The sequence below is a fragment of the Lonchura striata genome, chromosome 3, assembly GCF_050655825.1.
Source record: "Lonchura striata isolate lonStrDom1 chromosome 3, ASM5065582v1, whole genome shotgun sequence".
NCBI lineage: Eukaryota > Metazoa > Chordata > Aves > Passeriformes > Estrildidae > Lonchura > Lonchura striata.
Genome location: NC_140705.1, coordinates 24,371,938 through 24,660,295, shown reverse-complemented (window position 1 = coordinate 24,660,295; position 288,358 = coordinate 24,371,938). Strand labels below are relative to the sequence as shown.

The following is a 288,358-nucleotide window of genomic DNA, read 5'->3' as shown; positions in this document are numbered from 1 at the left end:
ACCATTGAGTCAAAAACTTCAGTGTGGTCCATTCAAAGCTTTTTATATGGCTTTGAAAAGATGCCTAATATGTTCGGGGACAAGCTTAGAGTAGCAGAAGCCTACAGAAAGGAAGACATTGCAACAGTAATGGATCCAGACACCCACGATAGTGGGCAAGTTATGGTTATTTTTCATAGGAGAGATAAAAGATTGCATGAATGGATGCTTGAGACTGAGCTAGTAAAGTCACTATTGCTCTGCATTTGTTTACAGTTTAGGTAGACTATGCTGCTGATGAGGGTAAAGCTGCTGACTTTCACTTGCAAAACTTCAGCTTGACATCAGTCTTGCAGGCATGGTCGTGTAGTCACTGGACATACAAGTGATTTCTGAAGAAAAAACCCGAAGTTTCTGCTTTAGTCATAGATGGGAAAAGAACATGGGAATGTGCTGGATGGGTTTGACTTAGCAGCCTGGTGTGTGACAGGGCTCACTCCCAGTCTGTGAATGTTTCTTTGCTGGCTGACTTGGGCAGAGCATGACCAGGACACCACGAGGAATACCCAAGTCTTTTTTGGCATATGTGTCTAAAATGCCTTAATAACTTAAACAGTTATAGAGAAGAAATTAATTAACAGTCTGATTTAAAAAAAAATGGCAAGGAACAATGTTAGAAATTTCAAAGGTTAAGCTGATATTCCATTAAAATATACCCTGTTTTTTGCAAAAGTTTAGGCCATTTGCACTCTTCAAAATAGCTTGTGTTAATCTATGTTACACAACATGGCCTTAAAGGTACAACAATGTTGTGTTTTTGATTCAGTGGGGTGTTGTTTAGTCACAAAATATTTCCATTTCTTTTTCAGTTCTCCTTATTAAAGTCTCTTTTTGCCCTTTACTAAGGCTGCTGGTACACAAATTGAAGTACCATGAAGTAATAAAATAAATTTATTTTTAGGAAAAAATTGATCCAAAGGCTTTTTAAGGTCTCATTCTAGATAAAAAATATTAAAATTGAGCTGTGCTTACTTAAAAGCTACCCTACAAAAAAGCCCAAGATAGTACTTCTTGTTGAGACAAAATTCAATGGAAGATGTTCTGTTGGAAGGAATGCACACTTGGACCCCAAATAATCACAAAATTATAATGTAATTTCATTTTATTCCTGAAATTGTTAGTCAAAGGAATTAAATTATAAGTATGAATCATATGCCTATGGAATACAGCACATTGTGAAACTAACTTCTCATTTATGCTTTATTCCTATTGTATATAGAGTCTAGAATGTTTTGGATTTTTTTTTAATAACCATGTATAGCTCTCTTAAACTGTGTTAGTCTCTTTGGAATATAAGCCTGTTTATTTTATTGTGTTCTGTTTAGTTATTCTAAAAAAGAGTTACAGACATATAATTGTAGCCATCTGTTGTGTTTTAAGTCCAATCTAGCCCAAAAGTCAAAAAAGTCATGGCAACAACTTATAAAAACAAAGGCAATAATATGAACTCACTATGGTTACTGGTGAACCTTTATTTCTCCCTTCAAATGAAGTAAGTTTCCTCAGAGAATTTTTTAAATGTTTGATTTATTTCTTTATTAAATATTCCTACAATATGACCAGTTTCTCTATCAAGATTGTCATATAGCTGTCTCCTTGATTGTAAATCTGTGTTTCTCCAAAAATAGGAGTTCTCTTATGATAAAAAATGAAGCTCTGAGTTAAACCAGTGCTTGCCATATATTATTTTAGCATAAACTAGCAAGCAGGATTAAGATTGCTTAAGAAAATTTATTAGTGGCACTGAATAATATTTATCATATGATATATTTAACCCATACTCTGACTGATTTGAAATTAATTATTTATACATTTTAGATATTTGATGTATTAGGTTTAATAATTCACTGAGATATTTAGTAAATAGTTTCCACAATTAACTTAATAAAAATGTCAATGTCTTTTATAAGACATTGTTAATTTTCAGGATTATTCTGTCTTTTAGACATACCGAGTTTGTAAGTAAATCAGTTATTTCAGCTAGGAGTGATGCATTGGTATTTGCACAGTGAAGAGTAAATGGCACAAATGTGTCGAAAATGACCTCTACATGTATTGGATAAGGTCAGATAGATGCTTTCTGCTACTGCAGATTGTTGACGTGGAATATTTAATCAATTCTCTTTTCTCTATATTTATGGGAAAATCCCATGATAGAAATCCATGTATGACTATCTTTACTGAATAATTCACACACCTAACTTCTGTTAAACAGAAAAGCTGGAGTGTTTGGAGTGCAGTGCTGCCCTAGACTACAGAATTCTGGTGGCTTGTAATTTCTTGAGAAGGATGAGGATGCCAGAGGAATGAAATGCATCCTGGCTAGATGCATTCCTCTCTTTTGACTGTGAAGAGCCCACCCTTATGCTTGCCATTAGGCAGGATGGATATAAATCCCAGCCACCTCAAGAGAAATGGTGGCCCAATGACAAATGGCTGTCTGTCCTACAAAGTTCCCTAATAGTCACTAACAGGGAACTAGAATGTTTCTGTCAAACTAAAGTGGGCACTGGAACACTGAAGCTAAGATGAAAAATAACCGAAATCAGTTTCCAGTTGTACAAGACATCTTATGGGAAGTAAGAAGAGATTTAAGTAATGGAAAATTTGTTGATTATTTTATTCAGGTAGTAATAATCTAATAAATTAGATTAGGCCCATAGCTCACACTGCTGTAGATTGGAGTTGAAATAAGAAATGTAAATTATAGTGTCTGTGCAAACTTCACTCACGAGCATAAATACAATGTAAAAGCAAACTGTTATTTTTTTCACTTCTCATTTGTTGAGTTAAATGTGTGTGGATATCTGTGCTTTTACTCTTGATACTTTTGTTAAATATGCCTAGTGAGCATGGGAGTGAACCATTCCCGTTGGTATCCACCTTATAGTACCATTAAAAGGGATGGTGGAAACTGGCTAATTTTTTTAAAAGGTGTACATAAATACTGGTTTGTATTTGCAAAGATATTTGTAGCATGATAGTAACCACAGATCTTTGGTCCATAATATCAACTCAGATTTTAGTTTTTTTTCCTTAAAAAATTACACTGAACAGTTTTTGTATTTTCTTGAGCTACAATGAAGAAATTTCTAAAAAATAACCTCTTCAGGAGTCCCTACCTTTTTATTTGCTTCCCTATTTTTAATTTTGACAGACTTTTGATTCTCTCCTAGTCTAAATATTTCCAGAGTATTTATCATTAACCCTTGTTTTTGTATGCATTTGTTCATCTGTAACTGTCTCTAGCCGCTGTCTTTTAAGTTTTAATTACCAAAGTTTTCTGTTTTGATGCATTTCTTTTATTACCTTTTATCAAATAACACAGTAATTTAAAGTAATTTTTTTTGTCATCCATACAAGGCGTTCATTTCTTTACTACTTTATTCATATAAATATTTCTCTGACTTTGAGTATTATTTCATTACAAATAAATCAATGGGTAAAAGTAGGGCGTGCCCATGTTTCAGAAAGTGAAAGGTGTATGTAGCTGTGGAAAAGAAGGTGTGCCATACTGGAATCTGATCAGTAGCCTTCTTGGTAGCCTCAATTAGACATCACCCACAGGCAGTTCGGACTACCTGCAAGAGGTCTTGATTTTATGGATATTGTGTCATAGCAGGTAAGAGAAATAATTTTAGGAAAAGCAAAGACCTTAGCCCATTTTCAGTATTCATCCCAGGAAACTGAGATATTGATGACACCAACTTAAATGCAAGTGTAATGGTTTGTAATTACTTAAAACCAAGGTTATTTTTAAAAAAATTAGTACTCCTGAAGACCAGAGGTTTAAGTTTCTAATCAGAGGCTCAAGACCAGAGGCTTAAGTTTCTAATCTCATCTGTTAAGCAGCTGGTTGTATAAAACCATTTGAAAAGTATTAGTAGGATTAAAATATTGCAGTTGTATGTTGCGGTGCTTAGAATGTCAGTTTGCTCTAAACCTCTCTCCCCCATTTCGTCTCTTTCAGTCTCTGGTTAATATTAATCCAAGCAAATAGTGCAAACATTCTGGGTGTGATGGAACAAGGCATAAAAGCATGTTCATAGTTTGGAGTATTTGAGTTATCCTTTCAACTGATAAGCAAATGATTGAATGCTCTGCTGGAATGGGGCCAGAGTACATTTTGCTGCTGATTAGAATGAGTTTGTGCATGTGCTGTAACACACACCTTTATATCCAACTGCACCCCTGTGAAGGATGGAGTTGGTACATGGTGGATGGGATTGTTATTTCATTAAATAGCCAGACAGTATTCATGTTATCCTTCAGTACTGCACAAAAACAAAGAAAGAAACAAACAAAAGGTAAGAATCGTGTTCTGTGTGTGAATAAAGAAAATAGGCTCATTTCCACAGTTCAGATGAAGGGAAGATCTGTCACTGACTTAATTAGGTGCACTGCCTGACTAAAGCCTGCATGATTTGGCCAACATTTCCTATAATTCCAACGTTATGACAGAAGTCGCCGGAAAAATTCCAGCTGAGAAGGAGTCATGCTCCACACTTAATTCAGAGAACAAATGGAAGATGACTGCAGAACTGAAAATGGATCCACAACTGCTAATGATAGCAGATAATCCTGTGGCTCAGCTTCTGTTGAGCTCTCAGATGTACAGAACCTTCTGCTTACACATAGCATGAGATAGGAGAGGTTTCCTGTCAGGTAAACAAAACAAAGCTTTTGCTTCTAGCTCTTGTACATTTTTAATACGAAATTCTGTTTTGACAAATCCTGTAAAAATAGTATTGTATTTCCAATGAAAATCATTAATATTTTATTTTATAATATTTTATTATACTTCTTCTGGTTTTGATATCTGGTGGCAGAGATTTAGGTTCATTAGTTTCCCGCTTTGTGTATCATTCTTGGGAGACTAATATCTAATTCTGGTTTTCTAACAATGACTCCTAATAATATTTTTAATTACCTCTCTTCTTCTTGAGTAGCCTAAATCTTGACAATAAATCAGGTTCATATGACAAGATGCTTCAAGTGGAAAATCTGTTGGCATTCAAGAACTTCTCTGTCAGGCTGTCTTCCTCTTGACCACACAAGAGACAATTATACTCCATTTACTTTTTCTGACACACTACTTCTGTAAGTTTTGTTTCTGAAATACACACATATTTTCAAAATTTATTGCTGCTTTTAAAAGGGCGTATTGACTTCCCTTCTATGGCACAAAATAACAAAGTGCTGCAGTCAAATATATACTCCTAGGAGATGGATTCTACTAGTTTCTACTTTCACCTTTGTAAGCATCCTTTTCTGGGAATTAGAAAAAGTTGCCCCATAAAACATGTGGACTTGATAAATGTGATGTCAAGGCAATCAGTCTAGTCAGTTTGGATACAGGAGTCAGATCATGGGGCTGGGTTTTTTTTTCTTTTTCATTGTCAAATGCAGTCTCTTTGTTGGTCCCTCTTGTTTCCTGCATGATGAAATATTGCTTGAGCTGTATTTTGGAGACAGATTAAAAGGTGTTTTAACATATGATCAAGCAGAGAAAAATTATGGAACTGAACTTACACTAGCACTGACAGCAAAAATACTTCATTAGAATTCTTCAAATCTACTATGTTTTCTAAAGTTTGGGGGTCATAGCTCACTCTGATTCCTTGCCCTCAGCTCCATAGCACTGCTTGGACAACTTTCCTAGACAAAGTTGCTCCTTCCCTTGTGTAGCATCAGTTGAACTGGAACTTGCTTGATATCTCACCTTACATCCTTCCCTCTTTCTCATGGTTAAAAGCAGGGTGCATGTCAGAAAATGATCTACCAGTTCATCCAATAGACTTTTCCTAGGGACCTCACTGGACCTTGATGTGGGCTTTCTAGGCTCAGACTTCAGCCTTTCCAGTTATCCCACAGGTTATGGCTTGCTCATCAGTTCTGACTGAGCATTATCACTGAAATATGTTTTACAGCTTTTTTCCATCACACAGTTGTAATTAATGCTACCTAATAAATGACATTGGTGAAGAGTGATTTTTAAGATATTTTACCTTTGTTTTCTTAAATATAGATATTTGTGATCTAATTTCTGAGTATTTTCTATTAATTTTCTTGCTGTCTATTTCTTCTTTCACTTACTCTTCACTTTGGAATTGTTTTTCAAAGAGGCAAAATATAAATAAAACCTTTTTTATCCATTTTTAGTCATCTCTTTGGTAATGCAATACTGATAAGTGCTTCAGGATCCAACAGAAAATCACAAGACAATGCCACTATTTTCTATATTTTTTTTCCTCCCATACCATGTATTGGTAGATTATATTCTGTGCTCTTTTCCCTGTACTCCACTTGGAAGATCCAAAAGCAGCAAAGTCTTGCTGAAGGTCCTCTTCACAGGAGGCAAACTTCTGTAGGAGGAAGCAGAGAGAGATCTGCTGGTAAGGCTGACTCCTTTGTCTCTTTTCTTAGTCTGCAAGTGTGCTGGAGAAAAGAAAGGAAGTGATATAATTAACTTTGTAATCTCTCTGGTTGGTAGACAGTCCAGGGGAAAAATGACTGAATAGTGTTAGTGGGAACAGCGCTGTTCCAAGACCAAACAGGGAAAAAGAAAGGGACTGGGACCAATGCTTTTAGCTGTGTAGAAAAAAAAAAAAAAAAAAAAAAAAAAAAAAATTGAGAAAAAAAATTCTATTTTTTTCTGAACTGCTTCAATTCATATGTTGTTTCCAGTTAAAAATGCTAAGTGCTTCTATAGATGTTGTTTGTACACGTGTCTGTTAAGCTACAGCATATTAAATTGCACATGGGCTGGTGTGCACTTCGTAATTTTGTGCATATCAAGGTCCTTCTCTGAACATCTAATTACCTGCTGTCAAAATTAGATACCTTGTACTTATGGACCAGGCTTGTACAGAGCTGCTGTCATTTGTCAGTGTTGACTGTGGAGGACACATTCCTGCAACTTGAAGAACAACTGAAAGAAATCAGGAAACAGAGGCAGAGCTGAAAGACTGCAGGAGTTTGTTTGTAGCAGCAGCTGCTGCAGAGGTAAGGGTGAGGGCAGGGCAGGTGGGGGAGCATGGCCAGCAGAAGCCACTGAGGGTCTGGGGTGCTGGGTGGTGGCAGCAGCCTGTGTGCCACCGCCCCGCTGGCTCCTCCCCAGCACTGACCAACAGCCGATGTTTCTCAGACCACTGTGCACCATCTTTTTTAATTTCAGGAATGTACAAGGAGCTTGTAGCAAGTAGGATATATGGCTCGGTGCCAGGAACAGAACTTCTCTGTCCCATGGTGGGAGCTGACATGATGCCCTTGTCAGGACAGCAGAGCAACACTGTGATTTGGTATTTCTGAGGAAGGGGGTCTGCAGTACCTGCCTAGGGCATTAGGAAAGCATTGCCAAAGAAAAGGCTTTCTTATGGAAGGCCTGCATAGTAGATTGAGGCAGATAACACAGATATTACAGTATTATACTTCTCAGAGACATAAACTGTAAACCTTTTCTGGTCACAGATGAGAGGAACAAAGATGTCCATAAAAAAATATAGAACAACTGAAGTCATCAAAAGACAGTTAATAATGACCTATAAAATGCATGCAATCTTCTGGTCAAAAACATAAAATGTATTTAAAATATTTAACAAAGAAAGACTACTAGAGGCAAGAGTCTCTTGTAAAAGAGTGTCCTGGCAAGAGGGGCGGCATAACAGTCAATTATTACAAACAAAATCCAGGTTTCTTAATTAAAATACAAAATACTGGCTCTGCTGTGTAGCCTGTAATAAGTTATGTCTTGAGAAGAGTGTAATTATGCTGGCGCCTGCTAGTGCTGCCATAGTTAAGTTTGTCACCATTTCCATTATAAACCCCATTTTTGAGCAATATATAATGTAGCCATAAAACATGATTTTAGATTGAACTTGGAAACAAAATTCTTAGACTGAAAAGTTTTGTTTCTCTCTCTCTGTTTTTTTTTTTTTTTTTTTTTTTTCCTAAACACAAATAATATGTTTGGTCATCTTTATGCTTTTTAGGAGAGCACTAAATAAGCCAGAAGTTTTATGGTTGGAGGCTCTCTGGCCATTCTGTAGTATAAACATATTTTATTTTTTTCATCTGCATTAACAGAATCAGTCATTACTTGAAAGCAGAGAATTTTAGTTCTTTAAACGTCCATAAATATAGGAAAACAAACTTCACAAAGCTTTACAGAAATAATGAAGACTGATTAGCTTTGAATTATAATGAAGAAATGAGAACTTAGTTAACCTTGGGCCTTCAGAAAGAATAGTTGTAAAATTCTTCTGCCATGAGACTGACCTTCCCTTTCTAGCACCCTTTTCATGCCAAAGGAAGATGTCAGATCCAGGAGGCAACAACGTCTCAAAGGTGGAAGCTTTCCTGCCAGCCTATTGCATTTGGTCTTTCTAGCAGTCCTCACAGGAGCATTCAGAAAATATCCAAAATGTCTAAAAGCCATGGAAAATTCTCATTGAATTGTCCCAGAGTACGGTTTATCACTAAAAGGTGGTAAAGAGCACAGAAAATATTGGGCATCTGCTCTGAGAAATCACGATGAGAAGATACACACAGATGCTTGGGCTATGCAGAAGCATTTTTATCATATGTAGCATCCTAATCTAAACTATTAATTAACAAGATTCAGTTTGTTTTTTGTGATTCAGTGCTTCTTTCTAGAGAGGTAGATACATTTTTTAATGAATAACACTGAACAACAGATAGCAAAACCTGTGAAAATATTGTGAATCCACTTTCCCCTGTAGGACAGAAAAACTCTGTCCTACAGCCTCAGTCAGCATCTGTAACTGTTTTATAATTTGCATGGCTTAGCTAGAATTCCTTCAGGAAATACCATTTTTTCTAATTTAAAGGTCTAAATGTTCAGGAACAAACACTGAAAGTAGTAAAGCTAAAAAAGCTGAAGTGAAGGACTGCTCACATGTCTCTTCCATGTTTAGATTACAATGAAGTTTTAGATGCAAGGGTTGCAGTGTAAATCATGTTTCTCTTGCCTAAGCCTACTTTACAAGAGCCTTGGATTATTCTATTTGACATCATGCAGGTCATGTTTTCAGACCTATGGCTACATAAAGGAAAGTTTAGTAGCTACAATAATCTTCCAACTTCAGTGTAAGGATTTTGCAGCAAATTTATGGCAGATTTTAGGTGTATACTTTCTCCAGTATTTCAGTTTTTCTCAACCAACATAACAAACATCTGAGAGAAACAAATGGGACCAAAAACATAAATTGTTTTTTCACTTTATTCCTTTGCTTTGCCAGCTTATCAAATTCTGGTTTGAGCAGACTGCTGTGGTAAATACTAGCAATGGTAACCAATTGTTAATTAAATAAATTTTATCAGTCATGGAGGTTTGTAATAATTTTGCAAGATCGAGGCATTACATACTAAAAGATGGTATGGTTGAATGACAGAAATTCAGGGAAACCGTATTTTAAAGACTTTTCTTGATTTGTTTTTTATCATTGCCACCACAGCGCTATAGTATGTTGGTTTATTGAACAGTTGCATTTTTTGCTGGATTAAAAACTGGACATCTGGGCCCAGAGAGTGGTGCTGAATGGTGCCACATCCACTTGATAACTGTTCACTCGTGGTGTTCCCCAGGGATCAGGGATTTGGACCAGCCCTGTTTAATATATTTATCAATGATCTGGACCAGGGAATGAAGTGCACATCATTCAATTTGTGGATGACACCACATAGGTCAGGTTTGTTGATATGCTGGATTTAAGAAAGGGTATTTGGATGGTCTGGATCAATGACTCAAAGACAATTTTATGAGGTTCAACACAGCCAAGTGTTGAGTTTGGGTCACAACAGCCTCACACAGAACTACAGGCTGGGGGCTGAGCGTCTGGAAATCTGCCCAGCGGAAAACCTGGGGGTGCTGGCTTACATCTGACTGAACGTGAGCCAGTGTGTGCCCAGGTGGACAAGAAGGCCAGTGGCATCTTGGCCTGTACCAGCAATAGTGTGGCAACAGGACCAGGGCAGGGATTGTCCCCCTGTACTCAGCACTGCTGAGGCCACAGCTCCAGTGCTGGGTCCAGGTCTGGGCCAGGGCGGAGCAAGTCCAGAAAGGGCGATGAAGCTGGGGAAAGTTCTGGAGCACAAGTCATATGAGGAGTGTCTGAGGGAGCTGAGGTTGTTTATCCTTGAGAAGAGGAGGCTCAGGGGAGACCTTATTGCTCTCTTTTAGCTACCTGAAAGGAGGGGTTAGCAAAGCGGGGGTCTATCTCTTCTCCCAAGTAACAAGCAACAGGACCGGGGGAAGTGACCTCAAGTTACACCAGGAAAAAATATTTCTTCACAGAAAGGACTTGTCAATCAGTGAAATAGTCTGTCCCAGGGAAATGGCTGAGATACCATTCCCGGAGGTATTTAAAAACATGGATGGTATTTAAAAACACTTTGGGACATAGCTGAATGGTGGACTTGGCAGTGCTGAGCTAATGGCTGGACTTGATCATCTTAGATGTCTTTTCCAAACTAAATTATTCAACAATTCTATGTGGAAAGATCAGTTAGCACACTCCAAAGATTTTAGGGTGCACATAGTCTAGCAATTGTACCATGCACATCTTTTTCTTTCACAATCTTCCTCCAACAGCAGGAGATTACTAGTCTCTCAAGGACTGTGTGATTCATGGTAGTGATCACTTTCAATTGAAAGTACTGGAGCAGCAGCTCCTTTTTTACTGCCTGAGAGGCCAGCTGATCTCTTACAAAAGGGGAAATTCTGCTAAACAAAGGAAGTAATTTTAAAAGAAGGAAATAACATCTGTCTACAGATATGTGGAGAGGGAAAGAAGAAATGTGAAAATGGAGATGGTGGGGAAAAATATTTAAAGTTTAAAAAGCTGAAAAGAAAGTCCATGTGGGATCAGAGGCAGCACATTCAAGTGGCAAACTAAATGTAGAGAGATGTAATAGGAGAAAGTATTGGGAAGAGAGAGAGAGAGTGTATAAAACAAAGCACAGGAAAATGGTATAAAACCCCCAAAACCAATTTAGAGAGAGATTAAGAGACTGCTGCACTATCCCATTGCCAGTAGAGGTGCTAAAGCCATGGCTATGGAATAGAGTAGCAAAATGCTCAAGGGAAGAAATAAATCCTGTATTTATATAGGTAGAGTATTTCACGATATGAACAATAGTGCAGTGCAGCTACCTAGAAGGAATCAATTTAAAATTAATTTCTATTTGAATCTGTAGTTTAAAATAAAAAGAACTCCAGCAAGAGGCAGAAGATGTTCCCTGGAAAAGCACTTCAACCAGCCTGGGAACAGCACAAGATACTTCTGGCCGTGCTGCAGTCAGAGAACAAGGAGACCAGCAGGTACCAGTCTAGAGCTGGGGCACAATAAAACCCTTCTACAAACTGAGCCAAGAATAATCCTCTTTAAAAGTGCTTTATTACTTGCAAATGTTATTGCTCTTGTCCAAGTGTTTTGTATTTTCTTCAGTGCAGTTCCATTTTTTTTTTTCTTTTGAGATAATTAGGAGCTTATTTTAAACCAAAGGGGATTTCTGGGAGCTCTTTGGGTTTTTAAATTATACAAATGATAGCACTGTGATGTTGAATCATATTATTAATTGTATATTTTGTTGTTCTTGTTTCTGAAGTATATGTGTGAAATTTTTTTATTTCTCAGTCCTTGAATACAATAAGTTTCAAAAAAGTCCTCAGGCAGATTGCAAAATTATTTTTCTCAATTTGCTTAATGGTAAAAAAAGGTATAATTTCAATACTGCAGAGTATTCTGTGCTGATAGTTTTACAACATTGTCTATGTACCGTGAATAGAACAAACTTCACAAATTATTGTACTTAAAGCTGGAGCCCTTTCTGTAAATTTTAAACAAAGTGTTCTATTAAATGACTGTGCTTTTGAATACCTAGATGAAAAACTCTTTTTCTACAGGAAACTTGTTGGTAACTGAATAAATAACACTATAATCTAAGTATGGAACACTTCCACATAATAAGTGTTATTTTTCAATGAATTCCAATTGCTGTAGCATAAAATGGAAGTACTCTATGAATAAATAATACTCTGAATATAAGGGGTCTAAAAACATAATACTTAATTTATATCTCAGCTGCCAATTTCTGCAGTGAATTCTATGAGTTTTCACACTGTGCCCATTACAAATTGAATTATCTTGGCATTAGGAGACATGTCTTTCAATGATGCAGAAAAATATATTTGTGCTTCATTCTTATGTTAGCAGGGTAAGAGTACATCTTTCATACAACATCCAACTCAATAACATAAAAAAACTGAGTGAAAGTTATCGTACAAGTTTTTATTGATCAGACATTTCGAACATTTGGACGTATGCATACTTATGTCCAAAGTCTCAAATGTACACCTCGCGCAGTCCATAGCACTCTAAATTTGACTTGCATACAGGTAGTGTAACAGGTTCGCCAAATTATGGTGTCAGGGTCACATTTCTCCCTCAGGAAATGTTCAAGCTACTTGCTTTCTTTTTGCTGGGGAATCTGTAGCTTTAGCAACTAATTATTCTCCAGCTTTCATGAAACCTTTTTACAGGAGTCTTTCTCCAGGTACTTTTTGCAGCAATAGCCTTGCAGGAAGGTAACAAGAAGAGACTTAAACATTTTTAATGTTGACTCATCTGTTTATGCATAATATTGATCTGAATATCAAATTTAGCTGATCATTAATGAGGGAAAGAGCCATCAGAATTATTCTGTGTGCATGCATATGTTTCAGATTAAGACTGCAAATGTCCTGAAGAGGGTCTGCATTTTAGCCTAATTTGCCAAACAGTTGCAGCAAACCATTGCTCTGGGGAATCACCCTCTATTGATGTGACATTGAGAACCAAAGGGATTCTGCATTGAGAAGCCATATACTGATTTTTGTGTATTTTTGAGCAGTGGGCATTGCCCACAAAACCACTTCTACCTTCAATGATTACAGTGGTCTGGAGGGTAGTTAAAACTTTTTTCACCATTATAGTGAATGGCGATCCATTGGAATGCAAGATTGGCAAGATCTGGATTCCCAGGTTTCATTACTTCCCCTACGATATTTTCTCTAACATTGTTTAGATTAGTACAAACGTAATGAGCTCTGAATTCACTCATCATGTGCATACATGCCACATTGTTTAAGAAATTCATGCAGCTGCTTCCTATCTTGTACTGCCAGGGTGCCTGCATGGTGCTCTGCTGCTTTCCTGCCTCTGAGTCCTGGCTCTCCAGGTGCACCACTGGCTATGTGCTCCTCTCTCAGATACCTATCCCTAAGAGGAGCTCACTTCTGGAGCCATTTTAGTCTTCCTTTTATTTTGAAAACCTGGGTAAGGGCTGTTCAGGTGATTTCTTAGGTTGCTACCAGGTTTAGCATCTGGGGAAGAAAGGTCTATATTGACATGCTGAAACCGTACATGGTATTTTTTCTTTAAAGTTCATTGTTTCATATTGGAAATGCAAAATGAGGTCTATCAGTGATTATAGACACCTTTGACGTCTTTAGCAAAGACTTTCACTTATAAAGCTGTGTCTGCCCTGCATGAAATACCCATGCTAAACTAAGACTGAGTGTTTATGGAGAATAGGCTTATGCAAAAGGACATTTTGTTTATATTAATAAAAACTTTAAAACAATTATTCTGTGTTCTAGTCTGGGACATTTGGTGCCTGAGTGTAGTGCAAGTTATTGTAAAATAAATGCTTTGTATTTATGTTACTTGTTTGGTTGTGGCTCTATCAAAAAGTAACAGGATCTCTTTTCATCAAACATATGATTACTAGTTTAGATGTGTTCTTATTTAGTTTCTCTCTGGATGTTTGCTATATAAAAATACACTTGAATTTAAAGACATTTTTGGCTTTTTTAATAAAAAAAAATTAACTAATTTGGAACTTCTAGTGCCATAATATAGGAAATTTCTATTGCTGGACATAATGATGGGCTGAGGACTTAAATCCTCTGAGCAATCAATCCACTGGCTTTTATGAATGCTTAGGGAAAAAAGGAAATATATTACTGGAAAAGAGGAAAAATTCTTCTTGCAGGATATGCAATGGCCAAATTCAGAAAAGACATATGTATTGTAAAGTCTCATGTATCATTTCAACTGACTGAGCAGAACAAATGAAAAGAAGAAAAACCAGGAAATAATACTTATCTTTTAACAAATAGATTTTGAAGAAACACCTTAGTGAGGAAAGAAAATTTATTCTGATTATTATTGTGATTGCTCTTCTGCTAAGAAGAAAAAGACTTTTGCTAAATATCTTCATAATTTTAGTGCCAATTTGGCAGGTCTAGCATGAGATAAATCCTTTACTGGGAGAAGCATTGTTCATTATATGTGCTGATTTATGAGAGAGAATCACTTGTATTTAGGTGATGGCTGGACTAGAGTGTAAATTTTGTTTGTGCTTCATATATTAGATAAATTGTTCCTGGCTTCTTAGGGTGTGAGTATACTAGCTGTCACACTCCCAAGTTTACTCAAGGACTGTGTGATTTGCTGAGTAGGTGTCATGTAAAGGAAAACCCAAAGCAATGGATTTTATGTAGCTAGTTTTTTTCCCTAATTTCATGTTGACAAAAATCCTTTTTTTGTCCCTTTTTCCTACCCGTCATCAAAGTAAAGTCTCCTCAAGACTAAAGGCAAATTTTAGCAGCAAGGAAAATGACCACCAATAATATAAGTAGTATGAAATAATCTAATATTCTAATAATCTAAGCAGTATGAAATTTAACACGGTGATTTTGAGAAAGTGAGAGGAAAATACCAGTTACCTGTTGTCAAAAAATTCTACACTGAACCTTAACTTCAGGGGAAGCAGCTTTAAAATCTATTTAATATTCTTATTTCTTCAGTGAAACTAAAGTTAATAACAGGCTGTGGGATTAAATTTTAACTTTATACATTTACTGGGAAAAGTAGTATAGCAATTTATGAGTAAAAATGTATTTTGAATAAATTATCATTGCAAATTAGAGGTTATGAAAGTTGTGACTATAACCATATTAGTTGTGCACCATTTGAAATCTTGCTTGCTGAATAAATTTGTTTTCATTCAGATTGCATTCCCAACATTTTTAGAAAAGAGTAAATCAAGCCTCATTTGAGGCTTGATTTCCCTACAGAGTTTTTTCAAAAGATCACCTTTGTTTGATAAACTGGCCTAAAACAGAAACTTTTCTTGAATTAGTGAGATGTTATAGTCTGTTGTGAGAGTTTCCTACTCAAGTTTATTAAACCATAGTCTCATAAGGAGACTCACAAGAGCTTCCATATTATGCCATCTATATATCCAAAAATTGTTACAGTTAAAATTGATTGTGCAATCTATTACCAAAAACACAGCCATTAGCCCAGATTAGGTATATTACTGTAAATTGGAGAGACCGGGGGAGAGGTTTAAAGCTCTATCTGGCAAGAGAAGGGTTAAGGACTTTTTTGCTATACCCGTTTCAAATTACAATGAGAAGCCTCTTCTTTCCCAGCAGGGTTGTGCTTACATTAGTCTTTAGATCTCTCTTGAAGAGAGCTGTTATATTTGTGCCTGCTACAGTTGGAAATAACAGTTCAGAAGCTGAAAAGGGTTGAATGGATTTACAGAAGGTTATTTTTTGCAAGTAAATTTATGGCAACACATTAATTTGATTAGTACATGCTTTAGAATTACTTTACACTCAAGAGATTCAAAAGATGTTAAAGTTATCTCCAGGCTGCTGGACAAATATGTGTTACACCTCCAAGGTACAGATCAAGACAAATCTGTGACTCAGGATTTTATCTTGGGAAGAGCGCAAGGTGTACGAAGAACTCAGAATAACGAGGGAAGATTACTCTGGGAACTACAAAGTGTCAGAAGAACATCTCTTGCTAATACAGCTCCCCACCAAAGACCTGGTTATCTAAGGTTTATATAGGAATGCCTAGGTCAGCTGACAAAATACTGGTCTTCTGCTCCATAAATGCAGAAAAAACGATAACAACAGTGGAAAATTGGAAGTCTGAATTTCAGCTTTCTTAGAAATAACTGCAACCTGACACATTCCATAATATTGAAACAGGGTGGGGGGAGAGGAATCACCAAAGATGTTACGATGTTACGTTTAGAGATGACATTGACATGAAGAATAGGTAAATTTTGTTTTTCAACTACTGGGAAAGCAGACCTCATAGGAACTCAGAACAAGTAGGAGACAAGTTGTTTTTTGGTGTTGTTTTTTTTTTTTTTTTTTTTCCTTGTTCTTTTCCTTTTCAAAGATGAACCTAACTGCGCTCAAAGCTTTCCTGGGCTTGCTCTGGAATTGCTGGGTTCTGGTGGGTCACGCACAGGGAGGTTTAGGAGACAATCATGTCCATTCGAGTTTTATTTACAGGAGGCTGCGGAACCATGAAAGAAGGGAGATTCAGAGAGAGATTCTCTCTATCCTGGGTTTACCTCACAGACCCAGACCATTTTCACCAGGAAAGCAGGCTTCTTCTGCACCCCTCTTCATGCTGGACCTGTATAATGCCATGACAAATGAAGAGGATTCTGAGGAGCTGGAGTATTCACTAAAGGGATCAATGGCAGGGGAGAGCAGAGGGATACGGAAAGGATACCCTGCCTCTCCAAATGGATATTCGCGGAGAATACAATTATCTCGCATGACCCCCCTGACCACACAGAATCCTCCCTTAGCCAGCCTGCACGACACCAACTTTCTGAATGATGCTGACATGGTCATGAGCTTTGTCAATTTAGGTATGTGGAAATATTTTTTGTTTTTGCTCTCTCTGACAAAATGTTAGCCTGATCTTGTGAAAGGCAAACCTCTCGGCCGAACTGTAACCTGTTCTTATAGCAGCAGGATTGAGCCCGGGCTGCTGTGCCACTGGTAAAAGAAAAATCATACGGATGGTAAAGTAGCTACATTGTAGGTGGCCATGGAAAAAGATTTTTCTCACTGTTTATATAAAGTCAGTTTCTATAACTTCCCTCTGCTGGCTTCTGTTTTCTTTCTTTCATTGATGTAATGAAAATTCTAGCCTTAGGCCAACTAACTCCTTTTTTTTTTTAAATCTCTAAAAATCAAACACTTATGCCTATTGCTCAGTTATTTCCCTCAGTGTTTTCCTTAAAGCTTACACATGAACAAACATCAGTTGTTAATATTTTAAAGCCTAGAAAGGTATGAAAAGGAAAAAGTTAAACCATTAAAAAAAAATCTTAGGTTATTTAGTGGGGCTTTTTTCTGTTGTTAAGAGTCAGAGTTTTATTATCTTTTTAGTTGAATGGCTGGATTTTAAATAATCTGTTGCTGTTCCTTTGTTATTTCTATTTAATAACAACAGGCTGTGTTTTATTATACTGCTATGGTGCTCAAAATCTACAATGGTTCTTATTTTCTCTGTCATAAATAAATTAGATGACAAGTAGAGTATTAAACACCAGAAACATGCAAGCAAAGAATTCTTTTGAAAATTATATAAATTCAGATACAAAACCTGATAAAACTAAATTATATTGGCTTCTGAGTGTAATAAACATGCTTGCCAGTTACTTTGTAGGAGAAAAAAACAGTTACAGATTTCTTTACTAAAGCGCAACTTAAATGTAATCTAGAAAGCTGCAAATAATTCAACAAATCCATTTAGTATTTTTATAAGTACTTGAAATGCTGCAGGACTCATAAATTTGATTAAAAATCCGCTTCTCATTGGACCAGAATTGCAAGAGATTTAACTGAAATCTTGAAGTTTCACAAAAAGGTGCACAAGTTCTGATGAACTATTGTTTTCCAGGGTAATACTTTTTGTAGAAACTTTTCAACAGCATCACATGTCCCAAAATACCTTCATTTTATCTAACATATTCTGCATTTTTTATGTCTACCAGGTTTTTAGTAAATACTAATATTCCATATACTAAAATTCTAGGAAAGAAACATTCTAGAGTTTATTTGCCATAATAATGAAATCACTTTTCATCAGTTATTTGGCTGACAAGGAGGTGTTCAAGTCTGAGATCTTTTTCCTTAAGAGTAACAGATGCCCACACCTCTAAATATATTTGTTTTTTGTTTTTGCTCTGGAAACAGCAGGTTAGAAAAGAAATGGAATCTGTTTTTTGAATGTGCATTCCTTATCATTAAGAAACAGTTATATACTGCCTATTTATTACTTTTAAATTAACACTGGGTGCCTTGATTTACCCAGAGCATCTGGTGTCAGCTGAATTTAAAATAGCAAAATTATACAGAAAAATCAGAAATGCTCTTAGCATTAGTCAAGGCACTGATCCTGCAAAAATTTTCCTTGTGTGTCCTGAGAAGTACCCTCTGTAAATATATCAGGGACCATTCCATCAGCATCCCTGAGCACTATTTACATGGGACCTAGCCTTTGATTTCAGAAATGTCTTTGATTACAAAAGAATTCTTGCAGTGAATGAGTAGATGTCTTTGAAGTTTCAGAGTCAGATATGTCCTAAGCTGATCCTACTGTGCTTTCACAGACAAAAACTTCTCCGGAAGAACTCAAGTTTCCATTGAGTGTCTTACCTTCGGTAGGAATTTTCTATTTGTCTTATTTTGTTGGGATGCCAGTGCTGTCTTAAGAAAGTAATTCTGAGAAGCTAAAGCTTATCTTATGTTTCAAAACTATGAAAACTGGGGCTGAGAAGCTGTAGTTTTCTAGTGATTAATATTAATAGACAGCATTAACTTACAACAAAATACTGTGTGAATATCAGGTTTGATTTGACATCTGTAAAATTAAAATATGTCTCAGCTCTAAGTTAGTTTACATCCTAATTCACTTTAAATACCCTTCCATACAAGTTGGATATTGAGTTATATCACACATTCCATAGTGTAAAATGCATAAAAAATATTGATGACCAATATAGATTAGCTTCAACATTTTTATTAAACAATCCTATGTTTCAGTATAATTAACATAAAAATGAAATAAATCATGGAAACAAGTAGCCATTTTATATGATTTATGCAGTATGAGATTGTGACAGATGAGGGCAAGCTCTTTTAATGGAGAATGGGGAAAAATATGCAGTGATAAGTGAATGCTAATGCTGTACCTTAAAATCAATAAATGCTGATGCAGAACAGTAATAACTCAAATGGATTTAGAATTGAAGCCCCAGACAACTTGCATCAAAGAAATCTGCTCTGAAAATAGTATTGACCATGTTCATACTTACACACCATTAATTACAAAATGTGTAATTAAAAAACTTTATTAATCATCATGATATTTTAAATTGAAACTTTTTTATATAATTGTACCAGTTATAACAATTTAAGACATATATATTGAAACAAGAAATATGTAGCTGAGATGTTGGATAGAAATTATTAAGCATAAGAATTGAAAAGACTGAAAAAAATTAAAAAGTAAAGGAAAAATAGAAAAGCAAATAATTTTATATTAAAGAATAAAAATTTAAACACATATTCTAACTTTGATTAAAACCCCAACCTGTCGGAGCTGCAAATGACTCACTTTCAAAAACAAATTTAGAAAATAATTACCAAGGGAACTGCAATCATAATTCGGTCAAGCAACTGGGGAGAAAAATAAGAATGCATTTACTTCTCCTGAAGTTAAAATTGTAAACACCTGCTCTTTCTACTGGAATTTATATCAGAATTTCCATCTCTTTCATTCTTGAAAGATACAACAAGACAGAGACTTTGTCTTGTCTTGTGTTTTGTATAAGACTGTGCATGTTGGCAACTCGCCATAAATATTGATGAGTGTAACAGAGGAGTTAACTGGGTTTGGTCCAGCAGTCAAAGAATAAATCCTCCACTAAACACACTGGGGTTTTCAAAGATCTGATTATATCACCTTCAAATTCAGAACTTTGCTTTCCTGACTGGGTGTTTTTTATCCTATTGTAATATTTTATTGTATTATTGCAAAACCCCGACTCTTTAGTGTTCTGGCATCTTCTTTTTTGGCTGGTCTCCCAAAACAACATATATAGGATACCCTGTTCCACAGAGAACAGGCAAATAATACTTATGAAATCCAACTCACCTTTTGCTCACTCAAAATTTAGTTAGGGAAAGACTTTTTAAAGATAAATGTTAGTGTTTCCACTCTTCACCTTCTACAAAAAGAGGGGGATTGAATAAAATAGATCTACATGGATGAGGTTTGGAAAAATAGCAGCCCTTTTGTAAAATACATTTAAACATTTCAAATACTGATTTTTCCATTATCATCAAAGTGATCATTAAATCCATTATACTTAGTTGTTTCTTCTCATGCCATTCAAATGCTCTGTATTTTCTTTTTTTTTTTTAAATATGTCTATTAATTTTTCTCCTAACAGATTTTTCATTTGCTAAGCTAGTCCGTTTGCTTTCTTCACATTTTCCTGTTAATTGATATGAACCTTCCATAAAATGGGAGCTATATATCTGCTTTTGTGGTTTTCTGTTTTCTTTTTTGGCATATAAAATTAATTTCAAAAACTTTAATGTGAAGATCACAATAAAATTTGTGACCCCTGATGTACATGTGCTAAGAAGGATACAGTAATTACTGAGATTTTTAAAATAACCAGTACACCCATTGTCTTCTTCACAGACAATGTGAATGATTCCACAATCTTAAAATAATTTTGAAACCGCACGTGCTGTGTTCAGTTCTTAAACCAGACACTGAGATCAATGAAAATTTTGTCTGAGGCACAGAGGACTGTTCATATTTCTCCAGCTTCTCTATCCCAACTTTGAACACTGTTTTATAGATTATATGCTTCTTTAAAATCTGAATCATTAAGTAAATACATAAATTCAAAAGATTTATAGTCCATTGTGTTCATTGGAGAATGCTAACATGGTATAGAACAAATTTAACAGCTACTTTGAGAAACCTATAGTACATCACTCCATGCCACATACCTGTAAAGATATATTTTTTGTTACACACAAAAAAGAAAGGATTCCTTACTGCAATTAGACCTTGAGCATAACTAGTAGCTCATTTCTTAAATTAAACTAATTCAGTTTCTACAACCTTCCAGTCACAGCTAACATATCATCAGCAAGGAATATGGAGTGTTAAGCTATAAAATGCCAGGAGCTGAGGAAGGAGTTTGAGGATACATGCAAAACGGCCTCAGGATCATTAACTTCTCTCCTAAAGCTCAAGAATGAGCACATTTTCTTTCTTTTCCACAGGTTTTCAGATGTTACTGTCTTAATTTTAACTGTACATGAATTTCTCTGGCTGTGGTACAGTTTTAGTATATAAACACAGGCTTCTAATGAAAATATTGACACAGCCTTAGCTGAAGTGATGGAAGGAGCACTATTATGTTGCCTTGAACAGAGGGATGCTATTGCAGAGATAAAACTTGTTAAATTACAAATGGACCCCATGTCTTTAATTGTGGAATTGGATCAATACAGAGAAAAAATGAGAAAACATTTATGAAGCTTTTATTCAATGGAACCCCCAAGTCAATAAGGTGTTGTTTTTCACTCTTTTACATAACATTTAGAGCAAATTGGAACAAGGAGGTCTCACTTAATTTTCATCCGAAGTAGACATCACTTGACATCTTGAAATTCTAGGACATTTTTCTTCCCTATGATCAAATTGAATATTAAGACAATGTTTTGCAAAATACTTTTGTTTGTATCTAGAATGAAAAGACTTTACTCATAGGATGACATGAGCTAAAAATCCTCATCCAATACTTACAATTCATTAGAGTTTTAACCAATTTTTGTGCAATGGCAGAGCAAGTTTTTGGATATTGCTTTTAATTTTTAGAAAGAAATATTCTCCATATCCCTTTTCTGAATTACACTACATTTGTTGTTTTATATTGAAATACTTTATATTTCCTTTGAAATCTCTCAAGTTACACGAATCTTAAGAACTATATAGCTCTACCTCAAAATAGGTTTGTGTGATCCATAAATATCATCTAACAAAATAATGTTTTTATAACTGTCAATTAATTTTTTTGCCAAAGTTAACACTTTAAATCCAAGTAAATTGTTGTATCTACCCAGCCAAAAAAATGTCAAGCTCTCCATTAACTGGGGTATAAAACTGTCTGACTCTCCTTGCCGACAGGTTTGAAAGAATTTGCAGATAACTGAAGAGAAACTGATTTAGCAGATGGTTAGACGTGCATGGTGAAAAGCTATATATATGTATGGATATATAAAAATATCTATTATTATTAATATTATTCCCATTGGGAAGAACGGCTAACCCGGTTCCGCTTCTTTAGAAAGTATTCCTTTCCAGACTAAACACAGACTTTGGGTGGGGTTTTGGGGATTGTATGTATTGTACAGTGCATATTTTCCCAGGAAAACACAATCTGGCAGTGACTCTGGCTAACCATGAAAGAGAAAGAGGCAGGCTTGTAGAGACATCTCTGTGTGGAGAGTATTAGGGGAGGAATCCTGCCATGGATTGGATGGACAGCATCTTGGTTCTCCCTAAACTCTGGGTTGTTTTCTAACATAATTGGACAACTTTGGCATCTATGTCATCTCCCACACTTATTGCTCCTGTTAATATTTTCTCTGAGTGTAAAATTATGCAAAGAATTTTATTGTGGCTACCTGCCTACTTACTGCCTGAGTTATGGAGGTAATTATGACAGGGGCAGCTCCTTTCTCTTTTCTTTTTAGCCATGGCAGTTCCTTTCAGCTTGCTTTCATAGGCCGACAAACTAATAGAATTTGGAAAAAAATGATTGATTGCAGTCTGATCATTCTAGGTGTCGTCTGGTGTTTCCACATAGCTGAGAATGAACAGTTTATGAAGTGCCAATTGCAGCCTCCAGCTAAAGAAAGGCTCCCCAGGGCTTCAGGAGAGCTCTGGCTGCTACCAGACTTTATAATTATTTCCCACACTTTTCCCTATCCTCTCCTCCTTGTCCTTTCCCTTGTCTCTAACCCCTGCTGCCTAGGCAGGGTCACTGAACTTTAGTTTTATGTCAGTGGCATTTGACTGTAGAAAGGATTAAAGGCTGAGAAGTGGTGAGTCCAGGCAACAGCACAGGAGATGGAGAGGGAAGGAATGAGAGCAGGCAGGACAGAAAAGCGGCAAGGCACAGGTTGGGCTTTAGAAGGAGGACATCCCTCTTCTCAGTAGGAAGCATCCAGTGTGCAGGGCTGGATACAGACCTGCTGGATATGGGAAAGATTTGCAATAGAGAAACAGCATCTGCAGGAATCGCTGGAAGATTTAGTCCTGCTCCTCTGTGCCTCACATGGAGCATGATGTTGCAGCACTAGAGCATTTCCCATGCTAGTAGGATTGCAAAAGTGGAAGTTTGTCACGGTAGGGACAAGGTGAATACAGATGGAGAAAGAGCAAAGAGCATGATAAAGAGAGATAATGTACAAATGAGAAGCAAAATTAGGGCAAGTGTAGGTTTCTTCTCTGAGTAAGCCTTGAAGGCAAAGGGAGCACTTTTGAATCCCGTGTGGTAGAGCAGCTACCTCATACTCCCCAGGCACTTGGCTTCCCGGGCAAACCTTTTCATCCTTGCAAAACCAAATGCAGCTCCCCCCACCCTTCGGTATGCGTGTGCCGGGAGTACACAGACGGGCTACTAACGTTTGCAGCCGTAAATAACTTAGAAGCTGCTTTTAAAAACCACAGGTTAAAGGATGAGGGCTGCCATGACGCACACAGAGGTTGAGATCAGAGGAGTAGCTAAGAGGGGTCAGGAGAAACAATGAATCCCCTTGTTCTGAGTCATATTTATGAGCACTCCATTGCACCTAAAGTTCATATTTATTGGCTAGGCCATGGGGTTTCCCCATTTGCTCATCTCTTAAAATAACACCCTGGTTAAAATTTCCTATAAAACACAGAAATGCTACATCAGGCAGAACTTGTCAACCCTGAAAACTACATTATTTAAGTTTGTGGGTGGGGTACACCAAGCAAGAGCTGGTTTGTGTTTTGTACTGAATTATGATTTTTTTTTTCTATACAAAACATGACTGTAATAAAAGTAGAAAAGAAAAGATTTTGTAGCTCAGCTTTCCACTTGGAAATTTCCCAGTTATTGAGAGGTGCTCCAAGAGGTGAATTTTGGTGTTTAGTTCCCAGATCTTTTTGAGCAATTATTCTGGTGCAATAGGTCAAGAACCTGGCTTTATTAATCACTACTATAACACTTAATGCACATGTGGCACACGTGGTACCTTACCAAAATGTGGTTCTATTTTTTTTCCACTGTAATTCAAGACAAACTGAGGCAAAAATTATTAATGAATCGGAATCCAGAAAACTAACCAGGATAGCTAGTGCTGATTAATGATATATATCTGTAGCTAATAAGCAGTGACTTTGCAGAAGCAAAATTCCACATATTTCTATTCTTCAAGGAGAATCACGATCAGGAAGAAATTTGAACAGCCAAAATTTCTGTAAAGTTTATCTTTATGTGATTTAACAATATTACTTATTCAGACTCCATGAACCTTTAGGTCTTTTCCAACTTTGATGATTCTGTCATTATATCCCTTTGTTGACTGGGTCAATTAAATGAAATTGTTGTTGTTTTAATCCCAGGTATTTGACTGTAGTCAAATTAATGAAGTAAAATTCATATGATCTGGTAAAGATGTACCTCTACTCCAGAATAATTGTAAATTAAGAGCAATTTGGCTAGGCATATCCATTTCAAACATTTAGTATTTAAAAATGGAGGGGAAATATGCATGGGGTATCCAGCTATAAGATACTGCAAAATTAATTCAAAAATTCATTTTATTGGACTTTTTGAATTGTGAGTGGCATAATTTTTGGTTGTAGAGGTGTTAAATTCTGTTCTGACAAAGAAGAAAATTCGGGAAATATATATGTATTAAACGTAAAATATGTTTTGTCCTAGGCCTTAGAACAAGAAGGAGCAAGGACACTGTATGAGCAGGGAATCTGATTCTGGAGCAGTGGGCAGATGGTATCTGGTGCCTAGAGCCATGGGATTCTGGTAGCACAGTTTTCAAAAACAGTAACTGAGAAATTGAAAGAGTGGGAGAACAGTAGTGTGGATGATCACTGTGGGAGCAAGTCCAAGCCCAGTGTATAATCCCATAACAGCTGCAGTCTTTGGGGTGATTTATGATGGTGGAGATCCAGTAGGAACATAGCTCTGGGAAGGTTGTTCCCAAGGTTAGCTCAGCTGGAATATTTGTCAAAAAGTACAAGCCATAACATGCCAGTGATCCTAAAGGTTAATCTGCTGCTCCTGACCAAGTTACCTTGCCGCCTCATACATGAAAATTAAACGTATGCAAAGATTTTGCAATGAGTCAGTCTCATCCCCAGCTGAGTCAGTGAGTGAAATATCAGAGCAACCTAATAGGAAAATCCTGAAGAGCCTTGGATAGAGAATGAAAACAGTGTGCCTCTGTTTTTCAGTCCATAAAATGAGGATAGGCACACACTCCTGTGTTCATTTTCTCTTCTGTGCATTGTCATTCTTTGAAGTTGCAGAGGACTGTTACAGCTTTCTGCTTGTGTTTTACTCTGGCTGAGTACTCTGTAAAATTCTTTGCTTCTAAAAGTCTCACAACACCTTGCATTTCATCATGGCGATCTCAAATTTTATTTTAGAAAGAGCTGAAAAAGGCTCTTCTATAAGGGCTACAAGTTTGCTGTTCTTCAAACACAGTTTACAAAATAATTAAAAAGAAAAAGAGGCACCAAACCTGAGTTTTGTGTGTAATGAAGAGAGGCAGTGTGGCTAGCTTAGCTCTTGTTCTCAGAATATAGGTTTGTGTGTCTCTGAGTCATGCGTGCATGCATATCAGTCTGTGTGCATGGCTATGTGTATGTAATATAGAAAGCATGTAAATCTCTTCAGTTTTAGTCACTGGAATTTTTTCCCCCTTAAATCATAATATTCTTTCCCATCAATACTATGTGGCTTTAACAGCCCTGACCTTTCAAGCTGCCTGTTTGGACCAGTGTTTATCAGATGACCATTTGACCTCCTTGTTAATTGTACTTAATTACATCCTGTTGTAACATTTTGAAATAAGGGGGCGAGTTTATGGATCTGCTCCAGAGAACTGAAGACTAAAGCAGCAGCAGAATTCAGTGGTATGAGGGGCTGAGTAATCTTGTGCTGAGGCTATTAGAGTTGTGGCTTGTCTAGTCAATGGCAAAATTAGATCCTTAAACCAGTCCTTTTCCATTTAGGATCGTTGGTACTTCTGTGAATAAAATCACAGTTTTTTTTGTTCTGAGAAGGGCTTCTCCCCTCTGACTAACTGCTTGGATGTTTCTCCAAAGAGATCAAGAAAGGAGCGAGATATCAACAGTACTGCAAGGACTGAAGTTCACATCTGATGGTATAAAAGACAGTAGCCTCTGGTTCCACAAATGATATCTCTGTAGTTTTCCAAAATTTCAGTTTCTTACTTCCATAGAATTGACAGTTCCCACGAGTTTTTTTGAGACTTACATAATATTTGCTATGAGATTTTTTTGTGCGTTATGATTTATGGGTACATCCAAGGTTTCATGAAAGATCAGCAAGTATTCCCTGCAGCTGCAGAAAAACAAAAATGAATGCAAATCAACATACAGAAAGAGCTGCAGTTTTTGAAAATGGTCACTCTAAAGGCTCAGAAAGCAACTTCAAGCACTTTTTATTTTACAATGATTTTCATATAGTTGACAGCTTTTGAAACACATGTCAATGATCATATCACTTTTCTACTCACTAGTGATGATATATATATGTCCTTTTCTGCTGTTTTTCCACAGCTTACTTTCCACAAATTTGTAGTAAACTCGATTTCCTAAAATACATTAAGGAAAAAGAATAGAAGCTACAAAATTGCCATTACCAGGTGAAAATCTAGTCCTAAAATTTTAAGGCAAGGCAAAAGAATGCATCTTCAATTTAGTTTTATTATAACAGTGATCAATAGACTTTTTACAGAATGAAGTGCTATAAAGAATTAATTGTTTGTAGTGGTTAACTGCACATCATTATGTCATTATTGCAATGGTTTATCATCCAGCATGAGTCAAATTCTAGATAAAAAAGGTAAGTTATTTAGGGCTGTGCTGTGAGCTCTGGCTGATGCAGTACTGCCCATGGTTGTCACTGTGGACTGAACACTATTGTGAAAGCTAAAACTCTACTGTCTTTCATGTAACAAAGTTTAAACTATAGTTCAATTATACACAATTGCTTTTGCATAGTTAAATGGTTTCTAGTGTATTGATTTAAATTACAAGCTTATATGATTAAAAATAAAACACAGAATTTGCTGGATGCAATAGCAAGGTATTAAAAAGATCGTAATTTTTAAATACCCCTGGGTATTAAACAATAGAAAATATACCTGAAAACATACAGTTAAATATGATGACATTCAGGAAGGGCTGATTTATTTTTCAGACTTTTGAGAGGCAGTATAATGTGACACTATACAGTATTGTATATCACAGTAACTTAAAATTACATATTATTTCAGAAAAAAGTTTTCTCTTTTCTTTAATTCTTTGGTTATCTCCTATATTATATCCTATAGCTATCAACTATGTTTCTTCAAAAGGTAATTTTTTTCATCACTTCTTAAACTATCGTATTAATAATCATGTTTAATGAGACTGTATATACTAAGGGGATCACATTTACAAGGAAAACATTTTTAAATATATCAAATTTTTAATTTAAGTAAGTATATCTCAAATATATTTATAATTTTATAAAATATCTGTACACAAATATTTTTCTATAGAAATACAGATATGTGTTAATGCAAAATACAGAGGCAATTAATGCTGTGGAGTAAATTCTAAGACACAGATCACAGAATATTCTGAGTTGAAAGAGACTCAGAAGAATCAAATGCAACTCCTAAGTGAACGGCCCATATGGGATTTAACCCCCTGCCTTGGTCATATCAGCACCATACTCTGGCCAACTGAGCTGATCTTAAGGTCGATAGTTCAAGTTCATGCTCAGAATGCAATTCATTAACTCAGAAGAGACTAATGTCATTAAGATGAACAGCATATTGCCACTATTTTGATTGCCCAGCAATTGTGTTCTGCTTTCTCCATATTTGTATGTATTCCTTATAACTGCAAAATACAAAAGATGTGCTTATTAGCATGGGAGACCTTGTCTAAAGCTGTTCATTGCTCAGCTGGAGCCAGGAACACTCATGAACTGAAATCTTGGCTCCATGGGCCCAGCTGCCAAGCAAATTATGACCCGTTCATGCTGTGTTTACATTGCCATCTGCTGCTGTACAGTAATGAAGCTACTTTTATTAAAATATCACATTAACATTGCATTATTATATCAGTGAGATTTATCACAACCTATCATGCTGTTTCTCCTTGTCTGCAGGTAAGGATCATGTTTTCATCAAAATGGGAATGAAAGCATGTCTCCAAAAGATGCTTCCAGATTGACAAATGGGGTTTTTTACTTGATAAAAAAACTAAGTCTATCCCCAAAGATTATAGCAGTTGTCACTTCTAAACCTAGTGGAAACACAGGTTTAGCACAAGCTTGGGCAAAGGTTGATCCGCTCCTGCAATATACATATGAAATATGCTTAGTAGTGTTGTAGCAAAAAAGATTGCAGGTCAGGTTCCCACTACCTGCTCATTCTTACCTTCTGTTCAGAAAGACACACAAGTTTTGTCTGGGCCACATCAGCTCAGCAGAGTGCAAGCTCCAGGAGACCACCTTTGCTGTTCCAGAGAAGTGTTGCACCTATAGCATGATTGTAGATACCTCTACTATCAGCTCAGTTATTGTGTTTGTAAGTAACTGTGTGAGGAATATGAGAAATGCAGTCCCAGGTGGAATAACACTAAAAATGCAGAAATATTACAAGCATGTTCACAGTCCTGGACAGCCAGCTCTAGGTGGCTGTGCCTGAGCCAGGAGCAGGTGACCTCCTCAAGTACCCTCCAACCATAGGCTCTCTGTGACTCTCTGACAGAGTAGCTAAAAGGAAAGGGGACCTTACTCTTGTCTTATGCATTGACATCAATCATTGGGTCTTTTTTGGATGGGTGTGACGATCTTGCATCATACTGTTGGATGAAGAGTACTGTATGCTCAAAATGTCATACTTTCTACTTTGGAAATCAAGTTTCTTGCTTGTTATGTCATTTTGAGCCTTCTGTATCTCTGTCCCCAAGTCTGTCCAAAAGAACCTACATGAGGGAACACAACCTACTGTCGTGTTACCTGCTGTTAATCTGAGCTCTTCACATTGTTTGTGAAGATTATTTTTCCTTTCCTTTGGCAGTGCAGGTGTAATGCTGGATGACCAACCTAGAGGTATTTTATTCACTAACCATCAGTGAGTTTCTTCCCAGAAAGGGGGTCAAAATGATAATTAACTTTGGTTAATTTTAAACTTCTTTCAGGGAAATATAAAATCCATTTTTTTTCCTTCTTTTTGAGGGGATTTATTCCATATGGGGGTGAAATGATCTCTCTGAGAATAAATCATGGCCAGATTAGACTGACAGAGCTACAGAGGAGAGGATACATTTTGTATCCATATTAACAAGCTGTTAAAACCACAGTCATATCCCAAACTGACTATTAAAACTTGCTGTCTGAAAGTGCCATTCCTCACCACCCCTGGCCAGCCTCCTGTCTGCTCTTCCTCCTCATCTTCCTCCTGTTTTCTTCCAGTGTAATGTCTGTGAGGGGCTGCTCCTGCTGTGCTTCTGGCCCCAGTGCTCTGTTTCTCAGCACCACTACTTAGGCTTTCCTAGCTGGGTCCTTGGTGTTGGAAAACAGCAAGAGTGTGCAGGACAAACCTGCAAAATATGGGCAAACAGATTAGAAAAGATGAAGCTTAGACTCCTTACATTTTTAATAGTAAGGTGATGACTTAGTATAGTGATTAGCCCAGTATACATTTGTGAAACCGCAGTATAAATCAGAGGACTTCTGATTTTATTTGAGACAAGCTAACATAATAACTAACTGCACGGCCTGTGAGCAGTTATTTTTTGCAATTGTATTTAATATCCTGTCTATAATATAGTCTAGCAAATTTTTTTGATTTCTTATAGTAAAGAAACCTTTTACTCTCTAAATCAGATGTTCTTGAGAGCTTCCTTCCTTATCCTTGTTACAAGCTGGACTGTTTTTATGGAATGTTTGGTCAGTATTAATGAGTATGGGTAATATTAAAGGACTCAGATGTGAGCACAGAGTAAGCAGAAAATATTGCCTACCCAGTCATTTCTAGTTTAGAGTTCAGACACATCTTCCATGGAAGCATTTTTAACAAATTCCACAGCAGAAAATAGATGGAATTTATCAGACAACATGCATGAATGCTAGATGGTAGAGTGACTTGCCACCTCTGTCTGGAAGTGAGCAGAGGGTTAACATGAGCAGAAACTAAGGAGATGTGAGAAGATAGAGTGCACTTTAATGTTTAGCTTTTCCTCCCCTGCCAGTTGCCCTATGATGATATATGCCCTTTCACCCTCCTCAGAAGTTATGTTCCATCTGTATACTTTTACAGTGTCAAAACAGTTATAATTTACACCTATTTTCTGACCATTGGATCCCAGAGGTATAACTTTTGTTTCTATTCAGTTGCAGCTGAACCCAAGAGGGATCTTTTTTTCTGTCATTTGTTAACCTTGAGGTTGTGTTGATCTGACATCCTGACTTTCACACACAGTCAGAAACCTGGCAATAATTGTTAGTTTTCTTTGTGATGATCTGTGATTATAGAAAAACAGAATTAAATGTGAGAAAAAATGGAAGTCTATTGACAGACAGTATTGAAATTTACTGGCTTTGCCAAAGGTGAGGCAAAATAGCCATCACTGAAAACAGCAGGCAAAATTAGCAACCTGAGGCTTGGTGGTGTAAGGATAAGCTAATTTATCTATGCATTAGCTCAGAACTATGTAATAGAGGGATCTTTGATGAGTTCTTTTTTTCCAACTAAAGATTTATTTATCACTGATGAAACTGAATGCAATCAGAAATCTTTAGATTAACATATGTGTTTGTGATTAGAGTGCCTTTGTAATACAGTATGTCTTAAAACAAGGTCCTTACTTATTAAAGATTAAATAGCACATATGTAGAGTTGTATCTTTTGTTGTGCTTTGTGCTACAGCTGAGCAACTGGAGCGAAAGATTTGCATTTGTCAGGTTGAAAGATACAGGGCACTATACTGTCAAAACCATCAGAAAAAGGAGACTTTGAGCAATCATGTTGCCGACTATCTGTTATGATAGGATTGTGATAGTACCCAAACTTAGACTCTCAAAGTTCTATTCACTTCTAAAACTCAATCTCTTTGCCTGGTTACTTCTCCTCTTGTTTTGGCCGGGTTCAAGGCAGCATAAGAAAAGCAGGGTGTTGCTTTCCCACTTATTTTGTATCAACAACTGAAAGCCTTCCAGCATTTAATTATCATTGGACCAGCTGCAGTGCAGCACTTGTTTTGACTTGTTGAGCAAGTGCATTTGACTTGGAAGAAGAGTAAATTGAATTAATAACACATGTTTAGCAATGAAATTTTTAACAAAACATTGGCTATTGAATGAAGACCAGCAATTTCATTAAAATTTCTGCTTCACTCCATATTTTAATATAAAGTAGCAAGAAGGTATCATGGGTAATCTTACAGTGTCCAGATCACCTGGGAGATTGTGTGTGAGAAAGCCAAGCCCAGTTATGCCTCTTTGATTGAGGCATTTCTTTAGGTATCTGCTTATAAAAGTTGTTGGCAGGCACTGTTACATGGTTTCTGGGAACTCTTTCCTTCTCATGGTGAATGCTGGAAGCTTTTAACTATTAACTGAGTTCTGATTCTTAAAATAATTAATGAAAAAAAACCCTTACCCTTTTACATATTCACTCATATTCTAGCATGGGTATATAACTTTCATTGTTTACCGGGTACTGTCTATCACTTACTAAAGTGCTAATATTGCATGCACATTTTGAGGGGATTAGAAAGTAGAAGTCACATAATTTGAAAGTCCACCTTGATAGTATTTTAGTATTTACACTATTTGTAGTTTCTGAAATGTGTGTTTTGTTAATTGGCAAGGATATATGAGATCTTATTGACTATAACAACAAAATGAAGAAATGAATATTTTTATAGTAGAACAGCACTCTCAAAAGATGTAATAATAAGTGCTTGACTAAAATACATTAATACATTCTAAAACCATATTTTTTATAAAATATGGAATATTGAAATGCATTTCTTTGAGGGTTAAAGAAAGAAAGCAAATAAGTGAAATATTTGCTTTGAAAAAAGACAGGCAATCAGTTTTTGTTGGTTTGATATTTTTTATTATGCTTTATCTTTTCCTTCTTGCTTTATATTGCCATTTTTGAAGGTTTTTTCATTGACTTTATTTTGATTTGAATTCCTATGCAATTTATAAAGTTCAGTAAGTCTGTTCAATTATAGAAGGGATGTTTAACTACTAAAAATTTGGATTCAATAAGTATTTCATTTATTAAAACTGTCACTAACTGCACAGTATTTCATCAAACAATTTTCAAACTGCCTCTAATTTTGGTAAACAAAATAGGAAAATGTTGCTCATTGATGTCAGTAGCTGACCTGAATATAAAGGATTTAGTGAAACAACTCTAAATTTAGAAGTGTATCTAACTTCTGCACATGACTGATCAAACTTTATTCTTTGTGTTTTGAAAAGAAAGTTTCATGTGAAAGTAATTTACATTATTATTTCAAAACCACATCTGTAAATATATAATTACTTTAAATACATAATAATAAGTGCAGAGAAACTCAAATAAAAAGTACTGCAATAAATCAGTTTTTAAGAAACAGAACTTTTGCAATGAAAAAAATTCTCCAGACTTGCCCTTTCTAATTAAGCAAAATCCCTGCTGATAAAGGAAACAGCTTTGCCCCAGTTGGAAGGGGATCTGAATGTAGATTAAGTTTCTGACAATGACTTTCATCTCTAAGATAGGGTATGTATGGAATGTAATTTTGGGGACTCCTATTTTCAACCTCTGCCTACATTTTTTATATAGAATCATTTATATTGAGATCATTGACTCCAAGTATTAAACGTTCACTGACAAGTCCACCACTTTGAGAGCTCCATTCTGCTCCCTGTAGCTGTCTTTAACCTCAGGGAGCTGGCACGCAGAGAACAAATGGCCCAGCTCTATTAAAGGGTGAGACAAAGAAGACATTAAGTACTGCAGCCTTTTCCCCATCCTTTGTCACTCTGTTTTTCCCCACATCCAATAGAATGGAGATTCTCCTTTGCACTCCATTTGTTACTGATATATTTACAATAACCTTTTCATTGTGTTTTAAGGCAGTGCCCAGATTACATAATAGTTGGGCTTTGGCTCTTCTTCTCATTTTCAGTCTGCATAACCTCATGCATCCTTTTAGTCCCTCTGATTTCCTGCCCCTTCTTCCAAAGTGCATATACTCCCTTTTTTTTTTTTTTTTTTTTCTGATTTCTAGCCAAAGCTCTTTGTTCAGGCAAGCAGCTCCTCTTCCCCATTGGCAGGTCTTTTGGCACATGGGGACAGCCTGCTCACAGTCTTTCAGATCTCTCTCGTAAAGGATGTCCATCCTTCCTGGACTCCTTTGTCCTTCAGGTCTGCCTTCCAAGGGACTTTGCCATCCAACCTGCTAAACAGGCAAAAGTCTGCCCTCAGGAAGTCGAGAAGAGCAGTTCTGCTGGCTCTCTACCTTACTTCTTCAAGAATTAAAAACTCCATTAAAAGTCCATAATTCTGTGTTTGCTGTGCTGAAGAGGTCTCCAACTCTCACATCACCCACCAGTGATTATCTGTTGACTAGCAGCATGTCCACCTTCCCTAGCTGAATCCTTCACCAGCTGTGTCAGGGAGCTGTGTTCCACACATTCCAGGAACCTCCTAGACTGTTTTCTCTCTGCTGTGTTGCATTTCCAGCAGATACCTGGTAAGTGGAAGTCCCTCATGAGAATAAGGGCTGGCAACTGGAGACTTCTCCCACCTGCTTGTAGAATATTTCATTTTCCTCCCCATCCTGGCTGGATGGTCTATAACAGACTCCTACCAGCATATCTGCCATTTGCCTTCCCACTGATTCTTACCTGTAAACACTCAGCCCAGTGTTGAGGGCTACCTCACAGCCTCTCCTTCCTTGCCTATCCCTTCTCAAGAGTTTATAGCAATCTTTAGCAGCACTTCAGTTGTGCAAGTCATCCCGTCATATTTCTGAGGTGACAACTTCATCCTAAATGGAAGACATGCAATGGGGAAGTTTTGTAGTTAAAACACTCAGCTGAATGATTATGGTAATCTAAATAGTAAATGTCTAATGTCAAAAAATAAAAAGAAGTCAGATGTGGGATCAAAAACCCATTTCATTCTCATTTTGGCCTTCAGCTCCTGCATTTCTTTTGTGGAATGGCTCAGGATGTCCCATTGCTGGGAGACTGGCATCCTGGCAGTTAGGATACAGTCACTGAAATCAGCTGGTAAGGATTGAACTGTCCTTTGAGCAAGGACTATCCACTGGAGCTGCAGTGGACCAAATAAATAAACTCCTTTGTTTTGTTTACTCACTGGTCCAAGACAGCTGACCCTTAACAAACAGAATTGTCTCTCCACTGACCAGATCAGGCGGCCACCTCCGGTGTCCAAAGCAATGCTTTAAAGACAGCTGACTGTTTTTTTCAATTGCAATGTCTAACTCAAAATAGATTCCCTGAGCTCAGCTCAGGAAACTTACCATTCTAAGAAACAGATTGACCTAGTAAAGCAGTAGTGCTTAGAGAAGTAGAATTATAGTCTGCTGCTTTTTTGTTTTTAAATCACCACTTTGGGAAGTTACTTTTCTTCATTCTTGGACTTTAAAAGTCCACCTGATTTAAAACCTTTTCTAGAAGAATCTTAATTGGCCTTTGAATCCTTATTCAAAGGCCAATGAGCAGAATGAAATGGCTACCACTTACTTCAATATTAACTAGATTTTACATGTTTAAGACTTCCAGGGTGAAAAAATGAAAGGTATGCTTTCCCAGATAAAGTGATTTTCTAAAGTTTACACTCATTTTTTTACAAGCCAAAAAAGTAACAAAGCTTAAAAAATACCAAAATATGTATCTTAGAATCTGTAATATGGTCTCTCTTCAACTGAAATGACATTCTGATGAATGTCCTTCTCTCAGATGCTCTTCATCAAAATATTTACACCCAGCATAGCTGTTTTGGTTTTTTTTTTTTTTTAATCCTGTATGTTTCTCTAGAGTCACTTTTCACATTTCCACACAACCTACAAAACATTTGTTGCCTTAATTTATGAAAGGTGAATCACTCTAAACAGTCTCATCTATGAGACTGGAATTTGAATGCAAGAGAAGAGCAAGAATGGGGTAACAGCTATTTGATGTCTGTCTTTTCACAGTAGCACAATAGCTAATTCCTAGGGCCTCTGACCTTTCAGTGTCCTGTAACAGAGTACTTGCATTAATCTGTTGCTTATCTGTCACCTACCACATTTGATATTTCCAGTCTCTGCTTTCAATTATCAGTCATTAGAGGCAGCACTGAGTAATTTCAGGAGAAAATGCCTGGAACCTTTGACCTGTTTTGGTCAGATAACCACAAGTGTTCACTGTAGATAAACTATCATTTCATTATATTCAAGATGTAAATGAGTGTCATTTGTAGTGTATCAGCTTACTGTAAACTTTATCACCTTGGAGTGATTAAAACTGACTGGTTTACTTAGTACTAATACAAAGAATTTAGAGTCAAACAGTGAAATTCAGTGAGATTAGTGTAAATGTCGCTTTATAGTTACACAGGTCTGTAAGACTCCATTTTGCCTTGGAGCATATATTTAGTAGTTAAAAAGTGACATTAATTTCACTGTTGTGAAGCCTGTTGGCATCCTGGGGTGTTATATTGTAAAATCAGCTTATTATAACATGTCATTCAGCATATCTTTGGTTTGTTACCCATTTGCCAAAGAAGCTTTCACTTTGCCTATGTGTCATAGCCACACACCAGCATCCTCAGGAAAAGAACATATCAGTGTGGAGCTAATCACTAATGAAAGACCACATCTATAGTCCTCATGCACTATGACCTAAACTCATTGCTAGCAGTTTTTATATTTTTTAACCCAGTCAACACAATCAGATATTTATAGCTGAATTTCTAAATACTGATTACTTGTTATACATCTATATAAATGTTTTTTGTGTTTTTAGTTGTTTATTTTGCCCATGAAAGAAATAGTTTTGTTAATGAAGATCAGTGTATGATATTTTATTTTGGTGTAAAAGAAGTCCTCTTTTCCAAAATACCTTTTTTCCTGTAAATTTGACTTTTTTCTTCTTAGAGTTGAACTTAGTGTTAATACAGGGTGAATGTTTCATCAGTTTGCCACATGGGTGGAAAACATAATTCTTTCCCATCTTACACACAGGTGTTTGTGATATTCCCCTGAGCCATGATTTGTCTGATGTAACTCTAGTGCTGCATATATTAATTTCAAGTGGTATAAAAATTCCATTTTAAAAGTAAGTGCTAGGAATCCTGACCAATGAGAGCAAAGGAAGATTTTTTTTTTTTTGTAATCAGCATTTCCCCTAATATTCTACTTATTTTCTACTTAGAAAAATTATATTCCTCCAGTGATTAAAAAAAAATACTTAAAGATTTTCTAGTCAAGTGGTTTTTAGATGCTGTGATTTGTCCCAGAAAAATGCATTTTGGCAGATGTACTGGGCAGGGCTGGAATGACATGGGAACATTCTGAAAGGATGTAATACTTGAAAATCTTAACCTGTGTTTTTCAGGCTACCAGTGTTGAAAAGCTCTTGCCTGTGAAATAAAAATATTTGAAAAATGGTGCCTCCCTGCACTTCATGCTATTTCAACAGGACAAAGGATCTGACAGATACCCTGCTGAGCATTCACAGTCTTGCCTGATGAGGCATTTATTAGATGCAGAAGGGACCAAGAATTGTGTATTATTTTCAGTGATAAAATATTCAATATCATTTAATGACATTTACTGTTTTAACTTGGCTACCATTGGTCATTATTGTAACATCACCAACACTGCTTTTTGGTAGTCTGCTATATAATGCAAGATTTAAAGTTGTTTACATTTGTATGCATGTCTTTTTTTGTTTGTTTGCTTTATACATTGGCTGAAATAAATTTGCAGATAGACATTCTGGATTCACTGCAGAATGGGACCTACTTGGACTTGGGGTGTTTTTGCAGTGTTGTTCAGTGCCTGTTTTCTACAGCCCTCCACTTCTTCAGACTGTTGCCTCTCTGAAATCCTGGTCTGCCTGTACATGCTGTCTCAAACCAAAGAAATTTTGAACTTGTGTCCCTTTCCGGTGGCAGTGCTGTGTCTTCCTAGGGTATATACGTGGAAACACAGATAAGTACTATCTGTGTGAGTTGTAGCAATTAATTTGAGGCCCACCAGAAAGTGGCTGTCAGTGTTCTTTCAGCAGTTGTGAGTGATCCTGAGAGATCCCCACTGATACTGTCAGGGGTATTGTGGAGGCTTCTGTCCAAACTACAGCATATAGGGAGACAACTAGTGTTTCCAAACTGATGCTACTAATTAGAAAGTACTTGGTAGAAACAAGGCAAAAGGAAGCTTCAAACCCAAATAAAAATCAATCAGTCCAGGAGTAGTGGCATTTAAGCCTTTTATTCACTGCCTAATTATTCAGTATTTACTCACAGTGAGTAGTGCTGAGTTATCCATGCATGCTGGTTGAAAAAATACCATTCAGAGACAGCAGAAAGGTTTGCACTATACTAAGTCTGTGTTAAATATAGTTCTCGTTTGAGGATTATTGACATATCTGTTCCATGACAATTTTGAAATGCTCAGTTATAACCTCAGAAACTTGGAGCAGACTCTGTACTAGAAAAATCCCTCCCGGCTCAGTGCTTTTGCATATGCTAATCTCTGCCAGGCTCCTCTGAAATGAAAGGCTTTACATGGGTATTTAAAAAAAAAAGCAAACAACTCTCAAACCTTAAGTCAGATCTCTGTATATATCTCATGGTTTAGAACTGGGCAGTGGAGCTGCTAAATAGACTGTATCCTGTTTCTCTTCAGTAGCAGCCCATTCATCTTCAGGTACAGAGCAGCCAGTTTACATGCTTCTGCTGCTTTTCTGCTTTACTTTTTCTACACAGCATTCGATGGCAAACCCATGTAAGCTAAATATGCACTTGAGCCAAGTAAACCTCACAGTTAGCAGACAATTTTCCTTTTGTCAGCCAGGAGAAAGTTCATTTTCACTGAAGATAAAGTGTTCTTATAGCCTATATATTTTATTTGTGGTGGTTCTTAAGGCAATACAGAGTTGTATGTAAAAAAAAAAATCTAATGTAAGTAAGGAGAGTTTACATTTTTGAAAAAATGACAGGGAAGTACATTGTAAAGAACTAGTTATATGACCACAGGTGACTTAACTAGTAACTACTGCTCTGAAAATAGTATTAAATACTGTTTGTTCAATAGCTCCCACTTTAATATGTCCATAACTATACCATTATATGGCAAGCCCAAAATTATTTTTTTCTCTTTTAGTGCATTTCTATTTTGTAAGACAACATATACATTATAATGATACAGATATGTAGGTTTATATATAAAATTATATAATTATATGTATATACATGAAAACATATACACATTATGTATGTAAAAAAAATTGTTTGGGAGGGATGTATATATGAGCATGTAAGTATAAATATTGTAATAATTTCCACATTATTATACATGTAGCATTTAGTAATGCAAATGGGTGCTTTTTCCAGAACAGACATTGTTCCTCCCTCAGATCTGTGGACTAAATGCAATAAAAGAGCTGAGGTTACTGACAAGAGTGTTTAGGGAAGCTGAGTGCAGTCATAAATGTTTAGTTGGTTATCTAAACCAAATCCCAAGTCTGCATTTTATACTTTGTCCACCATCAGTTAAACAAAGCATGTAAGTCATAAGGCAGGTAGAACTTTTCCAGAAGTGAGAAAGAAGAGAAATTCTGTCTTCCCATGGAGCACAGCTTATTCATATATAGGCCAATGATACATTGTACTCTGTGGAGGTGGAAATCATGGATCATTTTCCTTTCTACATCCTTAAAATCTGAAGTATTAATCCCATAAGGCGATCATCAGCCAGTACTATGGCCTGTAGTTTCCGTTGTCACATCAAAACATATATTGCATTGCAAAAGTTGTTCCTAACTCAGAATCAGAACCGCAGCAGACAATGGAAATGGACCCAAACCAGTTATAAATTAAAATCCTCTGTTTTGTTCCTCTTAAATTCTGTACAAACCTCAATTAAGCAATCATTAGGTTTGCTTTTTTATTTTAAATTGTGGCAATGTTAGAAGCAGTGGAAGCTGCACCTGCCCACCAAGAACAAGTTTGAGGGGATTTCTCAAGCCAGAATTGTACATCCTATGCTGCTGGGTTGCCAGAACCTCTTGGCCCTGACCCACAGTTCCTTCTTCTGGCCACTGGAAAGATGCCATGCATGCCATTAGAATACAACTTGTGTTAATTTATATGACTTAACTGCTTCTTAACTATATAGTTGTTGCAGTGCACTTTAGTACCACTTTTATTATGTTAAACAGAAATGAGCTGCATTCCTCTCATCAGCCTGGTTATTTGAAGCAATTAGTATTTTCCAAAGTCATCAATAGTTATGACATTGCTGTTGCTGTGCTTATGGCTACACTGAAGTCCTCAATCCTTTCACAGCTTTTAGTTTGTCCATATTTCTAGTTACTTTACATGCCCCTGTTCAGCTTTTTTTGAGATTCTTTCCACTCTAGCTTCTGGAATTTATATAAAAACCACGGAGATTTTTTTTCTTTTTGAACTGAAGATACTGGGCTGGTGGAATTTCCTTTAACTGGAAGTATGTCTGGGCTTGTGGTTTTATTATTTGCACAGTTTTATATTGTCATGTTTGTTAACCCCCAAGCAGAGGGAATGCTCCATTAATCATGGGAAATGGACATTTGTTTCACGTCTTTAATTTACATTAAATTCTTTTTCTCACAGTTGAAAGGGACAAGGACTTCTCCCACCACCGAAGGCACTACAAAGAATTCCGCTTTGACCTCACTCAGATCCCTCACGGAGAGGCAGTGACAGCCGCTGAGTTCCGGATATACAAAGATCGGAGCAACAGCCGCTTTGAGAATGAAACCATTCAGATTAGCATATATCAGATCATCAAGGAGTATCCCAACAGGTATCCCAATCCTGCATGGATCGTGCGTGTTGAGTACCATCCCATTTGTCTGCCTTAAGCAGGGAGACACCCATAGATCATAAGCGTACACCTTACAAGGTATCGTTGCTACCACCGTGGCTTGTGCAGTATTAATTCTTAGGCCACAACAGCAAGAACGGAACAAGAATAAAATTTACCGTCATGTAATTTATTCCAGGTTTATGTCCAAGTTCACCAAATAATCTGCCCATGCACAGAGTGGGTGAGGGCTGATGTTCTCAGAGAGCAAATGGAGTCCTGTGCACAGTCTAAGTGTCTAGATTTGGGACATGCGCCATTCGCTGACACTGTGGCACTACAAGCCAAGATTCACTTAGTTCCTTAGAGGCAGAAAGATTGTCTAACTTTGATTACTTTTGAAGAAGCATGATTTTTTGTTTGTGTTTGACAATTCTGCAGAAAGTTATTAAAAGATAAACTCGTGCATTAACTTTAATATGACGTGTACATAATACATGCTGCTCATTGTAACTGAAAAAACAAATCATAGAATCATCCAGGTTAGAAAATATCTTTGGAATCAAGTCCGTAAACCTAACACTGCCAAATCCACCAATAAACCATGTCCCTAAGTGCCACATATGAGGTTGCACATGAGAATATCCCTGAATTTGAGTTTGCAGAGCTCTGTATATGACATGTTTCCAAGAGTCTGCAAGATCTCAGTAAATGAGATATTTCAACAGGCAAAATAGCTAAGTACCTGAAAATTATGATTGAAAACTAGTATCAATTCCAAGATGCTTGTGATAAAGCTACGTAGACCCAAGAAAGTGAGGATTGAAATTAAATTTATGCATTTTCTCAGAAAAGAGGAGGAAGAAAGTTCTGTTTTAAGATAAATAAAAACTCTCCTTCATCTTGGAACTGATTTCTATCTTAGGAAGGTTTGGCAAAACCAAAGAAAATGTCAGCTTAAACTTGCAGAATATTCTGGAGGATATGAAAGCCCCATCACATGTTAGATTGAAGGCTGAGCCAGAATTCAAATCTCTTTTCTGCCCACAGAACCTTGAGTTTGTACCCTCTAGGTCATATCTCTGAACATCAAGTTATAAAGTATTTATGGCTATAAACAGGGATTCATTTTATACCAATGGAATCAACCGGAGGAAAGCGTTAATCTTTACAGAATACCTTTTGCTTTCTTAGTAAATTTGGGGATGAAGAGAACAGTGTGGGGGTTGCTTTTTTTTAACCTCTATCTTCATCTTCTCAAAAATTCTTTTGACATAGGTTCTAAAAGAAAATTTTTGGAAGAAGGAATGCAGCAGGAAGGAACAAAACACATCTTTTTAAAGAGCACAGGTCAGGGCTAAGGTGATGAAAGCTTTTCACATGAGAACTCAGATTTTTTAATTAACTAATGGTAAAAGTTAGTTGTTCTAATATTTCTGATGTTTTCTTTTTAAGTTTTTGAATATTTTCACAGTTGGTGGTTTGTAGTCTCTTTTAGAGAAAGCAAAACTCTGCCACTCAGATGAAAATCACAGTTAATATTAGCTGATTTATTCAAATGGCAACTGCCTCTGTGGAGGCATTAAGCAATGCTTTTGATTTCTTTCAATGCATAAACAGAAATTTGCATTTCTGTTTTCTTTATATTTGCATTTACAATTGTTAAAGTCCCATGTTATCTAATGGAATCATGATGCTGAAAGGAGGAATAGGCAATGACATGCCATGCATTTGATTTCACCAGTGTAACTACAGAAGCTTCAGATCTAGACCAAGTGTTTCCCTCCTATTGTTGATTTTGACAGTTTCTACTCATATATAGGGATATTATAGGCAACTGCCTCAGTGAAACAGGATGAGAAAAGACCACAAGCTCTTCACCATTCAAATTAGAAACACAAAAAGTTTTACACAAGCCCCTTGCTGTCTCCCGGCAGAAGAGACCCCAAGACAAGATCCCAGGATTTTTTTTTTTTCCCAACAAAGCCACACCTTTTGCTTTTGGGCCCAGACTTCACTTGTGATTGTCTTTGTCACCTCAGGTTTGTTATGTATATATACATTAGGTTTCAGGTGCAAAACTTTTAGAAGCTGCAACTACAGAATGGGAGAGGGAGAAAACTTTGATGGGGAGGCACTGGAACATGTTGCCCACATAAGTTGTGAATGCCACATTCCTGGAATCTTTCATGGCCAGGCTGGATGGGGCTTTGAGCCACAGGTTCTAGTGTAAGGTGTCCCTGCCCATAACAGGGGCTGGGACTTGATGATCTTTGATGTCCCTTCCAGCCCAAACTATTCTCTGATTCTATGATTCTGTAATATCCCACAGTCCTTACTAGTGACATTCCACAGAAAAACTGCTCCTCCATCCTTCTTTGCTTTGATCAGGAAACATGGGTGTCTGACAGGACTCTGAAATCCCACACACAGTCCTGCTGTGCTTTCAGACAAGGAGCACCCAGGGTTCAGGGTTTCCAAGTTGCATACTGAGGATTGTTCTGTAGTCTCAGGCATTTTTCTGTCTCTATACCAGCATGGCTACTGAAGTGTCTGTGTTTAATTCCCTTGAAGTTTGCTGAAGTTGCAGTCTTTGGGATTGAAGTTTTTCATTTGGTCTAAGGAAATGTACATCATGGCCCATAGCAGGCTGACATCCTATGGAGCCCCACCATCGACTCCTACCTGGGTCTTTTCTCAAGACAAAAGTAAATATTGCCCAATGGGCCAAATCTTTGTTCATGATTTGGTGGCAGGTAGCCACTGATTCAAGTAAACTCTGAAGGCTTTTCCCACATTAGGGAATGCTCCAGTGGCAGTAAGATACAAGAGCAAGTTTCCAGAATGAGGCTAGAGGTAAAACAGCATTACTGGGATGGCCTGTTACACTGTAATGATTATTTGATCTGATCAAGGACTGTTCTGGGTTTCAAGGAACACGTAGATGGTTTGTTCCACCTTTACATCCTTAAGGGTCTCAGGAGATGTGAAGCTTCTTAGATGTTCAGCCTTCAGCCTCTTTGCTGAAATTCTTGACTGTGGTAGCATTTCTCCTTCAGAAAACTGATCACTGTGGAGCAGACTGAAATAACTAAACTTAAACAGCCTCTGTAAAGGTAAAGCAAATAGCTGCATTCTGCCTAAATGTATTCACTGTTATATTTTGGACTATTTACAACATAATGCCTTGGGTTTTATTATGTGTTGTGGCCTATATTTTAAATAGAAATACTTTTTAAAATTCAGCCAAAATTTGCAGCTGTTTTTAATTTTAAGTGTGATTGCATAGAATAAAGGAGAATTTTAAAATTAAAAATGTCACAAAGTACGATGAGAAGTTTGAATGAATGACATGAGCTAATGGACAAACCATGACCCCAGAGCTCTTGCTGCCTTCTAAGGGGTCAGGTTTTTACCCTGTATCTGTATCAATTGTGGAAGAAGTTGTTATTTTATCTGATTTTTTTCCCCTGAGTTTTACAGACTTTGAATTTCTGTAGTAACATGCTGTTATGCAGGCTTAATTATTAGTATTGGTCCAGATATATTTTCTGCATTCTTCTATGTGTTGTCAAGAATCAGTTCTGGTTTTCTCTAGGAAACCCCAACTCATTTTTGTTTCATTTGCTGAGTTAATGAGTAAGAGCAATCTGTCTCTTTGAAGTTTATTACCTTAGCCAGATCACTGTACTCGAAGGGAGACAGACAAGTAATAGACATATCAATACCGAAGACACTTTGAGTTTTTGCTGCAGCACAAAGTAATAAAGTCACATTGAGGAAAACTTTTTCCCTCATAGGAATTTATGGACTGGACCATTAGTAATGCCTTATTCTGATTTGGCATGGGAAACATTGTGACTTTTGAATCACAATATACAACATTTAGTACCAGTCCTGGATTTGGAATGGAAAGACTCTATACGAGAAAACAATTATGTATTCTAGGAGGAGAAAAGACAAGTGTGAAATTATATCTCAGTGGTATGGTAGTATTTTATATTCCAAACACTTTTATAGTTTTCTATTAAATCTACTGAGTGATGCAAAAGTATTTCTAAATAAACATCTCAAGACTATTACAGTCGGAATTAAACTTTTCAAGTTTAAAGTTCTGATAAAACTGCTTATTAGAGGAAAAAAAAGTTGGCATTTAAGACTCCAGAGAGTACTATTTATGAGCTTGTGGTACGTTGTTAATTTGTTCAGTGCTAGCATAGCAGGTCAGGCTCTTTTGAATTGTAAGATTTTCTTCATGTTAACTCCAGAGGGGGAATGTAGGTTTTCTCCTTGTGTGGTCATTAGCACAATTCTACTAGAATGGAAGTGATAAGAGCCCAGCAAAAGATTATCTTTTAACAGAAGATAAAAAAGGCAACTTGGAGAAAAACCCTTTCGATTCCTTTTTTTTTTAATTACCTTCCTTTATAATCTCTGAGCTCTTTAACCTGATTTTGCAGATATATCGCACATATAAGTAAACATATGCTTGTCATAGTTAATTTGGTCTTATTTTCTTCATTATTTAGCAACCAGAGTTTCAAAGGGTGCACTCTATGCTTTTTTCAGTATCAGACCTTCTAGGTGCATTTATTGTGTTTAGATAAGACAGGAACGTTCTAAGGTGTCATTGTGATTCAGCACTGTAAGAATACAGTGACAAGACACTAGCAATTTTAAATCCACTTTTTCACACAAAGCCTGTTCTGTCTTTCCTCTTTAAGCATGTATTCATTCTGTCTGTAAGACAATGGTACAATTCCCAGATCTATGTGAGCCAAGTCTGACTTTAGCTGACTTGTACAGTAAAAAATTAGAATAAAACTTTTTTTCTTGTAACTTACTGTTTTGACTACTATTTATGGCATAAAAATAGTCTTCTATAACTATAGATTTAAGTTTAAAAGGTTAAATGGTGAAAACAGTTTTTAATAATGCATTCTGCTTTGTAGAAGTGTGTAAAATGAAACTGATGAGAGTTAAATATCTTGGGTTTAGTCTGGTCATTGTAGTAAATTATTTGTAATACAGATGATGATCTGGAACCAATTGTGTCATGAGATATGTGGAAACAGAACAAATAAATGACCCATGCTAAAAATTTAGTAACACAATTACACTAACTCCCATGAGCAGCCCTTCTGAATTACTGGAAGATTTCATGGGAACAAATCTGAAAATATACCAGGGAACTGAGGGTTAAAATGTTGAATAGATATGTAATTTCTGCTTTGATATAGAAACTTATTTTCTAAACATCTGTAGTAATAGGAAACGGTCTGAACTGCCATCTCTTCATGTTTTGTCACAGGATATAGCTGCCGTCATGTGTTATTAACAACAGATCTTTTTAGCAATGCTATGCCTCTGAGTTTTAGTTGAAAATGGGAAGTGATTTTGACTTTTTTTGTCTTTTATGCTGAAAAGTTTATAAAATTGAATCTTCCTGAGACATTATAATGTTGAAAGATGAATTTTTTATACATAGCCTAAGTTATGTTTTTTGTGTAGTTGTATCAGGAAATTGTATTTTTCAGATTTTCCAGAGCTATCATTTTTACATGCTGAAACTCATTTCAGAAATGCCTCTTAGGGGAAATACCTGTATTATACTTAACAATGACCTGTTAGCTACAGCACATGCTGTACTATGCCATAATGAGGATATGTCAAAGAATTATTAATTTGTACTCCAAGAAATTATTGCCAGCAAGAAAATTAGGGACAAAGCTAATATGTGAATGCCTTAACTCTCTATTTTCTTTAACTTAGGGATGCAGACTTGTTCCTGTTAGACACAAGAAAGGCTCAAGCTTCTGATGTGGGCTGGTTTGTCTTTGACATTACTGCGACCAGCAATCACTGGGTGATTAATCCACAGAACAACCTGGGCTTGCAACTCTGCGCTGAAACTGGGGATGGTAAGATCCAAACTACAGATCATAAAGCCATGTGTAATCTTGTCTTGCTAGGACTTTTTTCTTGATGGGTCTTTTTTAACTTGACTGGATGACAATTCACTGAGAGTTTATAAGCAAATAATACCAATCTTATCTTGCTGTTAATGTAGTCTGCAAATTTTCTATTATTTTCAATTCTGTAGGATATTGTGATTATAAATTAACTGAATCAAGTGAAATTGGGTTCAGGATAAGAGCTCCTACATACAAAATTAAGATCCATTTTAATGTTCTATGACTGATGATTACATTCAGAAAATCAGACAGATTTGCAGAACTTTTTGGGCTGAGGCAAGGAGAAAGTTATAGAATAAACCTCAGAGCCATTAAGAAGGTATAGCACCTGTTGATACTGTTGATGTTGAAGAAAGGCTAACAATAGGATATTGTGGGAATTGGTTTTCTTTAATTTGAAAAAAAAAAAAAAGGTTTTTTTTAACCTTGAAATGGTTAAAAATTAGAAATTCTGAAAATTTTGGTTAACAGAAAATTAGAAAAAACCACTATCAAAACTGAAGTTTTGAGCCATGGAGGTTTTAGTACAAATTGACTGGGCTACTGCATTATTCATAGTTATGCTCTTCATTAAATTTGAAAATGCATCTCAGCAAAACAATATTTTTAGAAGAAATGTTCTTTACTTAGACTTCTTTAGAAACTAATAAAAAGAGACTTATATACTGTTTTTTCTGTGATGGTTCAGTTAATCCATACCACTTTACAAGCAAACTCAGATTTAAACTCTTTTTGTCAAAAAGCTTTTTATGCCAGAGGTCAAGGGATCTATGATGCCAGTTAATCTAAACCTTAGCTGACATAATGTTAATGAGTAGCAGAAGAAACCCTGGTGTAAGGATTAATATTTTTTTTCTTCTTTGTTCTGGCTACATTTTCTCATTGGTTTTGATCTAAATTCTCCCTCAGGCTCAGCTGGGCTGTGAACAAAGTTTCTCATACTTTTTCAGCAAGTGCCCTGGCTACCGGAGAGTTACACAAAAACTGTCCTTTAGGCACAATGCTGAAGAGGAGGGCTGGCAGGCTTGCACCGAAGCTCATGGCCATTTCACCTAATGTTACCTCACAGTCCGAGCACAGCCAGTGGACAAGGGGAGGACCGGGGCAAGGCAGACCACATTGCTGCCTTCATCCATCCTTCAAAAGCACCACTCCTGAGCCTGGGCTGCATGGGGAGTCGGTCTCTCAGGCAGCCTGGTTTAGTGAGGCCATTTTAAAGCTCTTACAATTCTGGGGAGGTGACACCTCCGTCAGGAATCCAAATTAGGTGGGCTGGCTTCTGGCCAGCTTTCCTACTCCAGAATAAATTCCATCCTTGACTTTTTTTTTTTTTTTTTTTTCCAGGAGATTTGAACACAGAAATTGTTGAAAATTAAATATCCATGAAAGGCATTCATTAAGAAACCCTGCAACCAGCAATTTGTTGGTTCTAGTCTCAAAATTACATCCGTTTGGTAAACTACAGGAAAGTTTGTACGGGTAAAAGGAAACCTTTAGGTTAATACACTGAAGAAATTGTAAAAGAATAGCTCATGTAAATATTTCCCCTATCCTACTCCCAAGACTGGAAAGGTGATAGATAATTTTCTATTTAAATTCAAAAGTCACAAACAGCTTTACCTTTTGCACCTTACTTATTTGACTTATGAAGGAATTCGCCTTTTCCCTCACTTTGTCTTCCCTTTTTCACTTGTACAAGGAGTCCACTTCTAGGGACTAAAGTTTTCAAAACTATAGGATAGACCTGTGCTACAACACTTCAGCTTAGCACAAGCAAAATCATCCTTTCACGCTCTTACAATTTTGCTCTTAAGGCTTTGATTATTTTTATTGGGTTGCTGTTACTTCTGGAAGCTATTAGAAACACCAGCAGTTGAATGACACGTTTGTGTACATATGGAACATGAATTTTTATACGACTCAGTATGTAGCAGACTCGGTTCGTAACCCAGAGAACCCCACCCACCTCTCTTCCAACCAGTTCTCTGTGAGAGCTCAGGGACTGGTTCAAATCAACTGAAAACCCTTCCCTTGGCTCGACTGAACTTCAGGCCATGCAGGTCTGAAACACATTTCTTCATGCCTCCAGCTGTCAGCTGAGTTTACAGGAGGCATAGTACTTCTGTCCCCATAACTGGAGACATGTTTATGATAAGACCTGATCCATTAACCTTTCTATTGCAACAGATCATTAAACTAAATGGGATTCTGTTAAGTAAGAGGATCCCTGATTGAGTTATTCCAGTGCTACAGTGGGGTCCTGGATAATCAAGTCTGTAAATACATACTAATTTTTAGATTTAGTCATACAGCCAATATGGGGCACCAACAGTTGCTAAGACTGCAGGGTGCTGCTATATTGTTATCACTATCATTAAAAGTAATCTTTCTTACAGTTATCTATCAAGAGACATTTTTGGCAATTACTTGTGTGGATATATTTCTTTGCATCCCTGAAGATGGTGCACACACAATGATTTCTTCATAAGGAATTTTAAAAAAAATTGTAACTAATATAACAGTGTGAAAAAAAGTCTTTGGAAAAATGTCTGGTTGTTGTAATTCATATTTTTCTCCCTTTGAAAATCCTGAAAAAAGTATAAAAGACCATATGACACTGGAATGTGTTTTATTTTTTCTTTAGGACAGTATTTGGTATCATACGTCTCATTTTAGTATGAAATGTAGACTTTTTCTCTTAATGGGACATTTTATTTTGAACAGTAAGAATAAAGGTTTGCATGACACATATGGAAGCTGTCAACATATAATGCACTCTTTCCCTGGGGCTGTGGTAAATTAAGGATCAGGTTTTTTTGATTCTCTTTTTTAATGTATCCTCAATATTCTGCAGCATCCCCTTCTGGCCGATTCCCTACTTTTGACACCAAAACTCTCTGTCATGATACAAATGAGAGGTGATTTTTCATGCTGATGGATGCATGAGTGTTGGATGAATTGCAGCATAAAATCAATACAGATGCACAAACAATTTGAAAAGCTCCAGGCAATATTTTCCTGTAAATATACCACATCTCCTATGAGTTAGAACTTGTTCTAGTGAATCAGCACCTTTGTATTAACTTTTATCATTTATATAAGTGGATGTTAGCAGTGTTCTGAGCATCACTATTGCTGAAGTGGTATAAACAGCTATAGGATTAATGCTTTTTCTATTTTTACCATTGCTGAGAAGAACCTAGAGTTGTTAGAGAGAAAGGAAGAGGGAGGTAACATGCAGTGTGATTGGTAGTGATCCACAGAGTAAAATGGATTCCAAATACACAGCTCTCAGCACAACATCGTGAGTAGGCCCACAGTCATATAGTTCTGTGACTTTTATTAGATTACTGCAGCTCTCACTTATTTTTCATCTACCAGCATACCAAAGGAAGAAACTGGTGTCTACTTTGAAAAAACAAAGATAAAGATTTCTGTTACCACATAGTCCCATAGAAGGTTTCTTTGGGCTTTCCTGCTTTTTGAGGTGGGCAGGCAGCAGGAACCCTCAGCTCACTGACTGACTATTACTTCATGTATTTTTTTTTCCTCCAAGCAAAAGCAAACTTAGAAAAAACTAGGTTCAATTGAAGCCTATGGAAGGCTAATTTCCCCTTCAGCATGAATTTGGGTATGCTCTGATGTGTGCCCCATGGAAGGGTGTTTGGTTCTTAACCCTACATGCTGCATGAAGGATTGGTGAAATTCTTCTCCAGAGATGCTGGGGAAGAAACTAAAAACCACAGTCTCTCTTTTTTACCCTCTCTTCCTTTTAGCCTGGATCTTGCAAGGTCCCTTTCTCCTTCAGAAAGGCAGCTTTCTTGGTGTGGTGTGGAGTCGCTGGTTTGCTTTCAAGGCTTGACAACCTGTGGCAGCACACTGGCCTCTTCACGTACTTGGCTATATATTTGATGTTGTTTTGGCCTCACCATTACCACACTAAATGTCATTAATTTATCCCACAGTGGCCCCTAGACCACTTTGGCACCTCACTTACATGGCCATGGTAGCTATCAAGTACTCTGGGGGATGCTGCTGGGTTGTTACCTTTAAACCTCTTGATGGATCTGGTATTTACAAGGCAAAGTATTAGGAGAAATGTCACCTTCATTACTGTCCTTATAGTGGGGGAACTTAGGAAATATGTATTTATATTGATATATATATGGACTTTGGCAGGCAATAGCTCTGACTAAATTCTGGGCCATCTGGAAGCCATACAGCCATGTTAGCACAGCATTGAACCCAAGCTAATACATCCTGCCCCTCAGCAGGTTTTATTAGCTTGGGCTCAAGCACTGCCTAAGTACAGATACATTTATTTCTGTTTCAGAGCTGACTTTGGCCAAAATTGCACTAGTTCTAAATTAAACATGCTCAGGAATACACTGTGGTGTGAAACAAGCTGGAGGGATGAGTCTCTCAGTCTCCAAAACAGGGTTGATCCTGTCACAGCTGTCCCCATGGTAAAAGTCCCAGTGTTGCAGTGCTGCCTTGAGGCTCTGTTGACACTGTGGTGGAGCTGGCACAGGATGTGAATGCACCAGGAGCACACTGCCACCCTGAGCAGAGCGGATGATCCAGTTCCAGCACTCTTTGATTTGCCCCGATAGGTTAAACCACAGTTTCCAGCTGGTTGCAAACACGGTGGTCGTTGCGCCGGCTTGTAACAAGCGACACACCCTTTGTTAGTAAGGGCACACTCACTTTAAGCAAAGGGCCAAGAAGGGGAGTGAAACGGGTTCCCACCCCTTCTCCCACCACCACTGGTGCATACTGGTCCTGTCTGTACAGCTGTGCAAATCACCCCACACCCTGCTCCCAGACAGATGAAGGATACAGCTGCTTCTCAACACCATTAGGTTAGAGATAATGGCATTTGTGCTCCATTCCATTCAGAAGGCTTTTATCCATTTTATTCTTTGGTGGATGACCAATTAATCTAATCTCTCCTTGTTTTATTGTCTTCCTGAACACATTTTTTAATGGTGCAGAAAAGCCCCAGGACTCCCACAGTTTAAGGGCATTAACTTGGAAGGATAAATCAAGTACTTACAGACCATTTTTGTGTATAATTACATCTGATTTTTTGTGTAAGCATATATGGTGCTGCCATATTATACAGCATATCAGAGTTCCTTATGTGTTCCCAAGTGCTTCCTTCAAGAGCTTTATGAATACCAAAATTAACACAAAAAGATACCCAAAATTCCTTCAATTGAACACAGTAAAAGCAACTAAATGTAAGATTTGGCAAACAAAATATTAATCTGGTCTTGACTAAACCCGTGAAGCGAGGAAAGGCAGAGCAGAGCATCCAAGACCACCCATTTCTCAGAATTCCTTAAAGCCTTCAGGGAGAAGAAGAGTTAATAAAACACATAAAGCATGTGTCAAAAGCATATTTTATGTTGTTATAGATAAATGTGTCCACCAAAGGAGAAGTCTGAGCAACAGTTTATGTAGATAATACAACAGAGACAGTAAAAATACTTTAGAGTTGGAGTGTTGAGGATGTGTTATATACGGACCATCACATTGGTGTTATTAGCTTTTCTCTCGTCTTTTTTTAAAATAAGCTCAGGTAGTCAAACTCCATTTCATTTCTTTTGTTTCAAGTCCCATTGCTCTTGAGAGTGCTGTTTGGACATGAGAAGTGGAAGTTTCTCTCTAATTTTGAAAACCACTGTGTGAGCTTTCATAGTTAGAACCTATGGGCTCTAATTAGAGCTTTGCTCAAATATTAAATGTTATTGGACCTTGGATGTGCAGGATATTTTTTAAAAGGCCTTTCCTCATTTCAGATGTCACTTCCCAAAAGAGGGAATCCATAGGTGTGGCATTGCAGCAAACAGCGTTGAAATGAATTTGCAGAATCACTAAATTTTGCATTTCTAAGTACAAATACGAAAAATTATTGCCAAAATAACTACTGTGACCTAGCAGTAGCGGTTAATCTGTAAAATGTGCTTTGTGAATTCTTGAACACTTTTGAAAGTAAATAAGTTCTTGTTTTTCATAACAAAATGAGTGGTTTGGTGCAGGCTGATGACTCAGGACAAAATAATGGATTTTGGAATTACTCCTTGTGCTGTGTTGCCAGTGTAAATCTGGCTAGGATGCATAATGACTGAAAGCTCTTGCAAAATAAGTGTCCGATCAACATTTCACTTAAAATATATACTGTCTGAGGAGATAAAGCCAAAGCACAGATCTTACTGTCATTGGCATCCACATTGACAATCTCAGAAAAAGTCAGCTTTCTGAATGTTATGAAAAACAAGGAGTGTCTCCAGGTCAAGACTGCAAGACAGGTTATTATTGAAATCTTGAAGGGCTCTTGTATTTCCATTTGGAGCAGCTGGAGGGGAAATGAACTTTTAAGATGGAACTCGATCAGTTCACAAAAAGAATTGTATGGTATGACTGCATGTGACAGCACTGAAGCAGACAGAGTGACACAGCAAATAGCTCTGCAGTTATCAACCCGAGTGCAGTTCCTATTTTGTGGGTGAAAAAACAAAAAGCACAAAATTGTCAGGATTGTTGAGATAGGACCTTTTTGTAAGCTGAACTTCACAGTTATTTTTGCAACAGAGATTCCTTTATTATTAGGGAAGAGAATGTGAAAAGGCAAATAATATTCATTCAGTTCAGTCATTCAAACCCAAACTTCCATGCAAGCTTTTAAGCAAACTGCTAAGGGCACTTTACTATCGAATAGTATAAAAGCCAAAAAGAAGTTTAAATGCCAAGTCAAACAAATACGTCTTGCCAAAGACTCAGAATCCTATGAATAAGGACTAAGGAGTTCAACAAATTTGAAACATAATGCTGTAAATAAGTCTTAGTCTTCAAATATACTTTACAGTATGTAAAGGAGATAATTAATTGTCAGAGCAGTATTGAGAAGTGCATGCCAGAATGTGAAGAATACAAGAGCTCTGGACTATCACTGCACAGATAAATCCATCTGTTGTGTTTTTGGGGTTTTTCCTACATGCAGGGATAATTGCAGTGTCTAAGTTCAGTGGAGCAGGCATAGTGGACTGCTGGTTACCTGCACTTTCTTCTTTTCTTTTGAAATCTGAAAAAAATATTTGAAATCCTCAGAATTAAAGATTTAATGGAAGGACAGAATAGAGCCCGTTTTTCAGAATGCTTGACAACATTGTTCTGAGATGCTCAAGAGAAGCAAAAAGACAAACCTTGCTGTTTTGGTTTTACGAGTTTCATCTGGCTGAAGCTCCGGGTGTAGTTAAGCAGGTCAGCCTGAGTCATTCAGCTGACTTTAGAAAGTATTGCTTTAATGCCACAGTATGGAACAACTGCATGCCCAAGAGACCTGGTTTTTCAGTTGTCATTGAAGCCAAGAGTTTTGAAAATGTTTACAAGAAATGATAGATTAAAACCACTTAAAAAAATGAATTCTACAAGGGGACATTCAGGATAGAGCCATTTTTTTTTTAATGCATTCTAAAACTGACACTACAAACAAACATAAGGACTACTTAACAAGACCATGGCACACACAATGGAGCTACTGCTGTGGCAGAAAGCTTGATGCTTTTGGGAGGCAGAATGCTTTGAAATACCTCCTGTTCAAGAAGGGGCAATGCTTTTTAGACTGATGGCAAATATCCCCCATATACACCTTTTTTTTTTTTTCTTTATTTTTTCTCTTTTTTTTTTTTTTTTTTTTTTTTACTAAAGGATAATAGAAGTCCTGTACATGTAAACTTTCTTTTGGAAAAAAAAAGCAACCTAAAATGGAGACAACATATGTAGTTTGAATTTCTAAACAGTTCAGAGATCCTCCTCAGAAGAAATACAGTGTCTCAAGGGCACTGTATATTTTGATTGCTTCATCTTCTGAAAGTTGCAGTTAAGCTAAGGTATATGATAAACTGAGAGAGAAAAGTTTAACGATGTACCCACAGAAGTCAATAAAAGTTTTCCTCTGCACAAGAAGCAGATCCAGTACATATACCATTCATGAATTGAACAAATGAATCCTAAAATCTCATGCTGGCTGCTTAGAAGATCAAGCACATAAAGGAATATAGTCACATAAGCTGTTTCTCTGTGTAAAAAGGCTGTGGGTTGCAGGATTAATTTTTTACAGTATATCTCTATAACCTGGATAACCAAGTAAGCCTTAACTTGTGGAATCTTAATAGCCATCTCATTGCTGAAGTCTAAAGGAAACCCAGAGGAAACTTAATAATATTAAAAGTTATTTTAAAGGGAGTTCACATTGGTTTGAAGGATATTTTGCTTCGCACACAATATCCACCATTGTAAATTCAGAGAACCTAAATTTAAATTCAGAAAAGCTTCACACACCTTTACAGTTCTCAATATATAAATCTAATAGTATACTCAAAATGTTCACCAGTAAAGCATTAATATTTTGCAGATAAAATTAAAATTCTGAAACTCACTGGAATGAAAAGTAAAGAAAAATAGTAAAATTATTCCCTCTAGAAATGAAGGGAAATGTGGAACTTTGTGGTGAGAAGCTAGTTTGTCCATGTTGTTATGAATAGAGAATAGCCTGTACAGTTTTTCATATCTGACTTGCAACTGAAGATTGGAACATATAGAAATTAATGTTACTGAATTATTTAATAGTAACTCAAACACATGAAAAGAAGAATTAAAGAAACACAAGACTAAAAAAGCATTTAAAATGAAATCAGAAGCTTCAACAAATATATTTTTCCATTGCAGTCAAAAAAGTAATTATCAAAATTGTTCAGAATATGTTGCCAATTACTCTGCTCCATAACTGCTAACTTTCTCAGTTCTTCTCTTGCCTTTGCTGGGCTCTCTGTCACTGGAAACATCTTAAACCAATTTAAAGTGCTACACCTGAATAAACATGTTGTAAAAGTGTTTATGTATTGAAGTGGGTCAGTTCAAGGTATGGTATTTGGCTGGAACTTCTAATTTCTCTTTTTACTGCAAAAGGGCTGCCAGAAGGAGGAAGTCTGAGCTGAATTAATACATTTGTTACAGTGGAAGTAGAATGGAAACTACTTTAACCACAAATCAAACTGCCTCTTTCATTTACGCCAGTGATAGAGTTTTTTTAAGAAATATAGACTCTGGCGTGCAGCCACTGTGAGTTTGTGTATGGAAAGGAAACCTATATGCTTATTTCTATAATGTTTACTCCTATGCTTGTTTTCAAGCTCCTTTTCAGGGTGATTGAGTTAACAGCATTATACATTTGTGAGGCAGATGCTCCTTCGTTGCCCACGTAACAAATTTTCCAGCGGGTTTAGAAGAATCCCGAGGCGCCCTGGTGCCGCCCGGCGCGCGGTGCCAGTGGCCGAACCCTCCCGCCTAAAGGACCTCTGTGTCCCCACCCTGCACAGCTGCACAGCTTCACATGACACTGTCTCATTTTCTGACGGTTGAAGGGCTCTGCATAATACACGTACGCACAAAAGTGTTTATGCTGCCAAAATAAATTCTGTTAAGAGTGAGGGTTTATTTGCTAAAATGTCACTGATGCAGTTTCAGTGACTTGTTTTGCTTTCCTTTCTTTCAGTGAGGTTTAGACCACATAATATAGTGAGGTTACCACACAGTCCTGACTGAACAAATATTTTAAAGAAATATGCACGTCCCCTGGGAACAGAACCAGAGTCAATAGCATGCATATTTCAAACTCTCTTCTCTTGAACAACTGAATGGCTTCATACCTTTACTGGTGAATGAACATCAGTTTAAGGAACACTGCACGATATTTATTTTTAAAGCAGAATTATATTTATTATGTACACTTCTATTTGCTACTGGTTTGCTTTGGGGATATAAAGTTCCACGTCTCACTGAAACAATGCAAAATTAGAAGACCACATTACATTATTCTTTCTATAGGAAATAGACTGTAATGGGGCTCATTTATTTTTCAGTTCCATAGATACATGCATGAAATAAAACGTCTCTGTAATGAATAAGATATATAACAGAGACTGCAATTTTATGCAATAAAAATTGCATCTGTAAAGCTGTTGAAACTTCTGCAAATTGTAGAGATTTTTTTGTCTTTTTAAGTTTTGTTTAACAAAACGTGGATAGATTCCTAATCATATAAATTCAGGATTGCAGCAAATTCCTTGCTATGATTCAGTCAGCAGTTGAACTTCTGCTATGGCTTTGGGAGGGGCAGAAGTTCACCTTTTAACTTGCTATTTCCATTGCTTTTAGGTCGAAGTATCAATGTTAAATCTGCTGGCCTGGTTGGAAGACATGGGCCTCAGTCAAAGCAACCATTCATGGTTGCATTCTTCAAGGCAAGTGAAGTGCTTTTCCGCTCTGTCCGAGCAGCCAATACCAAAAGGAAAAATCAGAACCGCAACAAATCCAGTAGTCAACAGGAGTCCTCTAGGATGCCAAGTGTTGGGGGTAAGATGGAGCTATGATTTACTAGTCTTTTTATAGGAGGTATGGGCACCTGCCCAAATGCAAGACAGTCACAACAGCTCAAAAAAGATGCAGCTCACTGGCTGAACTGTCAGAAGCAGTGTTTCCACTCCTCTTTTGTTATGTTGGCCTTGTTTTGTTATGTTACCTTCTGTAAATCAGATCAATTACATGTATCATGGACCCCAGGAGGGTGAAATAACCAAGCAGTTTAAGAAAGGCTGTGTCTGAGCTTGAAATTAAGCCTACACAGTATGCAACTGGATGATATCTTTACTATGTGCAAGTAAAAAACAGAGGTAAAGAAAATTATTGCACCCCCTACTTGTCGAGGAAGCTTCAGAAAAACTGCCTCTCAGCTGAAGAAGGCAAGATGTAACACAAAAATCTCAATACTGGAAATGAGGAAGATTAACCAATATGAAAAACTGTAAACTGTTTAGGAGTTCAGGTCAGCTGACAAGTAATTATATAAATATAAAATATATCCCTCTACAGAGTGAATTTGGTCCCTTACCTGAAAGGTACTGACAATAATGCACAGGAAAATGTTCTTAATTGCTTTAGAGCCTGGAATAAATTTTGCTTCAGTTTTTCCTGAAACAATCCTTTCAGCTGAAGGCCGAAATATTTACAAAGTCACTTTGTAAATATTCTCACTTCTGAACGATCATTTCCACTTTTTGGGAAAAGGATGTGAAAGTGTTTCTTTCTAGAAGCATCACACATTTAATAACAGCATATCAAAAGCTTAATATAAGTGCTGTTCTTAAATCCCATGGATGTGTACAAGTAAGAAAATCAGTATTTTGTGGGAGGAATTTTGCCTTGGGCTGGGGCTCACCTATTTGAGAAGTGTTATAAGCAATATGCATTATTTATATCTGTCTCAGAACCTTGACAGAGGCAGGCTACAAACTATTCTAATGCAATGAAAAAGCCTTTCCCAGACCTTTTGCAGAAGGATAATTTTACCATAACAACCAAAAATTGCTGTTGAATTGCTAAAGAAATCGAAGAAATTATTTAAATAATTTTTCATATTCCCTGGAAAGTCTGCTAATTTTGAGAATCACAATATTTTTGGTGAGGGGATAATTACCTAAGTATATGGTACACACAAGATACCTAAATATAAATATCACAGTTTCAGACTGAATCCTATGTATCTAGAGCATGAAAAACTGAGAACTGAACAGATTCCTTAAGCTTCATTGATTATAGCAGGAAAGCTGAACACAAGCTCCTTGCTGGTATACCCTGGGAAAACACAACCTTATCACATTGCATTGACATAAGAATTACCTCAGGGAGAGCTGAGGTAACTTTTCAGTGTTGTCTTTGAATTCAATTGTGATCCAGACCTAGTTGTAAAACAAGAAAAATCAGAACATCTCTAGTGAAATGTGCATTATGAAAAAAACTTTCTCCTATTCTCTTTAAAGTTTACATAAGCATAGAGTACATCACTACATATGTTGATCCATAGCAGATCTCTTTCAAAAGATATTTCAGTTCAAGAAAAACATACCGTTAACCACAGCTTCACATAGTAACGTCCTCTGTGGCAAAACTGTTTGAAGGTATAGCAAACCACATTCCATGCTCCTGCCTTGAAGTTTGCCTCACAATCCCCATGTCACAAATAAACAAATTCCTTTTGTGTAGGTGTCATTAATGATTGCTCATTGGACTTTTCCCACCATAAGTGATCCAAAAGTCTTTTAATAACTACTGCAACAATACTCGTGAAATGCTGTGGATGAGCATGCTGAAGGCTACAAAAGCAATGTACAGATTCTATCCACATCACCAGTCTGCGAAAAAGACACAGAGAAGAGAATACGATCTTATTGCTCTGATCTCTTGTGTCTTTTCAGATATAATTCCTCCATGTGGACAGCCTGTTATCAAAGAAAAGCAATGCTCTTTTTCTTCTCTTTTCCAGCCCCAGGATCTGAGGGATACACTGTACCCATTTGAGTTTGTGGAGAAGGCTAATTGTCCAAGCTCTCTACAGCTTCAGTAGTGAGCAGAACTTCAAAAGTAAAATTCACATCTTCAAATTAAAACATGAAAGTTTTTGGGAAAAACCAAAGAATTTTGCCAATCATCTTTCTCATGGAAGATAGTCAATAGACTATATTCAATCCTCATTCAACTCCTTGATGCAAGACACTTGACACAGTGACCGGCAAAGATAATTGTGTCATGTAGGTCTTTTGTTTCTAAGCTTCTTCCATGATCTTGTACTTACAGCAAGTAAGACAGACACTGACAGTGAAAAATGCTCACTTACATAGCCAGAGGTAATGTAGCCAGACACAGATAGGTATGTTGTCATTCATATATGACAGACTTCTAATATTTCTCTCTCTATACATCAGTCTCAACATTACCACAATCATGTGGCACCACTTCCTCCTTGCTTCTTTCTTCTTCATTTTCCTTTACTTCCCCCACATTTTCTTTTGTTCTTTCTCTTTTGTTTTCTTCTGTTTCCCCTTACTCTTGCCTTTTTTCATCTTTCTTTTGCCTTTGCATTTTATATTTTGCCTTCTTCTTTTTCCCTTCTTACTTCTTAAGTTCTTGGATTTCAGCAATTAGCTTTACTGTGTTCTCAGTATGTCAAAAAGGAAAGCCCAGCTCTTCCCTTTGAAAGGGAAGACATTTTTTTAATTATTCATGAAGTTTCACAAAATCATAGAATGGTTTAGGTGGGAAGAGACCTGGTCTAGTGGAAAATGAGTGGACTCCCTGCCCCTAGTAGGGGAGTTGGAAGTAGATGATCTTTAAGGTCACTTCCAACTAACATTCTGTGATTCTGTCATATACACAATCTCAGTATGAAGAGAATAAAATCTTATATATTGATTATTGTAACACCTGGGATATTGTTGATGGACTTGGGGTCATCATCCCTGTGTTGCTAAGAACTTCAAGAGGAGACGACGTCAATGCAGTGTAAAGACAGACAGAATTAAGCTTAGCATTGAGGCTCTACCTGCCTGCTATGCACAGAAGATTAAACACTTTTTTATTTACCAAGTTTTATTTTTGTCAAACTGTAGATAGGAGAAAAAAAGATAAAATCCTCAAACCAAACCAAAACCAGGCAGGTTGCTTATAAAGTACGTCACATTACGTCTCCCCTAAAAAAAGCTGGCTAAATTTTAATTTCTTTAGCATTGTCTATAAAGAGTTACAGAGTAACTGGGCACTAGAGAATAGCCACGTTTAAATACTGAGTAGTGACTTACACCAGGAAACTAAAAAACAAAGCTACATCATTTTTATTCATATGGAGATAAAACCAGAAAAAAAATACTTAAGGCTACATTTTGTGTATGCTATTGATTGGTGTTACAAACACTGATTCAAAATATAGTATTTTGTAATAGTATGTATAAACATGTTTTCATGTCTTTATTTCACATGGAAAAAAAAGTCTCATGAAATTTCTTATACATATATTTTATTGACCTCCTTCCACAGTTTTTTCTGCTATGTAGGGGTTTAGATTCCACTGAGGAACAATGTTTTCTCAATCATAATAGCCTATGGTTTTGATTCTTGACAGAATAAGCATATGGGCTTTGAAGCTACAGTGTGTGAAATTGAATCCTTAGCACCAGACCTTATTATAAATGTCACATTTGATACTTACATAAAATGTTATATTACACACAACATTTGTCCTACATGAAAGGTAGAATTTAGGGAAGGAATTCAGACTTTCCTGAGTCTCACTTTCTTCATAGGTGAATGGGTTAGATGGCTTACAGTCTGTACATGCTGGCCATTTTATCAGGTATTCTGGTGTGACCACACATCATTTGAACCTATATTCAAATGGCTCAGAGTATCACAACAATGATGACATCGGTGAAATGACTTACATATCTATTATTTAGATTTTCACCTTTAAGTGTAGAAACTTCTGCTACATCCTGGCCCTAAAACTTCTGTACATGTTCTTGAATATGAAAATGTCACTGCAGAGAGAGCTGGCAAAAACACAATCTTCAGCTTTCATTTGTTTGCCTGCTTGGATGCTATTAAAAACCATATTGTGGCTTTCCTGACTTTCTCATGTGCATATTTTCCACATTTTTCAGTCATATTTTTTTGCGAAATTACTTGTACTCTATGTGTATGAGTTTTAAATTCCCTCTAATAGCTGAGACAGAAAAGCTCGATATTCACCTCCTATGAGCACTGATGTTAATGAAAATGAATATATAGATCTGTGTGAAGAGTCAGTGAACACAGCTCCATTTTTTTAAAGGTTCTTTACTTTCAACTACCTTCACTGTACTTCTGAAGTGTGTGCAAAACAGATTAGAATATTACATACAACTTAGCACAAGGTATGACTCAGGGGTTTTGTATTAAAGGCATACAGATTTTTGAAAAATTGTGATGTCTTAGGGCATCCTGTCTTGCTTCCAGTTACTACTCCAAAAAGACATAGCTATCTCATGGGATGTGGGTGTATATTTTGACCCTGCATGTCCTGGGACAACTGAGAGTGTCTGAGATGGCAGCTGTATGTGGAGATCACTTAACGACTGTCATTGAAGGGCTAGGAAAATACCATAGGAAAGAACACAGTGTTTGTCTTTAAAAACTATGAGGCTTTGAGGTATAATAGCTTAGAAAGCCTAGCTTAACATCCCTGATGCTTGTTTAGTATTGCAAAGGGACATATTTGTGACTTGTGGACAGCTTTTGACACAGTTTTGGGAGTCATATTGTGTCCATGTGTATTCAATAGAAAGCAGGTACACAGCCTGCTTAAAAAATAAAGAAAAAGCCTGTTCAAAGAATGTGTTGCCAGTAAGAGAAAAAAATGTTTGTGTATTTTGAATAATGTCTTGTCAAGTCTTTTCTGGATCTGGTTCAGTCCAAACTGTTATTGGTAATTTGGATGATGGAGCAGTCCTCTCAGATCTCATATCCTCTGTGAACTTCCAGAGAACACATTCTGTACTATTGTCCAAGCTATTAAAAAAGGTGCTAATACCAGTACTGATCCTTTAGCGACCTCCCTCGTAACCAGCTGCCAGGTGGACTCTGTACCACTGATCCCAACTGTTTGGGCCCAGCAGCCTAGACAAGTTTCCATCCATTATATTCTGACCTATCAAAGTTATTGATTGGTTTGACCAATTTGACTCAAGAAATACTATGTGAGACCATATCCAAAACCTTCCCAAAAACAAAGGGATCAACACTCAGAGCTCTTCAAAAGCCCACAAATCTAGTCAGAGCATCACAGAAAACAGTCAGGTTGGTCAGGCACAGTTTGAACTAATAAATTCACTTACTCTTCCCAAAGCACCTTCTTTGTTCTTTGTGTGCCTGGACAGCTTCCATGAGAATTTGTTCCAAAGACTTCACAGAAACTGAGGTTAAGCTGATTTGCCTTCCTGAAAATGGGTGTGGCATTTTCCACTTTGAATCATTGGAAATGTCTTTTGGTGCATGAATGCTCAAAAGGGGCAGGAAGTGACTTTGCAGTGTTGGTCAGCTCATTCCCCGCCCTGAAATTCATCCGTTCTGCTCACATGGATTCATGTATCTTCAAGCTGCTGAACTGATTCCTAACTCTATCCCTTTTCCTTGGGTAGAGTTTCAGCCACTAGGGTCAGAGACTTGGGAGTCCTGAGGGTAAATCTTGCCAGTAAAAAGCAAGACAAAGAAGTCACTGACTACATTAACCTGTTCTGAGTCCTTGTCTCTAGGTCCTTTGCTCTACTGAACAACAAAGTTGTATTTTTCTTAGGTTTTCCCAGGAAATATGTATATATTATTTCTGTATAGTTCATCCCAATTGCACAATACTTTTGCTTCCTATTTGAATTCAGTCAAAATTTTCCTAGATAATCACAGTGGATTTGTGCCATATTTGATTGACTTGCAACAGGTTGCAATGCTGTTGTTGATGTCATCCCTCAGAACCTCTACCTTACCATGGCTGCTGCAGCCCCATCATGCTGCAGTTCTCATCAACGCCCTCATCCTCCATCTGTTCTTTATTCATTGGTTTGTATAGCTACAACAGACTCCTAAGGCTGATGAGCAGGAATATATTAAAGAAAAAGTTGGGAAGCTGATTATTGACAGTGTGATATTACTGCAGAACTCCTATTCTGGGTAATACTACAACAAAACAAGCCTGAAATAACTATTTTACTTTATTTTACACTGTTTTTGATTGTGGCCATCATGTCTTTGGCAAGACACAGAGAAGCTGAAGAGAACCCAGAGAAGCAATGATAGCAGAGGTCAGGATGGCTGACAAGAAGCACTTGACAAATTTGCAGAAAAAACTCCTCTAGGCCATATATTTGGAAGAGTTTTCTGCAAGGATGGTGAAAAACTATGCAGATTAGTTCAGAGACTGTGGAAGTTCCTTTCATTTTATACAAAAAAGGAGTTTCTCTCTGAATCTTAATTGTCCTGAAATTTTTCAGAGAACTTCCCGTTTCAGTCTCAAGTCTTATAAGGTAAAAAAAAAAATTCTAAAAATTATTTTTCTGAAACTGAAAGAATTGTTTTATTTTTCCACGTCTTCCTTGCTAGGGTTTTGTGGAGTTTTGTTTGTTTGCTTTTTCTTGTTGTTGTTGTGAATTTTTATTGGTGGACTTTATTTTTTTTTTCCCCAGAATGGTTATTTTGGTTTGAAAAAGTTATCTTAAGCATTCTTGAATTAGAAACAGAAGAGACAGTCTGTACTCCCTGCTCTGTCACATGCCTCACTTATGGCATCACATGATTAGCTGTATAAACCAACTTTGAGGGGTAATGTGATGAAGACATGATCCTGTTCCCTTCCTTTCCTGTTACTAAGGAGCAGTAAGGAACAAGTACTATAATTTCTCCAGGAGCAAGGTTGTGGTGGAGAAGCATGTATGGAAGGTTCTGGGTGTCCTTCTATTCTGATATATCTCTGACAGAACACTTTCAGTCCTTTAAAAAGCACCTGTTAGTCTACTTGTTTACATTAGTACTAGCAACTGAAGATAATCAAGTGGTGAATATTTCCAGAATATATGGCAAAAAATAAGTACAATATGTGCCACTTTGTGTTTAACTAAGAGACATTTGGAAATTCCCTTGCTTCAGGACAATTTTATTGTTGGTAATTCATCTTTTGAACTGGGCTGCTTTCTTTACCTGGCAATTAAAACCAGGCCAACCTACTGATATTTTGGATCAAACTCTCACTTGTCCTCTTTGATTACCTGTGTGGATATTATCAGAGGTGTTACCCAGCTAGCCAGCAAATAGACATCTTGTAAAGCTGTTTCCCCTAATACTGTATGTATTATTTTTCCAGTGTACAGAAATTGTGTCAGTCTGACTCTGCTGATTCTGTATTTCCAGGTTTACATTGCCTTTACAACTAACCCTAGGAGTATAAATGACAGTATGGTTTTCCTTTCCTTTGTGCAGCTTGGTAAGGATCTCAAAAAAAGCTAAAGCTTGTCAGTTCTAGCAATGCTTCCAAATAATTTATTAATGTTATTTACTTCCTGTAGATTATAACACAAGCGAACAAAAGCAAGCATGTAAGAAACATGAACTTTATGTGAGTTTCCGAGACTTAGGATGGCAGGTAAGATTATAAATGCTCTTTCCTAACAGTTCAAACTGGGACAATCTCTTTTAAAGTTCCCCATTATTTACATTTTGTTTTCTTTATGGAAATTGGCATTACAGTGATGAGAGACAGATTCTTTAAATACATTTTGTAACAAATCCTTATCAGTATTGCTATCACTATAACTTTACATTTTTAACTCTTCTCTCAAAGATATTGCCTACATTAGTGACTTTATGATTTGGATTAATTCACATAAAGATAAATTTAAACGGCTGCTCAAGAGTTGAGTGAATCTGCACTAAATGAAACCAAAATCCCCACATCAAGTAATTAAATGTTTTAAATTTTCACTAGTTCAAATTTAAATCCCCCTTGTTCAGTGCTGTCTTCTGCAGGTCATAGAGATTTCACTGGGGTGGAGTCCTTAGGGAAATAAATATTGGATCATTTCTCAGTGATCTTTATAATACCATAGCTAATTTTACGTAATTTCTGAGGAAAACTCACCCTGCCACACAGTAACAAAAAAATAATATACTTACAGTAAAAGGTCATGAAGTCAGAAGCAGGGCATTATGGGAAAAGAAAATAGAGATCAATCCAGGTTTTTTTCCCAGAAAGCAAGGAACGCTCTATAAAGAACAAGAAGGCCTTCAGCAACCTCTAACTATTGCATACATAGATAAGAACACAGGAATGGTTGCCTGTGCATTTCACATTTCGTGGAATTATTTTAAAATAACTCTCCAGGAGCAGAACAAGTCTATGAGGAGCAAAAGTTTGCTCTCTTTAGTGACAGCTCATCCTTTATGTATCTAGCTCAGATTCTCATATGGCCTCATTATCCTATCTGATATTTTGTAGTATATTTATTCCCACAGCAGCCTGAAGAAGCAGGCAGACACTGTTTTCCCAAGTCTGTAAAGCATAACTACCCAGTCCAGGGCCACAGAGCAGGCTTGTGGTATTGAACTCAGGCCACTGAACAAGTGAGCCATTGTCTCTTGATTACAGGGTGCTTTTTTTTCAGATATCAACAGGTTATTTTTGTTATTGTTTTTTTTTTTTTTGCAGTAGATTCTCGTATGCTCCAAGATGTGCTAAACTCTCAGATCAGTGGCCATAGTGACCACAGTAGTCAAAGAAAAAAGAAAAATTTTAACACAAAGGCTACCGTAAGAATTAAAAGTTTCAGCTGGAAGACCAGAGCTACACTGTACAATATTTGATCTGTGAAACACAGACTGAAATGAGATACAAAAAAAAAAAAAAGATACAAATCCCAAGAAGTAGCTACTTGATCCTCTCTGCCCTTCCTGCAGCACCTCCATTACCTGGCAGAGGAGGAACTCGGCAAACTAAACACACAGCTTTTATTAACATTTTAAAATGTTTTCCCTCTTGTGGTCTTTTTCCCATGCTGCATTCCTTGAAATACTGAAAATGTATGATTCATGGACATGCCAACAGGTAATCACTAGCAATGCTCAGTGTCACACAGTAATACAGTTTACAGCATTGACTATGCTGAAGGAAGAGAATGCATTGTAATTACTTTTGTTGCATCAAGAAGTGCTCAAAACTTTTAGTATGGAAGGAAAAGTATTCTGCAAATATATTTTAATCTTTAATCTCCCTTATAGCCTCATTAGTTGATATTCAATACAGATTTTTAGGTTTCATTAATTTTCATCTCAATTTTGCATGAACAAAGCAAGTACTTTTAAAAAAACCAAAAAACATTCCTTTCACATGACACCTTCTGAAGTTCATTGTGCCATTGAGAAAGTCTTAGTTTTGATATAGCTATAAATTCCTTGAGTGAGAAAATATAATGAGTGGATTTATTTGTTGTTGCTTTAGGATTGGATTATTGCACCGGAGGGCTACGCTGCGTTTTACTGTGATGGAGAGTGTTCTTTTCCCCTCAATGCCCACATGAACGCAACAAACCATGCCATTGTTCAGACTCTGGTATGCCTCTGACTGTGTTATAGTCGCCTATGCTGTAGTTTGTGTCTTTGCTCAGAGTCTGACTCTTCTGCTTATCACTACTGAATTTTGATTATTTCTTGAGAAATCATAACTCATTTTAAAACCTGCTTTAGTGATTTTGTTGGAGAGAGGATAACCTGCTCAGAGTGGCCTGTGTGGTAGGTTTCACCTCCATTTCAAATGCAATAGCACATGAGAAGACTGTGTTATTTTACTGGAGAATTGTGTAGACAGGAACCAAAGGGGCCCCTGGTTTGACTTCCAAGAGTTTTTGCAGCTTATTGAAGCTCAGTGTTAACATCTACATGTTATACCTTCCAGAAATGATGACACTTGGCCACTCTGTGGACCTCTGTTGTCAACTGTTGGCAGAGATTCTTATACTGTAATTTAATGTGAAGCTTTGCAAACAGATGCATTTGCATGTAAGAAATTGTGTTCAGTCATGCCTGGCTTACAAATGCAATTTAAAAATAAGTGTATTTGGATCTGTTGCTCTGCCTGGTACATGTAAAAGGGATTTGCAGCCAGCTTTCTGCCTCTGCTAGTTCTTATGTCAATTCTGTGCCTCAGCCGGAGCAGCCAAAAAGATGATCTTAGTTGAGGCAGCTGGCTAGGCCTCCTCTACCCCAGCAGTGTTCATCTACAGAAATCATGACCTTTAGAAAATTACTAAATGTAATGCTGTAAGGCCAAAGTCTAGTCAGTCTGGTCAAAAACTGATTTTTCACCTGTGCCAGCTGAAGAACTGGCTCTGAATAGAGCTGGTATTAGCAGAACAATTAAGGAGGAGGGGAATGAGAGATAATACACAAGGAGGGAGTCACAGCACGAAGTGAGAACAGGAAAGGGTTGTCATCCACAGTTAGTTTCTGGAACATTCAAGGCACACAACTGAGTTTAAAGAAACATGGATTTAAGGTTCCGTTTGATTTAAACTAATAATGATCAAGTATCCTGACTATCAGATTATGCTGATGGCTGTCCAAGGATAATGATCTTTTTCTTTTATTTTCACATCAAAATCTGGGCCTGAAAAACCTTTCCCCCTTGAGAAATGAGTGGAGTTACTACCTGGGATACCAGCCCAAACACCCCCCTCAAATTTAAACCCCACACCAGAAAAAAACCCCAAACCAAGCAAGCAAACAAACAAAAATAAAATTTGGTTTCTTTCTGATTGAAAACAAGTTCTGCTTGTGAAAATTGCCAAGTATTTCTATATGACAGGGACGTTTTCAAAAACTCAACATATGCTGAGAACTTTTCTGTTCCATTCAACTTTTCATTTACTCACCTTCTCCAAGTCCAGTCACCAATGCAACATTATTCCTCTATACTAGAATTCCAGTCAGCAAGATTTACAAAAAGAAGGGAAAATGTCAGAGGGAAAATGTCATTTGTAACACACTTAAAAATAAGTAGAAGTATGTTAAGGACTTCAGGTGAAGGGGAACAGAAAATGCCAGTTGGCAAGGAAGCAATGTTCTTAGAAGACAATGAAGAACAGCATATCTGCAGTCCTGAGCAGAAAAGAAGTAGGTCAGCAAAGCAATAGTTTAGTATTACACAAGCATTTTTCAGAAAAGTTGCCAATATCACTGAGATCCCCAGGTTAGAGTTCCCTTCTGCAATTATGGACTGTTAAATAAGAGTTGGCTCAGTGCTACTTTCTCTTGTGTGTTTTTCCTGTCCAAAATGGTTATTTTCCCATTGTTAGGAAATGTGTGTAGTTTGTCCTATTTTTTAAATTGGATACTTAATTTTTGCTCTTTTTATGGCCATTTTGGAATTGCGTGTCTCCCTTTGCATGTACTGAACATGCATTCAGTGCAGCCAAAAAATCATGAGGCCAATTAAGTTTTAGCTGTACATAAATTAGATGAGATAACAGTAGTTTAATGCTTTCTGGTTTAAATTATGTAAAATTCAGATTTACACAAGGTGTGCATATGGGGATGGCTTGGGAAGCAATTATTCATATGCTCCACCCTAATCCAAATGCAGTCACCTCCTGGCCATGATGATTACAACATTCTGAAAAAGCCTGCTCTTTGGGTTAGGAATTATTGTTCCTTGGTACCCCTCCAAACTTAACTGATTCTTTTTTATTTTCTTTTGTAACAAGGATAGGAAAAATATGGGCCAGTACCTCACTCTCTCCCTCTCTTGTTTGTCTGCAATTGAACTCAGGCAAGCAGACAGTACAGATGCATATAAATAAAAGACAGGGGACATTTAATAAGCTCTATAAACTCTTGCCTCCTGCATCACCTTCAGAACAGGCACGGGGGTAGCATTGTCTTTCTGGTCATGCAAAGCAGTGGATCATCGGGTTGGCTTGCACTGAATTTGGGGTAAACATTTGAACAGGCTGTGAACATCACTTCTGAGGAGGTACTGTGGGGCCACAGATCTTCCATCAGGGTGGCAGGGGCTGGTGGAACCATGATTTATGGCTGGATAAACATCTGCCCAAGACAGGCACAATCATTTTTTTCTCCAGTGCTTTGCTATTAATTTGTTAAATAGTTTTTAAATGTGTGTCTAAACTGTTACAAAACAGCTACTTCAGGATTTATTATTGCTCATTTCAAAAGACCTTCTCATGGTAACTGTTATGTAAAAATTGTTTCCTGATAGACTGTTCTCTGTTGTCTGGCAAAGGCTCTGGGTTTATATCACTGCAAGACAGATGGCTCTAACAGATTTACAAAGACTTAACATACAAACAAAATCTATTACTGACAAAGTCTTCATACATGCCTTAATAATCTGTTGCCATCTCTATTACAACTCCCTCTTCTCTGGCTCCCCAGGTTCCAAGTCTTCAGCATGTGTAGAATATTACATCCAACCTTCTTTCAAGTACAAAGAACTTGTATTTTCCCCATTTTATTTCTACTAGATCTTGTTTGTTCTGGGACGCTTTTCAAAACTCTTTTCTTTCGCTTTAATCTTTCATTGATACATTTCAGCCTGGTGAACATAAAGACTTCTATGCCTCAGCCCCTGCCCCAAATATTCTGTCCAGCTGGCACCCACCTTATGAACTGATTTTTATTTCAGTGAAAGTAGAATTGGATCCATAGACCTTAAAGTGCACGCACACTGTCTGTGACTCCACATCTTACCATTTCATAGGCTGAAAGCAGTTTCATTATGAGGCTTTGCTTGCACAACCTTTGCTGTCTGCAATAGATTTTCCTCCACACTGAACCCCCAGCACAGGAAAGTATTTTAGCACATGCTGGGGTCCTGGTGAGATCTGGGGCTTGATCCTTTGCTTCATGCTAAGCCTTGCCCTCAGCAAAGATGGTATTGACAATATGTTTAAATGTTTTCTTGAGCTGCTACCTAACTCCAATTCTCTGAATTTCATCTGAAAACCAACTTTCTGTCTTGGCCACTTCTCATTTATCTCTCCATCTGCTTTTATTGTATAACCTTGTGCAACTGAAATCAGAAAAATGTGCTGGAGGTAAACTGTACTTTAAATTTGCTAACTGAGGAAAATTTGTGACCACAGCCCTTGCTGAATTACAAAGACATGTTTTTGCACTGACAATGTCCTCACAACTCTCTGTTTGATATATGAGCTATGTATTTATCTGTCTTTCAGGTTCACTTGATGTTCCCTGATCATGTACCAAAGCCATGCTGTGCACCAACAAAACTGAACGCAATCTCCGTGCTCTACTTTGATGACAGCTCCAATGTTATTTTAAAAAAATACAGGAATATGGTGGTGCGTTCATGTGGCTGCCACTAAAAAAAAAATATATAATCTAAAGCAGAGGGGTTTATTCAAAATTGTAACAAAGTCAAGATATGAGCATTGCTGATGAAAAGGCAGGCCTAAATTTATTCCATTTCATGTCATCTCTCATTTAATTGTACAGTATAATGTATATAGTAGCTTTTATTTATTTAAAAGTATATAGTTTCTTTTGTATGAGCAAAATTTCAGAACCATTTATTTAATGGGTCACCTCACTATGCAGCAGAAGTTCACAAATTAATTTTTCCATTCACCATACTGAAATTTGCTTTATCCCATTTCAATATTATAAAGTAAAGCCTTTTTGTATGGAATTTTTTAAACTAGAAACTCCAGAAATTCTGTAACTGCTTTGTATTATTAGAGGAACTATAATGCATTTGGTCATATTATGCCAATGAAAACTGTGACTAGGTATTTATTTAGAAAAAGGCACAGGAAGAAAAAAACTAAACAAAACTGCTCAGCTAAACATATTTTTTTTAGAACTTCTGCTTCATTAGAAAAAGTGAAATGTTGAACAATGCTTAAGTAAATAAAAAGCAGATAAAAAATAGAAGTGAAAAAATTGCACATAATTGTTATAACTATTTTCTTTAACAAGATGAGTGTAACTGGAGGAGTATGTTACTTTTTGGCTTGTGAGCTGCAGTTTGCAAAAGGCTCTAGGCTTCAGAAATTCTGTGTAGACTCTTGCCTCTATCTATGGCTTTCCAAGTTAACACTAAAAGTTGGACTACAACATTCTTACCTCAAATCATATCAATCTATTATCTATGACACTGCTCTGGCAGATATTTTTAAAATAGCACAAAACAAGCCAGAATCAAACAAAAAGACCACACAAGCCTTCCCATTACACACACAGGTTACTATACACAAAGTGTACAGAATACAGGGTATAGAAGAGCTTTGCTTTATTTAGCTCCTGCTTCTGGATATGTTTTAAGAGTGTGCAAGGGAAGGCACGGGGCAGGGGGGTGCAGCAGTTGTCACTTGTTTAATCAAAAGTCTTATCCCTGGTGGTGGCTGTTTGCAGGAAAAGATAAACACCTTTCATAAGAAGATGCTGGGTAACTTGCAGCCTACTTTCAGTCCCATCTGCTTTTCTATCAGGTGGGGATTGATTTAAATAATGAGACTCAATATGGGATACTTTTCCTTTTATTTAGCAATTGCAACTTTAATATTTCTTAAATCCATATACATAACTTTTTATTCCCACTAAATTTTGGCCTCAAGTTAAATCCTTTGGCTGTGAAATACATAGCCAATTGCAAATTACCTTTCCCATCACCACTACACACAGTTTTATTTCGAATTAATTACACTTAATATCTTTGGGCACCCCTTTGTTTTACTGTTATGAAAATGGGAAAATAGAAATATTTTTCTCTCTATTACATAGCTAATTATCACATACACATTGACTGCCTTCATTAAAATGTTTCCTTTAAACCATTATCAAAGAGTTGCTAAAAAATTGATAGGATTTTTAAGTTTCTTCTTTGACAGTCTAATCATATAAACTTTGGCTTCTCTGGTTATTTAAAACATATCTCAGAAAACTCAGATGATTACAGACTCATAAAATCAGCATGTGTGTGACTGTGTGTATGCATGTGAATAGGCAGCTGTTGTTTTTGCAGAAACTAATTTATTTTACCTTGTTATTGGAGTAATGCATAAATCCTTTCTATGCATACACTCAATTTAAAAAAAAAATTACCAGTTCTGATTTCAGCCTTGGGAACTCTTCCCCTTTAATAGAACGTTTCCATTTTACACTCCTGTCTGTATTTTATACTGACATTACCTACATATCTAGATTTAGTTGCACTTCATGTACAAGAATGTATAGGAAAAAAGGTCTTCATCTAAATTAGCAATTTAGAAAATTTAAATTCCTCGGTTGTCTTCAAAAAATTACTGGGTTTTTTGTATAAATTGAGTAGGTGGATATGCTTTTTTGAACTCAATTTATTCTAAATAGAATTTGATGGACACTAAATTTTGGGTACATTAAGTAATATATTTTTAAATAATGGTGTACCATTTTGAGACTAATAAACTGAAGATTATTGTTATATTATTCTTTAAAATATGCTGTTGGAATATATTTCTATATTTTGAGACATAATAAACCTGTAATAATGTTTTCCTCTGCTGTGGCTTTGCTTCTTAGACACATGACAAAATGACACTGACTTGAGGTATCCTTTTAAAAGAGAAAACAGGAAATCAGTGATGGTTACAGACAGATTTTGTTATGGTTCATTTTTAGTACAGATATTTTGCAAAACTACTTTTATTTTCTTGCTTCTTCAACAGCAGATGGTGAACCATCTACACTACTAATAAAAATCATACCTTCAAATCATACCTCGAAATGCTAGTATTCTACTCAACACTAGAAAGGAGAAATGGTTTTTAAAATTCCTAATTTTACAAAAGGTCATTCCTTTGTTTGCAATAAAGGATAGTGACACCAAACTTTCTATATGCTCTGGAGAAGTAAATGTAGGCATGTTTTCAGGTAAACCTGTTCATATATGCTCTTCTTCAGTAGTACCAACTAATGCAAGACTTTTTGTGCTTTCCCTTCGTCCTATCAAATACTTGCTATTTTATATATATTTAGGCATAATATATACACATATATTTAATGCAAAGTGTACATAATTATATGAAAATTTACCTGTAGCTATATCCATTTTTCTAGTTATGAAGATTCTTCCATTATCACTTAGGACACAAGAGCTTTGCTCTTTTTCAAGTTGTTTAAGGTTTCAACATCCTTAACAACTGGAACCTGAAGGGCTGAAAACCCAAAAACCTCAGAATTATTGTTGCAAATCTGACTGGTAGCTGACAACATAACGAAACATCGTTCCAGTGCAAAACCCAGCTAGAGAGGTCTCAGAGAGCTTTGGTGTGGATGTCTTCAAACAAAACGATGACCAGGCTTCTTCCCACTGTGCATCTGTCTGAAAAGTAGTCAAGTCCTTAACAATGCCATGACTCTTGCTTCTGCAGTAGGCTGTCGCTGTTGAGGCGGGACAGGAATGAAAGAACTCCAGTTCAGAAGGCTGGATGATGTGAACTCCAACTACTTTATTTCAAATACATCGCTCTTTTATAGAGAGCATTGTGCAGAATAATTTCATTGGTCTTAAAGTAAAAACATCTCACCCCGCTGGTGCTCAGCGAATGACGCACGGTGGCAGAACATATCTATAAACAATATGAACACAAGAGAGATAGAGAATTATTTACATTCTTTTGCAACTCTTTCCCACATTCTAGCCTGGCAGGAGCTCTCCTTTCTCTCTGACTGAACTGAGAATACCCATAATAGGCTGTTCAGGTAAATATGCATTTGTGTCAGTGATTAGGTAGGTAATGAAAATGAAACCACTAGAGGAGCTTGGGTATCTTTAGGAACAAGAAACCAGGCCTTTCTTGGTGCACATGAGAGCTCAGCTGCTTGTTTTGCATACTGGGATGTATAAAGCTATAAAACAGTACTTAGTCTTTACGTTATGATGTGAGTCAATTGTCAGAAAATCTGGGGTCTCATTTTGGTAAATGGTAGATGCATGAGTGGTGTGAGTTACACCTGTGATGTAGACACCTTAACTGAGGCTGTCTTAGGGACAACATAGAAAAGTTGTTTTTTTGGATTGCAGTTCACTTATTCTCTCCAAAGACTACAGCGTAGGTTTAGGACAGTGGCTCTGCTTAGACCTTGTTTGAGCAACTGTAGCCAGTGACAATCCCTAACCGCTTAAAAATAACATTACATTGTTGAAAAGGTTTTACTCAGATGTTTATTTTGTATGTGAAGCTTTGAGAAACCTTCTGTTATCATGATGGGATGTCACACTTTTGTTTTGGAATATAATTTTCTCTGCCTTTTAGTGGGAAAAGATTTGACTGCTGACTGTGTACTTCTGTTTTGTTTCAGTTGATTGTTGTTTTTTGAGATTTTTTGTCAATTCCTTTTTTGGAAAAGTTTCATGATAAAATGAATTTGTTAAAGTTTAAAAAAATGGCTTAGGCTTATACTCATAAGACTCTGAATTGTTTCAGCAATAATCAAAACATTCTAATTACCAGGACCTTAAAATTACATTATTTGCAGTCTCTAAAGCTCTTTTGCTCATACATTCAGCTGTGTAGAGGGAGAATCTGACATGTGGTGCCTGAATGACAAACCAGCCATATGTGAATTATACAGCATTATCTTTTACTATCTCATCTGAAGTCACAGAACTTGCAAAATGTGATTTACAATGTGTTACTGAATTCTTACTCACAGGGGTTGAGCAAGAGCTTGATTAAAAACAAAAGAAAACTAAAGTAAAAAAATGTAACAAAAAACAGTGAGAGGACATTTTCTTGCCATCTTAATTCAAATAAATCAGCACCAAACGTGGTATACGAGGGGTCGTGAATCTCATGTGAATTAAAAGGGCCTTTTGTATTCTGTTTTCCACATTTACAACACAGACACTTCCCCCAACTGCTATATTTCCAGCTAAATGCTTTCTGTTCTCTTCCTGTACGTTTTTGCTTCCAATAGGCACCACCGATAATTCTTATTAATATGAATGAATATCTTCATTGCTTTAGCAGATGTTAATGCTTTACAATAGAAGTATGTGTTATTAGTATTGCTAAACTTTACATGTACAGGAAAGTGGAGAGGCTTGACAAACAGAAGAGCTGATGAGAGGCAGGATAGGGAAGACAACTAGGGCTCCAGTGTCCCAGTGCTCCAAACCCTGTTGCACACTCTTGGCAAGGGATGCATACACTTGGCACTTCTGTCCATGCAGCTCATAACTTTAAGGAAAGAAAGGCAGTCTTAGGGGTTACCTGGACCTATACTTTACATTTACAAAATATTTTTCTATTTTCATGGTTTTTTGTGTGCAGATGTAGACCACATCTTTCCACTCCAATATGGGAGTGACTGTATTTAAAAGCTACTTCTGCAGAACCAACAACTATCTTGGAGCACCTTTTCAACAGGGTCATAAATCTGTACCAGTAGAGTTGAAGGTAGTGTTACATCCCTCCCTTTTCTTACATTTTCCTCCTCCTCAGTGGGAAGTTTAGCAATGTGTTAAGACTGGGACTGTGTTCATATCTGTATAGCAGGGGTTCTTAGGCCAGATGTTGGCTGGAGATGTGAGAGCAACATATTTTCTAGGGAACAGCTCTCAGAGAATAATATTGAAGCAGAGATATGGGAGCAGTTCTTCTCTGTAAAACTTGTCCTGGTCTCTTCTGGGTTTCCAGCTGACTTATGAGCAGAAACACTTGTGAAAATGAGAAAGGTCTTTGACTAAATTGTAAGGAGAAAACTTTGTGGGGGATCTTTCTGGCATCTCTGCCCCCATAAATTCTTTGACAGAGAAGTCCAGGCTTGAACTTGGAGCTACTCAACTGCAGAGCGACCAAAAGTTGGACAAGACATGGTAGAGAAACACAGCACATATATCAAACTCCCTAAACTGATCTAATTGGAAAATAAAGCTTTTCATGCCTGGTTATTTTCTTGGTTGCTGAGCTGTTCTGCCACAAGAACATGTGTTCCCTTTTATTTGGGCAAATTTTACATCCACCACTGGGATTCCTTTCCAAAATTAGTTTTTCTTCCTTAACCTCTGCAATGGCTCTTTTCAGCCTTCTCTGCATGTTATCTGTTTCATTATTCAAGATTAACAGCTCGCACCGGGAGTGCTCTTTCCTAGACTGTGCTGCAGGGACAGAACAAAGATAAGACCTGCCGAGTCATTTACTTGTTTAACTGGGATGCGATACTTTGAGAAATCTTTTGTGCTTATTTTCTCTTTCATGTTTGCATGTATTTGGATTTTTCTTGTTTTGCTATCTTGGTATGAATTCTTGTGGATAAACACATAAAGACATAGGTTAGTGCATAGGATTCCATGAAACCTGTCTGTGAAAAGGATTTGTGCATTTAACAGCAAACAAAACTCCTGAAGTGGTTTCATCTTTGAAAATTGAATTAGTATAACTAATTCTATTCCCCGTAAAGGAAAGAGTTTTTAGCAAACTACTGAGCCTGAAACCATTTCATGTTTTGTAATCTACTAATTTAATGAAAATTTAAGAGTTTCTAATTAGCAGGATCTATACTGTGTACCTCAGGACATATATCCAAGGACCAGATCAATATTCTTGCATGTATTGGTGTACATAAAAAAATCTATCATAATTAATAATGCCCTTGAAATACCTGTAAATATATTTCTGATTCTTTCTGTTTACCCATATTGGACAGTGAGGTAATGAGAATATTATTCATGCCAGAATACAATTAACTCCTTAATTCTCAGATTTCTTCCCCTTACAAATAAGACCTGATGCTATTATTCTTTTCTCGCACTCATCTACAACAAAATATGGCTGAAGATAACTTAAAATTATGGGAAATTAATTTCATGCTTCAGGATTGAACATGGAAGCTTCCAAATTTAAATTAGAGGTTTTAAAAACAACCATGAAAGCAGATTTTTAAAAGTTTTTTTTAAAAGATCCTTGCAGATCTGCGGAGCTCACACCTGCACTGTAGAAGTGGCCTTTGGGGCAGAGGAGCCAGGACTGTGTTGGCACCTGGCAGAAACCCCATCAGCCTGGCAGGGCTGGGGCTGCAGGGCACTGACAAACTCAGCCAGCAGCCAGCAGCCCACGTTTGTGGGAAGGAGCCTGGAAGCTGCAGGGTTCCCTTCTCCAACACTGCAGACACAGGGGCTGTCTGGCAAGGAAACAGAAGTGTCCTGTAGAATGGTGCACAGTAGAGCCCACTGAAAATGCTTGCATTTAATCATAAAAATGCTTAAAGTTATGGCTCTATTTCAAAAAAACAGAAACATATAGTCTTTGTGAAATTCCCACTCCAGTTAAAATTTCTCCTGACATTTCTGAGTGAAGCTTCACTGACATTTTCACAGAGGTTTGCTCATTTTTGGCAGGAAAGAATTTGACCCCTCTCTTCAATCATGTTACACTCCATTTCCACTGACTGTCTCTTTTCCCATTCTCTTGGTTTTTCCCATGATGTAAATACACACTGCAGTAAAGGCAGCAGTGTTCCTCTGGATTTACTCTAGAATAGCTAAGTAACTAATAATAGCTAAGAATAGCTAATTGCAAAATATTTCGTTCAATGCTTTCCCCTCATTCCTCTGAATCTTTTCCCTTAGCTGACCTTTGCTGCTAAAAAAAACTGTAAGAAATGAGCCAAATTATAATTGTTAACGCAGAAATCATGTGAAATGTATATATTTAAATTGTTTTAATTAGGTAACTAAACATCATATACAGCTGTTTTATTATTGTCCTTACAGCCATTAGTTACATGGCACTGCCCTGAATCTAAGCACTAAGGCCTATCAGCCCTCCAGGAGAGCAGCCTGCTTGAATTTTCAAGCAATGCCAGGCTATCAGGCTGTTTCATTTCACAGATGTGATTTTGCAATTTTTTTAACAGATTGCTCCTCTAGAACTTTATTCAATACCGTGACCTTCAGAAGGACACTAGAGTGCAGCCAGGAATGGCAACCTCTTCCATTAATGTATTTTCATCGTGATGAGAACACTTGTCCCCAGTTTGGTTTTCTTCACATACATGTACATTCATTGTATTCTAGATACTAGGAACAGCACTGTGGCTTTTCTAGCAAGGAAGAGATCTCCGTCAGACAGTAAAACACATCTGTGGCCATTTCTATGTAGTGGTTCTGCCTTTATAATCTAGTTTTCATGATTGCCCAAAGACTATAGAATCCATATCACTCATCATATCAAATATAACAATTAGCTTTCCTGTAGACTGCTCTAATTTCATGCATTTCTAATCACCCATTTGTTGTAGGTAATTACTATGCTCATTTACTTGCAACCAAATGTTTTAGTAATTATATGTCTGTTTCCTCATTTCCTCACCAACATCAGCTTTTTCTCCTTCCCAGTCACAATGCAATATTTTCACATTGCATAAAATTTAGTATTCTGTTTATGAAGAGTTGTGCAACTTCCATTTTTTCCCCTTATAAAGACAAAAGGAATGCTTTCAAAGCTGTTTCTATATGACACACAACAGTGGTTCTATGAGCTATATTTGAACTAATAATGTTTCAGAGGATAAAAAATTATATTACTGTCTAGTTCTAGTTTTTTGGAAGTACCAGCAGAAACTCACTCAAAACCCATATATTGACATGGAAACATACTGTGTGGGGTAGAAATTCACAAAAAATTTTTCTTTTTCATTTGAGGGTTGAAAAATTATGAAAATGAGTATGCAATAGTTGGTGAATGGCAATTTAAAATATGTTTTCCTGTGCATTTTCCCCTTGATGCAAGCAAGCCATGGTGTAGAATTAAAGGGTGTCCTAGTGAGTACATTTCTGTGATGCATTCAGTTAGATGCAGAACATCAGCTCACATTGAAATCAGCTTTTAATGTCCACTTAGGGTTTACCATCTCTTGTGTGTTCCCTCAGAGACTCTGCTGCCTTAAAAGTTCTGTTATAATAGCACCATCTTCTGACTAACATCCTGTCAGGAGTACTTCTGAATATTTTTATCTTTGGTTCATTGCAACTGTGAGGGTCCTACTTCTGTGAAAAGGTGGCTACTCCCCTGCTTTATGCAGTGCTCCAGAGACGCAGAGAAGTGGTTAACCATACAGTGCAATCATCTGTGCAGAGCTGGGAATTCCTTAAGTTTGGCAGCCCAGTGTTGAAATGTACACACATTTCCAATGAAAATGTTGAGAGAATTAAATTAAACCAGAAAGTGTTCTGCTGACATTTTTGATGCTGACTATTTTGTATAAGAACCACTGACAGCACTTGCATTCTCAGTCTCTTCCAAGGTCAAGACTGTATGCTAGATATTTTGAAGAGTCTACTACAGTATAAATCCAGTCTAGATAGTAAAGTTTTAACCTTATTTAACCTTTGCTTATGCACAAGGATGTAGATCTTCAAATTACTAGAAATTGTTGGATAGATTTTGCAAGAGGAAATGGTATCATTTTCATATCAGACACACTAACTTTTGGCTATATTCTAAGACATGTGTGTCTTTTCTTCCCATTTCTATCTGGACAGTGAAGAAAAGACAGGAGTGACTTTCAGCATTGATAGCCATCAAAGAAATTTAGTAAATTAATTTTTAGAAAGGCTAGAGACTAATATTTGAAGTCACTTATCCAGTTAATTTCATATAAATTATTAAAACTTCAGATACAGTTTAAAGGGGATAAAACCAGAGTCAGAAGTTTCCTTGGTGCAAGAAAATGCAATGGGCTTAAAAGTTTTGGGTTGCTTCCCTGCTTCTATCATTGATTTACAATGAAACTTTAGAAAACAAGTATCCCATATCTACATGACTTTTCATGCATTAATAAAGGACTAATGAAATTAATTAGTCTTTTGACATTCAGATACATTTAGCAGAGCAAAAATTGTGCTATTTGTGGTATTTGATGCTTTTGTTGGTTTGTTTCTGAATTCTTATCTACCATACCCTTCTTTTTGTGATAAACCAAAATTTTCACAGATATGTTATCCTCTTTCAGTTCTCATTTGTAATACAATAATAACAACATGTACTAGTATAAAAGGAAAATTAAGAGGATAAATACCTTAATATTAATGAGGGTGTCAGGTAACAGATAGTCCTGCTCGTGTTTATTTGTTATTTGCATAAACAAATGCAAGTGTGTAAACACATGCCATCTGATATATCTCGTAATTAAAATAATATTCCTTCATTAGAAAATTGTATATTTTTTCTAATTTGCTCACTGCAAGGTACTATTTTTTTTTAATACTAAAGAACCCCTTCAGTCATAAAAAAATGAAATTATTGTCTCAAGCTATTTTTTTGGTTTATTCCCTTCAAGTGACTTTCTCGAGTTTATGACATGTTACTGTTCATGTTCTCAGAATTTTCTAGATATTGTGAAAAATTCTGAAATACATAATGTGCAGAGCTGATGACTCACTGAATCTGAGAGCAAATTTCTCACTCTTTAGTGACTTAGTGGGATGATTCACTGCACTGTAGCAGTCTTCACAAAATTTTGCATGTTAATGCAAGGTGCAAGGCAGAGAGAACAGAAATAAATGCCTAAATAGACATTGTAGTTTTGTTGATCTTTATTCCCCTCATGACATAAAAGTGAATAAACCAAACAGAAATGTATGTTGTTGGTTATAGTAGTATTCTTTACTGTATAACTGCATTGGGATATTGAGTGTCACTAAAAGCTGAGTAGTCTGAGGCTTGTGCACACTCAGTCAGGGCCATCTACAATTGTTCACTTCAGAAACCTTTCTCCAAAGTCGAGGTGAACTCACTGGATCAGAATACTCCTTGCTACCATTTCTCCACTTATTTTCAGAGCAAAAAGAAAGGTAGATGTAACTGTAGACCTCATCTAAAAGGTCAAGAGAAAGAGAACTATCTTAAAATAGCTTGGAGCAAGACAACAGACTCTGCATTCAATTAAACTATTCGTGAGACGATACCCCCAGATGGATTTAGTTCTTATGTTGGTTTCTAGCTATACATATTTTTTTCATTTTCTGCACAACAAAAAGTAGGGTCAGAGCACCCCAAGGGACCAAAAACCCTTAGTTAAGAATATAGATGCCCCAAAAATCATAATTATCTTAATTTTCTTAACTTTCGCCCTGTTAACACTGGTGAACTGTTAATGCATATTGAACGTGATTCAATCTATTATTTACTCTACCATGCAGATCCCTTTGATATGTAAATACTTTTGCTCTTCACATACTATTACTGAAAAATGGTTTTAGAAGTCTATTTGTTAACATATGTTCTCAGCATTTGTATATCTCTGTGTCTTTCCATGTGATACTTGTTTTTCCTGTGTTTTATTTGTATGTATTAATAAAGAAAATGTCTGGTTTTGGGGAACAGACTAGTCTTTGGAAAAGATGTTAGCCTTTTTCACTCCATCTATTTCAAAAAAGCAAAGAATCTTTGAGCAAAACAAATTGTTTTATGGACTCAGTATACTGCTGGAAAGACCAGAACACAATGTGATGGTACCAAGCTCTACATTTTACTTTCATCTTTCTGAATTCCCTGGAAGATAGGTAAAAATCACATGGAAAAAGCCATGTCTCTGTGGCAATGGATCTGTGCTTGGCTGATTTGTGGCTTCTCCAGACAGTGTATGCAGCATAGTGTCCAAGAGTAGAACAAGACTTCTCCCTGAAGGACTGCACATGTAACACATGATTTAAGGCTCCCCTGTTCTCCTTTGTTCAAGTTTTGCTTTTATTTTGGGATTGCTGAGCACTGGTGTTCATCCACTTTTATGAGTTCAAATTGACATTGTTAAAAGACATCAATGTCTTTGCATGAAAATAGAGTTGCCTGGGCTTGTATTTTGGTACTATTGTATATTGCTTTGCATATTAGTTTTTGGGATGTCATGTATAAGACTAGAAGCTTTGGTCCTTGAGCTAGATCTGCAATTTGTGCATGATGGAGCTGTGTTATTGTGCTTGGCTGGTGTCACCTAGAGTTTTGACACTGTCATCTCATTGTAGCAGAGAGAAATTAAGCTTCCACATGTCATACAGTGCTGTGTGCACAGAAAGAAAACCTGGATTCAGAATTTATCTGACAGCAAACATTTATCTCAATGATAATTTTTGCATCTTTCCAAATAATGGAAAGATGCAAAAAGCCCAGATTTTAATCCCATGGGTTTTACTGGGAATGGAAAAGTCTTAAGATTTGATTATTTCTAATCTTACTCTTCTTGTTTTATGAAAAGCTGCATATGTTGTAAGTTAAAAATTTTAATAGGTGACAATTGATATAGGTTTTATAATTATAATATAGGTAATAGGAAATCTGATCAGAATGCCAGTATAAACTTTTCTTTCTCTTGGTTCCCATAAAATTTTCATTAAAGTAAAGTTTGAGAATTTAGCCTTCCTCTTATTTGTACCTGATATTTAGATTTTTTTATCTTCATTTCTCAGAGATCAGACATTCACAGGAAGATATTATTAATAATAATATGCAATGCATGCAAATGCATAAAGATGTGATACTCTGTTGTCCTTTTGACTAACAGACTTTTTGCTACAACTGCTAAAATTGCATTTTAGACTTCACAAAGCTCTGAAGAACAATTAAAAGTATGAGAATGGCAGACTCTTGGCTTTGCTGCATGCTCCTTAGGGCCTTACTCAGAAAGAGAAATCTAATTAAGGTTTGGTTAAAAGTGCCTTATGGAGAATAAGACATTATGGTTTGAGTTTTTATGTCTTTCTTTAGAACTGGGAAACAAGATTGTCTGAGGCTAAGTTAATAAAGTAAGAACTGTAAGTTATATAGTTAAAAATTGTTCATAGACATGTATTTTTCAGCCACTTATTCTAGCATTATAAGAATAATAGTTACCAGAAAACAGAATTTATGACACTCGATTACAATCAGTCTTTCAAAAAGGCTCTAGCTGAGTACTAGATAACATGGTAGTTAGTCATATATGGCACTTGGAATAAGGAGTCTCTTGCACAACATAGAAATAATTACAATTAGCCTTGAATGGTTTGGAAATAGAATGGCTAAAATTCTCAAGATACTGAGAGTAATTAAGGATTTCCATAACATTTTCAAAAGTACCTTTGATATGATGAGTTAGAAACCTCAGATTGATATAGGAAACCAAATGTTATTAAAATGCTGCAAAAACTATAATCCAAACATAAATTCAGCAAAATGTTAATATAGGCGTCACTGAATCCTTAAGTTACCTGAGGTCTAATTTCTTCTGGTAAAGTTCCATAAAATGTTTAAATACCTCCCCTTGAGAGGTACTTCAGTACTGGCTACACTTGCTTAGCAGCCCGATGCCATGATGTTTACAGCAGGCATTCCCTACCTGTTTCCTTGCTGGCTCCTCGGGCTGGTGTGCAATCATTACCTGCCTTGGCTTTTCCAAGACCTCTCCCTTTGCCAGGGCCCTGACCTCTCCCTTTTGGAGTTTGTTTGGCCTTCTCTGTGCTGAATCATTTCAGCATGCAAATCTGACAGAGAAGATCTGGTGTGAAAAAAGGTGTTTTTTTCCTTCACCATGCTGACCAGGATCAACACAACCCCAGCCAAATGCTCAGGTGAGTGTAGCAGAAAGAGTGGGAGCAAAGGGTGGGTAGAACCATCTGGCTCACCCTTCCTGCTGTAGAAACCCACCAGATGCTGGATTACACCACGTGGAAAAGCAGGAACGAAGTTATTTTCTTCACCCCAGTGGTTGTGAAGGTTGTTTCCAGTTACTTTAACCATGGAAGATTTGCACATTCATTTTTTCCATCTGCTTTATTTGCCATGATTAAATTAAGTTGGGCTCTCATATGGATGCCAAATCCCCTGACCCTATCACATGGCTTACTGTGCATCCCACATTTCCTATGTGGTAGCAGGTGACTCAAGAACTGAAGCAGACACTGCCAGACCCTCCTGGAACCTCACTGAGCATCCAGCCCAGCTTACTCCACCCTCTGGGAATCTGGGCAACCAGTGTCATCTTCCACCCATGGACTATCCTTGCAGCTCCTCCATGCCTCTCTGCTTTCCCAGGTATGTGCCACATAACTTGTCATTCTTAGCCATATGTGCCTTAACTAGATATTACAAGATGACTTTTACTTCTGAAGGATATTTTGGGATAAAATGGTCTTTGTGTTGTCTGACAGATTTGTTCTTCTTTCAGTAGCATACTTAAATCTTCGTGTAGGAGAGAAAATATGTTTATGATTATAAGGATCATTACCTTCATGGCTGAAGAACTCACATGGGATATGTGGGCTGGAATCTCCTCAAGCTGCTCTGAGCCCCAGGTTACCACATCTTGCTCTCTAACACTCAGCTTTTTGGATAAAAGGGAGCACTGGCACTGGCATGACTACTTTTCACCACCAATAACACACTTTTTTCTTTTTTTTTTTTTTTTTGCCTAAGACTGCAAAATATTAATTCACAAAGGAATTCATGGCATGAATTCCAGTTACACAGGGCCTTCTTTTCTGGCAAATCTTTAAAAATTACTTTAGCAGTATCTGCTCCTTAGCTTAGTCAGTTCACCTATCAGTTTCTGTTCAGAGACAGCAACTTCAGTCTTGCTGGTTTCTCTTGGGGATAGTGAGATATGCAAACCCTTGGGGTCATGGTGCTTAGATTTTCCATGACTATACCCTATATACAGACCAAGGTCCTGGCTGGAAAGGGAGCTTACACCTTTAAGTCCCTTAGAAACTTTTGAATGTATCATTGCCTGCCATATTAGCTGAAAAATGTTTTATGCAGAATGTGATACTCCCTGCTTGCTTAAGGATATGTAATCTGGACTCTGAACCCTGTGGTCACTGTGAAGCCTCCCATTCACAGACAAGTTAAAGAGATGTAGACCAAAAAGGCTTATTGCATTTTCTCTGGCAAATGTAATGTGAGACCCTTACATAGTAGCTGATCTAATTTTCATCAGACTCAGCTCACTATTTTAGGAGATTTCACTGGAGAAAGTAAAGGAATTGCTTCCATGACTGTATTTCAGCAATCAGCTTAAAAGGACGGGAGTATTTGCATGGTTAGCTTTAGTTCTGTTCTGTGACTGCCAGTTAAAATTGTGTTTTCCTTGTGACTGTGGTGTTTGAGAATTGCTAAAAAATTGTAAGACCATGCACATTAGATCTGAAAATGTTCACAATAATTTTGTCCATTTGCCCCATCTATACACTTGAAATACATCTCATGAAGCAGAATGGCAATTTTAGTCACTGTAACTGTGTCTGCTCCAGCTTAACAGGGATGGGGCATGGGATCATCTGATTTCTGTGTTTTTCTACTGTCCATCTCCTAACTGCTGGTTAAAAACTGCAAGTTTTCCTCTGGACACAGTTTTGGCTTGTGCTAGGCAGCACTGTCTCACAGGCTCACTTCAGGGATGGTGTGTGCAAGGGGACTGCTGCCAGCAGGCAGGAAGGGCGAGGCCATCCTGCCTGGGAGACAAGTACACAGTGGAGTTAGCTCTGTGGACATCACCCTGACAATCCATCTGCCCTTGGAGCCGTAGGGTGAGCCCTCCGTGATTTTATTCATTAATAAGGATCTACAGAGGGAAACAGACCAAGGATGAAAAAGAATATTCAGCAAGGATTAGACCTTTTTTTTCAGCCAGAGAAGGCTGATCTATCTAGACTTCTCAAATAGCAGAGTATAGAAAAAGTGGCCAATTGAACAAGGTAATTTGCTAAGAGGCTGTTTCACTTCTTTCCCTCCAGATTGCATTCCCACTTGATTTCACCCTGATATTTTAAGAGAGGTGGGAGAGGTGTCACTGTCAGGTGGAAATGGTTATGATGAACAAAGGAGCAGCAATCCAGGACTGTGCAGAGACCAGGGAAGACTAAAGACAAAGTAAATAGTTATGAAGAACAGAAAAAAAAAAAGTAAAATTGGGAAATTTTTCCTTGTTTTAGATGTGATTGATAGTTTCTGATTGAATACAACTGATTTTTGAATTGAAAGAAAAAAAAATAACTATACAGACTACTTAGCTTCATGTTTCTTTTTCATTTTGAGTTGCACATATTATATTGGATCAAATTCATATGACATTTGATCTCAGAACATGGTTTAAAGTTTTGTTTAATATCAGTTGGCTCATTAAATTGGCTTAAAGGTTTTTATATTCCTTTTAGGATATACAGCTGTGTTCATTAATCTTTAATAAATCATATATCAGTAGGCATATAATTGATTGTAATATTCATATTTATTGTGATATTGAACTTCACAAGTTGCTGTTTAAAATATTTCTTTCATCTATATGTTCTATTTTTGTTCTCCTTTAATTTTTTTATTTTTATTGTACCATCAAAATTATTTGAAATAAATCATTTCCCTAAATGATATTGCTTGTTTAGTTTTCTATTTTTTAATGTAGCAAAAATGATACAATCTTTTATATGATTAATTAACAAAAAACCCAGAGTACCTAAAAGAGACATGAAGATAGAAGGGAAAACCAGAATCAAACATTAACACATGTGCTTCAAAGAAAAATCTTCTTTAACTGAAGAAACAAAAGATATAAGGAGTTCTTTGTCTTCATCAGAAAATACCAGTTTGTTGGGGAGGGGTTAAAAAAAGAGTTCCAAGACTTCTCTGAACAGAATAGTCCAGAGTCCTTGTGCATGCTAAAGGAAGATTTGAAACATTCTTTCATTAGTTTGGCACTTAGTTTAAAACTTGATAATATATTCCTTGAATCAACTTTTGCTGAAGATGTCAAAAAGTAACTTTTGGACTGCATTTTCTGCTAATACAGCTACTTAAGTTTGCACAGCTGGGAGACTTCTATTTTTTCCTGCAGCTTTTTCTCCCCCTCCCCCATTGTGATTTGTTATTGTTTGAAATTCTGAGAATGTTTTACACACATTTTCAGTGTACCACATTTGGATCCTGATAAACGAATGACAAGTATGATATAAAGCCTTGTGGAAGACCCTGCAGGGATTGCCCAGAGACAAGAACACATCTGTCTCCAGCTGTGCACTTATTTAGGAGTGAAATTGCTTGTCCTGGGTTGGGCAAAGATAGTAATTATTTTTTTTGTTGATGTGAAGATCAAAGGTTATTCTCAGGAAGCAGGGACAAGGACTGTGGTATTTAGCAGGAGAGATTTATCCACGACATAATTTAGTGCATGGTTTGCACATTAACCTGGTGCTAATGTGTGTAGATGGCAGAGAAATTGTAAACAGTCTGATGTAAGATTAGTTATAATTGGTGAAAAGTAAATTAATCTACTGGTCATGAATCTTCCACAGTTAGCAGAATCTTGAGCAGCTGCTGCATTCCACAATCACACTTTGAAAAGAAGCTGCTTGATCTGAGGATTTCTTGCTATATTGCAAATAATTTCTTCCTCCTGTCCCTGTGTAGCTTTCTGTTTAGTAATTTATTTATTTATTTATGTATTTTAATAATTTAAACCTGGTTTTAGAGGTAGTATCCAGTTTTAGACTGATATAACTCACAAATTTCTTCCCATAAGAGTGAATCCCTTGGTTTTTGTGATTTGCAGCGTGCAAACTGAGAATACCCTCCCCCTCCTTCCAAACCACAGAGGTAGGAACTTATAAATATGACTTTTCATAACTGGGTGTAGTATGACCTCATGGTCAGAGATGAGATACAATATTTATTTCTCCACAATTTCCTGATGCTGTTTCCATGAAATAGCTTTCTCATGTTTCTCATTTCTAAATTTGACTTATATATGCAAATACATTTATTCTTTCGAAAGTTACATAGTATAAAACAAAAATATACAAATTGTGTGAGAAATGTGGAAAGAAAGCTACAGAAATTATTATTGAAATCCCTTAGAGCAGACTAAGATTTAATAATTATTTATGCACTATAATGACACAAAATATTTTTCAATAGTACTGACATAGGGAGACAGCTCTTTTGTTTAAAAATGTATGACTCTCACTATCCATAGAACCTCCATGCTTTTCTTTACTAAGTCAAATGCTGCTGAGATTTGTACTGTTTTAAATAAGGAAAATGGCACGAGCTAAAATGAGACATAATTATATAAATCCAAAATAAATTATCTTAAATTTATGCTTAAGCATAAAATGTTTACGGCCAATTCCCATGACAAAAATAGTCCGCCTGGAAGAGGTCTGGCAAAAAATCAGAGACAGCAAACCAGTTTCATAATTGTAGCTCATTCACAAATATTAATGGATACATGCTTTTCCATTTATATTAAAATTCAGTCATTTATCTCTTGAATAATTGCTAGGCTATGGAGAAACAATGAAGGGAACGAAGATCTTGACTTTTTCTGTTCTTTCTCTGTCTTTGTTTTCATTTCAATATGCTTATAAACGTTCATCCAAGGGACCAAAACAAATGACTTCTCTGGTCCTTTGCTGTGATCCCCTCATCAGATCTCTGAGGGAAACAGGTAGTGGTGGATTGCACAGGGACACCTAAGCAGGCTTTGACATGATAAAGTTTTCACCGTAAACAGATCTGGTTTTCTAATTTTGTGCAGGCACTGATAAATCTCTCAGTGTAGACTAATCTGCTATTATGGCAAGTAGAGCCAAAATCCAGAAATTCTCTGGCTAATTCTGGCTGCAAGTCAAACCTCACTCTTTCCCCACTGTACTGCCCTCCCACAGAATAAAATCTTATTGGGTTCCCTTAAAATAGCAAATGGACTTTGAATTCATTGAGGGAAAATTGGCTCTAACCAATGAAAGACAGGCTACCAAATCTTCCTAGGGGTTACTCTTCATTTAACATAAAAAGGCTAAATATAACATATATTTTAGCATCTCAGGAATGTGGATAAATGTAGAATTTCTGTGCATTTAAACCCTTAAGATGGGGTGGATTGATGGGTCTGCAACAGAAAGTCAGCAACAGCATGTCTTGGAAAAGGATTCTCTGTCTCTGGGTTCTTTTCAAATACACCAAGCAGAAACCAGCAGGTACAGTAGGGCTCAGGGTGAGGAGATTAGCAGTCCCTACAGGACTGAGATAATTAAAAGCTGACATGCTACAGGCTTTTTTTTTCCTGAATCTGTAGCTTCCTTATTTACCTTGATGATGAAGAGCTTCCATGTTGAAAGATTTCAATGGTGCCAGCTCTCCATAGTGTCAAGTTGCTGGGAAAAGAGCATGGTGAAATCAATAGCAGAGTTTGTGGGCATGCAAAGATCACTCCTGTCAGGCAAAGCTAGGTCATATCAGGTGCACTAGCTGCTATGGTATCTCTGGGAGTGGAACAGCCACGTGTGCTTTCTGCCTTTGCTGACAGCACTTGTGGTACGAGGCCAATGTAAATGTAATAAAATTTGGGAAAAGGTTATCCATACTCCCACTGATTGGTAGATATAGAAAAAGTTTTGTCTACATAACTACCAACAATTAATTTTTAAAAATCCATTAATTTCTTGGATTATCTGTAACTTCCTGTTTGTTTTTTAATATATTTCTTTTTCATTTTCAGAATGTTCTAATGCATGTCTTTTTAATGTTTTTGTTCGATTTTGCACTTATTACTCAGTTAACACTGTTTTTAAAATTTCCCTGAGTAAGACTGAAGAAAAATTGTTTTGTATAACTGTCTATTCCTTGGAAGAAAAACAAAAAGAGACTCTAGGCTTGTCTCCTTCAAATGTTCCATAACGACAAAAGGGCAAAACCTTTAAAAATATTTTGGAAAAAATTATACACAAAAGCATGTGGAATAAAAGTATGCATAATTAAACCCTCAAGTATAGGGTGAACATTTGCCATGTATGTTGTGTTTTCCAGGATGAATTTATTTTCTGTGATTTTACCTGTGTTTTATATCTTGTGGTAGAAATGCATAAAAGTTAATATAGCACTGTTAGTCACTTAATAAAGACCAGTAACATTAGTTGGCCTGACATGGGGAGAGCAATTCAATCAGGTCATGCTACTGACTAAGCCAGATTTCACAACATCTTCCAACAAATATATAGCATGTGAATAAACTCCTTAGAGGACAATTCAATCTTAAAAAAATAAGAATAAAACAGACAGTGTCATTATAAGCATCCAAATTTTGCCTTGCAAACCTCATAACTTCCTAGTATCATAAAAAAATAGCTGTTTCATAATGTCACTGGGGAAAGTGTGGTAAACACATACTGTCATAAACTGAAAAAGCAACCAAAGCATCAGCACATTCATTGCACCAGATTAAAAATAAAAACAAAAGAAAAAACACCGCTTCCTTCAAGCCATGAAGATTTTACTTTTTTTTTTCTTTCCAAGACAATTGCTGGCAATCTGCTAATGAGGCCTCTTCTTATGCAGGAATGTTTACAGTCTTCAGGCAAAGTTCATCAAAAGAATACAGACAATTATTTTAAGAATACTTGTGACACTTAAAAAAGTACCTCAATGACACTTAACTCATCCACCTCCAAACTGCAAACTATTTTTACAGGTTACTACAGAATCTGACTGCAAAGAAAGCCATGGTGCATGTTGTAGATCAGCCCTCCAAACTCATGGATCTGCTTCTGACTTGAAAAATCCCATTTATCACCACATTCCTCTCTATGTGAATCACAGCAAGTCACAGCTGCTAGGTCTGGGTGGATCACCTTGTTCAGCAGAAAGATCAACTGGCTGAAATAAAGAAGGGAAAACAGAGTGATTTCCTGCCAGCAACTGGAAAGAAAAGTGACACATGGAAATATTTCTTCATACAATTCATGGTTAGATGGTGGAACTCATTGCTGCAAGAGTTCATTGGGACTGGATCTGATGAGGCTGGATATCTACCAGTATATTTCTCATCCTCAAGAATTAGACTAGTAAAGCCCAAATATCCAGAAGAGAATGCTAGGAGACATAAAACATCACACATTTCAGGTGGGAATCCAGCTGTTGTCCAGTTGTTAGACAGCAAGCTGCCTAGAAGCCAGAGTGTGCCCTTGTTGCTAAAAGGCCAATGAGCTCTATTAGGAAGAGCACTGCCAGCAGGTCGAGGGAGCTGCTCCTGCCCATCTGCTCAGCCCTGGTGAGGCCACATCTGGAGTGCTGTGTCCAGTTCTGGACTCCTCAGTACCAGAGAGACACGGAGCTCCTTGAGCGCATTCAGTGCGGGCTGCAAAGATGATTGGACCATTTCTTATGGAGAAAGCCTGAAGGAGCCGGGCCTGTTCACCTGAGGAAGATGCATCTGAGGTGGAACCTCATCAATGTCTACGAGTATCTGAAGGGAGGGTATCAAAAGGATGCTTCCAGGTTCATCTTAGTGAGGGGACAGGCAGAAACTGATGCACAGTAAATTCCACCTCAATCTGAGGAAGTGATCACAAATGATCATGTCTGGGAATGGATTGACCAGAGGTGTTGCAGAGTCTCCCTCACTGGAGGTACTCAAGAATCATCTGGATGCAATTCCCTGTAACATGCTCTGGTATGGCTCTTGAGCAGGGAAGTTGTATTTATTGTGGTCCCTTCTAACCTTACCCATTCTGTGATTCTGTGACTTGCAAGAACATCATCTGACCATGCATATTTATTTCACCAGTATTTGTAAGTGGATTACAAACAGTGGTTGGACTAAGCATGTCAGGTGACTTATAGTGTGATAATTTGACAGCTGCTTGAAATACAACTCGTGCCTTACTGAACACTTCTGCAGTAGTTTCTTTCAAAAGTGAGTTGTTATTGTCACAGAATCTCTCAAGTTGGAAGGGCCTGCAAGGATCATCAAGTCCATCTCCTGACTCCTTGCAGGACTACCTAAAACTAAACTATATGAGTATGAACCTTATCCAGATACTCCTTGAAAATGCTTGGTGCTGTGACCACTTCCCATCAAGTACATATACTACTATTTTTGAGTCCTAACACAAGTTTTAATGCTGTGGTGTTTAACTAGCAAACAATCTTAGCTTCTAGCTTCTGTGAACAATCTATGTTCTTCTCCTTATTGTCACAAAACCTTTGATCCTGATGATAACATGATTTGTCTGTTCTGCATGCCTGAAATAAGACCATCAAATGTTAAAAATGGCGGAAATCATGAGGTGAACTTGTATTCTGTTTAATATTGCAGTAAGTAGATCCAGAAAAGTTCAGGGGATAAAAAGCTCTTTGTTTAAAATGCAATGCAATGACAATTCATACAGAGGTATTGATTTGTGTGAGAGCAGAGTCTGTCAAGAGGAATCCTTATAGTCACACTGTACAATTCTTGCTGCTTTCTGAAATCTATGGTTCCTTTTATTATTACTACTTTATTGAATCAGTACATTCTTGGTGTTTAAAGTAGATTAAACAAATTTCTATTGCATTTTCCATGTAAACACATCATATGTGTTACTGAACTCTTATAATGAAGCAACAGCTAAACCATTTGGAGAAGTGAAATTGACATCTGAAAAAAGCTTGATTTTAGCGTCAAGATACAATTCAGTCTTCGTGGCTACAACTATTCACTACACTCAAATATAGCATGGTCCTGGTCTTGTTGTATGGTTGTTGGGAACTATTTATAATGTTGGAAAAAGGCAAAAGAAGCTCAGATCAGAGCACTACTTGCACCCTTAGGCAGAGCATGGTTTATACAGAAAGTTAGAGGTCCTATGTTGCATTTTTTTAACTTCTTCCTCCCCACTTACAAGGGCCTTTAAACTTCTCATTTTTAAAGGGTATTGTCATCAAATGGTTAGTATGCGTCACAGAGGTTTAAGATAATTTTTCAAAGATTTAAGAAAATAGAAGTATTTTCAACCCTCTTCAGTATAGCACTTAAATCTTTGTTATAATGCCTGAGCACATATAATGGGTGGAAACTTATATTGAAATCTTATATTGAAAACACAGGATTTAGTACTAGAAGGTTTTTTGGCAGCATTATATCAGTAAACCTCTGCACAAGTTTAATGCTATAATTTCAGTCCCATTGCAGAGGGTTTTCTGGTGGTGCAGCATTCCTTGTTACAGGAACATGGTAGCAGTTGGAAGTCATATTTACTCCAACTCACAGTCTGTGACCACAAGATCCACAGCTGTGCTAATAAATGTCTGTGAGTAGCTCTCAATATCTATTTCAAATTTAATAATTTACTTTTTCAAATCCTTATTTTCTGTCTATTTTGTACTTTTAATTTTTCTTGGACTTGAGAAAAGAGAAAACAAATAAAGTTTTCATGTTCTGTTTTTCATATGTTATCTCAGTGATTGCTTGGCAAATATTTCTTGGCTAGAAGGACGGTAGGAGAATATGTAGACAGGGTATACCATAAAATTTTATGGAAAGCATGGTGAAATCTATGCATTTGGGTCAATCTTCACCCTGTGCTGTGTAGTGCAGGGGCATTGTCTGGCCCAGCAAGAAACTTTCTTTAGAATAGCACTTCCACTGAGCAGTGGAAATCCTGTATTTCCCACTATCAGGGAAATGGATTTCCATGTCCCAGTCTGAGAGCAGAGTATAAACACCACCACACACTCTCGACTGGGCAGCAGTTTGGCTAAAACCACAGAAAAAGAAAAGACTAACTGATGTGTTAAATTAGAAAAGGAAGTTAGAAAGGAAAAAAATTCTTTGGAAATATTCCAAGAAAAAATGAAGCACTGTAAACCCCCTAACATTTGACAATATTATATGGTTTGTATTGAATTTTTATAGTGTGACTCTTGTACTGCAAAAAAAAAAAAAAATTCTCATAAAAATCTTTCAAAGGTATTCCTGTACAGTTAATGAATACTCTAAAAATTATTTGGAGGATGAGTCATGTGTATAATTCAGAGTGCAAATACATATTCACTTTGGTGTAGCAGAAGAAATAAAACTTTTCAAGATTAAAATACAGTTTCTCAAGTTTCAATTTTAGAATGATTTTCCATATATTATATGGATTCAGATTAATCTTAATTTTAAATTGGTTCAAGAGCCCTTCAATATTAATCAACTGATTTTTCCAAATAACGTATTTTTTTCTACCTTCCTTTCTTTGAGTCCTTGAATTTAATAATTTTGGGATTTCCTGCTCCAAAGAGGGATCTGCTAAATAAGTTTAAATGAAATAAAACACTTAAAAAATGAATGAAATGTGTGAAAAATACAGTCTGATAAGATCAAGAGTCTGACTCTGTAATCCCCAAAACATGACAATTTGAAATTAAATCTGAATTGATGTGTTCTTGAATTGCTATTCTGAAACATTTACTTCTTTCTTTAAAATAATGTTTTCCCAACTCCATAACCTGAACATGAAGTTCATATAGGAAAATATTGTAGAATAAAGCTATTATTATACAAGCCCCATAACTCCCATGGAATTTCCCTTATGAAAGGAACTCCAGGCTGGCCAGTTGGCTTTCCAGTCATCCGTGCTGGTAGACACATTCAGTGGGGTTATTATTGTGGGTAATGCCCCATATGCTTCCTGCATTAAGAAGGTGAGGGGAGATGAACACCTGCCATTACATAAGTCATAATGAAATTTACTTCACAAAGTAGAAAAGTCCTAAAAAATTACTGGAAAATCTCTATTTCTGAATTTGAAAGTGGAGTTGTAGAGGGGAGTTCCAGCCAAAAACTGATCAGGTTTTGAAATGGATGACAAGGATAGCCTGCGTCTTGCATTTGGAAGACTGTGGAAAAGGTCAGAAAAGGAAAGGAGAGAAGTTGTCAGATTTTTAAAACAGAATCGTGAATTCTGGTTTTGGATGGCAGCACTGTCAGGTCTCACCACTTTCTTGGTGTTAAGCACCAGGCAAAAAGAAATATTCAGCAGTAAAAGTATGTTCCCACATGCCCCACCACAGATGTTTTGCAGACATGGCAGAATGAATCTACAAGAATATAACTGCGCTTAGAAGCAGGTTTTATGATGTCAAGTACAGTATTCATCTGCTAAGATACAACAATAAAAGAAAAAAAAAGAGAATTCACATAACTCATTTCTATGATGAACATGTAAGACAATGCTATGACAGTAGCTGAGAGGCACAGCAGGAGGGGCAGAGGGGGATCACTTTTCTCTAAGCAGGGAGATGCTGAGCTTGGACAAATATCTGGTCTGACCCATCTGTGACATGTCATATTTTCCAAAACCAGCAAACAAAAAGGAAATGTGAATTGAATCGTCTACTGTTTTAAATTTATTTGGTTCATCCAACATTTCAAACAGAGCTATATGAATAATGCTTTTTTTGAAAATCAAACAATACTTTTACCTCTAAACCTTTTCCAGATCTGATTTCACAGAGTGAAATTAAGCCAGTGTGAAAGCCTGAGGTGCCTAGAATGGAAATGCTGACAAACTTTCAGCTATAGAAGTGTTACCAACCCACCTGAGATGTATTGCCATTAATTAAGCAGATGAAACAGAAAACAGAGAAAAATTAGCTGAAGTTCAATGGTCACTTGTTGCAAATTTGTAAATGGGGTCTCTACTATAGAGATATGTAAAATAATGCTCCTGTTAAAAGTTATGTGGAAAATAAAGGTTCTCAGCAAGCTAATTTTACTCCGTTAACAAAGCATGGTTTCAAGCTATTCTTGTTAACCATCCACCCACTTTCTTTTCCTTCACCACCTCAGATTTGCAGATAGAAGATACAATTACAGCCTTTTGTTTCATCCTGAGATCACTTTACAAAATAAAGTCTGCTTTTATCCTGTTGAAACCTATGTGCTTTCTTTCATTGTGTAAAGCTAAAGGAGCTAATGCCTAACTTTAAAGTAATCCTTTGTGTTGCATTTTTCCCCCCTCCCTGCCTCTTTGTTGTATGTATAGCCTAACTGTGTGCCTTCAATTGAACTTTTCCCCTGCCAAATCACACACTTAAAGCAGGGAAAAAGAGGCTGGGGTGAAATCCTGGCCCTGCTATACTTCATGGGTTTTACCGGGGTTAGGTTTCCACTCTAGTGGCCACTGCTCTTTGAAATGCTCCTTTTAGTCCTGCCTGAGATGTTTTACCCCTCCTGGAATGGAAGTGTTCTGGTGGACATTTCTGGCACAGATGGTCTGCTGCAGCAATGGAAATCCAGGAATTTGAGTGATTTGACTGACTTTGACATGGGCAATTGACAAATCCAAGAATTTAAGAACCCCACTCCTAACAAATGCACAGTTTCCATTATGACCCCAAAAGAATGATGATTAACAAACAATATATTTGTAATTATATATCCGTTTTTATTCCTCTAACAGCCTCTTTTTCATCTGTCAGGGCATGTCAGGAAGATTGACTTTTCCAGTGTACCTAATGGGGTGTTCTGGGCATTTGTAACAGAAGAGGATGACCAAAAAAAAAAAAAAAAAAAGAAAAAGAAAGGGGTGTAAAAATAAAGTTAGCAAAAAACCACCACCACCACCACCAATAATAATAGACATCATCATCACCATCAAGGTTGACAACAGTGGTAGGAATCTGGTCCACTTTCCTGTGCAGAAGGAAGGTGTTTGTCTTCAAGATCAATGTAGTGGGGACATAAAATTTGGAATGCTAATGCTGGGCTGTTTCTCGTGGTTGACTTTGCTTTTTCTTTTACGCCTGTGTTGCAGCTGTTCTCCAAAGGAGCCACAGGAGATGGGACTAATGGCAGGCTTGTCAAAAGAGTGCGTGCCTGAGGACTACACCCTTCCCCCTTCCTCTGGAAGAAGCTTCAGACTGTGCTGATTTCTAGGCCATCTCCTTCATTTCCATTACATATCAATACCAGTAAGCACACACGGAGCCCTCAAGGCAGCACATGGTTTGTGTTGAATCTAACCCACAGGGATGTAGAGATTGAAGCAGATATGCTTGATCAAATAGAATGGGCAGTTTCACATTTCTGTATCTGTACCTTCATTCCTCAGGGAGACCCAAGATGCACACCATCACAAATCCTTGGAGAAACTGCTTCTTTCTTACTCAGCATCAGTTTGCTTCTGAAAATCAGGCTCCACCTTTCTGAAATCATTGCTCTATTAGTGATGTTTAAAAGATACAAGTCTTCATACTACCTTCAAAGAGATGTGTAGGATACTCTGAACTTGTTACAGAAATCTTGAACTTGTTCAAGAAAACTTGCTTCACTGTCCACAGACACAGCCATAATCTTCCTACCATCTGTGCTCATCCTCAGCTGAAAAGGACCACTAGTTTTACTATGTTTATAGTATCTTTTGATACTTTGAATTTTCCCCAATATTGTGTTTTCTATTCTGTTCTCCTGACAATCTAGGGAGCAAATTTTTAACTTTCAACTTAATCCATGAGATGGATACTAAAAAAACATCATAGACATCTCTGGTGTTTGCATTTTGCAGAGGATGTTGAGAAACTGGAGAGGCTGCAACATGATTTGAGAGCTGGAGAAAATGTTTAAACCCCCTCAATCTGCTTAGGTTATCAAAAAGAAGACAAATTTGACTTGTTCACTGTGTTTAAACACATCTGCTGAAATGTTTTGACCTTGTAAACTCATACAGAACAGGAGTTTCATGAGGACTGAAACCACACACAAATACCAATGAATTCAGAGCATAGAGACAAAAGCAGAAAACCTTTTTGTTTTGGAACTTTTAAAGCTAAAACTTATTTCTGCATTTCAAAAGACTTTAATTTAAATATTTAAGTAAGTGAAAAGACTTAAATGAAAGGGCCTAGCTAAAAATTTTATATTGGCCCAAACCTTTTGTTTGTTAAAGCAAACATTGGGCTGACTCATTATGATGATAATAACTGCTCTAGTGGTATAGCTACCACTGTGTTAATTATTCTAGTGCTGATGAGAAATCCCCTGCGGTGGGTTTTGTACTTTGAAGCTGATGTAATTAAAAAAATGCAACCAGATTCTGGAACTATCTGAGGATTCTTGAGTACACAAACAACCACCCAACCACCATCTTCTAGCAATGAGAAAGTTTGAGCATGGCCTACTTTTTTCACTTATACTGAAAAAGACAGGGAGAACCTATTAATATTATTAGTATAATTGTTTTTTGGTCTTAGTAATCATTTAAATCTTTCCCATGTGTACCTTCTGATGTACAGCAACCTTCAGGTGGAGTTTTCTTACACCATCTAATATTTTGATTTGAAGATGATCAGCTTTATAAAAAGCATTTGCTAAAATAATCATTATGAAGATTCCTGCATATTAAGCAAAATATTTTAGACCATTTAAACGGCCACACTCAGTGTTGTAGGGAATTCAAGAAAATAGACATCAGGGTTAGACTGTTGAAGCAATCAGAGAAATGGGCTCCTTAGGGAGAAAACCCCAACTTTTTTTTCTGAAAGAGGAATCTCAACTTTGGGGTCTTGGTGAGAGAAAGAAAAATGTGAAGTGAAAGAATACATTTTCAAAATTCTTATGACACAAACTCTCAGTGTGTTAATGCAGACCTTGTACCTGCACTGAACATTTTGGAATACGTGGTAGTATTTTTCTCTCACTCTACAGAATATCAAATTTAAAGATAATAAGATTAACAGTCTCCATCCAACAACAGTACTTACATCTGCTCCATAGGCCAGCCAGCAACTCTGGACTCCTCCAAGCTGTTTGGAAAAAGAAAGCATTTGAATAATTGGACAAAGGTGCTTGGTGGAGCTCTAAAATAATCACTACCATCCCTCATCTTTCCCAGCTCTAAATGTACATTTGAACTCTATCTTTTAATCCTGTTTTTCAGCAGAACATCTTTAATCTCTTGCCCTCCATTCTAAGAAAAATTCATCCGCATGTGAGTTTATATAGAAGTTACTATTTATAGCAGTTTAAAGTGGTTTATATTGTCTAAATTTTATTATACTGTCATGATAAATTTTCAGGCTTTTTTCCCAGTGTTTTGCTGTGAATAGAGGATCAGATATATACTCTGCTTACATTGTCTAACTACTGAAGCTAGATGATTTTCTTTCTTCCCATAACAATTACCTTTACCCCTTCATTTCCTTTTCTAAAGTACAATTTGAGGTGATTTATGGAAAAGTTGCAAATTTGACTTGCCTTTTTATAAATCGTCCCTGCCAAGTGAAAAATAAATACAAAATCTAGTAATGAGAATTTTCCAAATGCTTTCAATCCTACGGTTTTGTTCACAGCAAGTCTAAGACGCCATTCTTAAGTCTCTTGCCACTGTCAGTGCATCATAGGTAAGATGCAACATGTTTGCTTGGATATTTGATTAAAAGATGTCTTATGTCTTATCTTTCGAAGTGTTTCAAGCCTCTTCCAGTTGAATGCAGTGTGATGTTCTCACTGCCACTCCTTGTAAACTCCTGTTTAAACTCCTAAAACATCTCAGAAACAATTAGTTAATGTTACTTTGATTAGTGAAGTAATTACATTGTATATTCTGGTTCTGTGGTCATATAGAAAAAGCAATTATTTGCACAGGCTGCTACTCACACCCTAAATATTTGGGTGATGATTTCCTGGATATATTATGTTGAGCTAGTACAGAAATTTGATGCTGTGTTTTGGGAAGGGAAAGGTCTAAAAACTGTCTGGATTAGTCACTGGTCTAAAGACTGCTTACTTCTTAGTGATCATTACACAGGATAACCCAGGTTCTTAACGATTGTTTTATTTTGTTTTAATTCCATGGTTGTTGTGACAGGATGAATTATCAGATGTAGGAAAAAGCCAGCTGGATTTAATTAATCATTAGCCCCCTCAGCATTTGCTGGAAGCTGCTGCAGGAGTGAGGAGAAGATTCTGAAACCTCTATAAGATGGACTCAATACATGTACATAGCAGGAATTGTTCAGGAGTCTCTGAAATATAAAGGAAGGTCTTTCCAATGTGAGATTAACAGACTGAAGTGCTCATTAAATAAGCCTATTCAGATCAAGTCTTTTCTGTGCCCAGTTTTGTGCCTCACGCTTCAGAAAAATATGTATTTCAAATAAGAAAGGAAAGCAGAGTGAATTATCTGAGGTCTTGAAGATGCTATTTATCTGGGAAGAATAAATAAGTAGTGCTAAACTTCAAGAATTGTGACTGGTGAAAGGATCTGAAATAAAGAGAGGAAGAAAAAAGCTTGATTTCTTGGTCAGTTAAGGACCTCTCAAGAAGTATTAGGCAGAAACCACAGTATGGAAGGTACAATTTACCAACAGGAGAACTTTCCATGATTAAGAAGTAAGGAACATGTTCCCATATTCCTGGGAAAAGCCTATCTCCAAGCAAGCTGGGGTGAGCCTCCAGCACCATCCTGTCTTCCACCACCAGGGAAGTTTAAGTTTTGGTTACCCTCCTCCAGGTGAATTCTGTAAACCTTAGACCAGTGGTTTCCAATTTGGAAGATAGGACATGATTACATTAAATAGGAACGATCAATCAGGTCTAAACTAATGAGTTTTGTTTCTGCAGGCCAGTATCAACATTGGTCTTTTGACCAGTCTGCAAGAGGGAGGAGGCTGAGACGCCAGCCCCAATAATGCATAGGACAGGGCTGATTTATGTTCCTGACTCAGTAATATAAATTCTGGTTCCAGTTAAGTCACTCACACAACTGTTTGTTGCTTGGGTTTCAGTCTCTGATCTAGTGTATAAAACAGCAATTCTGCAACAGAAGAAGCTAAGTCTACCCACTTGCAACCACAAGGTTTCTAATTTTCAAGCCCTTCTTTAAAGGTAACAGTTAAAATCCTTTAACCCAGAAAGTTCATTGGCCTAGATTAGTGCTTTAACCCCTGAACTACTAGACAAAAAGAATAGAGAAAGACTCTATGCCAGATATTTTGTGAAAAATTTGTCTTGAAGAAAATCAAATGAAGCTATTATATATATTCATCAGGATTTATGTACAGTTTTAGGTGCCTGAAACTCAACTTTTCAAGGGGAAAAAACCTGCCCTTTTTTACCACTGTCACCTAATGCTAAGATGTTCTAGCACTTTTAATTTTGTTAAAGCATTAACACATTTATTCATACAAAGTTATACTTCATGTTTGGACATGATCCCTTTACATATAATGTCTTCACTCTTTTCTGGAAAGGCATGACCTGACAACAGCTGTTACTCTTATGAGAACAATATCCTGAGTATTGTTTAGATGTTTGCTGCTGTTTTAAATGTCTTTAGGAGACCAGGGAACATTGCTTGTCTATAGTTTATTTTACAAAGGGACAAAAAAGTTAACTGTGTCATGATCATAGAAGATAAAAAAGAAAGAAGAAAAGACATTCTGTTTTGTAATTAGAGCATGTGTGCAAATACCTCTTTTTGACTCTGCCCTCTGATATTAAAATGCAGTAAAATGCAATGGATTTAACTGCTTATAACATGACAATATTTTTCCTTTGTTTTGCCCATTTATAAAAGTAACAGAGTATTAGAACAGTCTCTCACACTATTTACAAATTATAAGAAGAATTTTTTAATTATATCCCCATACTATTTTTTGCTTAGCTATTTCAGAGCAACTGTGATATAGTACAAGTACTAGTAAATGGATTGTTTGTTCCAACATATAGAACCTATACATTTCTCAGACAGCCCAAACAAGTACTTAGCTACTTTTTAATCCCCCACTGCCCAAAGCAGACAACAATTGTTTTCTGAGCCATGAATCTTATTACTGCTCAAATTTGATTTTTCTTGTCTCCTTTCTTTCCCTGCTCATAGCTATCAGTGATGGCATTGAAAGCCATCATGGAGAGAAATGTGAGCCCACCAATGCAAAAAGAGAAGTGCAATCAGCAATATAAGTGCAAGCCAGGAAACAAAAGTATGCAAAATAGAAAAAGAATAATTTTGGTATTTTTTCTTTCTATGTTAGTGTGTTTTTACTATTGCATCTGATTTCAAGAAAGAAGTTTTCCCATTATAAGCTAGTTTTTTAAATTAAAAGAAAACAAAACTGGCACTAATAAAGAGCTCTATGTGTAGTTTTTAATGGGGAAAAAAGTTGTAAGAATCTCAAGAGTAGATGAAGGGCTGTCAAAACCTATAGCTGTGACAATGCTTGTGGGAAAGTCTGGAACAGCAGGGAGGAAAGTGTGAGCCAAGAAACCTGAAAAATAGTCAAAGTAATTTCATAAAGTCCTTCTTTTAATAATGTGGGTTTAATTTTCATAATATATTACCGTTTGGTTTGTTTCTTAGGGACCTGTGTTTATTAGAGAGCATTCCCTGAAGCTGTCAGTCTATGGGAGTTCCCCTAAACTCCTTCAACATGGAGCTTTAGTGGTTTTCCTCTGTTTTGAGAGGGTACATTAATAACCACACACTAGTCTAGGCATTAAATAGGCCACCCACCCTTCAAGAAGTGAAGTTCACATTTCTATCCACTCTTAATGGCAGCTAGCCTAATGGGAATGATGTCAAGGGGTGCAATACTCTGTGTGTCTATTTACTCCTGTCTTCATGAGGACCTTGTCCTGTTTGACAGCTATTTGTTCAGTCAGCGAATGTTATTTAGGGGTGATTTAGTGCTGAGGACAAAGGACTGGTGCCACCCCCATTAGCAGAACTGATGTCCAGCTTTGCTGTTGCCCTTTGGTCATGTCTGCACACATATGACCTGGAAGACATTTTAAATACTCGTAGCTCTCAAGTTTGTCACTCACACATGCGGCACAGCCATGACCTACTAGCAACATCTGCAGAGGTAGAAGCCTCATTTTCTGGCTGACTCCAGATTGCTTATTCTTGCTCTTGTAACTCTCTCCCCATCTGCCTCTGGCCAGCTCTTCTGAGTCTACCCAGGAGCAGACACATGGGCACAAATGAGGTTTCTGAGGAAGTGCATGTGTGTGCATTTGTGTATGTACAATTTTTTATTACCAGCAGGGCTGGCAGCTCTGCTTATTTAAAATTGCCTGACACTTTCCACTACAAAATCTAATTTCCAGTTGCCAAAATGGAACTATTTTATCCAATATATTTCAAGTCAACAGTCAACCTCCAATTCAGAAGTTTGTAAGGGGCATGTGTGTATTTATTTGAAGCTATCAGACAAACCCCTTCAGCAGTTCTTTTGCCACATTAAAAAACACAGCTCTTTGGTGAGAACCAATGCCTTCACAGTAAGAGTGTCTGCCAGCTCATATTGGCAAATTGGCAAGCTGCTAATCTAGGTGAATACTCTTTCACTGATAATGTGTCCAAATCTGGCTGAGATTTAAGGGAACACATCAGAAGTTGCAACCTGCCCTGTAATTGCGGCTTTGTATGGGGCACACCGGATCTATGGGTCAGGATCTATGGGTCAGATCTATGGGTCAGACAGGATCTATGGGGGCAGAAGGATCTTTGCTGTTGCTACAGCGACCTGAAGGAAAATCAACTGGTTGTAAACTCCACTCTAGTGTCCCTTAATTGACAGGGCTCCAGGTTCTACTGCTGCCAGAGCTCAAGTGGCTGACTCCCATCCTACAAGTCCTTAGGACCTGCCTCACAATGTATCATACATTTGATAGCTCCACATTATGCTTGTGACCCACATTCAGTGGTCTAAAAGGGCCAGGAACCACCCTCTAGCTCTGACACCTGATAACTTGGCTGCATACATACTATATAATACTCAATCTAGTGGCCCTAAATTTGTGATATACATATATATATATGTGTATGTATGTATGTATGTATATATATATATATACACACACACCTTATTTTTTTTTAATTTATTTTTGTCTTGTGTGCTAAAACTACTGCACTGATCTTTTGCTCTGTGATGTCTTGCATTCACTACACTTCCAAATCTGCCTGTGCATTGTAGCCATTCCTTAGATGTTTCTCAGCATTCAGTAGCCCAGTTAGCTACTTCCCTGACCAGAAAAGTACACAATGGAGTATCCAAATCCCTCCAGGACAAAGATTCTTTGTGCAAGAAAAAAGTAAGGGTATTTATAGCAAAACTCATTCAGTAATTGTATTTTCATACTGATTGGTGAAGAGGCCAAAATCAAGGTGGCTCAGAAGGACCAGAAGGGGTATATCACAGCAGGCAGTCCTTACTCACCAAAGACAACTCTTCTCCATCCAGAGCCCAACACTTGTCCCCACTATCAACTCACTATCAGCAAATGCTAACAATGTGACCTATCACTTCCAGTGATAATCAACAAAAAAGAAGACCCATCCAAATGTGATATCAAGTTACTTCATTTGTTCAAGTGGAAGAAACTTTGTCTGGTTTAGTGGGAGATCAAAGGGCTGTTTTATCAGGTTTCTCTTTTATCTTATTTATTTATTTATTTATTAAATTTCCTTTAAAATTAAAAACCCAGACGTTCTTCATACATAAAGGAATAGTAATCTAATAGTTTATTCAGATACTCATAATTTAGGAATTTCCAGATCAAATACCATTTCCATCCTTTTAGTATATATTTTAAATATGTGATTTTATTTATGGCTTAATAAAACATAAATATAGAAAACACTTTATAGTTTGCATTAGTAGAAAATGCAATCCAATTTTTTTTACAAGTCTTAATCACAATGTGCATTTTTCTCTGTTTCCTGACATGTAATCTTTTATTACTGTGTCTGCTTTACAAAATTTTCTTGAACAGTTTAACTTTTTTTTTAATTAACCGTCTATTATCTGTGTAATATATGTTTCCAATCAACTGCTGAAAAAAATCCTGTTTGATTGCTCCTTTTTACTAGAATTACCTTCCATTGATTATGAACCTACTCACTTAGATACTGGAAATGCCAGATTAAAAAGCCAATTAATAATTTCTAATAATTTTTGGTGTTGTGAAAGGAAGAAAAGGACCCTTAAAACAGCACATGATGTTTTCAAGTAGAGCAGCTTTTAAAAAGCTTTATCAACAGCAGCTGTCACAGATGGGTTATGTTAGTCAATAAGACTCCAAAACAGGAAAAAAGCTCCCATGCTTATATAAATGAGAAGAATATCAGCTTGATTATAATACTCTTTCACTAAGGGAATATACAATGTTAGGCTTGTCTGTGTTTGCTTAAACATGAGTAAAAAAGTGTAGACTGTAAAAATACACTTCAGAGCCCCTTTTCCCATCTAAAAAACTCCCATCAATTCATATGCTCAGTGATTAAACAGAACACCATGTATCATTCTGCATATTTTGAACACTTCATAGGAGCCTGGATGAGAGAAGTGCTAAGAAGATCTTGAAGCCAAATACTGAATTGTTCAGTCAAAGCATAATAATTTATTGCCAAATTTGTTTCTGAAGACTATAGATATTTTTATCTTAATGTATTGCAAATTGATGTAGTTACTCATTTTTATTCGAATCTTTACAGAGCCATAATTATAAAAACCTGTTGTCCATAAAATTAGCATAGACAGTCACAAGCCAAAAGATATTAATAATCTGAAAATTAATATAACTTTGTCTGACATGAGCTCACATTTTCTGATTTTAGTCACGTCAATAGAATTAAGTGAAGTGCACTCAGTGATTCTTGTAATCTATTAAAACACAGCTCTTCATGAAGTGAAAATTATGATGGTTATATTTGTGAAGTTAATTGAAGAAATAATTAGCATCAGAACACTGATTTAAAAAAATATTTCTCTAGCCATATCTATCAGCTTAATCTAATAACAAAGTATCTGTTTAGTCTCTGCTATCAATATTATGTTCTTATTCTTTCTATGCATATAAAGCATATAGATAAAAAATGCAAGCATGTTCTTGATCGTATGTACACAGCACCTGTACAATCATAAAATTGTTTGGGTTGAAGAGAACCTTAAAAATAATCTATTTCTAAACCCCCTGCTATGGGCAGGGACACCTTCCAGGTTGCTCAGGTTTTCATCCAGCCTGGTCTAGAATACTTCCAGGGATGGGACATCCACAACTTCTCTAGGCAATATATTCCAGTGTCTCTTCACTCTTGTTTTAAGAAACATAATTCATTTAGGTTCCACAATTTGTGTTCTTGGCAGTCCAGTGGTGCACCTTCAGCAAAACAGTCACTAAAGGGTTTCATTTTCTGAAGAAGATAAGGATCCAAATCACCTGAAGTTAAGGTGGGACCTTGGCTGTGTACTATAAGCATCAGAATACTGCTGAACAGTGGTAGTACTACTGTCACCTCTTATCTGAAGAACAGGCAACCATTTACATAAAAAAAAGTAATGCTTTAGAACAGCAGTTTGAACATCAGAACCCATATTAAAGAGCAGTGAAGTATGGGTGAGGGTCAGAGGTCTGAGCACTCTCCTTTGACTGTCCCTCATACTCATCTAGGTTAATGTTATCCACACCTTCCCATGAAGGCTGTCTTTCTCAATTTATTCTATTGGGAATGCAGAGTCTTGACTCAGTGTCATGAATTCCATTTCCTACAACTGCAAATCAGGTGTAGTTAAGACACATCAAAAGGCTCTTCTCAGAATGTGCCCAAACAAGAGAATACTGTTCACACCAAGTGCATATTACAATGGACTACAGTTTGAATTGCACAGGTTGCTGTATGCAGAGGATCATCTGGAGAACCACTCATTTCTGTATTCACTTGTACTTCTTTCCAAACTGCTTTTTCCCCTTTATACCTGATATTTTGGTATCCTGATTATATTGGAAAAGTTTCTTTAACTACCTGCCTGACATAACCATTGGCTTGCTTTCAACAAGGAGGTGTTGGGGGAATCTCAGGACAGAAATTGTTCACTGTAATATATAGAAGAGAATGTTCTACATTTCAACTACATTAAAAAAAAAAACCAAAAACAACAAACTAATTCTGAACTATAATCCTTCCGAGAACAAAGTTCCCTAATATGTGTCTCTTAGTTCTTTAAGAACTAAGAACTTCATAAGTTTTCCTGTTGGTGACATTCTCCTTCATTCAAATAGTCTGAAAAACATAATTAATTCAGAAGAGTTAAAATCAGTCTGCAATTAATTTGAATTTTTCTGCCTGCATTTCAGATCAGTCACATTCTAAGTGTATTTGCTATTTCTAACACCATTGATCTAGTAAATACCCACTCCCCCTAAAATCCTTGCCCTGTATTATTGAAAACCAGACTAAGGAATCTGTAGGAGATCTATTCTGAGCTTGTCTGTAAGTTCATTTTGGATATCTGCTAAATATACAGTTTTCTAAACTCTTTTAAAGATAAGACATTGGCAATTCTATGGGAACTATCATATAACACATTGTAAAACTTTTAAAAGTTTAAAATGTTTCACTGTATCAAGATGCCAGAAAGATAAGAAAGGAATGTGTTAGCTTGCTCTTAATAAAGACAAAAGGACAGGTCAGTAAGTTATGAATAGTAAAGCTGTTAAAGATTAAGAGGTGCAAAATTATAAATAAAATGATAATACTGTTTAACAGGAATTAAATTCTCAGTCAGATTTTGTATATTTTGTTCTTTACGTGCACAGCAGCAATATATTTAATATTAACAGTAGTGTTATTTTGATAAAAAACTATTTTGCAAAATTATAATGTAAAAATAAAGATATTAAAAAACGTAATTAAAAATAGAACTCTTCTCAATGGCTCATAAATCAAACACCCAAATAAAACAACAAAATTTAGTTCAAACTGATGGTAAATTTGAATTTGTTTGAATATGAAGTCTTGAAGTAGTCAATTAATCAGTAAAACTGAACTCACTACAGCTAAAAAGAGGAGAGACTATCAATGAATTCTGCTTAGGATTGAATGATGTAAATGGCAAGAAATGCAAACAGAAATGTCACTTATTTTTCTTATTCAGTGCTAATCAGACACTTAAGATTGTAAAAAATTGAGAATAAAAATTTAAGATTGCTACTTCTCAAAACATATTCAGAATGAAATATTGAGGCAATCCATCCTTCTGCCTAGCAATTTCTTTCTCTTTCCCTTCTTTCTTGTTTGTACTGCAGGAGGATCATAGCCTAGCTCCTACTGAGTACTAGCCATGATTATCATACTCTTTTTCTTATTTTTCTTCAGCTACATTTCCAATAATATAGCTGCAGCAGAAAATCTTGTATAGAGATAGAAAAAAATAACAACCTTCTTGTTCACACTTCTACTAAGTAATTGCCATTGTTTGGTAAACCAGAGGAAGAAATTCAGTCTGTATGTAATATTTTGACTCAATTTCCTCTTCAAAGTCATTAACTTAGTTAGCAGAGTTGTAATCATTCTGCCAAAACACTGTGCATCTTTGTCATTCCCAGATAATGAGACATAGAATATATTCCTGTAGGTATAACTGAATTCTGAAATAAATACTTAGTGTAGTATAAAATACACTTGGGCAGAATTTTCATTACAGCACTTAATTCAGCTGAATTCTGTATGAATGCCTCAGAATTACTCTGAAGAGTATCGTATTTGCAAAGTAGATTTGACAGATGTACAACAGTTCACAAAGTATATAACAGAGGTAACACCTCCAAAGCAAAATTACTTCCAAAATAAAATTAATCAAAAAAGAGGATTCAATATAATGAATCTGAAAACCTATATATTTTATTGAAGTACCTAAAAGAGACTAAAAAGTGCTGAACCTTCTTAAAATTGGAGGTGGAATATCTGCACTCTAAAGAGGGTTTCCAAAATACCAATTTTTAAGTGACTTTAGGACTTTTAAGACATACATAGGTAGGAGAAGCATTTCAGCTGGTTTTAAAACTAACTCCTAAGGCTTGTGAAAATTATTCTAATGATTTGTTTTCAAAACCAGAACAGTTCATTACACGAGATAACAAACATTCTGAATAAGTATAGCGGCCAAAATGGTTTATAAATTAAGGCAAATCTGGAGCCTTTTATTTCTGCTATCTTTCCGAGATTTCAAAATTTTGTAAACCTAAACTTAAAGCTATACTTAGAGATACTTATTTCTTTTTGGTTACTTCAGATGGTGTTTCTGCCTGTGCCGAAGAGATTGCAAACTATAGAAAGCATATCTCGGTAAAAGACAGATATCTGATAAGATCTTTCATTAAGTATATATTCAAATTCCCTTATGTCCAAAAATAAGTATTTCATAATATATGAAACAGATGTATTCAGAATGGAAAAATGTAGAAATTTTATGCAATTAACAAAATGAATGATAGTGTTCTTTTTCTGTTCATACATTAATGCAATGCCAGGTGTCTGAACTGCAGAACCACATATAGCTGCTCCCTAACTATGTAGTTGGTAAATCTATTGTCTCTTGTTGCCTAATATCAGCTGCCAGTTGATCAGAATGGAGTAATTTGCATTATTGTTATATATTTAGTTTTCAAGAGCCATCAGCTGACTAGGCAGACCTCTACTTAGTGTGATGCCTCCTGCCCTGAAGTTTTTCAGAAATGTCAAGGTCCTGGACAACAGTTTCTCTGCTCCTCCCCTCTCTTCAGTGCAGGGAACCACCCCCAACATAACCCAACACAATGCAACCCAACCCCTTTCAACTCAACTCAATTCCATAGTCCATAAAAGAGAAAGAAAATCTCATGCCCCCACACCTAACTCTGTGGCAGGTGGAGTCAATGGAAGTTTTGCCAATGACCTCAGTAAGAGCAGCACTCTCTAAACCTCTTTTATTCAAGCAGGCCAATAAACTCTTATTTACACAGTGGCAGCAACATATTTGGACCACATATTTTTGCTTCCAGTTAGACTAACTTAACATTGGGAAATGTTATACAGTCATCAATTCTGAAAGCATTTAATGGGGCTTTTAGGTAGATAATCTTCTGCAAAACAAGATATTATGCAGCTGAAACCTGATGTTTTCTCTGAAAGTGCTATTGAGGTACCATTTTCTTGTACATAGTGTGGTTGTTAGTAGACATATGGGGTTTTATATCAGAATAATGAATGAAAAGTAGACATTGTTTATTTGTAATATATGCTATTGAACATCTGAATTAATGAGATTAAATTTATGGCTGGATAGCATGCCCAAGGAAGTAGAAAAAATACTGCTTATATTCCAACCTCTGACATAAAGAGTAGCTGAGACAGAATTTCAATGTGTTGCTGGTTTTGTCTCTTTCTGAGAAACTGTTGTTTCAGTACTAACTTCACCTTTAGAGGAGGGAGAGCAAAAATCCATGTTATGAGCATGAAACTAGACCAATTTAGGCAAAGCTTCTTTCCAAACATCAGTCTACCTCAACAAAGATGGGAAAGGGTTAGGGTTAAAAATGGCACCATAGATTGAGGTTCCAGTTGGATGCATCCTTTTCTGACTGAAGAAAGAGAAAAATGTAACTGTGATGGAGTTCTGGGGTGACCACATCTGCCCATTAGGGGCTGGACATCCATCTCTCTTTACACAGAGTTACCCAGCAGCCATCATTCACGTAAAAACTCCCAGTCCATTACCAACAGTTGACCTTGTGACCTTACATTAAATGCTTCACATCCCATTACTTTCCTCCCAAGTCATCTATTTTCCTAATTTTTTACAATAATGCACTTCAGCTTTGTCACACATTTCTGGCTCCAGTTCTGGAAAATGTTTCTGTTCAAGAAAACACTCCACTGTGTGCCTTATTTTGCTTATCTCCTGAAATAAAAATGAAGCATGCTGTTACCGTTAGCTCTCCATAGAGATAGAACGAAAACACACTTACAGCCTTCTCTGTCCTGGGCTCTGAATGATGGCAGTTATTTTTTCCAGTCTGTTTCAAACAGAAGAACTAATGTAATCATAAATGAATTGAAATAAAATCCTAATAAAGGGTCTTCAGAAGAATATTCATGTTTCCACTTAAAAATAGGTTTATTATACTTGTAAAAGATATTTGAAGCATTCTAGCTTTCTAAAGAACTGCAGTATACTTCTGCAATAGCTTGCTACCCATTACTGAATAGATTTAATTATACTTGCTCTGTAGTAGAATTACAGCTACAGATGTTTTTTTTGCTACTGATTGGAACGTCAGTAATAATTTAATTAGATATTATGACAGTTTCCATGTCTTATATGTTAACACAGTTAAATTCTCTCTGTAAACTAATTTTGAGAACAAATGTTTCTGTTGAAAATCTTTTACAGTGGAAATGTTTCAAAGGTAGAAAAAGTTAATTACAAGGCTTTTTTCCCCTCTTCTAAATCCTCTGAAGGAGCAGGAACATTTTCCATGGAAATATGGTCAGTCACTGAAATGTCAAAGAGGTTCTAACTGAGCAGTATATGGAAAGTATATGAAATTTAAACGACCTCACAATCTAAGTTAAATGGTACTATTTATTTATATAACTAGAGTGACCCACAGTGTGCAGAAGATATGCTTTTTACTGCGTGGTTTTCATGGATGCGAGAATGTTGAATGGCAGTATTATATTTAATTAATAGCAATAGTGGGCCTACCCAGATGTTAAAAGGGCTTGATCTGAACAGTGTGTTGACATCAGATGAATAGGAAAGGCCACCTGCTAGCTCCACTTTTGGCATTGTGGATGATTTGCATTCCTGTGGCCTGTTGCTCTGCATGATTGCTCTCAGCACTTCACAGCCCCATGAACTGTTTAATATCATGGATACCTTCCAGCCATGTAGGCTATCTCCTTTTGTAACATCAGTGCAAAAGAAAGAGTGACCATTTGCATGATTCTGATGGGTAGAGCATGATGTTTTCACTTAGGATATACCACATCAAAGAGGAGGAAATGCTTTTCTATAAACTAGATTAAGATAAAAATTAATCCATTCTTGCCTAAGAGACCATTTTTTTCCTTTTTGTGAAAGATGCTCATCATTTGAACCTGAGTACAGTACAGTTCAGACTGTATCCTCGATTTTTCCCTTGAGCACAGAATGTTTCTCATTTAAATATATAAAAGTTAAATAATTCACTAAATATGTGCATTGTTTGAACGCTGAGAAACCCTTCAGTAGCACAAATGTATTCATGAACACAAAGACAACTATTGGACTTCATGTGCTTTATCACTATTAGACTGCCAGTGCACTCGTATTTGCTGTTATCTTTCAAAAAAACCTACAAATATTCTAAAGGGAGAGGCAAGAAAAATGTAACTAAAAAGAAAAAGAAATCATTATACCATTTTCCAGGTGGTAATAGTAAAAGACAAAAGAAAAATTTCAGATCCATGTTTCTGTGAACTGTCCTTTATTGAGAATACACGTGCTGCATGGAACTCAGTCCAAGTTCCTTACCCAACTCAAAGGTTGTTGTATCATCATTCAAGGATGGAAGGATGCCATTATCTAAAAATAGCCATAGTTATTTTCCAGATTCCCTTGTATTTCCAATCTATATTTACTTCTGCAGTGATTAGCTGACTTCATCGCAGGAGGCTCTCAGTGACAGTTCATTACAGTTTTATACTTCAGTACTAAATAATAAAATAATAATATGCTTGATTTTGTTTTTGTGTTTGATGTCTCTTTTTCCTTAGGCAGTATAATGATTTAAGGTACAAGACAGAAAAATCAAATGTTTATTCACAAACGATTTATATACAAAATATGATAATTCACTTCTAAATTGAGGTTAAAGTATTTTTAAGATTTTGAACATTTTAAATCAACTACTTTTTATATAACCAGACAATTACTATCCTGACAAATTATTCAGTTACTTAAGAACTGGGCTAATGGAGATTAAAGAGGAATTTATATACCCAAATGCCTCTTTAACCTGCTTAACTCTAAAGCACAGATTTTCTGACTTCTTACTCAACTAACTGCAGTATATAATATTCCTATGGATTTAAACTTATGATTTCAAAGTTGTTCTAGTATCACAACTTTTATTTCTCAGCATATCCACAGACAATTCGATCTTAAAGTGAAGAGAGAGCAGAGATTTAATTTTGAATTCCACAGTAGACAATGCACTTATGGCTGTTGAGAAATGTGGTTTCAGTTCCATCCTTTGGCTGAAAGGGTCTGAATCTAACAGTGTTTCTAAACTGCCAGGCTTCAGAGGTTTCAGGGAATAGGAGCTGTCATTTTCTCCTGCTTAATTAATGTTTTCCACTGCCCGTTTAAATGTTTTCTGGTCAGTGGCTGTGATTAAATACATCAGTAACTCCACAGCCTGCTGATTAATCTTGCTCCTGGAAAAATTATACTGATGGCTAAGGAACTTCTGCAGTTAAATACAAGTGCTCAGCTCTGCTGAGGCAGGATGTGGATCGCTACCACTGGACTATGGACTAAACAGAAGGCATTTGATTGTTCTGGTTTCCTTGAAAGAAAGAAAACTGCTCTCAGTTTTCAAACTGAAACATCATGAGAGGGAAGCATCTCTTTAATCTTTAATTAAGCATCCCAAACTTTTAAAGGAATGAAGCTGAAGATAATCTCCTATTTATAGCATTTTAATTTGAGGTGCTCGGGGATGTCCAAGACATCTGTGGCGTGTTTGGCAGATGCCACAGGGCCTGCAGGAGACTACTCCTCTAGATGGGCATCCAGGGGACTACAGCATCTCAAATTTTGTTAGCAGGCATGTTAAATTTAGGCAGCTGAATCTCAGTAAGGGTATTTAAGCTGGTGTGATAGCAGTTATCTAATCAGCAGTCTAGAGAGTGACCTCTTTGTGCCTGGAGCTGGGAATGACTTTTCCATTTCTTAGAATTGCATTTGTTAAGTTTTTCCTGGCTGCCACTGGGGTTCATGTGCCTAGCATAAGGAGAGACATTTGCATGTAGATATATTTTACTTGTATATTATTTTGCATATAAATTCAGGTGTCTTAATCATGCACCGAATCTTACACTTAATTGTCATATTTTCCACTACTTTCACTGTGATCAGTAAAACTATTAGGATTTAGAGAACATATTGCTACAAAAGAAAATATTGAAAATCACCTAACTCTACTTTGGCATGGAAGCCAGGTATTGTACGTGTGGACTTCCACAAAAACGGCAATTATTTATGCATGTCTTTTCCACAGCATCAGGAAAGTGCAAAGAGAAAAGAACACATTGATATTATTCCCCCAGTGAGCTATCTAGCAGCACTGGGTTTGACCAACAGCTAATATAGCTCATGTCCACCACACTACTGGAAGGGCCCTCTAGCCCTAAAAAAGCTGAAGGGTTTGAGATTGGCAGCAAATTAACGTTTAATATGTACTGCAATTTGTATCTTTTAGAATCCTACATCACTTCCCCATCATAACTGTGTGTTAACTGCCATTACATTCAAGTATATGAAGTAATAAATAGGTCCCAACTGCCAAGTAAATGCTAAAAAAATCCAAGGCATTTCTTCTCCATGTGGGAACCATCTCAAGTGAACTGTACTTCTGTAAAAGGAAAGTTATTACTGCTGTTCTACAAGTGCTTTCCTTCATTAGAAAGCTGCCATGGAAAATGACAAAGAGTTTACTCTTTTGTTGAGTGCTCTGTAGATGCTGTATGCCTTCTCCAGATACTGCTGTGCAGATGGAAATATTTGAGGTGAGGATGAATGCTTTACTGAATTGTGACCTGCTATAATATAAGTTTTCTTCTCAGCCTAATTCTCTCTGGTTTGCACTACTCAGGTGCTGCAAAACAGCTGCTGGATTAGCTGATCTATGCAGATTTGAATTCTCTCGTGTACCTAAATCTCCATGACATGGGGATAGAAAAGGAATGAAAAACTATGTACCAACTGACTTCCAGCCATAAAAAAAGAAGTGGGCTCTCCCTAAGGATATCGTGATAGTCCACGGCATTTCTGCACTCCACTGATTCCTGTATCTTTGGCTCTATGCACAGATTTGTGTAATTTTGAAGCAGTGCTAACTTCGACAATAGTCAAAATAGTTTCTGCTGAACCTCAAGAATAGTGAAAGTGACATAAAGCCATCTTTCCCACACATACATTACAGAGGCTTATGCTTAATCAGCACTTAGTAAGGAATTTAAGTAGAAAATAATAAGATTATATAAATTTCACTTTTAAAACAAACTAGATTATCATCCCTTTGACCATATCACAGAGACAGCTTTATGATATTATCTCCAAATATATCCAAACATGATAAGGATTGATAGTGGTTGTTTTTGTTGTTATAGCAAATGGAGTGGTAAGGCATGATGATAACTGCTGCTATGCATTGCTATTGTATATATAATGATGGGGTTGCTGAGTACCACACTCTTTAGGGCTTATCTTTGTCTATTTTTAAGCAAAGTGTTAATTGAGTGCAAATGTGTCTGATTCTCTGATGTGGAGAACTGTTCTTTGCTGGCAGTCCTTAGTCTCTTGATTGTTCTTTTGGTATTGGCCAGCTGTGGTCTTGAGTGATGAAATACCTTAAAATATGAACTGTGCTTTCTTCAAAGTATGTATTTTGCCTTCAATATGGTGAAGCAATCAAGACCTTACATGTAGCTTACAGGAAGAGAACAACTTTGCTATAATAAGTACTGGGGGCCTCAGTTCAAGGAAGGAGAGGATGCTGAGGAATGTTAAAAGCAGACACTGTTATCACTCCCTTTGAGTACTGACTTTACCTTCACCTATAGTTGCTTCAGCTTTTCCCCCTCTAACCTTTCACAAGAAAGCCTTTCACAAATACAGTGACATAATTTATGGAAGGTGTAGCTCTGGGGAAGGACAGAAAAGAGAATACCTCCATCTTCACAGTAGTTTTACAGAAAATGTATAGGCAACCCTCTGGATTCCATGTAGGTTTTTAAAGCTCTGCCTTCAGTTAAAAAGGAAAAAAAAAGATCTCCCCCTGCTAACTTGGTAGGGGATCAAACCCAGTTTCACTGATGTTCTGACATGAGATACATATAATGAATGGATTCTTTTTGAGAAAGACAGTATCATTCCTCAGTTCAAAATCTTAAAATTTCATGACCTTCCTGATTACAAAATAAAGAACTGTCCCCAACCTTGACAACACTCCCTTACTCTCTAAATCCACACCTAGGTGAAAACTGAAAGCCCACTGGCAGAGAAAACGTCTCCTTCTCTCCCAGTTACAACTTATTTGTATTTTCTCTGTTGTGTATGCCCTGAAGTACCTCACAACATTTTTTCTTTGTCCTTGAAAAATTAATGTAATGATCAAATTTGTGGCTCATGTCCCTTCCAGTGGGCTTCTTGCTTCCTAGCTTTTCTGAAATGCTAATCACCTATTTCCCACTCTCTGACATTCTCTCCTACCTTCATTTCATGTCAATGGGAGAAGTGGAACCCTTCTGTGACTCTCCTGGGAAGCATTTGGTTCCCTTGTTCTCTGACTTCTATTTCTTACATGTTGAAGGCAAGACAGTTTTTCTCTTTTGACTTAATCATTTTACCAACTATCCTTTCTGCTGCCTTTCTTCAATAGAGTGCTTTGCAGAGATGCACAGGTATGGGCAGAATGCAAATCTCAGCATCTGGAAACCAGCAGTTATAGGAAAAATTTGGTGCAGATCTTAACAATCTGAGCTATGAGAAACACTTGTTTAAAAAAAAGTAAATTATCAATCAAAAATTTTTAATCAAAAAGCCACCACATTTTATTTGCAGTGATCACAGGAACTAGTAAATTTTAAGTTGTAAAAGTCTCTCACATATGCAACAAAAGTTTACATACATCTATAGACTCCATCTTACACATAGTAAGATCAAGAATAAAGCTAGGAGGGAGTAGTATTTGATACTTTTTTCTGGATTTTCTGTAAATCTTTAGTTATGTTGTAAGTTCAAGACATAACTTAGGTAGTTCCCTTGAGATCATGGTAACAGATTTGCTTCTGCTATTGCTGGTGAAACTCAGTAGGAAATACAATAATTCCACAGCCTGGGAAGGCCATACAGAAATTACTTGCAACTGGTGTCTGGAAAAGAGCAGAGAAGGAAGGAAGGAAAAGAAGACGGGGTTAGAAATGGAGCATGCTATTCCGTTTACTTCCAATATGCGTTCTGGAAAAATGACTGCTTTCAACCTAAAGGAAAGAACCTGGATTACAAAAATGAGGGTGGTTTTCCATCCTTCATCCTCATGTAATATTTCTGTGAAACCAACACAGGAGAACATCCACTGAAAAAAAGGAGCCAGTCTAGAGTTTGAAAAAAATGAATTTAAAATTCTGTTATCAAAAAGAAGTGATATTCCTAAACCACTTTATTTTGCTTAATTATGCATTAAAAATATGTTATGTTTGAGGATTTGATTTTTTTTTCCCCTTTCTGGTACTTATATGCACGTAAGCAGGTATCCTGCATCTGGAATATCTCTTCTTGAAGCATGACTATAGTTATCTACAGTCCTGAAGCACTGCACTCTTCACAGTTAAGAAGGCAGAGCAAAGGTCGATGGAAGCTTAGCTCATGACTTTTTACAGCCCAGCTTTTTCTTCAGCACACAATTTGAGGAAGTCCAAGCTGTGGTGTTTCAGTCTCATGAATGTCTTTTGGCTTTCACTTCAGCTTGTATTGAAGGGTGGATAACTGTTTTAAAGGGCACTTGAATTCATTGTCCTTTGTAGCACACAGATATGCATCTGTTTAAGAGGTGTTGGCAGATGATATTTCCAGCCATTCTAAAATGTTTAAAGAGGCCAGTTTTCTGAACTGCCTGATGCTATGCTGAAATTCAAATTTTGGTTTTTGGAGTTATGGATAAATTCAGTATTTCAGATGTACTTTGTTGTAAAAATAGCAATAAAAATAAAATACCTATTCAAAATATAAATAAAAGGAAAATAGAAAAATATATGTTTAATATTTTTATGGGTTATATTTTTTAATTTGGAAAATTAAGTTTTTGGGATTTTTGACACTGCTGGCACCCAACAAAATCAATTCTCACTGTGGCAATACGGAAGTTGTCAGGCCCAAAATATATAATTGAAAAAGAAGAAATCATTAACTCCAGCTGAACAAAAACACTGGGGATGATTCTCAGAATGAGAAGAACAAAACTTTATGAGATTTTATAACAGATTTTGACACTCCCCATTGCCACATAGGAGACATGAAATCAAAAGGACTGATAAAACAGAAAAGCTGTTCAACCTTGCTTCATTATGCAAAATACACAGCTGAAAGAGTAAGATGGAGCAATATATACAGATGCCCTTTATTTTCTTTGTCTTTTGTTCATTAGAAAATAAAACCAGAAGTTGTTGTGACACAGCATGAGACAGCTTAAAATTCAGAGGACCTGGAACTGTTTATTTTTCTGTTAGCTTTAAACCACTTGTTAGACAACTAAGGCAGATGCACAGCCATTCTAGAAAAGGCACAGGGCACAGTATGCATGCCTGCCAATCCCATTCAAAGCATGTATCCTCTCTAATTTTGTCTGTTAGCCTCACACAAATGTCTTGTAAAGTCTGGTGCTTAAAGATATCAGGCATCCATGCTTATGAACCTGAGTCACTGCCAAACTAATTGTGAAGAAGCCAAAAGGGAAACTTGTCCTTGCAAGTGTTTATAAAGGATGATTCACTGCTTATGTCTGGTGCTGCTTTCACGGGTAAACAAGTACACTGTGTGTAATTTAGATATAGTAAATGTAGATACATCAACATATGAATGTTGGTAGAAATATATTAATTATGTGAATAATGTGCAAGCTCATGTCTCAATATTAACAACATCTTCCAAGTGTGTGTGTGGTGTGTGTGTATATGCATGCATTTACATGTGCAAATTTTCTCCCTAGAAAATACATTATTGGAAATCCTAATCTAGTATGTCTAGTACATCTAGTACATCTAGGCATCCTTCCTATGTACAAATTGCTACACTTATTTAGATTTCCAAATTTTACATTAAACACAGTACCTAATGCTTTTCTAGTGTAACAGCCTTGTTATATAGAACAAAATAATAATAATGAGTCTGCTCAGACACTGGAGGTGTTGAGGGACTTACAGACTTTAATAGCTTTCTTATAAGTTAGTATATAGGATATATGCACTCAAGCAGTGTCATTTTGGTTAATGAAACCTGATGGCATATTGAAATTTATTTCTGCCTTGCACAGCTTCTCATTATAAAATATTAAGTGTCTTAAGTTTAGAGTGCTCAGCACCTCCCAAAAGAGAGGGGAGCACCACAGTCATAAAGTTGTCTCTCATTATGTTAATATTAAACATAAACTTTTCAGACTAGGTATCAATTTTTCATGTTTTTTCAATGTTCACATGTTTTTATGGCTTGCTGTTTTCAGGTTAGTTGCTTTTGCTTTACAGTAAGAGGCTGGTTTACAATGTGGCACAACCAGCTGCATCTTGGTAAAAACAAATATATTGCAGAAATAATAAGCAACCATCCCTAGATCTGCTTTCCTGTTCCACTTTTCTTCTGATTGGCCACACCAGGATTATCACAGACCTGAGCCTGTCACTTTTGTTGAGCTGTCAAATTTGGGTGGCAAGTCTCTGAAGTGTTCGTCTGACGTGAGGGAGGTTTCATCCATACAGAGACTTTCCCCTAAACAAAATGGGTCAAATTGAAAGTTGTAATTTAGAGCATAACTCATACATTGAATAACACAACTGCAGTCTGCCTGTCTTTTTTCATGAAAAAATATGCATAACTGGTATTTTGCTGAAAAATACATAAGTAGACTTAAAATATAAAAGAGAATTGTTGTTTTAATAGAAGACTAGTGCTTCATTTGAGATATTATACTTTATCACTAAGATTAATGTCTTCAGAATTTCAAAATGATTTGAAATAAATTCCAGTTGGAGAGTAAGGCCCATCTCAGACTGGTTTCCCCATTCTTGCAGATCAAGGTCTAAAAAGTTTACATCTCAGTAGGAAATGTCCTTTATCTACTTTCACAGCGGGTGAGTATGTCAAAAGTGAAAACTGATACCAAGAAGCCTTCCACTCTGCTTTATCTTTCAGTCTTGTTTTGCTTTACTAAATTTTTTAAACAGTTCATCAGGTTAGTCACCAAGCTTTATTCTCTATTATTACACTAATTTTAAAATTATACTATTTTGACTGCAGGAATAATGAGAAAAAGTCACTGAAGAACAGCTGTGGATATATTGCCACTTGTTTGCTCATGCTCTCGTGGGGCGGATTAGTCATGTGTGGGTTTAAAACATCCCTACAGGCAATGTCTTATTGCTTAAGGTTCAGAAGTATGAATAATAATAAAACTAGACTATGAGCTATTTAGGTTGCTAGAAATTAAATTTAACAGCTTCAGCTCATGAATCCAGCTGTAAATGTACATACAAAGCATTAAATTAACAGCAACACATGGAAATCTACAGGATCGTATTCCAGAGGAACCAAGTTATGCGTTTGTTTTACCCATTAATCTGGTAGAACTAGACAAAACAGTTTTCCTTTTTTCTATAACATTAAACTTCTTATTACATTAACAAAATCCTTCTGTGAAGAAACTTGCTGCTGCAAAACAATATTTGTAACCTTGACTTATTGTTTTGCTCATAAAAATAATAAAAAGACTGCATCTGTCAACTAGTCAACTTCCTTAACCCTGTAGCTAGAAACTGATGGACTAGGATGGCTTAATGTGCCCAAGAGATCATCTGCCTTTTTCTAAAAATATTGATGAATACTGCTAAAGATATTGCATCTGACCAAAACCTTCATGTGCATATCCATCACAGTCACAGCACTGCTTCTAGTGTTAGTATTTGAGAATATATCAATTTAAACAAAAATTATAACAACTGCAATCTTGCCTTGCAAGAACATACTCTAGTCCAAAGGGAGTTTTTTTTTTTTTTGCAAAGTAATTGTTGCCGATTCTATATATGAAGTAATCAAATACTGCAGGAAGAGGCAGCAGTGTAAAATCCCAGAGACAAATAGTTTCACAGATATTATCATAAGATATATTTGCGCCTTGTGTACAGAAGAAGTTTCACATAGAAAATTTCTGTGTTAAATTATATGATGGCTCTTGAGAAGGGATAAGTAAGGAAATAGGGGTGACAGTATAGTGGGCTTCATAAAAAGGTGAGCTTTGCATCTGTTACAAATACAATTAGCAAATATGCAGATGACACCAAGCTGGGGGGAATGTCAATCTGCTGGAGGGTAGAAGGGCTCTGGGAGGGATCTGGACAGCCCGGATAGATGGGCCAAATCCAATAGTATGAGGTCTAACAAGACCAAGTGCTGAGTCCTGTATTTTGGCCACAACAACCCCCTGCAGCGCTACAGGCTGGAGACAGAGTGGTTGGACAACAGGTAGAAAGGGACCTGGGAGTACTGACTGGTGGCAGACTGAACATGAGCCAGTGTGTGCCCAGGTGGCCAAGAAGGCCAGCAACATATTGGTCTCTATCGAGAGTTGTATGGCCAGTAAGTCTAGGGAAGTGATTCTTTTACTCTGCTTGGCACTCATAAAGCCACAACTCAAATACTATGTCCAGTTCTGGCCCCCTCAATTTTGGAAGGATGTTAAGCTGCTGTAGTATGTCCAGAAAACTGCAACTCAAATGATAACAGGTCTGGAACACAAGTCCTGTGAGTGGCCGCTGAGGGAGCTGGGGTTGTTCAGAAAAGGAGGGTCAGGGAAGACCTTATCACTCTCTGCCTGAAATGAGGCTGCAGCGAGCTGAAGTTTGGTCTCTTCTCCCAGACAACCAGCAACAGGACAAGAGAACACAGTCTTAAGCTGCACGGGGGGAGGTTTAGGTTGTACATTAGGAAGAAGTTTCTCACAGGAAGGGTGACTGGGCATTGTAATAGGCTGCCCAGGGAGGTGTGCAGTCAGCATGCCTGGAATTGTTCAAGGAAAACTGGATGTTGCACTCAGTGTCGCAGTCTATTTGACAAGTTGGTGTTTTGGCCATAGGTTGGACTTGATGATCTCAAAGGTCTTTTCCAACTTAATTGATTCTGTGATTTTGTAAATACTTGTTGGGGTGTGCAAGAGTAGAGAAAAAGTGAACATGTGGCAGCATATCTTCCTCCAAACCCTAGATGCAACATCTGCACAAAGGCCAACTACCTTATCATTACACAGGATTTCAGGATTTCTTATTTTGCAAGGGGAAAAAAGTGCTTTTTCTCTTTTTTTTTTCCTTTTTCCCTTTGCCTAGAGGCAAATCCTGCTTCTGAAGCCAAGATAACTCCTTCTACATTGTGCTTGTATTTTGGCAGCACAGGGCAAGACAACAGACTTTGGGGCATGTCTCTGTACAGGGCAGTGTACCAGTAATGGCTAAGAATGGGAGCCAGCCCAATGACCAGCTGCTAGTGAGATCTCTTCCTCCTGCAGAGTACTGAGTGACACCAAGAATAGGATGCTCTGCTTACTTATCCCCCAGCCCCCACAAAAAAGATGAATCACTATCAAAGTCTTGATTCATATCTCGTATGAAGTCAGGCGTCCCTGTTGCCTGGACATCCTTTACTGCTAGGCAGCATTTTCAGGAGCAAGTCGACTTTATCACAGCCACAGATCCATCAACTTTATTGACTTCTGATGTCATCCTTCACTGTGTTGCTAGGTGAAATCTCAATTGCGCAAGTGTTGATCATGTTATCATGGTTATTGCCTATTCAGATATTGTATATATATAGTCCTGTTTTTTGTAGTGCTACAGATGTAAGGGCTTATATATGGCACCATATATAAAGGGGGCAATCAATCTTTAAAATTATGACCCGATTAGTATTGATATTAAAAACATGACATTGCATATTGGTGCACATGATGTGTTTTGTTTAAATCAGATGTATGAATTAAGATACCTTTTCTGTCCATATTAAGATACAATTAACACCAGCTGTAAGGTCTATCGAGGAAGTAACCTGTCTCAGGATCTGGAATCTGTTTGTTACTATAGGAAATCAGACAGTAATTTAAAAATACTTCTAAGTAGAAGTCTCTAATTCCACCTAGTGTCAACTGGGTAATTAATTATAAATTATTATATTATTATTATAATTATTATTTATAAACTTCCTTTTGTAGCTATCTTTTCATGCAAATAGACAGTAGTCCTTCTTAGAATTCTGCTGAGCTCTTAGCTTCCAAGATACCTTATGCAAAGAAAATAATTCTTGTAAGTGAAGAATTACCTAAATATGTACTGTAATAAGAACACTGTAATGAGCTTGAAGTGTTCTGTCTGACATGCGATAGATCCTTCTTTTGAAGTTTTAAGACAAAATATGGTACATTCAATATTAACCTTTTTTAAAAAGTCATAATTTTCTTATTTGTCACAATTATGCATTAGGAATCAAAGGAATCACTTGTTTTCTTAATGGTATAGAAATAAAATGTGAGCTTGTTTTTAAAAACTGAATCACTGTTTAAGATATTTTTCCTAGGAAATACATTTTCAGTATTTCCTCCCCCTTTTCTCTCAGCCTAGCAACACAACCTATTTAAGCAAGACATATTATATTTTTTCATAAAGATTTTTTTCAAACACCTTTTTCTCAGGTCTCCATTTTTTGTTGGAATATGTAGAATAATAGGCCACTTATGCTCAATTAATCCTGAATGTGCATCTCATTGATTATGGACTTCATTCACTCTCACTTTGATTCATATTTTGGAAAGCCCAAATCACTGGTGGTGTTCATAAAGACCATTAAGGCTCACTGACAATAAAAATTTTATATTTCTTTAATTATTGAATGAATTATTTATTCAATGTCTGTATATAGTAGCAGCTGCACAATGATTCATGGCTGTACATTTCAGATAAACCACATTTTGATTATAATGCAATAATTACTGCCCTTAACAGGCAATTTATGTTTCTACAGAATGATCCCAAATCTGCCTAGACAGACTACAGGATTAATAAGAAAAATGGTGCTGAATTATTCATCAGGCAATGCTCATTAATTTAGCTGATTGCTGCACATTTTCCAGTAGAAAGGACATTTCAGCTATTTTTGCTTTTTCCATACAATTGCTTTCTAGGTGAAGCCTTCATCAAATTATCCTTTGAAGTAGAAATTTTTGCCCTGGTTAGAATTTTACCTCCAGCTTCAGAGATCCCCACCTACTCCTCTTCAGCTAGAGCTGGCTTTAACCTTTTTTCCCTCTAAGAATGTCTGAATGAACTCTCTTTGTACCATATCACTATTCAAATGTCATAGCAATGATTTGTTCAGATATCTAACTATGGCAAACAAAAATTTTCCTTGGTTTTCTTAAAATGCTTTTAACGATGCACCCACTTCTTCATAATTACAATGTTAACTCCTTGTCACACATAAACAGAGAACAGCAAGAGATCCTGTATCTTGTCTACCATATTTTCCTATCTTTTTCTGTCTAAAAGGAATGGGCCTGGCTTTATTTTATATTCTTTTGTCAATAATAGGCTTTTAAAAGTTGATCTTTTTTTCTGACTACCTTTCTCTAACCACATTTCTATTCTCTTTTGATAAACTGGGATAGGAAACATGTTTATTTGATGTCTGGATACAGTCAATCTCAAAGCAAGCATGCAAGTGTGGTTATATTTTCATATGTTCATCATTAGCATCTTATACACATTACCTGAATGATCTCTTGCTGGAAATCATTGTTTTAGTAGAAATAAAATAGTCTGCAGGTACAACCAAATTCCTTTAGAACTCGCATTTTCTGAATTAGAATCCTATGAACTTTCTATCCATACTATAAAAAACACATGCATCAAATGTGTAATCTCTGAAGCAGAGAATCCTGTCTGTGATGGTAGCCAGCACCAGATGTTTTACATAAAGGTGCAAAATCCCCCTACAGAAGGCAGATGTTGGATTATTTCTCTATTAAGGAGGTCTCATCCTAAACCCTGATACTTAAGAGATTGTCTGAAGCCCAAAAGCATGAAGTTTTATTTTCATTCCAGAACTCCTCTTTAGTGTCTGACGAATTTTTACTCTTTGAGAGTGTTTGTTGTGGAGAAGTGGCAGGAATTAAGTTATGTGGGCTCCAGATGTAGGTTCAGTATTGTTTCCCATGCTGGAGTAACATGCAAGAGAAAAGTCTGCTCAGAGCAACTGGAATATTAAATTGCTTAGCTGTTAGTCTCTGGCAAACATAAAAGAGTAAAACATAGCTAGAAAATCACATTTCTCAACATTTTATAAATTAAAGTGATATTGACTGAGACAACGGAAGATATGTTCCTGACTCTAGGCTATACTGCTGCTAAACTCCAAATTCTTGCTACAAGACATGGAGATCTCTGTCCTTTTAGAAACAGTTGGACATACTTTTGTAACAGAAAAGTTTTGGCAACTTAAATAGAGTGGTCACTACATCAGGTTCAGATGTAACATGGGTAAATACCACTGTGTTTACAATGGGAACACAAAGTCATTGTCCCATGAACATATGTGGTGACAACACTATGAGAAGGAGCAGGAAATGGATACTAATGAGGCTGAAGAGCCAAAGTCTCTTTGGGACCAATTGTGAAAGAAAGTTAAAGCTCCCCTTCCCAGCTGTCAAGCACTGGAGCTGTCCTACTGCCTCTGTGGTTGTAATGCTGTCTCTCCTGCCAACGATGGGTCTTCTGGCACCCCATGGTGCCCCATGGTTCCCCTTTGCTCATGCTTCTCAAAGACCCACTAAACTCATACTACCTCCAGTCTCTGTTAGTGCTCTCCTTGAGCTCAGAATAACAAATCTGATTTATAGTAATTGAGGCATTGTGTCAAATGGTATTCCTTAACATGGTGCAAAACCCCTCAAACATTTTAACTGAAGTTCTGCATGAGCAGAAAAAAACCAAAAAAAAAACCCCACAAAACCACACACAAACCAAAACCCACACCAAAAAACCCCAAACACAATAGTTTTAAGTCCAAAAATCTGTTTACCTGTTGACCTTCTAGAAAACTATAGATCTTAAAGAATTTTGCTGCACTAGGATCTGCAATACATAAAGGTCAAAGTCAGAACTGTAACACTAATGTATTACTATAGAACTAATGAAATACTTTATGTATTGTTTTTGATTCCTTATCACTCAAATTTCTGGCTATATAGTGACGCAGTGTCAACATTTGGTTTGGCATTTAGGATTGTCTCCTAGTAAATGGGAAGTGTAGGTCCAATACTCTGAAGGTTTCTCAAACTCAGCCTTCAAACTTTGTAGCTATTCCTCTGTGCTTGATGTTTCCTAGTGGCCAAAATTCAGTGCTTACCTTTTCAATATGTACACGTACTGCCATGTCTAGAAAACACCACAGTTTCCTTCGTCACACTGGAAAAACAAGTCTACACCTAAACTGGAGCAAACGCTTCCCTGAGTGTGATGTGGACACCTAGAACCCTCCATTTACTCCAGGAAAAATGCAGCTCAGGCAGCTTATATCTCTCTAAAAGATTATAAATGTGGCAATGCCTAATTTTAGTGCCTAAAGTAAGAGTTTGACTAATGCTGTCCTCATCTATTTTTTTCCTCTGCAGTCTCATGCAGATTGGATCTGTTTGTTATGAGTTAACTGTGGTATGCAGTTTACCCCTACACTTACTGACTTCCCCATAGTGGGATGGAGGAGAGAAACAAAAACACAGAGGTGAGAAAACTTGTGAGTTGAGATAAAGACAGTTTAATAGGGAAAGCCAAGCTGTGCATGCAAGCAAGGCAAAATAAGGAATCAACTCAGCACTTCCCATTGGAAGGCAAGTGTCCTGCCATGTGCAGCAAAGCAAGGCTCCATCACATACAACTGTTACTTGGGAAGACAAATGCCACAAACCTGAATGTCACCCTGTTTCCTCCTTCCTCAGCTTTTATTAGCATGTTGATAATTTTGCGGTTGGCTGTCCCAGCTGTGTCCCAACTTCTTGCCCTCCCCCAGTCTACCACTGAGAGAAACAGAGAAAGATTTGATGATGATCAGGAATAAATAATAAAACATGGGTGTCTTATCTACACTGTTTACATCACAGTACCAAAACACCGCACCATACAAGCTGTGATGAAAACAATTAACTCAATCCCAGCCAAAACTAGCACCCTGTTGTACTAGGACCACACTAACACTTCTAAAAGTTATTATTTGCAGTCAGAAAGATGAGAAAATTATGAATTCTTGTGCTGTCAAGTAATTGTGATGCTTAGAGATATGTTTTAGTGATAGATTAGGCAGTGTTGGGTTAATGGCTGAACTCAATTATTCTAAAATTCTTTTCAAACCTAAGCAATTTTATGATTCTCTGATAATTCTATAAGCTGACACATAGACATTAAAAATCCCAGATATAGTATGTGAAACAAATATTTTCTCATCCTGGTATACAAGCATGCTGCTTTGGAGGTGAATTGTGTTTTAAATTGGGGGAAGAAATAATTAAGGCTAGCATGGAATGGTTGAAACTACAAATGGCATTCTTGTAATGGAAAAGAACATTGTTTTGTTTCCCAGAATATTGCCTAAGCAACACTGTGAGTCCCAAACATAACAAAAGTAAAATGTATTGTGCTTCACAATATCACATTAGCATTTTAATTTAAAGGTATTGTAGTTTTTTTGTGCCTAAATGAAGTTTAAAGATACTTTTTTGTTAGAATGCTGTGGATTCAAGAATGTGCTTTTTGTTGCAAATGCAACATGAAGTAGTGCACATCAATTTTTATGTGACTAAATCTTGTATTAGTGATGAAGATAGCAAACAAGATGTAAGAAACCTGACTTTTCCTAAGTTTTTTTACTTTATAGTGCTGTTGCTACCATTCTGTTAAAAAGGAAATCTCTAAATGTTAATACCGTTCCAGTAATTCCTATGTCAGTCTTTCCTCTAGAGTTACAGTATTTATTTGCCTGGTTTAGTCTTTACGATTGAAGCCAAAAAATACAATTCTTTGTCCTACTTATGCATACTACTAAAGAGGATTTTAGATCATAGGACTCAGCTGAAAACTTCGATCTCTGAAGTTAAATACAAACAGAAATAGAGAAAACAATGATGCATACATACACTTGATCTCAGATTACTTTGCATTATGGCACATGTGATATTTGTTTTTATCCTACACTACACACTATTCCAATTTATTTTTCATTATTTAGTGCTATTTTGTCTAAAAGTTTTTGTTGTGTTGATAATTTAAAAACTGCTTTCAGTTACTGTGGATATGCATTTTAATTGCACATTGTTTAGGCAAAATGATATGAAGTAAATTGAAAAACACAAAACTGCCATATTAAACATGAGCAAAAAACTTTATGTGCAAACACAAAATTTTCTTTGTCTCTTAAGTAATAACTCTGCCTTTTTTACTGTTTAGTTTCCAAATTAAGAAAGTCTATACTGCACCAGAAGACTTCTCTATTATTTTTTTTTTGTCCTAACTTGAGTAATGTTGGTGACAGAAGAAATACAAAGTTTCTAGTGTCAGACTGGTCACTATCTTGAAAAATATGTTTTGCACATTAACTTAGTAATTAGAAGAATAAAATAAATAAATAAAAAAAGAACGTGTAAATTTAGTTTTTGGGTTTGTAGCATCTACATGCATTTGTGTTTTATTGGATAATGCCTAATTCATTTCATTTGCCAGACAGGTTTAAAATAGAGAAGTTGTATAGGGTTTGTAGAAGATGGCTCATTTTGATACTAAAATATGTAATTAAAATAAATCAGAATAATTGCACCCTAAGAGAACAAAAAAATGTTCAGGCCTTTAACTCTTTTTTCCTGTATGGAAAGCATTACTCCCAGAATCCAATGGAGGTACAATTTTCAGGTGGTTATTTTGTCCTGTTTTGACTAAACTCTGATAAAAGCTCTCTATTTGAGAAGCAATGGATATAGCATAAAAGCATTCTTTATCCAATAAACATTTCCTAAGAGTAATTTATAGTTTCTTTTTATCCAACTTTATGTAAAATGTCACTTTTTTTGAAAAACAAGAAAACTAGCTTCACCGACAATCAGTACTATTTTGTTGTCTCTTAATAACATAAAGAGAGGAAGGAAATCAGAGGTTACTGCATATTCGGTATATAATCCCTATAAGAAATCACATCAGTATTTATTGGCAGAGAAGACTAGGTGGAGATGGAGATACTAAGTACATTGATGTGAAAAAAAGAGACGGAAAAAGTCTGTATAACAGTAGGCAAAACACTTGCTCTGAAAAGGAAATATATCCTTAAATATATATAACACCTTGAAAATCCATTCAGGAATTGGCTCATAGTTTCTCCTGATACTGTCAAGTGGTAGGTCAGGTCACTGAAACAAAGAAATCACAGTCTAAATGATGGAGTCAGACAAGGGACACATTTAGTTCAGCAGCATTTCTGTCAGTTATGGAAATAACTCAAATGGAAAATGTTATCCATAAATGAGTTCTTTCTGCTACAATTCTCTGCTGTCCTTGATATGCCTCATAACAATCTTAGGTAGCTATGCAGGGCTGGTACTTTGGAGACCACCCAAAGTCCCAAGGACTGCTGAGTACCATTCTTGCCAGTGTAAAAGTCAGCACCCTTTACAAATGTAAAATAACACAGCTTATGACACATCCCCTTTTTAATGACTCTGTGTATGGGTGTGCAACTATGAAACCAGGTCTAACCTCACAGAATTTCCTTCTCCTTTTTCATGCTGCATAGTAGCGTGAGAATAAAGTTAAAATATGTCCCTTTTTGTGTTTGCTTGTTTTACATTGTGATCTAGTTGTCATAAACCCTGCCATCTGACCAAATTAGTGAAAGAATAGAAAACAACAGGCTCTAACATCTGGCAAGATGCTAACTTGGGCTTTCTTCTTGATTGCGTCTGTTTCAAATGCCAGGTGTCTATCACCTGGGATATGGTTTTACTTTGGCAAAGTAAATCTATTACTAACTCTCTGAAGAATGCTGTCTCTGAATGATGCTGCAGCTAATGGAATACTGATTTACTGCCACAACTGTAAAGGATATTTTTTAACATTATGTTACACTTCCCATCAATTTAGATCAACCAGACCTACCATGTGTGAGAAGTTATCTACATTTTTCTCCAATAAAACTGAAATGATGAAAGCTTTGCTTTCCCTGAGGTATGATCCAGTATTGGTAGCCCCATTGTTCTTTTTTTTAGCCCTCATCTTTGTCAGGGCTGGAGCATATTATTCCTGAAATGCTTGCCAGAATTCTATGGCTTACTTGTTGTTTGAGACTCACCATATGTGTCTTTGATCCCTGCCTAGTAGGCACTTTGGCTGCTTGCCAGTTTGGCACTTATGATTATCATCAGTATGAATAGCTCCCTTGCTTCTGATTCTGTCCTTCTTGCTGTCATCAAATCACTCTTTAAACAACTTTCTTATTTTCTTTTAGATGCTTATAAACGATCAACCTATTTTTACCATGCCTTTCTTGGCCAAGCTTTTGTGTTACACTGCAGGAAATCCAACAGCTTTATATTTCCACTCCTAATTATCTGACTGCCAACTACCTGTGTAACTGCATGGGAACAATAAGGAGTACAGAAACACCTCCTGTGATAGTGTTTGGAGTTAGTCTGCATATTACACAAATATGCCTGTTTTCTCCATCTGGTTGGCTTTGTGGCATGACTTCTATGAGAGATTATTTATTTCAGTCAAAAGCATTCCTTTTAATAAACGTTTTAAAACCTTTGACCAGAACACAGTGTGAGCCAATGACAATGATAAATTCAGAGGAGTATCAGAATGATAAACAGTTTTAAGAGACAAATGGAAAGCCAAAAGCCAGTTGTGCACAATTTCTTCTCACAATCCTGATAGAGCACTAAACACATCTGAGCCCTTCCATGTGTTCTAGTAAACTGAAGGTCTTCCAAAATGCCGGTGTTGAACAAAAGATACACAGAATCAAAATAAGGAACAGTACAGGGCATATAAAAGTCCAGACTACGAGAGGCCCACATGCTGTTACAGAAAGATATGCCAGAAGTGTCCATTATTCTTTACCTGATCCTGCAAACCCTTCAGTTACTAAATATATTGGTACTATCACAGGACAAGGGTATATGCCTTCATTTTAACTCATAAAGTGGGGTGGAGTAAGTTTTGTAGCCTCTGCAAGCAAAGAAGAGTGGCAAGATGATTGTGTGTATCTAAAACACAATCCTCTTTGAGTTTCTTTCACTCTGTGCTGTTCAACATGACTTGTGTTTAGCAATAACAATCCATTTTAGCTCTTGAGGTTTTAACACGTAGGGCCTTTTTCAATAAAAAGATTATCACACCCTTCTCCCAAGCAACATGCATATTTCAGATGAATGTGTTTTATATAAACATCTCTTGTTTTTGAAACAACTCCTTGCATTTAGAAGGACCAGTTGAAAAATTCAGTGCAAAACTGGCAAAGGTGAAAACTAATTCTGATTGCAGGGAGAATAAGAGATAGAACAGAAAAGAAACAATGAGAAACTGTTACATGGGAACTCAATATGGGATAACTTTAGAATGTATCTGTTATATTTTCCTTCTCTGCCCAACAGCACGGGGAGGTCAGATAAAGATGTCCTTTTTCAGAATATGGGGTGGCACTCTTAGTCTTGTAGCAGGTTTGTGACAGTAAACATGCACACTGGATGGAGGCTGGAAGAGGCCACTGAGGTTTTAAGCCCTACAAAAACAAAACAGTAACAGACATAAAAACAATACCATTGGAAGGGATTTAATGTGGAGAAAATAGCAGGTTGATATATAAGCTACCTGCGGTGCATTACAATGCAGCTAATTTCAGAGGTATTTGTAAGAAAGATGATTAAATGCCATATGAAATTTGACTTTGGAGCTGGAGTAACTCAAGAACAGGAGGGGTAGGTAGGAGAGGTACACTTTATTCACAGATATACTCCTAACTTTCTTGTGATTGCAGTTATCCTTTTTCCAGCTGGCTAGGAAATGTACAGAAAAGTGAAAAAGAAATTATTAATCTTAACAAAGTGCCTTTCCTTTGTGCCTTTCACATATACCACATGATTGATAAATTTTCTCTCACTGTGAGACAAAAAAGAAAGGCATGATTCTTTTGCCAGCTTTTCTATATTTTATCTCTAACTAAACAGGTAAGAAGACCTAGAGCAAATACCTAGAGCCACCATTTAAGGCAAGCTCAGTGGAATTTTGAACTGTGAAAATAAAAGAATGTTGGATTCACAAATGTTTTACTGGAAAAAAAGCAGAAAAGATACTAACTGCATCAGACAGTTGTCAGTAAAAAAACTTCCTGGCACTTTTCAGTGGCCAGATTTGAAATTGCAAAGATGGCCATCAGTAACATTTTTAATTTTTCACACTGGATTTTAAATATCTTACTTCTGAAAAGCCATGAGTATCCTTGAAAAACAAAAGCTTCCCAGCCAATCAATCAGCATCCAGTTTTGTTTTACAATGGCTATGGAAATACCATTTTTAGATGCAAAAAAAACAAGGATGAAATGCAAAACTGCAAAAGAAAGATGAGGCTTTGAGAGCATAATTTCTATCTGTAAACAACTGAAACAGACTTGGTGGTATACCTGATAATCTTTTGCAGAAAATGATAGATGGAAAGGTTAATAAATTTAACAAAATATCTCTGATACCCCAGAAAATAAATGATCCAGAAACAAATTTTGCTTGAGAGGAGTTTGGAAAGTTGGCTGACATTAAAATGATCCATTACAATGAAAGTAAGGGAGCATATGTAACTTGCTGCTGCGGAGAGAGCTGTTGAAACCTCAACAGTATTACATTTGTAAAGCTCTAAGGTTTTGCTACCTAAAAGGAAAGCAGAAATGCCGGTGTGTGCACGAAGCCTCGTGTCAGCTGGACGCCCGAGCGAGCGCGACCTGGTTTATCTTGCAGCGGCTGCACGGCCCAGGGATGCCGAACAGGACACGCAGGCTTGGTCTGGGAACAGCCCTGTCCCTTCCCTTGTTCCTCTTTCGCTCCTGCTGCCTAAAGCCTTGCCAGGTCAGGCTGGGCCGGTGTCCCGGGGCAAGGGGCATGTGTGGCAGGAGGCTGGCTGTCCCCGTGCTCGGCCCTCCCGGCTGAACCCAGCGTTTCTCCCGCCCGCACGTCCCGCGCCTGCAGCCTGCTGCGGCGCCGGCCGAGCCCGCAGCGAGCGCGCCCACCGCAGCCGCGGCTCCTCGGCCGGGAAGGCGAGGGGGGCAGGAGGAGCGAAGGGGCAGAGGGCGAGGAGGAGCAGGAGGCGAGGGGGACACAGCGAGGATAGGCACGGGGCGCGCCCCGGGGCCGGCGGGCGTGAGGCGGCGGCCGCCGCAGCCGCGCGGGAGGGACGCGGCGGCGCTCGCGCGCCGCCAATCGCGGGCCCGCTGGCGCGCGGGCCGGGAGGCTGCGCCCACCCTGCGGCGGCGGCTGCCGGGCGAGCCATGGGCACGGTGCCGTCCGCGCTGAAGCACTGCCTCAGCTACCAGCACCTCCTCAAGGAGCAGCTGTGGATCGCGGAGCCGCCCGCGGCCGCGCACCCCGCGCAGGTACCGGCAGGCGCGGGTCCAGGGATGGGACGGGGCCGGCCCTACAGGGCGCGGCCGCCTCCAGGGGGAGGACGGGGCGCCGCCGCCCCCTCGCCGCCCCCTCGCCGCCCCCTCGCCGCCCCCTCGCCGCCCCCTCGCCGCCCCCTCGCCGCCCCCTCGCCGCCCCCTCGCCCCTCAGGCGCGTCCCCCGCGGCGCTGCCGCCCTGCCCGCCGGCGGCTCCCGAGTCTCTCCCCTCCCTCCCTTCTCCCGTGCTGCCCGGGACAGCGGGTGAGCACGGGAGGCCCATGCCCGCCGCCCCGCAGCGCTGCGGTGTGTCTGGTCAGTGTTTCAGCCCACGGCCCGTGTTAACACCGTGTTCCAGGCACTGCGAACACAGGTGGGTGGGTGGTGCTGGGGCAGCGGTGAGGCAGTGGCAAACCCACTCAGCAGCGGTCCTCGCCACGCGTGATCGTTCCCTGTGTGAAAATGATAAATGTCGGGGTGAGACGCGTTTGGGCGGGGCCGCAGCACTGCCCTTGCTGCAGGCAGCTTGTGTTGCTCCCACGGGCGCGTTTGCTGCCGGGGGCAGGCACTGCCGCCGTGGGGTGCGCAGGCAGAGCCGGGGCTGCTAGGGAGCGGTGAGGGAAGGTGGCTGCTCGCCCTCCTGTGGGTGAGCTGTGAGCGGGTGTGCACAGCGGCTGCAGGGAGTGTAGGTTAGTGCCAAATCCCACAGCGTAGACCATGACTGTCCTAAACATGGCTTCGTAGGGGAAGAAGTGAAGCGAAGTTACCAGCATATCCTTTCTGAACAGTCATTCAGTCCAACTCCAGCTCCAGTAATCAGTCAGTCCTTCAAAACTTTAAAAACATAAGCCAAGCCTAGAACAAAATCGTTTAAACTATACTTAAATACATTTTAAACTTTCTTTTTAAGAGCAGCTCTTGTTTGTTGCATCTTCTGTTTTCAGGTAGGTGGTGGGATCATCTTCCATTTTACTCCACTCTTTGGAAGTGAAATTTAATTACTATGTAGCAATATGACTTCAGAGATGGAGAGATGATAAAAAATGTTCTGAGTGGTATGAGAACTGGCAGTATTTAATTTTGCTTCAGATGATCTGAGCCTCGTATCTCAAAAGATGCATATATGGAATACCCAAAGCAACGTTGTTGTGAGCATAGGGGTTTGTATAGGTAAGCCACATACAGCTTCCAGCTATCGTATTTCCCTGGGAATAATGTCTCTCTAATTTTGGGGAAAGAAATCAATTTTTTTAATGGATTTTTTTTAATAGCAAAGAAATAAAATATAGTAAAGAAATAAAACAATAAACAAAAAATAAAATTAACTTTTATGTATTAGACCTGAAGCAAAGCACTATAATTCTGTTCATGTGCCCTCACTACATTTTGGTGCATAATTCCTTTCAAAAGATCTGAACATCTTTTAGAAGTTTGCTTCAAAATACCTTGATATGCCTCTTGATTTTGTCAGTCTCTCTCCCCCTATCAGATGCATTTGCAAAGTCTTATGCAACAGAGTGGGTTTGCAGTCAAAAACAATCATTAACATCTCAGAAAATAGTAGATTTAAAAAAAGGTTTTCTTTATTGTAATGGATCATTTTACTTAATTTTTGCAGTGCTCATCTTTCATTTTCATCACCATTTTTCTTCATCCAAGGATACAGAAGGATGTTTTCATCAGTGAACAGCAAACATGAGAATATACAGCAAGCATCTTCCCCATGCACCTTGATGTGGGTGTGAGCTGCATAGTAGACTAATTAAACCAGAGTTGATCATTGTTCACATTTACTTCTGCATTACCTTGCTGTGATTTTACATGAATCTGTTCAAATTTCTGTATTTCTCACGTGGATTCTTAAACAACCCACAAAGGTTTTCCTTATGTAGGAGTGCATTCCATACCAATCCCATTCAAGAAAAAAAAGTGTTTCTTGTTATGTGATCTAGAAACTATACTGGCTCAAGTAATGATTGTAAAAGGTTTGTTGGTATTTTTTTTTTTTTATGACCAGTGTATGCAAGATAGTTATAGCAGCACCACTATAATGATATTTATGAGAGTACACTAAGGAATAAAATAGGAAAGGGGGTTTAGGTACAAGAACAGTTTCCCAGAAATAATGCTTTCATGGCTGATAAAAACAAAGAGTTTATTGCTGAAATATTTTCAGGAGTTTCTCAGGAATTTTCTTTAACCACCAAGTAAAATGTAAATGTTGCTGCCAGAGCTCTTGTAAAGTCATAATATTTTGTATAAAGAGCCCAACTATATAATAATTTGGTTATATACAGTGCTGACTAATTTGTAATCCTGTCCAGGTTTAACCACTTGAAGCTCTACTGGAGGTGAAATAATGGGTTCTAAAGTGAATAGTGGGATGTCTTAGTCTTTGTTTTCCCTTATTTTTTTCTGTTTCACTTAGCCAACTATTTTTGTGGTGTTTTTTGAACAATATTTGACTTTAAAAGATAGATTTACTGGAGTAGTAAAGTTATTAAAAAGGAGATATGAAAAGTAATACGTAATTTGGCTAGGTGGCTAAATAGACAGTAGATAGAATTTTCTACTATCTATTTGTAGAAGTTACTAATACCTGTTTCAGTCTTATTTAGACTGTAATGCATCAAAAAATTACTGAACACCTGACTGGATGAGACATCACATTCCTGTGGCAGTGTGCTAATCTTTTTCCATATGCTTAATTTCTTAACTTTGCTTCAGAACGCTTCTGTAATGCTTTATACAAAGAATACAGTCCAGCTTCATTTTCTTAGCATTACCCCAATGGATATGGTTTTTATTAACAGGTCTGATTAACTTAATATTAAAGGTCTGGTTTATTTTTACTAAATAAGAGCTATAATACACAAGATTTTGTTAAAGACATGGATTTATATCAGAGCTGTAAAATGTTCTGGTATCTATGGAGAAAAGAGGTGGCTATAGATACTGCAGTATTGGGGAGATTTCTGCAGCGATCAAGGTCACTTCTGGTGGTGACTCAGGATTTGACCAGAGTGTGTAATGTATTTTGTGGTCTGCTTTGTGAAATGCTCAGGCTGAGCAGCAGGGAAGGTGTTTATCTGCTGCTGGTGTCCTCTGGTTAGCAGGAACCTTCTTGCTGAAGAAGAGATGGTATGAGAGCAATTGACATTGGTCTGGTCCTACAGATTTAATGTTACGTTTCTATGTAGGCTAGAACGTAATTTTGACGCACTAGGAATATGGTAAGGACACAGCTGGAAGAGCTGGATGGCTAAAGAAGTGTAAAAGACTGGGGTGAAATTCAAGAATACAGAATGATTGGTGCTTTGAGACTTTTAACCCAAACTAGAAACTTTGACCTTTGTGTTAGAAGAGACTGAAGAACTTTGGAATCTTCACAAATTATAGGATGACTATGAGCTGCCAATATATCTGTTTAAAAAAATCAAGTTAAGTCCTCTGATAGAGTAGATTGAGTATCTCCAATCAAACAGGGAGATGTTGATGCCACTGCAAAGAAACTGTATCTGTTCCATTTTGGTTAGTCATGTTCAAGAATTTGAATTCTGGCTGGGATAGGTTAGGTCTTGCACCACTGGAATTGGAACATTGTTTGGGAACATTGACTGGGAAAAGGGAGGTGAAATGTAAAATGACTTGGGTTTGTTTGATATCTAGTGTTAAGACCTGGAGGATGTGCAGGTAGGGTGGGAAGAAGAGGAATTAGCTGCTTAAAATAAAGGAAGATGTTGCTACCCACAAACACACACTTACACTACTCAGTCCATATAATAAATAATAAATTCTGAGTGAAGATGCTTTCTTGATTGATCAGAAATTTCTGAGATAAGAGCATGATCAAAATCAGACTTTCATACTATGCTAAATACCTGTAAAACAAATCCAGCATTTTTGCTTTTCATCAAAAGGGAAATATTACTGCTGTGTTAATGCACGCATATATAGCCCTTTTGGGATAGAAATGTCACAATGGTGCACATGCTTTAAAATTAAACAGTGCAGTAGAGATGAAGGATTTTTTTCTATTTTGTAATATGTTGATAGGGACATAAATATACAATGAATAATAAGAATTTTATTGCATACTATATTAATAATCAGACACATATTTTATTATCTGATCTTTTAATCAAATACTTCAGAGGAAAACTGCTAAATGCATGGTTTACATTTCAGAAAAATATTTCCAGGGACAGTTTTAAGGGTTGCCCTTCAAACTTAAGTTATTACAGTTAGAAGTAATCAGCTCATACCTTTTTTCCCCTAACTTTTAGAACTTAACTGGATTAGTTATTGCAAGGTATCGTATCAATGGTGAAGATTTTGAGTAATATTTGGGATGAAGTTCTAATATTGCAAAAGATGGAAAAGATACTGCAGGTGATAAGAAGGAATTATATTTATCTTGGAATGTTGTTATAGCTGATATTATTTTTAGATAATTCCCTTGTTAAATGGAGATTTATTTTACAGTTTGGTGCAAATGAATGAAAGTTACTCCAATTGTGACATTACATTTGAATTTATTTGGATTAAATATTCTTATGAGAGTCATTCTCAGCAGCTCTTGCAACAAAAACACAGATTTATTACATGCAGAAACTGCTAAAAGGTGCACTGTTGAAAAAATTATACTGGGTAGATATTTCTTCTTTGTTTGAGTGGGGCTTTTTGTCCACAGATGTTAGCTGTTTTGTATGGGAATAAAGGTGTTAGTTTATGAGTTTCTTGGAAAAAGAAGTTTAAAGGCTTTGAATGGATGAGATGTGGACTGAAGCGCCAGAGGACATTGCCGGAACGTTAGGTGAAATCCATAGGGAAATAATTCAACAGCAGCATCTGGAAAGGAACTGTATGTGGCTTTAGGGCTTACTTTTAATGCAAGTAGTTAAGATGAGATTAAATATAGGTGTTAGTATGTGAGAAATGGAAGAACAAGGTAAGTGATGAAGGTATATCATGTGGAACACTGGGATTAGGGAAGAGATTTAACAGAATCCACAGCCGATCACAGATGAATTTTTAAAACCCTGGAAACATAATTTGAATTGAACTATATGCTATCTTCATAGAAAGTAAAGCAGTGTACATTAATATTTTATTGGGGAAAAAGAAGACAGGGTATAGGCCAGTTCATTGGCTTTGGCGCATCACTTTTGCCAGAATGGAATGAATGAAGATGGTAGAAAATTAAGCTACTAAGTCAGTTGGCTGTTGGCTATACAGAGAGGAATCAACTGAGAGATTGAGAATTTTCTCTGGTCTCCCTGCCATTTTTTAATATTCATTACTTGATTCAATTTCCTAAGCACTCTTGTCTGGTGCCATGTGAGATGCCCTAAGGTAGCTGCGATGGCTTACAGGATTGGCAGGTATTGAACAGGATTTAAAGGAGACTCATGCCTTCTGGCTCAATGGCTAGAGGTCAGGTCAGATGCATCCCAAATGCACGAGGGTGCCTGTACTTAGCCATCTCACCTGTGCCTCTACTGTTTGCTGTGTTGTTGGATAAGCTTTTGGCCATTGCTGACAGTGGTGAGAAGTGGTTCATCTAGTTGGCTGTGTTTCATTGATGACGCCATTTAAGATGCCCTATAATATCCTCCTTTATCTCCAGCTTCCAAAAAGCCACAAGATGTGTGTCCTGCATCCTCTGTTGAGAAAACCTTAAGACATTTTATGTGAATATATACGTTGACTGCACAGGGATACCTAGGACACCTGTAGACATAACTGTGTAGATACTTAAGGATTTTCAAAGTCCAGATCAGTCCTATCATTAAGAACATTACAGGACATTTTGAGCTTAATGAGTGGTCTGGCTGCATTGCCATTTAGTCCATAACTAGTGTTATCTATTGTCAGTCATTGGAAAAATCCCTCAGTTAAGTTTATGTGTCACAGTAAAATGAAAGTACAGCTAATATTAGTACTATTAGATATTTTTTCCCTTTTTTTTTTTTGTCCTGACTTAATAGTGGTCTTATTACTAATTTTACAACTACATAAATTTCTTTCTCATCAGTTGAGCACTTTATTATTCAGAATATGGAGGCTTAAAAAAAAGCCAGACAAACTTCCTAAATGTGCAAAGTCTAGAAATGAAAGCAATAAAATTTGGAAAATATCATGATTCATTTTGCCATGACAGCCCTTAATCTTCTCAAACAGTCTGAAGTGATATATTCCCAACTTGATTTTGTCTTATTCATAGTTCCTCCAGTACCAGTATATTTTCTTCTACTTGGTCCACTTCAATGTTTTCAGGATTCCATGATACATTTTTAAAATTTCATACAATAAATTTTTTAATGCCTTTAATTATTTTCAACTAAATAGGAAGAAAATTATATTCTTTAAATATGCTACATTTGACGAATTTCATAGTGAAAATGGAAGATTTTTAAAACATCATTAATGGCGTCATGTTAAAGTTATAATTTCCTTACCATTATTGGGAAATGATTATGGTAACACTTTACAGATGTTATTTTCCTAAAGAACTTTATAAATCTCAAATTCTTCTGAAGGATGACTTTGCAACAGTGGTGAAATAAATAGCCTTTAAAATACTGTCATTTTAATCAGTATCTTTTGGAAACAGAGCTATGGAAAACAGTACTGGGCCACCTGTACTTAAATTCATTATTTAGTTTATCTTTTAGGCCCAGCCTTTGGACACAGAAGATGATGTTGATTGCAATAGTAATGGAGAATAGTTGATTTACTTTCAGCTTTTAATTTTAATTCTTAAAGCTCTGTGCATAACTCACTTTTATTGACAATGAGTTCTTTAGAGAGACTTACCTGATAGGGTGGATGGGCAGTATATTCATTCCCCCCCCCCCCCCCCCCCCCCCGCCACCAATATCCCAAAGTATTTTAAAGAGCAAATTACTTGCACATGTTGGATTTGTAATGATGATCATGCCTCTGCTTTTTCAATGTGTGTGGAAAAACACCACTCTTTCTGTCTTCTAGAATTCTGTCTTTAGTCTTGCCTGTAAAACACCGTACACACCATAATACTATTACCATAAATAATAGTAAAGGAAAGTGTGGGAGGTTTTGGCTCCAGTGTCATCAGTATGCTGTTGATCTCCATTCTCTGTATCCTTTTCATCCAGCCCAGATGGCAGAGTATAATTGCTTTTCCAGGCTTTGACCAAGATAGGGATATGGATGAAAGTGAGTTGGCTGTAAATCAGCTTGGTTAATGGAGAAATGCTGCTTGTTAGCCAAGGGAAGCATTTAGGGAAATAGAAAAAGGTAATGTATACACCATGTCCTGAAAATACATTTTTAATTTTTGCTGGCTGTGTTGATCTCCTGTTAATAATAGAGGTCTCCAGTACCATTTATTATTGATTTCATTGTAACACATGTATAACTGTGGTTGCCTATGCCTCTGCTACCAGCTAACACTACTAATAGATTCCTTGATCATTATTTTTCAAATTATCAAAAATTGTCTATGACTACAGCACACTTGTGTGCTTTTTTAGGTTGCATGAACTGTAGGCTGTACTTTGAGTAGTCAGATCTCTGCTATTCCATGTACTCTAAATTTGTTGAATACAGCAACAAATGATTTTTAGAAGGTGTCAAGTTGTCAGTGATAATTCAGAAAGCAGTCTCATCCAGGAGACTGTTATTTGGCAAATGTGGTCTGTCGTTTTTTTTTGTCAGGTTATGAATTTTTGTAAAATATAGACATGAATATTATAGAAGGTATTTTTTTTGTTTTCAAAGGTAGTGAACAATCTTTGGGCTTGATTTTGTCTTTCTGTTTGTCCTGTAATGCTGCTGTTTTGTTTTTTTTTTTAAGAGCATCCAACATCAGAGCAGAGAATTGGACATGCCTGTTAGACACTCAGATCTCAGATCCTGAGATTTCCTTCTTTGAAGGGCTGTCTGAACAGCAGTTTTGTTAGCCTGCCATATACCTGTGGAATTTTCTGACCCACTGGAGGTTGCATTAGGTAAATTTTAAGCCATGACCACGGGAAAATCTGTGTGACTCTATCCTGACATGTAGTAAGTTATCCTTGGCTGCATAGTTGGAATGCAGCATGGACTCTCATGATTTTGATGATCAATTTAAAATGTGTAATGTATATAATTCAATGTATATAATCTCTTCCCTTTGCTTACTAAAGGGAAAAACTTCTGGGGGTCTGTAACTATCTTCACATCAAAATTGCTTCATAGATATTTTCCAGTATGCTTTTACTGTCTATTTTTCTATTGAGTTATGAAAATAACAATGAAATGTCTAAATTAATATTAAATCTTAAATGTTGATCATTATATGCTTATATTTCTCCATATTTATTTATATTATTCGAATTACTACTAGTAATTGTATTTTATGTAAAACTTGCATATGTTTCTTTGTGAATGTTTATATGAATAGATTTTACTCATGACTGTTATATGAAGTGGGAAATAGTGCTTTATTGATTTTCTGTCCATCATGGCCTTTACTGTGTCCCTGAGATAACACCACCAGTTAGGTTGTGTGCTATCATTTCACCATATCTATGCTTTGTATAGCTTCGGGGGTTAAAGCAGTGTATGAAAAGTTACAAAGCAAGGACTTAGTCAGGACTAAAGCTAAAGAATATGGGCTAACAATTCATGGCTTTATATACTGCTGCTCAGAAAAACATTTGCCTGGTGTCGTAGTTCAGTGTAGCTCGTCAGTTTGGAAAGAAACACTGTTAAATTTTGTGTAATGGAGAGATCAAGAAGAAAATCTAGTTTATGAAGAAACTGAGAAAGCCATAAAGAAATACAGAATACTGTTGCAAGATCAGTATGGTAACACATGTCATTTGTTTGACTAAAAGTACTAGTTTCAGAATGCATTTCTAACCCACAACATGGTTAAAAAACAGTGAAGGATCTTTAAGCTTGTTTACTACTTCTTAACTCTGTACTTCCTCATGGAAGGGGAAAATTAGTCATAACCTAAGAAGGAACATGAGTTTAGACTGCAATGTGATCTGAAAACTACAACAGAAAACAACCTTCACTCTCTCATACATTTAAAAATGTATCATTATTACATTTTTATTCTATTTTATTGTGTTATATTTTTATGCTTTTAAAATAAAAGTGAAAGTAGGCACCTCCAAACAGTATTCAAATGTATGACTACACTCCAAATTAAACAAAACAGACAGTTCCAGGCTTTCAGTTTATGTGTGTTCATAGTTCAAGCTGAGTTCATTTCAATTGGTTATATGAGGTAAATTGTGTACTAGAGGCAGCTGCAGGTTCTGGTTTCCCATCCATTAAGTGCATTCACTGTAAGCAAAGAGTAAACTACAAGTTACAGAAAATAATCAGCAGGTGTTTCACCCAAAGTATGTGGGAGTTGAGCTCTTCTGATCTAATATAAAGGAAAATTGTCTGGGAAGTGAGGAATTCCTCCTGTTCCCTCTCAGACTCTTGCAGACAGAGATTATATTGATTTATGAATTCTGTAGCTCTATAAAATGTGCTATTATGTGTTTGTCTGAACGAAATTTTCTTGCTTTTAGAAAGGAGTTCCGTACTTGTTTTGGTACATCTCATTGCATTTTGCTAAGACCAGGGAGGTACTGTGCTGTGAAATTGGTTTGCAAACTTAGTACCTCTGTGACAATTGTCTATGTAGCACATGTGTATATTATGCTTAAATTTTCTCTTTTATAAACATGATTCTGTATGTGTATCAGACAGAACTCTTTTACTACTAGTTGAATTTTGGTGTATTTTTTCTTGTCAAACCCTTGTTTGTTGCTTGAATAAAACAATATTCTTTGGGATTACTGTCATAGCATCTGATAGCTGTAGCCTCTAGTGGGTAAGGAGATAAATCAGAGAGAGTTAACATACAAAACACTGATGTTCAGATGTATTTTATGAGTGCTGCTACTGTAATCTGGAAAGTGTGATATTTCTGGCCTTGATCAACAAAGCTTATCCTTAGGGTGCTACGCATTAACAACTACTACACTTTTGTTTTAGGTAGGAGGGGCAAAGAAAGGAAGAAATAGGCTGCATTCTAATCCCAGCCTGTGTGACTTGGGTTAAAGAAATACTCAAGGAGTATATCTGTGGATTGGATATCAAGGAACAAGGTTCAGCTATTGCAATGAACTTGAGAATAAGAAATTTCTCTGTCAGGGATAGGGAGGGCCAGCTGCTCCCTAAGGGAGGGACCTGAAGCTAGTAATAGGCAGGTCACCAGGCAGTCCCACAAGAGCCAAGTGGGGTGAGAAGGGTAGCCTTAGAGGTGGTATCCTAGAGGGTAGACCTAGAAGTGATTCAAGCACGAGTCCAGGTCATTGAGTGAGTTTGTGGTGTTAGGGGAAGTCCCAAGTTACAGCTGGGAGTATAGGTCAGTGAATCATGGTCAGGCTTTTTGTCCAGTGGTGGTAGAGTCGGCCGTGCAACCCTGTGACCATCAGGCAGGTCCAAAGTGATGAGAGGGACCCAAGGTGTGGGTCTGTGGGTCTAGGTCTGAACTGATGTGAATAGTCTGTTTACAGAGTAGTCATGGGAAAACAAGGAGGCAAGAATTAAGTTGGTCTGATTTGCTTCTAAGCTGTAGTTTGGGCAGAAGAATAGAGATCATGCCAATTGCTCCAAAGAGATGCTCTGAAATGACTTCATTGTCATTGACTTCATTGTGCTCTTCATTGGACTGACACTAGCTGAGGTTTCTTAACTTTCATCTGATTACCTTGTCTGCTGTGGCTTTGAAAAAGCTATTGTAAAGGATTTTAAAAGGAACAGTGATATATAGATGGTATTTTACTTTTTGAAATTTGTAACTATGTCCATGAGTAGTGTCATTGAGTGTGATTTGAATGTTGTTCTTTTGTGTAAGAATAGTATTCTTAATGCAGCAACAGGCTTTTTTCAGTCTTTTGGGCATTCCTTAGTAATGTCATTTGTTACCTTTTGGTTTGCCAGATCATCAGAATACTTGACAGAATTCTTTTTTTTCCAAATGTTAATTTCTATTTTCTAAATGAAAGTAGAAGTTTTTTTCTTTATTCATTAGTTAATATTATTTGTACTTTACCACCTTTGCTTTTACCATTAAAATTCTCTTTGTAGACAAGATTAGATCAAACAACTGGCCACTCCAGCAACAAAAGCATATTTCAGTTTGATTCTTTTTTGTTAAAAATCATATTTATTATGTTTTCATATGAATTACTTTTTTTGTAAACAACCCTGCAACAATAAGTAGTATTCTATCATTATATTGGAATTTAATAGTTAATTCATATGACAGTAGAAATATTAGAATCTATTATTTTACCATAGAAATCCCTACAGTGAATTATCTCCCAGTTCAAACAATCTCCTGATATATGTAAATCACTACTTTTTCAGCTCAAACAAACCTTCTGACCTTGACAATTTTTTGGCTTATTCCCGGTGAGTTAACTCTGCACTTAACTAATTTTATTCTGTAATGATTTACTTGAGTTTTATATTTTGGCCTCCAATGGACAATCTACAGTTCATTGAATTATTTTTTTAATCAGGAAGTCCCAATATTTCTACTCATTAGGTGCCAAGCTACTGTTTTATCTATGACATCCTAGTTTATAGCCCAGGATCAGTTTTGCCATTTCATTTTCTTAGTCAGTCAGAATCAGAAACAATATGGAGAGTCCTAAGTGTTATCTTGCACATTGCTTTTATTGAAATGCATCTGGTATTTCAGTGGAATTTTGTACTCTGTTGTAACTGCTTTGTTTGCGGTATGTCTGTGTTAACATTCAGGTCATGAATATGGAGTGATGTAATAAGAAAACTTAATGTGATGGAAGATTCTCAGGGGTTGAGGGTTTTTGCTAGTGATGGTCCATTCGTGGCTGCTCTTCTCCCAGTGGTCATATCAGCAGCATACAGCAGAAGTTTTAGAATGAATACTCAGTTTATCTATACTGAGGGATATTCCTCAGGTGCATCACACTGTTTTTTGAATCTTCTCCATTTCTTTCTCTAGTTAAGCTGGGAGTTAATATGTTTCATATCTGCCTTCTAGTAGTGTGAACTATGTGAACAAGGATTTTAATTTCTTCCTGTTAATTTCCTTTGTGGTTTGTAAAGTTTAGAGACATCTATGTGTTCAGAAGATTGGATCAGTTTTCATTGTTCTCCTACCAGCAATCATATTATTAATCTGAGAGCCTTCTCCTGGTTTTTGGGCATTTTTCCATGTACAGGTATACATTATGGAGTTATGATGCCACCTCCCTGCTGATTTTTGTTGAAAACTGCTTTCCTGAGTAATTCTTTGTACAAGATGGACCTACCTTTGCTCAGTTGTCCTCTGTGCCAGAACACCACCTTGTGGAAAAGGAAAGCAGAGCTTTATCTTGCTTGGTTAGAAGGATTGAAAAGACATGAACCTCCAGATCCTTCTCTCTTACTTTTGTGTTTTTCAGTTACCTTTGAGAAGCTCTGGATATGGTTTGCCATTGTTGTTTCTGCCCTTATGAATGCCTTTCATGGAATAAAAATCAGAAGGCTGAAAGAACCTCAGCACCTTAAGGAGAAGTAGTGACAGAGCTTAAAAAGCACATTTATTTAATTTGTTTACATTTATTGTTACAGTAGGAAGATTCTATTGCTTTTATTAAAAGTTACTAGGGTTTTCTATAATAAACCTAAATTTGCAGCAATTTATTGTTGATAGAAAATGTTTCTGTACAAAAATTTGGTACTCAATGTCTCAAGCTAAATGGTTTGTTTTTCCTTTTTCTATTTCTTTTAAAAACACTCTTTGGCTGCATTCTGTTTCGAGGGAGGCAATTTTTTTTTTGTGTGGTTTTATATGCTTTTTGTGCTCCCTTGGCAAGGTTTTATACATGGAAAAACAAATTTTCCAGGCTCTTAGTCTTTTATGTCAGCTATTTCCGTTTTGATATTTAAAACACGAGACTTTCGTGGTCATTACTTTTTAACAGAGATCCTGTATTATTCAATAAGAAGTCACCCCTAAGTATTTGCCATTAATACTTTTCATATATTGTTACATAAAAATAGTTCATATAGTTCAATTTAGTAAATATGTTTTCTTAAACAAAATTGTGTACCTGACATGTTTAGTGGTACTAAAATTGGTACTTGTGTATTTCTGCAAAGTTTACCACTTTTCATTCATTTAAAATATGGAAACTGGTTTGCATTTTTCTATTTATTTCTATTTTCTAATTATTATCTGTAGGAAATATAATGCCATAGTTAAAGATGTTGAAATTCTCTAAGTTGGTCTTGTTGGATCAGAAAATCATTCCTTTTACACAAAGGTGTGGTGTACATTTGAAATACTCCAGTTAGAGTTTGGGGAAATGAGTCCTTCAATTCTTGAAGCCCAAGTCTTGGTTGAGGTCTGATGCCATCCAGGTAGTAAACAGAGAAGTGTTTAAACTCTGCCTAAGTTCTTACAGACTTCAGTGTGTCTGTGCACTTGAAGCTTCACTACTGAGTGCAGATGCCATTGAGCCTGGCACAGAATATGACTCGTGGCTCCAGTGATTTCTTCAGATGTTATATAAGTAATGTCCAGATATCCTGCAAGTGTGGTGCTGCGATCAGAAAACCTCCTAGAAAGCGGAATCTTTTTTTTCTTCCCAGCAGCTTTGTCAAGTACATATTTCTTTCTTTCTTGGAAGAATGTCCCAATAGCTAGTTACTGAGTATTCATTCACAGGACAGATGAGATTCCTTTACTCCTTAGATTCAGCTTGAGCCACAGCATAGAAAAATGCTAGAGTCATTTTAGCAGAAGATGGTACACATACTCTTATAGTCTCCAATTTGTTTCTGTGTTCTATCCAGCAGAAATGGACTGTAAAATGTATAAATAGTATACAGGGACCTGAACCTAAGTATTCTGCCTGTCTTTGACTTGCTTGTTATCTGCGCTTTAGTAACGCAGCATAGGAGAAACTGTTAGTTATGCTAGGGAGACGGATGATCAGAACAGAATGTGCGAGATGAATAAGAAACTGGCTGAGGAGGAAATAGGAGATAATGTTGAAGGCAGATTTATTAGACTGGAAAGACATTGCTGGTGGAGTTCCTTTTTTTTTAGAACATCTTTCTTCTATAGCACTAATCTAATTTTTTTTGAGATAATAAATGTTTGTACTAAAATAAGGTAATGATATTAGTCCAAAAGTTTTCACTGATAATAGAAGGACAGGAGACATTTTCAGTACAACATTGGATGCCATACAGGAGAAACTGAGTGACATTGAAGATAGGACCGATCAATGCACCAGAAATAAAATTAGATGAAATACAATGCAAAGCAAGACTCCTCTGGACTCAGAGCCAAGAAGATTACTCTAAGCTGTTAGTTCATCACCTTGAAGAGTGTACAGATTTGTTTATAGTACTGCCTTGAGTTTTCAGTATGTGGGAGTCATTTCCTATGTAGTTCTCAATGTTGTTCTCACGCTACGAACAGTGAATTCAGGTTGAGTCTGACTAGTGAACAGGAAGGCTATAGAGAAAATCAGGGGCATCAGGGGCTGCGAGGCTTGGACTATGGTTCAGAGAGATTGTATATCTGTAATATCACAGACAGAAAATAAAAACCAATACTTGAATGCCTTTCTGCAATATCCCCCACAAACTGTTGACCCCTATGAACTCCAAGGGCTGTGGACATCACCTGATGTGGCTGTGTGAACTGTTCTGAAAAGACAAGTACAGCTATTGGTTTCGACAAAATTTTGCCACAGTAGGCACTAAATAGGATTTACAAGATTTGGCCTAGAAAATAAACGCTTTTGCTCTCAAAGTCTTATAGACATTTTTCATGCTCTAAATTATGCTTTAGTTCACATAATCTATTTTAGCCCTCTTTTTATTTTCCAGTCACAGCTTCACTCATAGCACAGCTGTGGCATTTGTCTTGCAACAAGAAGGATCTGATAATCATGAAATAACCCAGATTTATGCCTGTAGTGCTGAAGCAGTGCCATATTTGTGAGAATAACTTAAGAGGAACAATATGCAGCAGATGTGAAGGTTTTACCTTCACATTTAAGTAGGTTTATACTGTCAGTGAGTGTGGGCTTAGCAGGGCCTGACAGAGTTTCAACTTACCAGATGTTCCATGTGATCAAATAGATACTATACAGCTGTTTCCTATTCTTTTTACTGGGCTCAGATAAATATACAGTAAATGGTCTGAAATATATTTATTGTATTTTGGCAAGTCCTGCAGAGAACTGCCCACAGGCACCAAGAATGCAGGGAGAAGCCAAGGGTGATCATAGGCATGATCATTTTCCATTACTGAGGAGAAATTAGCAGCTGTTTGGTTTAAACAACTCCGGTGATACTGGTCAGGGAGGAATAAAATATAGGGTTTTCCTTTGGTTGTGGATGTTGTGGGATTAGTGGCTGTATTTATGGAGTGTCTTCAGTCTAGGGGAGCTGTTACTCCCTCAGGCAGGAGCTGTGCCCCGGTGCTGACAGTGTCACCCTTGCAGTGGTGGTGAACTCGCAGGAGAGTTGATGGGGTATGGAGCAGCTGTCCTGCAGGTAGCTTGTGCTAATCCCAGTTTGGGCTTTAAACACTGGAATGGAGAACTGGTTTGGCTTCTGTCCTCAGTGCAATACAGAATACAGGGTATTTCCAGAGCTCTTGGCAAAGCTGCCTGTGTCTATCCTGTCCACTCCTGAGCATGGACAGCGTGCCCCAAATTAGCCATGGGGTGTGTTTTTAAGGGCACACAGCTTTTTGGGGTTCAATCCAGCCAACTGTTCTGAACAGTTTCAGGATTTACGGGCCCAGTTTATAATAACTGCCACACATCGCAACTTGATTCAATCACAGAGCAGCTAAATAATAAAAAAAGAAGTTTCATTTCCTTTCACCTGCTTTCCTGTTCTCATTTCTCCTTCCTCCCCCTCTAGTTCCCCATGCTCTCCTTAGCCCTTTGACCTTACTGCTGCCTTCCTTCCCTCCTGTCCTTGTCAGCTTCCTGCCTTTCCATAGCTGCTCTTACACTTGAAAAATTCTCCTTATCTTCTGGAGGCTTTCCTTGTTTACCTTTAAATCCTTTTTTAAAACCTTCATCTTCAGTCAGAGAAATAATTTTCAGTTTTCATTAATAATCTCTTTAGCATTTCTTGACTGCTATGTTCTTTTCAGATTTATAGCCAGGTCTTGCAAACATTTACAGAGAAGTACCTGTTAAGTTAAATTGAGAAATTCAGTTATAAGTTTGGAGGACTGGATTGTTCATTGGAAAGATTTTTGAAATGGAAATATTTCTCACTATAAAACTCAGTGTCCATTTATGGTTCTATATACATTTTTAATAAACCTTTGTGACCTCAAAGGAGCAGTGGAACATTCACTAACTTATGTTTTTAATTTTTATTCCTTAGGTCAAGGTGTGGAACATGTTCTCACAGATTTTTGAATGTGCTGAGCAAAGTCAATGTTGACAATATGCCTTTATACCCAGAATCATATGAAAGGACAAGTACAAACTGTACTGTTTGATCTTGGTGGCCTTAATTGTTTTATTTTTCAGTATTGATTTTTATTTCAGGAACCTCAAGCATCTGGACTGCCTGAATACATAAAGATTGTAGAAGTTGGGCCAAGGGATGGATTACAAAATGAGAAGGTAACTTTTCTCTTTTTTTGTGTGTGTGTGTGCTTTGACGTGCATGTTAGTGTTATTTTCATTGTGTAGAACATGTACATCCTTATAATTATGTTTCTTTCATTTTGTACTATAAAATAAATCTATTTTCATATTGATAACTTACCTTTATATTAGAATAAAAGTGTATTCCTATTTACTCAATTTTTAGATAATATATTTTTATACTTGGCTAACTAACCTTTCTGTAACTCAGCATTTCATTTTACTGGAATTTGTCTTGTCAGTCAGTAAAATTTTGTCATAATATAAATGGTAAACACTATGAAACACTGACTATCTTTGTAACTTGTGTTTCTACTTCAAGTGTTAATGTAGAAGGAATAGTAAAATAGGTTCTATCATGTTTCCTGCTAAAGAGGCACAGGAAAAAAAATACTACTCTTTTGATAGCATTATTTGCCTGAAGGGTGGTAGGGAAGCAGGAAGAAGATTGAAAGAGACTTTAGGGTACATGTATAGAAACAGTCATCTATTTCCACCAACAGGAGGATAAGCTCACATATATCATCATTACTGATACCAGAGATGTTCATGGTATTAACAGAATAGAGTTACTCTGCTGCAGCTGTGGAGCTTTTTTCCTCCCATGTTTCACTGGTCACACTGTTAGTATTTCCTTTGTCAGTTCTTGATAGTTTGGTGTTTGGTTAATAATGAATAATGAAGCCAGATCTGTAATGAGTTACACAGAAGTGCTTCCTTTTGGGATGGACAGAAAATGGAGTAAGATAATGTATACTGCCTAGTACCTTTCTTATACCTTCCTTATGCTTCCTACTGTCAGGAAACAGAGTTACGGTAAAATGTGTAAGTGTAGTTCATTATTTCATTAAAATTATTGCTTATATACAGGAAACATTTCACTTTAGAAAGTTTCTTTTGTATGAAATACTTTGCTAAAGTATGTCTCCATATCTCTAGGTGATAGTCCCAACTGATATAAAAATTGAGTTAATCAACCAGCTTTCCAAAACAGGCCTGCCTGCAATAGAAGTGACCAGTTTTGTTTCATCCAAGTGGGTGCCTCAGGTACGTAAAATCAGCTCTATTCACAACTATTTCAATTTAAATGCCATTCCATTTATTTATGTAACATTCAGTTGTGACTAAAGATTTGGGATGATGACACATCATTAATATGCTTTAATGTTATTCCTACTTCTTTTCTACTCTACTAAAACTAGTAGTCAGTGATGTAAAAAAGAAAAGTAGTATACGTTATTTTCTTTTTCTCTAAATGAAATGTAATTTTCCACATTTGCAAATGTCTTTGGAATATCTAAATTTGGGACTTCTGTATATGTAGTAGTAGTTAGGCACATTACTTATTTTGGAGTTCTAACACTATATCAAAAACTTGAATTTTGATGAATCATAAAAATTTGCTTATTATTTTTCCAGAATTAGTTTTTGCATTTGGTAGAAGTCAGCAGAAACATAGCCTTTCTGGAACTGGCAGGAAAGCTGCATTGGCATTAGAGTGCCACATTTCCATTTGAGATTTAACGCTGCAAATTCAGGCTTAGTCCTGAAATTTACTATTTAGCACCTGTTTGTGCAAATTAATTAGTTCCTGCAAATATGGAAATAAGTCAGTACTTGTCTATATAATTTAAACTATTTTTCAAGAAATTACACCCTTGTTTGCACAGAAGCATTTAAATACTTTATATTTGACAAGGAGGATAAAAGTTATTTACAAATTAAAACAAGAAGTTAATGAATTTGAGAAAATAACTTCAGTTTTAACAATGTCTATTGTGTGTTGCACATCTGACAAAATGTAGATAAAGTTTGTCCATTTTAAACTGAGAATACATCCTGGGCCTGGACTGTATTCTAGGTTTTTCTCTGAGAAAAACATAGTACATCCATGCTTATTCAAGATTTAACAGAGCAAATTGAATAGCACTCTGAGGGACTCCTTTGCTTTATTTCAATGTTCTCAGAGTCACCAGGGAAGAACCTAGAAGAAGGGTAATGGAAAAGCTGAAGAGAAGAGTGACAATGCAGAACTTCTTTGGCATCAATGCAGGGGCAATGATCTCTTTCTGCTAAAAGGGAATAGGTTAAGTTTGTCTAAGTGCCATCACACTTCGTCAGTTACTGCAACAGAGAATAATGTAGTTTTTCAGATGTTAGAAGAAAATGTCTAAAGCAAAGGTGTATTTTTTCCTTTCTTTAATTATTTCCTTTTTCTGTGAGCCATTGCGAGTACCAAATTTAGTATAGGTTTGTCAGTTTAGAAAAAAATTAGCAATCCCTTCTTGTCTCAAATTAATTCACTGAATACTTTGTTTTAATGTCTTAATTAGTTTTTAAATGATTTCTTTTATTTAAAAGATAAGATTGTGTTGTTTTGACAGAGAGTGCAGTCTTGACTTCGTCTTTTCTCTTTCTTTTATTCATGGATCATAGGAATAGAATTTACAGTTGTTTAGATCACTCATTCACTTATTTCTGTTTTAGTATTTTAAATTTTTTATGGTTTCCCATCACTGTTGTTTTTGGAAAAGATATTTTTTACTGAAAAATCTAAAAGAAAAAGTTCCACAGTAGCAAGGTGCCATATAAAACAGGATCCCACACCTATAACATAAACAGCCAAAAATTATAAATATCTACTATTAGGAAGCTTATTTTTAAAGAAATTGGGAAAAGAAATACATTATTACAATTTAAAATATTATATAACATGTAATATGTGCAAAGATGGGATTTTACTTACAGGAAAATAGCAATGGGACAGATCTAATATTTATAATATTGTTTGGATCTGGCAAGTTTACACTGGTTGAAAAAGTGTCATTTTGGTTTTCCAGTATATTTTAAGACAGGCTATAATAATTATGGGGAATAAATTTAGTTCCAGAATTTGCCATTTAATTTATCATTTGGTTTCAGACATTCTTTTTTGCCCTGAAAAATGTAGCTACTACTTATATTAAATGAAGGAATGAAAAATTGTTCTTAAATAACTAAGGTGTTAACAGAGGTTCATTTGTGAGGTTATCAGACCAATTTACTTCACACAGAAGCAAATACAAAAAGTTTTGTTTTATCACTTATTTCCTGATAAGAAATTTGTTGTGTCTGGCTATAGAACATCTTTTGTACCATATATCCACTTCCTTATAGATACATATTGGGCTTATATTTAAAGAGGAATACATAGTTGTCTTTGATATCTTTAATCTATTCATTTTCATAGAAGGAAGCTGGTGACCAGAAGATTCCAGGTTATAAGCAGCATTCTTAGTTCATAGTGTGGTATAATTGAATACCATGTATTTAGAATTGTGACACTGCATGTCTATCAGGAAGGCATCTGCTGAAAGTAAGGAGTAATGAAAGCTCTGGAGTTCATATATCTTTTTACATGGTACTTGTCAAGATACTTTTCACCAGTGTGGAAAGAAAAAGAAATCCAACTTAATAGTGTTTGCTTGAGAAATGTGCTTTTATGAGAACTCATTTAAAAAGCATTTAAAGGTCACTATTCTTTTTTTAGAACTCAGAATCTTTAAGACATTAAATAAGAGGGGTATGTTTTATTTTGTATTGTTTTCAGGTGTACACACCATTGAAAAATATTTGTTTTCAACCCACTTATTTTAAGAAAATGTCCTTCTCTAAAGAATCTGCATTTTATTAAGTGAATAAGTGTTTAATTCATCTTCTTCATCAGTACAGAGAGTATATTTAATCTTAAATGTATGAGTAAAAATATAAGAGTATCTTAAAAAGGCAGATTTTCTGTTGTGAGGGGGGACGAAGGAAAACAAGTACTCTGATCTTTGCTATAATAAAGAATTATTTTCTTTAGAAAAAAACTTCTAAATATATTGAAACATTGCACTATTCGGACATCTGGATTTTGCTGTCTCTTTAAGAATAGAGGTGTTTAGTCTTGAAATATTCTAATTACAGTGTTACGTAATTCAAGTTCAGTTATGCTTAACATTGTGAACTTGTGTTTATTAGAGTGTTGAAGTTTTCAAGATTTCTGTGTTTCTTAAATCTCAATTATTCTGTTAATTCCACCAGTTAAGTCCAGTGAAGCAAAGTTAAAGTTGCCATAACACTTCATGAGCAGCATTATCATAAGTCTGTCAATTTATGATGCAAATTATATTTTCACAGATACACACAAAGAAACACTGTCAAAGTCTTAGCTCCGGTTCTATATTCACATAGATCTAAAAAGATTACAACACAAATAGTCAAAAGTTAAGAAATTAAAAAAGAGTATTTATACAAAATCAGTTTAACTCCCTTGTTGTTAGACTTTTTGTATGAGCTGTAAAATTAATGAAGTCAAAAACACAGTCTAAGTCAATTTCTATTTAGCTATATAAAATCAGAAGATAACTGCTGATCAATATAAATTATTTATCTATTTTAGATGGCAGATCACAAAGAAGTAATGAGGGGCATTGAGCGGCATCCTGGAGTCCAGTATCCTGTTCTCACACCTAATCTTCAAGGTTTTCATTCTGCTGTAAGTGCTTTCATAGGTGTTGTCCACATTTACCTCTTTTGTGTTTCAGACACTTTCAGTTCAGTACCAGAATCTAGCTATTTAATGTCAGAAATGAGCTATTGTTTTTGTCACTGAAAACTCTGAATTTTCTTTATGAAAAATAAGGAATTCACAGAGTGATGTTAAGGTCATATTTTAATAGAGGCATTGACCAGGAACTTTGTAAGTTCCTTTAAATGATGCTTCTATATAAGGGGCAAGACAGTTCTTGCTCTTTGACTTGCTGGCCCTAGAAAAGTTTCTGAAGAGAGTCTTGGTGGAAAACACTGAAGAAGGATGAGGAAAGATTCATTTAAATGAAAAAAGCTTTATAGCAATTCTGGATTTAATTTTGGTTTGGTTTGAAAGTTTAAATTATTTCAGTTCTTCCAAAATAGTCAAAATTATAGACTTGAAGTGTGTAAAAGAGTGAAAAAATGGAGCAGTTCAGTCTTAAAATATACACATTGTTAGTCTAATCTTTACACTTCTTTTGTTTTTTGAAAACTTTTAGTATTTCTGCCTTTGTCCTGATGTAGGACAGGCTGTATTTGGAAAGCATACTGCTTGGTGGACATTTGTGGTCTAGCCTACCATTCACTTCCTATACTAAAATATCTGTTAAAACAGAATCCTGTGCATAGTTGACTTAACTATCAGCAGTCAGATTATAGTGCTGCAACTTTGTCTCAGTGGTGGCTTGTATGAGTTTAATTAATGCTGTTTTATCTCCATACTGTATTTAGTGATATAATAAAGGGAAAACAGTGAAAAAATAGTTGTAGATGATTCCTGCATTACTCCTTGCTGATATTTTTTTCCCTGTGTTTGAAAGAATATTTGTCCCTGTATGAGTTGCTGAATTTTAAACATTATCCTGCAGTGGCAGGGAGTAAAGGCAAAAGCTCCATACTTTTTCACTGAACAAGAGTAGTATCCTGACTGGAGAGTGAGTGTTAGTTAATTATTCTAACTTTTAAGCTAAAATGTTTTCTTCTCCCACCAGCTGGCTTTCAGTTCTAGTTTGGCTTCTAGCTGGCTTCTAGTTTGCCTCATATTAGTTGATTTACTGAGGTACTGAATACAAGCTCAAGCTAGTTGCCCCTTCAGTGAAGTCACAACATTTACACATTTTGAGGTATTTGCTCAAAATATGGTGTTTGCTAAAACTTCTCTCAGCAGCCTCTCATGTACACATTTTCCATATTACCCTTATTAACTGTGAGACCAAGAAGACCAATGGGGCCCATCATCCTAGTGTTGGCTCTAACAAAGAAATCCCTGTTGGTTATTGTTGCTGCTCTAGGCATATGCACACAGAGAGCAAACAGTATGGTAGTTATTGTATGATCTTTTAATTTTCTGAACAGATATATAAAAGTATTAACAATTGTTTTTTGTATAGCTGGTTCATGTGAATTCCTACATCTTATTACCTTTATCATTCGTCACTTTAAAAACATGTTTAATTGCTAAGAAGAGGCAGAAAATATGCAATAGTGAATGATCTCAATATATGATTCAATCCGTCTGTATGCTATAGCTTAAAAAAATTGTAATTAAAATTAGATTTTAGATATGGATGATATACTTAAGGTACTTCCAAATTTTAGACTGTTGTACACAATGAAATGCTCAATCTAATACTTTAATATAGTTTTATAGTTCTGTTTTCTTGAAATGTGTTTTTTAGATTGCAGCAGGAGCTACAGAAGTCTCGGTATTTGGCGCAGCATCTGAATCTTTTAGCAAAATGAATATTAATTGTTCAATTGAAGAAAGCATAGAAAGGTTTGAAGAAGTCACTAAATCTGCAAGGAATATGAATATTCCAGTGCGTGGGTAAATATAAAGATTTTAAAGTAATACAGAGATACTGGAGTCATTGTTACAGGGGTTATTTGGTACCAAATAACCAAATAGAGAAGTTTACTACCAAATTTTTGCTTTGTAGATGAATGGTAAGAATAGTCTTTACTGTGACTTTTGTTAGGATTGAATATATTTAGTCATTTTTGCATTTTTAACTACTGATGGTAAATCTTTTGTTGTGGAAATTGAAAGATGAAAGGAGTATTTATGAATTTTATTGTAAAAATTAGTTTTTACTGTCACAGATAACAGAATAAAATTTATTTTGTGCTGTTGAGACTTTGTAACACTAGCACCTTAAAAAAATGTCCTACAAATTTTTATTTTATTGTAGAAATCATAATATATCACTACATACATTGCAGCATTAAGGTATAAAAGTGAGAAAATAAACTTATTCCTAAGAAAAAACTTATTCTGTATATAAGTTATCCTGAAGATCCAGGCATTGAAACTTTTGAGTCTCCAGTGCATGAAACTCTAGAATTATCCAGTGTTTATTTTTTAACTTAAAATTATTTTGAATGTTTCTCACTCTTGAACAGTATTGATTTTCATTTCCGTTTTCTTTTGCATCACAGGTAAGAACTGCTTACAAAAGATTATTAGTGAAGGTCCTTGTGAATGCAGAAGGGCTCTCATAGATTCAAGGAGAAACTCAGCAGTGAGATTCCTTGAGGATTACTAGTAGTGTAAACTACATCATGTTCAGAAAATACCTGGACCTGAAAATAGGTAGAGGTAGATACCTCAGAGACTATGTATGTGAAAACCAGTCTGGGAATAAATACTGGTTTCTGTCTTTGCTCCAGAAATAGTGATGAGGTAATGCTACTGCCCACGTTTTTTTCACAACATTGTGTGGTTGTTTGGGCATTTGCCTGGAGAAAGGGAAATCTGACTTCTAGTTATAACTGTGCCCCAGAGGATCGATCACAGAACAGCAGTGTGGTTTCGATTGAGAGAGAACTCTGGAGATCATCTTGTCCAACCCAAGGATTTGTAGGCACTGGTTGACAAAAAACTCCACCTGAGCCAGCAGTGTGTGCTCACCCTGAAAGTCAGTTGTGTCCTGGCTGCATGAAAAGCAGCATGGCCAGCAGGGCTAGGGAGGGGATTCTGCCCCTCTACTCTGCTCTGATGAGATGCCACCTAGAGTGCTGCATAGAGTTGTGGTTCCCCAGTGTACAAAGGACATGGAACTGTTGGAGTAAGTCCAACAGAGGGACTGGCACATGTCACTAACAAGGTCAGGCTGAGAAAGTTGACTCTGTTCACCCTGTAGAAGAGAAGGTTTTGTGGAGACCTCATAGTTACCTTCCAGTATCTGAAGGGGGCTGCAGGGAAGCCATAGAGAGACTCTTTATCAGGAACTGTAATGACAGGACAAGGAGGAAAAGGTTCAGGATGAAAGAGCAGGTTTCAAATAGATACTAGGAAGACATTCTTTACTATGAGTATGGTGAGGCACTGGCACAGGTTGCCCAGAGAAGATGTGGATGCTGCATCCCTGGAGGTGTTGTTCAAGGCCAGATTGGATGGAGCTTTGAGCAACCTGATCTATAGGAAGGAGGTGTCCCTGCCCATTTCAGAGGTTTTGGAACTAGGTGATCTTAAAGGTCCCTTTCAACCCAAACAATATTGTGTTTCTATGATTGACACACACACACAAGAGCCAACCAAGGAAAGCTCATAAATGCTCAGGTTCCTTTTTCTTAGCCTGGGTATATTTCAGGAGGAAAATCACCAAATAGACAAGTAGGGATGCTCAATGTATTAAGAAATAGTAACTTGTACCAGAGTTTAAATACTTTCTCCAGTTTTTAATCTGCCAGTAGAGTAATGATTTGCCTCCCTGAACAACTTCTTGAGTAAGAGGTCTGTTATTTAAAAGCTGTCTGCCACCACTGTTCATCACATTTTTTCTAAAATTAAATTCTAAGCTGAGAACATAACAAGCAATTTGAGTTCCCCAGGAGGATTAAACTCAGGGATGCCTAAACTTTAGGTCCCAGACAGGTGTGGTTAAGGGAATAGGCAGTTAATTCGAACAAAACAGCAAGTGTATAGCAACAAACCTTATCCACTTGTGAACACGTTTACACTAAACTTCTGTTTTCTGGTTTTTTTTCAGATGTCTAGGCAATTCAGGAGATATTTTATGTTTAGTATTCCTGCATTTAACTAATAAAATTCAACTAAATGGTACAGTATAGGCAATCGACCATCCAGGAAATCCTCCAAGCCTATTACAGAAGTTTTTGGATAATTCTGGAGGATGTCAAAAAAGGGTCTTTGCAACTTGTCCATAAAATGTAAATTGTAGGTGATGAAGAAGCCCCTGTTGATTGTGTTTCTACTTAAAATATTAACTTGTCTTCTGTGCACTAGTTTTCATAAGTTTAAAAAAGTGACAGCATAGTGCTTCCCCCACCCCACCGCCCAGATTATGTCTTGCATTTGTAACATACCAGAAGCACTTACTCTGATCTGACGGAAGTAACTGTTCCCATGATAGGATTCTACAATATTCCCAAACATTTTTATCTACTATCTGACAAACCATGTGACTTTTATTTTTCTTCATACAGAAAAAGAAGGAAAAGAAAAGAAAAAAACAAACAAACAAAGAGAGAGAAAGAAGTAGGAGGCAAAATATGGCAAAACAGAAGAACAGCACAGCAAAAAAAGAAAAAGTATTAATTTAAAGAATGAAAACAAAGCAAAGAGATAAAAGGGAGGAATATCAAGAGCCAGGTGGTGAAGCAAACAGAACAGTACAGAGATGAAGAGAAAGGAGATAATTGAACTCAGGGAAAATACAATCAGATTATATTTTGAAAGTGCTTACTTTATGTATGCAGTAGCGATATCTCTAATTTCAGTGCAATATGCAAACATAATATAAACTTCATACAGTACATGAAGGAAAATTTTATTGAGTCTGTCATGCCAGGTGCAGTATGTTACAGGACATTTCAACAGAGAAATGCTTAATACCAGATATGCTGTAAAGTGAGCATATTCAAAGTTGTGAATGAAAATTATCTAAGTGCACTCTAGCATTCTTCCTGAGGCTTAGAGGAAAAGTGAATCATTCAGAATTAAATAGCCATTAACAGAATAATTCAATTTGTGGTGATGCTTTTTCCTGGTTTTAGGAAACTGAGAGCCAGACATGGATAAGGGATAAGGGATTATACCTTGATATTTAATGAGACTTATGGTGCACCAGTGCAAGGTGGAATGTGCCGTGATGCACACACGGGATAAATGGTGTATGCAGTTTTACAGACTTTACAAGTTAGCATATCTAACAAAGATGCTCCAATGGGAGGCCTGGATGAAATGTGTGACATTCCCCACTCATGAAATTCCCCCCTGGATGGGCCAAAACTCTAGTTTTCAGGATATGTTTGAGAGAGGACTTTGGTTTCCCAAGATAGCATTGGGTTTTCCAGCCTCCAGCTGTGAGGCCTTTAGGATGTTCGGTCTCTTGGCCTAACAAAATACTAGGGCTATGCTAAGTTATCAGACTTAAGGAATTACAAGTATGCATGCTAAGAATACTTAAGATACATAAAAGTTATATGAAAAGTATATAAAAGAAAAGGCAAAAAATCATCTTGGCATCAGTGAGATTGTGATGAAGTAAAGGATCCAAATAGAGAGGATATATATGTTGAAGAGAAGCTACATTTATGTGAATGTTGCTTGTATCTTTATCACATTATATTAGTTTGAGAATTAATTTTTCCAGTAAAAATTGAGTTTGAGGAACAAGAGATAAGATGATGGACTAATGTTATACTTTGAAAAATTGAAAAGTTTAAGAGAGAATTGCTGGTATTTTTCCAGGGGTCATCTAATATAACTCAATTATAAAGCAGCCAATTTGCTAAAAACCTGCTGAGAATCTAAATTGCAGAATATAGAGCCTTATTTCATAACAAAAAGCCTTTTCTGAGGTAGTAATTCTCAGTATCCACTAAACATGGATTTCAGTATATGAAAATATTGGAAAGAAGGTTTTGAACACTATATATTAGAAGGTAAAAGAGAACTGGTTAACCCCATACATTTGGATTTTAAGCACACTTTTAAGAAATCCATCCCGGGAAGATTTTGAGGAGTCAAATTAATGAGAAATAAAATAGTATTATGGATCAGAATCTAGACAAATATGTTTTAAAGAGAATAATTGCAAAATATTTTGATACTTTGTCTTGTGTCCCTCCCTGTTCATACTCATTCAGATGCAGTTCTCATGAGTTACGGAGTTACAAGAATCTATGGAAAGCATTGAGACAGAATGATTGCCCAGATATAATAATCAAAAGGGATAGTTTAGTGTCCATGTACTTCACTACTTCCTTTAAAGCTCCAATGTATTTTATTGAGTAGAATTCTGAAAACCATAAAAAAATAGCAGAAGCCTGAATATAGAAATAGAGGATTCACAAAGGACTTCTTTTTTTAATAGTAGATTTCCCAGCAGTTGAAAAAACTTCTAACAGGTCTAAAACTTCCAATTAGTTAAAAAATGAGAAAATGCCCTTAAAGAAGAAGCATCAATTTTGAGTACCAAATCCAGGAATTAAGTAAATCTGTTTACAACATTTCAGATGCTTGTGAGGAGGGAGGTTATGGCAGCAGTCTGATATTTCAAACTTAATTCTAGAAAATTATACTATTATTTACTCGGGTAGAGAAGCCTGCACTACTATAAGGAATTCATCAGTACTTGATAGAAAGTAATTCATTAGTCCCCAAATATTGCAGTACATTTGGAAGACTTCTGGAGTTTTTAATTGTATTTAATGAGATAAAACTCTGGGTTTCTCTTCCTCAATGAAAAAAAATTAAAAGATAATCAGAAAGTAAAACTTAAATCGAGATTTCACAGAAATATTCTGTGCAATCCTGGTGACTTTTTCTTGGAAATAAAACAATAAAAAAATAATTAGCTATTAAAGTCTGTGATTTTTCATCCCATCTTTAGCTGTTTCTAAGGAAGCTGCTTTTAGTGACAGATACAATAAACAGCATTTTGCTATCCTGCTTCCATGCAATTTTTTTAAAATGCTGAGACAGTAAAGGGTTTGTGGCAAGTCTTTTTTTGATATTCACTATTTTGAATAGGTGCTCATTGTTTGACTGGTTGTCACTCAACTGAGGATTAGTTTCAGGTTTTTTGTTGTGTAGATATTATTTGCTGACAATAATTATGTCTTATTTTTCACTATTGTTGTAACATGAGGCACATCTGAGCATGACCACAGAACAAGCCTGAGCTTGTCATCCTAAATTTTCTGGTAATTGCTAGAAGGAATTAGGCAACCTTCTTGCTGTGGTTTACTGTATGTGCTTTTTAAAAGTACCTGCCATAGGATAAGATGCAACACCCTCTGGATGATCCATCCTTTTGGCTGCAAAGGAGTTTAGGTCCATCCGGTGTTTTCATTCTATAGGTGGCCTGTCTAAGGCTAAACTGTGGATGACCATCTCTGATATCAGGAATAAGAACAAATGAATCCCGTTCTACTTCTTCATAGGCAAAGGATCAGGACCATGTAACTTGTGTAAATTACAAGAAATAGAAGAAATGTAATAATAGGGTTTGTACTGCAAGCTAGCACAAAATGAAGCTGTTGACTATACAGTGAAAGATTTTTACTCTGTGGACGTAGTTTTTAATCACCCTTTTAGACATTGGCTAATTTAAAGAACCATCACCAAAACCTGCAGCCCTTCCTCAAGTAAGCTCCCAGGACTACATACTTTAAATTCTAATATAAATTTTGTAGGCTAAATATTTTTCTACAATTACCAAAGTAACAAAAATAACAATATGCATAAACTGTATTTGTGTTCATTTCAATGCAAAGATTGTTTCCTTTCTAAAGCACTATTATTGTTTAATGCATTATTTATTTGCAGGAAATGGATAATTTAGTGCCTTGTCCTAACTCCTTATTTGAGCAATTGAAAAATACTTCCAAAAATAATTTTAAGGGGTTCAAATTGTATTTCCTATTTTTACTGGCAATTTACAATTTATGTAGTGACCATAAATCATTGGCAATACTTGAATCTTATGAAAAACGCACTCAAAACAGTTGAAACTAAACTTTTAGCTTTTGCCTGTCTTACTGTTACTACAGCTGCACTAACATTGACTCCATCATCATCCAAAAAATTTATGTTGTCAGCTGTCACATTTAAAATCTGTAGGATAGTCCACAGTTTTCTAAATGTTTACTAAATCAGTTCAAATGTTTATAAAGAATTGAAATGTTGCATATGGTCTTAGAAGTTAGACCATTTATTAGCATCATAAAGGGGTTGGGTTCTGTTGGGTTTTATTTAAGGTTTTGGGTTAGTTTGGGAGTTTTTCTAATACATGCATACAAACTTTACAATAACATCTGGAACATACTCTGTGAAGACACTCAGCCAAATCAGTTATGAACTTCATGGTCAGCTAATTACTACTATGTGTGTTTTACATGCGAAGTGACACAAAATAGTGCTGGTTTTAAATTTGCACCTTGCAATGCATGATTCAGGTACTACTAAAATATCACAACTTCAGTATTAAAAATTAAGTCTTAACAGCCAGGATTGATAAAAAATTGTGGGAAATGGTAATTAGAAGTAATCACTTGGATTGTCCTTTAACTTGTGTATCATGAATGTACTTATAAAGAAAATGTTAAGTAAATTCTGAATAAGCTGGTTTCTTCAAGTTAATGAATTCCATTAAGCTAGATTCTTCTCAGTTAATGTATTCCAAAATTTAAAAAGATGCAGGAATTAATTGCAATTAGTATGATAGAACAGTAAAGGAAGTAGGGACTGGTATTTTTCTCTCTTTTCCAAAAATGGTGCTTTATGTCCTCTGACCGTGACATAAAATCAGACTATCTCACTCTGAAACATTCAATACTATGTAGGACTTCCTAACAAAAAATTAACAAGGGATATAAACCTGAAAGGTTGTATTTTTTTCCTTTACTAAAAAAACACTTCTCTGTGGTCAGCAACTACAAGCTGTATTTATGATCCAGACCTGAAGAATGTTCATGTGAATCACCCTTTTAAGGGAATTTGTTCAAATGTGAATGTGTATGCAAATATTTAGAGATTCAGCGTTAAAAAAACAGATGCAAGTGATTGCTGTAGAATACTTCTAGAGGCATTTCTTTACAAAGCTGCTGCTTCATAAATTTAAGCACATGCAATCAAACATTAATTCTGAATTGCTCTATGTAATTCCTTTGTTTATGTCCTATGCCTTTTAAGAATGAGTTGAATGGTGCAGTTCACAGTACATAAAAGCATTTTGAAATATATCACTATTTGGCTTACATCTGTGTTTGCACGGAATTCAAATATTGGTTGATAAACTTGAAATATAGCAATATTTTTACCTTGAAAAATAGATAACAAACTATGTTGTGTATTATTATTATTATTATTTTTTATTATTTTTTTTTTTTTTATTATTATTATTATTACCACCACCTTTTCTATTATGCTATAATAAAGCTTACAGGTTGCAACATACTTTATTCTTTTTTGATTACAGGAAATAATTATTGGTTTACTTTGGTGTTAATATATATTAAACAAAATATATTAAAGACTTAAATAATTGATTCTAGTTATATCTGTCTTGTGCTAATGATATTGAGATTTCTTTTGGAAAAAGAAGATGTGGAAGAATAAATTATTTTTATTTTAATGTACTTGCAACAATTGGTTTTAGAAACTAATAGCACAGCCTGTTTTGTTTATAAAGACACATCCTGATTATCTAAAACTCCTGATTATCAGGATAATCAGATCTTTATAATTCAGTTCAACAATGTTCTTTTTTTTCTCTTTATTACAGTCCATCCTAAGTAACTTAAACTGAGATACTTGAATAGCCTTACAGTAGCGAATCTTTTAGATGTAATTAGAAATCTATAAGATAAACTCAACAATTCAGTTTTGCACAAATGCATAGTTTGAAGCTATGTATGTCTTACAAATACAGAGAGAAACTCAGAACTCATATTTTCGTGTTTTCTAGAATACTTAGGGCTCAAATACATGTTTTTTCACATTTGCCTTAGACTGCCCATTTTAAAGACTACACTGTGCAGTTTAGCATAGTCACAATTATTTTGAGAATATTGTGATTTATACTAGTATCACTTTTCTAGGTAGTAAAACCAGTGTAACATCTTCATGTCACTATAAATGAGCCTATAGTTGGGGTTATGGAAACAACAAAATGTAGATGAGCATTTAATAGACTTGGAAGGGACACAGTTTTGTATGTGAATGGTAAACAAATCTACAGGGTTACGTAGTATTAAGGCAGCTGGAATAAGTGCCTTGGAGAAGTTTAAGAAGCCAGAGATTGCTGGGATGTGGGGACTTAGTGAATTTCTCTTTACTGGCAACAGGTTAAGAAATGGATCTTGGAACTGGCTTTACCAGACTGCATGATTGCACTTTGTGAAGGTTTTCCTGAGGAATAAATTTATACCAACTTTTACCCATTATTTTTGTACCTACAGAGAGAAAATATTTATAGCAGGCCAGAAGAGCTGCTTTAAAAAAAAAAAAAAAAAAAAAAAAAAAAAAAAAAAAAGAGGGATCCTTGTGGGAAGTAAAAATGATCCCCTTGTCTTCTTAAAGGGTAGTGTAAATCAGACGTAAAATGTTAATATGAAATTATAAGGTAACAGTGTGATGTGTTTGCTAGTGTGTTACTGATAGCTCCATAGGTATCTAGAGTTATTGCAAGTTAAATGGTTAAGTGGTCCTTCATTATTGTAACAGTTTGGTTACTTTTTAGAGAAGTAACTATTTTGTAGAACATAGTTCAGTATTTTATCTTATCATAGTTCACAATTTAATGGTTTTTTTTGCATTTAAAAATACTAGCAAATATTTTTTCTGTCATATTCACTATATTACTTGTAACTGGGCACTAAATACATGGAGAGATTGTTTCATTTTTTCTTTTTTTTTTTTTTAGGGGGGAGAGGGAGTGTGTTTGGGGGGTTTTTTGGTTGTTTTTAAAATCAAATGTGAGAAAAGATCCTGGCCTTATTTACACATTTTGAACTTGGCTTGCAGAATCTATTTCTGGAGGAATCTTTCTCTTCACTTCTTTGTGTTTTCTCTCTCCCTACACTAATGATTCCCTGTTTTTAATAAATAGTTTTCTTTGGAAAGAGACAGAATAGATCAACCTTAATATTATGAATTCACAAAATGATAGGCATGTACATTTAAGCATAAACATCCAATAAAAATAAATACATCTGCAGTGAACATGGTAAATTGTATGCAAACTTACACTATAATAATAAACAGGAAACAGCAGCATCTGAGTCTGCAACTGGCTTCTCAGGAGGCTTCATGCTTCCAGCTGTGGTAGCAGCTGTGGATCTGGCTCTGGGACTCCTGCTCAAACAAGTTGACAAAGGGCTGATTACAACATGGAGTTCAGTGTCTGCTTGGATTCATTTTCCTTTTAACACACTTTGGTTAAGAAATGTTTGCTCATTTACCCTGTTTGTGGCTTTATATCCTTCACCTCACAGGCACTGGGCTGATGTGATTATCACCATTCCTAGTGACCTTGATCATGGGGACCTAGTACTGTCTATACATTTGTGGAACATTGAAATTTGGTTTTGGCTTACTGGAAGAAATTGAAAACTCTCTTCCTCTTCCTTCTCCCTCCCCATCCCCAGAGGCTGTTCAACATTTTTGTGCAAAATATTACACAGTCAAGTTGTGGGTTTTTTTAGGTTTTGGTTTTGTTTTATATGCATAGAAACAATTTAGTAGAAGACTGAATGATGCAGTGAAATCTGCAGACAGACGAGCAACTGGGTAAACTCTGCCAGGTGAAACAAGTAGAAAACTTCTTTTTATCACTTAAAGGGAAAGATTCTGATTTCTCAAAACCTGAGTGAGCGAAACAGCATGTACTTGTGTGTTGTTAAAGCATCATGTATCAATGTGTTCACTTGCAAGTCCTTCTTTCCATCTCTGGCTTCATGGGCTGTTGTCTTTTTCTGTGTACTGAAGACCTAGTTAAGCTATGTCTTGCCTTGATTCAGCAAAGATTTAAGCACATACTTAATAATTAAACACTTCCATTGCAGATTCCACTTTATGAACTCCCAGATATTTGCTTCTGCTCTCATACTGTGGAGTATCCCATTAATATTCTGAGACCAGAACAGTCTCTTTCATTATGATATATTTTTTAGTTTCAGTCCTGCTATCTTTTTAGAAAGCAGCTGTATTCTCCAACTTAATTGAATTCACAAATTAAATCCCAGTTGCCTCTGTAATTTATTGCTCAAACTCTTCTCTTTCCTCTACTGCTTTTCTTCACATAGGATCTCCTAAGAAAAATAGATACCACATCCTCTTCTTTCTGTCCTTTCTTCTCCACTGTCAGAGAAGCAGAAGTTTCTTGTCTGCTTTCCAGCTGTACCCCCTCCACTTGCCCCAGTGACCCCATGTTCTGTTCTTCCTCTTATTTCTTCCCTCCCTTATTCTCTTTCTTAACCTCTCACTGTCCTCTGGCTCTTTTCCACTTGCAATAGAAGCAAGCATTTGCCTCTTAAAAATTGCACCTTTGACCCTACTTGGTTCTTCATATCGTATCTCATCTCCTATCTCTTCTTCATTCCTAAGCTCATTGAAGGCGCTGTTTATAATTACTGTCCAGAGGCCCTCTTCTGTGATTCCCTCCTATAACTCCTACACTTTGGCTTCTGTTCCTTGCTTGCAACTGCAACAACTCTCACCAAACTCCCTGATGACAAGATCTCGGAAACAGTAGTCTCTCTTCATTCTTCTTGATTTGTCAGTAGTGTTTGCTGCTGTTGACCAGACTATTCCTTTAACTTGTGTCTTCTGCTGCTCTCTGTGGCTCTGTTTTGGTAATTTTCTTCTTTCCAAGCAGTTCTGCAGAATATCCTTCAAAGTTGTTTCCCATGTTGGAGTCATGTGGGTGGAGGTATTGGGGGTCTGATTTGGTGGTATTCTCTTGTGATTTTAATGCCCTTTGAGTTCTTTCATCAAAAATCAAAGAAAAATGTAACAGCCAAATTTATCTGTAGATAACAGATCTACCTTTGTATCGAAACATAATTCCTCACACATCCACTTAATAGTTTAGAAACACACAGATGCAATTACAAAGCATCCCACACAGCACTGCCTTAATTCTAAATTTCCTGGCAAATACTCAGACCAGACACATGATTATCTTCACTCTTTCACATGCTAGGCACTCTGCACTAGCAGTAGTCAGTGCTTGCCTGCCTATGTTCCAGCTTACATGTAGTTTTCTGCAACTGACTCAAATTGTATTTCATTTCCTAAGAGAATGCAGCAAGACCTTTTCAAAAATAATTCCACAGGGCTTCATCTTAGGCCCTGTGTTCTTCAACATTTTCATAAATGACTTGGACATAGGACTGGAAGGGATACTAAGCAAGCTTGAAAATTATATAAAACTGTGAGGACCTGTCAACTTCCTCAAAAGCAGAGAGGCCCTGCAGAGAGAGAATGACAAATTAGAGGGCTGGGCAATCACCAACCCTATGAAGGGAATATGCAAGATTCTGCACCTGGGATGGGGCAAGCTTGGATGTACAGACAGACTGGGGAATGAGATGCTGAAAAGCAGTGCCCCAGAAAGGGACCTGAGGGTCCTGGTCAATAACAAGTTGAGTCTGAGCCAGCAGTGCCCTGTCAGCCAGGAGGGCCAGCCCTGTCCTGGCGGCATCCAGCCCAGCATGGCCAGCGGGCAAGGGAGGGGATTGTCCCACTCTGCCCTGCACTGGGGCGGCCTCAGTAGGAATATTGTGTGGGGTTTGGGATGCCACAATATGAGAGAGAAAGATATTTGTGCGCATTCAGAGAAGGGAAAAAAAGATGGTGAAGAACCTTGAGGGGAAGCTGTATGAGAAGCAGCTGAGGTCACTTGGTCTGTTCAGCCTGGAGGAGACTGAGGGGAGACCTCATTGCAGTTACAGCTTCCTCATGAGGGCAAGAGGAGGGGCAGACACTGATCTGATCTCTGTGGTGATCTGTGGCAGGACCTGAGGGAATGGTCTGAAGGTTTGCCAGGGGAGAATAGATTGGATATTAGAAAAAGGTTCTTCACCCAGAGGGTTGTTGGGCACTGGAACAGCTCCCCAGGGAAGTGCTTACAGCACCAGCCCGACAGAGTTTGAGAAGAATTTTGACAATGTTCTCAGGCACATGGCCTGAGTCACAAGGTGACTCTCGGGAATGGTGTTGTGCAGGGTCCAGGAGCTGGACTCAATGATCCTTGTGAGTTTCTTCCAGCTCAGCTTATTTTGTGATTCTGTCTGATATTTTATGTCTTCTATTAAAAATGCTTATCCTGATATATGTCTGGAGTGCACTTTGCTCTTTTACAGCTGCATTTAAGTACTTCACTTTCAAATTTGATGTTATCACCACATCTCTTCTTTTTTTCCAACTCATTAAGTGAAGATATTAGATAAAATTCTGCCAAGCTGATTCTTGATGAACTCTACTGAAAAATTGTTTTTTCATTCTTCACAGGACTTTGTTGTCTCTCTGGTAGGAAGTTCTTTTCCTGTCAAATTCTTTCAGTAATCCCTATTTTCTCCAGTTTAATATTGAATATCAGATGCCCAGATAGATTATATCTACCATATTTTCCTTGTTTAAAATGTCAGTCGAGTTGCAATGGTGTAAGTATGCAGAGAGTTCATAATCTCAAACAGATTTGTGTATTGTAGCAGGCAGATTCCTCAGGTCACCACATACTTTCATAGCCCAGCAGGCCCAGCTGAATTATGTGAGCTCAGGCAAGTTTCTGCTCTCTGGTGTGAACCACAGGGAGTATTCTGTTGTTCTCTAGATACCTTTTGGCCTGCTTTTACTTTTGTTTGCCCTACTTCATCCCAGATGTCGTTCATGCCACATTATCACTACCAAATGCATATCTTCTTGATCTGACATATGCAGCCATTAGGAACCTGTAAAGATATGTAAGTAAAGGGAACATGTGCACATACATACTATATGTTTTGCATTTACTTAATATTTAGTGCTATTCTTAATCACTTCATAAAAATGCTGTGGCTGATATTGAAAATAATTTCAGTAGGTGTATGCAGTCACTAGCTCTAGGCACTGTAGTATTATGTAAAAAGCAATCTTTTGGGTCTGAAATTCTTCACACTTAGTTTCATTTGAAAAACTGTATGCATAAAAAATTAAGGAAATTATCCTGAATTGCTTTTCAATTACATGTCACTGAAAATCAGGACAGTGTTTAACTGTTAACAGTAGCTACATTATCTTTAATGTAGATATGAAAATTCAGAATTTTGGAATTTAAACAGTGACATGTAAATTGAGGCTGATGGTTAATGAATTCTGTGGCCAGGTTTCAAAAACCTGGTTTTCATAATGACATATAGATAATTGAAATCATGCCTAGTAGGCATCTGGATTAAAATTATGAGCAGGATGTAATGGACCCAACCACTTTTCTGGAAACGAAATTAATTTCCATTTCTTTGTCAGAGCTAATCAGACTCCTTTTAGATATAAGGTTGGCTTAATTCTTACTGTTACTTCTAGTGAGCCAGCACCATGCCTTCATATAAGGGATGGAATACACTCTATGCATTAAAATATGGACTTTTTTTTGCAATTTATTTTTGCCTGTTACTGATCTTAATTTCACATTCTATCAATCAGTTTCTCCTTCAACTGCAAAGAAACAATACATCCTTTACCCCATGGACCTTGACTGCATACAAACTGGCATCCGTTCAATCCCTTTTGCATTATACAATGTATAATTTTACATTATATCCTTCGGTGTTGAGCGAAAGGGAATGATGGGAGATCGATGAAGGCTCTTGTTCTCCTATTAAGCAGTTGAGCAACCTCCCACTGGGACTGGGGCTCTGCAGGCCTCTGAATCTGTTGTAAATCCTTTTACAGTCACACTTGATTTTGACTGGATGTTTCTGGTTAGTTTAATCATATTCCTGATCAATTTAAGATAAACAATTAGAAATTTTATTAGAATTTCATGGGTCTTAATAATAATTAAAAAGGGGAAATTTAAACTGAATTCTATGCTAATAGAGAATTAGGACTGAAGTTTGGTTGTGGCTTTCAGTTTTTGTTCTTTGTGGAGCCAGTAGCTGCTGAGGGACACAGTTTGGCTTCTCAGTTTCTTCTTGTCCCAAGGCAGGCCTAAATTACAGCTTGCAATGGAACTATAATTCTTCTGGGGCACTGGGACAGAAATGCCAGTACAGAGAGAGTGTGAAAGCTTCCTTATTCACCATAATTCTGATGAGATGGTGGGGTTGTCTAGAGTAGTTTGTGATCTGGGTAGGTAGTACAAGGAAGAAAGTGATATATTTCTCTGAATACCCTGTGAGGGCAAGGCAAGGCAAAGTTTGAGCTGACTTTTGCAGCTTCAGACAGAAATACCAAGAAAAACCAAGTGTCCTACAACATTGTAAACTTGACAGTCCTATACAACTCGTAACACATATTGAGCATAAATAAAGCTTTGCATTGCTGTTCTGTGATCTGAAAGGAAAATTGATAAACCTTCTGTTGTCATCTGATGTAATTTTAACTTTTCATTCATATCTTTATGTTGATTGGTTTATATGTTCAAAATTATATTTAATCTATTTGTAATATAACATGGGTGAATACATATATATATATAATATATAAATAAATTTAAAAATATAAAAATCAGAATGTTGTGTGTTCTTTTTGTTATAGGTATGTGTCCTGTGCCTTGGGATGCCCATATGAAGGAAATGTTGTACCAGATAAAGTGGCTGAAGTAAGAGTGAATTTTTAATGGCTTGTCTTTTTAATGAATAAAAAATACATTTTAAAATTGCTGTAAGTACTTAGTAATAAAAAAAAAATTAAAAATTTAAGGAAAACAAGAAAAAAACCTTGCTAATGCTAAAACTTGGTACATAACCTCACTTAACCATATACAGTGGTATATGGTACCATAACCATATACATAAATGTGATAAAATAGCATATTTTGATCGTTATCAGTCATGAGAAAAAATATTATGCACTACTTCGTCTAGCAAGAAGGTAAGAAATTACTTAAGGAAATAGACTCAAGCATATATGTCAATGGACTATGTTGTACAGGAGGGTTTCCTGCACAGGTCTTTGCTTTTAAAATCAATTTTATGCTGGTGTAAGCACACTGTGTTGTCTTTGTGCTTCTGGTGAGGGTCATGTGATTGATTCACACATCAACCAAAACTCACCCTCAGTTTGTTTTCTTAAATTGCTCTAGTGCCATGACAGAATAAGTTGCACCTTCCCTCCCTGCCCCTTTTTCCCATTTAGAATATAGGATAAGGAAGAAGATATCTTAGTCCAGCCCTTTTTCCAGAAGAGAGATGAGTGAAACAGGAGTGTAAAACTTTGCAGGAAGGCAAAGTGGGCATCAAAGTGGACTGTAAAAAAAGAAAGTGGACTAAAAATTCCAAGAGACTTAAGACAGAACATGCTGGCCTTCCACCTAGAGACAGTCTTGTCTTCTCTAGGAGACTTAATCATCTATTTCTGTTGATCTAGCAGAATATCCAAACCATTATTTTTCAGTTTGTAGCACTAGCAACTAGTCAACATTTGTCTGATTTATTATGTTCTGTGTGGGTAGTTTTCAGGTCCTGTTCTCCTGCATCTTCTTCTAGTATACACTCCAGATGGAATTCGTGATAATACTTCTCCCACAACATCCACACAAAGACTCAGACTCTTTGGAAAAAAAAAAAAAAAAAAAGCTAATTTGGAAGGTACTCAGTATTTCTAAATGTATTTGTTTTAATACAAAGTGAAGGTTAGAAATGACACAACTTTAGTTAGAGCAGATCACATACTGTTTACCATGTTCCCCCACTGGCTTCTTTTAATGTGTTGCTTGTTTTTTACTGAGAAAAGCTCCTTTTACTGAGCAGATCTCCTTCTCAGTTTGCCAGTGGGATTGCCATTTAATGTTCCAGACTTGCAAACTTTTACTCACAGAGCTATTTTATTTTCATAGAATCACAAAACCACAGAATAATGAGGTTGGAAGAGACCTCTTAAGATCACCAAGTCCAATTCATGTCCTAACACCTCAACTAGACTATAGCACCAAATGCCAAGTCTAGTCTTTTTTAAACACATCCAAAGATGGTGCTTCTACCACCTCCCTGGGAAGAAAATTCCAGTACTTTATTATTCTTTTGGTAAAATTTTTTTTCCTAATATCCAAGCAATGCCTTCCCTGATGCAGCTTGAGACTGTGTCCTCTTGTTCTGTCAGTTGCTGCCCGGTGGAAGAGATCGACCCCCACTTGTCTACAATCTCCCTTCAGGAAGCTGTAGAGTGTGATAAGGTCACCTCTAAGCTTCCTCTTCTTCAGGCTAAACAACCCCAGTTCCTTCAAATGTTCTTCACAGGGCTTGTGTTCCAAGCCCCTCACCAGCCTTGTTGCCCTCCTCTGGACACGCTCAAGCATCTCAATGTCCTATAGTTTCTATTTTCATCATAATAAGTGCTGTCTTGTGTATCTGTGTACCACTCTGTATGTGTTCATGAATAAAAGCTACCACATTAAATTTAATAATTCCATCCCTGATTCAGCAAGCACTGCCATATATAGAAGCATCTGATGGCTTTTATATGAATACATGCACAGAATCAGCATTACCAAAATTACTGGTTGAGTTGCTAAACTCTTTCAGAGAGCTGCTGCTCTGGTCATCATCTTTTTGGAATGGGAGCATTTTGACTGCCTTGAGTGTATATTGCAATCAGCAGCTATGATTGAGAGGTTTAGGCAGTTTATCCTGAAGTCAGTAACAGTGACCATTTAATTTTTTTTTAAGCAAAATATTTTTTAACTGAAGCAAAAGCAATTAGAAGAGGTGGATTATTTCAGACTACATGCATTATTACAGATTGTAGTAGACTAGATTAATTTCTTCCATGCTAGATATGTAACTGTTTTACACATAGTTGTCGAGTGAGTGCAAAATTCAGATGCCTCAGACTTCTGGAATCTATGAGGTATATTTGTATGGTTCTTTATTTAAAACAAACAAACAAACAAACAGTTTTCATATCCTAAAATAAATTATCTAGTCTTATTCTGTTACTCTGCTGATTCTTGAAAGGAAGTCACTGCTTAACCATTTATCATTTTGTGGTTTGGATATTTCAACTTTAGGCAGATAAAGCTTGAAAGTTTTTGGAAACACTGTATAATATCCTTGTAGCCAGTTGTATAATCCATTATCATATAATTCCATCATATGCTTGGCTGTTTTTGTCTTTCTGCCTACTTATTTCTTTCTTTAGCTACCTTTTAACAAAAAGCAATGAATTCATTAAATTAAATATTATCTAGGACACATTCTGATCTATAGAAAATGTACCTACTCTTGTTTGAATATTATTGGATCATTAAAGTTTACCTTGCAGCAAAAGAACTGCAGGTTTTTAGATTGTAAATTGATTAAAATAATCTATAACTGGATCATCAACTTCTGTAATCCATATAGGAGTATAGTTTTAGATATTATTTCCAGGAGTAGGACTATTCACATGCCTAAGGGGTTGCAGTGCTAGTTCCCTAATTCCCATTTTGATCAATGCTTGGTGTCAAGACAATGTTTCCAAAGGGAGTAGCACAAGATTCATATGCATAGCAAAACTGCTGTGGTGCAGAACACAGCCCTGTTCAATCAACAAAGCTGAAAGCTCGTAATCACATCTTGATTACATATAAAAACCAGTGCGTTCTCTTCACCCACATTCTCCTCCCAAAAATCCACATTGAAAACTTACAAAACTGTAACTAACCAGCTGCCTTCTACTACAATAGAATAGAAAATTGAGTACAAAAACTCCCATTCAGGTTCCAAGCTTTAAATTAATTATAGATCTCTTTTTAAGGATCACTTTAAGTTTAGATCATGACGAGTCATTGATGATGCTCAGCTTGTTACGTTTCACCCTCTCTTTTTCCATCTTTCAGAACTCTGCATTTAGAAAGACCCAAGGACTGAACATGAAAAAGAAGTGAATGCAATATGATTTCTAGCAGTTTATATAGTCCAAGTTATGACTAAAATACTCAGCTAGAAAAACTTTGAATCATGCATTAAAAGAAGAGGGGGGAAAATGCAGTACGTGTCTTTGCTCTGATCTTAAAGAAACACTAAGGTTTGGGGTTTAACTGAATGTAATCCACCACTAACTGCAGATGATCCTTTTTCTTTCTTACAACAGTAATCTAGTTAAAATGCCTGCCATGTGTTGATGACATAAAAATATGCTGTGAGATAAATCCCTTTTGCATTCTGGTAAATGTCCCTTTCTTAAAATGTATGTTGAATTTATGTGTATATGAACCAAAGAATCTGACTTTAAAGCACAGTTTTACCACATTTGCAATATTCATAGCACTTCCATGCCTTAAGCAGGATGATTCAGACTACTTTTTTTTTTCAGCTGTTCTTTGAATTAAATGAACAGCAATATTAATCCAGTGCTTCCGAGACTGCTGGTGCAGCACTTTGTCCGCTTCCTCAGACATGCTCACAGCAATCCCACTGATGAAGTCCTGGAATTGTTTTACCAGCACACTGCAGTGTGACTTAAGATGTCTTTTTGGAAGAGACTTGTATTTTTTCATCTCTAAACAGTTAGTTTCTAAACTGGGATTCCGTTCCAGTGGAGTGGTCTTTTGGGATCTTTCATACACAGTGGGGAATCCTAAAGGGGACAAACATATTGAGCAGCTGAAAATAAGGTGGAATCTTTCCAAATGAATCCAACAAAAATAAGATTGAAAGCTCCTGCATTCAATTCCTGAAGAAATATTTTCAGTGAAAATATGGTTTTCTGCTCCTGAATGTGTTTCTCTCCATGCAAAAATTGTGGACCCAGACCTCAGTTTTCACTCATGCAAAGAACTCCTTGAAGATGTAATTACAGAAATATTTAGGGCTCAGCTTACATAAGTAAGACCTATTTGTATATGGTTTTGTTTGATATTAAGAAAATTTTTAAAACTTAAAAACTGAATGTTAATTAAGTTGCAATTTTGCTTTGTTAGTATTTTAATGGTTGATTTCATTATAAGCAAGTTTATTTCATGAAATAAATATTGAAAAATTAATGTTGATTGCAGCACATTAAAGTTTCATTTTTCATTGTTTTTTTTTAAGTGCCAAGAGAAAGAAAAATCAAGCTTTTTGTTAATTATTTATTTTCTTTGCTGGCTTCATATAATGTGCAAACAAAAGGACAGGTTTTACCCTGCACAACTTGTAAGCTGAAAAGTATATGGAGAAAACCAAACAGCTGGGAAGTCCCCAGAGAGAAGAAAATGTTAGGAACGGCTTGACAGAAACTTAATTCATAATGTTAAAATTTTGTTCATTTGGATTCTGTGGGAAAGTCAGAAAGCAAGTTCTGATGGATTTGACTTGGTTAGCTATTCCATGTACAGAATATAGCAGAATTATAATTTTGAAATAAAGAGGATCCATGGGATGTTCTCCTTCTATGGCAGTTTTCAAGAATGAATATAGGTTGTCTGATAAATAGATCCACCTCAGTAGGTCAAAACCTAAAACCTGTATGGAAGTATGTCCTTTATTGTGTATGTTCTTGACCCTATTTTATACTCTTTCATCTTGACCTCTTGGTGTTTTTCTGTTTCCAATCAGGTATCTAAGCGGCTGTACAGTATGGGCTGTTATGAAATCTCTCTGGGAGACACAATAGGTGTGGGGACACCTGGAAGTATGAAGAAAATGCTGGAAGCTGTTATGAAGGAAATTCCTTTGAGTGCTCTTGCTGTTCACTGTCATGACACGTATGGCCAGGCATTAGCCAATATCCTCACAGCCATGCAGGTGACTTGGTTTCTTGTTTTATAATATACAATAATAGTATTCTTATTTTAATTCAATGTGCAATTTTAAAAAATCCTGCCATTAAAGAAGTCATTAGAAGAGAAAAAAGCACTCACTAAACTTTAGAAAATTATTTCTCGCACATCAGATTGTGTACTGGGATTATTGCTGTTGTTTTTACTAGGAAATGTCAAAACTTCTTTATTAATTACCTTCAATTCCATACAAAATTATTAAGAAACAGTTATTATTATTACATTTCATTAACATTAGATGAAGGAAAGACATTAAATACTTTTTTTTCTGATATCTCAGATTCCAGTTTTTTTAGGAACAGCTGTATGTTTGTTTTCCACTAAATTAAAATTTCTACTTTGTAGATGTGTCTAAAAATAAAATGGATTAATGCATAATTACATCTTGATTTCAGATGGATAAATCTAAAATATTGGTAGTTATGTACACAGAATAGTTTAGATAATTTTATCAATATTCATATGCCTTCATTATTCTTTTTTATCAGTTATGCCTTCTGAGTAAGATTAGCAACAGCTTTATATTTTATTTAATTAGCATTCAAATCTGTGCCTAAGTAATCAGAGTTAATTTCTGTAAGATATTTTTTTCCCCCTTATGTTGATATATTTTTCAGAATAGGACACAACACAGAAAACAGACTGCAAGTTCTAATGTAGTTTTTGTAAAGATATAATCCTGAGAAATATCTTCATATGCATATGCTTTGCTAAGGACACCTACTTTTATTAAGCCGTACAGAGTCATTAGCAATTTACAAATCATAGGCCTTTATTTTATGCTTAATGGTGTCTTCTGTTTCCATGCAATTCAGGCAGTCATTTTGAAGGTCCAGGTTTCTTTTGTCCAACTTGTTATTTTGGTAGAGCTCATTTTATGTTATTTAGATACAATTGTGTTAACAGTATTAGTTGTATACACCACAAGAAGGAACAAGGAAAGTTTCAATATGGGAATCCACAGGTGTTTGATTAAAGAGGGAATGAGAAAATCTGGTAAGAAAGGTTCTGACTTTTACTCACAGCATACACTATTCACCCTTGCTCACTATTACTGCTACAAATGTGGGTGTATGTACCATGGGATAAATAAATTGCTGATTTCACAGTTAGCTTCAGTTGCAGGCACAATAGCTAAAAGCATGTAAACCCCTGAGCATGGGAGGAGTTGGCCATAAAAATACTTGAAGCATTGTTTTTCAAATCCTGTCTTAAAATAATTGCTGTCATGGTGCCTACTAAACACTGAACAATGGCTATGCTTGGTTAACTCTAGTATTTGTTGTAAGTGATTCTTGTCTCATGTTTACCTCTATATCTTTTTATTTAGTTCTTAAATCCAACTGCATAAGAGCTAAAGGTCAAAAAAATCTCTTAGGTATCTAATGTGCAGTTTAGGATAATTGACATGCAAATTCAAGAGAGCAATAGACTTAAAAAGAACTTCCTATGCAACCTTCTCAGATTCCTGGGAAGGCAGGGGTGCCTGAGACCCACCAGAAACTTCCCCTCTGTTGTCATGGTCTCCTACAGTACATGTCTAAAGGTGCAGTGGTTTTGGCTGAGCTGAACTTGTCATAGAGTTTGCCAAAAGTCCTTGATGAAGCAGGCATTACACAGTCTCTCTGACTGGCTTTTTGCAAGCAGCTCCTTGGCTCACGTAGTAGAAGGTCCCCAGGCTTTTGGATCCTGAAACAGATCCTGCGCCTCACAGCGTCCTCTCTTGTCTCTGGTCAAAAACTCAAGGCAGCAAGCAATGAATTATAACTCCTTCTAAAGTAATACTCCTTCTAAAGCAGGGACTCCTAAGCTGCAGCTTGGCTGTGTGCTGAAATACTAAAGCCAGTGGATCAGAGTGCCCAGGTCACTTCTAGTCCCTGCTGTCAGCCTTGCCTGTGCTTTCCTTTCTGCCAAAGATACAGGAATGCCAGAGCACTGGAATAAAACCCCTTGTCTTCAACTCAGATGCTGTTTCCTAAACGAAACTCTTCTCAGACACAATTCCTTTCCCTTCCTCCTTTATGGGTAGTTGTGACTGACACAATATTTCAGCAAGAGTGAAATGTGTTTGGGGGGTCATAGAAATAATAGGCTACAGTTATTGTTTGAAAACAAGTTTAAAGAACATTCAGCAGACAAATTACACTCTTCCTAAGACATTGCTAAACAACCCCAGGCTGAGTACTGTTGTATTGTATATTGTATTTCCTAAGAATTAATGAATGACAGCTGGAAAGCCACAAATCACTCTGCACTAATTCAGGCATTGCTTCGATGGGAAATCTCCCAGGAGTAGAAAGAGTTGCTGGTAATTCAGAAAGTGATTTTTTATACAGATCACATTGTTTTATTCAGGATTATACTACCCAGAATATTTTCTTTTGTTTGGGTCTGATCCAAAGTCATCTAGAACTGACAGGTCATATCTGTATAAGAAATTAGGAGAGCAGTAGTCATGCAATTTTAGTATTCACTTTTGTATGTGTTGTTTTAGCAAAAGGATAGGTAGTGAAAGATGGGAGAGAGATTAAACAACTTTTAAAGCAAAAGTAATTTTTTGAATTGTTGAAGCAAATAAAACAGATAGAAAGGAAATGCACTTCATTTTATGAAAATAATCTGTGTAAAAATGTGAGGAACATGAAGTGATGCTTCAAAAGATACCAGTAAACATTTATAGTAGAAACATGACTGGCTCTTGGTTACATGGCTTAATATAAAACTACCAGAGTACAGAATTTACTATAAAGACAATTCAGAAGATGGGAAATAATGTGTAGATCTAGTCAGAGGTTATGGTATTTTGAGTAAAATGACATGTGCATTAGCTAATGTGACAAACACATAGTGTAGCTAACAGAAATAGTAAAATATTTATAGGAAATTGTTGCAGACCTCCAAAGAAGGGTAAAAAGATGGGTCAGGAAATTTCTTTATGGAGAGGCCCTGGTAAGGTAGGCCTTACCATATCTAAGATCTAAAGAGATTTGAGTTTCACTGACAATTGATTCCTGCTGTGTGTACAGAATGGGTGTGGAAATTGTTTAATGGAAGTGTTAAAGAACTCTTTTCCTGTAAAGCTTGTGTAGTTGCCAGAAATAGATTTGTATATTACATAAACTCAAACAAGAGAAAGAGTATGCTAAGAGGCAAAGAGGGCATTTGTCTGTCTGTGATACCTGAATAAAGGAAACAGCCACACGATTGTCCCATAGAATTTTATCAAACACAAATTCCCATCCTAATTCATTAAAATGAACTGATCCCCACACTATGAGGATCAAATTCTAACTTAAAGAAAACAATTATAAAACTCTAATGACTTAGAAAGACCAAGGATTTTTACCACCTTGTGTGATCATGTTCACCCTATTGGACACAGAAACGAATGAGATTGATTACTGCCAAATTAAACTTCATTTTATGAGTTCCGTCTTTTACCAGAAAACAAGAATTTTTTATATAAAATCTCCACTTTAGTACCAAAACCAGAATTTATCAAGCCTTTAATTAAACTTTCAAGGTTCAGACTGTAAAATCCAGATTTGAGAGTACAGGTTTTTATTACAAACATTATAATATACCCCCTTTTAGAGAGCTTGAAATATTTAATAACATTTTATTAATTTATTTAAGTTCCTTGAATTTTAAAGATGAAATAAGCTTAAGAGAAAAGTAAATCCAAATAAGAATGGCTGACTGCTGACCTTTTCCCTGCATCACTTAACTAAATTGATTCTAGCCTCTTGGTGTATGCTGGAGACCCTAACTAAACTGCATATTTTTGTGCATCCAGTTTACTTATGTAGTAAAATCTAGGTTCACTCAAAGGCACTCAGTATTGGCCTGGCTGGCCAGAAGCAGGAGAAGAATCTGAATGTAGGTGCTGAAGTTCATGGTTTATTAATTTACAAGGATGATTTTTTACAGGAATAGAGCTTACAACAGCCAGCAACATGAAATGGTAGAGCCTAAGTTAAGTGACTAAAAAACCCTGTGTTTAAAATTCTTTCCTCTGTGATTTACATGAACTTCTATACAAAACATTGGGTGAGATGAATTTTCCACCCAAAACCATCTCCAAGATGTCCATCTTGTCCCTTTCTTATTTTCAAATACAGGATTTGGTATTATAGCTCTTGAGCTTGCTTGAAGTCACAAGCTGCCATGGCCCCTTTCAGGTGCAGATTAGAGGCCAGCTTGCTGCTGAGATCTCTTGTCCAGGAGCTGCTTGCTGCTAAGGATCCTCAGTGCAGGCTCTCTCTCCTTCCACTGGCAGTGGCTTTAAACCTGAAGCTCTAGTGCTTGGCCCTTGCCTGAGCTACTCTGCAGCAGCATTGCAATTGCACTTGTGCCATCTGGTGCCTCCCTGATTCTCATTCTCATCCTCACCCGCCAGTTTGACTTATGGGCTTTACCCTCAGACCTGGCTGATCTTGTCTGATCCTGGTTTTGTGTCCAGACCTGATGCCAATCTTGAATCTCTGACTCAACTTCTTTTCTGGTGATGTTGCTGCCACTGCCTGCCTGGCTATGACTCTGGATTCCTTGCTGGCCTTCTTTTATGGAGGAGTCTGTCCTTGCTGCTTTTTAGGACAGTCGAGTCTTTAGAGAAGGGACTGGAAATCAATAACTTGAGCTTTAAGGATGTCTTGAGCATTAAGGACGGCTTTTAATGGCAGGTAGTAGAGTGGGCACTGAGAGTTGGCAGGTCTCATGTGCTTTGATCTTGGAGCTCAGCTGGAGGCTTTGTTTTGCAGAGACAAGATATTCCTACTCAGTTAAATTCAGAAAACATTTCCTGGTGTCTGGGTGTACACAAAGCCCTAACAGTTCTCCACTTGCAGCTCTGTTGGTAAGAAAACAAACTCAAGAAAGCGTGAAAAATTGGTCTTGGTTTCTGACAGCACTTGAATGTCTCTCTGGTGCCAGATTATGTTCGCTGACATTTTCCTCTTAAGTTTTCAGATCTGAATTTCTGTCATTCTCTTCTGACATAAGAGAATATACCTGTAATGCCCGTAGTGGTGGTGAATTTCCAAATAAATACATCATATGTAAGAACACCTCTACTAGAAGATTCACTTAACATTTATATCCTGCAGTTTTATCACCTTGCATTTGTCTGGCATATTTTAGTAGGTATCTACAAGAACGATGGCTCATCCTAGCTTATCCCAGTCAATGACTAGTAGTTGCAGCTAGAAGCCAAGCAAGTTAGGTAGCTGAATAGAATAGAGGAGTGATAAAATAAAACAGTAGTAAAATGGCATGAAAATATGGATAGAAGTGGTGGAAGGCTGAATGGGAAAACGGCAAATGCATGTGTATATTACTTCCAGATAAATTGTTTCAGGGTTTATGTTGGTTATTTATTACCCTTTTACTGAATTACACGTATAAAGTTACACCAGTTATTCTCTTGGTTTAAAAAGAGGCAACATGATAATTTTCTTTAGCACAGTTTTATGAAACTATGTTGTAAAAAGTTATAAGCACAATATCTTTAATTTAGTTTTCACAAGTTTTATATAGCAATCAAAAAAAAAAAAAAAAACCAACAAAAAACCCCAAACCAATACCTTGTCATTCTTCATTTGTAAGCAACATTGTCTCTTTACTTCTCTGAAAAGCACAATCATCCAGAGCTATAGTGCAGTACCATGAATTGACACTTCTGTTTTAAGTCCAAGATAGATAAGTAACTGTGAAAAAGTGTGAAGCCTTGCATGAGCTCATTGTGCTAAGAATTTCTCCTATAACAGTGAATATGCACTTTTTAGCTGAGGAAGTTGGTCCAGCCAGATTTGTCTGCTGCTACAAACATCAAAAAATACTGGTTTTGGGGAGTTCTATAGTAACTGACAAATGGATCTTGTATTGACCTGCCAAAATTCTTGCTTCATAATGCATTAAATGATATTTGTATTTTGGGGGTTTTTTTTTCAGCAGTATGCTGGGGCACTCACTACCTGGCAATTAAATGATTTATATCTGAACTAAATTTTAACAGAGCAAAAAATAATTATGACAGTTCAGTTAAAATTTCAATACTGTCTTACAGACTGTTTTTCTAAGATAATAGGGAGGTACTGTATGGAATAAAGGAGGTACAGGAGGCAGGAACCATAACATACATCTTGGCTTGTCTTTTCCTAATTTGACATATCACTGTACCCATGGCTTTTTCTAACTTTTTTTTTTATATTTGTAAAACTGAAATAAGGCTTGTCTCTTTTACTTTTTGAAGTGATAGGAAAAAAACAGAGGAAGTTCATCAGGCAAGTAGAGATAGTTTTATGAAGATTTAAAAATTTTTAGAATTGAAATTTAAAAACAGAATAGATTTCAAGTATTGTGTAGAATGTACTTTTTAGATTAAAAAAGCTAAGGTATATGAGTGAGCAAATGATCAAAATACTTAAGTACCTAATCAAATTATCTGAGCCCCATAACCTTCCATTTCTTTAATCCTGCACAACCTGGCACTCTGAAGACATTATGAAGCACAGTGTGTGCGTAGGAGAGACTTGCCATGTGAAGGATGCACATACTAGGGGATATTGAAAAAAATTTAATATGCTTGCATTCCTATCTTGAGGAAGGCATAGAAATGGAAAGGCTTCAGCAGACCTCACAAGTTTTCTCTCCTCTGCTGTTTACAAATATATGCCAGGAAACTGCAGAAGACTTAACAGAGATCTCCAGAAACTAATTTCAAGGTTCAGATATGGAAACATTACAAAAAAAATTCAGCTTGACTGAGAGTAGCTGTACAGAATTCAGGAAGGGCTGGTCATGCTTCAGTATTTTGCTGGAATTCTTTAAGGCAATCCCTGCCAAAGAAGACAAAGGATGTACAAAGGCCATCATATGCTTTGATTTTTTAGAAAACAATTTACAGTGTTCTGCTCTGGAAGTTCATAATAAAGTATGGAGCATGTAATAAGTGGAAAGTTGGCTAAATGGCAGGAAACAAATGGAATTATGAAACGGAACTTCTTTAAGCTGGAAAGCTTCCATCAGCAGAGTTGTGGATATATTGGCTTATGGATCCTAGGTTTTCCTGCTTAAATGAATAATTTGCAATGCTGTAATGCTCATGTTAAGACTAATTGTTCTAACTTGAAAAAATTAGATTTTTTTCAAATTTTAGATTACAGTTATGAGAAACAGGATAGCTAGCACAATTTGTAAGTAGAAATCTGTGTCATACTCTAAAACATGCAAAAGAAAATGTTAGAAATCAAACATAAGAGAATGCAAATACACAAAGTTTTAGGTAAAGCAAGAGACTTTACTGCAACATGCCTGTTCTTTTAAATAAGGGTATTCCCAGATTTCTACTTTTGGATTTTTTTAAGAATTAAATTATCCAGGGCACTTACTGTGTTTTTGCTGGGTCTGAAAGTATAAACAGTACTTTTGAATTGTTAGCAAGCTAGGCAAAATGTTGCCAGTAAAATAAAATTCTTTAGAAAACATCAATTTGCTTTTTTGTTTCTGTTTCTTTTTATTCCCCCTTCCCTGTGGAAATGACATAGCACTTAGCTAAAGCTAGCAATTAAAAAAGCAGATGTTGGAGACAAAGAAGTATGTGACATTAGGAAAGCATGTGGATAGAATTGTTAGACATTGAAAGCTAACAAGACAGGTGAATAATAATCTATTTGAAAGCAGATAAGTTAGAGGGGAAATGGCAGGTGAATTATGCAAAGGTGGCAGGCTACAAAATATTCATTTTCTTCCTCTGAAGAAAACTTAAAAAGAGGGTGTCTACTTTGAGAAAGTAGGAAAAAACATTGTATTCAATCAAACAATATTGCTACTGTGAGCAGTCAGCTAGTTACTATTGTAAATGAAAAAACATACTGGACAAATGGATAAATCAGACCTACATATGCAAAAAAAATAAAACATAGGTGTTCATGCTCAAAATCTGACAGATGTTTTCCAGTATTTTGTCTTTTTTTTTGTTTGTTTGTTTGGTTGGTTTTTTTGTACTGTTTTTTTGGTTTTGCCTGTAATGTCAGCAAAATAAAGAATTAAGCAAATGAACAGGCAGCACCACTCCTGCTCTTTTCTCAGATCAGTACAAAAGAATTAGCAACTGTATTTTTATTGCTTTCTGCTGCTTTTTGCAGAATGTGCACAGTGTTCAATTTCTAAGGAACTGTAAGTTTTTGACCCCTATCCTTATGCTTCAGAATATCTTGAGAGTCTGAAAGTCCACAAGTAAACCACAAGTAAATGAATCACTACTATTATTATAACTGTTACAGTATAATTGGGGAAAAACCAAAATAGTAGACTTTGCTTCAAGGTTGTTATTGTTTGGACATTTTAGGATAGGAAGGGGAATATATTTGTTATTGTGTATTGAAATAGCAGTGAGAGTTCCTGAGGCAGATTTGTTTACATGCATATACCAATAGGTAGCCTATATAGATGGTTTTGTGGGTTTTGATCTTTATTTGAAATGAAACTTAACTTACTATGAAGGATTAATGAATAATAGAAAGGTACATTGTTTAGCTGCCTGAAATATGCTGTAATATTGGATTTCAGAAGCTTTCAGGCCTGGTTACTGAACCAACAAACCTCAAGTCTAAGTCTGTTTCAGGATACTAAGAAAAGAGATCCTTCATCAGGTATAAATTATTCTCATATTCAAATTACTCACTAGAGCTGACTTGCAACAGTAGACATGACTTTCCTTTGGCTTACAATCAAACCTCACCTATCTTCTAAAGTATTTTTAAACATTTGATTTTTACATGCAAATCTATGCATCTTTCTTTGTATCTCTGCAAATTCATACATATCACTCTATGTCTAAATGGAATGGACATGAATGGAAATGAATGGAAAATCATTGCAGCAACTATACAAATAAAATCTGAAGTGGTTTTAGTTTTCTGTGTTAAAAGCAAAGATCATTTCTATACAAATAGTATTAAAGCTGTGTATTTATTAAAAAAAAATAATTTGCCCCAAATATTCTTTTTCTGTTCTTGTGTCCTCCTTGCACACTTCTTTTGCTTGGAATGCTGTTTTATTGTACCTTGCCTTATCACGTCTTAAGTGCTTTATTTTCTGAGTTCACCATCCTGTAAGTGGCATTCCTTTGCATATTTCATTCTGCAGTGTCAGTGGTACATTCCAAATTAAGCTTCATGATCATTTTCTGATTCATTAAATCTAGAACCATTAAGGCCATACTGACTTGGTTGATCAGTATCTAAAATACATTTCTAATATTGCTTTCATTACTGTGCATCTTTGTCCTCTTGTGAATATACTTCTTTCTATGCAAAAATAAGCAGATTCAGAGAATTTACTTTAGGTGGTTTTCTGGTCTTCATCAGATTTTGTTCTGCTCCATCTTTAGTTGTCATATCTGGAACTGCAATTTGAAAAAGGGAAAGGAACTGTTATTAATAAGATCTGAGAAGACAATTCTGGTTTTTCACCTTTTCCCAGATTATCAGAAGCTTGCACAGTAGAGTTTGCAAACAAGGCTCACACAAAATTGCAGAAAATATAATTTAGATATAAAATTAGCACATTACAGTTGCTTTTTAGGGTAATGCTCCACACAGCCTATTAGAGACTATGTCCCCTTCACTTGGTTGTCCTTATAATTCCTTTTGACCATCCTTGGCCTCTGTCAATGCTTAAGCAGAGTAAATATCCTGCTGGCAGTTCACTGGCAAGAGGAAAGAATGATGTGAACAGATACTATGCTCCTGCATTCACCTAACCCAAATGTTTTCCCTGGTACTTATGTTAATTTTTTTTTCTCTCTTTCACTGTTTTCCTAGTTATTGTTTGATAATTTTAAGTCCACATAGCCAGAGCAACAGTCTCTTTATAGACTCCTTTTATCATCCCAACAGTGTCTTGTTTAACTTGACTGTTTAAATGGCTAAAAGTCAGCATCATCCATTTCTGAAGTGGATTGGGCAGCAATCCAGCTTTTTTTGTTAGAGACAGACATTCATTTTTTTGACCTAGAAACAAATTACTTCCAAATGCTGGAAATGCAAGAAGGGTTAAAAAAAAAAAGAGTTCAGGTGTTTATAAAACAAATTAGTATAAAATAGTTTTCAAAATGCTAAGCCACATTTAAAATAAATATTTAGTCCTTCTAGAAGCTGTGAAAATACAGCACTAAAAACCTGAAATCACTGATCTTTAGCATGCATAAAATGTATTGTGAGGGCACACTGGTGTCAAATTCCCCATGCATATTTCTATTGTGCCTTGGATTGCATGCTTAAAAGGTTGTATTTTGGGGTGTTTTTTGCATGATTGATAGTGACTGGCTGTAGGTTTAATGAGATGACTGCCTATAGCAATCAGAAATTGAACTAATAACTGTTATTCTACAACAGTGTTTGATTCAATTCCTGAAAATGAAAGTCTTGATTATCTAGATGACTGGAAAATGAATTTTCATCGGTCTGAAGATTGTTTCTTTTGCCTTATTCAGCATTACATAAGCACTGTCTCATTGACAGAAAAACAAGCTAGTTCTCTGCAGTTGTTACTTCTCCCTTTTAGTTTTATGGTATGTTGCTTGTCTTGCCCACACCTTCCAACTTCCACAACAAATGAAATGGGATTTCCACAATTCCAACCTACACAATTGGCTCATCTCAGAACCCATCCCATTGTCCATTCTCAGCACCCCTGCCACAACATGCATTTCTTCCTCAGTTGCTGTCCCATCAGCTGCCCATGGTAGTTTTAGAGATGAGCTTGTATGTCTCAACCAGGTTTGCATTCCTGCAGTGGCTGTATCACTTCTTTAAAGGGTTGCCATGCTCAGCACATCCTGGCCTCTCTGGTACTGTGGCCAATTGCTATGTAAAGCTTGCATCCCAAAAACCAAACTTACCCTCCAAAAGTGCAGACTGACACCTATGGATGGTCCCTAAAGGATGATAGTTCCCCGACTGTGCCAGAAATTGCTTGCTGGAGCTGTCTGCCCCAGGGCAAAACTGTGCCAAGGACAATGCAAGAGTTACTCACAGTGGGCAGGTGAATTCCAGTCCTGATGCCATTTAGGTTTTTGGTCAACTATATTGCCACAAAAGAGCACAACTACCTGTGCATTAGCCACACAAAAGAGGTTTTTGCTGTCATTCCTAGTAGCATTTGTGGCATTCCACAAATGGCATTCCATCATGACATCTAAGGCTGTGTCTGGAGATGCGATTTCAGAGGTTCTGGTCTGCTCTGAGTGTGCTGCTGATGTCTCTGGGGATTTGAGTTTATATGTGGAGCAGTGACAGAAATAAAATACAATATTTAAACATAATTTAAAAAATAATTGTGAAAGAAAAATTTCAAAAACTTGGTCAAGATACTATTAAGTACCATTAAGACAATTTTTTGCCCAGAATTTAATTCCTCATTTAATATGCATTCTTTTTTGAAAATAATTTTTTTCTATAAGTGTTGCTTGACTTGTTTTTAGAAGTTCTCCCTATAATCATATGGAACTTTAATCTGGATACATCAGCTGGAAGAAGATAAATGGCTGTTAGACATGTTTATTTTTCTACTTGATGGGAATTATTCCCTCTCCCTTTTTACCCTAAAGCAGTTTTTCTTAAAGTTTAATAGCAACTGTAAAAAAACCCAACAGAATCACTACAATGCTTTCCCTCTTGGAAATTACTGCTTTCATGACGTTTCATTATTTGTGAGTGTATGTATTCTAGTTTTTGCCTGAAAAAGAGGACATTACATGGAACCTGAATTTCAGACCTAAGCAAGGGTCAGAGGAGTTTGCCATGGCTGGACTTGGGAAATGACAAATCCCAGGGTCTCCAGCAGGGAAGTGTAGTGTTTACAGGATGATGCTTTCTTCCTTTTTGGGCAGCTCTACAGACAGCTGTGCTGAGGGGGTGGAATTAAACCTTTAAACCTCTGGCCATTCTTGCATGTTTACAGCTCCTCAGAAAGAATTTTATTATTATCTAGCAAACAATGAAGGAGGGAGAATTATTTTCTATTTTGAGAAGTATCAAGTGGCTTTAAACAAGATCTTAGTGTGTTTTCTGATGTAAATTAAACTGCAGAAAATCTCTAGATAACTGTGACCAGGAGGCTGGAGTTCTGAACTCACTCCAGATGAGTGTTGGGTGGATCTTTGTAGCCTGGGAGAACGAGGGAGGATTTGCATAAGTGTAATTAGTTGAAGATGACTCTTCAGCTAAGACAGAAACCAAAGCTGATGTAGTACCTGAAGTATGACAATCATTTTTTTATTCTGTGCTGTGCAGAAGCAACACAGAAACAGTCTCCCAAGTCAAATAATTTGTCATTTACCTATTTTTTTGCTTTTGAAATATTGCACTATGAATTGAAATAGCCAGGCATTCAGAAAGAAAAGCTTTTTTTGTATTTTTTAAACATAAATTAATAGTACTGTTATACACTCCAGCTTGCATATTTGCCTGTTTCCTTTTTTTTCTTTGTTGCTTAGTGCAAATGATATGAGGTAAGATTGCCAGAGGCAAATGATGTGATTTGCTTGAGTCCATTCAAATGCATAAAGTAAACACTTACAGAAAGAAACATTTTTTTTCTCCAATGTTCATAGAAGTTAAATTTTGCTTGCACTAAGACCCGCAACAATAGGAAATAATTTTTGACGTGATGGAGCATTTTTTCCTTTAAAGAATAAACCAAGTAAACAAAATAAAAGATTTAGCAGAGCAATAAAACATGCATCTATAGCAAAATACAAGGTGCTAAGTTGAATGCCTTTTTAAACAAAATAAGTTTTTTGGCTTTACTGCTGGCAGATACATTGGATAGACAATTGCAGAAGTCTTTTTATAAAAGGGAACTTCCATCAGAATAAGAGAAAAATATTTTCAAGGTGTTTTACATTTTGTGGCTCCCCACCTTAATGCTACCACTTAATTAGTCAATGTATTTGAAGGGAAAGTATTGTAACATGCTAAGGTACTGTAATGTGATGTACATTATGGAGTTGATCCAATTATAATGGAACAGTAGATGATGGGAAACTATCACATATAAAAAAAAAAAAAGTTTCTTGCATTGTAATGAAAATTGAGATGAAAATTTTATTTGAAATAAAAATTCTCTCTGCCTAGGGTGGCCAAAAAATGCTCTATTTGATTGTATCTTCTTTGCCCATGTTACTGTAATTATTGTTACTGGAATTATTCCCATCCTGGAATTCTACTCAAGACACTGTTTTTTTTGCACAAAATATAAAGTGCTACTTCCTTGCAATTATACAGATGAATGACTAAAACATATATTCCATAGCTCTTAAAGGGAGATTGTTCCTTGGTTCTGAATGTAGTTTTTCTAACAAGACTGTAGTGGTCCCATTTGTTAAGTACATTTGTCTGAGTCTTGAATCAAATAAGGATATGCACAGCCATTTGCAAGTTCACAGGCTATTTAGCAAGAGTGAATTTTAAGAAAAAAATGCCAACAGAAGTTTTTTTTCTTGTTTAAAAATATAAAGGGAATAATCAAATTGCAAGCAAACAGAAATATCTGGTACTTTACTAGACTATCATGTTTATTGTAATATTGCCATGATTTTTGCTTATCTAGTTGGGAAAGTGGTCTTTAGTTACTCTAGAGAATGAGGTGCAAAAGAATGAATACATTTGGTTTTGGTTTTTTTTTTTTTTTAATGGCATTTGATAGAGTTGTTTACTTCATTTGATGGAGCTTTTTACTCTTGCAATGATTTTCAAAACACAAATAACAGTGAAGAAAAAAAAGAATCAGGATAGATGCTGTAAATATTTTGTAAAATGTCCATCTGAAGCCCCTCAGCCTCTGGTAATTAGAAGCCATACTGTGGAGATTGACAGGGTAAATTGCCAGTTAATGTTTACACAACAAAACATATGCCCAGTACAATATCCTACACTGATGTTACTGAAACCAGAGTCCGGAAATGTACAGTGGAAACAAGACATGGTACTTTTCTTGTGCCAACATAAACAGCAATTACAGCACAGTGTGAGAGAAGTCATAAGAAATACTACTGCATATCAGTAGTTCAACAAAGTCAGCACTTTTGTGTAATTGCAGGGGAAAAGGGCTGAAAAACATTACAGATCTCAGCAAGAAATGGGCCCTTTATACTTTCAAACTGATCCTTGATAAAACAATGCTGGGGTCATGAGAAGGCTACTCTGCCAATTTTGCTTCACTGTGGGATCCATTGACATCTGGCTGAGCTGCGGAAGCTGGAAAACTTCTTTAATATTCTCTTGACAGTAAAGTGGACATGTGGAAAACATTCTAATCTGTTAATCTTTGGTGCTCCTGAAGAAAAAGGACATTTGGCTTTATACTTTGTGATGATAAATATTGTCTCCAGTCTAGCTGTAAATAAGTTAAAAGCATCTGAATGGAGGATGCAGTTCTTATTTTCCATATATGGGAGAAGATGGATGTGCACCTGTGCAATCCAGAAGATGTAACAAATGCCAGGAGTTTTTTCTAAGGTTAATTTACCATACATCTTGGAAATCCACCTTTCTTTATGCTGAGTGTGTTTTGTCAATGAATATTGGTGAGCAGAGTCTCTGAACGTACATACATCCTACATACTAAAGTAGAATAAAGTATTGTTTCACTCAGGGGATTCTGAAAATAGAATTAAGAGAGATTTGAAGTAGTAGTTGAGTCTGAATAAAAAGCGCAGGTTTTATTAACAGCATTAATTGTACCAATTATTTTTGGTTGACCCTAAATCTAATATGGAGTGATGGTGAGTGATGGAGATACATATCTGTTCCAGTTGAGGAGGATGCACAATTGTTCATTTCTGTTGTGAGATTTATCTCCAGAAATGAGAAAAGAAATCTCTTGCACTAGAAAATAACAGCTATAAAAATATATTATGTATTCCAAGTACAAAGTTATCTATTATGCATGAATTGCAAATATGCAAACTGCAGAAGATACTATGGATTATATAAATACCAAACTCGGATTCAAAATTCTACATATCCTTGTAGTACATTCTAAAATAATATGAAAAATTGTAACAATGCATGAAGGCTCAGGCTGAATTGAAGTCAGATGGCATTTAAAATACTGTTATTTGTTCCTTTAGATACTTTGATGCTGATATATGATAGTGGTACTGTGAAATGAAAATAGTTATGCTCTGCTTTCCCTGTTTTTATAAATGGTGTCATTGCTGCAAATTTATTTTAAAACAATAGATTTTTTGGTCATCAATCTATTTCATTTGCTCACATTGGTAAAAGGTAGTGTCCACTGCCACTTAGTGCATAATACTGCAAGTATTCTGGTTATAAGAAATGAGAGAAATTATTCCTCCGAGAACATTTGGTCACCCAGCTTAAGATGAAGAGTGACTCAACACAAATTAGTCTTCCAGTAGGAAGGGAAGGACTGGGAGTTGGTAGAAGCCAGCGAGGATAAAAAAAACAAGATTGAAAGAATTTGTAGTTTCTTTCTAAGGTACAATACAGTAAGAGGGGTACATAAGATAGATTAACTTCATTATATGCTCCCTGAATGTAGGTAAAATGCTGTCATGCTTGGGTCAGATTTGCCATTTTCACTGATAGATTCACATGTTCCACATTTGCCACATGTACTTCAAATACTAGACCTTTCCCTAATTCTTTGTAGTAGTCCTCTGCCCTTTTCAGTATTGTGGCTCACAGAGAAGTGCATTGCCTGCAGCCTGCATCTTAAACATTGATTTTTACCTGTTCTGTCCTTCATTCAGCTCATTTTCTGTTGATGCCATGTTATGATAATTCAGCCATTTTATTGTAGTGGGTATATGTCTATTCAGCTTATCCTCTGTGAGCCATGAATGGAAATGGATTTTTTTTCTTTTGTCATTGGACCATAACAGTCAGCAGCTCCAAGCATTCTTTATCCAGTCCCAGCTTAATTTTCCTCTCCCAAAGCTACCCTCAGTAACTTTACCATGGAGTTAAGTAATCATTTATGTCCCCTGTCCATTCAAAGCCCTCTATTTATTTTCCAGTTTATTTTTATTCATTTTCAGTGGCATGTAGCATAGGAGAAAGACGTTGTTGTTACCTGATGATATGTAGGGCTCAGGCAACCTGGCACAGCTTTTGCATCTCTGGGCTAGACTGTTCTATCCCAGCCTACCCCAAAGCTCTCCTTTGCCTGTTCTGTCTAGTTCTCCCTTTCCCTCCAGACCCCAAGACTATTATCTTCTCTTCCATACCTATTTCATTGGTCTCCTGACTATGTTCATACTTTTGTCTATAGAACAAATACCTTGTGTTTATAGATCAGGTTATTTCACGACACAGTAAGCAGATAAATTGTTAAACCATCACAGGTTGGCTTGAGAGCAGCAACTTCTGCTGAAGAGCATCTGGAGCAGTAACTACTCACTTTGAGTTAGCAGCAGCATCTGGCAATGCCCTGGCTTGCCTGGGGAGGGAAGGAAGGGAGACTGGAAAGTCACTTACTGTTTTGATGACCATTGCATCTTCGTGGGTTGCAAGGAGACCTTGGCGTGCCTCCTGCTCCCCCTGCAGCTTTGTGCTCCTTAGCAGGGGAGAGCTTGAGTTGAGCACAGCCCCACACCAGCAAACCCGGTGTTTTTAAATATAAGAGTGCACATATTCATAAAAGGAGCACAATAAGCCTGCATAGGCAATAAAAATAATGATTTGTGAACATCTGCTTCATTGATTGTGTTATGGCATAGGATTTTTATTAGCAGTCCAAAATTTCAAAACCAGTCTCATGTTGAATGCAATTGATTCCCAATAAACATCCATGAATGTTTTCTGAAGAGCCAGATCTGCAACACAGACCTCACTGCTCAGGCTTTTTGTGCAGGTGATGCATTATCAGTCAGGGACACAGATTTTCCAACTCAGTCTCAGAGAAATTGCTTTACAATTCTTTCTTGAGGTTAAGAAAAAAATCATAGATGCTGCTCTTCCAGATTGACTAGTTCCTGACAAGAAGGTGGAAAGACTGTGGAGCTTCTCTAAGCTTGTAACGAAGTCCAGACTGGGATCTCTTAAGATCAGTATCCCTTCTGTGCCAAACTTGAGAGTGCAAAGCTACAAAAATATCTCCAAGAAACTCATGTAAAACTTATTGAATATTAATGTAACAGAGTGTTTTTCTTCCCCAAAACTTGTTCCCGGAAGTGGCCAAGTCTATTTTTCACTGAAACTTTCAAAACAATCTAGTCTGAGGCAGAGACAAGGTATGGAAAATATAAGTTCCAGCAGTTAAATGCTGACAAAGTAATAAACAACTGAAAGTGGGGCCTTATGACGGAAAGTGTTAGGGAACTTTAACTCTAGATGTCATTGCCAGCTTTGCTTATAATAAATGTGTCAGTAGCAATATAAAGAGATGTGTACAATGAGTTAAAGGAATGCAGTATTAACCTATTTTATGTGGCACGTCTGCCCACAAATTGCTTGCATCTCAATATGTTTTGGAAGAAAAGGAATTTTTTCCCCCCCGATGGATGTATTAATTTTCAAACGACGTGAATTGGGAAATTAGATATTTTAATGTAACAGTGACACCCTGTGGTCAATAGGGATGGTGTAATCTCAGAAAAGTAGTTTTGTGATGTGTTACCCTTTAGCAAAAGCAGAGAAAAAGAGAAGCAGGAAGGAAATGCAGATAACTGTCACAGATATCCACAGAGAGATGTTATCCCATTTTATTGCTTTATACATAGAAAATTATGCTTCTAATTTCTTAAATACCAAAATAATATATATTGCATACATTTATTATATGAAATACAGGAGAATGGCAAGCTTTGATTTTAGACAACTTGACAATGCAAATTAGGGAAGGGTCTTTCTTGCCACTGAATCTTACAAATCATTGCTGGCATAGTCAGTTCTGTGTCTGGTTAATTCTCTGTCTCTCTACAAGAGAGGGTGTTTTTGCCAGTGGCATACCATGTGGTTGTGGGTAGCAGACTGATGCCAGAGAGACACAGTAATGTGGCAGAACCACACCATTCCAAGAGTGCCAGCTAGGCACTGACCAGGCTGGAGCATTAAATAGCATTAGTCTTGTACTGCCTTTTGTGTGGGCAGCCTTTGACCTGGCATATCTTACTTCTTCCTCCCTGCCTTCTCCCTTCCTTGAACAAAAGCTGAGCTAATGCAGCCGTTCTTTGCAGTACCTGCAACGTGCTCCTATCTTTGAGACGCTGGGCACTGAACTTCACAGTTCTGTGGCCCCTTGACTTTGTGGCACAAATCTTTTCCTCTTTAATGATTACCTTGTATCCTTGATATTATGTTTTCAAAATCTTATTGTTTAGAAGAAGCCTAATTTATGAAAGACCTGATTTATAGCTTCTGATTTATACCACATACTTTCCTGGAGTTACTGATGCTGACCTTGCCATTTTTAAGAGAGAAACAAAGTTATAAACTTCTGCCAGACAAACCAGGTTTAAAGACCAGTAAGGAAGGAGACTGACTGTCCCAACAAGAAGTTATGGGGAGCTAGTAAAGCAAACTGAGAAACATGAAGCATTTATTAGTCACTGGCAATAATGGTTTCCTGTTAAAATTGGCTGTTTGACAAAGGTGATGAATTTAATTCTTTACTTTCTCATTGGGGAATTAGGAAGTTAATATGGGACAAGAGTAAAAAGTCCTCTGCCTTCTCTAGAGAGTAAGCTAAAGCTAGCCAAAGCTAGAGTTTGGAAGGTGTTCAGGAACCACTGTCAGGAATTTTGTGATTATCAAAAACTGTCAAAAAATATTGAAGTACTGTAGTTGTCCTGGAAGCCAAGCCATTGTTCACCCCCACACGTCCATGTGGAAGCAGCTCAGTGAGTGCTCATTTAGGACATATCCTATGAAATAGCTGCAGTACAACTTCTCATGAATGTCAGCACAATTTAGTGCCTGTCAGGAAGTGACAGTGAGACTGTGGACTTTTTAAACATCATACTGACAGTGAATTTTTTTGCAAGATTGTATTGCTAAAAGCATTGAAACTCATTATCTCCTGTAAAAGTCTGACAAATATAGGAGATGTCATGAAGGAAAACACCTTGTTTTACATATTTTGTCAATTTTTAGGTTTTACATTAGAGCTCCTTGTGCTTTTAATGGCTTCAAAACCAAAACAACTTCATAGCTGCTCAGATGTGCAGAGGAGTTATTTATTAGTTGCTATTTCAGACTCTGTGCTTGGACAAGCTGGGCTGTAATATCAAACTCCAAATTAGTTAGTAGCACTGCTGAGGGATGTTTTCCAACATCTGTTTTTAGTACTGTTAGATTGGATCTTAGAGTATGGATTATTTAAGGATTTTTTTTTAATGGGGCCACAGTGAAGATGAACTGGGGTGATTCTGCACTTGGGCCAGCACACACATGATAACTGTCTGTGCAACATGCAAGAGCAGACAGATGCAGCTGACCCTATTGCTGAAATAGTAGTACATTGCAATAGATATCCTTTCAAAAGCATTGTGAAGAGAAATTTAAAAGACATTATCTTATAGGAGAGACACCTGCTCACTGCATATTCAGATCACTGATTTGAAGAACTGTCAGATTAGGAGGTCAGTCAGGGTTGCTGTACTATATACCATGTTTAGACCTTGTCTTCACAGTGGCTTAATGTTCAAATAGCAAATACATCCTGATAGAGATGCAATTTTAGGGACTTTGTGTTTATGCACTGTTTCTGGGAAGTAATGGATTAGGTGTCCTGTACTAGGGTTAAAGCCATCCCCCCAAGACTGCTACCAATGTAAAGGTGCTATTAGACCTTCTCTTTTTTTTATATTTAGCCAAAATAGACAATGATTTAAAAGACACAGCAATTATCACTGTCCAGCATGTGGAAATTACTGCTCCCACTGCTTAGTCAGCACAAGGCATCAGAGTTTTATATGCTCTTGCATCTACAGTAAGATAAATTGTCTGAGCTCACTCCAGCTTCCCGTGAGGGTACTTTGAATAACACAGACAAGGCTGCCTGAGAATACAAGGGTGTGGTCAGACAAAGATAGGTTCATGTTACCTTCAAGTCACTGTGATATCCGTATCCACCCACAATCACCAACACTTTCAACAAACAATTAAAAGCCACCTCTACCCCTCTGCTGCAATATTTGCACTGCAAATTCAGAATTACAGTGAGGTTGCTAGTGTATGTACAAGGATATCAAGAATTAATATGTGTGTATATTCAATGTCTTTAGAAAACATGCTCTTTTAATGCTGGAGGATATTGGTTTTGGTTTTACTTACAGTGAGTGCCCTGTGAAGGACTGGAGCAGACTACTGATTTTTTTGGTGTTTTTTTACCAAATACTATTTAGTTGATACTTTTTTTCCCATTTGTGCAAAATGACAAGAATTTATTGAGATAAATTTTTGGGATTAGAAAGTGACTGTTTATATGCTACTGAAGCTTTTTCTGAGTCTGCTGATATTCCTTGGGAATTTAACAGCATTGATGTACCTCACCACCTAATATGGCTATAGTTTTATCCCCATTTAAAGTTACTGAAAATGAGTGCATGAAGAAGAATGCTCTAGCAGTTATGACAGATTTGGAAAAACTCCATGAAAGACACTTTTTTTTGTCTTTTCCTCTCTGAAATAATAATTTCTGTTGGAAATCTTAAAATCAGACTGAGAGAGCAGGCATAGTAGTGGGATCATGCTCGTATCAACCTGTGCATCCAGCTGTTAGGCGCCCTTTTCTGCAGACCTCCACCATACCCTAAATCTTTCCAGTAAAAAGCCTTACATGTGTCTCTGCATGGACATTTGCAAGCTGAGAGCTGCCACTGTGGAGCTTAGGCCAATGACTTCTAGAGTAAATGTATGAATCTTAGCAGCTAGTGCAAAAAGAGACAGAATTTCCAGCTGTCATGAATGCATATCCTCCGCGTACTGGACACAGATGTGTCATATAGCACGTTTTCTGACTGGTGGCTTACATAAACAAAGAGTGTCACAAGTGCCTGAAATGTGAAGCATGAGCTTTGGTGATTCACTCAATAAATCACAAATTAGTGTACTTTAAAGTACAGTATCTCTTTTTAGAGATTCTTATTATGTGAGCAATATTAAATAGTACTCTCTTGCCTGTCACAGTTATGCACCTTGACTCCTTTGAGGTCTTTATTACAGGCTTTGAGATACCTAGACCAAGATAATATTCTCTGTCCAAGAATAGGACCTGGGACAACACTTCTTTATTATTGCTCTCCAGAGATGTTGGACGTTCAAAGAGTCTGTAAGGCCAATGATAAAACTATGGAGCGCACTGTTAAAACTGGAAGTACAAAAAAACCCATATTACAGTAGTTTATTTCAGAACTCAAAAACCAACTACTAGGCATATTTGGAAAGGGGACTTAACAACTGCAACATGCAGGATGTATCATTTTCCTACCTTGCCAGCTAGTTGCATGCATCTGTATCCTTCTGTGAAGGAGAAGCTTGGGCTCACAGAACAGCCTGCAGGAGCAGGTAGGTTCTTTAGAAAAGGGATCAGCAATCTGTGCAGTCAGACCTCTAAGCCAAACTTCATGACTTGCATATGTGGGTAACAAGCATGGCTTTAACTCTCAATCTCTCTGTACCCAAAGTCAGGGCTTTAAAATGTATCTCTGCACAGGAAATCCTGTACTGAATTTCAGTCTGCCTGACCTGCCTTACAGTTTTGGTGTGTGTCTGTCTAAATTATTCCTGTGGGGAGGGAACCCTCTAGTGTGCTTAAGGCAGAGAGGATCTTGTGTCTTTGAAGGCTTAATAATTGTTCTGCCTAATTCCCTCGCCTGCTTCTATTTGTAGAGCTTCTATCTGTAGAGCCTGAATGCCTCCAGAGGCAAGGGGAAGACTCCCTTCTCTGACAAGGGAGACCCAGTGTCCTGGATTACATGCCTAACATATTGTAATAGAAAATGATTGTTTTCCAATTTCAGCTTTATTTTAAAATCAAATCATAGAAAGAAGAGGGTGCAAAAGCTCTCTAAACATATCGGTGGAAGCCACTGGCTCAGTTTTTTGTCCTCTCCCTTATCAGTCTCCTAGGGAAGACTTTATCCCATGGGAAATGTAATATTATTTTCTGGATGGGGTTAGTAACTGGTTTACTACTTTTTATCATGAATATGCTGAGTGGATCAGAAGAGAGAAGATATTTTAATGCAGTAGGGAGAAAATAAAAAGCAAACAATTATGAATTTACCACAGCTGAGTATTTTTTCAAGTCTTAATTTAAGTCTAGTTTAAATGAGAAAGCTTAACACTGTGCACCAAGTATTCTCTTAAAAATATTCCAAGCTCAACCTGTATGTATGTATTGAGAACTTCCATTGATTGTTTTTTACATTAAAACCTTTCATACTAGATGCAGGTTATTTAAAAGCACTAAGTTGAAAGATAAAGAGGGAAAATACTTAAACCTCTTTCTATAAAACAGCAATCATTTTATCTGCCAAAATCACACATAATGGACCATTAGTTCTTTGTTCCATATCCTTTGAAAAGTCTTACCTTATAAAGATGTCAGGACTAAAACCATTATAAGGAATTTCCTCCAAGAAACATACCCATTTGTGGAGAAATGCATATTTTATGCATGGTAACCAATGCATATGGCCTGCTATTTATGAAAAATTATAAATAATACTCTGTGCTAATGCTTCATTTTTGTGTTGTTATTTTCCAGATGGGAGTTGCTGTAGTGGATTCATCTGTTGCAGGACTTGGTGGGTGTCCCTATGCAAAAGGTGCCACTGGAAATGTAGCCACAGAGGATGTGATATACATGCTGAATGGTCTGGGGATCAACACAGTAAGATATTTTTACTTCCTCTTAAGACTTTAAGGAAAAATAAATATTTTTCTAGGAAATATATGATACATACCTCACAAGAACTTGTGCTGTACAATAAAATATTCAGAGCCCATAGTAGTTTTTTGGTTTGACATGTAACAGGAATGATGTTGTCTTCATTAGCAATTTAGACTAAAAATAGTTTGTATATTTAACATAATTTGAATAATCTACTTCTTCCTACCTGGAGCTATGAGAAACTTAGTAGCTGCTGCTTTGTGTCATTGCTCTGCCTCAGTAACCACACTAAATTCAGTACTGTAGACATCACTACAGAAGGCTGATCATCTCAGCAGTGGAAAGACTGGGCAGAGCTCAGTTTTTGTCACAGTTTTGGATTTGGTTCATAGTGCTTATTAATTTGTTGTCAATTTTTCTGACTTCAAAGTTGAAAAAAAAATGTGGTGTTTGGCACCCAAGCACAGGACATTGTTATTTCTCAGGTATCCACTTAATATATTTCAAAATTGTACAAAACATGTTACTGGCTAGAAGGCTTCACAGTCATTTTTATTACCAGTCCTGTTCTTGGAGGAGAGGGCAGAGCAGCTTATATGACCTGAGCTGTACTTTAATGAACCTTACCAGTGAGCATCCACACCTCATGAGCACCCATTTAGTATCCCTCCCTGGTTGGCATGTTAATTATTCTGTATTCCTAGGACTCATTTATTGCCTTCTTCAATAAATGTGCTCTTTGGTCTTCCTGTGGGTCCCCATTTATCTGGATCCGGGGCATAATGAGTTTGTGCTAACTCAGGCATTGCCATAACTTTATGTTTAATTTACACGTGGACATGGAGAGTCAAGTTCAAAGGAGAACATATAAAGAACTGCCAAAACTACAACGTGGTATGCATTTAAACTACCACAGAAAGAAATCTAAATGCCTGATACCTGAAGTAGGAAGATCTGAATTACTGAGGAGCTCATTGGAACTTATCACTTGTTTGTAGGCTGCAGTTCCGTGTGGTGCACATGCCAGTAGAGTTCCTTGACATGAAAGGATTGCAGAACTTGTCTCTCAATTGCACATTCCTTGGGCACTGTTAAAGCATATTCAGTGCCTTAGAGTTCACTGTAAGCATTTATCTGCTCTCATTTGCAGATAAATGCTTACAGTGGACTTCAGGATAGATATCAGACACATGTTTAGGAAATGTTCAATCACAATGTTACTGTACAAGTGGACTCTGTTTTGAACTGTTTGTACACACTTTGGGGTAGCTTCTCTTCCGGAAGATGTTTATTCTTTTGAAACAACACAATTCTTTGAAATAAGGAGGAGAAATCATGCATTTCACTTTATATTGCAGTGCACCTTAGACTTATGCTTTCAGTGTAGTCTTTCCTTGGGCAAAATACTCATTGTCATTTCCAACTGACTCATAGCAAAAGGAAGCAGTTGAGCAAAAATAGTCAGATTATATTAAATATACCATGTCCCAGGCTTCTTGATAAAATTGATTAATCTGTTAACAATCTGGTGGCCAAGCAAGATTACAGCTTGTCCTAAAGGTTGATACCAAATCCCATGGAGACAATCTCACCATCAAATGCTATTTCTTCTTTTGTTTGATTTGATGGTTGTTTTATTTAGGTTTTATTTTATTTTAAATGTTAGGTTATGCAGTAGAAAAACACAAGTCTTTGCTTTTTGAATCCTTTCATCCTTTTTGCATGAAGTTTTGTAGTGTTGGATTATAAATAAGTATAGTACATATTTAGACTCTATATTTTTCTTCTAACTTCTAGTTGTAATTGCTGCTCTTTATTTCAGATTCTTTTGGGGTTGAAAGATATTACTCCAGTATTTGGTCCACTGCTGATGGGACAAAACATCTCTCTCAAAGTAGTAGAACCTTTCAGACAACTAGAAGCTGTAACTATCTGTAAATCACTGTAACTTTACTGATCCCCATTACTGACCTATAACATGAATCAGGCCCTTTGTTTGCAAAAATTAGACCCTGGAGCAAAAAAACTTAGAGTCTAAGCATTTTCAACATGTGCATTTATTATTCTTAACATTTTTCACCTCTTTTTAGGGAGTAAATCTTTGTGCTGTGATGGAAGCTGGAAACTTCATCTGCACAGCTTTGAACAAGAAAACAAACTCAAAGGTTGCACAAGCTTCCTTCAGTACTGGAACTATCAATTAAATGGATTTTTCTTTTTGCAGCTTGATTACATTTTCCATTTACCTTGACCAATGACATTTACTTTAGGAAAAGAAACAAGAAAACCATTGACTCAAGGAAACAAAATAGAACCAATATATATATATATATTTTTTTTTTAAATGGGAACAGTTATTGTACTGTACTGTCTTGTCAGAAGTTGTCTGATTTGTAAGTAAGAAATAAATGACTGTAGTACAGAGCCCTGTACTTCTACAATGAGAAAAATGTATAAACACCAGGACATTTTACCATGTTTTAAATTGTAATTTTAGTTATTTTCTGGAAAACTGGGTAGAAACAGTGAGTACATAGTTAAATTTTAATCAAGATGTCTTTCAGAACAGTAAAAATACTTCAAGTAGTTTATGAAATGTGTGTGGCCATTCTATTATGTATTTTATTTATCTGAATTTTCGCTTTTCATTTGTCAAATCACTGTGTTATGAACACAGAGCCAAATCTGAATTCATGGTAAGAATTTTTTAGCAATAGAGCTTCTTTTAAATTTAGTTTAACATGTGCTAAATTATGGATGACTTTATCTTGTTCCAAGACATTGTGGTGAATGGCACTCTGCCAGATCCTTCCAATCCTCCAGCAAATTTCCTTATCTGTTACATATGTTAAATTTGTTGTAGTTGCATTTTTTGGTCAACTTATTAAAACCTAATTATATGAAGCCAATAATAATTGGCAAGGTTTCCAACATCATTCAAGTTCATAGTGGTGTAGAAAGGCCTACATTTTCATCCAAGATTTCATCAAAAAAGATAGATTTTTCATTCTGTAGGCTATGAATTGATAGACTCATTCAAAAATCACAGATTTTTTAGGATAATAGTATTTTGCTGGACTAGCTCACACAAAGGAGACCACTTAGAATTTTTTTTTTTTGTGCTCTACTGATAATGATACTGTTCTTTTAAATGCCTTAGTTCAACAAGATGCCAATGAACTGCACTGTCATTTTTAGATCAATAATGAACAAATTGACAAATTCAAAGAGCCTTATCCTAGATATAAATGTTCAAGTGTGCCATGAAAATACTGTCATGTTTTTCATCCTGAAACTTCAGTACTCATACTGGCTGGTTGTGTAGGATCTGTCTGTACTTCTCTGTGTACTTTACTTTCATCTACATTGTTTCTGAACATGGCCTGTTGAAATGAAAATCTAAAGCCCTGGACTGTGGTCTTCATCCATAGTTTCAATTTTCCTCAAAAATGAGAAATCTTGTCAAAAGGTATTATGAAAGAAAGTGGAAGATAACACATAAAAAAAAAAGAAAAGGCTGAATAATTTTTTTGTCTGGAACTCAAGTCTGCAAAGTTACAGCTGAGTCATGGTTTGCCTTTGAAATACCAAAGTGAATTTTTCTGAGATCTTTTAGCCACTTGTGTAGGTTAGAATTGGCATAGTTTAAGAAAGTCAGTCTTTGAATTCCAGGCTACACAAAACTATAAATTTGATATAATACCCCTATTCCGTTTATGCCATAATGATAGTCAAAATCAATATAAGCTACTTTGTTTACTTTTCTCATGGTAAAAAATCAAAGGATAAAAAAAGAAATGTGTTCAGGTGAGGCAAGAAATATCTTGCCTATCGTTCCAAAATAGTCTTTCTGAAGAGTCTAGTAAGAAGACTTTCAAGTAGTCCTGAAGGTTTTCTTGACCTGTCCTGGATGCATGGTTGGATCACCACAAAAAACCTCTTTCCTTTTTTTTCCCGTGTTTCAGCTGGGGCTTTGCTATTTAGCAGCCACTAGAGCTCATATATCAAAATATGAACTTAAATAAAACCAGGTCTTGAACCATTCACAGACTTAGAAAGTCTGCAATGGATCAGACCCAATGAAGAGGTAAGGAAAGTGCAGCACTACAGTTAAGCCTAAATGTGGTGCCAGAATTGACATCTTAGAAACTCCCTAATTTATGTGTAATTTACCCCTGAAGGTGACTAACCATACTGTAATACTTTCCTACTTAATAAAAATTTTTCCTGTTTAATTTTCTCTGTAGGCACAGAATTGGCTCATTTTGAGCTGAAGTATGCAGTTTTCATGTAGGTCCTTATGAATTTTCTTTCACCCAAGGGGAAGACCCTCTGAGCAAGCATGTTTATATAAACATAAACAATATTGAACTTCTCAAAAACTGCAAGTGAAGTCAGCCCTTGAAAAAAAAGCAGTTGTGATGCAAACCTGAATGTGAGACTAAACAACTGAACTGAGACTGAGCTTGCTGCTCAGCCTGGGGAGATTAAATACACACCTGTGACAGGACCATGAGGGAATGGACTGAAGTTGTATTGGGGAGGTTTAGGTTGGATATTAGAAAAATGTTCTTCATGCAGAGGGTTGTTGGGCACTGGAACAGCTCCTCAGGGCAGAGGTCACAGAAACAGCCTGACAGAGTTCAAGGAGTGTTTGGACAATGCTCTCGGGCACATGGTGCGATTCTTGGGGATGGTGCTGTGCAGGGCCAGGAGTTGGACTTGATGATCCTTGTGGGTCCCTTCCATCTCAGCTTATCCTGTGATTATGAATTGAAAAAGAATACACCTTCTCATAAATCTGGATGAATTTGTGCCACTGGGAAGAATGGAATTAAAAATTCCTAAGCCCAGAAAAATCCCAAGAAAAGAATGTCAATGCCTCTGTAACGGATGGCAGGGTTATTTACTCGAAGGTGGTGGTGAGGCCTTCTATTATCAGCCAAGTAAGGAACTGAACAGATAGTGTCAATTTTTATGCCTCTGTGCACAGTGTATCCTAGGGTCCTACCATCTGGCCTGTCTGGTTTGCAGACAGTTGGCTCTTGATTCCCCCTATGCAGTGAAACAGGGTACCTATTAAATCATGTGGATGAACAACCTAAAATGTCTCAGTTTTTTATTGGGTCTGTTTTAGAAACTACTTGTAAACTTGTGGAGAGCCTTAATTGCAGGTATGTTATTCTGTAATGATGTGAGCATTGTAAAAGATGAGCAGTCACTTCTGGAGCCTGTTCTTTACCCACATGTTCAGCTTCAACCACATCATGAGTTATCCTAATCCAGGGTGGAGGTCACAGACAAATAGATTGTTTGTCAGGATTGTTATGAGAGAAAGAAACATAGAGCCAGAATAAAAAAAAGAAAACCCCAACCCAGTGTTTGTGTGCCAAAATTGGCACCTGAGATGAATTTATGTCTGTGGGTCCAGGTGAGTAGTCCCTATAAAATCCTTGTTTAGTTGTAGTATGACTGAGAATCTTAAGACATCTTATGTTCTGCCTAATGACATTCTTTTAGGTTTATAAAATGCTGCTGCTCTGCTTTCCTGGGCTGGCATAATTTTGACTATGCAAAACATTTTGACACGTAATCTCTGGCTCCACAAAATAAGCATCTATTGCTTTTAATAGCAAAGGCTAATCCAATAGCTGTGCCATGAGTGTGCATCACTCACATAGTCAGCATTGAATTCAGCACATAATAAAATAACTGAGGTCCTTTCAAAAACATAGCAAGACATGGGATGAGGCTCTACATTGCTTCTGACTTCCTAAACCTTTATGTTTATACTCAGAGTGACACACGACTAGTGATGTCTGCTCTTTTAGTCCCTATCACTGTCTCCAGCTGAATACATTGCTGTCACTTCACCCTAAAGTAGCCCCCTGGCTGTGGAGGGCTTGCATCCAGGTGTTGTGTTTGGTTTCCATGAGCAGGTGTTCTTATCACAGTGTCATTATAAAAATTATAAGTCAAGATATTACATTGTTGAAGACATGCCTGGTGTTCTTTGTTGGAGGAAATGTTGATCAGTTCCAGTAGTATGAGCATAATCATTCTTCAGTGTCTTCCAAAACACAGCAATGACATGGATCCCATACAGTTCTAATGTCTTCCAGCAGCAGCTTACTTTGTAGTTTAAATTTTTATGTATTAGGGCAACTTGGCACTGGACCAGCACTTTAATGGCTCATTTTTGTGTATAACCAGAGTTTATGAAATAAGAACTAAATATTCTAGTGTTGTGAATAAGTCCAGAGAGTCTTTGGCTAATTTTCCTCTCTTAATAGTGTCATTTGAGTTAATAAAACTTTTATTATTGTATTAAGGAGTCACAAAATGAAGACTGCAAGTCTGTGAGATAAAATTCTTATGTTTGGGATCAGTGTTGTTGAAATGAAATAATACTTATCCAAAGAGTTAGTGTGGATGTATAAGATCTGCCCATTTTTTTCACTCAGTTTGTTTTAAGGGATAGAAATATTGTTTAGTTACTGTGATATCAGAAAATCAGTACTTTTTGCCACTGATTTTTTTCTATGATCTCTGACACTGATTGTGTTCTCTTCACTGATTGTGAAGTATCTAGAAAAGTGGCTTAACAGGTATAAGAGTGGCAAGAAGTAAATGAATTCCAGTTTTTGACTTGCTGATCAATGCTTTTCTTTTGTTATATTATATTTTTAAAGATTATTTTTCTCTACAGTCCTGCTGTAATGCAGTGTTGATCTTCATTGCTGCAATAACACAGCAGGCAGAAGGACTACAGCCAAAGTCAACTTAGTCCTTTGAAACCAATGTCAAAGGGATGATATGTTTATCAAGGAATTTTCATGTATCTGCCTGGTTAAATGCACTTGTGATTTTGCAATATGTGGTGTTAAAGCTGAAATAAAATCTGTCTCACTGTTTATCGAAACTGATATGCTCATGTATTATGCCAGATTCAGCAGCTCTGACTAACTAGCTCATGCATACAGCATTTGCAAATATAAGCTGTCACTGACGTGTATGCCTGTGTTGACTTTGTTACCATGTAATCCATTTTGAGTGCTTTTTCTTAGGATTACCTTTTAATCGGGTGTTCCTGTGTGTTTTTATAGCAGACAAATCTCTTTTAAGTTACTGGAAAAACATTTCTTTCCTCCATTAACTAAACATTAAAAGCTACAGACAGGAATGGAGGTAGGAGTTCCAAAATTTCAATGAGGCATTATCTAACTTCAGATGTTCCAATGCAGGACAGAAATCTGTGCTGTCTAAGTGATGCTAAGTGAGTCTAAAATTCCCTACACACTTCATGGGAGACTGAATGATTTCAGCATGTGGTCTGAAACATCAAAATGCTGGTGAGGGAACTTCCTTGGCAAAATCAACAGCAAAATTCCCTACCCCAAGCTACTCTTGAAGTGTCTCAACATGACCTGCAGTTAGTTATCTTCACTAGCTTGAACATAAGAATTACTATATATTATATAGTAATTATATACATATAATATTATATAGATAATATATTATATATATTATATATATTATATATATATATATATATATATATATATATATATAAGAAATACTATATATTACTATATTACCTTGGTGGAAAGACAACCACACTCATTTTTAAAAATAACTGAATGATGTCCTCTGTTTTATGGCACCATCTTCTGGTGTTGGTGCTGCTTCCATCCATCTTCTCTGTCCCTAGCTTGGTCTGGTATCTAGCTCAGAACACTGGGATGTGACTCCCATAACAGCCTCAAAAGGCTGAGCCCATGCCTATCCAAGTAACTCATTCTTTTGACCACATAAGGAGGTGAGACAGCCAGGGAAAAATGTTCCTTTTGAAGGATTCAAGACTCACTATGGTATAATAGAAGTATAAACTTGGGGTTTATAGCCTTATAGCTTCACACTGCATAAGGAAGAGCTAGCCTGTGTACTTGTCCCAAAAAATCTTCACACATTTAATTTGAAACAATTGTTAGATAAAATGCATAGACAATCTTCAAAGTAAATACTGGAACCCAGCCTTCTCTCTTTCAGATGAAAGTGCTGTAAGGCAAAAATCCATGCTTTCTTCCTCTAGCCTAATCAGCCTTCATTTCTTCACTTTGGGATGTCCCAGCTCCAGTGGAAAGAGGATGAATGCTACATCCTCACCCAAAATGACGTGTGTCCTGGGAATCCTGTTATCAATGAGATTTAACTTTCCTCATCTGGGGATTGGATGCAGATGTCATACTTCAGGGGAAAATATTTTAATAATGAAGCTCTTACAAAATACTGCTTTTTCTTCCATCATGGTCATACTAAAAGATCTTAAAGGTCTTTTCCAAACTAACTGATTCTATGATTCTCTGTTTAGAAAACTGTGAAGCAGTTAGAGTATAATCAGGATCACAGGAATACACATCATCCCAGCAGAAATTCCTTTATTTAATAACTAACACTTAGATACAATTGACAGACTACTTTGTACATGTGGAATGGAGGGAATGTACTTTTCCCATTAAGCATCTAAGTCATCTCTTAAAAGAGAGAGCCTGTAAAATTTCAGATGAACACAATAGTCATTAAATATCTTGGTGTCTCTCAGAGTAACATACTCTCAGTTTCAAATGCATTTTTTGTACTTGTTTGTGAGTGTGTGTGTGTCTAAGCACATATTTGAGTTGGGTTTCTAGTGTCTAAATATAAGCTAATTTTAATAAAAAGTTTCTAAGACAGAAGGTAATTTTTTATTGTTGTTGATTGAGGTTTAGTAAAATCTGAATTTAAATGGGTCTCCTCAAATTTTGTAACATGGAGAGTTCACTGGTTTTCAAAGTCAGACTGAAAACCAGCACAGATTTCCTGTGAAAAATGCATTTCCTGTAGAATGATTTTTTTCCTAACATATTCTCAACAGTATCTTCAGTTTTAAAACTTCACAGTTTTAAAATGAAGAATATGAATTTAGCACTTTGGTGAGAGTTAAGCCAGATGCTGAAAATTGCTGGACTGTTGAAGGAGATCTTTTTGATTAACAAACTTCACTTCTCTGTTTTTCTGTATTTTTGTCCAAATTCTGATTTAGTAATGACAGAACATTTGATTGCAAAACAAAACGGACTTTCTTTGGTTTATGCAGATAATAAAGACAGAGAAAATCCATGTTGAAGTAATTGTTTAAGATTTCTAAGCCTCTCCCCAACAGAACTGCATACTTAAGTTTTTGCTCTACAGTAATATTTTTGCAAGCAACCAAAGCCAGAAGAAAGAGCCCCATTGAAGAGTAGAGATCTTTGCTTTTCTGATCACATCAATTTCCAGTCCTAGATCTGTCATCTAGCACTAGATATGGCCCCAAATCATGGGTCCCATGATCAAAACTGGAGGTGAGTTACATTTAGTGATAATTCAAACAAAATTAAAACTAATCACATCCAAAATAAATTTAATTAATCAAATGCTATTATAACAAGACAGTACATGTGCTATTCATGGTAGTAGCTGAATAAGAAACAGCAGTCCATTATTTTGTGGTCACCAAAACCAGATTGTTACAAAGATTTAACAAAGACAACTCACTGGTAGTACATAGAAGCTTAAATCTAGAAAAACAACTCAGCTATAGAGAGAAATCCAGAGCTCATAGCCACAAAATGGGATCCAGAATGGTGTTTAGGGACCATGACTCCCAGTACAGTGCAAGAGGACAATTAGGCACTTCGTGTCTTGCCTAGAGACAATGAATAGGAAACACAGATGGTGAGATGGGTCATGGCTTCTCTCTGGAGAAGCAGGCACTTCAGCCCCAAGCAAGTGACTTTCTCCACTGGGCATTCAGACATAAAAATGCTTTCTAAAGCTATTGTATTCAAAGTGACAAACCCCACTAATTTCATTTAGAAGCATATTGGAGGAGAAATAAAAAACATTTTCAGCAACAACATTTTGGAGTCAAAGCACTATTCCAGAGAGTCATTTTAGTTCTTAAGGGATTGTAATCCTGATCTCCTCCTACACATCAAACTACAGGCAGCTTTGCTGTGACGGCTGCTTTGGGTACTTGGTACCTCAGAGCCAGGTATACAAAACTGCCACATATGTGCTCTTTATCAGGTCTCTATAATGTTTCTGAGTCGATTTTTTTTTATTTCTTCCACATGAGTTGAGATCCGAAAGGGTGGGTTTCAAAGATTGCCATTGTTGATAAAGCATTTATACCAGTGTCATGTGCATCTAAAAATGTAGGAAATGTACAGCTGAGGACAGATCTGTGAATCTACACAAATAAGAGAGAGCACAGTTTTACCCCTTCTTTTCAGCCTTTGAAAGGCTAAAAATAAGCTAATAAATATAAAAAATATTTTGCATGCTTAACTACAAAATTTCATAATTTATAGAAGTTTTTCTAATATATATTTTATTATCACATATGTACAACAGGCTGGCTTTCAGGAATAGCCTTAAAAAGCATAAGCAACAGAGTAGTTCATCTGTGACTTTTATAATGGGCCATAAATGTTTCAGAAGAATGGTCTGGCGAGGAATTTCTTGACTCATATTTTGTTCTGCAGGCTCTGAAAACAAAGAATGTGCATGTATTTAACAATAAACTATACAGCTTTTGGTTTGAACTTTGGCTTAATTGAAATCAGTGGCAATGATGAACACTGTGGTATAAAATAATCCCCTTTGTTGTTATTAATGCATTGTTCTTCCATTTTCTGTATTCTTTAAATCTGAATTTTCTTTATATGCTGATATTCCTGTAACTGCAAACCTAAAGAGAAAGCCTCTGTTCCCATATATCCTTGACTTGCCTTTTGCATTTTTCTACAATTCTTCTTTGATCTGCCTCGGAATTTAATAATGCAATTTGACTCAATATCCCTCCCACTATATATAGCTCCTGCTACATCATGTTCTGTTACCAATCATCTGACAGTGTAATTCTTGAAATCTGGCCATTTAATTTGGTCCAAGAAAATGTACCATTTAAGAAAAGACCATGTTCATTCAACTAAGTGAATGCACATTTCTGTTTTCTTACCAAGCATTGGTGTATGGGCAGTTTCTCATATAGAGGGAGGGAGGGAGGGAGGGAGGGAAGGAGAGAGGGGGGAAAAGAAAGGATGGCAGGGACAGTGGGTGTTGTTTACAGACTCCTATGAGCAAAAATGGCATTTGGCAAGAATATTAGCTACAATAGCAGCATTCACTATTTGGTTTCTAAATATGCTATAATGCTGCATATTCTCATTTCCTTTTTGCATTACCCCTGCCTGCTATGGGGCTAGGAACATAGTCTCACAGAATTTTTGAATTCAGATTTCACCTTCCCCTGCCATGGGACAGGAAATGAAACCTCCCAAAGCCTGGGATCTCTGCATGAATGGAGGGCATTGTAGATACATATCGTATTTCACTCTTCCCTGCTGACACCCACAATGTCAGTTCTTTCCATCACTGGGGCATGCTGGACTGTTTTTAAAGACAATCATAATGTCCACCTTTTAACTAAGTCAAAACGTTTTATTTTCTGTTTTTCCAATTTCCTAGAACCAGTGATTAATATCCCTATCAAATTACCTGATCTTTAGGAGAGTCAACAGGACTATTCCTAGGATAAGAGCTATGCAGGAGGAGTAAGCAATAATGTAGACAGTTTCACCTAAAAATAAAAACAGAAAACAGAAATTAAAAATTTGCTATTTTAGTAATAAGAATCAGATTTGAGATCTGTATTGGAAATAATACACATATGAGCAAAATTAGCTATCAGTTTTGACAAAAGTCATTAAAAGGAGGGGAAAGACCTGTATGTCAGTGGTAGCAATAATTCTACCTTTGCCATTCTGTCCAATGTAATTTTCAGACTTCTTTTAGTAAATACCAGCTCCAATAGCACTTCATATGTATAGCAGTATCTTTCACTCTGCTACAGGGGAGCAGCTCATTAATATGATTTTTATTTTGGAATATTCTCCCTATTGATTTTAAAATGTTAATTTTATTCTGTGTATCAGAGCAGACTTGGCTTTTACTTATCAATTAGACTTATTTTTCTTTTTCAGATATTACTGTAATTACAGTGTGGAGCAGTACTCCACCTAGAAACAAATTAACGTAAAATGGGATTTAACAGTGTTTTTCTGGGCCCCATACCCCTGGAGTTTCCTTTTTCTATTAGGTTTCTCACCAAAAAGTCACTTAGGTGGCTTATGTGCTAAAAATTCCAACTGTTGAAAAACAGAGCTGTTACAAATTTTCTTTTCCAAAGGAGGAGTAATTCTTTTTCTTTATTGGTTTTGATCATATATCTGAAGGAAACATTTCAGTTGAGAGTGAAATATAAGCCCTGGACACGGGATGGAAGAGGCATACCAATGCACAAATGCAGAGCCACAGGCATAAAACATGAGACCTTTCTGTGACTTTCCTGTTGCACTGATTCTGTTGTCTTTGTACAATCAGATAAACTTTGTTCATATAGGAATTCAAATGCAGAGGGCCCTAGCTGCTCCTGAGCTTCTCTGTCTTACAAAGCCAGTGAAGCATTCCCTAAGGAAGGGATGGATCTCTGGACTCATCACTGAGCCCCTTATCTGGGCTGTGAGAAGGCCATCTTCTGGTCTCTGAATAAGTTATCAGTTCCTGTAGGTTCCATGTCTTATGTACATGCACTCACAAACCCTAAATGAGACATTTCTGTGTACAGTGCCTACATGCAGCAGGTGTAGCATATCTTATAATACAAGCACAAGTGGTGTGGATGCTGGAGCAGCCCTGGAGAGTTGTGCTGTCCACAGCAATGAAAACAAGGAGCTGGTGTTGGACCTGCCTGGCTTTCATTGTAGGATGGTGCTCACTTTTTTCAAAAAACTACCCAAAGTTCAAGTTTTCCAACGTAAGAAAATGAAAGCAGTGAAATGAAAACCACCACGGTTTTCACAAATGGAATGAACATTCCATTTAATCCAGTAACTGACTGAAAGATACTTATTATGGTGAATTTTTGAAGAAAGAGGGGTGAGGTCTATCTTAGAGAAGGACTTCTAATAATGTATATTAAAAACTACATCAGCAGTTGGTCTAGCTCTCAAGTTACAGCATTTTTGTAATATGATGGGTTTTAGCAAAAGAGTAATTTGTAGGCCCTTTTTTCAGTTTCTGAGTCTGAATTGTACATGCAGCTATTTTTGAAAACTTTTTACAAGCATAGGAGCAGTTGTAGGGGCAAGTTTCTTACTTTTTTTGAAGTGGAAAGTGACTTTCACATATATTTTAGGCAAATAGAACCTTTTAAAGTATGTCACCACAAAAATTATTATATCTAACAGATTATATATTGTACAGTCATGGATGGTTAAAAATGGGCTAATAAATTTTCAACAGAACATTGTGATCTTTTTCTTATTAAATTTGTAAAAGGTGCTTCATTTCAATCAAACAAAACACTGAAGTGAATTTTTTTTTCTATTTTTTTGACAAAAGCTGAAAAAACGCTACGTTTTTGATAAATTGCTGGATTCAGTTGCGTCAGGAACAAAGAGGGATTTTGGTGAATCTTACTCTATTGTGGATCTACCTGCTTAGGTATAGCTAGTGCATATTCATTGAACAAATTAATCCCAGCCTCTGCTCAGAGGTTTCTTGGCTACCTGCAGCTTGTCATGGGCTTTTTTCTACATTTATAAAACTGTCAGACTGACAGTGTTTGATACCTTACACATTAAAGTCACTGGAGCTGAACTAATCTCAGTTCCCACAGCAGCTGGTATACTTACAGATAAACTCTGCCAATTACTTGTTTATCAAAACACTCTGCTCCTCAGCAGGAAATATATGATAACACTACAATTTAAGATGAAATTTCAACAGTTTTGGATCAAGTCAAATTTTATTGTATCTCACAAGAATAGGGTAAGTGTTCTGTATTTCTAGCTTTCTCTTCCATAAACAACCCACAACTTAGCCTTAAAGCTCCATGGTGATGAAAATAAATCCTTATCTTCCCACACGAATCATTTTTCAAACCAAAGTGCAGGAAGCAATATTTTAAATTATTTGGATCTGTAAAGTCATTGATATCATTTGCATAGGATAAAGCCAAAACCAGGCTGAAGATGCATAATTAGGTAGGCATATTAGAAGTTTAGAGAAGTCTTATTTGATTTATAACTTTTTGATACTGTTTTCAAAATGAGATCAAATTCAAGCTTACAGGAAAAGCCTTATTAACTTATATGGTTCTGACTCTGCCCACATCACATCTTGTTAATAGAGTTGTATCAGCCCGAAGATGACTCTGTTGACCTACTCCCTCCTGAGAGTGTGAATGTGTTTAAATTCACTCCAGATTTTTACAAAATCCTGGTATCGCATTTTTTACACCAAACATGGAATAATAATCTTTCAACTTCCATGGTTCTATTTATTTACAAATATATTCAAATATATGTATATAAGCTTAGATTTATTATTTATTGTGAAAGACTCCTTATATTAAAGCAAAAATTATCCAATGGAGTGATTTGCAATGCTGCTGAGTAGAATAGAGAAATCTAACTGGTTTTTTGAACAGTAAGCTAGATTTTAAAGTATAAGCCTAAGAAAAAGCTGAAGACATCAGCTGATGACTGAGTTTCTTCTGAACATGTTTATCTGTGGAAGGCCATTCATTTCATCTGGTGAAAGAGTTCCTTGTATCTTTCAATTACTAATTAAAGGATTTTTCTGAGATTTTAATGTAGACACATCAGTAGATTTTATCTTGTGTTTTTCAAGCAGAAAATAGCTAATAAGCAAATATCTTCAAAAGCCTTCACACACTTGACAATTTAACTGTTTTGCCTCTATGCCCTGAATGCTTACTGGCATTTGATTTCATTAAAGATAAATATTTTGTGAAGATGATAACTCCCTTTTCAGACTGAGTAATGCACATTTATTAGCATATGAATCTAGGGCACTGAGTTAGATTTTTGGCAGTGGGATTTATGAAACAGTTTGCAGTGTGGTTTTCACCATCAGGCAGATATCCTGAATCAAATTCTTCTTGACCTGGCTTCCTATGAGACTTTTATGGCTTAAAGTTCCCATCTCATGTACATGACAGCTACAATAGAAAGAATATTTTACTGAATGGTTTAGGCTGGTCAACATCTTTTTATTTTTCTAAAGCCATCCAAAGTTCTTTTAAGACTTCAAGGAAAGGTTTTTGGAAAGTATTCAGACTTCAATATGAACAGAATTAACTGGGTGCAGGCTGCTTCTTGCAAATATTTATCTGAATCTCTGAGTGAAATGTAAGATGCGTTTTACCCACTGAAAGGGTCTGCAGTTAGAACTAGTCACAGGGGTGCAATATCTCATATTTTGCATTTTCTCACTTAGTGCAGTGTTTCTTGTATTATGACTTGCATTATTTAACCACTAGAGTCTTGTTCCAACTAGGGATTCAGGCTCCCTTTGTAATCGGCAAGGAGAAAATACTTTCATCAAATGCAGTCCAAAAAGATTGGACTACTCTTCCTTTGAGGGTTCCTGACTTTCTTCTCTGGCTACACAGAGCACTTGGATGACATGCATGATTCCTGAGTAACTTTAATGCTAACACTACAGCCAAATGCTTAGTTATGCACACACAGGTCTCAGAAATCCATTCCCTTAATCCATTTTTATATCCTTTTTATCCCCTATACAGGTTGCCCACTTCAGCAATAGTTGAAGGATGGAGGGGTTAGAAGTCACTGCATTTTCTATTGAATGCAAAGATTGAATTATTTTTTTCATAGTTAAAGGTGTTCTGTAGGAACAGTTCTGGGAACTAATTTGTAGTATTAGTCTGGAGAATTGTAATCTGCCCTGCACAAGGTAGAACAGATCATTCTCATTAGAGGTGATATTTGTGCATTAAGCTCTTTAGAGTTCTCACTCTAATTGGGCCCCTCAAAAAGAAATATGAAATAATATTATTTCAGTAATGAAAACATTTGTATATTAATTCAATATCCTTTAACTTTATGTTGTTTAATTTCTTACTGTAAATGCATGGAAATAAAAACAGTTGCAGTTTTTCAGCCCATGGGATACTGTGTGCCCTTCTGTTGTGTAAGAAGGTAGAGTCTGTTGGAGTGTAACATAAGCCCCTTCTCAGACCACTTACTGTGGCTTCTAATTTTGTTGTTGTAACTACTACAGAAAGTCGAGAGAGATAGAAGTAGGTGTGACATCAAAGATAATAATTTGTATTACACATTATGACTACTACTCTCTAATGACTGTACAGAGAATCAGGCTCTGGCAGGCTTAATAGCTTAATTTTCCCCAATTATAATCCAGTGATTGTGAGACATCTATTTCAAAACCATTTGTCAGTGTAATTGGTTTAGTCTGATTAAATTTATTTTGTGGATATATAAGCTAAGCCAAACTGGTAGGGGGATTTCCAGACCAAATGAAGGAGCAACAGGTCGAGCCCACTTGCCTGAACCCACCCAAGGAGAGCAGTGCTGTGGAAATCATGGGGTGACTTGCTCAAACTCACCATTAATTGCAGAAGAATGGAGCTGTGCCCTGGAAATCTTTTCCCCTGGCATTTCTGTATTTACCCAGTGAAAATCCATCTTTTGAATAGAAATTTGACCTGGATATTGGAAAGAAAATATCCATTTATAATATTACTTTAAAATACTAATATAAGTGAATATTGATTGATATTTTGCTAATAGTCACATACTTTACAAAGGAAGCTATTTAAAAATCTTGTTTACTGATATTTGATGAGCAAATTGAAGGAGTGCATAATAGTTCGTCCTTCCACCTCAGTTCTTCTTATGGATGACAAGCATGCTTTGAAAATATTCTCTGCCACAAAAGAGCTTAAATTCTCTTTTCACACAAACTGTTTTAAAAATAGGCCCATCAAAATAATTGGGTCCACCAAACCAATAAGGAAGTGGTGAGAAAGGGGTAGTAGTCTGAAGTAATTTCCACAAAGCAGAGTTTATTCTCCAGCTGCATTGCTAGACCCCAACAAATTTTTTCTGAAAGGTTTGTCCTCTCAGTGGGCATAATTTCATGAATATATCTGAAAATGCATATCTTCTGTTGAAATGAAAAATAAGAGGTTTGCTTAAGTAGTATAGTTTACAGAGTAGAAAGCTAAATCATACAAGTAGAAGGCTAAACCATCTGCTCACTCACATGAACAGCAAGATGAGGAATTTTTGTAATATAGGAAAGGCACACATTTGCAGCATGGAAGACTGTCCAAATAACAATGGACTAAACGTACCTGTAATTTGGGTTTACTTCTGTGAGATCCAAAAGTACAACCAAAACTTAAAATATTTTGGAAACCTATTTTTTTTCTTTCCCTGACTGACAGTTTTTCTTATTTCTGTTGAGACAGGGATCTTACACTGGCAATGATCCACACTGTGCTTCTACTTCACACAGCAGTAGTCAGTCACAATTCTTGCCTTTTACTGAGTCTGCAGCAAATGCAGTCCTGTGAGCACAGCCTCGAGAGCAAACACTTGTAGCAAAGGCAGTGCCATGCAAGGGTAGGAAGATGAGATGGTGTGAACACTGCTGCGGGTCTGTTCACACCAGTTCTAGAGGCAAAGACACCTTTCTCAAACCCTGAGTATTCACCTATTCAGAAATATTTCAGTTAAAGATCACTGCCATTGCAAGAGCGAAAGTCAGCCAAGGCTCACCACCAGGCCAGAGGAGTAAGTCAGCACATGGGGTTGGGTGGGCACTGTAGAGCAGTCACTCCACATCTCTGTACTGCCACACAGAGAATGGCATTAAAAACATGCTGTATAAGAAAACCCATAATCATCACCACCATCACGCTTAGCTGCATTACAACTAGACATCTAGGAAAAAAAACAAGAATAACAATAAGCTGGAAGTGGTCTGTAGAGTAGGTACTGGTCCACCAAAGGCTATGGATCCCCAAGATCTTTTTGTTTAAGAGCCAGGAAATTGTTGCACAACACAAGAAATGTAAGCTTCTGTTCTTTAGTCCCAATTAGATTGGAGGAGTTTCAGTCACAAAAATCCTCAGACCATTTTATCCTGAGACTGCTTCAGGGAATGGCAAAAGCTCGTCAGCAGTTATTTGATTATTCAGACATGAGGAACAATTTTTTGCTTTGTAGGTTAAGAAATAACTAACACAATGATGTGTTCACTCATTTGGATTGTTGAATTCAGCCCTAAAGCAAGCAAATAAATAATATTCATCAGCAAAATCACTGCCAGAAGTCTCAAGTCTAAGTGTGTTATGTTATCACTTTTCCAGGGGAGTTATAAAATTTTTAATATTTTCTCAGAGTCTGGATTTGAGTAATGATTAACTAAAGAGCAAAGTTTCAGCAACTTGATTTTAATTTTTGGGTAGCCTTTGAGTGACATGAAAAAAACAACACCCTAATCAGTGGTACTGTTTTGGTTTCTAGAACTAAAATAGTAGCTGCTTCATTCAATGAAATGCATGCATGCAATCCATGTATGTTTTCAAAATACTGTCCATCAGGTAAAACTATGAAAGAACCATTTCTTTTCATTGAAATCTTTAGGTATCATTACTTCTCCCAAGTTAGTTTAAGAATATATATAAAATTGTAGTATACATGTAGAAGATAGCTGGTATAGGGCATGATGCACTAGTGAGTAATATTTTCTAAAAGGATTTATATTGCAAAATAGTTGGTGTGATAAGTCAGAGATTTGAGAAGAGATTATTCTGGTCTTTGATCTGGTTGTTGGACCAGATGTTTGCATGCAGCTAGAGCACTGAACCTTCAGGTTCAGTTTATACTGCAGGAGACCAGGAACCAGCCTATGATAGAAATACACTCATGATGTGACACATAACAAAATAAGTGGGGAAAAAGAGGAGCTTTGCTTTAAAGGCACTTTACAAATTCAGACTAAAACATTCATATTTCCTCCCATATTTCCATTTATTGCATTAACAAATTTTTAAACCAAAGGCTTGGCAAGCACATGTGTATTTAACAAAAATATTTAGCTAATGAAGCACATGAAAGTCATTACTGGATCTGAGAAAGTACCTATAGTTCATCTCAACTACACCCAGTGTTTTTACTGAAGACCAAACCCTAAAGCCTGCTTTAAGCAATTGAAGCTATTTTCTGCGGAATTAATTCTGTTGCTAAATATGTGTAATGTTTACTAATATTCAGAATACAAGAAGAAAATAAAAAAACCCTAAATGCTACTTTGTATTATTAGTAAAAACAGTGTACCAAAGTACTACATTAAGCCAAGAACAGGATGACTTTGGACTTTTCTAATCTGCATATTAATATGGACTCTAGAAATTGTTTATTTATTTCAGAAAATTCAAGTAATGAGACTTGTAGTCAATTTCATTGGTTTACTACTATAATAATTTTTTCCCACACCAGAGGAAGAAAACTCTATGTCCAAATTTTCTTTTGATTTGTGTTTTAAAAAACCCACAGCTACAGATCCTGCTGAAACCAGTGGTAGCAAAGATATAGCAAAGATTTGATGTAAATTAGGATCTTAATTCTCTTTAAAACTAATTATTCTGTAAAGTTGTAAGTGTTACTCACGTAAGTCACTGAAGCAGGATTTGCTGTGCAGCATGTGATGGAAGAGCTCACACAAAGGCTGCTCCACAGGAGGCAGATTTTGGCAGGTGCACTCCATGTGCAGCATCGTGCCCCAGCTGCTGACATAGGCTGCTTTGCAATCAGCGTTGGCAGAACAGGACATATCATCCTTGAGTAAAGTTTCAAGACAAGCTTCATCATTATAACATTTTTTTGTCACACGTCTCCAACACTTTGACCGAAAAGTTGTGTATTTTTTCCTGGTAGGGGAAAAATAAAAATAAAGAAAAACAAAAGAAGTGCACAATGACACTTTAACAAATGTGATTTCATAAACAGACATTTAATGAACACCACTAAAAGAGAGTGTATTTCCAAAGTACCACTTAAGCCTTAAAAGTCACTGTATTCAGTGATAGCTGTCATAAATTCTGCTGTGATGTTGAGAAAAAGCAACTGCACTTCTAATCAGTACCTGTTTCCCAGAGTCCAGAAAAAACAGTGTGAATTCCAACAGTCTCAGAGACTCAGAGAAGAAATGTGAATACAGGAATTAGACCAGTCATCACAATGAAACCACACCAGGTGCTGTTCTAGTGGATCCGTTTTTGAGCAGTGTGAAGGAAGAATAAACATTCAACTTATTTTGCATTAAATAATCTACATCCAATGTCAACCCCTTGGGCCCCCAAATGCTAACACAAATGTCAAAGGCTCAAGAAAAAGTACAACTCAGTGAACTTAAAGATAAATTGATAGCAGAGATACATTGCATGAAGAAAAAATGTGTTACCCAGTTCAATAATCTCAAATTATTTCCATTTATTTGTTGTTAGAATGGAATAAAATGGGCCTTCAATGCACTGTATATGACAATAGAAAATATGCATTATAAATTAACTAAAAATATGTATATAATTAAAAATATATCATATTAAATTTCAGGGGATAATAAATGTAAAGTCTAGTATATTTTACATTAAGTTATTAAAATATTCTTCCTTAATCTTATAGATTGGTTATTAATTTGCTATTGATATTCTGTAGGAGCCACAAGCATGTCAGATGGAAAAGCATGGGCAGTTGCAATACTGGCTAGAAAATTTTTGTAAATATTTTCATTCCACAAGCAAAGGTTTCAAAGCAGATACCACCACTGTTCTAATGGACATTAACCTCCTGATTTATGGATTTGACTAGCCATAATTCACAGACTAATTTTGCTAATTATATGCATTTATTCTCAGTGCCAGGAAACATTAGTGTTCCCAAAATTATGGGAATTCAACCATAATGACATTACAGGTCTATACATGTACAGATATACATTTATAGCCCTTTGGCCATTCTCACTGACATCAATCTGAATAATCTGCACGAAACCAAAACCATCTCTTGTCCTCCTAGTTTATTGACTGAAGGTTTATTTGAGCACAACTTTGAGGTAAAACTCAACTCTAACCCACAAGGTGACTACACTGAAAAACAAAGCGGGCCAAATGACGATCCATAAAAGGAGGCAATTTAGTTGAACTACAAATATGGGTAATCCTGTTGCATGTTTAAATTAAAAAAAAAAAAAAAGAAACTTTGAAAAGGCATTATCCTTCATGAGTTTGGTGGTCTGATCATGTTTCAGGCCAGATTTTTGAAAGCTTTTTCTGAGTATCCTTGAGATGAAGAGAATAAGATAAAAGTTTTTTGAACAGGCCAAGATGGTTGCATGGCTGTTGGGTACAAAGGGTCAGACTCTGCCCTCGAAAGGTAATTGCTTTTGCCAAACAAACTTTGTCTGGTCTGCTGCACAACTTGGGCAAATTGCTGCAGGGCAAAGGTGCAGACAGGCAGGTGTTATCTGAAGAGCGTGGTAATGAAAATATGCAATAGCATAGTTTGTTCAGCAGAAGTGGTGTTAAGCGTCATGATACAGGCAGAAGAAAAGTCCACATTAGATTCTAAACCTTTCTGAAAATTAATCACTTCAGTTTACTTGTGGGATTACTTCTGGAATTACCACAGTTGATCCAAATATCTGTGAAGATGTCAAGCCCAACATATACAGTGCAGAAAATAATTTTGTTATAGTTGGGATATATAGAGTATAATAAAAATTGTTTGACTAAATCATTATTAAAAAGCACCTTTATGGGCAAAATACTTCCACTCACCTGCAGAATTCATTCTCTTCACACATGTGGATTACATTCAGACATGATGGGGTTGGAACTACTGTAACTGCACAGGGCTTGCCATGGAGAAGTTCTTTGGCTCTGTGACAGGATTCATCATGCTGGATGCAGTCACAAAATATCATCATTTGGGCAACTTCAAAAGGCATGTTTCTATAGAAGAACCTTATGGCTGCTTGACATCCTTCCACGTTGCACTTCTTATTTACTAAGCAAACTTTAAGGTACAGGGACAACTGTTTGTTACACACTTCATCTTCAACACACTCCCTGTTCACATCCAAACAGCTCCTGTTTGTTGTGTACACTAAAACAAATGACAGGTTTTAAAATAAAATCTCAAGAAAATTTTTCTCAAGTGATGACTGGTAGGTATCCTGTCTACAACATTTCCTGTAAATCAAGCTTGAATCCCAAAACTCTGATTCAGCTCTTCCTTCTTTCTTACTTCTTTTAAGCCTGTTGAGCAACTGCATACTTTTTTCTTGCACTGCTTGCACTGCTCACAAGCAATCCTCCTGAAACAGCTGAAATCTTCAATGTGTAGTCTTATGCCAGTTTAAATAATAAGTAATGAAGAAGAGAATACAAATGGCATTCTTGTGCTTTTAACATCAGTTTAGGTATTTTGAGACCATGAAATAAACCTTCCAAAGATATCTAGAAAATTCTAGACCCTAAAATGCTTATGGGATAAGATTTGTGTCTGTAAATCTGACAGAATCATGATAGCTACTTGATTTACATTTGCATTACTTGATTGCTACCTGTTACATTTTTGGGTTCTTTACCCAGTGCCGTAACTGAAGATATGTTGGATCTATTAACATCCTGCTCATGCATTTGAATGAAAAGTATTAATTTTAATCTGAACAGACATTGTACACTCTCTGGAAATGGAGCTGAAATTATTTATTAGGATTCATAAGTAAATTCAGACTTACCTTGTTTGGAGAGAGTAGATAAACCCCATTGTAATTTTGTTTCCATACTAATATTTTCTAGAAGAAAAAGATACAGGTACAGGCATAAATTGTAAATAATAGCTTTTTAATTTTAAAATATTGGCTGTCTTGCTGGCATACTGTGAAGAGTAAAAATAAACAAGAATAAAATAAATTAGTTTGACCAAATAGAACCCACTAACAAATTCTAAACCCACTATTGCATTTATTCATAAGTTTTGGAGTAAAAGCACAGTTTATCCAAGTCTGATGCTAACATTTTTTACATAATTATAGATCCTATGAACTCAAGAGTTTTTTAAAGCTTCTCAGTGTATTATAAAGTGAGATTTCTTGTGAATAAATAAAAGCCAGGGGCTGTAATGTGTTTATCAGTTTCCAAGTTCAACTAACTGCTTCACATGACCTAAAGTCAAGGCTGTCAGATAATTGCTATTAGAAAATTATTTTTGTTGGTCTTACACTGTTTCTAGTTATAGTGAAAAACTAGAACTGACTGATTTATCAAATCAGTCAAATTTATCAAATTTAACTGACCGGTTGTATCAAATTAACACATTGAAGAACTACAGTATTTGCACTCAAGCTATAATTTTCTATCAGATTGTGAATTTATTTATACATAAACCTCCTAAAATGATCTTGTTTCCAATGCTGAATTGAAAATGGGCAAGAAAACCTTTTTCATAGACTGTGGATATTACTGCTATGTACAAAAGCATTCATGGAAGAGCACTAACCTGTGTCAGCAACCAGATCTTTCTCACCGTCAACATCAGCATTATAGTCATCATCAATGCCATCATTGTCACTAGCTCCTGAGGCTTGGTTCTCCTGAGAGTACTGTAAGCAAGGGTTGTTAAACATTCCCTTCCAGATCTGACTGCATCTCGCCTGAAGCGGCTCTGAGCACGTGCACGTCCCCAGAGCTGTTCTGCTCAGCTCTCTCCAGGCCAGCGCGCAGTCCGCAGGCAGCGCGGCGCTGCAGGCGCCGGCAGCTGCCCGGCACGCCCGCTGGAAGCCGCGGAGCGCGGCGGAGCAGCGCGGCTCCTCCCGGCAGCGCCGCTCCGCAACGCCGCACTCCAGCTCCTCGGAGCGCCCTTGCTCTTCAGGGTTCCGGTGCTGCCCAATGCTCAGTTCAGTGTCCGACCTTGAGAAAGACTCCAGGTGGTCTGCAGAAATAGATACAAAATAAGTGGAATGGATGAAGGATCATCAACACAGCACAAAAACTCAGGAAAAGGGTACTTGTCTTAATGCATTACAAAAGGTGAAAGCCCTAGTTTAATTTTGAATTGTGTGCAAACACATAATCATTCCAGAGTCTTACAAACTAATGAAACTTCCTCATGTCTACTGTGTGCTGTTACCTGTATAGTACAGTCCACTCTAACAGTTCAACTGCAAAACAGCAGTAAAAATCCTCACTAAAATTTTAACCTCACATAATTTTAACTACCTAAAATTTGGACATATCATGGATTATCACCTTAAGCAAATGCATCATTTTAAAGAGAGAATGACAATTCCAGAAAATGGGTGATTAATTACCTAAAATAGCAATTTAAGTTAGACTGAGAATTACTCCTGAAAGTGCCTAGCAACACCATATGCTATCCTTTATAGTTAAACTCAGCACTACTCTAAATCCATCCAAACTTGTTTCTATAGCAGTGAGAAATGTCATCTCAATTGGCAAAACAATATAACATTACACCATTTTTCTAGAAGCAAAAGCAACTTGACATCCACATAAGGTTTCAGATATCCATCTTTCTTGTTTGAGGCAAGGAGCTTGGGGCAGATCAGGATGTTATTATTCTCTCTTCAATAAGGCCATATAGTCTAGTACTAGATGAATGTCTAGTCTAGTACTATGATGAATGCTGTGTGATGCCAGTAGGGTGTGATGGATCAGTGCCAGGAATCACTTTGAAACTCATTTTGCTGACTCTCATTTACTGGCTAATTTTATCTCTCTTGTGTAGCTTTTTCATTATGCCAGGAGACTTTGGACCAGAAACTGCAACTTCTTCATGTACTAAGCAATTCTAAATTACAGTGATAAACTTTTTGCAGGGATAAGAGTTCTCAGAAAAACAAAAGTAAATTGAGTGAAGCTCGGCCCATTGATTTCAATAGAATTTTTAAAATATGCACTCTATATGTTATGTACAGCTTTATGCAGGTGGTGACTATGATGGTTTCACACATCCAGTAGCCTCTCCTAGATATAGTGAAGGTCCTCCTGCAACACAGTGTGACACAACTACACTTCTGTACATCCCTATTCACTCATCCTCCCATTCAGAAGTTCCTGACTGTGTCTATATACACAACCTAGATCCACTGGCTCTCAAATTTCCCTGGGCACTGAGTAAGCCTCAACACACATTGTGTATTCACTCTTGCTTTCCAGTGGATTCAACAAGAGTTTTAGAAGCAATTTTAATTTCTCACATGCATTTTGTTTGTGGCATTTCTTTCATATGCCTGCTGGAGCACAAATACCACAGAAAAGACAAGAGTAATTTTTTTGGGGGCATTTATCAGACTTGAGACTATGCAAGGAAAGTTGAATCCACTTAAAATGGTGGTTACAAAATTACTGGGTTTGGTCTTCAGAATTACGACTTTATGTTTAGTTACCTTTATTAATGCTGCACAGTTTCCCAAGTAAAGTTGTGATGCTACAGATATCGTCTGTAGTGCAGACACAGTTTCTAAATTCTGGGTATTCGTCAGCCAGGACCTGGATTACTCTATTACATCCAACAGTGTCTTCTGCCTTGCATCTATTACCTAGAACTCACCATTAAAATTATAATTTCATTAATGCTTATGAATGCTTAAGGGATATGGTTACATAAAAGAATTCAATTGAAGAACAAAAATAATATGCTTTGCCAAGAGAAGACAATTTGTCATGTTTTACAAATTTTAAATAATATTCAAAGTAATATAATAAAGCTGTGGACACAATATTGACTCCTTTTATTTGATCTAACCTGTTGCCAGAAAATCTGCTCTCATTTACTAAGTACATAAAACCTTAAACTCACACCTTTTATTTTATGCAGGTAAGGCACTGAGACCAAACTAAAAAGGTGCCTAGGAGTGGGAGGGGCACAGCCTGAACTGAGGGAATTATCTTGGTCCTGTGTAGTAGAAATAAGGTGCCTGGTACAGGGACACAAACACACAGTGCAGGCTTGAGGCATAACCTGTGATATAGTGAGGGACAGGACACAGAAGGCAGACCCAGCCCATGATAATGGTGATGAGAACCCCAGGCTGAGAAGATGCTTGCTCTGGGTCAGATTCTCTCTCTCATGTGAGGATGGTCTACAAATGCCATTTGGATAGTCCCTTGAACCTCGACCCCACAGAACAACATCACTGCCTAAGTTTAAGAATGACAACAAATCTAAAGTAGCCCAAGAATAGTCTGATTTTTAGGACTTTTAGAATAAAATTGAGGGAGAAATTAACATTAAAAAAATAAATGTGCAGAAACTTTAGTTTGCTGGCCCAGTTTCAAGTCTGTTTGCATGTGCACTTGGACTCAATGGTAAAGACACAGAATGTCAGGTCATATTTCCCACATATGTGTGGTGAAAATAAAGAGCGTGTGCTAGTTTGTGGTACAAAGGTAAATCAATCAACCCTCTATGACCTAAAAGCTTTTCAAAAATATTATTATTATCATAGTGGGATTGAGTGCATCCTCAGCATATTTGCTGATGACACCAAGCTGTGTGGTGCAGTTGGCACTTTGGAGGGAAGGGATGCCCCTGAAGGGACCCTGACAGGCTTGAGAAGTGAGCCAGTGCAAATCCTATGATGTTCAATGAAGCAAAGGACAAGGTCCTACACCTGGGTTATGGCAATCCCATACACACCTGCAGGTTGGGCAGAGAAGGGATTGAGAGCAGCCCTGTAGAATAAGACTTGGGTGCAAAGGTTCATGAAAAAGCCATCATGAGCCAACAGTGAGTGCTCACTCAAAGACAAGTGTGCCCTGGGCTGCATCAAAAGCACTGTGGCCAGCAGGTGAAAGGAGGTGATTCTACAGCTCTACTCTGCTCTCATGAGGCCCCACCTGGAGTGCTCCATCCAGCTCTGGTGTCCCCAGCATAAGGACATGGACCTTCAGGAGCAAGTCCAGACAAGGGCCAGGAATCTGATAATAGGACTGAAGCTCTTCCCCTTCAAGGACAATCTGAGAAAGTTGGGGCTGTTCATACTGGAGAAGAGAAAGTCATGTGGAGACCTCACAACAACTTTCCAGTATCTGAAGGGGCTTAACAGAAGCCAGAGAGGCTCTTTGTAGTGACAGAACAAGGACTAATGGGTAGGAACTGAAAGAATAGAAATTTAGGTTAGATTTTAGGAAGACATTTTTTTACTGTGAGGATGATGAAACATTAGAGGTTGCTCAGAGAGGCTGCAAATGCCCCATCCCTGGCAATGCTCAAAGCCAGGCCTTGAGCAACCTGGTCAAGTGGGAGGTTTGCCAGACCATGGCAGGGGGGATTGGGACTAGATGATCTCCAAAGTCCCTTACAACCCTTAACATTGTATGATTCTGTGATTTATTATTGCTTAAGAAAGTTATACATTACTTAAGTATGTTATGTGTGAAACAGATTAATTTAATTTAGATAAATTTTATTTTGTGAAAGCCATGATCTACCTTGTCAAAACAGGTACGTAGGTCCCCAAACCAGCTCATTTCCTCTCTTTTCCTCATAGATATTAAATGTCTGACAATATGTAAGAGAAGCAGTATGTGGCTCACAAGATCCAGCCAGGTCACAGGGCAGCTGAGGATTGGTTTCAGTCTACTGAGCACACAGGCTGATGTCTCTGCCCTGTGAATGGTGCTGCCTGGTTCCTGCCTTGCTGCTTCCCCACAGGTGTGGAGCAACAAAGACTCTGCACTCAGTAAAACTGCAAAGTGTCAAGAAGTCCTGTGTCACCAGTGCCATGGGCAATTTTTGATGTGATTTTAAAATCACGTGTATGTTGTTGACACAAATAGCAGTGGAAGGCAGTGGAGGCAAAGCTCTGCAAGAAGAAACAGTGCATTTTACCAGTGCCTGAAGTTATGAGAATCAGCTATTCCTGACTTCACATCACTGTCCTGATCCCCTTCTAAGGAGGGTTTGTGGGATATATCAAATAATGCACTACTAGTGCAGAATGTCACAGGCCAGCAAGAGCTGCAGGTCCCAGCCTCTGCTCCCACTCCACCTCTTGCATCAGCAGGGAAGGAGGTGATGGTGGCTGGGATTGCCTGTATCTCTCTAACCCCATCTTCAACTTTCTTTCTGCTTTTCCAGAAGTAGATCATGACCCCTGACCCTTAGCCCTCACAATTCCAGAAGCCAAGGAACTCAGGAGATTTATTGAAGGTCACAGACATAGGACACTCCCTGACCATAAAAATAGAATGGAAAGGATTTGGTGACATAGCCCATGAAGATGAGTGTGTGGATATTCTACTCTGTATTTTATCAAATAAGCAAGAGATAACAAAATAATTTCAGGAAAACATATTCCAGTAGAAAGAGAGAAATAAAGATCAGGAGGGACTTGTGTAAAAATTAGCTTATCCACAAAATTTATGACTGTCTTTTCCAAGGTCCAGAGTAGACTTCAAGGGTGAAGGTGCGTAGAACCAGAAGAATCAACCCCCATACCCCAGTATATTTTGTGCAGCACCCCAGCCTCACTCAGTTCACCTGTCCCCATGGCACTGACCAGTCATGGCCAGGAGTCAGGGGCTGTGCTCAGTGGCCCCTGCGCTGGGATCTCACTGTGCCGGGTCAGCCCCTGACGGCTGCAGGGCTGCCAACATGCAAAGGGCACAGACAGAATCAGGAAGCACATCAGATTTATGGGGCTCCCTTGCATGACTTCTTGAAAACTGTGTAGAAATAAGCTATTATCAGTATTGCTCTGTTTGTACATGGTATTGATTCAGCTGTGGCAAACAGCAGAAAATATTTTATTACTGGTTTTCAATTATTGTTGATTTACCAGGGATTAGTTCTAGGTAATATATTTTATCTTATACGCATGCTTCTAAGGCATTAAAAAAAAAAAAATTGCTCTCTCAACCTAATGTTTGGCGGCCATTATTCATAATTTGACTTATTTATAGGTACATAATTCATGTACACAGGGCCAGAGATAGAAGCATGACAGAGTAGAAGCTAACACTCCCAGAGTGATAATCTGCTTTTGCTTAATTAGCAAAAGTCATCTCAGTGGGAATTGAATTTGAAGACTATGGTGTGAAGTTTTCTTCTCTAGCACTGGTGAGACCACAGTTTGGATGGATCTCCAGAGATCCCTCTAACCTCAATGAGTCTGTTATTCTAAGAAAAATAAACTCATCCAGACCTAATGCAGAATGTGATTCCTTAAAATTTAAGTGATCTGAGTTGTTTTTTTCTTTCAAAAGCTTTTTCTGTTTCCCATTCACAGAAATTAAGAAAATTAATACTTATGGTTAAATCAGAGTTCAGAAATGTCTTTTTTTTTTCACACTGTAATAACAGAAGGAAAACAAACAAATAAACAATCCTACAAAGAGACCATAAAAGCTCAAACCTAAAAGTCTTCATTCTGCAGTGCTGAAAATCTTTTGATGTTTTCAAAAACAAAAATTTTATTTCATCAAAATGTAATATTTCTATCTTTTCTATCCTGATCTGGAAGCTGATTCTTAGACATTTTCACACTCTGTTTTTTGTTTGTTTGTTTGTTTGTTTGTTTTTTAATTTCCACCATATTTTGGCCAGAGAGGTAAAAGAAGGATTAGACCCTGAAGATTATAAACTGAGACTCTGGAAATGCTGCTGGAGTAGTGGGGAAGAAGTGATGGAAAATTTGACAGGAAAAGGAGTGACTTAGGTAGTAGCTTGGAGAGTGTTCCCAGACCTGCACTGAAGAGCAAAAGATGGAGGTCTTGATAATGTACACATTTGACTTTGAGGTTACAGTCTGACAGACTGATTTACTGAACTCGTACCCCAAAGGAGTTTAATTATAATTTGTTGTTAGGTTTTGCATAAAGAAGCTAACAAAACAATATTTACCCCCTTGTCTATTGCCTCCAAGTAACATGTTTGCACTCAAAGGACATTTCCCATTCCTACAGCTCATCCATGAAGTTTCTAGACCTGCACATGACAGACAGCATAATGTTATTCTTACTAATTATGCTGCTGGTAGGTTTTCTATCACTGTTTCTTGGGCTGTCTGAGAGGTACCATCAGCTGTCTGACTGGATTTACATGCTCTGGGATCATGGTACCTAACAAGCACATTAAGTATAATTTGTTCTAGACCTGACACAATATCCGAGTGCCCTGCAATGCTGGAGAGTCCTTGCCAAAAGCTATTATCCTAAGGAAACCTATAAATGCAAATCCAAACAATCAATCACAAGAATAATTATTTCTGGAAGGTTTCTCTGGCCCAGTTACAAATATCATTAATATCAGTGAATAAGTACATAGGACAATAAGAGAGACAAATGTCATATTATGGGACAGTGTCATACATCCAAAGGGGGGCCACAGAAGTAATCATGTGTCCCACTCCATCTGGCTGCAGGGTATTAAGATTAACAGGCTACTGCACAAATATATATCTTTGTGGGAAGTAGTCCTGATGCTAATGTGTTCATGAATCATGTGAGAGAAACAAATTCAGCTTGTTCTGTTTTGATTCTAGAGAGCTCATTTTTAGGGCACTTGAGACAGAAAGTACTGCATATTCCAATATTTTTTTTTCCTAAACAGCAGCCATATCTTTTGAAACTGTTTCACATCACAACAGAACATGGGCCGAAACTCAGCTGCTTTGGGAACTAACTGTTATATTATCATGTATTTTTCATTTACTTCACCTGTTCTTAAAAGTATTCAGCCATCCTATGCAAAGTAGATAAGTGTCTGGAAAAGAAGACACTAAGAAAGACCCCTAAGACAATTTTCTACTCTAATTATTTTAAATATTTTCTTGTAACTTAGGACATTTGGGACATCAAATACATGCAACAGATCAGACAGACAGAGGCATTCATTCAAGTAGCTCACAACAGAGGTGAATGTTTTATCTGTTTCTTATTCTAGTACAAGAATTAAACATTACTCTAAGTTACTACATTGTTTTGGGTATCATGTTAGATTATAGAACTCTTAATTAAGGGACCTTCAACCCCTCTGCCATTGGCAGGGACATCTCCCACTAGACCAGGTTTCTCAAAGCCCCATCCAATCTGGCCTTGAGCACTGCAAGGGAGGGGACAGATCAACTCCTCCAAATTGTGTAAAACAAAGTTGGAACTTCTTTTCCAGTTGCACAAAGGCTTTATTTAACATATCCCACAAGACCCTAATTTCTACTAAATTCAGACTCAATTCAGACTTCTTGAGTTGATTTAGGCTCTGACTTTGTTCATAGTTCAGAAATATAATTTATCACTTTCTTGAAGAGACAGTGTGATTATTACTACAAGTAACATTGGCCATTGAAAAGGATTTCAGAAGCTCTTTTGCCATATTTTTTCTCTTTGAAATCTCACTGACTTCATTCAATTACCACAGCAATATTGTAATAAACTATGAATATGCAACCATACAGCAATTCAAAATTAAGCTATGTACACCATAAAGAATTACCTGAAATATTGCAGGCATCTTCAACCACATTCCAGACACTTTCACATCTGTTTCCAGCATGAATACATTGCTCCCTCAAGTGTAGACAATCAGTAGTCTGGACAGTAGATATACATGTGAAGTAAATGAACAACACTGTAAAAACAGAATATAAAGACTATTTAAACCAGTAGATATTGTACTGACCCTTTTCCTTTAAATATATATTTGAAAAATATAATTTACTATAGTTTTTCTATAGATTCACATTTGCTATCAAATTAAATTTTAGCAGAACAAAGCTTTTCTTCCATTTTGCAACTAGAAATTTAAATTTAAATGTTCAAAGTTTCAGTGTGGCATAATTTGCATTGGTTTTACCTCAGTATTATAACAGCAACCATAGCTATATATGACATGGGTACATGGATATATAGAAATTGCTGCAGTTCTGAGATCCAGAATAAATTACAGAAAGGAAGACAGTAAAAAATTCAGAGAAAACATCATTTTATTCACATGAAATCTCACCACGTTAGGCTGTTTAGGAATTCCTATTAATAGAGTGTGTGAAAGAGATTCAACAACTACACAACTGTCAGATAATAAATGTGATTTTATTTTATAAATACAGTACTCTTCACCCTCTTTATTTTTACTTCACAGATGCATAATTTCTTGAAAGTAACCCCCACATGTATGTCTTTATCTGCTTTCCTGAGTGCATTGAGCCTGCTAATTACATTAAAAAATTCTGGAGGTTTCAAGGCAAAGAATTTTAAAGCAGTCTGTGACTTATCAGTAGAAAATTAAATTGCCTTATTAAGAAAGGATAAATCAGCTGAATTTTAGCTTTTTCATTAACATCCCCATGGTAAGACTATCTCTAATTTGCAATCATGTGTCTTTATTTTCTATTAAATTAAGTTTCAGTCACTGATTTCAGGCCTTATTAAACTACCTGCTGAACACCTGATGTGTTTTCTTTAGTTGTTGAAGAACACAGCATCTCTCTGACAAAATACCTTTTTTTCACTCCCTGATGTTCAGGTAAGTTCATGTGGAATTTGAGTGATTTCCAGCATTGTTTAATCCCTTGAACATCATTTGCAAGAGGCATGAGATATTGCTTCGGGACTCTATCAGAAGAAATTAAATTTTTCCAATGATACATTTTAGAATAAGAAATTATATATCAAATCCCCCTCTTGATACCCTCAAAGAGCTGTTTACTGTTTAGAGATGATGCCATCCCTTCTGGAAATTATTTGCTAGTGATATAATAATGCTGCTGTCAATAAATATGAAGCAACATTTAATACTTTATAACTGACATGTGCCACAACATCTAGTGTGCCTATGAGACAAAAAAGAGGCCACATGTGCTTATTATAGCTGGTGCTAATCTTTCCTCAATTGTGCATATTCCTGGCAGTTCTCAGATCTGTGCAGGACTGGTGGTGATTTCCAGCCTGAAACACTCCTAGGCTGTGTCTGTTCATCAGCCTTGAGGACACTGATAGGAACAGCTCCTCTTGACCTTGAGGTATGTGCTGTGGCTCTGTCCAAAGGGACAATTATGGCTTATTATGACAACATTTTACTTCTAGGACTGTCTCCAAATGTCATTACTCAGGATTTATTCAGATGACAGAAAAAAAAGTTGCCAAATATCTTACAGGGCAAAATGACTGCATATATAAAACAATACAAAATTATAAACCCACAGATTTATTAAGGTATTTTGCTAGAATAAAAAAAATATTTTGCTGGATAAAAAAAATATGTATTTTTTAGGTTCTTACACAACAGAATATTTGCTCATCTGACTAGGATTCACAGCACAAAGTCTCTGTGCTCTCTTCCTCATATTCAGATAGTTTTCAAAGACCAGTGTCTGAAACAGTCAAAACAGGACTGATTGCATAGCCTTCCTGCTACTTTTTAGGGAGTATTTCAAACTGCTGCTAATTTTGAACCTACCTGGAAACTGGCCCCAAAAATAGGAGATGATGTTTTCGCAAGATAAATAGCATGATCTATGATTTAAGGCACTTCACCCAAAGAAATGGCTTCTTTAGCTCTAATGACATATTATGGATGGGTCTTCAATTCCTCAGCAGTACAGAGGGGGTACACTGCCAGAAACCTACATGAAACAAACTGTCCTATATGATTTTAGAGTCCAGGGCACTGTAGCTTATGCAGTTCCTTAAACTGACAGTTATTACCTTAGTTGCTCACTTTACTTGTTTACTCTAGTGTTTGGAATACTAAGTGATTCTGCATTGAAGAGTTGAGGGCACCTAAGAGTTAGCTTGTAGCTAAAACTTTCAGAGGAATCCATATTGACAAGAAGACATACATTTAAATTTCTACAGATGTCTGTATTTTTATGCAAAGGCCTATTGATTCACTGGGTAGGTGCAAAATTCTCTCTTCTCTGTAGAATTTGGTGCTTAAAGTTAGCACCTTGAATTTTCAGACTGGGAACTGAGGAATGGAGGAATTACATTTCCGAATTCTGCAAATAATGTAAATAAGTAATAATGAATATTGGGAAACCAAGTTGTGGTTTCTATCCAGTGGCAAGAGCAATGGGATAACAAGCTCCAAAGGCAAAATGACAAACAACAACTGAATATACTTTGAATGTAGTTGAAAAGTGATAAAATAACTTTATTTTAACAAAACCTGGGGCAGAACTCTACCTAAGAAATACTTTTAACACAGAAATATAAGTTTAGAGTAGTGGGATGTTAAAAAGAAAAGCAGCATGTATACACTATATAGTGAGGAGAAAAGGAGAACAACAAAAATTAAAACATACTTGTCTCATCATATTCTCCTGTACCAAATCTTTCTGTACCAGCTTTGTTGATTTTCCCATTTTCTGCGCTCAAACCCAAAGGAAGTGTCAGCGGCACTGGCAGCACCCAGCGCTCCCCAGCCAGCAAACAAGTGGCTGCTCATTCACACCAGGCGTCCCATCCGCACTGTCCCATCCGCACTGTCCCGTCCGCACTGTCCCATCCGCACTGTCCCATCCGCGCTGTCCCATCCCCGCTGTCCCATCCGCGCTGTCCCATCCCCGCTGTCCCGTCTGCACTGTCCCATCCCCGCTGTCCCATCCACGCTGTCCCATCCGCGCTGTCCCATCCCCGCTGTCCCATCCCCGCTGTCCCATCCGCACTATCCCGTCCCCGCTGTCCCATCCGCGCTGTCCCATCCCCGCTGTCCCATCCCCGCTGTCCCGTCCGCGCTGTCCCCGCCCGTGCCTCTTCCCGCCGCCCTCCCGGGGCTCCCAGCCCTGGGGCCGAGCGGTGCCTCCAACCCCCGGGCCCCGCCGGGAGACCCGCGGGAGAAGGAGCCGTGCGGGAGAAGGAGCCGTGAGGAGGGACGGAGGGAGGGCAGCCGGGGGCGCGGGGCGAGAAGCGGAGCCGCCCGGAGCCGCCCGGAGCCGCCCGGAGCCGCCCGGAGCCGCCCGGAGCCGCCCGGAGCCGCCCGGAGCCGCACTTACCGGGGCCGAGCAGCGCGGCCATGGCGGCGCGGGCGCTGCTGCTGCTCGGCGGGGCCGCAGGGCCGGAGCGGGGCCGCCCCTTCAGCACCGGCCCGGGGACAGCGCCCGCCGGCCCCGCCCGCCGCTCCGAGCGGCTCCGGGCGCGGCACGGCCGGGGCAGCGCCGCCCCTGCCCCTGCCCCTGCCCTGCCCCTGCCTCTGTTCCTGTCCCTGCCTCTGCCCCTGCCTCTGTTCCTGTTCCTGTCCCTGCCCTGCCCCTGTCCCTGTTCCTGTCCCTGCCCCTGCCTCTGCCCCTGTCCCTGTTCCTGTCCCTGCCCCTGCCTCTGCCCCTGCCTCTGCCCCTGCCTCTGTTCCTGTCCCTGCCCCTGCCTCTGCCCCTGCCTCTGCCCCTGTCCCTGTTCCTGTCCCTGCCCCTGCCTCTGCCCCTGCCTCTGCCCCTGCCTCTGTTCCTGTCCCTGCCCCTGCCCTGCCCCTGTCCCTGTTCCTGCCCCTGTCCCTGCCCCTGCCCTGCCCCTGTCCCTGTTCCTGTCCCTGCCCCTGCCCTGCCCCTGCCCTGCCCCTGTCCCTGTTCCTGCCCCTGCCCCTGCCCCTGTCCCTGTTCTTGCCCCTGCCCCTGCCCCTTCCCCTGACCCTGCCCCTTCCCCTTCCCCTGCCCCTTCCCCTGTCCCTGTCCCTGTCCCTGCCCCTGTCCCTGTCCCTGTCCCTGCCCCTGTCCCTGTCCCTGTCCCTGCCCCTTCCCCTGTCCCTGTCCCTGCCCCTGTCCCTGTCCCTGCCCCTTCCCCTGTCCCTGTCCCTGCCCCTGCCCCTGCCCCTTCCCCTGTTCCTGCCCCTGCCCCTTCCCCTGTCCCTGTCCCTGCCCCTGTCCCTGTCCCTGTCCCTGCCCCTGCCCCTGCCCCTGCCCCTGTCCCTGTCCCTGCCCCTGTTCCTGCCCCTTCCCCTGTCCCTGTCCCTGTCCCTGCCTCTGTCTCTGCCCGCCTCCGGCGGCCAGGGGCAGGGAATGAAGCTTCCCACCCCCGGGAGCGGCCTTGGCTGCCGCTGTCACACTCTCTGCTTACATTTCTTCTCCTGCCACAAACGCTGAGCCGGACTGCCTCCAGATGAGAAGCACGAGTTCTTCGGCATCTTCCACGGGATCTGCTGCTCTCTCCACACTTAGTTCTCTCTTGATCTCCAGAGAAACTAAAAGAGCAGGACTTTGGCTGCTGCCTATAAGCTCCTTGGAAAACACCTGTTGCTATGTCCTATCACACTCTCTAAGCACTTTTCAATGCATTATTTTAGAAGTTAATTTGTTTGTTTTCATCTCAGATGTAGAATGAAATCTTGATCAGTTAAGGAGAGAGAAGACCTTTGGAATATGTTGGATGGCAGACGAGAGGAACAAATAATTTACCTATAGTCTAGTCCCAGACTGGACTATGAGTGTAATCTCAGGTGTTCCACTGAAATACCTCAAAATCCAGTTTGCCATACAAGTCAGCAGCTGACTTGGTACTTAACAATGAAGCAGTCAACCATAAAGGATGCAATCATACACCTGCTGGCTCAGTGTGCTTTTTGCTTTTGCAGTGGAAGGAGGAGGAAGCAACAGATCCCTACTGATTTCTCCATGGTCCTCATAAATCTTGTTTTCACAAATTTTTAACTGTATTTGGTCCTTAATTGCTTAAACAAAATTATGCCATAATATTTCCAGCTTATCTACCAAAGGGACAGATATAGTGGTTGAAATCCTGTCCCTACTGACAAAGCAAAATTTGACCCAAGTCCAGATTTCTGTTATTTTTCTTAGCTCAGGAAAAATCAATCTTGCATGTAATTTCTCTTTTTTTTTCTCTTTTACACAGATTTTTAGCTAGTTTCTTAAACTGCATTATTTTTGTAAACTCTTAATGACAAAATTGCTAAATATTTGTTTGTGGCTTTTTAATTGTTCAATAAATAATATATTACTTCACCCAGTACATCCAATGGCCACAGAAAAACCTAATTGTCAAGTAGAAAGAACAGCCTGAGAGATTAATATAATTTTAGCTGTGAGACAAATTCTAGGTTGGAAAGCTAAATTTGCCTTTGCCTTGAGCCATTGCAATATGCAGCAGTAGGTCTTAAAGTAATGTTTGTGTATTCTCCATCCTATAAAACATTCTCCAGGTTAATAACACATACCAATTTTGCTAATATCAAAGAATGAGATGGTTCTCTCTATGTAGTCCAGCAGAAAAGGAAAAACATAGCATTTTGGAGGTGGAGGCAGGGAGATATTATCTTGCATTCATTGTGACTCCAAGGCACAGGCTTATCACTACAGTGACAACAGTAAAGGAGAAACAGGTCAGGATATCAGACCTTCAAGACTGTGAAATATGTTGGAAGACAACAAAGCACCAGAATGATGGTGACACAAGAACTTGTATCTACAGGAACAAATATGCTATGATTTAAACCCTATGTTTAATGCTGCTGTGGACAAGCAGAAACAATGGCATGAGAACTCCATTTCTCCATTTCTCTCCATTTCAGTAGTGGAAATATTAGAATAACAAAGCAGCTAGAGGTAACAAGACCCAATTAAGACTCAGATTTTAGGTAACATTCAGTATATATATGCTGGATAAGAAATGTTCATTCATTATACTCTCTCTTCTCACAGCTATTTCTATCTCCATTGCTGGCTATTGCTCAATATTGGGTTTATTTCTCTCAGTGATTATTTTAATTAAAAAACATATTTCTTGAATTCTGTAAAACAAAAGAAATAAAAGCATAGGAATATGTTTCTCAAAAATATTTATTTTTGAATGAGAGATATTTTCATAAAAATAACCAGATAATTATCTTGATAAACATATTTCACCAATATTTAGCTTGATAAACACTAAGGCAAAAACTAGTTAATGCTCTCTTGCTAGCCTTAGAATTTCAAATCTAATATAACATCTGATTGCATAATTTTTGTCTGAAAGATATGCTGTTTACTCAATAGAAATTGTCCAGAGAAAACCCAGAATCATTTTCTAATGAATGTCTCATATTTTATCTTCTCCACACAAAAAATACTGCTAAGTTAAAGTCGTGGTTAAAAGAAATTCCTAGAAATGTCGGAACATTTTAATTCTGGAGATCTAGGTGAAAATAAGAAAAGATAAAAAAGAGAACCAAATATATGCTTTCTCTTACAAAGACAAACTTAAAGCTAGAACCTCCCTTCCTAACATGACACAAACCACCTCCAAAAACTGCCATTGACCTTTAGTGATGTTCTTGCCTCAGAACTAACTCAGCTAACACAATTTATCCTCCCAGCATTAAGGTAGCAGCAAAAATAATACAAATTGTGTCAGCAGGTGATATTCACCCCACTTTTGAAAGAAGTGAATTAGGATTTTTCCATGAGCATTGCTAACATCGATATTTTAGTTCTTTGCTGGCCCAGGTCAGGACTACTGGGAAAGGAATACCCTTTTCATCTCTGTTCATCTCACAGGGATCTGGGCAACACACTTGACAAGACATAAAAATTTAGCTGGTTTTCCATTGTGACCCATGACCTTCTATGTTTGAAAAGTATCCCCTCATACTCCCCTCATGCTCTTCAAGTTTTCTTAAATAACATTGCTTTCTATATTTCTCTTTCTTCAAAGAAAAGCTAAAAATATATTTTCTTAAATTAAAATATAGCTTTGCCAAATTTGGGCATATTACATATTTTTCAACCATGGACTGAGATATTTTTTTTGTCTCAAATAAATGATTACTAATAATTATTTTGCAGCTGGGTTGCTATTCTAGTTTTTAACTTTTTGACTATTTATTTGCTTATAGCTAAACAAAAAGAAAAAATTAGAGGACTTTTAAAATTCCATTTTCCCATATCTGTAATGTTTTAATTCAGCAGCTGTTTGTTCAATCATTTCAAATTATATATAAAAAAATATATCTTGTTCAACACTCTCTAATAATTCTGCATTTTCCATGGCTGAAAAGCAAAAATAGCCTTCTCACAGTAAAGGAATTACAATAGCTATGAAATAAATCCTGCTGTGCTTTCCATAGTTATTTGGGTTTTATTTTCTTAGAAAAAGAAAGCAAAATAATTTCTTAAAATAACATTGACATAATAGCTATACTTAAAAATGAAGCTTACACATAGGAATATTTAAATTCCATTATTTTATTTGATATTTAAACATTCTGTCCATTTGGAGATTTTTCTTTATTCTTGATTAATTAAAAAAAAAAGAGTATTCTCATTTTTCTCTTTAAATAGAAAACTTTAATATACAAATGAATGCAAATCCCTTTCTCTCACTTAACACCAATGTAAACTAGGAGGAATTGCAACTATGTCAAGTAAAACAGTTGCTGGGGAAGGTTAAAGCATAAAGTGATTGAGCACTTCATAAAACTATAGTTATTATCTATCTATTATGATAGATAATACATTGCATGACATTAGGTTAAAGAAAAACCTAGAAAAATATTTACAAAATATAATCAACTAACACCTGGTTGATTAATAATTGGCTTTCTAGAAACATTTGAATACATAACACTGTCTTATTTCTATGCCAAATTCTTTTTAATGAAAAAGTCCTCCCTCTCATTATTTATTCTTTTGTAAAATCTGTACTGAAACACAAGAATAGTGTCACAGGGAAATGGTATCTCAGGTTCTGATAATTAGCCTTTTTCTAACCAATAGACCACATTCTTCTAGAAGACTAAGTCTCCACTGATGCACCATGTTCATCCTTTAAGGAGAAAAATACAATACATAGTAGGATGCTCCAGGCCAGAGAGATTTTCCCATAAACAGATATATAGATTTGTAAAATGACTGTATCTTTAGTATTGACAGTTGAGAGAGCAGTCATGAAAACAAAAGACAACTAATGTTTCTTAAAGATTTTCAGAGATCTTCTGGAGCAACACTTGCACATTACAGACTACCAAAGTAAAAATGTCCAGTCCTTCAGAGGTGCTGACACTTGTTATTCCTATTGGCCTGAGTAGGAAATTTGAGCCTATAGCACCTTTGAGCATCATGTAAGTTTTCTTTAAATGGTTACTTTTTAGGCACTCAAATCTGAAAAAAAAGTCTGTTTAATTGTAATCTTATGAACACGTGTGACTTTCAGCACTTTGGATTCACATCTTAGAAGCTGGTCTGTACTTAGAAAAGTAACACGGACTCTCTCCAAATCAATCTGAAGTGAAAGTTCCATAATAAACATAGAACTTAGTACAAGTGGATTTGCAGAAAAAGAAGTGCAAAGTAATGCCAGAATATCACTAGTGCATAAGCATTCATTGTACATGTGCTAATCATGTATAGAAAGAGGATATAAATAAATGTTTGAGCCTTCTTTCAAATACTTAGATTTCTTTATATGATATATTTTTGAATGTTTCACAGCATCTAAAATATATAAAAATAAATATCTACAATATTTACAAAGTATGATATAGTCCAATCTTTAAAAAGGATTGTAAAGACTTGTTCTTTAGCTCATACTGAGGTAAGTAGGTTTCTGTAAGACTGAGAAGAAAGAGGATAGGCAGTTATTTTGAAGGACCCCCTTTGTCCAGGTGTAGTCTGTATCACAGCTAAAAGCATGTGACACCCTCTGGCAGTTGTAGTGTATTGAGCCAAAATCATCCTTGCTGTAACTCCATTGAAGTAAGTTTAGTTATGCTAGGGACAAATTTATCCCACTCTGCATTCTCTGGTTTGACAGTGTCTTCTGCAGAAACCCTCATGGCTTCATCTATATTTGAAGTTATGCTCATCCCAGGTATGTGGAGATGCAGTTCTGCTGACTTCAATGGGCTGCGCATAGCTGGAATATCTGTAGATAAAATAAAGATTTTAAGATAATTTCAGTGCTTGTATCAGGTGGCTGGCTAACTGACTCTCTGACTATCTCTCTCTCAACACTATGCAGGTGATAATCTATTAATAAAATGGTCTTCCAGAGAATGTTTCAAATTGTCTTTGAAAATTTTAAGTGAAAGCTTCTTGACTGAAAACTAAGGGCATTTCTGATGAATAAATCTTGATTTTTTTTTTTTTATTTTTCCACATTTTCATGTATTCTATTACTTATTAATATGCACTACTTAGTAAATTGCCCTGTGATTCCTTATCCAGATGCCTCTGACCAGCAGAGCACCCGTGTCCTGTTTACAAGTCAGTCGTGGAATCATCGATCATTTGGGTTTGAAGAGAAGTTTAAAGACCATCTGGTCTAGCTCCCCTGCCATGAGCAGAGGTCAGAGAGAAGAGAATGATGATAAATGAGAAATATAGGGCAAAATATTACAGCCACTTGTCATATGGGTTTCATATTTGTAACTTTGCTTGTGCCATACATAAAGGAATGGCAATACTACTGAATTCAGGTGAAAAACCCTGTTCCTTCTACATTAAGCAGAAAAGTGGCTTCCCAGCTGGTCCTGAATATGTGCAATATCCTACCTAACATGAAAAAGAACAGAAAACTTTGGAAAATAAATTAATATGAATTTCTTATTTGATCAGCCTAACTCACACCAGAATGCATGCTAACCAGATAATTTGAAATAGTAAAGGACATTACAGTAGTTCAATCTCTACACCAAATTTTGATTAAAATATTTTTTATAAAATATACCACAAGTTCAGCTAATTAAATGAGAGTAGAATACAGCAGTTCATAAACAGAGTCCAATGATAGGGAAAATAATTTTCATACTTTCAGGTATTCTTTATTTACTTTGGAGTCTAAAAGAGGTAGATATCCAAAGAAAATATTTGTATAAAATATGACTGCTTTACTCCCTCCCTATCTGCAACATGACTTTTGAAATAAATGTGATGAAATTTTCTTTCCTCCTTATATAATCAAAGTTATGGCATATTCTATAAAATATTTATTTTATTTTATTTTTCTTACATTCGGTTCTTAATTTTAAACACCCTTCTCTCTTTGTGCTCAGATCCCAATATTGATGGATGCACAATTAGAATTTACTTCTATGGGATCAAAAGGCATAGGGACCAGTATACTAACAGTGGGTAATAGATGCAGTACCATTTGATGGAATTGTGTTTATGTTGGTCAATACAACGTGTTCTGAAAGTTTTGAAACGTTATCAAAATTGCTGATCTGGGTGGTCAAGGATTTCCGACTCTCTGTACTGGCACGACCTCTGTTGAACCGTTCGTCATGGTGGCTGCGAATGCCAAAGATGCAACAGGAAAATGCTGCTTTAAATTCTTCTCTAAATTTCCCTGTCAACCACAAAAATGACTCATGAAAAAATTGTACTATAAACCGCATTTCATCAAACTTTATAGATTCGGATATAAAGGAGTTATCTAAAGCAAAATTAATGTGAACCACCCAGATGCTCTTCTAATGCAGAAGCAGAAAATCACACTTTAATCATCTGGGAGAAAGACAGAAAAAAGACAACCTTTCTAAGAAGATATGTGAGGTGTGATGTGAAGACTGAATTATTCTTGGCTAGACAGAACAAACTAGAATGATTAATGAAAGTATCTCATGATAGTCTGCTGATTTTTTACATATGTAACAAAAAATAATTGAGCAAATATAGTCTTGAATCCTTACTGATATGTGAAATGAGAGAGCATGGTTAATTTGTATTTTATCAGTAATAGATTTTAAAACAAGATTCACAATATTTGGCAGTCCTATGCTTTTGGGGCTCAGAGGAAATCGTTCAGATCATTCTCATACTACACACCACAAAAAAAAAAAAAAAACAACCTGCTGTGGGCCAATATGTAGTGAGGATCAATAGAGTTTTGCCTCCCTGTGTTTAGCTGCAATACTACCAGGTCAGGTCCTGATTCTGCTCTCCAAGCCAAATGACACAAATACAAACTAAGACAAATCTATACTAGTAAGTAAACAGCATCCTGGCTGTTTCTTTGAAGTTGACCCTACGTGGCACAGTCTGGCCATGCAGGTACTATTACAGACTCACAGCCTCCAAATGCCAATACTTGAATATGACACGCCAGGTGGGGACAGGCCCCGGACTGTGCTACCTGCCAGAGAGCATCCAGGAGTGTTTAGAGGAATGGTAATTGTTTCAGAGCAAAGTCATGCCAGGAACTTCTCTAACACATTAATGTCACACTCTAGCACTTGGATTCAGGCCCTGGCACGCTCTAGGTTACTTATTGGTAGACAGCCTGAGGGTAATGGGATACTTAGGCAACTTCTAGGAAGAGGATCTAGCTCCCACTGGAGGAGCTGAGCTGGAGTTACACGGTCATTAATTTTTGCTATGGTTCATTACATTCAAATTATACATTAAACTTGAATTCTAGACAACTGTAACTTACCACTGAGGAAGTTATAAATAATAGGATTGGCTGCACTGTTTGCGTATACAAGCCAGTGTGAGAATGTGAACCAGGCGTATACAGTTTCTCTGTCATCAGCATGATTAAACATCCCCAAAACCCTACAGAAAGAGAAAAGAAAACCTGAAAGATGGCAAAATTAGAATTCATTTAAAAAGATTTTACAACTTCTAGCCTGATTTTATCTCTGATGACCTATTTGCAGTACCACAAAAAGGCTGAGTCAGCAGTGTTCTCTTACTTGAGAGAAAGAAATCCTCTCCCCAGCCCTCAGACCCCTGTCTTGGTGGTTTGGCACAACTGAGACTTTACTATGGTAAAGATGCATAACTTTTCTGCCAAGTAACTAAAATCATCTGGTGTCAGATAAGCCAAGGAAAGACAGGAAAAGTTGCTTTTGATATACTCATGTCATTGAGCTTCCTGGCTCTAGGCCCACTCTCCAACATACTCTCTAGGCCTTTCTCCAAGTATCTCTGGAATTGAAAAGGCATTGAACTGGCCCCAAACCTGAGGCTACCATAGCAGTTTCTGCCCTCCAGGGAGATCTGCATTTCCCAGACTCTTTACACATTACTTCTGCCATTTAAATGAAAATCTAACTCTGGGCCAACTCTGTTATTGTTGACACAGCCTATGTATTTCCTCTATTTCAGGTTGCAGGTGGCCTGAACCATCTTCTGGAAATAGCTTTCTCTCTACATTTTTACAAAGGAACTTGAGAATTAAAAGTATTTAAATTAAGCCTTAGGGAAGGCCCAGAATTGAGTGGAATGTATTTAAACCTTGAAACTATCCCTTAGAAACTAAAATGTTCCAATTACACTCCAATTAAACAAGCACAAATAACATGCTTGTTTTTGTTAGGATATTCAAATCTTCTGCTATTATTGATTGGTATTCCAGAGGGTTCATGAGGTGTAACTTTACCAAAGCCCTAGTCTTTCAGGAACTGTAAAAAAACCAAGAGTGTACACAATTACATACAAAATTCACAGAGATAAAAAGATAAAAAATTAAAATACAGCTTCATAGGACCAATGGAAGGGTTAGTCTAAGATCTCAAAACTGTACATGAGTAGCTTAGGTTTGAACTCAGCATTTCACAGTCCTTGGAGCCAAGCCACAACGCTGCACTCTGCTGCTAACCTTCAGCTGGTGCTTCAGGTGACTGCACTTCCACGGGGGCATTTACAGCAAACAAGCTGTAATCCCATGTAAATGATGAGGTTTAATGAGGAGATAGGCTAGGTCATTTTCATGAGGAAGATCTTGTTAATAAGAGTTTCATAATCTGGCCATAGTTTAAGTACTGTGAATAGGTTATATATATACATATATATATATATATATATATATATATATATATATATATATATATAAATATATATAGATATATATATATATATATGTTATATATAATGTTTTCTTGCAATTGTATGCTTATTTTCCTGTTCTTTATCATGCAATAAGTAAGCTTATCCTTCAAAAGTATCTGCCAGAATAAAAAGAATCTTGTAACAGAGATTTCTGGTTTTAGACAGAAAGCTTTACCAAGTATTTATATTTTGAGATAAACTTTACCTTTTCAAGACATTGAGGATGCTAATTGGTAGGTAGCAAAGTGCAAAAACCAGAAGGACAACCATTAGCATACGTGCTGTTTTCCTTCTTGCACGAATCTGTTTTATTTCAGCTGCCACAGCACTAATCTTTGACTTTGTTGATTGTCCCAGCCCTCGGGGCTGTGCTGAAGTCTGCTGAGGCTTCCATTTCTTCTGAACAACAGAAGAAGTTCCTGGGATCTAAGGCAGACAAAATAAGGGGCATTTTGAAAAACATTTTTTAAAACAAATTTTAGCTGCAGATATAAAAAGAAAATTAGACACCTTGATATACACAATGTAAGTTCACAAAGATTAAAAGGATTTTTAAATTAAATTATTTGATGTAGCTGCAGGAAACAAACTGAATTTCAGACACACTAGAGGGACTGCCTAAAAAATTTTGTTTTATACACAAATATCAACTGATGTCCTCAAATTTTCTTTACTTCCCACATACCTTGTTTTGCTTGTGTCTTCAGACTATCAAAATTACCAACCCTATTGCTACACTTACATTGCTATAAAGTTCTATGTTAAATGTTTTGTTGTGTAGCAGAGTAGTTTTTCCCATTAATATGCTGCTAATATAAGATACTAAGCAGTTTTTCAGTACTGGAAAACAAGGATTTAAAGCCTGCATAGCTTTAAGTGCCATAAAACCTCCATACTTGCAACCTAGATGACAGTGAAGTGGCTAAAGAAATATTCACAGCTGAAGTGTGGATCTCTCTGTAAAGTTCTTCCAAACTGAGGGAAATAATGGAAAAGTGCCAAAACACAGGAAGAATTACATTAGTCAAAGACATGTTGCAATGAGTTGCATGTTGAACCATGCTATTAAAAAAAAAATAAAGTGCCCTCACATAAGACAAGCCAAGTAAAACAATTTTCCTTCTGTTCCTCTAAATTACTTCCTGCCTGCAGTGAAATGTGAAAGACTACAGATGTCAAGAACTTTCTTAGAGAACCCTATTACAATTACATTTATAATATTTTCAATGTCATATAGTGTGAAAACCTTTTGGCTAGAAATACAGTTTTATTTATGTGTAGTACAATTGTGTGTAGGGTGACTAATCTCCTGTGAAATATTTCAAGTTCAAAAGTATCTGAAAAGTTCACATTGTTGATTGTAACTTTTCTTTTTGTTTTTAATAGGGCTTATCCAGACAAACTGACCAGAAAATGATGAATATTTTTGTATTTATTTAAGAAAGATAAAAGTAAACTCAAAAGCATGCACATTCAGAATAGCTCTAGAAAACCAGCTATGTTGAGGTTTTGGGGGGTTTTGTGGGGTTGGGTGGGGGTTCTTTTTGTTGGTTTGTGGTTTTGCTCTAATTATTTATTTGTTGGCTGGGGGATGTGATTTTGTGTGTGTGTAAGTGTGTGTGTTTGAGTGTGTGAATATCTTCAGACAAGCTCTTAGTTCAGCTTTTATGTACACCCCCAAACATAATTTACAACTATTGGAACATTTTTGGCAAAGTTGCCATGTAATGAGCAGGAAATTTCTGAAGCAAAACTGGGAATAAGTTATACCATTTAGTTTTTACTAATGTATCCATGGATTTAAAACAACTTAGCCCCTTGCGCTTCTACTGTGGATTCCCACTCACACAGCTGAAATCAGTAATACTAGCTTGACAATTGCACATCAGTACTATTGCAAGGGGTTTACCCTACTTGGCTGTGGGGTGTAGCAGAGAAGTGACAGAATTAGAGGAAATGGTCTCAAGTTAAGCCAGAGGAAGTTTAGATTTGATAGAAGGAAAAAATTCTTCACCGGTAGGGTAGCCAAGCCTTGGAACAGGCTGCCTAGGAAAGTGGTTTAAATATCCTGGAGATATTTAAAAATTAAGTAGATCTGGTACTTAGGGACATGGTTTAGTGGTGGACTTGGCAGTGTTATGGTTGTTATGGTTGAATTAAATTATCTTAGGAGCCTTTTTAATATAAATGTTTCTATAATTCTATGATTATGTATATACAAGTATATACAATTGTACACATGGGAGCATAATGCACATATTTTCTTGTTGGTAATTAATCAGTCAGATAATTTTGAAGCATTTGTTTAATTCCAAAATTTCACGGAAAGCCTATTAGCTGTGAATAAACAAGTACTAAAATTTAGAGTTTTACTTTCTTATGCACCTTTTCTCTACCCCCTAACAATTATCAAGGGGCTTATAACCAAAGAAAATCTTTCAATTGTAGCATCAGCTTACAAATATTGGAAGGGTATATTTCAGCTACCAAAAAGAAAATGGATAAATTTCCTAATTATTACTACAAATGTTCTTTAATGTCAATGCATTCGAACATCAGAAACTTGAAGCATACTAGGAAATTGATATTACAAATTGTGTATCAACATTTTCATAATATTCAGTTCATTCAGTTCTATTTGTACAGAAGCTGTTTTTAATCTATTTAAAATCCACACAAGAACATAGACTACTAAATTACTAATTCCTTGCTAATAATTAAAATTATTATTCAAAATTTCTAGTATTTTTGCATGATTGTACTTGCCTTTATAAAGTTGAATCATTAATTTAAGGATTTGCTTGATTTATGCAATCAGAAATTTTAAGAGCTATTACACAAAATATGGGAACAATAACTTGTAATTCAGTCTTCTATTTTTTATATGAATATTTGTATGCACAACACATTACATTTTAAAAAATAACCTTTAGAAAAAATGTAGGGCATAGAAAGCATCTACTATTTATTATATTTTTTCTATCATGTACATCTGAAAGGCTCATTGTACCTTGCAATAAGATCAACACATTTAACTGAATTTCTGATAAACAGCATGTTTTTTTATTGAAACTGTTACCAAAGAATACATTTAGAGCACTTCATTCATTTGTGCTACATGACTGATTACAGCACACCTGCTGCACTTAGGAAAGTGCCTGATGCCTGCAGCCAAGTCACACTTGATAATAGATGTGCACTGGTTTTAATTTCACTTAGTGCAGCCTCTTACACATAGTGCTATCATCCATGCCAGGCAGAGAGACAGCTGTAATTTGGCACCACTGGTAGCACTAAGCCTGTAGTAGAATTTCTCTTTTTGTTACTGAAAAACAAAGGATCATCCTCACCTTGCCAGTGTGCAAGCTGAATGGGGAGAAGAAACATTTTGAAGAACAAATAGACCACCTAAAACAACTGGGGAGTGGAGGTAGGGAGAAGCCAAAAGGAAAAGGTTGGTTTTCAGTCATTCAACTTCTGCTCTGCTTCTGAGCCAGCAATTTCAAGTATGTGTAGGTTAAGAACAATTGCTTTGCATTAACTTACTTAATTAAGAACTTGAGGGGACAGGCAGATTGTAAAGAAGGTACAGAAGAGAAGGCTGAGAAGGATTATGGTGATAAAGTCATTGGGTGATACAGGACAGTTTCAGCAAGGCAGAGCATATTAGAACTATGTTTAGACTGAATAACAAAACTAAGCAAGAAATCCTTTGCCCTGGAGAAGAGTCCCCTTAAACTGTAAAGGTTAAATTTTATCTCCAAGCCATCTTGTTATTTAATCTTATCATCCTAAGTAATTAAAAGCAAAAATAATAATTTAAAGCTGACAAGCAGGATAAACAGCAATTCTTGTTTAACGTAATCTGAAGTGACATATGACTTATGGATGATAACAAAAAGCCTTAAAGTGGATTTGGGATTTCCTATATACGAGTTACTTGTGAGAGATATATTCTGTCAGTATAAGATTTTATCACATGCATATTCAAATATATAAAGTCTATTTGTGATTTCTCTGATGGATCAATATGAACTGCATGAAAAATATTTCTGATGGGGCAGGTATTATCCCCTGCCCAGGACAGCCTCAAAATTAGATGGTATCAAACATACTAGTGAGAGAGAAATGATTCAATCTCACATGTCGATGGAAATATGAACTATGTTAGAGACACTTGAGATGGAATATCTTGCATTATTTCTTCAACAGAATGACTATTTTGTCCATTTCAGAAGGACAGGGCAGCTAGTGGTGGGCTACAGCTATAGATAAATCCTGGATTAAGCAAAAGACATAAGAGCCCACCACAGTCTGGTGCATGACAAATTAGTTCACACACACAAAATGATTTTTTAAAGATTCCTCAAGAAAACAGCATCATTTCACCACTTAAATTCAAATGTTCTTTGTTTGTCTGCTTGGTGAGTTTTTGTTTATTTTGTTTAGTATTCTTGGCTTTTTTCCCTGTATTTTTTATTTGAATCTTGAAAAAAAAAGGTGTTCACATCAGAAATTTTGTCAATTATTTGCCATCAATTCCCATCTAATGTTATTGGTAGCAGCCAGCTTCACATCAGGCAGTTCCAGTCTCCCAATACTGGTAGTTGGACCTTCTAGTTTACATTTTGTTCAGATTGGACTGCCATCAACCTAAGAAAAATAAAAATAAAACTAACAAAATGAGAAGGTCAATCTTAAATTTTGACTGCTACAGGAGATTTTAGCAGATGACCTTATAAATAAGTTCATCCAAGGTATTTCGGTAAGTACTTCAGATACAGTGAGGGAGATTTTTCTTCTACCTAGAATCAATTTTTCAGCTGCCTTTTGCTTTCTTTCTTGCTAAGAGAAAGCCCTTCACAGACATGAGAAATCAAAGTCCTAAGTGAAAAAATGGAGTTTATAAAGGAAGAGGCTGTACATGGGAATCTGCACAAAGTTGCAAGAGCAAGTAAACAGAGCCAGTCTAAGTGACTTACCTGGCGACACCACAGCTTTCGGAATATTTGCAAATAGGCCAACACCATAAGACACAGTGGTGCCATGTAGGTCACCAGAAAAAAGCATGTGTGATACATTTTGGGGTAAACCTCAGCTGGAAAGAGAATTCAAATAGGAAAGGTGTGTTTAAATATATGTACATTTCAAAATCACCTTAAGAAAAATTATTAATATGCATATGCATATTTTTCAATATAACAGGAAAGTGTATCAAATAATATTATGGTCAAGATTGGTTTTTTAATGACTTCTAGATACATTCTACTAGAAATGTACTTTTTATCCCAAGGATCTCCTATACCACTTTTTTGATTTCTTACCATATTACTACTTTACATATGGAGTCTTAAGAAGTTTTACTTTCTGTTAAAACAGTGATGGATTAATTTTTTTATCTAAAAATGAAATGTTATCTGTAAATGAAAAATTTTGCTGTCTAAAAAACATAAGTAATCAGCCAACCTACCTCATCCTTGACATATTGAAAGGTTGTGTGTCATTAGTTTTAATTCTGCAAAGGCTACCATGTATGCCTGAGTAAACTGCTCAATCCCTCACCTACAAAGACTGCAACTGCAAATTACAGCGCACAGCACAATGATGGGACGAGAGACACACATTTCATAAATCACTTGGTGGTGGCAGAATATATCCGATTAAGATGCAGTAATTAATTATTATTATTAAATTTTAAAAATAGAATCAATGCATTCAAGTGCTTTAAACCTAGGAAATCTCCAAGATGGTTTTAAAGTCCCATTTAACAATAATGAGTTTGGTAGTGTTATGTTCTATTTTTCCATGTATCTCTTTTCAAAAGACAACTTATGAATGTTATTTGCTTAGACAAAACATCATAGAAGTGCTGTTGAGTGTATTGAGTTTTAACACTGTTGCATCTTAAACTCCATCAGTAATTTATACCAGAATGTGCAGTGCCTGAAAGCTTGTCTTCTCTTTTGTAGCATTAATTGCAGTTTGCTATTACCAATTGTTGGTATTAATTACTACTTAACATCTGTGGATGGCCACAGAAAAGGAATGAATATTTTGGACAGTAACAACACATAGCAGAAGAGAAACTGCACCCCATGAACAGTTAAATTGCAAGGTAATCTTAAGCATTACATCTTGGATAAAGAAGGAAAATTTATGTTAATTTCTAGAATTTCCAAATGTTTCAGGATGATAAGACCTGCAAGACCTGATTGCTTTTTTAATTAAAAAAAAAAAAAAAAAAGAAAAAGATTAAAAGAAGGGGAAAAAAAAAGGAAACAAAAAGAGTTGCATGAGATCAAAACTTTGGTGCATCAAAATTATTTTCTGCCTGTTAAAGTGACTGAGACTGTGGACCCTATCAAAAAAGAGCATGCCAGAAGAATTTCAGAGCTTGTTCAGACAAAGATATACAAAGACTTGCCCCACAACTCTCATAGCAGGGAGGAGAACACCATAATGTAAATTCCAGGCTCACTCTCAAATTCAGACTTGAGTAATATCACACTTGCTGTTGGACCTGACAGTGCCTGCTGGTACACCCAGAAAACCTCCAGTATCAAGGAGATGAAAACCTGCTACAGCAAAATCCAGCCAATGTACATTCCCAGAAAAGGTAATGACATTTTATAGCTTTGATAGATCAGGGCTCAAAAAATTCAGATGAGTAGTATTTGACTTCTTACTTGCCCTAAGATCCTGTAGCAAACCAGCTTACCAGCTCCTAACTAGCAGCTGCAGCTACTAATGCTTGTCAATGTCCCTGGGTGAGCCAGACCATTTGGGGCAGGTTTTTTATAATTGGCATTAACCTGAGAATATATGTGATTGATGATCTCAAACTTGCTTTTGCATTCCAGAAAATGCAGCCTCACAGCAGTCCTGCTACCCAGGGAAGGACTGACATCCATGTTTCACAGGTGGAGAGATTAAGGAGACGCTGGAGTAACGTGACTTACTGGGATCACAGGGGGTCAGAATTGAAAGTACATTCTTTCTGCTCAGGAGGAGGTGCCACCTGCCTCATCAGTGCTCTGCCGGCAGCTGGGCCCCTTTCAGGTAGGACAGTACATATTTAAAAGGCCATCTGGAGTTTATGACTTCCAGTTTAGCATTCCAAGTAAAGTAAAACATTAAATGAGCCTAGCTATCTACAAAGAACTGAGGACCAGGTTGGAGGAAGATCCTAACACTTGCCTTTGAAGTTTAGCCACCTGGAAAGTGCCAGCTGCTAAACATCAAAGGAAACCTGTCCCTCCTCCACCCTGGGAAAAGCCTTTTGCAGAAATTTTCCCTAAGAAACATGACTCTGCTTAGCTTCTCAAGCCAAAGAAAAGCTTTAAAGCAGTTTGACAATCACAGCAGCAAGAAGGAGGAGGGCTGGCTAAGGATACTATTCATTTATCAAGTGAGTTCCAGGCTCCTTGAATACAAACATCAATCAGTTTGTGGTCCTGCCTGACTGGGATGGCTGAAACTCTTACTGCCAAGCAGAAGAGGAGAAAAGTGTCCTTGCCTTCTGTGGTAACATAATGGACTTCAGGACAGGGGGAGATTGTTCTTAGCTGGGGTAACCACCTCTTTAAGAATAAAGCAAGGACTTTAATCTCTCTTGCTGCTAGTCTATTGAAAAGAGATAATAAAACATAAACAGGTGGTCATAGGGGTTGGACTAGATTAGGATCAGCATTCATACACTGCAATTACCCCACCCAATAAAGGATCAGTATGTTAAAACAAGTTTTCATTTGTCTACTGCAGTGGTTATTAAACACATCTTAAATTTTTCTAAAGCTCCCCTCTCCACATGGTCTTCCAGTCCCAGCCTGAAACTGGTAGATTGAAAATATGGCTTCTGGATTTTTGCCAAAATTTTGCTATATTTGTGTAAATACATAATGTATACATAAGCATATTTAATAAAATTGAAATAAACACTCAAAATGTTTTCATATGAAATAGCCCCTTTAGCCATAGTGCTTAACAAAATTAGTACTCCTGACAGTTTCCTTAAGAATAGGGAGAAACAAGACTAAGTTTGTTGAGCATCAGTAGAGTTTTCAGGTTCCCTACTCTCAGGAAGATGTGAGTTCTGGAGTTACCAACATAGAGGAGCAATGCAACTAAAAGTGTATATTTTTCAAATAAAGCTTGATAATTAGGGATGTTAGGGAGTGGGTGCCCATAGCACGAAAAAATCCACTACATAATGCAGTGCTTCCAAGCTAAATTCCTATGTCAGAGTACTTAGGGTTAGCTAATACTAAAACTCTATCTTGAAACCTAATATATTGTGCTTGAGTTATCAATTTACAATAACACTCAGCCTAATTTGAATATTAGAAATATTAAGACTTCCTTCTACATTAAAATATCCTACGAGTTTTTAATTAAATTCTGAACAGTTTGATAAACAGGATATGTAAAGCTTCTTGTACTGCAATTTCCAGCTGTTTTCCAGAATTAAAACAATGTGGTTTTGCAGTATTGTATGAATAGTCTAAGGAAAAGGAACACAAAGTCTTCCCTTTGTTTCCATTCAGCAATGCCGTTTTGGGAAAGAATTATCTCCATATTCTTTTTAACCTTTGTAAAGGGCTTGGCTAATGCACTTTGGCTAATACTCTCTTCTTGAACAGCTCTAAGACAATGTACTTAACTGACTTGGACACATGGTGAACTCATTTTAATATATATTTCTTTTATTTTGACCCTTTTATCATCAAATTCAGCATGGCAATTACAGACTATTATAGAGCTGTTGCCAACTCTGGCTCCTTAAGTGAGCCTGCATGGGTCACATGTTGGATCCTTCTGCATTCCCAAATAAAATATTGTTATTAGACAGTACTCAAGATGAAAAACCCTCAGCCTAGAATTGGCAATGAATTTTACATTCAGGAATGCCAGAAGCAATTATAAAGAAATTGAGCCCTGTTTTAGGCTGAACTATTGCTCCATTTGCAGTCACTGGCAGCTTCCCAACAGCACACTCAAATCTCATTAGTCAGGGTGGCGACTATTTGTTCACCGTTGAGGAGCCCAAGTGTCACAGTACTCATCAGACCTTCCCTCCAGACACTCATCAGACTTTTATGGTCTCCAGCAGCTGGTCCTGTGTCTGTGTAGGGTACAGTGTTGTCTCCTGCTTTGGCATCTCTGACATCTTCCTGGACACAGCTTCCAGTTACTCTTCCGTAGCACCTCATGCTTCAATGGCCCTGGGGTCCCAGAATTACAACAGACTTCCAAAGTGGAAAGTGTTGGAAAGTGTTACTAAGCATCCTCTTTTTGCAGTCCCAGTCTTTAACATTCACAGTTTAACATCTTCAGAACATATGGTGTACATCATATTCTGCAAAGATTTTATCAGATGTACTGTAATTTTAGACAGCATTAATTGTATACAGTTCTAAACAAAGCAATAAACATCCAAAATACAATCCCTTTCTCAAAATTGACTCTCCTATATAACTTTCTCAGGGTCTTTTGAGTGTATGCAACATCTACATCTCTACTTTCTCTTTGCAAATATGGGTTATTTCTAGCAGCATTGATTTTTTTCTCCTTCAACATCCTCCTAGATAGCTCTTTCTTTAACCCTCTATATTTGCATAGTCAAAAGAGGCAAAACAAAATCCAACAAAAATGTATCTATTTTCTATAAAAATATTTGCTTTTTATTTCTTTTTCCAGCTTTAAAGCTCTCCACTCATTTCAAACCACTTACCCTTTTCTTTTTTTCTTCTTTCTGGGGGGCTTTGTGATTTCAAACCCTATTTTTCAGTAGAAAAACTGCATATTCGATGCTTTGAACTAGTTCAGAGTCCTTAGACACTTTCAACAGAATGGAAATTATTTTTTAATTACACTATATAGCCTGTAGTCTGAAAGGGATGTATATATATGTAATCCTCATTGATAAAATACTATTAACTCTACTTTTACTGTGTAATTCCATGATTTTGAGAAATCTGCTTGTAATTTAATGCATATAAAGATTCTTCCTTCAAGTTACTATGATAAGCTACTATTAGAACATGGAGATTTTTAAGGATATCTGAAATGTACCAGCAGACTGGTGCAATGATGGTGTATTGCCATTAGAAGAATTATTCATTCAAAAAGCAGCAAGATAAAAATAGGATTGTTATCTTTCAGTGGAGTGAAAACTTTTCCATTTCAGAAAACTTTTTAATATAAAATTATTCTTTTCATGTTCAATATAAATAATCATTTTAATAAATTGGAGTGTTTGTTCTCCTTTTCTGAAACCAGACACAAAAAAAATTGATTCTGTACATGAGTACTTGCCTTTATTATAATCCCCTCTGTCTCTCCAAACATCCAAGTGAAGGCTCACATCATAACCTGAAGACCAGTAGACTTAAATTTAGACAAATACATAGGAGTAGAGTCTTGCAAGCACATGGCAGTTTGAGTTGGTTGTTTATTGTTGGTTTTTTTTTTTTGTATAATGGGTGCTTCACCTCAGGCTGCAACTACTTCAGCACAACTGAACAAGAGGCACTCTTTAAAATAGTTCTAAACCTACTACAGCTCAAAAGCAGCACTTTCCCAATAAGAATCAAAAAGTGGCCAATGCAGATCTGGAAATTCTGAGATTACATTTCCTGATGAAATGCTCTCTTGCCTTCCTAATTAATTAAGCACATCATTTCCTAGGCTGAGATTAAAAGAATCTTTGCTGCAGAGTTAACTCTGAAGTGATAAAGGCATGAATGATTGCTTCTGTGCCAAAATGAGTGGACAAAAATTGTACTTGGAATGAATGCTGTGAAAGAAAGTAGTCACATAACTACTGCAGTATCCTGCAGCAGAAAGGGATACAAAATTTTTCACAGATGAAGGAAGAACACTAGAAGAGCAGATTTGTTCTCTCCAATGAAACACGAAGTATAATACAGCTTAACAGAGACTTCCTCTCAGCTACAGACTCAGGGCACACCTTCGTCTGCGATGAGTAGCAGTGAGCTAGTGGCCACCTCTGCCCCCTTGCCTTATCCCAGAAGACTGACTGGGATGAAGGAGATAAAGAGCAGGGAATGTGATACCCAGTGTCTTCTCATTAATCCTCTGGTGGCTCTGTGAAAGCCGTTAGCAGGAAAGGAACTTCCAGAATAACACATGGAAGAGCCCTTAGCAGTTAAGCTAATTTATCATGATAATGAAACACAGGTGAGCCAGTTGTATTTTATCACAATTGTTCACAGGTCTGGAATCTTCTTCTACAGAGACAGCTCTGGGAGAATATCTGATTGTGTTTCAGCCGGATTCAAGGCTATTAAACAGGCACCTTTTAGTTATATGTTTTTGCAAACTTGGCTTTATTTTCCTGTGTGTGAATAATGGTATAACTGATGGCCATTATATCCAGTGTCAGAGTCACAGCATGTAACTCATGCACTCTGTTAGCACTGGAGGTGTGCCAAGGCCCACCAGAGTCGAGCCCCAACCATTCGGGTGGGTGGCTCACACCACTTGCTGTGAATGAAGACAAAATAGAAGTAGTTACTCCCTGGCAATCCTTACAGCTTCAGTCAGACACCGAACATGTTAGATTTAAAGTTAATCTGGAAATGCAGGGTTACACTTCTTGTATAGATTAATTTGTAACTGATCACTTTCACAAAGTTATTTAAATTATTTTGTCCATGACTAATTTCAAATTTTAGATTAACTCACTACCCCATATTGATGACATCTCTGCAAATTCTGCAATGACACGTAATTTGCATTGAACTCCCAGGAGATACCTATAAACAATAGTCAAATGCTAGAAATTAGCAAAATATCAGGTAAACAGAAAATCTGTCCTTGTATAGTTACTTCGTAAGGCTAAGTACTGAAATCTTTGTAAACCTTCAATGTACATCAGTCACAGAATTATATAAGCATAAGCATTGAAGGGTGGGAACATTTCTACCCTCTGGAGAGCATTAACATGGTCAAGACACTAGTTAGCCTCATTCATTTAAACTTCATTTAAAATGTACTTTAAGGCTCAAAAACACAAAAAAAATCCACAGAAATTTCACAAAACTTGAAAAATTATAGTTCTAGGAAAGCCTACATAATCAAGAACATTTTGTGTTATGTTTATGCAACTTGAATTCATATTACCATCTCCTGATATTTGGATTACTTTTTCATTACCTTATAGCAGTACAAATTCAGCTTGTATGGTCAATGACAGACTCACCTCCCCAGTGCTCATCACACACTGTGAACAAGGTGGTTTTGTTGGCTAATCCTGGGAACACACTGCTGCACTCCATAACAATAGCCTGAGGAATCATTATGATGCAGGACACAATCCAGATAATTATAATGCTGTTCCTTGCTCGCTTGGCTGTGCTTTTAAACATCAAAGGATGACAAATTGCATACCATCGATCCAAAGCAATGCAGCTGAGTGTTAGGACAGACACAGAGACTGAAACTGTCTAAAGAAAAGGGAATATTATGTAAGTGCAAATGTAGGGCTTTTTCCCAGAGTTTCAAAATTATTTATTGTACTTTTCCCCCAGAATTTAAAAAATTATTTATATTTTCAACACAGTTCATTATCTGCAATTGTTAAAAAGACTCAGAAAAAAAAAAAAGACTCCTTTTAAATGTCTTCTTACAGAATTAGAACAGATATCCTCATCTGCTGTACTCCTACAAGAATCCACAAGACAATTCACACATTAAGATGCTAACTAAACAGAACAGCTGTTGCAAAATCAAATTTTGAAATAGAAAATGTAATCAACTGGGAATGTATAAAACTTTATCTGAAGAAAAAGCTTTTAAAACATTAGACAGTGTTTTTGGGTTTTGGTTGGTTTTTTTTTTTTTTTTTGTTTTGGTTTTGGTTTTTTTTTTTTTTTAAATTATTTGTTGGTTTCTATATTATATTAGCATACCAGAGCAAACAAGTTGCTTTTTATTTTTACAAGAACAATGAAACTCAGGATCTCATGAAAAGGTCCTTGACAACAATCAGCTTAAGGTAGACTAAGGTATTTTACCTTTTATTCAGCAAAGAAAATAACCTATCACTTTAGTTTTATTGTTTCAATTTGTATGCTTGGTGATCACTCACTCTTCAGATTTTCTTTCACTAGAATGGAGGTTTTGAAAAAAAAGTTGTGATTTTTATTGTATCAAGTAGAGCTCATAGCTTCTGGAGAACTTTGCCTTTGACAATATGATTCTTTGGCCATAGAGGTATCTTCTGAAATATAAATTGTGCTGGAGGCACAGAGCTGATGATCTGCATACACTCTGAGTACTGCTTAATCATTCTGAATTTTAATGACTAAAAAGCCAAACACTTGTCATTCTAGTTTACCCAGTTCATCCATACACCTATTCTTAGAAAATGTATTTATCAATCATTTTGATGCAAATGATTTCAAAACTAGTTGAGTCCATGGGTAAATGAGAAGCAATTATTGCTTAAGGCAGACAATCCGACCAAGTCCCAGGGAACCTGTATACTTTGACACAAATTCAGTAAACCCAAAAAAAGCCCATACTGCCTTTAGAAGTTGGATTCTCTGTCCTGGACACTTGTGTAGCTGTTCAGATCCATCCAGAGAGAATATTAATGACTTTATTTCTATTTACAGATATTTAAATTCCTTTACATCCCTTCTGAATCATTAATAAAGATCACAAAAAGTAAAGAGCATCAGAAAAATGTCCCAAAGGATGTATTGCCGAAGTCCAACAATCCAGATGGATGAAAACCAGTCTTTATTATGCATAATCATATTCCCAAGTGGAACAGTCTTTTAGGCTTCAGCATGTACTCTGAGATACTTACTCAGTATCAGGTATGGACTTCCATTGGATTAGAAGTATTAGGAAGATACTATTGTCATTTCTGGTTTTCATAACATGGGTAACGAGTACACAAACAGAAAAATAATACCTGTAAGTAGGGAATCACTTTACAGAGGGTCTGCCCAAAGAACCATGTTTCTGTGATGTCCACAACTAAAGTTGCTGGAAGACAAGTAATTGTGACCAGAATGTCAGCCAGAGAAAGATTCACTATGAAGTAGTTGGTAACAGTCCGCATGTGATGGTTCTTCCACACTGCAAGGCAAACTGAGTTTGGAAAGACAAGTTAGTGAGATGGAAATGACTGAGGAAATGTTTTAAGAGGAAAACATTTGACTTTGTGGAATTAAGGAAATGTTTGTGTCCTTTGTTTAACACAGAATATCTGAATATGTGGTTCAGTGCAAGAACTGTGTGTTTTCTTTCAGAGTGGAAACAAGAGGGTACATGTAGAGTCTTGATACACAAAGAGTTTTCCACAGACTGCAGTATGGGAAATAATCCAATATACAAAGCATCTTACTTCTCTGGTAGTTAATCTTTACTAACTACTTATACAACTTTCTTCATTTCTCTTTCAAGTCATTGGCTCTAGTCTACAGCAATACACATCTACACCTTTAAAAGTTTACCTCTTTTCTTGTGATAGCATGATGCTTAAATCAAATTACTACAACACAGAATCTTGTAAGCTGTACAAATATAATTTTATAAAATATTTTTATGGGTTTAATATATCTATTGCATCTGCAGAGAATCTGTAACAATTTTTTGGGTAGCTGTGATTTGAATTAATAAAAGTAATTTTTGCTGTATTAAATGTTACATTTTTGATGACGATCAAAAGCAGCACATAGCAGACACTTTATGAGATGTACCATTAAAACTTGTTTTGTATATTTTATGTCACTCTTTTTCAATCTGAAAGACTTTTAGAAATTAGGCAAATCAATCTTTAAAACCACTTCACTAAATTCATAAACTGCTGGATTAAAAATGAATTAAATGAATTAAACCTAAGAAAGTATCAGAAAATAAACTTTTAAAATAATTTTGGAAGTCAAACCCTGAGTGACTGGTGCAATCAAAAGCTTTGGAATTATTTAGATTTTTAAATTCATTCACCCAAAGATCTTTAAAATCTGATGCACAAAATTTTCCCATAAGCACCACAATACTTTTTGTAAGACAAGAATACAATTCATTGTACATCAAAAGGTCTTCGCTGCAAACAATTATTCATCCATCACGCACATCTAGATGAATATTCAGTCTCCTAATCTGTCAGGACATAGCACAATGCTTAATTTAGGTATACTAAACAGGTCAGAAAATGTTAAAAAATTGAGCTAAAAAGATCCTCAAGACATTGCCCAAATCCAAAATGGAACCTGCCAGAGTTAAGCCACTCTCTTATAGTCATTAAACTTGCTAAAACAGCTGGGGAAGAAAAGACACAGACTTTAAGGCACATAAGCTTTTGAGATCAGATGCTTCTTTAAATCCTAAGAAGGATGACGTGTCTGAAAGCTTCTGTCTATCTTCCAGCTGTATCTCTTGATCTCATAAAATATACCACTTCACTCCACAAATCTTGTTTTATGTCTGCAGAGCAACAGAACTACAGCAAGATTACAACCATACAACTGTTTTCGAGTTTACGTTTGAAAATATGTTGTATTTTAAGATCTCACACATCTCTTACATGTGTTGCACAGTTTAACTATCTTCCCTACAAAACAACAACAACAAAAAATCTAAAATCTACTTTTATTTTGCTGCTCTTTATATACATTTTTTTTCTGCAGATAGGCAGGAATGAGGAAGAGTTTTTTTCCTGCAGCAATGCTTCACATATGTAAGAATTTTTGTTATATATTTCCTCAAAACTTCAGAGCTCTTTATCTTTTACTCTCAGTTACTTCAAGAACTTCTGCAACCATCCTTGTTGCTGCTCTCTGGACACTTTCAGACTGAACTGAACCTTTCTGGTGAGAGTACAGTGACCAAAACTGGCAGAATACGCTTTCAAGATATTACCAGTGTAGTGGCAGGAGCTGAGATTGCAGTACTTCTTCATGAGGGCTATGTTTAGATACTTAGACAAGGACACAGAGAAAGGGAGAGGCTAGGTGGCCTTCAGTTTCTCTAAGACCAGGTGATTTTATTAACTACCTTAAGATATGGGTTTCCAAGGTTCATTGAAAACCTCTGTTGTGATGCAACATATGCTCTTCATATATTTTAATGTGTTGCAGAGGTAGCTCTGGATTCTGTAGCTCATATAAATTTAATTTTTCTATATCTGTATCATGCTGTCATAAATGCAAATGAAAACCTCTCTACAAAGTTCTTCATTGTTCTTGCACTGGTTTTGAAAAGAATACAGTATAAATTTCTTCTCCTGTTTTCTTCCTGAATACAGGATTTCAGGTTTTCTTAGTTTTGGCCTCAGACCCCTAAAAGGCAAGGCTTATAAATGAAAGGCTTAAAGAAAATATCATATTGATTGTATTTTCTTCTCATTTGGAAGATTTACAGTACCTACCAAAGGAAATATTTCTACAGCATTGCATTATAATTACAACATAACAAATAAGAGCTTTATCACTGTCATTTGTGCATGGGGTTGCCACAGTTAAAGCCTGATAGTACAGAGGCAGCACCTAACAGGGAATTGCTGCCCCTCTGGAATGTTGTTTGCAGTTGGAAATGCAATGCTGGGGAAAAAATGCAAAACCCATTTTCACTTTCAATAATTTTAATATTTAACACTAAACATTTGAAGATCTGGACATTTACTTATAGCTGGTTCCTTGTCTTAAGTACAATTCATGTTGAAAGTGTGGTCCTTTATTTTTTTTTATCAACAGTCAAGAATTAATTAAAAAGTTGTTTAAAAGTTCAGAGTTTGCCTACTTTTTTCTCATATTATGGTTTCAACAGTCCTATGTTCTACCCATTCAGACAAGTACATCATTTACAGCCATGGATGTCAATGCCTAAAGGTGCAAGGTTTAAGCAGATATGTTTGGTCTTTGACCAGGCCTATTCCCATTCCTCTGCTGGTCCATGTGAAAAAGACCTGAACATAAACATTATTTCTGGTAAAACAAATCCATTAAATTGACAAATATGAGGTCAATCTCACTGGCAGCCAGCTATATCAGAAATCAATTCATAGCATTCTACATGTTGAGTTCATGCAGACTGTATGAGCAACTGAAACCTTGTGATACCCCAGAAATCTAAGACTTGCTACCATTTTCATCTCTGACACAAAGAAAGTGAAGTGCAGAGCAGAAGTTGTTAAAGGCCCTACAGTAAATCAGACACAGAATGAGAAACTTGGACTCCTAATTCCCTGCCATGTACTAAACCTTCCAGATCCCACTGGCTTAACACAGATGTAATTCATCCAGATGAACTTCAGTGCTTGCTGTTCCTCAGAGTAACATGAAAGACCATGCCTCTTGCTACTCAGGGTGTAGCAGTATAGCAGGGTATTCAGGAAAGCCAAGGTACAGAAACTACCCCTGAATTGCATTGAATTGTAATCTGTGGGGATAGGCACCTGAAAGGTGAAAAAGCCCAATAGCTAGCAAGCATAGAAATGCAAGCTAATTTGTTTCTTTATATTTCTCTGCTTATGCTTGTGTATTTCTCCTTTTGACCTCTTCTCTTCTTCACAGCATATTTCCATTCTTTTTGTGGCACATAGCATAAGAGCACCTTAATCAGTTTTACATATTACCATAATAATTTACATATTACCATAATAATTAAATATCCCAGAAACTCATTCCATGAATGTATTGGAAAAAAAAAAAAAAAAGACAGAGCTTGTGAAAAAAAGAGGAAGTATTTTAAAACCAAGTCAGCTTTCTCTGCCCTCACTGCCCTCTGCTGTTTGCAATACTGTTTTCAACCTGCCACGAACATTGGTAATATTTTCCTTCAGTGCAAGGCTAAAAAGCTGTGAGGATCTGCTACGAGTTATTTGAATAGGACAGAATGATAAAAAGTCATAAATAAGTTCTAAATTACATAAAGTTAGTTGAATACATTCCTTCCAGTCTCGCTCTTTCTGAGTTTACTACAGTCCAAGGTTACTCAATAGTCTTGGACAATAGCTTCATTGCTAGTGTTCTAGCAGCTCATCAAGAAAGATTCTCTAACCTGTGCTCAAAACCTGCTATTTTATAGGAATGAAAAGTTGTTTGACTATACCACTGAATATTATGAAGCTAGTTAAGTATCAGAACAAAATAATTTCATATACTCTCCACTTGTACTCCTTTAATTACACATTTTCATCTCAGGCAGTTTTACAGAGAGGCACTCGGCTCAACATAGAAACACTCAAGTAACATGCTAGGTAAAGAAAGTTCCATGGAGGTGAAATGCCATCTGCCTACCCAAACAGAAATAGCACAGAGCTGTGAATTTCCACTTATCTCAAAGAACAGAAGAAAGGATAAGAAATGTAGTAGATTCTCAATTGGGAGTGTATTTTACCAAAAAGCACTTCAAAATAATAAAATAGGAGATGAGGCCAAGAGAAGTCTTCCTAAAATGCTTGGGAGATACCATGGTGTTAATAGGATGACTGTTTAGTTGGAGTACAGGAAAATGGCCCAAACTAAGCTCTTTAGATCTCCACCAAAAAAAAATCTCTGTAATAGAAAAGTAAGTTAATAAAACTTCAATTTAACATTATATGCAAAGCTTTTATGCAGCCTTTGATGTTCCTAGCCATAAATGAGACTGAGAAATAAAGTGGGAAAAGTGGTGTTGAAGAAAAGAGGATTAGAAAGGAGAGAAATGTAAAAAAGCCATTATGAAACATGCTTCTGCTGTGCATGATTTTCCCTACTGCTAATGGAACCTAATTATCTGTCCAATGTATTGTATTATTTTTCATATTTTTGGGGTTTTTTTAGGAAACCACTCAGAGTTACAGCTATTCCTGCAAGTGCAAACAGGCAGGCCAGGTTTCGCAAGGAGCAGCTGTTTTTCTAATGGCTGTTAGACTGCCCCAAATCCTTCCTCTCACTGGGGACACTTCCCTTTACTTTTCTCCGACTTCAGCAGTGCTTTAAAAAGCGAAGCACTTGTTGTTCCCATCTCTTCCACATAGTGTCAGTAAAGGTTCAGAAATCAGCCGCAGTCGCCAGGCTGAAAGCGTTCGGAAAAATGTGTGGAGGCTCTCCATAAGCCAGGACAGTTCTGTGATAACGAAGCTGCTTTCTGGAGCCATCCTCCAAACACTGATAATCTCCTGCTCCCCAAAAAAGTCTCACAGGAAAGTCCCAACAAGGACAAAAAAATAAAAGGTTAAAATCAGAGTTAAATTTTAAAATTGATTTATGCTAGAAATCCACCAAGAAAGCTTCACCTCATATTCCTGAAGAAAAAAATGTTCTCTGATATGACAATATAGTGAGATTGGTATTTTTCACGTACAAATTTAGCCCTGTGGTTTAGTTTCCTGAGGCATTTTAATTAGAGGCTGTAATGGTGTTTAATCAATTAGCACAGCTCATTGCATCTCAAGCTGAAAATGAAAACAATAAAAAGTCTCCATCTGGTAAAAAGGGCAGCTGCTTGCCTCCTGAAAGATTTATGCTCTCTTGAGCATATTAAACACTGTGCTGCAGTCCTTCCACTGGTGGACTCCTGGGTCAGCTGTCAATTTGTTTTCTACATGTCAACCCTAAATAATTTCCCTTACACTCCAAAAGTCTTGTCAACCTCTTATTCAATGGGTCATCTTTCAGTGCAACTTCCTGGCCAAAATAGAAGTGTAATTTCCATAACCAGCAATAGCTGACATTTTCATATATAAAGGAACGACTTTATCTCTTATCTAATTTCTGATGAATAATAAATCCCAGATGGAAGTAAACAAAGAATGATCATATTTCATTCTAAACTACAATGATTTTATTTTGCTTCGGTAATTCAGTCTCACAACTGTTTGACTGAAATGTCATAATATAGCCATCTAGAAGTCATTTGGAACTGATGCTGTGATTATTAGACCTGGTAATCAGCATCTCCAAATGCATTAGGCAGAAAGCTTCTAAAAAACTTTACTCTTTCACAGTATTTTACAATCAGTGACAAAACATGTGAAAAATAGTTGTGAATGATACATTGTTTATTCTCTATCTCATAACCCACCCACCCTCAATTGTTTTCTCCTCACGATTAATTGGTTTTCCATATGGAATTCTTCCTCTTGTTCTCTTTTGGTGATATTACCTGCTGCAAATCAAGATCTGAGTGGTGGGGTGTCAAGCAACACATGGTTGAAAGGAAAGCTAAATAGATATGCTACCAAAGGGAATTCTGGAGAGCTAGAGTCTCTGTGAAAACACTGAATGTATCCTGCTGGAAGGAAAAATGCTATCATTAAAACTACTTTCGTTATGAATTACTCCTAATTAAGGATTCTTCTGCTTTAAGAGTCTAAAAATTAGGTGCTTAAGACTAAGCTTATTTAAGGAAGGCTTCTTGTGAGTCTTTCAATAATTTTATTGATAATCTTGATTAAGGGGAAAGTAGCACTTTAAATTGCAGAGGATATTTAATTAGGGATTTTTTAAACCAGCAATGAGAACAAAAGATCTAAAACAAAGCAATATCTTATGTGAATAGGAAACTATTTAATTCTTATGCTGTCCATCTCTTACCCACTATTAAGCTCTAAACTCACACATTGCTTCATTTTTACGTAACTAATCTTATCTGAAAGAAAGGAGACCAACATGAGACCAGGCTTACATTGAAAAGTAATAGAAAGAATGACACAAAGAAAATACACTGTTTTATACAATGTTTATTATAAAGGAAATACTGGGGGAAAAAAATCCAGTGTTTGGTAACAATGCCTGGCAGATAAGAACTGTCCTTGAATACATCATGTGATAGCTAAAAAGACAGACAATACTCTGAGCAAAGGAATTATATGGCCTACCAGTGAGGTGATAGCTCCTCATCAACAGGGAACACCAAATGTGTTCAAACATATGTGAAGAAATCCTTAGAAAACATGACAAAAGGAGCAGGTGGCTAGGTCATGCTCCCTGTGTATTACATATAAACAAGTGGGCATGTGTAGGTTCCATCACACACAAAAAATACCAAAACTGAAAAAAATGTAGTTGACTAACACAGAACACATGAAATCCCAAAGTATTTTGTTGAACATCAGTTTCACTGGAATGTACTAATGGAGAACTGTCACTGACAAGACAGTGAGGATCTACATAAATAAAAAAACAGATAACAGCAATTAGTTTGCTTGCAGCAATATGTTTTCTGAGGTTTTCTACCTACCACGTGTTCTATTGTACCAAAGAGTTAAGAGGTTTTGGGTTACTTATTTGCTCCAGCACATTTCTACATCTTAAGAACTGGCTTATCAAGGCATTGGAGAAGAACACAAGAACTGAATTTTGTATACTGGAAGCTTATTTCTATGGATCACAACTGGGAGTAATAGCACAACCATCTAATTGGCACTGGAATAATTTTCTAACTCGGCCACATTACATAATCTTAGGCATTCAATAATCTAATGGAAATGGAAGTTATTAGCAGAGAATCAGCTATGCTATAAAAACAGACTGCCCAAAATGCCTGGTTTGGTCAGCTCTGGAGGAAGCAAAAGGTTCCATCACAGAATTTTCCTAATCTAACTGTATTGATTAAGACAGTTGGCCTAAAATATCCACCCCCCCATCCCCCTAGTCATTACCAGTATTAACTGGCAAACCCAGTAATCTCTGCAGAGCTGGCTATAATGATTGACTGGATATTTAATAATAATAATTGATATTATTACAAATAAAGCCTACAAAATCTTTATCCACACTTCCTATTACAGGTGGAAGAGTCAGAAATTTAGATGTCATACTGTATATGACACTATGACAAAAAGATTTCACACTTCACTGATTCAATTTAAAGCTGCATGACATTAAAATGAAGGTGTGTTTCACAGCTGAAATGCTGTGCAACTTTGAAAAAATATGCTTCAAAAGGCATTCATCAGTCACTGCAACATGAGTTGCACTAGGAGAAACCTTTCCATGTCCATGTCTGTTTCTACTGGAGATGTAAGACATAGTGCCTTTTCTACAGGATATACAGAGAAGATACAATTCACTATGCTAGTGACATGTTCCAGCAAATATCTTGCATATAATACAACCTCTGAACCTGTATCACAGATCCTTATTGTCAATATAATATTACACAAACTGGCTAAAACCCTTGCAGTCCTACTGTGCTAAGAACCAGGAGAAAGAGCACAGTTCTGTCAGAGCTGAGTGCACCCCCAGGTTCTGCAACCTCTGCCCCTGCCCAGGAGCTGGCTGTCCATGCTGGAGGCCAGTTCTGGTATGGGGCAGAGCATAAGCTGGGACCAAGATTCTGGGAACAGAGCTTTTGGAGTTCTGGAGCACTCTTTTGGGAGTCAGCCTTTTGCCCTAGAGCAAAGACCAGGTTGCAAGTATGCTTTTGCCTTGCTGAATTTGATTGTAAAACTCATCCACTGACTTGATTTTCTGGCTTAACTTCAGACCTGTTCCATCACAAGAGATTTTTTTGATGATTGCTGGGAGGTGACAGAAACCTGGTAAACATCCTCAGACCTACCCAGCTCTCAGGCACTGTGGGACTGTGTTGGGGAGTACACTACCCTGTCAGTCTTGCTGCTGCCTTCAGCTCCTGGCACCCCTTCCCCTAGGGAACAGTCCATTATAGTTTTTTTCTGACACATCTCATGAGACAGGCAGTAAGTCAGCTGCTTATGTCCAAGAAAACAAAGAAGGTTTCACTTGACATGCAACACAAAAAATAAAATATGCTTTATAAACAAAAAAAAAATCCAAAACCATTCAATTTTTTTTTATTTTGAAAGATGGTGAGTAATCGCTATATTATGAAAATAACAATGTACTTCAGTTGATACTCGAAGTCTTCTATAAATTGAGCTCTTACTTTCTCTATCTTTAGTAGAAAAAAATATATATATTGTCTCATTTCCTATGTGCTGTCTTCTTAACAGTGATAAAGCCATTCTAGTTACTCATCCAACAGATAAAGGTGACTCTTATGCTGGTATTACAAAGTCCTTTCAATGCCAGGTCCCCAAGGAATCTGAGAAAAATGAAATGTAAGAATTTAAAATGCAATTAAATGAAATATGCCTCATCTACAGCAACAAAATAGGATTCATGAAGATCATTTAAGAGAATACATGACTCATCCAATTCTACCAACATAGGCATGTATGCCTAGACCTCAGTATTCACTGGTTATCTTTAAAATTACAACAGAGCAGCATTTGAGAGAGTTGACTATTCATAGGCATTGAGCAGGACTCTGGTATTAGATCTGTACAATGATTTTTTTTCTGCTCTAGCCCTAGAAAAATCAAATGGAGGCTGTTGAACTCTATGAGTCAGACTATGAACTCTGAAGAAAGGAGTATAGTTGGGTTCTTACAGATCTCAGCAAAACTAGCAGTTACTGTAAAATAGATAATAAATAATACATCTATCCAGAGAAGGGTAAGTCACTCACAATCTCTTTCTAAATTGGAATGAAAAACAAGTATCACCAAACTGTGTGAGTAAATTAAGTTTCTGAGACTTCTCACGGATGTACTGCATGGTCTCTTACCCTTGGAAGCCAGTACTGTTGAGGACTTTCAAGCTGGGCACTGGCAGCCTGTATGTGCTAAAGATTGCAGCTCCTGCCAGCTCTGAGAAGGCCTGCCAAGAGCCCAGCAGCCCAGCTGGTGGGATGCCAGAAGGTTGCTTGTTTTGCCTTCAGTCTTTGATCAAACCAAGCAATTTCTGCTGCACATTTTCATTTTGATGAATGCATGCTCCCTGAGAGAAACCATTTCATCCGAAAACACCTGACCCACATGATTGAATAACTTCAACAAGGGTCATTTGCATTCATCATATGCATAAACAGAGTTAAAATATATGTAGTTGTACATTACCTTTCAACCCCTTGTAGTCTTACTCCAGTTATTAACTACTTCAACTGATCAGCCTGGAATGGAATCAGACATCCTAAAAATACCTTTTCATCTTTAATTATCTAGTTTCCTATTTTCAAGCAATATTTTTAATGACATGTTTTCAAATAAAGAAGAAAAAGGTCTTTACAGTCAACATACATTCTACATTAAGAAGTTCTATGTTATGCACTAGATGTGCAAAGAAATTGCAAGAGTTTAATTGCTCTGCAGTAGTGAAGAAAATTTTTGGTCTTATTTGCAAAACAGAAAATCCTTACTTTCCACACTTGTTCTGCTTCTAGTAAAAAATAGTGACCAAGTGAAGGAAAAAATAGGATAAATCATCATACTGAGATTGCCATCTAAATTTCAGATTCCCTTCATGTTCATGTAAATATGTCATAAAATCATCGTAAAATCTGTTTCTTTTCCTTGACTTACACTGAAATACCTGGTGAGCAGCCAACCCAGGCACACAACAGTCATTGACATGAAGCACTGTGTGCAATACTGAAACCCGCATTCAAATACAAAGGCTTGCTAATGTTTTTCACTTTAGCTGGTTTGCATAGCAGCTCTGACAGTTTGTGTCAACTCTCCTAATTAAACTGAAAGCTAAATAGCAATGCAGATCTTGTTATATGCTATTATAAGTGGAATTCCTGCTGAATTCCGCTAATAATAGCATATAACTCAAGAATCCAATAGATGTCAAACAAAGTTCAAGCTTCTGATTCTACCCTTGGTTGTTAATTAACTGTCAGAATTATTCAATTCAGTTTAATACTAATATCTAAGGGATGTCCTGCGCCTTCCACTTGCACAGATACAATTTCTGGGACACTCCTTATCCCATGTGAGTGCACAAACCAAAATAAGAAGCAGAAATGTAATTTTCAGCACCCCACATGGAAAGGGAGGGTTTTCCCAGTTGCTTAAGTGTTATTTGAACAGGATGTGTTAAAAATAGAATCAAAGCATTGACTCCACATGCCATGAGTTCTGCAACACTGGGCAAACATAAGCAAAGGAACTCAATGCATCATTAAGGATGATACTATAAAGCATTAGTAGCCATTAAAACACTCTTTAGAAGCACTCCTGCTCTTTGAGAAGGTCCATGACTAAATCCCAGATTAAGATTGAATATGGATTTTTCAAGCAGCAGAAATCAGTTTCTCGGAGACATCAACAGGTACACTGTTCTGCATCAGATTTCACTGGTAGTAAAAAAGTTCTTCTAAAATGTCACTGTAGAGAGCATTAGATCGCATCCATTTCTCTCCTCGGAATCACATGAGCCTGCAATCAGTGCAGTGTGAGCTTTCTTGAATAAAGATGAGACAGTATTCAGCTACCAAGCACCTGCAGACACCACAAACAATTCATCCATGAACAGAACCAACAATATGGAGCAAACAGCTTGAGGAGGATCACAGAATCATTTAGGTTGGAAAATACCTTTAAGCTAATTGAGTCCAGCTGTAAAGTTGAATGATCTATTGTACGATTTACTGTGATTTAGAGTGGATAGAAAGGTGTTCAGCTACTTCTCTTCCATTTTAAGACAGAGATTTGCTACCATGTACTACAACTTGGAGAGATTTCAGAGGACAAAAGGTGGACATTCCATCCAGTAAAAGATGGAATCCAGGTGGATGCGGAACCAGATGCCAGTTTCCACCCCAAGCAAAGAGTTAATGTACACAAATGCAAGGAAAGAACAGCTGCACATCCACAGTGGAATAATCCCTATTTGTGGGTGCACAGAGAGGAAAGTTTTTCTCCTCGTGGCTTCGGAGGAGAAAACTGTAAACAGGGCGAAAGCTCCTATAGCTGAAGATTTGACCTTGAATTCTTACAGGTGAGAGGACAGCTTGTCTACAGTATCGGTGGAGTATAATAGGCAAGCACAGGTGATTCACCTAAAATAGTCTTTGCTCAAAATCATGAAAAAGGACAGGTTTTATCCTAGTTTAAAATAAAGCTTCTTTGCTAGGGCTGTTATATATACACTGTCGATCAAGCTGGCTGCCGAGCAATGGACTGAGCAGACGTGCTCATAGGCACTTAGGGCAACGCTACAGAATTACTAAAAAAAAAAAAAAAAAAAAACCAAAAAAACCCCACCATGATCAATCCGCTGAAATTAAGAAAAAAAAAAAAACATTTAAAATATTGCCTTTGGCTGCAGTCTCGTTTGTATCTCAATTCGGGAAGCCTGTAGAGTTTGCAGTAACAGCCCTGCCATGCACAATTCCTTCTGAAAAACATGAATGAAAGACCCGTATGGCGGGGCGGGGCCCAGCGCGCTCCGTTCACGGCGGTGTCACAGATGGACACAGGGAATGCCAATGGCCGTGACCGCAGCCAAGGGGTGCTGCTGGCGGAGCGGGCTCCCCGCGGCCCCACCGCGCCCGTCCATAACGCGGGACTGCTGCGGAGCAGCGCCGGCTCCGCTCCCCGGCCAGCCGCAGCCCGGCAGGGGCACGGCCGCCTTGGGCGGGGCACACGCGTGGCCGCCCTGCCCGGTGCCTGTTCCCCCGCCGTGGGCGGCAGCGGGCTCGGGGGAGCGGTGGGGAGGAGCGAAGAGGAGCGGCGGGGGGGCAGCGGGCGGGCTGCTGACGGCCAGACCCCTCTGGCCCGCTGCCCCAGCCCACCCGTGCCCTCCTCCCTTCACTATCCTCAGCTCTCCATCTCACTCCAGCGCCCCTACCGCTCCCTTCGAGGCGGCCGCCGCGCAGCTCCGCGCCCCCGCCGCCTCCTTCAAGGATGAATGGAAGCGGGAGGAGGCGGGCTCCAGGAGAGGCGCCGCCCCGCCTCGCTCCCTCAATGAGCGCCCGGGAGGGAACGCCTCGCCCCCGCCCCGCGTCCCCGCTCCGCTCCGGCCGCGGGGACGGAGCGCGGCCGCTGCGCCGCCGGAGAAGGCGCCGCGCGCTCCGCGCCCGCCGGCAGCTGAGGGGACCCCGCGGCTCCCCTCACGGGCCGGGCTCCGCGCAGGTTCCCCTCACGGGCCGGCGCCGCGCCGGTCCCCGTGCCCTGTCTCTGTCCTGGAGAATCACCCCGCGCTCGATGCCCCCGGCGCCCGGCCGGGGCTGCGCGGGGAGGGAGCAGCATCCTCCGGAGCGGGCTGAGAGGCGGAGCCGCCGCCGCGCCAGGAGGGTTCAGCACCGTGGCCCGGCGGACAGGGGCGGGAGCCGGCCGGCAGCCGCGGCCGGGCGCTCCGCCGCCCCGCTCCCCGTGCCCGGCCCTGGACGCCAGCGGCCGCCGCCGCAGCCCCTCGCCCGCCTAGCGGGAGCGGTTTTTATGGCCCTTTCCGCGCAGCCCGAACTTTCCCCTTCGGCTGGGGACTGCTGCCTTTCCAGCGGGGCGTGTCAAACCCACCCCGGTTTCCAGCCATCCTCCGTGTAAAACCCATCTCGGGAAGGGAGAACGGGAAGTTTTGGGGAGCTCGACTCACCCAAGATGTTCCCAACGAGAGCCACAATGAATACGACGATGTAGCCGGCGATCAGCGCCCATTCATATTCCTTGGGATGCAAATACTCCTTCCAGAGATATCGCAGGAACTCCTCATCATCGTAGTCGGAGGAAGGGGTTAAAAGAGCCTCCCGCGTTTCATTCAGTTCCGACCCACTCGTCCAATTCCTATACGGAGGGGAACCATCCTCTGTTTGAATCCCGGACATCCCTAGTGGGTGTTCAGGAGCCTGGGGAAAAAAACAACAACCAACAAACCCAAACCCAGACCCTCTCAGAGCATCCGAGCTTTCTCCCGCCCGTCCATCGAGGCTTGTGGTTGCCAGTGCGAAAAGCGGGGTGTGGGGAGAAAAATGACGCGGGAACTTACGGGAACCAATGCGGGAACAGGCTGGGGATCCGCGTCGGTCCCCAACCCGCCCTGACGAGCCTTTCCCCCGGCCGGGCAAGGGGTGCAGCCTCCGCGGGGGAGGCTTCACCCCCTGCACTGTCGTGGAAAAGGCTGGTCAGGGTAGGTTGCATGCCTCAGGTGCCGGAGTGCTCCCGCCCAGGCTGGAAAAGTCACGTCCGTTTCAGACGATGTCGGTTTTTCTTCCCCAAACCATGCACACGCACCCTCACACACCCCCGCATCACTGCATGCCTCTCGCCTCGTCCTCCCCCTGCTTCAGCTCATCCTCAGCTCCTCATCTCTCCCCAGCCCTACTTCCAGCTTGCCCATCCCTCTCCTGACTGCTTCTCGGTTTCTCACTCTCTCTTGCAAAAGGCACTTCCCTTTAGACCTTTCTACATTAGATTCCAGATATAGTCAAGATATTTGTAAATTAAAGGCTTTGGAAGGCTGCAGAGGGAGGAAGCACAGGGTTAAAGGAGCCATTAAAAATAGTGGCTAATGAGGATGCCTATTTCTGTGCTGCTTTGAAAGTTACACTGAAACAGGAACACTGTGGGTTTCCCAACACTGGGAAAATCTCTAAGAGAGCTGAGCAGATAAACGAGAGGTTTCATTGGATTTGAAGACTGTGAGACCTCATTGTAGCTTGAGTTTAGCATGCATTGAGGATGTTTCAACATCCAGCTTGGGATATTGATACGGCAACTACCCCTCAGCTATTCTGAAATGGGCTCAGCTGGCAGAAAGCAGTTCAAGAGAACCCAGAAGTGCTAGTTAAACAGCATGATAGGGCTCCTGGCTTCTTGTCATTCCTTCTTGAAATATTTTCATACTTTGCCAAGTATACAGTCTCTGAAGGAGCAGGGATGGGTCTGAACTTGTCCCTCCTTGACTGATAAAATTCCCTCTTATTCAGGCAATCTGTTCATTTCGTATCCAAATAATTTAATGAGTCTTATAAAAGCGCCATTTCTACTGGGACATGGCACAACTAGCTCAGTTAAGCATTTCAGTGCAGGGTCTGCACCTCCACAGAAACAGAGGAAGTGTTTTGGTGCCACTCTATTTCCAACACAAGCATAATAGAGAGGCAGATATTCATTCATTAACACTGTGCATAGAGTGCTGTGCTCTAGACAGCACTTTAGGCTACCCAATTGTTTTTTATCAGTGTGCAGCCTTCTCAAAGTTCAGTGCAGCATACCTACACCTGGAATACCTCTTCCTATTTCTATAGACATACTTGCTTTGCTTTAGTTCCTTGTTAACCAAAGAAAAAATTTCTTTCCTATTCCACAGGGAACTTGAGTGAACCTTTTAGTCTAAAGATGTTACAGAGTGAAAGATACTCAGATATACAGGAAGGATCAGCATCTGTCTTACATAAACTAGAAGGGTAGAGTTTGAAAATACCATAAAAGAAGATTAGATACTCTGCAGCCTATGAAAACACCTAAGGTTATATTAGTTGAGGTATGAATACTGAGAACTGATTTAAACTCTCCTGACAGTGTGGGGCTCTATTTAAGGAGCTTGTCATGGTCTTTGCTAGTGGTGAAGAGATTTAGAGAATGACCATTTGGTAATCAATAACAGACAATCACACTCATGCTCCAGCTTGTTTCTTCTGCTAAAATGTTTGTAATTCCACTATTTGCTTCCAAGTTGCCCAAAAAATCAAGTAATGCATTTTTTGACATAAATTTTCTTCCTTTGACACTAGTAGTGACTTCACTTGCAGTGCTGCACGAAGCTCTGAGGTCCCCAGCACAGGAAGGATATCAACCCTTTGGAACTAGTCTAGAGGAGGGCCATCAAGGTGATCAGAGGGATGAAGCACCTCTCCTATCAAGAAAGGTTAAAAAACTGGGATTGTTCAGGCTAGAAAAGGAATGGCTTAGGGGTGACTTAATTGTAGCTTCCCAGTAACTGAAGAGAAAATGGAGAGGGACTTTTTACAAAAGTATGCAGTGATAAGACAATGTAGGGGATGGATTTTACCTGAAAGAGAGTAGGTTTATATGAGACATCAGGAAGAAGTTGTTTTCTGTGAAGGGAGTGAGGAACCGAAACAGGCTGCCCAGAGAAGTTGTGGATATCCCATCCCTGGAAGTCTTCAAGGACAGTTTGGATGGAGCTTTGAGCAATCTTGTCTGCTGGAAGGTTCCTTACCTATAGTAGAGGGGTTGGGACTAGATGATCTTCAAGGCTGTTTGCATTCCAACCCAAGCCATTCTATGATTCCTATGAATAGTAAGGAATGGAATTAAAAAGACATAAATATTTGCAAATATCTTCACATGAATTTGTGAAAAACTTGTCATAAGACTCACTCTTTCTTTCAGCAAGATTTCAAATTTGATTGATAAATACATCAATAATAGGTTATGCAGATTAACTAGCTGCCTGAATTCAGTATTCCTAGAGAATAGGAAGACTTTGGTTTGATTGATACTACACGTTCTGATCAGGGGCTAGAAAAAAAAATCAATGCAGCACACATTATAAAGATCAAAAATGGGTCAGCTAACAGATCCCAGAATGAAAAGGTGGACAAAGAATCATTGCTGAGCCTATGAACTCCTACTGTCAGTTCTTGGTTCTCTTACACTCATTCTTCAGTGACCTTGAAGAAGCTGGCAGGTGACCCAGAGACCAGGTGTAATCAGCTAAACACGCATGCTCACCATGAATCTGTAGCCAGAAAGCTTCATCTGATCCTTGATTGTATAAATGAGTATACCTGTGAAAACAGATTAAGTTTTAAAGTATGAATGAAACTTAACAGTCAAAATATTCACCATGTACAAAAACTCTGCTACTGAGGAAATGGTTTTCAAGTGCAGCCATTTTGTTATGCATTTTAAAATCAAGATCAAATGTCTTTCAAAAAGATAAGTGCTAGATGAGATAAGAATTAATTCAGAAAAATCACATGACATGGAACGCAAGGGGTCAGACTAGATGATTATGGTTGTACCCCTCTGGCTTTCTAATTTGTGAAAGTGTGTTAGCTAAATCAATTCCCCTGATGAATTTTAGTTCTGATTTATCTTTTCTTTTAATTATACTATCTGCATCAATCTTGGTGCAGCAGTTTAAATCTGTTCCTTTCATATGGAAGTGTACAGCAAATGTTCAAAATGATGTAATTCTTATTTTAACTGGTGTTTTTTTGTTTTTGGTTTGGTTTTTTTTGTTTGTTTGTTTGTTTGTTTGTTTTTGTTTTGTTTTTTTTCAGTTCAAAGCCAGGTTTTACAAACTTCTATAACCAAAGAATATACTGGTGACACAGCACTTAAAAGAAGCTCAAATTCAATGGTATATCTATTAACCTTCTTATCTCAGGAGAGTACTTTCTGGTACTTTATTTATCTAAAAGGTTCACAAACATTGATATCTCTTCTAATCCATAACTTTCCATCACTAATCCAAAAATACTGAAATTAAATTACCAGCCCTAGAAGATATGTCTTGAGGCTTTCAGTATCACTTATTATATGATATTAGACCATGTGAATATAATTCAAACAGAATTTTATGCTTTATTGCATCTGATAGCTCACAGGAACTGACATTCATAAAGAATAAACAAACCTTACTTCAGCATCCAAGTTTATCGCTTCGTCAAACACATTTCCCCTTCCATAATAATAATTTTATTGCAGACCAACATTTTTATTAATCACAAAAATAGGCAGCATTTTTTCTTCTGTCAGAGACTAGCCCTTTCGTTTAAAAATCTATTTGATTCAGAGGATTAGTTCCATAGTAGTAAAATACCATATTAAATTTGGAGCCCTTTTCTCAGTCCAGAATTAATTTTTGATTTTTTCAATTTGGTTTAAGAGGCAGCTCAGCTGTGGAGTTTCTGATCTGCCTTTCTTGAACATTTTAGCAGGTAATTTTATTGTCGGGAAGCAAACCACATGAACACAAGCACTTAAGTGAAACAGACTGCTGTGCTGGCAGTAGAGACAGACTGTGTGAATTCCTTTCCTTTCCTTTCTCCTTTCCTTTCCTTTCCTTTCCTTTCCTTTCCTTTCCTTTCCTTTCCTTTCCTTTCCTTTCCTTTCCTTTCCTTTCCTTTCCTTTCCTTTCCTTTCCTTTCCTTTCCTTTCCTTTCCTTTCCTTTCCTTTCCTTTCCTTTCCTTTCCTTTCCTTTCCTTTCCTTTCCTTTCCTTTCCTTTCCTTTCCTTTCCTTTCCTTTCCCATGTAACAGGTTTTTTCTATTCTTTTGTCTCTCTCCTGAAATATTCCTCTGAGAGTAGAAAACCACCTGCCTTAATGTTTTTTTACTTGAGTCATCCTGGCCAGTCAAATTCCAGATATTGCCCATGAAGATCCTCTGGTATCTTTCCTCCTATAATGGTATTTCAAAGTGGAAGTGCTGCTCCCTGGCACAGTACTAAGTAGTTTCTGAGAAGCAGATGAACTACTATCAACTAGGTAGTGAAGACAATAAATGAGCAAGTAGAAACAAGGTAAGACCAAGAAAGGAAGATGTAAAGAAAAAGCCAAGTTTAGAAATCTATACAGCCATAAATTTCATTGGGGTGATAAGGATAGTGGCCATCAGACAGTAAGGTGAAAAGGACCACCTTTATAGCAAAATTTATATTTTACTATACTTTTTTGAATTAATTAATCAGTTACCCTTATAAGTAAACAATGATGTTCCATCACACAGTGCATTTGCAACACCATGTTTCCTTTAGATCTGTTTTTGTCTTAGCATCAGTTCAGTGATGAATTGTAGGTTAAAGATTCAAAACTAATTTTAACATAAGAGATAGTTCTCAAACATGCTGCTAAATTTTTTGAACTCGGGATATGAGAAGCATCCAGCAATTACCCTTGTTTAGGAAACCTCAGGCATTTTTCTCTTTGAATGTAGAAAGCAGGATCCTGTTAAGCAAGATCTTGTTTTAAACAATTTAAAAACTTGCAAAGGTATTATTACCCCAATATAACAATAGTATGAGCAACACTCTATTGATTTATTAGCTGACTAGCACCATTAAAATAAGTCAAAGCTAAGATAATTTGCTCTGCTTCTAGTAGTGATCAGATAAGAAAAATTAGCTGTTGGTTAGCTCATGCCATCTTCATTATTAATATCCACCAATGCAGAACATATTTGAAGTGAAAAATTCTGATTGTAGTCTCATTCACTCTGCTGTAAATTAGAAGTATCTTTGTTCATGTCAGTAGCATTATGTTGCTGCAATACAAATTATAATAATACAATGCACAGTTGTTCAAATTCAGGCAAACTGAAAACAATATGAGAATCTGATTCTCAGTGAAAACTCTGCCTTCCAGCTGGGAACAGAATTGCCTAACATCATTCCTATATGTTAAAGATATAATTTCCAAGGGTGTGCAATGCAAATAAATAAAAAAGTCCACTGCTGTACCATGCTTTTCTTGGTCCATGTGCTTATTAATAGCCAAGTACTAAAAGGGGTTTGAAAACTTATTTTCATTTATTTTACAAATAAAAAAAGTTTTGATATATGAAAATTAATATGTACCATCTGCAGTATTCTCTCCTCCATCAAGTCTACAAATATTTAAAAGAAAACACATTTAATGATCAGGGCACGAATCCAAATATAGATAGAACAAATTACAAGACACCTTTCCTGAAAATGTCTCTGAACTGTATATGGAACCTCAAAAAGGGATGTGTGTTTACTCTTTTTTTTTTTTTTTGTTAAGTCAAGGCATGCCCAATGTTAATTTCAGTCAGCAAGTTTACATATGTAAAAAAAAAAATTTCTTCTCAACTTCATAAATATATGTGAGCACTGAAAGTCATTTTTGTAAAAGCTAAGATAAATTTATTACAACTCCATAAAATATGTTAAATTAAGCAGTTTGAATGGTAAATTGCAGTCAAGAGCTCTGAAGACAGAGAAAATAGAATTTGAAACAGAACTTTTTTCTTAAAATTATTTTACCTGGAATGTTCTTCTCACCCATTTAGAAATAGCAGAGGTTTTGTGGTGTGATTTGAAACTAGATAGATGTTTTCATATTAAGTATTTTGAGAGACAAAAAGGAAGAGCAACACAGCTTTTTTTAATAAATAATTTGGTTATTTAAAGGAAATAAAGACCTTTCAGATGAATTCAGCACAAAAAAATGTATGATTTATTACAATGTTTTCATGGTGATTAGAGCATTGGATCTACCTTTAGCAACATGGTGCAAGGAACAGTCTCTATTCTGCAGAATGTACATTTTAAGCAGATGAGATAGATTAGCATGGGACACAAACAGTGACAAAGATGACTTTTAAGGGACTTATCACTTTCAATGTTATCAAAACTAAATGACACCAACATGTATCACAGGTCTGTGACCTGCACTTTTCTGTTTGGGTTCACTGGCCTCCTCATAATAAAAGAACTATGTCATGCTATTTTTTTCATCAAACTGGTTCTTACTTTGTTCTCTAACCCCTCCTGCTGCATAAGGCCAACGAACCCTCCAATCATGGTTACATCTCTGGCAGTGGCCAGGAATAGATGAGTAGAGGAGAACATAAGGGTAAGGCAAGTTTGCAATGATACTTCCCATCTTTCTCCCTTTGAGCAAGCTGCTAGTTAGCAGCTTCCTGAGACAAGTAATTATGTCTGGCTAATAGGTCTTTATATGTTTTTCCTAACAATTACTTTTTTTTTTTTTTCATTGTTTCCTGAGCCCATCTGAATCTCTGGCTTCCACTGAAACTAGAAGCATTGACTTCCACAGTTTGTTACAGTGCTCCTCCTTTTCTATCTTTAAAAGTGTTCCTAAATAATTTTATTGCATTTGTTTTGTTGCTCATACAGTGTAAAAAATGGAGTATTTTCCCTTTCCAGTTTTTGTGACGCACTTTTCTTCAGTCAAATCCTCCTTGAAACTATCTCCATTTCAACAATCATTTTATTTTTGCTAATTAACTTAGCATAACAGAAAACTTTGTTACCTTTTATATTCATGCCTTGAATCATCTCTGATGTGTTTAAATAAGGTTCAATTAACTCAGTGGGGCTTATTTTCCCTGTCACTTGTTTGAATTTTGTTTGGTTTGTTCTATACACTATGCTTCATTTGAGTACAGCATTCTGTAACTTCACCACCAGATTAATTATCTCAAATGGCACACTTTTTGGCACATTGGCTTTCTGATAGTAAGTTTAAAAACTTATCCATTTTTAAGTTTCATCAATAGATTTCTTTTTCCTTGGATAGACTGTGTCCCTAACATCAGTTCAATCTTTTATTAAAGTTTCTCTCTTCTTAACAAACTGACTCTGTCTGCTCTTTATGCCATTTCTCAGACAAACTGACACTGCACTATGTCTAACCCTGTTCATGGTACTGAGAACATTTCTCAGGTCATCTTTATTCATAGATTTTCTGTTGCTACTATTCTACAATATGACCTATTGAGATTTCCATTTTAAAGTTAAGGTTTCAGAGCACAAAAGAGAAGTATTTTGTCATGAGGAAGGCATCAAAAGCATTTGTTTTCATGTCACTGTTCACCCCTTGTCATTTTGTTTCCTGAGGTGTGATTTCTTATTCTGTTTAGGTATGTCTATTTTTACATGGCATTTAAAGATTATAGTGTTTCCTTGATAGTTTATTCCATGCCTGCTTTCTTTTTTTTTCTTAGCCTAATAAAATATTTTGGTTAGGTAACAGGGAAGAACTTAATTTACTCCTATTTTCAATGAATTGTTTCAGGAATATTTTTCTCATTCATTCTATGAGCTTGTAGGTGGCTATACATTACTTAGGACTGCAACATGCAGAACTTTGCAATAATTTCCCATATTGTTACAAGGTTTCTTGTGATAGAAAAACATGTTTTGCACATCAGAAATAGAAGTCATAATGGCATTCAATTCCAAATGAAAAACATAGATTTTCTTATACATTTTGTCATAGAATCATAAAATTGTTAAGGTTTGAAGGGACCTCCAAGATAATCAAACCCAATCATCAAACCAGCATTGCCAAGTGCAGCACATCTACATGTTTCTTGAACACTTCCAGGGATAGTGATTCCACCACTTCCCTGAGAAGCCTGTTCCAATGCTTCTCACCCTTTCAGCTTCTCAAATACTGGTCATTGTTTTCTCTTTTCATCTCATACTGTCATTTGCATGTTTCAGTAAGTCTTACCTTGACTGGCTGTGCATTAAAGAATATTATTATTACCCAATGTCTTATTAGACAGTGGCTGGCTCAGTTTTTTAGTCTGCTAAACACCATAAGCCAACAATTCAGCTTGAAAAAAGAATGAAATAAAATGCCACAAAATGCCAAAAAGAAAAGGAAATGTTAGAATTTCTAGATACAGATCAAAATTATATTGCAGAAATTAGCCTAGCCTGAATATCAGATGAGCCTTTTAGTAAATAAAACCCATATTTTTTCATCTCAGCCAAGTCACCTGGCATTTTAGAAGTCGAATCTAGATTCAGTTCTCATGCCTGAGAATACCACTACTTATTATTATGGGCAGATTTTTCTCTTCCTTTTGCCACTTTACAGTATTTGAGCCTCAGATAATTATAGTTCTGCCTTTCTTACTGCAAAGATGTGTACATGCTTTGCAGGAAGAGCCTATTATCTATGGAGGAGTGAAGGAAGAAGTCATTTAGGGACCATCTTTGCCACTGATAAAGGCAATTGTGGAAGAATCAGCCCTGTGACTAAGCCTATGGAGATTTACCCACCTACTTGCAGCACCACGTTGGGGCTGGCAGGGCCCTGAATGGGCTCAGGTGTGTGACAATACACACATCACTGTTGATTTGGGTCATCAGATAGAAGCCCATCAGTACAGGAACTTCCCTTGCTTTGTCTTGTATATTATAAGCAAGCTGCCAGCTCAGAGTCATGTGGTTAAAAAACTATTTAAAAACACTGAAAAGGAGAAAGACCTATTTTCCACTGAAGTTAAAAATGTGAAGCAGTGCTTAATATGCTTTGAGTGATGAGTTTGAACCAGGAGACTGTAAAAGACCTGCACCTTTAAGTTCCTTTCAGCAAGGCTTTGGGGGTGAGGATGTCTCAGTCTCTGCAATTCTTCCAGTGATTGTGAAGACAGATAATCCACTTCTGTGGGATTCAAGACTATAAACAAGACTGAGTCTGTGATACTTTTCATTCTTTCCTCTTCTAAAATGTAATTATATTGGCTGCACATTTTTCATTTACTGCTATAGAACAGCTTGCAAACAAGGCATTCTTGTCTCAGTTTAATTTCAGCTGGATCAGATTAACCAAGATATTCAACTAAAGATCTAAATGTCTCATGGTAAAGCATGAGCAGAGCTTGGAAAAGTATCATTTGAAAAAGCACTATTCACTTTTTTCCTTCCAAGTTTGCTGCCTGTTTAAATGTTTAGACCTTCTCCAATGTTTTTCACTGTTGCTTTAATGACTTTTTCTTCTGACTACTTCAAAACTTTAGGTGTGAAGACCATTTCTAGTGAAGCACAGCTGAACTCTTAGAATTTTCAACTTTATGAGGATTCTGTATGTTTATACACATCATTGTCTGTTGTTTGCAATCATCTGTAGAAAACTCTGTCATATTTAACCTCATCTTCTAGTTTCTCATCTACAAACTGAGTTCACAGAACTTCCTTAGTGTAAATGTCTGTAAAAACATAAACTTTATGTGCTATAAGTGAAGGGGGTGAAGGATGGCAAGTTTAACACCTAAATTTATACAAATTACATACATCCTGATACTGATAATATGCAGACTGAGTCCACTAAATCCAAACTAAATGTCAGAACATGAGAAATCTGTCCCTTCCTTTAGCCATTTTATCTCCTTTCTGTAAATTTGCTTAGTCATTCAATTTGTGTTAAAAACCCCACAAATTATTCTGGCTTCAGTATATCTACTCACATCTACAATTACCTAAACAGAGTTGATTTATAACCTGTGTAAATATTTATGTATTTTTTTACAGGATTTATAAACTGCTCCTTCATTTTCCATTGCTCTTCCCAGAGGAAAAAGACTGAGCTGGATCATGAGAAGACTCTACACTGGAAAAAAAACTGTTGCAAATGCACCCCAAATTATTTGTTACTTTGTTGTTAAAGTTTACTGAAGGTCTCTAATTAATATGTATATGCAGGGAGAAAGGACAGTTAGGGGAAAAATACAAGAGTATGGTATAATTACACAGATCAGTGTTGTCCCATCAGTAATACTGTTGAAAGATCTAGTGCATCTATCACTCAAAGAGCCCATTGCAGGTCTTGAAGAAATCTGTATAAAAGTGATGATAATGATAAATGCCATGATAATTTATTTACAAAATTACAATATTTTATCACAGGAAACAAATCAGAAAGAATATCAGTACGTGTGTCAAAAATGAACAGCAGGATGAAAGCAAACTACGTGTTTCTGCTCTAACCCATGGTAAAAGAAATAATCACAGAATGAAAATAGTAGTGGAAAATAAATGGTAGATCAAACAGCTTTTCTTCCAACAAGGTAAAAATAGACTATAAAAATAATTAAAGTAAAAATATTAACTACCTTTTCAAAGGTCTCATAATCAATATATACCACAAGAATATCTAGGCTTGTTACTGCTAATTGTAACTAAAGGTTTGGCTTAGCTTTCCTATGTTAGAAATTAGGTGAGATTTCTGAAGTTTCCTGTGGAAATCCTATTGCCCATAAATTAACACACTATGGAATCCCCTAATAATGTAGTAAGATGAACCTCAAAATAAAATTTCTTTTCTCCACAAATCCAGCTTACTGTAAGTAAGCCTATAATACCCAGATAAACTATGCATCCTATGCATCTCCTGTTGTCACAAAATCACAGTAAACATGGCTGATTACAGTTGAACTGAGTGTTTTTCAAGTTACATTCTTACCTTCAAAAAAAATTTAACAAAATACATTCCATATTGAATATAAGATTGCAATATCTGTGAATAATTAAGAAAACAGGCTTCACTTTTGGTTAAAGATGAAAAAATGTATACATCAGAATGATGCCAAAAGATTTTTTGCCTTTTTATATATTTTTATTATATTTATAGTTCTGTAGACTATTATTGTATTATTATATAGTTTTTTAGCTAACTCCGATACTTTTCCTACCCTGTTAGACAAACACATTCCTGGAATCCTATTCTAATTTTGCTTCTTCAGTGAACCAAGGCCATTTCACTTTCCCGTTTATTTAGACATAAACAATGTAAGGCTAGAAGCACAGGGGAGGCTTCAGTAGGGGGCTGAACCCAGAGGGGAATTACTTCATTAACAGTACTTCTAATGGGGATTCTTGTCAATTATGCTAATTTGCTAAACTTATAAAGGTGTTGAAGCCCTGTACCATGTGTGCATTTTATCATCTTAATCTTGTTCAGCTCTTCATTTTAGGGGCTATCAGGCAACAAGAACAGAAAAATTCCAATTTAGATATACAGATTACCCCCCCCCCCCGCCGCCCCCAATTTTTACCTGTGTGGTAGGTAAAATAACCTCACAGAATTGCAGTAATAATATATTCCTAAAGTCTGTACTTGGGTCTTACTCAGCTGTCCTTCTACAGAGAATATGAGAGTCTAGCATAAGTTACCTGAAGAATGTCCTATATTGCTATTCAGTAATTCAAGCTATTTGCACAGGAAAAAGTTTCCTCGTCCTAGACTCATTGACAGAGCTTAATATTGTAGGCTGAGAGCACACTGGATAGAAAGAAAAGTTCACACTGCTTTCTGTACATCAATCCATCTCCTAGGAAACTAGTATTTAATTCATTACCCAGAAACTGTTCCCTCACTCTGCTAGACACAGCGTAGTCAGATAATATTTCTCCATTCTGTGGAAAGGAATACAGTTAAGAGGGAATATAATTTTTGAAAAACTTACAGTTATCTCTGCTGACTTCTGTTTGTATTTTTATTTTAAAGCAAACCTTTTTTAAGCAGTAATAAACAAATCAAACATGAGTTATTAAAAATTAACAAAGTACTCAAAACTGCAGTACTCAAATAATCATATATTCATTTTAGAATTAATGGTTTGAACATACATATGGAAAATATAACAGAAAAATGGGGATGTACCACAGATCAAAGGTAGCACCTTTCAGTTGTTCACCTCTGCTACACATGTTCTGCTAAATAGTTGTTAAGTTTGAGAAAATTCTGCTGCTTAGAGTAGAAGTTGACATCAGGTTAGCAAAGAATTTACATCCTCCTTGTCTATGGGCTTGCCCCTGTAGTTGCTATGCATGCATTTAACTAATAAATGAAGCAATTAAGGCATCTATATATTATTTAAATAGTGCCAAGGGCTCTTCTCTGGTCCTGAGTGAGTGGGGCACATGCTAGATATGTCAGCACTACTTTGCTCTCAGCTTTGGGTCTTTTGGTGGTCTCTACTGGTAGTGGCTGTATCTATTCAGTAAACCAAGCAAAACCTTTGCAGTGCCCGAGTATGATTTGGAGGTTAAACTAGGGCAGGAGCCATTTCCAACGTACCATTTTCATGATACCACACATTTTCCAAACTCTGTTGACATGAGCCACTCCAGGTTCGTGGCCTGTGTATTTGTCCCTGGATCTTCTTTGTTGCACTTCTTGAAGATAAGTGTAACATTTTTTATTTGTTCCTTGATTGTCATGACTTTTTTAAGATGATAGAGAAATGAAATTTGCCAGTCAATGTCAATGACATTAGCTAGTTCCTTTAGCATTACTGGATTCATCCCATCTCAAATAATTGAATTTGTTTAAGACTACCTTAAGCTGTGGCTTCCTCTGGTGTAAATAGTGTCATTTTCACACCCTCTCCAACTAGAGGCAAAAGACCTAAGAGCAGACCTTGCCAGAAAAGACTATGAGAAAAATGTAATTGAATATTTTTGCCTTTTCTGTGTCCTTTGCTATTAGATGAGCACACTGAGTAGCAAACCCACATTTTTCTTAGTTTTCCTTTTGCTGTACATAAAGAAACCCTTATTTTCATTCATGGACTTCACTAGTTTCAGCTCCAGCTAACATCTGACTTTGCAAACTCCAGCCTTAGATGTTTAGGCAATATCTCAGTTCTCAAGTAGCCCATCCCAATTTTCACCTTATTTGTATTTCCTTCTTCTTTGGCTCAACACAGTAGTAAATCTGCTTTCAGAACTGGACAGGATAAAAGTGTTCGCGATCACCTGATGTGAAAAGCTCAACTTGCACAAACATTTCTACTTCAAATGTGCTTGTGTTTTTGAGGAGTTTTAAGTCAGGTCAGGAATCATCAATTTTTCAGAGCTAGCATAAAGCATTAATAAATAACCCACTACATAAAATCACAGAATCATCAGAACTGCATTCATGTCCTTATTTTTCATCTGTGTACAGCTGGTACTGCCAGGTGACCTAGCAGCATTTAGATCTTGGGTGGATAATGGCCTACAAGGACCTGAGAAATAAGCAGGGAGCTGCTGGTTGCCTCCCATGTCGATTCCAGCTGCCCGTCCTGTCATCCATATGACAGGTTGCTATGTCAATATTTATTTCCTGCTGGAATACACACTGTTTACTTACTTAGGATGGATTTTACTTGGAAGAGAAGTGCCTTTGATGTTTTCTGTTACAAGTACTACATGCATTGTGTTTGAACTGAGTTTTCAGTTAAATGAAATTATGCAGCGCAGGTAATAAATCATAGCCCTTGAAAATTAGAACAAACTGCCTTGTTCTTATTCCAAAATGCAGCACTTAAAAGAAAACCACAGTAGCCTAGAAAACATTAAAAAACAGAATTAAAAGAAAACTAGTCATGTCTTAAAAAGTTATTATGGGAAGAGACACAAAAGAAAAATGTGGGAGGGCAAACATGAAAATAGAGACATGCAGACCTATCTAATGACCCAGACTCACTACTCACACTGTTGGTAATCAAACTCATGTCTCTCAGTTTCAAACCTTGTACTTTATACATCAGACCTTTGCATCTCAGAACTACAGGACTGTGACCAGTGTGGCAATGTAGCCCATAAAAAAAAGAGTCATTCACAAGCCTGAGCATTTCAATATATTCTTTACTTCAGAAAGAATATTCTTTCCTTGAAGTAGAGGGTCACAGCAGAGCTATGACTGTGTGTGCCATGTTATTTCAGCTGCTAATCAAGGCCTCCATTCCCTGTACTGGATACCTGTTGAGGGTTACGCACAGGGGAGGCTGCTGGAAAGGCTTGAACAGATGTTGCTCTTAATCAGCACCTATTAGGTTTTCTCCTGAGCTCAGTTTGGCTCCTTGGAACATGGAGGAGTCACTTAGCTACGTCTAGGTCAGGTGCTCACAAGGGTGATGTTTAATGTAAGGCATCATAAGTGCTAGTACAGAAAACCTCTGTGTTTCAAGGCAGGCAGCCAAGTACCATCGCCAACAGCTCACAGCCCTTTGTGGGAGCTTCCATCTGAGTAAACAAGTGGTATTTATCATGAAAGTGAGGCTATGCCTATACTAACAAATTAGTATTCCAGACACAATTCTCCAGAAATCGCATTGATACTATTTAACCATTTTTACTCTTCAAATCAGGACACTATGTCCAAATTGTATTTCACTTCACTAATATAAGCCTAGGTATAGTCTGAATGTGTACAGCTCCTGTCAGTTAGAGGTCCTTGGAAGTTTGATATAATTCTGAATGAAACACAAAGAATCATTTGTGTTTGAAGAAAGGTGTGTGTTGTAGCATCACATGAATATTTCCTTCAATGCATGAGCATGACTAGACAGAACAACTATTATAACTCAAGGATTTCTATTACAGAGGTTCAACAAGGTTCTTAGAGCAAGAGTTAGCTTAGGGCCATTTGAAATTCTTCCACTCACTCCTAGCCTCAAGGCTTGTTCAATACCAGAAACTGCAATTGCAGGAACGTGTCAGTGGGTCCAGTAAAGCCTAAGGAAGTGTCATTTAAAAAATCAGGAAACATTCTCAATGTTTTTACTTAAAGCCAGTTGGTTTTGGTTCCCATCCAAGCATTTTGGAAATTTTTCTTCAGTGATGCAAGAGATGGCACAAAGTTCCTAGGGAGCAACTTGAAAAAAATTATTTAGTCAGTAGCTTCAACTATAAAGAAGGAGTACTATAATCTATGCTATAATCCACATTTTTCTCACATTTATATTGCTCCCAGGAAACCAAGGACTGTTATCAAAGTCTTTGAAGGATTATAAGCTCTTACAAAGATGTGAGCTAAACAAACCAGCCATGGTAGATCTCACCTTATCAAGTACTGGCAAAGATGGGGATGGCGCTGATTCCTTCTGGGATATAAAGCTTCAGGTGATAAAATTGATAGGGAATGCCTTACAGGGAAAAAAACCCTCAGCAAAATCCCCAATAATTCTTCACTTCTAGAAAGGCATCAGAGTTGAGTCACATCTTCAACATAAAACAATAGCTCTAGGCATAGAAGAGTGTACATATACATTTAGCATACTAAGATTTACTTCCCCTCCCCTCATCCTTCCTTAAGGATTAGCCAAATGAACCTTAAAAAAATGAGCATACTTGGATGGGTGCAAGTGACAAGCATACATTATCTGGAGTGAATAAGAAAATAAACCCTCTGATTTTCTTTTTATTTTATGAATGATTATGCATAAAAGAGGTGAAAGAGATAAAAAAGGGCAAAGAATCCAAATAATTATGATTATGTATTGGGCTGGCAGCAAAACTTCAAGGCTCACAGAGTTTCTGTGTTAGGCAATAACACAGGAGGCAATAATGTCTCCTAGGTTATAGATGCTTGGATACAGTACAGATGAAAATTGAAGGAAGTACCATCAACTCATGGGAAGCTTACAACATGTTTCTATTTGTGAAGAATTTGAAAGGTTTCCAGCATGCTGATGACAGACATATTTCAGACCCAGCATTACTCCATTTCATTTGAAAATTAAAGCTCTTCTATACATTAGGATACAGGCTTGGAAGAGCAAACTGTTGGTTAAAAAATTAAAGAAAGATCTCACCAAAGCCCTTCATGACAAAACATTTATCTATGCCAATGTCTGAGTCCAGGCACTGGAACCTCAATGTTCACAATTCAAAATTGTTAAAATTGTTCTGGAACTGGTTTTTACTCAATAATTCCTCTGCTAAAATATTCTGGGGAATTGTTCAGCAGGTAGACAGGTAGTACAGGCAAATATTCCCAGTAGAGTCTATGAATAAAGAATCCTCCTGTCCTGCAGTCAGCTTAACTGTACTAAGGCAGTGTAATCCTGTCAGTTCTCTTTGGGACTGGAAAATGAACCTGGACATTGTCACTTTGTTGACACAGATGCAACCTGACAAAATTTTGAACGTATGACCAATGTAAAATTATTTTATGGCTTTCCATCTAGGAACTGGCCCTATCTTCCATTTTGTACTGATACAAAGAAAAATTACTTTTCAGATCTTCTATGAATATGTAAATAGAGTGTGAAAATAATAGTTATAGTTGCTGATAATTAAGATGCTTCTGTTGGAGGAAGAAAGATCTCCTGATCTCAAGGGATATAACTTTATCCTTAGAATAATATCATTTAAGTATGATTAAAAACAACTCTTGTAATTGTCCCACCTTCAGCACAATTATATTTCAAAAATAAGGCTGCAACTGTAGCATGTTTGATAGTATGTGCTAAATAATTTGCTTTTTCCATTGACTGACAATCACATACTTTCACTGAATTATTTCCT

At 37.0% G+C, this 288,358-nt stretch overlaps 4 protein-coding genes across 19 annotated transcripts; 2 read left to right on the top strand and 2 right to left on the bottom strand.

The window, feature by feature from the left end:
- The first annotated feature begins 15,524 nt into the window (after nt 1-15,524).
- BMP5 (bone morphogenetic protein 5) lies at nt 15,525-72,305 on the top strand. 10 transcript variants are annotated; one of them, XM_085574671.1, is made up of 9 exons: nt 15,528-15,797; nt 16,427-16,794; nt 18,547-18,597; nt 40,157-40,349; nt 46,122-46,270; nt 56,546-56,743; nt 64,309-64,385; nt 66,237-66,347; nt 69,991-72,305. In XM_085574671.1, exons 2-9 carry the CDS (start codon nt 16,545-16,547, stop codon nt 70,138-70,140), a joined length of 1,179 nt encoding a protein of 392 aa, XP_085430797.1. In that variant the 5' UTR covers nt 15,528-15,797; nt 16,427-16,544; the 3' UTR covers nt 70,141-72,305. The 10 variants fall into 10 exon arrangements, 8 of the variants coding, with proteins under 8 accessions (XP_085430796.1, XP_085430800.1, XP_085430799.1 ...); XM_085574669.1 differs by having other exon boundaries at nt 15,528-16,184; XR_014953614.1 differs by lacking the exon at nt 69,991-72,305 and adding an exon at nt 64,154-64,226 and having other exon boundaries at nt 15,525-16,794; nt 66,237-66,280.
- Nucleotides 72,306-132,854: 60,549 nt separating this feature from the next.
- On the top strand, nt 132,855-206,107 carry HMGCLL1 (3-hydroxy-3-methylglutaryl-CoA lyase like 1). Of its 3 annotated transcripts, XM_085574666.1 has the most exons (10): nt 134,014-134,213; nt 134,662-134,778; nt 149,651-149,728; nt 150,692-150,799; nt 154,176-154,271; nt 155,986-156,134; nt 171,018-171,081; nt 175,997-176,185; nt 198,967-199,092; nt 201,183-206,107. In XM_085574666.1, exons 2-10 carry the CDS (start codon nt 134,767-134,769, stop codon nt 201,294-201,296), a joined length of 936 nt encoding a protein of 311 aa, XP_085430792.1. In that variant the 5' UTR covers nt 134,014-134,213; nt 134,662-134,766; the 3' UTR covers nt 201,297-206,107. The 3 variants fall into 3 exon arrangements, with proteins under 3 accessions (XP_021406915.1, XP_085430792.1, XP_085430793.1); XM_021551240.4 differs by lacking the exons at nt 134,014-134,213; nt 134,662-134,778 and adding an exon at nt 132,855-133,039; XM_085574667.1 differs by lacking the exon at nt 134,014-134,213 and having other exon boundaries at nt 134,220-134,778.
- Nucleotides 206,108-207,513: 1,406 nt separating this feature from the next.
- On the bottom strand, nt 207,514-234,234 carry GFRAL (GDNF family receptor alpha like). Of its 4 annotated transcripts, none has more exons than XM_085574664.1 (10): nt 234,061-234,234; nt 230,562-230,696; nt 224,512-224,670; nt 222,603-223,034; nt 221,842-221,898; nt 220,877-221,204; nt 218,709-218,968; nt 215,636-215,734; nt 210,676-210,757; nt 207,514-208,819 (listed from the first exon to the last, which is right to left on the bottom strand). In XM_085574664.1, exons 1-10 carry the CDS (start codon nt 234,080-234,082, stop codon nt 208,762-208,764), a joined length of 1,632 nt encoding a protein of 543 aa, XP_085430790.1. In that variant the 5' UTR covers nt 234,083-234,234; the 3' UTR covers nt 207,514-208,761. The 4 variants fall into 4 exon arrangements, with proteins under 4 accessions (XP_085430790.1, XP_085430789.1, XP_077638493.2 ...); XM_085574663.1 differs by having other exon boundaries at nt 207,514-209,663; nt 234,061-234,229; XM_077782367.2 differs by having other exon boundaries at nt 207,514-209,663; nt 224,512-224,664; nt 234,061-234,228.
- Nucleotides 234,235-234,953: 719 nt separating this feature from the next.
- HCRTR2 (hypocretin receptor 2) lies at nt 234,954-280,212 on the bottom strand. 2 transcript variants are annotated; one of them, XM_085574662.1, is made up of 9 exons: nt 271,578-280,212; nt 271,188-271,375; nt 257,768-257,946; nt 256,046-256,289; nt 248,805-248,920; nt 244,028-244,248; nt 242,423-242,544; nt 241,136-241,336; nt 234,954-239,911 (listed from the first exon to the last, which is right to left on the bottom strand). In XM_085574662.1, the coding sequence occupies exons 1-9, from the start codon at nt 271,727-271,729 to the stop codon at nt 239,718-239,720; spliced, it is 1,617 nt and encodes a 538-aa protein (XP_085430788.1). In that variant the 5' UTR covers nt 271,730-280,212; the 3' UTR covers nt 234,954-239,717. The 2 variants fall into 2 exon arrangements, with proteins under 2 accessions (XP_085430788.1, XP_021406815.1); XM_021551140.4 differs by lacking the exon at nt 271,578-280,212 and having other exon boundaries at nt 271,188-271,571.
- Between the last annotated feature and the right edge of the window lie 8,146 nt (nt 280,213-288,358).

Excerpts from the sequence above, each read along its gene's own strand:
- BMP5 (XM_085574668.1), top strand. The coding sequence starts at position 16,311 with ATGAACCTAACTGCGCTCAAAGCTTTCCTGGGCTTGCTCTGGAATTGC. Across the intron at positions 18,598-40,156 it reads CATTGAGTGTCTTACCTTCG|TTGAAAGGGACAAGGACTTC; the intron begins GTAGGAATTTTC and ends TTTTTCTCACAG. Across the intron at positions 56,744-64,308 it reads TAGGATGCCAAGTGTTGGGG|ATTATAACACAAGCGAACAA; the intron begins GTAAGATGGAGC and ends TACTTCCTGTAG.
- GFRAL (XM_085574663.1), bottom strand. The coding sequence starts at position 234,082 with ATGGCCGCGCTGCTCGGCCCCG. Across the intron at positions 224,671-230,561 it reads AGATGCCTGCAATATTTCAG|TTCTAGGTAATAGATGCAAG; the intron begins GTAATTCTTTAT and ends TTTAATGGTGAG. Across the intron at positions 209,664-210,675 it reads TTGACTCTCCTAAAGATCAG|AGCCTGCAGAACAAAATATG; the intron begins GTAATTTGATAG and ends CTTTGTTTTCAG.
- HCRTR2 (XM_085574662.1), bottom strand. The coding sequence starts at position 271,729 with ATGCAACCTACCCTGACCAGCCTTTTCCACGACAGTGCAGGGGGTGAA. Across the intron at positions 242,545-244,027 it reads ATCCTCAATGTCTTGAAAAG|GGTTTTGGGGATGTTTAATC; the intron begins GTAAAGTTTATC and ends CTCTTTCTGTAG. Across the intron at positions 239,912-241,135 it reads AAACACAATTCCATCAAATG|ATATTCCAGCTATGCGCAGC; the intron begins GTACTGCATCTA and ends TTTTATCTACAG.
- HMGCLL1 (XM_021551240.4), top strand. The coding sequence starts at position 132,935 with ATGGGCACGGTGCCGTCCGCGCTGAAGCACTGCCTCAGCTACCAGCAC. Across the intron at positions 149,729-150,691 it reads ATGGATTACAAAATGAGAAG|GTGATAGTCCCAACTGATAT; the intron begins GTAACTTTTCTC and ends CCATATCTCTAG. Across the intron at positions 154,272-155,985 it reads TTCAAGGTTTTCATTCTGCT|ATTGCAGCAGGAGCTACAGA; the intron begins GTAAGTGCTTTC and ends TGTGTTTTTTAG.